The sequence below is a fragment of the Bos mutus genome, chromosome 1 (genome assembly GCF_027580195.1).
Source record: "Bos mutus isolate GX-2022 chromosome 1, NWIPB_WYAK_1.1, whole genome shotgun sequence".
Taxonomy (NCBI): domain Eukaryota; kingdom Metazoa; phylum Chordata; class Mammalia; order Artiodactyla; family Bovidae; genus Bos; species Bos mutus.
In genome coordinates this window covers 53,796,637-54,084,994 of record NC_091617.1, presented here as the reverse complement: position 1 = coordinate 54,084,994, position 288,358 = coordinate 53,796,637, and the positions used below count along the sequence as shown (strand labels likewise).

General features: G+C 37.7%; 1 pseudogene; it reads right to left on the bottom strand.

The window, feature by feature from the left end:
• Window positions 1-126,013: 126,013 nt before the first annotated feature.
• LOC102272246 (eukaryotic initiation factor 4A-II pseudogene) lies at window positions 126,014-127,265 on the bottom strand (annotated as a pseudogene).
• Between the last annotated feature and the right edge of the window lie 161,093 nt (window positions 127,266-288,358).

Below are 288,358 nucleotides of genomic sequence, written 5' to 3'. Positions count from 1 at the left end.
TGCTTCCTCCATCCCAGCATTTCTCATGATGTACTCTGCATATAAGTTAAATAAGCAGGGTGACAATATACAGCCTTGATGTACTCCTTTTCCTATTTGGAACCAGTCTGTTGTTCCATGTCCAGTTCTAACTGTTGCTTCCTGACCTGCATATAGGTTTCTCAAGAGGCAGGTCATGTGGTCTCATATTCCCATCTCTTTCAGAATTTTCCACAGTTTCTTGTGATCCACACAGTCAAAAGCTTTGGCATAGTCAATAAAGCAGAAATAGATGTTTTTCTGGAACTCTCTTGCTTTTTTGATGATCCAGCAGATGTTGCCAATTTGATCTCTGGTTCCTCTGCCTTTTCTAAAACCAGCTTGAACATCTGAAAGTTCATGGTTCATGTATTGCTGAAGCCTGGCTTGGAGCATTTTAAGCATTACTTAGCTACTGTGTGAGATGGGGGCAATTATGCCATAGTTTGAGCAATCCTTGGCATTGCCTTTCTTTGGGATTGGAATGAAAACTGACCTTTTCCAGTCCTGTGGCCATTGCTGAGTTTTCCAAATTTGCTGGCATATTGAGTCCAGCACTTTCACAGCACTTTCACATCATCGTTCAGAATTTGAAATAGCTTAACTGGAATTCCATCATCACCACTAGCTTTGTTCATAGTGATGCTTCCTAAGGCTCACTTGACTTCACACTCCAGGATGTCTGGCTCTTGGTGAGTGATCACACAATCGTGATTATCTGAGTTGCAAAGATCTTTTTTGTACAGTTCTTCTGTGTATTCTTGCAACTCTTCTTAATATGTTCTGCTTTTGTAGGTCTCTACCATTTCTGTCCTTTGAATGTGTGGATCATAATAAACTGTAGAAAATTCTTAAAGAGATGGGAATACCAGACCATCTGACCTGCCTCTTGAGAAACCTGTATGCAGGTCAGGAAGCAACAGTTAGAACTGGACATGGAACAATAGACTGATTCAAAATAGGAAAAGGAGTACATCAAGGCTGTATATTGTCACCCTGCTTATTTAACTTATATGCAGAGTACATCATAAGAAACGTCGGGCTGGAAGAAGCACAAGCTGGAATCCAGATTGCCGGGAGAAATATCAATAACCCCAGATATGCAGATGACACCACCTTTATGGCAGAAAGTGAGAAGGACTAAAGAGCCTCTTGATGAAAGTGAAAGAGAAGAGTGAAAAAGTTGGCTTAAAGCTCAACATTCAGAAAACTAAGATCATGGCATCTGGCCCCATCACTTCATGGTAAATATATGGGGAAACAGTGAGAGATTTTATTTTTGGGGGCGTCCAAAATCACTGCAGATGGTGATTACAGCCATAAAATTAAAAGACGGTTGCTACTTGGAATAAAAGTTAAGAGCAACTAGATAGCATATTAAAAAGCAGAGACATTACTTTGCCAAAAAAGGTCCGTCTAGTCAAGGCTATGGTTTTCCCAGTGGTCATGTATGGGCATGAGAGTAGGACTATAAAGAAAGCTGAGTGCTGAAGAATTGGTGCTTTTGAACTGTGGTGTTAGAGAAGACTCTTTAAAGTCACTTGTTCTGCAAGGAGATCCAACCCTTGGATCCTAAAGGAGATCAGTCCTGAATATTCATTGGAAGGACTGATGCTGAATCTGAAACTCCAATACTTTGGCCTCCTGATGCAAAGAACTGACCCATTAGAAAAACCCTGTTACTGGGAAAGTTTGAAGATGGGAAAAGGGAACGACAGAGGATGAAATGGTTGGATGGCATCACTGACTTGATAGACATGAGCCTGAGTACAGTCTGGGAGTTGGTGATGGACAGGGAAGCCTGGCATGCTGTGATTCATGGGGTCACAAAGTGTCAGACACAACTGAGCCACTGAACTGAACTTAATTTAGTGTCTTTGTTATCTTTTCTCTGCTTTTATCTTTTCCTCTCATGATTATTGTCTTTTTTCTTAGAACTCCAGCCAACTACCCGACAAACCAACCTGTCTATATATTCTTCCAGCTCTAGGATACACTGGACAGGGACTACAAACTTTATGTTTACTGTACATATTCTTCCTAAAAGAAATTTTTATTATCTCAGTCATGAGCAAGGACCATCTCTCCAGGGATAAGTGGACCCTTGGTCAATCATCTATGACTGAGATAAGGGGCTTTGGAGTTGAGGGTAAAAATCCATTTCAAAACCAAGATTGTGAAGAGGAAGGCAGAACAAAACACTGACTACTGCATATTTTCTAGCAAACTAATTGTAACTGGTAAATAATTTAGACAGATAGACTTCCAGAAAAATATCTATTTCTGCTTTATTGACTATGCCAAAGCCTTTGACTATGTGGATCACAAAAAACTGTGGAAAATTCTGAAAGAGATGGGAATACCAGACGACCTGACCTGCCTCTTGAGAAATCTGTATGCAGGTCAGGAAGCAACAGTTAGAACTGGACATGGAACAACAGACTGGTTCCAAATAGGAAAAGGAGTACGTCAAGGCTGTATATTGTCACCCTGCTTATTTAACTTACATGCAGAGTACATCATGAGAAACACTGGACTGGAAGAAGCACAAGCTGGAATCCAGATTGCCGGGAGATATATCAATAACCTCAGATATGCAGATGACACCACCCTTATGGCAGAAAGCGAAGAGGAACTAAAAAGCCTCTTGATGAAAGTGAAATTGGACAGTGAAAACGTTGGCTTAAAGCTCAACATTCAGAAAACGAAGATCATGGCATCCAGCTCCATCACTTCATGGGAAATAGATGGGGAAACAGTGGAAACAGTGTCAGACTTTATTTTTGGGGGCTCCAAAATCACTGCAGATGGTGACTGCAGCCATGAAATTAAGACGCTTACTCCTTGGAAGGAAAGTTATGACCAACCTAGATAGCATATTCAAAAACAGAGACATTACTTTGCCAACAAAGGTCTGTCTAGTCAAGGCTATGGTTTTTCCTATGGTCATGAATGGATGTGAGAGTTGGACTGTGAAGAAAGCTGAGTGCTGAAGAATTGATGCTTTTGAACTGTGGTGTTGGAGAAGACTCTTGAGAGTCCCTTGGACTGCAAGGAGATCCAACCAGTCCATTCTGAAGGAGGTCAGCCCTGGGATTTCTTTGGAAGGAATGATGCTAAAGCTGAAACTCCAGTACTTTGGCCACCTCATGCGAAGAGTTGACTCATTGGAAAAGATTCTGATGCTGGGAAGGATTGGGGGCAGGAGGAGAAGGGGACGACAGAGGATGAGATGGCTGGATTGCATCACTGACTCAATGGACGTGAGTCTAGTGAACTCTGGGAGTTGGTGATGGACAGGGAGGCCTGGTGTGCTGTGATTCATGGGGTCCCAAAGAGTCGGACACGACTGAGCGACTGAACTGAACTGAACTGAAATCAGCTTAAATATATATTTACATTACTGTTTTTGAAAAGAGTTAACCCCATTATGACTGTAATATCCCTGCACAACCAGGACTATTAAAATCATTGACTGCAATGCTCATTTGGATACTGTACCAGTACATTTCCTCAGAGAAGCAGATGTCAGAATGAAATCCATTATCCAAGAGATTTATTGGAAGGAAAACTTGTGAAAAATAAAAGGGGAAGGAGTCAGTGAGTGGGAGGAGCCTTCAGACCTCAATGAAGTTTTGACTTCTGCTAAATAAGAAAGGAAGGTTGGATAAGAAGAGCCTCACTTCGTAGTACAGTTCTGAAAATGACTTGATGGTTTTCTCTGGCTGATGGGGAGTCCCAGAGCAAGTTTTTCCATTAGATAAGATGCTCACTGGGCAATGGAATGGCTGGAGAACCCCCACTATGCACAGTTATCACCTGAAAGGATCTTGAGGACTGAGTAGCTTCAGCATGTACACTGTAGTACAGGCTGCCAGTTAGCTAAGTCTACTCCTTTTAGAAAGTTCTCTCATCAAAGAATATGTGAACAATACATTCTCATGACTGCCTCAGCCACTGTCTCTTTCTGTTCTCTCTCAGTGTCTTCTTCTCAACAAAAGGTAAAGATTGCAAAATCAAGTAACTTATACACCTCTGTTCTTTCCTGCATATGCATACCCTGCAAATCCTAACCTAAAGTAGGGGATATAGTATTATCAAAGGCAAAAGGTTCTGCACTTGCTACAAGGTTAAATTTATAAGATGCCTTGGTGTAGCAGTGGATAATTTCCTCACAATGAAAATAGTTTCTTTACCTTTAGAATGTAGTATGAAGCAGAATTTTCAGGTTCACAGAAATATTTAAGGTCTATTAAATGGCAACCCAGTCCAGTATTCTTGCCTGGAGAATCCCATGGACTGAGGAGCCTACTGGGTTACAGTCCACAGGGTCACAAAGAGTCGGACACAACTGAGTGACTTCACTCTCACTTTAGTTAATATGAGTAATGAAAACATTCAGTACACCATATGTTCCTTTAAAAAACCTGATTCCATAGGTTGATTCTAGCTCACTGTTAAACTCTGACTTTTTATAGTATCTTTCATCATATACTGCTTTGCAAACAAGCCATGATATTGAGATACAATGTTTCATTTAAGATTTGCATACAAAAGTTTGGGCCAGAGAGAGTTGAAGAAAGAAGCTAAGGACCTCTTCAAAATCACAAAATACATGACTGGGAAAACTGAAATTAGGATTCACAGCAGATGAAGTTTTCATTTTCTCTTTACAAATTTACACTGCTGCTGCCTTTATTTAAAAATGAAAGTCTATATTTCTGTATACAAAAATATTTAAAGATCAAAAACACTACTGATGCTCAATGACTATCTGCTGGTCATCTTCAGGGCATGGGGTCCTCTTGGGTGGTGCAAGTTGATATGCAAGGATTCCTTGGAAAATAAAGGAGCCCCAGAAGTATCCTAATAGTAACCATCATTTACTTATTGGTTCCCAAATACACTGCTAAGCAATTAATAAATATTATTGTATTCTTAGATGATCTCATCCATATTTTATAGATGAGGAAACTGGGCTAGAGAAAAATTAATTGTCCAAGAACACAGAGCTAGCATGGGGTAGAAGTGAGATTAGAACCCAAGTTTGTATGATTAAAAATGTGTGCTTATTTACCACAACATCATGCTATATTTTTCCTTGGAAACCAATTTTATTTTTCATTTAACACACTTAGATTTCAAAGGAATTCCTGAAAAGATAAAATAAATTCAGTTTGATTACAGAAACCAGAGATCCAGTAGGACTAAGATGTTGGAGTCATTTCAGCTATTCTGCCATCTCTAAGGGTGGAATGAAAGGAAAAGAAAATCTATACATATTAAGTAATTAACATGAGCCAGGCTTGGCTTTATATACATATATTTGTAAGTCTTCCAACAACCTTGTTACCATAGTTCACTTCTACTTTTTCCTATGCTCATCACTTCTCCCTTACTTGATTAGTAGTCACTACTTAGGGACCTGATCCTTTTCTTCCTTCAGGCATGACACTCCAGTGGCTGCTGTCAATTATTCTATTCCATCTCCCTGGATTTATATGTAGATAATTGGTATAGGCCAATTTAATCGAAGCTCTTCTGTGGGATGTTTCCTATTAGATCCAAGAGACACAGGTCTGTGTTTTTAGTCAAAAATTCATGAAGAGAATGATCGTAAAAATAATAAAAATATATCTAGGACTTTCTCTGGTTTTGTTGTGAGTATTGTGGGGTCAGTTCATTTTCGGCTAGTTCCTTGGTCCGACTTATATTTCTCAAGATCTATAGGCCCCTTCCTATGTAGTCGGTACTAACCACAATGTTTCATCTATTGCCTGTAGCTTCCAAGGAGGTTCCTTCTGTTATAGCTTCTTCTGTTTGCTGGTCTCTTCAGTGTCTGGTTTCCGCCCTGACACAAAGGGGACAGTGGTGGACACTTTTTTTTTTTTAGGCTCACTTGTTCAGTCGCACTGTGGGGAGGGAGGGACGCTGCAAACGAATAACACTGGCATGTGCTCGCAGTGCCTCAGCCACACTGGGTCTGCCACCATTCACGGCGTGTGTAGCCTCCCTGCCCACACTGCTCAGGCTCTAGGTTGCTCCGCCGGGAAACATCCATGGCCAGCCCTGGGCTGCTTGCACCTCCCGGGTCCAAGCCGCTCAGCTTCAGGCACTCAGGTAGTCCTCAGAGGCGCAGACTCGGTTGGGCCTGCGTTTTGTGCCCTTCCCAGGTCCGAGCAATTCAGGTGATGAGGTGTTTGGCGAGTGCGATTGCTGCAACTTATCGCCTCCCCGCCACTCGGTTATTTGGGTGTATAACCGGCGCACCTTCTCAGGCGGATGTTGACTGTCCAGACACCCAAGAAGTTTTAGTTAGCAAAAAAGCCTGCTTACAGTTTTATAGATAATGTCTTTCTGGGGCTGTGATAAAAAATATACAAGCAACTCACAGCTCAATTCCAGAAAAATAAGCGACCCAATCAAAAATTGGGCCAAAGAACTAAATAGACATTTCTCCAAAGAAGACATATAGATGGCTAACAAACACATGAAAAGATGCTCAACATCACTCATTATCAGAGAAATGCAAATCAAAACCACTATGAGGTACCATTTCACGCCAGTCAGAATGGCTGTGATCCAAAAGTCTACAAGTGATAAATGCTGGAGAGAGTGTGGAGAAAAGGGAACCCTCTTACACTGTTGGTGGGAATGCAAACTAGTACAGCCACTATGGAGAACAGTGTGGAGATTCCTTAAAAAACTGGAAATAGAACTGCCTTATGATCCAGCAATCCCACTGCTGGGCACACATACTGAGGAAACCAGAAGGGAAAGAGACACGTGTACCCCAATGTTCATCACAGCACTGTTTACAATAGCCAGGACATGGAAGCGACCTAGATGTCCATCAGCAGATGAATGGATAAGAAAGCTGTGGTACATATACACAATGGAGTATTACTCAGCCATTAAAAAGAATACATTTGAATCAGTTCTAATGAGGTGGATGAAACTGGAGCCTATTATACAGAGTGAAGTAAGCCAGAAGGAAAAACACCAATACAGTATACTAACGCATATATATGGAATTTAGAAAGATGGTAACAATAACCCTGTTTAATGAGACAGCAAAAGAGACACTGATGTATAGAACAGTCTTTTGGACTCTGTGGGAGAGGGAGAGGGTGGGATGATCTGGGAGAATGGCATTGAAATACGTATAATATCATATATGGAATGAGTCGCCAGTCCAGGTTTGATGCACGATACTGGATACTTGGGGCTGGTGCACTGGGACAACCCAGAGGGATGGTATGGGGAGGGAGGAGGGAGGAGGGTTCAGGATGGGGAGCACATGTATACCTGTGATGGATTCATTTTGATATTTGGCAAAACTAATATAATTATGTAAAGTTTAAAAATAAAATAAAATTTAAAAATAAAAAATAAATAAATAATGAAAAAAATTAAAAAAATAAAATAAAATTTAAAAAAAGAAAAAAATTCATGAAGAGAAAGCTGATCCAAGGGGAAGGAAATAAAGGGAAATGAAGCGAGAAATCTTGACACTGTTGGACTCTCTGGCTTTGGGCAGCCCTGAGCTTCATCATTGCCCTTGATTCAATTTGATTATATCAGCCAAAACATTATCTTAATTGCCAAAAACAATTTTTATTGGGTTTTAATTATTTGAAACCAGAAGACTCCTAGCTATTTTGATAAAGCAAACAGGAATTCAGAGGCTCAGTACAATATCTCACTAACCAGGGAGTGACTAAACAGACTGAAATCCAAGCAAATCTACTTCTCAGGTTTAGCTCCTTTTTTTCTTATGAATTCTTACTTTACAATAGAATTATATATGTGTTTGAGTCTCTGATATACAACTAATAGGGATGGTTATATTCTTCTTTTCATTTATCTAAACTGTGAGTAGAAATTAAATGCTAGACACAGTGTTCTTATACAACAAGTCCACACCGCCTTTACTTTGAGGAATAAATACCACCTTAGTGGCTGTAAAGAGTTAATCTAATTCATCCAAACTTCTTTTGGAGAAGTAAAACTTTGATTTCAATGTAATGGAATGAAAGAGGTACAATCAGGTGAAACTCTAAATATAGATGACCTAACTTACATTCCATCTAAAGAGATTCAGCTTTCTCACATTTCCCCCCAAAAGTGTCTTGGCATATCTTCTATTTCTTTTCACACATATCTGAGCAACTATTTTCTTCATGTACTGCCTACTTCAGAACATAGCTGTAAAAAATTTCCCTAGAAAATGCTATAAATGCAACTTCAAGCATAAGATCAGCAAAGCCAGTACAAAAAATAAAAGTAGAAAAACTGGAAGAGGAGGAAAGAAGTACTAATGCACTGGATTTCGGCATAAACTAAACTGTTTTTCTCCTAAATATTAAGGATCCTAAATCAAACCTAAATCATGATACAGACATTTAAAAAATTATTAGCTAATTGAGTTTGACCAGAGTGAATCAATTATAATGGAGAGAAGACAGGTCGATATTAAGAATTATACAGAGACTAATGAGGTTCTGGGAAGGGTTCCCCTCTCTGTTTTATTTCTGATTTTACCGAATTTCAAAATATGAAAAGAAAGCTGGAATAACATTCATCTTTAAATCACCATTATATGGTATTCCTAAATATCATTATTCACACAGTTATATGAATAATGGAAATTGATGTTTTTGACATATGTTTTAAATATTGTAGGGAACTATCTAATCAACATTGAAGTTTTATAGTGTAGATCCTTGAAATCAATTTCTTAAAGTTAAGAAATTACATGGACCTCTCTGCCTCCTGATATTATAGTGATTGTATTTATTATATTTATGGAATAAGAAAGCACCTAAAGTGAAATGCTCCTTTAAGTTCAATAATGTTTACAAATAATTTGAAAGCTATTTCCACAAAATATTTACCTATATATATAATGGTAATATGTATATGGTTAAATATACTATATACACTATATATAGACTGTCTTTTTATTATCCTAGTGGGACAAAAAACTATATGATCACCCTCCTTATCAAAGCACAACTAATATTTATCATAATTGTTTATCTGTCTTTATTTACCTATAAGCATTATAAAAGCTAAGTTCTTCTTTCATTTATTTAAAATAAATAAAATACACTATGCTTATTTTTATCATATTTTTGTATTTATTTAAAATATACATAACAGAATGGCACGTTATATATATTGAGTGAATGTTTGTATAATGGGTAAATATTCTAATGAAAACCTAATTGACCTAATTAACCTAAAATGAAAATGTGTATTCTAATATACACTGAAAACTTAGAAAATATTCAAGGCTTGAATTCACAAAAGTTATGCAATACTTAGAGAATATATAGCATACTTGATCTCAGGGAGATCAATTGCTTTGAATGTTGAAAATACTACTAGGTAATATTCTGGGCCTGGCTCCACCATCCACATTATATATTATATATTATACTATTTAATACTCATAGTAAGTCAGTGAATGGGGAAAGCATTAATATTCCAGCAAGATTAAGAGTTTATTCACAGTTACAAAACTAGTAAATTGCCAAGCCAGATGATAGCCCCTGTTTTTAAATACATTTTCATATTCTACTATCTTTCTATATGAAAAAACTTGGAAAGAGTCACAAGTTACTTATAAGAAGAAATGAAATGTCATTCAATTTTTTGTGGAGGTTGAGGAATGATAAAACAAAGATTTAGGTTTCGTTATATTAGGAACAGAGATAATTCCTACAAAGTCTAGACTAATTAATATATTTGTGAAGAAACCGAGGTGGTTTTTTTTTTTTGAGTTTTTTATTTGCATACCCTAATTTAAACAGTTTTTTAAATAATCCAACTTGTTAGATAATCATAAGGGATTTGATTTATGTCACACCTGAATGGTCTAGTGCTTTTCCCTACTTTTTTAAATTTTAGTCTGAATTTGGCAATAAGGAGTTCATTATCTGAGCCATAGTCAGCTCCTGGTCTTATTTTTGCTGACTGTGTAGAGCTTCTCAATCTTTGGCTGCAAAGAATATAATCAATCTGATTTCAGTATTGACCATCTGTTGATGTCCATGTGTAGAGTGTTCCCTTGTGTTATTGGAAGAGGGTGTTTGCTATGATCAGTGCGTTCTCTTGGCAAAACTCTATTAGCCTTTGCCCTGCTTCATTCTGTACTCCAAGGTCAGATTTGCCTATTACTCCAGGTATTTCTTGACTTCCTGCTTTTGAATTCCAGTCCCCTATAATGAAAAGGATATCTTTGTTGGGTATTATTTCTAGGAGGTCTTGTAGGTCTTCATAGAACCATTCTGTGAAATGGTGAAAAATTCTTAAAGAGATGGGAATACCAGATCAACTGACCTGGCTCTTGAGAAATGTGTATGCAGGCCAAAAGGCAACAGTTAGAACTGGACATGGAACAACAGACTGGTTCCAAATCGGGAAAGGAGTACATCAAGGCTGTATTCTGTCACCCTGCTTATTTAACTTATATGCAAAGTACATCATGAGAAATGTCGGGCTGGATGAAGCACAAGCTGGAATCAAGATTGCTGGGAGAAACATCAATAACTGCAGATATGCAGATGACATGACCCTTATGGCAGAAAGTGAAGAAGAACTAAAGAGCCTCTTCATTGAAGTGAAAGAGGAGAGTGAAAAAGTTGGCTTAAAGCTCAGCATTCATAAGACTAAGATCATGGCACCCAGTCCCATCACTTCGTGGCAAATAGATGGGGAAACAATGGAAACAATGACAGACTTTATTTTGGGGGGCTCCAAAATCACTGCAAATGACTGGAGCCATGAAATTAAAAGACACTTACTCCTTGAAAGGAAAGTTATGACCAACGTAGACAGCATATTAAAAAGCAGAGACATTACTTTGTCAACAAAGGTCCATCTAGTCAGAGTTTTGGTTTTTCCAGGAATCATGTGTGGATGTGAGAGTTGGACTATAAAGAAAGCTGAGCGCTGAAGAATTGATGCTTTTGAACTGTGATGTTGGAGAAGACTCTTGAGAGTCCCTTGGACTGCAAGGAGATCCAACCAGTCCATCCTAAAGGAAATCAGTCCTGAATGTTCATTGGAAGGACTGATGCTGAAGCTGAAACTCCTGTACCTTGGCCACCTGATGCAAAGAACTGATTCATTTGAAAAGACCTTGATTCTGGGAACGATTGAAGACTTTAAGAGAAGGGGACAACAAAGGATGAGATGGTTGGATGGCATCACTGACTTGATGGACATGAGCCTGAGTAAAGTCTTGGAGTTGGTGATGGACAGGGAGGCCTTGCGTGCTGCAGTCCATGGGATCACAGAGTCAGACATGATTGAGCGACTGAACTGAACTGAATTTAACTTTTTGTAACTATTAAAATCAGGGTTCTAACTTAATGATAAACAAAATATTAGAATACTGTATTAGAATTTATGATAGATACATAACCAGGAAAATAATTGTGCTTAATTCTTACTATCTTAGAATCTCAGATTTGGAATGTACAATTACTCAAACATTCTGACTTCTGCTTCAAATTTTTGGAGAAAGTAGAAAGGAAAGAATTTTGCTAGTAGTAAAAGTGATCATAAGATCACTTATTCAAATTTTAAACAGTTAAAATTTTTAGTTTGTCAGTTGAATTATACAGAAATTTACTTTCTTCTCTCGTCCCCCATTGATCTTAGACCTTTTCCTCTGAAGTAACCCAGGATACATGTAAATAAACATAGATACAAATATGCACATCTTTAATATGATAGCTCTTCTGATATCTGAAGATAGCTTTTAGAACATCATTTCACTACATATACTTTCTCACACACACAGTACTAATATTTCCCCAGTTTCCCCTGTAACTTGATCATCCTTCTTATTACCAAGTTTGTGCATAATTTCTCTCTATTGTTCTGTTCCCTCTTACAATCCATTTTGTCAAGTTCATGATATTGGACTAATTCCAGATATATTCAGGACAAAGTAGTTACAAAATTGTTTAAGATTTATTTGTATACATTATAAGATCAAATTATTTAATAATGTTTAAAGAAAATTAAAATAATCTAGAATATCATTCTGTTTAATGTTTACTGTATCAGTTTGATAGACATTTTCATGTACATAGATGTATATATTTAAATAATTTTTATGAAATTAAATCACCATGTATACATTTTTATACCTATAGTAATCAGTCAGGCATCTTTCAAAGCTCTACACACTTCTACAAAAGTTTATTTGCCATTATTATTAGGATAGCACATGTTTGTTCCTTTATATTAATGAACTATCCTTTTGAGAGCAACAGGGGGCCTCATATGACAGGGGCCAATATTAAGAGAAGCTGTTGGGAATAGAATTAAAACTGATAAAAATTTTAAAAGATGAAAACATTCAGGATTATATACTCGGATTGTGATCCCTGTCTTAACTCTTTGAAAATGAGCTTTGGAATTTTACTATTGCCTCATGCTTTTTTTTTTTTTATTTTCTGACTTGGGTGAATTCCAAGAAGGCAGTATCCACATGGACCAGAACTGTGTCTAAAATTGTGGTCTCAAATCCAGAGCCATATCGTTTGACACAGGTAGCACCATTACCAGGCTGGACAAAGACCAAATTTGTTCTCCCAATTTGATCATTCCCCAAATTGCCTAAGATCTTTATTGAGATCATACGCTGAGCAGAGCAGATGCAATGTTAATAAGAAAGTACCCACCACCTAGAACAGAGATTAATTAATGAGTAAAATAATAAAAGTAGAATCCAGTGTCAAAATTAAATTTCCCTCTAACTCAGTGAAGAGTCACAAAGAGAGTAAATTCAATAGATGAGACCTGGTTATTAGTTAAATCTTTCAAAGCCCTGTGCTCCCAAGCATCTCAATCCGATACTGATGCTTGTCAATCCTGGAAAACTCAGAATATAACTAAGTTAAAGTCAATGTGTTAGTCACTCAATCACGTCCGGCTCTCTGCGAACCTACGGATTGTGTAGCCTGCCAGAATCCTTTATCCATGGAATTCTCCAGGCAAGAATACTGGAGTGGGTTGCCATTCCCTTCTCCAGGGGATTTTTCCCAGGGCTTGAAGCAGGGTTCCTAAATTGCAGGTATTCCTTACCATCTGAGCCACCAGGGAAGCCTAGGAATTTTCATAAAGCTATGTTCAGCAATAATACCATCTGCTTAAGTGGGTTTAAAATTTCAGGAGGAAATGAGTAATACCTCTTACAAAGAAACTTAACAGAGGAAGAAATTTGGTTTGTCTCGATGTAGCATTTATATAAAAATGTTCCTAAAACTCTCATATCTTAGAGAAAGGTATATACACATATATATCAAGTATATTTGATATGTATGTAGATAATAAAGCAACATATTTTCTATTTTAAAATTTAACAATGATTTAGTGTTTGTGTCTTTGAATTATCCCAACCTGGGATTCATTGCAGCACATCGTAACTCAAGGCAACTAATTTCCATCCAAAGCTGTTGCTGGAACTTTAGATTTCATAATCAGTAAGAGACACAAATAATTTAAAGCAATGGTTTCAAGACTACACTTTCATTTTTAATACAATTTCAAAACAGTAACTGAGATATTTTGCCAATATGCAATGAACCAACAGATAAAATATAATTTGCCATTATCATTACTATGTTTCAAATAATGTTTTAACTTCAAAAGAAAGAAAACAAATCTCAGAAAAAAAGGCCAGTCCTTTAGAGTGAGTGAATTTCTCATTATGGAAAAAAAAAAAAAAAAACCTCACTACAATGCATTTGCCCTTTTATCTCTCTCTTTTCACCTCCAAATGGTTTTTAAACTCTATTTAGGAACCACTCCTCTGTGAACTTTGAAAATCCTGCTCATTAAATGTTGGTAAGTATCATGGCTCAAAGCCCCAGAAGTATTGTTACTGTTTTTGTTTTCTATTTTGGTCTCATCTGCCTGCACGTTTACAAGCAATTCCCCTTCCTTAAAGCTCCATGGTTCCTAAAGTTATGCTGCCCGAAGTGCCCACATTACTATGCAAATAGCTAGTACTATGTACACACTCTGTATCTACAAGAATGCAATAATAAGTTAGAACATAGTTATTAACAAGAAAAGCCAAACTTCCTTTTTAGATCTGTGCAGCTTTTAATATCCACAAATGACAAACAGATGGTATGCTTTCAATTCAAGATAAGAAAATTCAAGATTTCTGGGTCAATTATCATTATTATTTGAAGCAATAAAAAATTCTCCACAGTCCTTTCCCTTCTTTGAATTGGTGAGTTATCAGGAAAGTCTCTATGACAGAAGAGGAACCCAGAGATATGAATTTTGGAGCTTATATAGAAACTACTACACAGCAGTCCCTCTTTCTCTCCAGAAAGAGAAGACATTACATTTCTAACATAAACAAATCCTCTCTTAGAGAAGACAGGAAGGTCCCTAGATGTTTGCAACCCTTTGGAATGAAATATAAGGCTCCAGGGGAGACAGGGCTATAAAGATCTTTGGAGGTCTCCAATATCCAAGGCATGTTAACCAGACAAACATTTTTAATCCTGGTTGCCAGTAATTTTTTCTTAGAAAGACCAAATTGTGCATACATTTGAAAATATTAGTTATTTCTGAACAATATATATATGCCACTCATATTTTATTTCATGTCTATTTCCCTTATGTCCTCTCTGATCCCCCTTGGGTTCTCTTCCTGTAAAGAAAAAATCTGTTCAGAGGTAGTCTTTCTCTACTGAGACTTTGTGCTTCTCTGAGTTAATAGAGCTTGTTCAGAGTACATCACTGTCTTGACAAAGGTCAGTATAGTCAATGCTGTGGTTTTTCCAGTAGTCATGTACAGATGTGAGAGTTGGACCATAAAGAAGGTTGAACACCAAAGAATTGATGCCTTCAAACTGTGGTGTTAGAGAAGACTCTTGAGAGTCCCTTGGACAGCAAAGAGATCGAACCAGTCAGTCCTAAAGGAAATCAACTCTGAATATTCATTGGAAGAACTGATGCTAAAGCTGAAACTCCAATACTTTGGCCACTTGATGCAAAGAGCTGCCTCATTGAAAAAGCTGACTCATCTTTCCCTGATGCTGGGAAAGACTGAAGGCAAAAGGAGAGGGGAGCAGCAGAGGATGAGATGGTCAGATAACATCACTGATTCAGTGGACATGAATTTGAGCAAACTCCAGGAGGTAGTGAAGGACAGGGAAGCCTGGCTTGCTACAGTCCTTGGGGTTGAGAAGAGTTGGACATGACTTAGCAACTGAACAACAACAACAAAACTCTGAGTAATACTATTGTGCATATTTTCTGACAAAATGTGGTTAAATTCTGAACCACATTAGAAAACCCAGCCCTCTCATCATGGTCCTACTGTGCTCCAGAAAAGTAGAGAGCATGTTCATCTCTAAGTTGTTCAATGTTCTTTAGACATCTCTGCAGATGAGAACTTAATTGGACATGGAGCAATATTTTGTCAATTTACTTATCAACAATATACCTTTTAAATGCACCATCTGCTCCAAGTGTTTAAGCAGGTGGTACATGTGCTCAACGTACCCTCCTCCATCACCACTGCATTTTGTCAATGGTTTTTAAAAGTGGCTTTTACAAAAAAATAAAGGCAGTAAACAGAAAGGAAAAACATTCAAATTTCTTGTAATGGAAACTGAAATTTAAATCTCAGTGAGATCCTAAATTTTACTCATCAAATTATGTAATTTATCTTTTCCTTATTTTTATTAATGGCCATAATCAATATTGGTGGTATTGTTCTAAAAGAGGCACAATCATATGTTGTTGATACAGCATTTAAAATACTATTGGAAAATATTTCACCAGTATTTTATATATAGTTTTGTATAGTATGTAAAATATAAGTGAACCTTTTTTCCTTTTTAAGAAATTATTTGCCTTTTTAATTTGTTCTTGATATTTTACGGACAAAATTTTAAATTTTCTTGTAGTCTAAGTAGTATGTACTTTTATGATTTCCTCAATTCATTACTTTATTTATAAGTTGTTTTATTTTATACAAATAAGTGTTTATCTTACATAAAACTAGACTATTAAAAACAGCTACAATAGCATATATGGCATGTACTTATCATTACAGTACTACAGAATTTTATAGGCTAATCTTCCCTATTTAGAAATACTTTGTCAATCTCTGAAAAATATTTCATAGATAGTTTATAATTTTAATAATACCATATAATTTTAAGAAGTATATATTTAAAAATTAAAGCATTGCATTCTAGAATATGATATAGTAACAACAAAACGGGATTTTTGCATGTCAGGCACTGTGCTAAGTATTAATACTTTGAATGTTTTATGAAACTTAATCTTTAGAATGACACTCTGAGGTAGGACTTATTATCATATTCATTTTCAGGTGAGAAAGGTTGAAATTAGGTGAAATAATCTCAATGTTTCTAGCCAAGAATCAAAGATAACTTTTATTTTAAACTTGGCTCAGAGAAAAACACCAAATTAGACAGAGAAGATAAAAGGCTAAAGGAAAGTTTGTTTATCCTAGGATGTAATATAATTCAATGCCAATCATATTTTAGTTGAAGGAACACAAATTTGTCCAAGCGCAAATGCTCAGCACACAGTTGCACAAGCAGAATTTATACTCAAGAAAAATATTATAGATGTAGATATGAGTCACTAACTCAGACATGATTGCTTAAGTAGAGAATTTCTTCAAGAGTCAGTGACTAAACAGAGTCTAGACAAAGAAAAGTAAAAACCTGAAGTCTTAATCTTAAGGCACTCCTATATTTAAGAAGCCAGAGAAAGAATCAAGATCAAGGAATATCAGCAAGTCGTGGGAAAATGAACCTGAGGCACAGAACAAGTGGAAGAGCTCCAAGAAAGGGTCAAAAATAAGGAGAATTCAATGCTGGAAAAGGTAAATGGTCAGGGAATATAATTTTATTTGCATATTATTGATAACCTTTGGCATAGCATGGTTATATAGAATATGGAAGGTTAAGAGTGTCTAATGAGGAAAAAGATGACAAGCTTTTGCAACTGTTGATGGAAGTTTACTGCAAACAGAAGGAAAAATAAAACAGGAAAATGTAAACTAGGCTGAAATGCTGCATAGGGGTTAAGCAAACTGAAAGATTTAAGGGTAATGACTGGTTCCAAAAAAAAAGAAAAGAGGGCATGAGTGATATTAGAATTATGTCTCTTCATGTATTTGATGTTATTTTACAATTCTATCCTACAGAAATTGATACAAGATTTGCATCTTATATGACACATATTTGCTACTTAAATATCTCTGTCATCTTTTTAGAATAATAGAACACAGTTAATAACATGTAGTCAGAGCTAAATGTTGCCATTTGGGGGATGCATAATCTTTAACACTAGAAAATCCCTAACTGCAATTCACAGGAATAGAATGCATGGGTTCCTTTTGTAATTAATGACCACTTTATATGTATGACCAGTCTACTAGGCTATTGGATTATGATAAATTACTTTCTTCATACTAGATTACCTTTCCTATTCTTAATTTAGAAGCTAATCTCTGGAGACAAGTAGTCTTTCTAGGATTGTATGCAACATGTGGCAAAGACTAAATGTTCTCACCTTAGCAATAAGAAAAGGTTGCAAAGAATGGAGCTACATAACAATGCTAAATACAAATGGTGCTCAGGACTAAATAGCTAAGAGTTTGCCTAGTGGAACTTTTCCAGCTTTCACTTTTACTCAGCAACTGACACTATATAAAACACAGTTGACAGTATTAAGAATTTATATTTGCAAAACTTAGGCTGTTAGTGTGAAAACACTGTAAAAAAATCATATTTATGGCTTCATAGTCTTTCATTTATTTTTAATATTTAAGGCAGAGGTTTATTTGTAGGACTTATGATAAAGGGTATTGGGAAGTATCACATGCTTCTTAAAAAGTCTTTGACATTTTGGCTAGTTAATGTGATGGGAAGCTTTTGAAATGGCAATCAATCATCCCCATCTCCTGATACTGATATTTATGCCCATTTGTAATACTCCTTGTTTCTGTGTGCACTGAACCTAGTGACTTGCTTGTAAAATAACAGTTAAAGAATGCCACTTCTGAAATTATGTCACTAAAAATATAATTCCCATTTTGCTTACAATTGCTATCTCTTGGGCATTTTGAGCTTTTTATCTAATGAAGGAGGATGCCATTTTGTGAGCTTCCTGAGAGAAGGACCCACACGAGAAGACACTAAGGGTTACACTTAGCCAACAGTCTAAGTCTGCAAGGAATGAAACCACTCTTCCAACAGTTCTTGAGAAACTGAATCCTGGAAATAATCACATGACTGTATTTAGCAACCGAGCTTTGGATACACCCCTGATTGAGCCTTCAGCTGAGACTCCTTCCCTCCAACACTGTCACTGCAGCCTTGTGAGAGACCCTGAAGCAGGGAACTCAGCTAAGTCAGGCACAGATTTCTGACCTACAGAAACTGTAAAGTAATAAATAAATGCTGATTTAAACCATTAACATTTTGGCTAATATAAGAAATAGGCTTATTCAGTTCTTGGTTTGTCAGAATGCTATCACTTTTTAAAAATGCATATATATATGGAATTTAGAAAGATGGTAACGATAACCCTGTATACGAGACAGCAAAAGAGACACTGATGTATAGAACAGTCTTATGGACTCCGTGGGAAAGGGAGAGGGTGGGAAGATTTGGGAGAATGGCATTGAAACATGTAAAATATCATGTATGAAACCAGATGCCAGTCCAGGTTCAATGCACGATACTGGATGCTTGGGGCTGGTGCACTGGGACGACCCAGAGGGATGGTATGGTGAGGGAGGAGGGAGGAGGGTTCAGGATGGAAAAAAAATTTTTTAAAAATAAAATAAAATAAAAATAATGATGATGATGACAATAAGAATAAAAAAAAAAAAATGAAGCTCATCTCTAAAGTAACCACTCTAAACCCAAAAACTCTGTATGTTACTTTAATAGATCTTTCCTAAATGATCCAAAATTCATTCTTCTTATTCTTCAAAACTCCAGGAATCTCTCACTTGTCCATGAGTGAGACACAATTTTTCACAAATGACACAAGTTTTCCCTTCTATGAATTCCCATTGCATCTACAGTAACACAAAATACAGCAAATTTGATAAAAAGTTGTTTAAAGTAATGAAGAATTGTCAAATATCTAATTGCTGGATTTTTGTTTTCGTTGTAAGACCTTAACAGAGTCAGTTTTTCCTGTCAATTAAATTAATAAAAATGAAATACAATTTAAAGTTTTACTTTTTCAGTCACCTTAGACAAATTTCAAGTGCTTAACTAACATATGAGTAGGCATTACCGTGGTGGGCAGTGAAATATAGCACGTTTCCATCATTATAGGCAGGTTTATTGGGTAGTACTTCCCTGGAAAAATCTCTTAACTTCCCATAATAAGAAATACTACACAATATTTAACACTAAATTTGCAATGCTAAATAACTAGATTAAATATCTTACAAATAATGATGAGTATTAGTTAAAAGACTGTCTAATCACAACATCTGACTTGGAGCCTATATATTTTTTCTTTCTACAGATAAATTTTCTTTCTAAAGATAAAGATAAATTCTAAAACATTCTGTAACAGTTTAAATGATAAACAGTTATCATTTAAATAGTTTTCAATTTTCAGTAGTTAAATACAATTTGATAATTTAGTAACATTTTAAAAGTTAGATATTTTACATTATAAAATTAATTAGTGCTTTCAAATAAGCAAATATTTCAGAAAAAATCATTTGATAAGAAATTATTTTAATTATGAAGATCAAAATTTATTACAACATTATTAGACTGAGTAAAGTTGTTCCACTGAGTAATTTGATATCATTCACACATAATTTGAATTATAAGTGAATTTAGCTTTGTCGTTTGGATAGAGTTTTCCCATTTTCCATTCTAACTATTAGTGGATTGAAGCACTTTTTTTTCTGTATTTTAACATTATTTTTTGTAAGATGAATTGTCAGTCATTCAAACATTTTCTTCTCATTATCCATTATGTACCAATCCATGAGATTTAAATGATAGCATGAATAGTTCAATTAGCTTAAGCATTTTACTCAATATATGCCAGTAATATATCCATAGACATAAACAGATGTGATGGTGTGGAGTTTAAAAGATCATTTGAATTTTCTGTAAACTAGGAATAGAGGGGAACCTCCTCAACTTGATAATGAATATCCAAAAAATCCACATCATACTTAACAGTGAGAAGCTAGAAGCTTTCCTACCAAGATTAAGAAAAAGTCAAGAAAGACCCCTTTCAACTTTCAACACTGTACAGGAAATAAAAAAAAAAAAAAGAATGTTTATCTAAGAAAACTTCACTTAAAATAAAAATATATTTCACCACAAACTTTCTAATATAAATCTCAATAAATAAAGCAATTCAACTAACCTATGGAAAAAAAAAAGCTAATGCAACATGACAAGCAAAAAACTATAAAAGGTGTATATATTGAGAAGGAAGAATTTAATCTGATCTTATTTGCAGGTGCCATGATGGTGTATGTAGAAAATTCAAAAGAATAGACAAAAAATTTCTGGAACTAAAAGTGATTTAATTAAGGTTATGGAATATAAGGTTAATACACAAAAGTCAATCATATTCCTATATACAATCAATAAACAAGTAGAATTTAAAATTAAAAGAATAATACCATTTATTGCATTAACATCAAAAAAGAAATGCTTATGCATAAACATAACAAAACATATACAAAATCTATATGAGGAAAACTATAGAACTGTGATAAAAAAAAATAAAACAACTAATAAATGCATATATATTCCAACCAAATTCATGGATAGGAAACTAAATATTTTCAGGATGACAGTTTCCTTCCTAAATTGATCTAAAGATTCAATGTATTCCTAATCAAAATCCCAACAAGTTATTTTGTGGATATTAACAAACTGATTCTAAATTTTATACAAGGAAACAAGAGTCAGTAGCCAAGACAATATTGGAGGAAAAGAATACAGTTGAAGGACTGCACTGCCCTACATAGCTTCAAGACTTAGAAGAAAGCTAAAGTAATTAAGACAACATAGTAGTGGAAAATAATAGACAAACAGATTAGTGGGACAGAATAAAAAGCCCAGAAATAACCTACATAAAAATAGTCAACTGATTTTTTACAAAAGAATAAAAAAAACTGTAATGGAACAAAGATATTCTCTTCAACAAATGGCGCTGGAAAAATGGGACATTCACGTGGAAAAAATGAATGTAGACACAGACCTTGTACCCTTCATGAAATTAACTTAAAATGAATCATACCTAGGGTAAAACACAAAATTATAAAATGCAAAATTATAGAATTTAAGTGTTCTCTATGTAAAATAAAAAAAAATAGATATGTGAGGTGATGGCTATGTTAATGAGCTAGACAGGGAATCTGTTCACAATTTACATGTACATCAATTTATCACATTATACACATTATGTATATAACAATTTAATTGTCAGTTATACCTCAGCAAAGCTAAAAAATTAGCTATGGAGCCACAAATAGACACAGAGGAAGTATAAATGCATATTACTAAGTCAAAGAAGCCAATCTGAAAAGGCTAAATACCATATGATTCGAACTATAGGATATTCTGGAAAGGGCAAAACTATGAAGATAGTATAAAGATCTATGATTACCAAGGGGTGGGATGATGGGAAGGGATGAACCAACTGGACACAGTTGATTTTCAGGGCAGTGAAGATACTGTGTGGTAATTAATGATGGATACATGTCATTACCTAAATCCATAGACTGTACAATGTCGAGTGAACCCTAATGTAAACTATAGAGTTTGGGCAGTTATGATAGAGCTTTATTAATTATAACAAAAGTACCATTATAGTAGAGGTTGTTGATAGTGAGGAAGGTTATTCATATAGTGGGGTAGGGGTTACATGGTCTATTTCTGTGACTCCCTCTCCATTTTGCTATGATCCTAAAACTGTTTTTCTTAAGTCTTCAAAAAAAAAAGGAAATACTAATGTTCTGACATTTAGGATAGTCATATTTGCTAATGTTCAGGGTAAAAATAAATAGTTCATTTGAAGACAAAATTAAAGGTATTATGAACACAAAATTCAAACTACAGTTACTTGGGGAGGAAGAGAGAGGGAGAGGAGACAGGGAAATAAAAGCCTCCATATAAATTATTTTCACAGTTGTAGTTCTTTCTTTGGATAAAGAACTTGTAGATAGGCATTCAGATCAGATCAGTCGCTCAGTCGTGTCCGACTCTTTGTGACCCCATGAATCGCAGCACGCCAGGCCTCCCTATCCATCACCAACTCCTGGAGTTCATAAAATTAATTACTAAATAACTAAGTAAACAAGCAGAAATAGTCCATGTGTGTACCAGTGATGAATATATGCTTTGAATCAAAAATTACTAATTATTTATAATTCCATTCCAGATACACGAGGGAAAAAAATAGGTATAAATTTTATCTTGATTATTTAGATTCCATTAAATGACATGCACCTATGCCCCCAAATCAGCCAAAAATGAGGGAAGAGGTGGAGCACATGCTCACCTTGAGCATGTACATCTAAGCATGCTATAAAAAATTAGGTCGTATACTCGATTGATTATTGCTTTACAAAATAAAAAGGCATTGGAGAAAAACATGACTATGAGACAGTTAGACAAGTAAATCATAACAGGATACATTTTCTATAAACTTTCCTACCCCAGCAACCTATGGTGTAGGCTCTACTCTCCCAGCGCAGCTCCCAAACCCAGATTCACTCACTCACCTCCAGTGAGAGCTTGGATATGTCTCTGACATGCCTCACACACAACCTCCTTGGATGTTCTTGTGCACACTTTTCTCCAGCATCAGTTCCACCTTCAGTGTATTAGGTGTCCAACATTCTAAACCGGTTCATTCAGATTATATATTTTATGCACTTAAATAATTTTCATTAAAATGAATCATCTGAGAACAAGGCTATAACGTCTAGCTATCACCCTTGGTGGTGCTAGTGGTAAAGAATCAGCCTGCTAATGCAGGAGACAAGAGATGTGGGTTCAATCCCTGGGTCAGGAAGAACTACTGGAGAAAGAAATGGCAACCCACTCCAGTATTCTTCCTGGGATAATTCCGTGGACAGAGTAGTCTGGCGGGCCACAATTCACAGAGTCACAAAGAGTTGGACATGACTGAAGCAACTATTTGCAGAGGAAATTACAGTCATCCTTATAATTTTCTACCAAAAATACCTACCTAGAAATAAAAGTTGCAGCTAGACTCTCATTATGAAAAACATTATAAAAAATCATATTACTATACAAACCTTGATAAAATAAACATTTCTAAAAAATTACTTAAGATTTAAAGTCTCCAAACCACAATTTTTAATACAGCCACTAAATACACTGTAACTTGTGATACAACTTTAATCAAACTTGATTCCTCAGTTTCTGCTAATTAATTTTCTCCATTAACATATGACACTACTTAGAGTGCATTTTTTACTATGTATAGTTCCATAGAAATTTAAAAAGAGAAATCTGGTTTGGAGCAATGAATATTTTAAAACATTTAAAATATTAATAACCTAAATCTTTTCTCCAAAGCAGTATTTGCTATAATTTTAGGCATTATATTTGCATGCTGAAATAAACATGAATCTTTTTTTCCTTATGTGAGAAACCAAATCAAGACAGTTAAATTACATTGGTACAAATGATCCATAACAGAAATTTTGGGGCAGCTTTTAAAATGAAGTTAATATGGTCTTCTTGGAAGTATTTATGCTTAAACCACCACACACTTTACTTTGTGGGCTATGGAAAATACCTATGTGCATGGATAATGATTAAAGATAATTTATAATTAACTTGTTTCTATTGTAATAGGCAGAGACATATATAACATTATGAATCAAGAAGACTGAGTTTAGTGAGTTAGTATTATGTTGGTTCTGCTAAGTCGCCTTCAGTCGTGTCCAACTCTGTGTGACCCCATAGATGGCAGCCCAACAGGCTCCCTCGTCCCTGGGATTCTCAAGGCAAGAACACTGGAGTGGGTTGCCATTTCCTTCTCCAATGTATGCAAGTGAAAAGTGAAAGTGAAGTCGCTCAGTCGTGTCCGACTCTTAGTGACCCCATGGACTGCAGCCCACCAGGCTCCTCCATCCATTGGAGTTTCCAGGCAAGAGTACTGGAGTGGGGTGCTATTGCCTTCTCCGTATATTGGTTCTATCCCTATGCCAATTGTGAACTTTCTTCATGACCCATTTTACTTTAGCACTTACTGAACAGACACAGTATAAAGCACTTTACATTACTTACTTCTTTTAAGCCTTAGAACTTCTCTGTGAGATTGATATCATTACTCAATTTATCAAAGGAATGAAGACTTATCAAGTTTTAGTATCTTGCCCAAATCCAGGGAGATTTTAAGTCACCACTAAGAATCAAAAGGAAGTTTGTCTCACAGCAGAGCCTGAGTTCTTAACCATTATTGTTGTTGTTCAGTTGCTCGGACATGTCTGACTTTTTCAGACCTCATGAACTGCAGCATGCCAGGCTTCCCTGTCCTTCACTGTCTCTTGGAGTTTGCTCAAACTTATGTTCATTGAGTCAGTGATGCCATCCAAACATCTCATCCTCTATCATCCAATTCTCCTCCTGCCTTCAATCTTTCCCAGAATCAGGGTCTTTACCAATGAGTCTGATCTTCAGATCAGATGGGCAAAGTACTGGAGACTCAGCTTTAGCACCAGTCCTTCCAATGAATATTCAGGGTTGATTTCCTTTAGGACTTACTGGTTTTATCTCCTTTCTGTCCAAGGAACTCTCAAGAGTCTTCTCTAGCAACACAGTTTGAAAACAGCTATTCTTCAGTGCTCAGTCTTCAAGGTCCAACTCTCACATCCATACATGACTACTGGAAAAACCTTAGCTTTGACTATCCAGACTTTTGTTGGCAAAGTGATGTCTGCTTTTTAATATAATGTCTAGGTTTATCATAGCTTTTTTCCAAGGAGCAGACATCTTTTAATTTCATGACTGCAGTCACCATTCACAGTGATTTTACAGTCAAATAAAGTCTGCCACTGCTTGCATTGTTTCCCCATCTATTTGCCATGAAGTGGTGGGACTGGATGCCATGATCTTAATTTTCTGAATGTTGAGCTTTAAGCCAGCTTTTTCACTCTCCTCTTTCACTTTCATCAAGAGGCTCCTTAGTTCCTCTTCACTTTCTGCCATCAGAGCAGTGTCATTTGCATATCTGAGGTTATCGATACTTCTCCCGACAATCTGGATTCCAGCTTGTTATTTGTCCAGCCCAGCATTTCACATGATGCACTCTGCATGTAAGTTAAATAAGCAGGGTGACAATATACATCCTTGACATACTTCTTTCGCAATTTGGAACCAGTTTGTTGTTCCATGTCTGCTTCTAACTATTGCTTCTTGACCTGCATACAAGTTTCTCAGGAGGCAGGTAAGGTGGTCTGGTATTCCCATCTCATTAAGAATTTCCCACAGTTTGTTGTGATCCACACAGTCAAAGGTTTTATCATGGTCAATGAAGCAGGTGTTTTTCTGGAATTACCATACTTTTTTATAATCCAATGGATGTTGGCAATTGATTATCTGGTTCCTTTGCCTTTTCTAAACCCAGCTTGTACATCTGGAAGTTCTTGGTTCATGTACTATTGAAGCTTAGCTTGAAGGATTTTGATCATTAACTTGTTAGCATGTGAAATGAGTGCAAATGTGTGGTAGTTTGAACAGTCTTTGGCACTGCCCTTCTTTTGGATTGGAAAGAACCCTGTGATATATTAACCATCATACCCTATGATTTTTTTTTGAAAGCACCACTTTAACATAGGAGGTTGTGCTGCTGCTGCTGCTGCTGCTGCTAAGTCGCTCCAGTCGTGTCCGACTCTGTGTGACCCCATAGATGGCAGCCCATCAGGCTTCCCCGTCCCTGGGATTCTCCAGGCAAGAACACTGGAGTGGGTTTCCATTTCCTTCTCCAATGCATGAAAGTGAAATGTGAAAGTGAAGTCGCTCAGTCGTGTCTGACTCTTCGTGACCCCATGGGCTGCAGCCCACCAGGCTCCTCCATCCATAGCATTTTCCAGGCAAGAGTACTGGAGTGGGGTGCCATTGCCTTTTCCAAGGAGGTTGTGTTACTAAACTGAAAAGCCTGAAAATATGTATACTCAAAAGATGTGAAGCCCATTTCTCAACATTTTTTAGAGACTAACTTGGTCTAAATTATTTTGTTACTCTTCTTTTGTAGTTGTATATTTTCTCATTGCTTTTCCATTTTATGCCTCACTGATGACCTACTGAAGCAGTACTGTGATATTCTCATCCTGTTAGAGTCTGATGCATTGTAGTGAGATATATGCCAATCTAGGTATGTATGACATCTTTCTGTGTGGCTACTGGATCCATTCCAAGTGGAATGCTATTGAAAAGTATATGATGGCTCAATTTAAGCTTATCATTCCAAATAAATATGTCTTTGGACATGGCAAGTCCTCATTATGAAGAAGTTTGAACCAAGCACTACAGGTTCCCTTTATAAAAATATTCTTTGCTCAAAATGATATGGTATTCAGTTCAGTCAGTTCAGTCACTCAGTCATGTCCGACTCTTTGCGACCCCATGGACTTCTGACTGCTATTAGTATTAGTTTGAATATTTTGTAAGTCTTGAGGAAAACCACTTAAACATTCTATGAATCACCACCAAAATATACAGACCAAAAATAAAAAGAACTCATTGTACATCATTTATGCTTCCAAATTATTATTTTAACTTAAAGTGACATTATTACAACATGTAACATTGGTCTGTTTTACAAATGTATAGTCTTGAAATATTTGTTATTTGGCACCTCTAAAATCAAGTTTAATTTTGTTATATTTCTTTAAATATCCTAATAAAAATATAGACAGTTAACCATAAAGGACAATGAATGCTAGAAACATAACAATGTACCAATTACTGTGTAAACTGGTTTCAGAGTGTCAGTTTTAGACTTATACTTTGTAGAATGTTTTCCATCTTTGCAAGCATTTTAACCAGTTAAGTGTAGTTTTTCAATATAATGATCATGTCTTTAATTTTCACCAGTAATTATAATATTGAAAAAGCCTTTCACTCTAAATCTTAAAACGCACCCATTAAATTTGATATGTGGAATTTGATAAAGTAAATTACATAACGGTTTCATTCACAGTCTCTGACATGTGCTCTATATATGCATATTTCAATACTGGAGGTTTTGCCACTCCCACTATGATTAGTTCTAAAATGCTTCACCCTGTTGTTGGCATGAAATACTTAAGCAAACACTGTCTATACATGAATCCAAAGAAACTGTTCCATGCTGAACATAGTTGTCCAGAATGTACTTTAATAGAAAGTGCCAACGATATATGGGGCTTCCTAGGTGGCTCCATACATAAAGAATCCACCTGCAGTGCAGGAGATGCAGGAGACATGGATTTGATCCCAGGGTTGTGAAGACTGCTTGGAGGAGAGGGCATGGCAACCCAGTTAAGTGTTCTTGCTTGGAGAATCCCATAGACAGAGGAGCCTGACAGGCTACAGTAAGGTCACAAAGAGTCAGACACGACTGAAGTGACTGAGCACACATACACTAAAGATACATAAAGGTAATGACTTTGGAGTTGATGAAAACAAGTCCATTTTTCAGAGTCATCATTCTCAGTGTTTCCTACAGTTTCAACCTGACTTTTATCACCACTGAAAAGAAAACTCTTCCAGCTTTAGGTAATATAATCTAGTGATGTTAGAATGCTTTTAAACTCAAAATCATAAACATTGTCAGGGTTTAAGTACATTAGTAAAACAGAGAACTAATTCATGATTTAATTTGACTCTAAGACTGTCTTCCTCTACCATCTTGTCTCCAAGCCTATTCAGTGATAAACAAGATATGTTGTCTACAATGAACCTTTACCTCATAACTGTGATCTCTTAAAATATCAAAGTTTATTTATCTATGTGACAGCAACTATGGACCTAACAGGCTAACTTTTTCTAAAGGAAATAAGTGGCATGGTAGTTAAGTTTAAACTACAACTCTGGCAGTTTGTTGCTTTATGTTTGTAATTTGGATGTCTTCAGCCAAATTCTGATGGTGCCAAATTCACAAAATCTGGAAAATGACCAATTGATGCTTGGATCATAACAATTTGATACAACTTAATTCATTAACACAAATCAATTTCTTGATATTAGATAATTCCAACATTAAACCATTTCAAGGTTATTTTTGGAAATGGGAATGTAAATAACTTTTAGCCAGTTAGAAAATTCTGTTGAAATTATAATGAGTTTTATGAACATGTATTTGCAGAACCACAGCTTTTGCCAATTTTAATTTCCATAACTACATACTACTTTTGCTATAAAACATATTATTATTACACCATAGCTGATGGGTAATGAACCACTCAGGGTTTTCACAGAAAAGAAGAGATTGGAAAACAGGATCTGCTTTCATTTAGAATTGCGGAAAAGTTTCTTGAGCATGAAGCCATGTAAATATTTGCCAGTTTTAATCCAGAAGTTGCAAACTGAGATTGATGTCATTTACCATCAAATGTGAATCATCCAACACATGTTAATTAACCTTCATGGGGATGACACTATGCCTGATATTAAGGAGAATCCAAAGAAATATTACCTATAAACCTTGTGCTCAAAGAGTAAAAATGGAAAAAGCAAAGCAGTGTGAGCAAAAAAGGTAAAAATAACTTTATTATCAGAGTACAGACAACCCCAATTTATGCTCATTTGATATACAACTTTTTTACTTTACAGTGCTATGAAAGTTGCATGCATTCAGAAGAAACCATATTTGCAGTTTTAATTTTTTTATTTTTTTCCTAGAAATATATGGTACAGTACTTTCTTTCAGTGTTGGGCAGTTCCCAGTCAGCCACTTGACCATGAGGATGAACAACCAATACATTCACAACCACACTGCACCCACACAACCTTTCAGTTTTTTACTTTCACTACAATATCCAATAAATTACATGAAATACTCAACACTGCTACTATAAAAGAGTCTTTGTGTTAGATGATTTTGCCTAACTTAAAATTAATAAGAGGCTTCCCAGGTGGCACTAGTGGTAAAGAACCCGCATGCCAATGCAAGAGACATAAGAGACTCGGATTTGATCCCTGGTTCAGGAAGATCCCCTGGAGGAAGGCATGGTGACCCACTCAATACTCTTGCCTGAAGAATCCCATGGACAGAGAAGGTTGGCAGGCTATGATCCATAGGGTTACAAAGAATTGGACACGACTTAAGCGACTTATCATGCATGCATGCAAGGCTAACAGAAGTGCTAACATGCAAGGCTAACACAGGCAAGGTAGGCCAGGCTAAGCTATGATGTTCAGTAAGATAAGTGTATTAAGTGCATTTTCAAAGAGCAGTATTTTCAACTTATGATGGGTTTACTGGAATGTATCATAAATTGAGGAAAATCTGTATACAGTTTATAATTATGCTATGTGAAGAATAAGGACTATGTGAATTAATAGAAATAAAAGTTCACTGAATAAGTATGATCAGAGGCATCTCCTTGGATCACCTGAGATTTGAATAAGGTTTTACATACTAAGTAGAATAAAGGGAGTTTTAGGTAAAATAAACATGAACAAAGGTGCTGGTAGGAGAAAACACAAAGTAAAGACTCAGAAATGTTATGGACATGGGGAGGGGGAGAAGAGGGTGAGATGTATGGTGAGAGTAATATGGAAACTTACATTGCCATATGTAAAATGGATAGCCAAGGGGAATTTGTTGTATGTCTCAGGAAACTCAAACAGAGGCTCTTGTATCAACCTAGAGGGGTGGTATGGGGAGGGAGATCGGAGGGAGGTTCAAGAGAGAAGGGATATATATATATACCTATGGCTGATTCATATTGAGGTTTGATATAAAACAACAAAATTATGTAAAGCAATTATCCTTCAATTAAAATAATAAATTTGAAAAAAGAAAGACTGAGAAGTGTTCATGGAGCCATGGACTCATATAAAGGAATAATGGAGGCTCTGAGATCAAGTTTGCACATTAGACTATCCAATATCAGCCAGAGTTTGAAGACTGAGTTTCCTGATTGTTAAATGGATAAATGTTCTAACCATACCTACAAGCCCTAAATTCAATTTAAGTAAACCAGTAAAATTTAAGAGTAGAACATTAATGCAAAAAATATCTAAACTTTTCAACAATACACTGGGGTTTAGTTTGAATATCAGTTCTAAAACAGATGCTGATGAAGCCAAAGAAATCTAATAAGGAGAAAGTTCCCCTGTATGAAAATAAGCCAAGCCTCACCTACAAGGAGACAAAATTTAAGAGATACTAAACAGATATCACAATGATCTATTGTGATTTAGAAAAGGCAGAGGAACCAGAGATCACATTGCCAACATTCATTGAATCACAGAAAAAGTAAGAGAATTCCAGATAAATCTACTTTTGCTTCATTGACTACACTAAAGCCTTTGACTGTGTGGATCACAAGAAACTGGAAAATTCATAAAGAGATAGGAATACCAGACCACCTGACCTGCCTTCTGAGAAACCTGTATTTAGGTCAAGAAACAACAGTTAGAACTGGACATGGAACTGGACTGGACTGGTTCCAAATTGGGAAAGGAGAATGTCAAGGCTGGGAAAGGAGAATGTCAAGGCTGTATATTGTCACCCTGCTTATTTAGCTTATATGCAGAGTATATCAAATGAAAGGCCAGGCTGGACGAAGCACAAGCTGGAATTCAGATTGCTGGGAAAAATATCAATAACCGACATGCAGATGACACCACTCTAATGGCAGAAAGCAAAGAGGAACTAAAGAGCTTCTTGATGAAAGTGAAAGAGGAGAGTGAAAAAGCTGGCTTAAAACTGAACTTTCAAAAAATAAAGATCATGGCATCCAGTCCCATCAATTCATGGCAAATAGATGGGGAAACAATGGAAACAGTGACAAGACTTTATTTACTTGGGCTCCAAAATCACTGCTGATGGTGACTGTAGCCATGAAATTAAAAGATGCTTGCTCCTTGGAAGAAAGCTATGACAAACCTAGACAGTGTATAAAAAGCAGAGACATTACTTTGCCAGCAAAGGTCCATCTAGTAAAAGTTATGGTTTTTCCAGGAGTCATGTATGGATCTGAGAGTTGGACCATAGAGAAGGCTGAGTGCTGAAGAATAGATGCTTTTGAACCGTGGTGTTGAAGAAGACTCTTGAGAGTCCTTGGACTGCAAGGAGTCAAATCTGTTAATCTTAGAGAAATCAATCCTGAATGTTCATTGGAAGGACTGATGATGAAGCTGAAGCTCCAATACTCTGGCTACCTGATGCAAAGACCTGACTCATTAGAAAAGACCCTGATGCTGGGAAGGATTGAAGGTAGGAGAAGAAGGGGACGACAGAGGACAAGATGGTTGAATGGCATCAATGACTCAATGAACACAAGTTTGAGTAAGCTCTGGGAGATAGTGAAGGACAGGGAGGCCTAGTGTGTTGCAAAGACTCAGACACAACTGAGCGACTGAACAACAACAATGATCTATTCACAGTGGACAAATAATCCAAAGCATTTGGACTTGGTGAGACTTCTTTTTCTTTTCTTTCCTTTGGGGACTAAAAATATTGTATATAACTGATTTTATTAGAATTCATATAAATTGCTGCCTTTCTCTGAATCTCACATGTGTATACCTGTTTGTGATCTATGACAAAGCAATTCACCAAATGTTGCTTAAAATTAATCTGAATGACCCTTCTCTATAATTTCTCTAGTGATAATTTCAAAAGAATAATGATGAATAAGATGAGATTAAATATGCCTATGAGCAGAAGGCTCTGAATATTTGGAGTAACAGAAAAAGATAAAGTGGTTTTAGGTCAAAACATTAATAATAGGAAAAGAAGGTGAAATTTGAGTTGGGCATTTGGGTCTTGAAAGTTAATTAGGTTTGTTTCAGGGTTTATTATTGACCAGTGTGCACAGATGAGTTTTGATGGAGGGAATACCATTAGTCAAAATCTTAGTAAGATCCATAATGAAGAATAACTAAGGAATCACTAGAATAGACTGGAAAGGATTTAAAAGGTTATTTCAATTGTGAAATTGGGGAGTGTTAAACAAGATTTTCATATTTATCATGAGTATATCCATATTTAGTGATACATTGTGGAGTAATTGAGGGTGTGCATCATGAAAGTATTTGGTCAGTATGGTTGTGTTGTTGTTGTTTAGTCACTAAGTCATGTTCAACTCTTTGTGACCCCAGGGACTGCAGTGCACCTATCCTTCTACTGAAGGATAAAGTACTAAAGGAAACTCCCAGAGTTTCCTCAAACTTATGTCTGTTGAATCCAGAATGCCATCCATCCTTCTCATCCTCTATTGCCCTCTTCTTCTGCTGCCCTCAATCTTTCCCAGCATGAGGGTCTCTTCCAATGAGTCAGCTCTTTTTAGTAATTCATACAGATTATGCCATATGTTGTGATTTTCTCTTTCAAGTGCACTCAGGCATGAAGGAAGGTTGAAATCATCTGGATAACTCTGTAAAGGAAATTTTAACCCATGTGATGCTCTCTCTGCTGCCAAGTGGGAATTTGGTTTCTCTTTTCAAGTCACTCACAAAAATCCTTTGAATGATCAGTATGTGATCTTTTCAAATCTCTTTAATGCATAGTAGTTTACATAATGCCTGGTACACAATAGGTCCTCAATATAGTTTCTTTAATACTGTGTCAAGTACTCTATCCTAGTAGATGATAGCAAAGTTAAATTATTTATACATAATTGCATGAAATTATATCGTGTGTTTATTTACCAAAGGTTTTGAAAATTTTACCTCAAAAATGTAAGGTTAAAGTAAGATAACATATTGAAATTGTTTTGTGAATAATTTTAAGTGCTCTCCAGATATGGAATGTGACGCTAGAAGTTCTAATAGTACTTGCATTCAACATTGTTTCCTCCAACTAAAGGCAATAGAACACTCTAGTATTTAAATTAGCATAGCACAGTTACTCAGTTAATATATATACAAGGGTCTGATTTGGTTTTGCCCAATTGGAACTGAAGGGAATGAAAAAATAAAACATTTCCTACTCACAGATAGGAAGTCTAATTGAGTTGCTTAAACAAGCACCAATTTTTGCTCAGGTTCAGATAAAAAAGAGAATACAATTAAATGTGCATGTATATTATACAAAGATATATAAGATATTCAAAGCTCTTGTGGTAATGATATAGTCATTTCCCAAGGTTGTCCTTTTGAATTGTACACATTATTTACTATATAAGAAATCATAAACTCTAAATGGCTCCAGAAAAAGATCCTTAGCTGACTATATCTTTTTGTGCATATAGTAAAAATTCTAACACTGAATTTTATAATAGACTCACAGCTCTTTGGCAGTACCTAAATACAGCAACTCTTCAAAGTAGCATTAAGATCCTAGCCAATGCAATAAGGCAAGAGAAATAAAAGAGAATAAAAATTGGAAAATTGAATTGTTGTAGAGAAAATGATTATAAAGAAAATATAAAACCAACACACCATTAAAATTATTAATAGCATGTAAATATAACCAAGTCATTGGATTCAAGGTAAATGGATTATGTTCAATAATACAAAATCAATAATTTCATAGGTCAAAAAAATTAATGTTGACTATTTTAAATACTTAATATATCAGTTTATTTCTATATATCATTATTAATGTATAAAAATATAGTTTATTGAAAGATACTATTTATAATTATATCAGAAAACATCAAATGCCCAGGAATAAATCTAATAATAAGCAATAAATCTAATAGACTTATTAGAATTAATCTAATAAATATTTTAAATAAAATTTTTGTAAAAACTCTATGTCTCTGGAATTCTCCAGCCAAGAATACTGGAGTGGGTTGTCATTTCATTTCCTACTCCAGGGGATCTTACTGACCCATGGATCAAACCTGGGTCTACTGGACTGCAGGCAGATTTTTTACCGTCTGAGCTACAAAGGAAGCCCAACATACAGATACATATATTTTATTTATGTTTATCTGTCTGCAGGTCAGGAAGCAATAGTTAGAACTGGACATGGAACAACAGATTGGTTCCAATTGGGAAAGGAATACAATCAAGGCTGTATTTTCTCACCCTGCTATTTAACTTATATGCAGAATACATCATGAGAAATGCTGGGCTGAATGAAGCACAAGCTGGAATCCAGATTGCCAAGAGAAATAACCTCAGATATTCAGATGACGCCACCATTATGGCAGAAAGTGAAGAACTAAAGAGCCTCTTCATGAAAGTGAAAGAGGAGAGTGAAAAAGTTGGCTTAGAACTCAACATTCAGAAAACTAAGATCATGGCATCCAGTCCCATCACATCAGGGCAAATAGATGGGGAAGCAATGGAAATAGTGAGAGACTTTATTTTGGGGGCTCCGAAACCACTGCAGATGGTGACTACAGCCATAAAATTAAAAGACACTTGCTCCTTGGAAGAAAAGTTATGACCCACCTAGACAGCATATTAAAAAAACAGAGGCATTACTTTGCCAACAAAGGTCTGTCTAGTCAAAACTATGGTTTTTTCCAGTAGTCATCTATGGATGTGAGAGTTGGACTATAAAAAAAGCTGAGTGCTGAAGAACTGATGCTTTTGAAGTGTGGTGTTGGAGAAGACTCTTGAGAGTCCCTTGGACTGCAAGGAGATCCAAGCAGGCCATCCTAAAGGAAATCAGTCCTGAATATTCTTAGGAAGGACTGATGCTGAAGCTGAACTCCAATACTTTGGCCACCTGATGAAAAGAACTGACTCATTTGAAAAGACCCTGATTCTGGGCAAGATTGAAGGCAGGAGAAGGGGACGACAGAGGATGAGATTGTTGCATGGCATTAACGACTCAATGGACATGAGTTTGAGTAAACTCTGGGAGTTGGTGATGGACAAGGAGGCCTGGCGTACTACAGTAAATGGGGTCCCAAAGAGTTGGATATGACTGAATGACTGAACTGAACTGATAGAATAAAAAATCATTTTATATGTATTTATATAAATTGCATATGTTTGCATAAAAAAGGAGGAAAGAATTAGAGAAAGATTTTAAATCTTTGAATAAATGAGCAATATGTCATATTACTAAATAAATAGAGGAATATATCATGGTATTGAGTTGTAAAATTTAATATTGCACATACAGTTATTCTTTCCAAATTCATGTTCATTTATAAGTCACTGCAATCATAATCAATATCTCAGAACTTTTCTATGTGTAGGTGTATGTGAATGTATGCACATTGATAAGCCAATGATTCATAAAAAGACAAAAGCCCAAGAATAGGCACAGCAATCTTAAGGACACATGATGCTGAAAGACCTAAAGTACTAAATATCAGTACCATATTGCCTTAGTTAAAATAAAGCTATATTACTTATTACAATGTTGAATTGGCAATACTATAGATAAATCAAGTTAAAATATGCAATATCAGTGCAGCTGTGAAAGGATGGTCATTTTTAAAAATCAATGCTGGGTTGCCTAGGTGTCATAAGGGAAAAAAAGGATTTTGGCCTCTCTTCACATCTAACACAAGAATCAATTCTAGGTAAATTGTAGATATAACTGCAGAATTTAAACTATAAGGATTTAGAAGAAAACGTAGAAAATCATTTCCTTGACATATGTGGAGGCAACGATTTCTTAAGAAGGCATAAAGAAACACCAACAATAAAGCAAATGTGCATGTGTGTATGTGTGTGCACACGCATACACATCTATATTAAGATTTAAAACGTCTCTTCATTAAAGTTCAGTTCATGAAAAGCACCATTAAAATTGTGGATGTAGCTACTCATTGAAAGAAGTTTGCAAAACATTTATGTCCAACAATGAACATTCATCCCAAAAATATTTTTAAAACTTCTACAAATCAGTAGGAAAAAGGCAACTTTTCAGAAAACTGAGAAAAGGACAAAAGTTTTTCATGAAAGAGGATATCCTATTGTTCAATGAATTTATGAAAAAATATTAATCAATTCTGTTATTTAGTGAGGAATTACAGATTAAACCAATAATATACCCCTCTGTATAAATAAGAATTGCAAAAAAAAAAACAACAAAAAACTGCTGGTTAGAATGTGAAGCAATCAGAACTCACTCTCATACACTGCTGATGATAGAATAAATTAATAGAACTGTTTCAGGAAATTGTTTGGCAATATCTTCTAAAGGTGAGCTTAGGTTTATTTTATGATCCTACAATTCAACTCTTTCATATATGTGCTACAAAATATGTATATATGTTATCAGAAGATACCACAATGATGTTCATACCAACACTATTCATACTTTCCCAATACTGGAATCACCCAAATATCCAAAACAGAATGAGTAAATTGATTATAATATATTCCCAAAGAGAATATTATGCATCACCTGTAATACAGAAACTATAAATGTACAAAAGAAAATATTTGAAAATTCATGGATGTAACATTGAATAAAAGAGTTTAGATATTTTTAAAAGTATATAGTATGTCTATTTTTTTTAAATTGTTGTGAAGTTTAAAAAAGAAAAAAATAATCTATGGTGTTAGAAGTCAGGTTATGGCTTGTTTTTAACAGTAGTGACTGAAGAGGGGCATTGGAGGCCTGAGTGGTATTGGGAATGTAATATTTCTTGACCTACATACCAGTAACATGGGTATATTCATTTTGCACAAAATTAATCTATTTATGAAGTATTATTCTACATGTTAACATTCAGAAAAATATTCAAAACTTTGCCCTCAATGTCATTGTTTTGATGGCATGAGCATCACAAATAAAATCAGTATATAATTTTATTTTTTATTAAATAAAACAAAATTTAGGCAAAAGATCCATTCCTGAGTGATCTTTAGCACACTATCTGGAATTTTAGTAACTTTCATTTTGCTGTCATTTAGTCTTATTATTCCAGTGTATAGGATAATTTATCTTCAAACATTGCTAAGTAGGCATAAAGACATGCCCCTATACAAGCCTATAAATCTAAGTGATGTATATGTCTTCATTTATCTTTTTTTCCCCTTTCTCTCAGCCTCATATTGTGTGCTTTTCATTCTGTAAAGGTCATGATGGCTCATAAATCTTCTAACTGACAAGAGATCAAATTCATTTTCAAAAAGCAAGGAATTGTCACTTTACATAGTTTGAAAAGTATTGTTATTATAAGAAACATTCACTGTTTTATTGATAATAAGCATTTGGATAATTTACATAGATAATATATAAACAATTTACCCTCAAGAAGGTGGATCATGATATCCTTAAGCATGGACTGTGCATATTAACTTTCATCCATGTTACATTCAATTGTCATGTCTGCTTCAATTCCTTTCAGTTATGACACTTTTTGAGATTTTATTGTGTTAATGACCTTGACAATTTTGAGAAGTATTGGTCAAATATTTGCAGGATATTCTTCTATGGGAAAGGAGAAAAAAAGAATAACTTTATAGTGGATAGCTCTGAGATTTTCTATATGAACAGAGAATGGTATTTTTAGTTTTTATATTACACTTTATGTTATCTGTACTTCTAGAGTAATGTGGCTCACCTTCAAAAGGTGGCTGAATATTGCATTTTGCAAGGCTTGCATTTTTAATTTTTAAAACTTAAATTTTAGAAAACATTTCAGATATCATGAAGAGACAATAGCAGTTGATGAAAAATGCAATAGCATTTATATTTAAAGTATATTGTTATAATACAGTAACATATATATTTAAAACTCTATATAATAAATCTTAAGTAAATATATAGGCATTCAACTATAATTTAAAAGGTGGGGAAAAACACATCAAATTACTATAAAAGGAGTCGTCTCTATGGAAGAGACTGAGGGACTGGGCCAGGGTCAGTGGTCAGCAGACCACTGTGCTATTGAAAATTTTTGCATTAAGAGTATAAGTATTTATACTCTGCTGGCTCAGAGATAAAGAATCCATCTGCAACATGGGAAGCCTGGGTTCAATCCCTGGGTGGGAAGGTCCCCAAGAGAAGGGAATGGCTACACACGGCTACCCACTTGCTTGGAGAATTCCATGGACAGAGGAACCTGGCAGACTACAATCCATGGGGTCACAAAGAGTCAGACAAAACTGAGCTACTTTCACTTCACTTCATTCATTTTTTATGTTATTAAACATAATACACAGAATAAAGTAACATTTTGGTGCCCCCACTATAGCTTCATTCAGAAGACAAAGAAGATGTAACCTGTAAAAGAAATGGTACGGACCTAAAAGAAGCAGAAGATATTAAGAAGAGGTGGCAAGAATACACAGAAGAACTGTACAAAAAAAGATCTTCATGACCCAGATAATCATGATGGTGTGATCACTCACCTAGAGCCAGACATCCTGGAATGCAAAATCAAGTGGGACTTGGGAAGCATCACTACAAACCAAGCTAGTGGAGGTGATGGAAGTCCAGTTGAGCTATTTCAAATCCTAAAAGATGATGCTCTGAAAGTGCTGCACTCAATATGCCAGCAAATTTGGAAAAGGCAGCAGTGGCCACAGAACTGGAAAAAGGTCAGTTTTCATTCCAATCCCAAAGAAAGGCAATGCCAAAGAAGGTTCAGCTACCACACAATTGCACTAAATGGCACCCCACTCTAGTACTCTTGCCTGGAAAATCCCATGGACGGAGGAGCCTGGTAGGCTGCAGTCCATGGGGTCGCGAAGAGTCGGATAGGACTGAGCGACTTCACTTTCACTTTTCACTTTCATGCATTGGAGAAGGAAATGGCAACCCACTCCAGCGTTCTTGCCTGGAGAATCCCAGGTACGGGGGAGCCTGGTGGGCTGCCGTCTATGGGGTCCCACAGAGTCGGTCACGACTGAAGCAACTTAGCAGCAGCAGCAGCACATGCTAGTAAAGTAATGCTCAAAATTTTCCAAGACAGGCTTCAACAGTATGTGAACCGTGAACGTCCAAATGTTCAAGCTGGTTTTAGAAAAGGCAGAAGAATCAGAAATCAAATTGCCAACATCTGTTGGATCATCGAAAAAGCAAGAGAGTTCAAGAAAAACAACTACTTCTGCTTTATTGACTATGCCAAAGCCTTTGACTGTGTGAATCACAACCAACTGTGGAAAATTTTTCAGGAGATGGGAATACCAGATCAACTGACCTGTCTCCTGATAAATATGTATTCATGTCAAGAAACAACAGTTAGAACTGGACATGGAACAACAGACTGATTCCAAATAGGGAAAGGAGTATGTCAAGACTGTATATTGTCACCCTGCTTATTTAACTTATATGCAGAGTACATTATGAGAAACACTGGGCTGGATGGAGCACAAGCTGCAATCCAGATTGCCAAGAGAAATATCATTAACCTCAGATATACAGATGGCACCACCCTTATGGCAGAAAGTAAAGAAGAACTAAAGAGCCTCTTGATGAAAGTGAAAGAGGAGAGTGAAAAAGTTGGCTTAAAGCTCAACATTCAGAAAACTAAGATCATGGCATCTGGTCCCATCACTTCATAGCAAATAGATGGGGAAGCAATGGAAACAGTGAGAGACTTTTATTCTGGGGGGGCTCCAAAATCACTGCAGATAGTGACTACAGTCATGAAACTAAAAGACACTTGCTCCTTGGAAGAAAAGTTATGACCAACCTACACATCATATTAAAAAGCAGAGACATTATTTTGCAGACAAAATTTCGTCTCATCAAAGCTATGGTTTTTCCAGGAATCATATATGGATGTAAGAGTTGGACTATAAAGAAAGATGAGTGCTAAAGAATTGATGCTTTTGAACTGTGCTGTTGGAGAAGACTCTTGAGAGTCCCTTGGACAGCAGGGATATCCAACCAGTCCATCCTAAAGGAAACCAGTCCTGAATATTCACTGGAAGAACTGATGCTGAAGCTGAAACTCCAGTACTTTGGCCACCTGATACGAAGAACTGACTTGTTGGAAAAGACCCCAGTTCTTGGAATGATTGAAGGCAGGAGAAGAATGGGACAACGGAGGATGAGATGGTTGGATGCATCACTGACTGACTCAATGGACATGAGTTTGAGTAAACTCCAGGAGTTGGTGATGGACAGGGAAGCCTGGCATGCTGCAGTCCATGGGGTCGCAAATGGTCAGACAGGATTGAGTGATCGGACTGACTAACTAACTGAACCTGTGAAGATGCATAAAGCATGATCCATAAAAGATTGACTTTGAGAATTGATATGAACTTTGAAAAATTCTCTCTGCAAAATTGCCAAACTTCTTCCTTTAAAGTGTGGCCCTTGAATGAAGTGCATAAGTATTACCAGGGAACTTTTAGTTATCCCAATTCCTAGACCCCATCCAGACTTCTTGCATCAGAAACTCTGAAGATGAGGTCTAGCAATCTGTGTTTTAACAAATCCTCTAGGTGCTGCCAATATACAATAAATGATGAAAATCACCATTTTAATGAGCTAGTATCAGAAAGGAGCTTTAAAATGAGTCAATTCACTTAATTAATTAAAGTAATAACAATCTTCCTGTACAATTATTGTTAAAACAGGAGTCAGAAATCAGTATTAACCTCAGTAGGGCCACTGCAGTAAACACTACTTCAAATTCATTCTTTACTAAAAAGAATCCCAGGTTTTTTTTCAGTCCATTATAGAGGGTGGTCATACTAACCAGCTCTGGCCAATGTGATACAAACAGATGTAACTATTTTTAAAGTATAAAGATTCAGCTGGCATGCTTTTAGTTTGGTTGGTTTTTCTGTTTTTCACTGTTTTCTCCTTGTTATTTAGTCATTCAGTTGTGTTTGACACTTTGCAACCCTTTGGATTGTAGCCAGCCAGGCTCCCCTCTGTCCATGCGGGTTTCCACGTAAGAATAGTGGAAAGGGTTGCCATTTCCTCCTCCAGGGGATCTTCTTAATTCTTTTTCTCCTCTGGCATGTATAGAGGTGACCTATAGGTACAGAAGTATCTCAGAATCATGAGACTGAACACTTTGTGCTAAGGTTGGGATGGAACAAAAATTGCAGCTAGTTGGGACATTTTTGACATAATCGGGACCATTTCATAGGTCCACCACAGTTTATCCTCAGACCTCACAAGTAAACTCTTATTTGATAAAGTTGCTGTCATTTTAGACATTGAAGGCAAACCAACATAGCAAATAATATAGAGGTTCAGTTTGGGTCAGATAAAAGGAGTAAAACAAAATGAGATGGGGAAAAAAACAGAAATGAGAGATATAAAATATATACAGGGCAATAGAGTAAAAGTTGATGAAGATCAATAAGAATGACACTGCATTCAATCTACACTTTAGATTCTCTAAATTTAGATCTGAATTTTACTCAGTAGTCTGTTATAAATGTGCCTGTCACTGTTAGGCTCCGGCAAAAACCCCAAATAGACATGTGCATCTTGTTTGTAACACAGCCACGCTATAGACACACAGAAAGAAAACTTTAGAAAGAAAAGATAGAGGACTTCATCCTGCTTTACTGTTTGCTCCTTTATTTCTCTAGTTTCTAGTGGCCATAACCAGTAAACTCTTTCCATTCTAGCTTAAAAATTCTAAAAGAAGATGGATATCATTTGTTGTAATAATATATATAAACTAAAATACAAAATAAATTTTTCCCACTATTACACTCTGATTTATTTATTTAATTATTTTTGCTGGGAAGATGACCTTCCCCACAACATCCTGGCTGTGCATTCCAGTAAGCAACAGGAACTCTTTGCCCCAAATACCATTCTCACACACTTTGAGTTCTTGATTTCAGATGTAGCTATAATCCACAGTTAAAAAGCCTTTTTCCACATGAGTTCTTACTTCCTATTACAAAAGTGGGCTCATTGAATATGCTCTCTTTGTATAATACTGTCTATTGATGGCGGTGATTTCACATTCACCCTGGGGCCAGTGTTGTATTCATTTCCAAACAAAGCACTTTGCCACTTGTTTTCCCCTTTCTTATAGTAGCAGCCACAATGCCAACTTTTGGCATGAAACACAAGACAGCATTTCTGACTATTAGATCTGTGCCAACTTTTAGAATCTTGTCTTTTTTGTGTTTCTACCTCGGGGACAGTAGATTAAAGAAGAATTTGCAGTAACATTTATACCCTTGGTCTGAGCATCAGGAAGATACAACTAAATGTGTGGTGGGAATTTTTTGTTGTTCAAGAAGATTTGAAAAGTAGAAGTGAAAAATAGCTCATTAAGGTGATATCTATTAACTCCATTTCCTGACCTCTTCAGTCCTTCAGAATCAAATTGTATCCTTTCAATGCTGAGGGGCACAGATGCTTTCTAAGCCGCAGCACATCTGCTCCAGTGATAACATCCCAAGAGTATTTATTTAACTCTAGCTACTGAAGTTGGATACGCTCTGGATGAGCTGCGTAAATGACTAATTTGTCCCCCTTTCACTCATATAATGATGTGCATATTTTTTTTCGAGAAGCGTCAAAAAATTTTACACTTTACTAATAAGACCCCAGAAGACAACCATTTTCATCACCGTTTTTATTTTCTTGATGGGAAAGCTGAAGCACAAGAAGCCTTTGATTTTTTGAAGAATGCTCCAACAGAGCACATTTCTCCTCAAAGACACTGAGTGGCCCTTTTGATATTTTGAAGAGCTCTATAATTCCAAGAGAATTAAGTTGAAAGGGGGACAGAAATATGGCGTCTTGAGTGCAGATCACTGGTTTTTAAGTGTTCTTTGCTTTTCTTCTGTTATTAACTGTGTATGCTTTGCTCTTCAATGTCAAGAGAAACTGTGCCTGTTCACAGGAGGCTAAAAATGTCTTAGAAAATTTCAGTGAGTACTTATAAGATTAAGATGTTCCCATCCACAAGTATATCTAATCTCAGTGATAATGCACTGATTGGTACCGGTGGCCTCTCAATTAACAATGCACTTCACTGAAGTATGACCTTTCACAAGCAGGAACAGCCTTCCTCAATTTGGCATAAATCAGCAAAGTTTCTTATATGACCAGTTTTTTTTTAGTCTTATAATGTACCTGGAACTCCTGGCACAGTCCTGAATATTTGACATTTTACTTCTGATATGAGGGAGTCCTGCAGGTACAGTGTAAACTAATCTTATTCAATAACATCTGGACTTGCTCCTTCAGAGTAGTTTAAGATTATAAATAACAAAATGTACATATTCATATATATATATATGTCTTCTATAAATATAATTACTTTTAAACCATTTACTAAGACATAATCCATAAAATGTACAATGTAGCCATTAAGGTATACAATATTATTTAGTTTAATCACAAATATGTGCAATCATTACTGTAATCTAGAACATTTTCATCACCTCAAGAATGAAACCCTGTTCCCATTAGCTATCACCTCCTTATCTCTATTTATGTTTTCCCAACCCTAAACAACCACTAATCTATTTTCTATCTTGCTCTCCTTGGACTTTGCACATTAAAACAAAACTAAAAACAAACAAACAAAAAAGCTTTCTCCTTGTCTTTGTATTTCAGCATTTTTACTCTTATACCTTGTCAACTTAAAGAAAAATGTACAACTTGAATGTTGTGTATTTAGGTTTTACTCAGAGTCTTACTGAGGACTATAGCCTGGGAGATAGCTCTGCATAGTCAATCAGTAGCTCTGTGTAAACAGCTCCACAGAGGTAGGGGAGAAGCCTGTGTATGCGTGTGTGTGTGTGTGTGTGTGTGTGTGAATTTTGAGGGCCTAGGAAATACATGCTGTCAAGCAGGTATCTTGGTAAAGATTACTGCTAATCATAGATTCTCAAGGTAATGATTTCAGTGCTTTTCTATGTACAGGAAGATGCCAGAATCCAGGGTCAATGAAACTCTTCCTGAGATATGTACTTAACTATCTAGAGGTGTGTTTATCCAATGCAGAGAGTGCCTCATTCTGTTTTTCATCTTGTATCCTCAAAGAGTATACTGTTGGTAGGCAATTGCAGTGGGTTGCAACTTCAACCTTTGTACAAAAAAAAGCAACACTCTTTGTTCTTTTTTGTTCACAATCTCCCCTGTTTTGGTCATAAATTCAATCAAGATTTAGGAGGTATTTTATGATGAATTTGTTCCACATTCACCTAGGAAGTACATTCCTAGGTCAGATAAGGATTTTCTTGATGGGACATTCATGTGTTAGAAATTCTCTGGATTATCTGTCTTACTGGTCTATTACAAACCAGGAAGTATTTTTCCCTGATTGCTTCATCCAATATCTATAGTTATAGTTATTTTATTAAAATTAATTTTATATAGAACTATATATGTGATCAATTGCCTCAAGACATTTAGCCATCATTAATTTTGTCAGAGATCTGGTTATACATTGGGTAATACAAGGAATAACAGTAATACCAGTACTAACATTAATAAGGTCATATTACAGCAGCAACAGACATAAATTATAAATAGTTTAAAAATAACAAAGAGGGAACTAATTAGGACAATTATTAGTGCAACTAGTTTCAATCTAGATTGCCATAAGACACCAGGTCTGGAGGTGAACCAGATGAAGAAGCCAAATTCTGCAGGAACCAGGTAGAGAACAAAAGATAAAAGTTTCATCTTCATGTACAAAGGCACACTTTACTGCTTATTGTGTTTTATAAGTCACAATTAGCATAAGGGGAAAGGCTTCCTTGTATCTGGAAAACAAAGATTAAAAGCTGTAGGAGATCAGATCAAGATGGCCAGGAAAGAGGACTTGGAGCTCACCTCCCCCCACAAATACATCAAAAATATGCTTATATGTGGAACAATACTCACAGAAAACTAACTGGAAACTAGAAGAATAGCTCCTATACAACCAAAACTTCAAGGAAGATGTCCACAGACCTGAGTAGAATGGAAAAAAAAGAAAAAAGAAAAGGCATCAAATCAGGACCTGAGCCCATAGGAGAGATCTAAAAGGAAGAGAAGGTCCACATGGGTGGACTCTCACCCTGGAGAGTGATGAGATTCAGGCACAGACTGAGTGTCCCACTTCTGGGGTCCTATGCTAAGGAGACAAGTCCCCTTGCCTGATGGAAAAACGGCTGGGACAGATATAAAGGCTGGAAAAGCCTAGACTCTACTCAAGAAGAGTGCACATGTGTTAGGTTGACAACAGTCAGGGTGGAGAAAGCTCTGCGCTAGCAGCTACCATCTTGTTGCATTCCGCAATCTGAGTCGGGTAAACACCCAGGCCCTGCTCACTCAACACCACAGCTTGGCACAGGATCTGAGCCAGCCAGAACCTGAAAAAAGATACTGTCATAACTAAGCAGAGATAGACCCAAGGCCTAGGTGGTCCAGATGGGGTAGCGGTGGTCATTCTCAGTGCTTATTCAAGCAGCAGCTGCTTTCAGTCGTTTCAGTCATGTCCGACTCTGTGCAACCCAGACGGAAGCCCACCAGGCTCCCCCATCCCTGGGATTCTCCAGGCAAGAACACTGGAGTGGGTTGCCATTTCCTTCTCCAATTCAAGCAGCAGTAGAAACCAAATTACCATGGTCCCTGTTCCCAGTTCTTGCTCCCAACTCAGTCTTTGCATTGCTGTTGTTGTTCAGTTGCCATGTCATGTCCCATTCTTTGTGATCCCATGGACTGTAGCACACCAGACTTCCCTGTCCCTCACCATCTCCCAGAGTTTGCCCAAGTCCATGTCCATTGAATCGGTGATGCCATTCAACCATCTCATCCTCTGTCATCCTCTTCTCCTTCTGCCTTCAATATTTCCTGGCATCAGGGTCTTTTCCAATGAGTCAGCTCTTTGCATCAGGTGGCCAAAGTACTGGAGATTCAGCTTCACCATCAGTCCTCCTAAAGAATATTCAGGTTTGATTTCCTTTAATATTGACTTGTTTGAACTCCTTACTGTCCAAGGGACTCTCAAGAATTTTCTCCAGCACCGCGGTTCAAAATCATCAATTCTTTGGTGCTCTGCCTTCTTTATGGCCCAATTCTCACGTCCATACCTGACTACTGGAAAGACCATAGCTGTTTATGATGAGAGCTTTCTAAAAATTATAAATTTAGAACACTTCCCTCTTTAAAGAATCAATCATCTGACCATTGATAAGTAGGATCTTAATAGCTACTCAAACTCAAAGATGCAAGAGACATCTCCATGTGAGAGTACAAAGGATGTAGATTCATAAGATCTAGGAAGTGTACTCCCCCCCCAAAAAAAATAGTCCAGAAAATAAAGCTTATATTGTATAGACAGACACAAAGGCAGTTGAGATGATAAAGGCCCCTAATGGACTTGGATCTGTTATAACAAATTTCTCTGAGGCTAGCTTGGATGGATAAAGAGGTAATAGACTGAACATCAAATACATTAATATGTATACCTTTCAGATGGCAGAGACCACAGAGAATTTTTCTAACTGGTCAATACACCAAACTTTCAAGACATAGGACAAGACACCTCAGATCAGGCAGAACATTTATAGCTAATGCACAAAAAGGTAATGAACGTTTCTCCTGAAAAGCTTTGGTTCCCTTAAGAGCAGAATTAAAAAAAAAAAATTGTTTTTTTCAAAATGGCCAGAATAATCAAGCATATTTTTATTGGTTTTTAGAATTATTGTTGCCTTCTCCAGAAAATCAATTTTGGTGTTATATGAGGAAGTTCAGAGAGAGAGAGACAGCAAGAAGATCACTGTGGTGGGCATTTAGAAAAATGTGCATGTGTGCATGTTAAGTCACTTCAGTCATGAACAGACTCTTTGCAATCCTATGGACTGTAGACTACCAGGGTCCTCTGTCCATGGGATTCTCTAGGTAAGAATACTGGAGTGGATTGCCACGCCCTCCCCCCCGGGAACTTCCTGACCCAGGGATCGAACCCAAGTATCTTATGTCTCCTGCATTGGCAGATGGGTTCTTTACAACTACTGACACCTGGGAAGCCCTTTGAGAAAAACAGGGAGGAGCAAAGGGAAAGCCTGAGCCAGCATCAGTTGCAATTTTAAACTTTGATATGGTTTCAAGCAATTTTAAAAATTGATTTCCTGTAAAGAAGTTACTATTTCCTTTTTCAGAAGCACCCAAATACCAGTCAAAATAAGTTTTCACTCAATCTCTCTGATTTTACTTCCTGCTTTCTCTAGTGGTATATGAAAAACAAAAAAGTGGGAATGTCAAAAGAGCCCCATCTCAGCCATTTTAGAGTGAGATCTCTTTTAGTTAATAACTTTACAAAAAGTTTAAAGCCATTACACAAATTAAAAAAACCCAGACCCAGATTGCATAACTTGTGAATTCTACAAAATATTCAAGGAAGAAACAATACAATTTCTACACTAATATTACCAGAAAAGAGAAAATATCTTTCAACTTATTTTTTAAATTCAAATTACCCTGAAACAAAAAGCAAACAGACATTTATCAAAAGAATAGGGAGAACTACAGGCTAATATCTCTTATGAACTTAGAGACAAAATGTTCTTAAAGCAAACAGCTATTCCACGTGATACTGATGGTCCTAATCCAGGTAATAAGGCAAGAAAAAAGCATGAAAAACCTTTAAAAACTGCTAAGTAGTGGGCTAAAATCTCTTTATTTATAGACAATACAATCATCTACATTAAAAATCCCAAGAAGTCTACAACGGGCCTAGGATATAAGGTTAATATAATAAAATCAATAATGTTTGTATATGTTAAAAAATTGTAAATTAAAGTTTTAAACAAACAAAAATTCCCCAGGTAACTGAAGAAATTCCTTGGAATAAAAAAGGCTCTTCCTATCTCAGGAAGATGTCTCACATGCTCTTCTCTCTTGAGAACCTTGTACATTCTCAAAGTGAGTGAAGGGACATAGAGCTAACTCTTTTGTTTCAAGTAAATTATGATATAGAGTTTGGGTTCACACTCAACTTGCTATCGATGTACCAGACACCCTTGAAATATTCAGAATGGAAGTTAAGGAAGATGCCCATTTTTACATTCCGTTACATAGATTCCCAACAAAATTAATTTCCCAATACTGCCAAGTCACTTCAGTCGTGTCTGACTCTGTGAGATCCCACTGACAGCAGCCTACCAGGCTCCCCTGACCCTGGGATTCTCCAGGCAAGAACACTGGAGTGGGTTGCCATTTCCTTCTCCAATGCATAAAAGTGAAAAGTGAAAGTGAAGACGCTCAGTCATGTCTGACTCTTCGCAACCCCATGGACTGCAGCCCACCAGGCTCCTCCATCCATGGGATTTTCCAGGCAAGAGTACTGGAGTGGGGTGCCATTGCCTTCTCCGATTTCCCAATAAATGGGTGGTAAAAAAATAACCTATGTGGGTTGACTATTTGATTTCCTAATGTTGAACAATAGATCATAGAAAATATAGATTTCTTTGTACTTGACAGGAACTCTTCACTTCCACTCTCAGGGCACTCTGTCTCAATTTCAGCAGGTCTCACATCAAAGTTCACTCTTTCTTTGTTACCATATGTATAAAGAACTCTCTCTTACTTTTCTCAAGTCTCTAAATCAGAACCTCCTATTTCATTTTTATTTTAAAAATACTCATTCCTACCTAATATACACATAATATGTAATATAGACATAAAATCATGATATTTATTATCTGCCTCTCTTGCTAAATAAAAATTTGAGGATAGAGCTGGACATTTTTCCCTCACAGCTATGGTCCTAGTATCTAGCACCATATTTGAAGGTCAGCAAATCTTCACTGAATTAATTAATTGATATTTACCAGTCTCTGAAATTTCCTTGTCCAGTTATTTACTTATATATTATTTGTTTCCTTTCTAGAATGTAAGCTCTTGAAAGTAATAACTATGTACATCTTCTCTATTGCTGAATCCTTGGATCCTACAAGAGTTCATAGCACATAGGAAGCACTTAGCTATTGTTCAAAATTCTAGAAATTATCTATGAATCCATGATTATAATTGGTGATGAATTTTACTTTTTAAAATATTGAAATCTATAAAAAAATAAATGACATTTCAAATATCTCTATGAAGCTATTGTGATATTCTTCATGTAGTCAGTCAATTTCATAAATGGTTCTTCTTTCTGTAGAGATCATAACACATGACTTGCATTGTAAGATTTGTTTATAGCTAGCATTTGTGTCAGAGGATACTGAGTTAATTAACTAAATTGGCTTCATTCAGATTACACCTGTTTCTAATTTCCAATGGATTAAGAAAAAAGACATTTAAAACTAAAATGTCCTGGACCTCATTTTAGATGATAAGTGATTGTTTTGATGTATTAAATTATTTCTCATATTTTTGTCTTCACCATTTCTTTTTTAAATTTTTTAAAATTTAAATTTATTTATTTTAATTGCTTAAGATAAAATAGTATAGAGGAATATAACTAGTGAAATAATGCAAACATTTTCACAGGTTAAGTAATGAATATCTGTGTGTTGCAGAAGTGGCAATAAGCAAATGTTTGGCAAACATATAGGGATCAGTGAAGAATTGTGGATACCTCAGGAGACAAGAGAAATAATAAGCCATTAATTCCTAAGAACTCATGGGCACCTTATGAATAAATCACAAATAAACCACAGGCTGGACAGGTGATGCTGCATATAATTTGTAACACAGAAATTCAAGGAAGTAGAAATTCAAAAACAACAATATTGGAAAGACCAGCCACACAAATATGCTCAAAGTCAAAAGATAAATAATCATAATTATGTACACAAAGAAGTGATTTTTGAGACATCATTCTTAAATAAGAAATGATTGAATAATATTTCTCTACTGAGATCCATAATCCTGGAGACAAATTCATGGATTTGTTTACAATGGTTTATGGTCAAGAGGGAAGAGGTGCCCCCCTAGAACTTCCACCTAGAACTGATCAAAGGTGGTGAAATTCTATAATTGTGATATTATTAGTCCACTATCTTACTAAGTTTCAAAGAATGAAGAACCTAGTTATTAGAAAATATTCTTTGAAAAGTCTGGTAAGACTGCTTTTCAAATCCATTCATGTTGACTTTTATTGAGTGTGCTTCTTCTCTCTTACTATTATTTTAATTTTTCTAGAGCTTCAGGAAGAGTGTTAAACTGCGATGAGACTGGCATATTAAACAATTCTATTTCTTCAAAAGATACCAAAGACAGGTCAGTGTGGCACCTCAAGAAAAAGGATTTTTATGTACTTTCCACTATGATCATGGTGCTGTTGAGTGGCTAAGTTGTGTCTGACTTTTTTGCAGCCCTGTGGACTGTAGCCCCCCAGGTTCCTCTGTCCATGGGATTTTCCAGCAAGAAAACTGGAATGGGTTGCCATTTCCTTCTTCAGGGATCTTCCCAACCCAGGGATCAAAACTAAGTCTCTTGCATTCCAGGCAGATTCTTTATTTTTTTTTAATTTTATTTTTTAACTTTACAATATTGTATTGGTTTTGCTGTATATCAAAATGAATCTGCCACAGGTATACATGTGTTTCCCCATCCTGAACCCTCTTCCCTCCTCCCTCCCCATACCATTCCTCTGGGTCATCCCAGTGCACCAGCCCCAAGCATCCAGTATCATGCATCAAACCTGGACTGGTGACTCGTTCCATATATGATATTATACATGTTTCAATGCCATTCTCCCAAATCATCCCACCCTCTCCCTCTCCCACAGAGTCCATAAGACTGATCTATACATCAGTGTGTCTTTTGCTGTCTCGTATACAGGGCTATTGTTACCATCTTTCTAAATTCCATATATATGCGTTAGTATACTGTATTGGTGTTTTTCTTTCTGGCTTACTTCACTCTGTATAATAGGCTCCAGTTTCATCCACCTCATTAGAACTGATTCAAATGTATTCTTTTTAATGGCTGAATAATACTCCATTGTGTATATGTACCACAGCTTTCTTATCCATTCATCTGCTGATGGACATCTAGGTTGCTTCCATATCCTGGCTATTATAAACAGTGCTGCGATGAACACTGGGGTACATGTGTCTCTTTCAATTCTGGTTTCCTCAGTGTGCATGAGATTCTTTACCACTGAGCCACTAGGGAATCCATTATAGTCCTGAAGCCATACTTATTCTATGCTTCAAGGTTCTTGGTTTTTAAAATTGATAGCTCCCTTAGAGGGTAGATTGGTTACAATATTTTAGTCAATTTCCATTCTTGAAACCCACAAAATACATTTTTTCTATGAAGGTCAGGAACACGACATGAAAATTTGTGAAGCGTTCCATATATTTTAGGGCTTCCCTTTTGGCTCAGCTGGTAAAGAATCCGCCTGTAATGAGGGAGACCTGTGTTCGATCCCTAGGTTGGGAAGGTCCCCTGGAGAAGGGAAAGATTACTCATTCCAGTATTTTTGCCTGGAGAATTCCATGGACAGAAGAGCCTGGTGGACTACAGTCCATGAGTCACAAAGAGTGGACTGGACTGAATGACTAACAGTTCACTTTTTCATTTGCTGATGAACTACTGAAATTGACTATAAGATCAATTTTCTATGACATTTGTGGTTTACTTTAGACATTTTCCTTCTTTCTCTTTCCATTTTTCCCCTATTTAATTTGCTGTGTGTATACTTTGGTGATATATTGTCTTTTCCTTTGTTAAGGTTAATTATTAGAACTATTCCTAATATTTAAATGTCATCCTGTTTTCTTAACCCTTCTATCAGATTCTTTTTTATTAAGGCTTATTAGTGATCTAGTAGGTTAGCCTTTTCTCATGTACATCACTGCTGCTCTTTAGCTCTTCAATGACTTCCGTTCTTCATAACAAGCATAGTAAGATGCCTCTTTTTCCTTTTCTAAGAAGTTAATGTATCATTATCTCTGTAGGTTAAACTGATCAATTTCTCTGCTTGAACCTGTGTTTGGATATTCTCTTTTTCTATTTTAGTTTCACTCCTTCTATTTAAATAAAGTTGCAAGCAAATAACAATTAAACCAGACTAGTTTTTCATTCAGCAATTTTTGGTGGCTAGAGTATTTCTTCTAGATTTTATCTTTTATCTTAGACTCTAACTCCTGACACTTAGGGCCAGAAAGGCACAATGCTTCAAAAGCAAGATATGAAATTGTCAATAAAAATCAGAGAATAGTTGTTTAGAATATTTCCCTCATGCAAAAGCCAATAAATATGTGCCAATGAGAAAAACAATGACAGTTAATATCAGGACAATTGATAAATGACAAGTGGAAACAGACTTAAGTAGGAATCCAACTGCCAGTATGATGCTTATCTGTAATCCTGTGATATCATCAACAAATAATTATTGAGTAGTGTTTGAAGAACTATAGGTTGACCACTTAGACATAGGACAGAGGGCAATAAATTTATTGATTATTTTATATTCATCTATTTCATAATAGTGTATTCTCAATAATGTTTGAATGATGCTAAAGCATCTTTCAGAAAAAGGCAACTGAGGTTTATACAACTAGTAAAAATGCAGACTTTGTGTTTGTAGTCACTTCTCTCTGATGCCCAAAACCATGCCTTTCCAATACACAGCACTGACTGCTAACTAATTGTTCTAAATCATGTGAGCTTAGTAAAGAACAAGTTAATGAACCATTAATCCACATAAATGCAACATTAAATATTTGAACAGCAAGTTACCTATAGTACTAAAGATTTTAAAACATGGTTCTAGGTATTCTGATTCAGAAAAATGCTTTCTAATTGAGTGGTGCTAAATATGAGAACCATTGAGCTGGTATAAAATACATTAAAAATTGCATGTCAATACATAATGTAAATCGAAGCATTTCCACAATCTGAGTGGCAAAAATAACTGCTGTCCCTCTTCGTTAGTGTTAGGAATATTTTATTCAACTATTTCTGAGCCTTCTTAAAGCTTAAACCAACTCCCCAAATCATTTCAGAGTAGAGATTTGGGCACAGGTGTGTAACATTAATTTACAATCACAACTCCTAAGGACAAGAACTGTGCTATTTTAACACTTCCTGCAGTATCAAATATCCCCCAAATTTGCCAATAATAGGACAGTAATTATCAGTGGTCATAAAGACAACTGTCAAAAGGTTGTCTTTTTGTGATAAAGAAACACTCTTTATCAGTGTTTCTTCACTGAGAACATGCAAACAACCATAGACTGGGAGGATTCCAACTGACTTTTTTTTTTTGAAGTTTAAAATTTACAAGAGAATAGAATCTTAAAGTGAATTTATTTAGCATTTTCAAGTCCTACCTGGTTTGCAAAGACTTCTGAATTCTGACGGACTCAGAACTCAGATTTGAACCAGTATCCACTGCTGCCCCTCCCTACTAAGTTCTGCCAAGAAAGGACTTAGGTGACCTCCCATGCTCTTCTATTTCTACTAGGAAGAATGACATCACACTTAAAGCTATAAAAGCATAGAAGTTTGAACTTTTGCAAAAATTCCATGGGTTTGAAACAGACACAGCTTGGCTAGTGGGTGGATTTAGAAAACTTTTTTTTTTGGTGCATCATCAGTTTCCTTCATCTCGGTTCCATTTGGTTATCTATTTCCTCCGTTTTCTTCAGATGTTGTTTCTTTGCACTTGTTTCTTGGTTGGATCATATTTTTAAGTCTCTAATTAGAGAAGCCACCTGTGGATAGTGCCTTCTGTCTGCTAACGCTGACACTGAAAATTCCCTTTGTTCCTCTTCTATTCTGGTTTCATTTACCAACCTCTCTTTTTTCTCCTTTTTTTTTTTTTTAATTTCACACTGACAAAATAGAGACTTCCAAATGAAGTATACTTTGCTACAGTTGGAAATCTCTGTGGGGTTAATAATGTGCAGCTTTCTGTTGCTTGGAAAAAGAAACTTGTAATCTAATTTTGATTGTAGATAGGCATTAACACATCCTTACTGTCATGCAGTCAGGGCCTGTGTTACTTATCCTTAATTTATTGTTGCTTTCACTTTAAAGGACAGTCCAATTCACCTCAGCCAGTGAATTGCTTCTCCCAACAATTTTTCTTCTTTCTCTGCTTTTCTCCCTTTCTGCCTTAGGAGTCGTCATATCTCCAATCATCAGTTTTCCAACTTCCCTCACCAAAGTTGAAGGTCAATGTACAGCAGACTCTTTAGTGGTAGAATTGTGGATGGGGCTCCTTTTTATTCCAGCTGAGGACAGACCTGTTTCCACAGTGTCATTATCATTGTCTTCCACCATCCCTCTTTTGTTCTTTATTTCAGAATCTGAGCTATTTGTTTACTTATTCACATTTTATTTTTTGTACGTACTATATGTTTTAGGAACTGTGCTAGATTCTAGGGATACTGCAGTGAGTAAAAAATAAGAGAAATGATTTGTGCCTTTTAAGCCTACAGCTAGTTGAGTTTGGGAAGATGGACATCAAGAAAAGAATCACATACATAAATATAATATTGTCCTGAGATAAGAACTACAAAGAGTATACCATGTTATGAATCTGTATAAATAGGAAAAATGGACCCAGTCATGGAAGTGACAATCAGCCGAATCTGAAGAAAGACTGGGAGTTAGCTAAGACAGAACGGAGAATGGCGTATATACTGAGTTGAATAACATCCCACCAAAATTCATGTCTGCCTAGAACCTAAGAATGTGACCTAAGTTGAAATAGGGTCTTAAAAATGTAATCAACTTACAATAAGACCATACTGTATTAGGATGAGTCTGGATTTGATGACTGGTGTCCTTATAAGAAGAGAGAAATTCAAAGCCACAGTCATCAAGACAGTATGGTACTGGCACAAAGACAGAAATATAGATCAATGGAATGAAATAGAAAGCCCAGAGATAAATCTACGCACCTATGGACACCTTATCTTTGACAAAGGAGGCAAGACTATACAGTGGAGAAAAGACAATCTCTTTAACAAGTGGTGCTGGGAAAACTGGTCAACCACTTGTAAAAGAATGAAACTAGAACACTTTCTAACACCATACACAAAAATAAACTCAAAATAGATTAAAGATCTAAACATAATACCAGAAACTATAAAACTCCTAGAGGAGAACATAGGCAAAACACTCTCCAACATACATCACAGCAGGATCCTCTATGACTCACCTCCCAGAATATTGGAAATAAAAGCAAAAATAAACAAATGGGACCTAATTAAAATTAAAAGCTTCTGCACAACTAAGGAAACTATAAGCAAGATGAAAAGGCAGTCTTCAGAATGAGAGAAAATAATAGCAAATGAACCAACTGACAAAGAACTAATCTCAAAAACACACAAACAACTCCTGCAGCTCAATTCCAGAAAAATGACCCAATCAAAAAATGGGCCAAAGAACTAAAAAGACATTTGTCCAAATAAGACAGACAGATGGCTAACAAACACATGAAAAGATGCTCAACATCACTCATTATCAGAGAAATGTAAATCAAAACCACAGTGAGGTACCATTTCACACCAGTCAGAATGGCTGCGATCCAAAAGTCTACAAGCAACAAATGCTGGAAAGGGTGTGGAGAAAAGAGAACCCTCTTACACTGTTGGTGGGAAAGCAAACTAGTATAGCCACTATGGAGAACAGTGTAGAGACTCCTTAAAAAACTGGAAATAGAACTGCCTTATGACCCAGCAATCCCACTGCTGGGCATACACACCGAGGAAACCAGAATTGAAAGAGACACGTGTACCCCAATGTTCATCGCAACACTGTTTATAATAGCCAGGACACGGAAGCAACCTAGATGTCCACCAGCAGATGAATGGATAAGAAAGCTGCGGTACATGTACACAATGGAGTATTACTCAGCCATTAAAAAGAATACATTTGAATCAGTTCTAATGAGGTGGATGAAACTGGAGCTGATTATACAGAGTGAAGTAAGCCAGAAAGAAAAACACCAATACAGTATACTAACGCATATATATGGAATTTAGAAATATGGTAACGATAAACCTGTATGCAAGACAGCAAAAGAGACACAGATGTATAGAACAGTCTTTGGCACTCTGTGGGAGAGTGCGAGGGTGGGATGATTTGGGAGAATGGCATTGAAACATGTAAAATATCATATATGAAATGAATCGCCAGTCCAGGTTAGATGCACAATACAGGATGCTTGGGGCTGGTGCAGTGGGATGACCCAGAGGAATGGTAAGGGGAGGGAGGTGGGATGGGGGTTCAGGATAGGGAACACATGTACACCCGTGGTGGATTCATGTTGATGTATGGCAAAACCAATACAATATTGTAAAGTAATTAGCCTCCAATTAAAATAAATAAAGATATATTAAAAAAAAAAGAAGAGAGAAATTCAACACAAAGATACACAGAGAAGGAAGATGACATGAAGATATAGAAGCAGAAGGTCATTGGAAGACAGAGGCAGGGACTGGATCAATGTCTCCACAGACCAAAAATATAGTAAGGACTACTGGCCACCACCAGAAATAAGAAGAAAGGCATGGGATGGTTTCTTCCTCAGAGCCTCCAGAAGGAATGGATCCTGTTGACACCTTGATTTCAGATTTCTAGCATCCAGAACTGTGAGATAACACATGTCTCCTATTAAGGTACTCAGTTTGTGGTACTTTGTCATCACATCCTTAGGAAACTATGAATAGGAAGAGTGCCTCCACTGGCTATCACTCCCAGTGACCCACTGGGAGATTCTGGACATCTCATCCCCACACTTCTGGGATCTGCACGAATGGGTGTCCTGGTTCCCAAAATGTAGCAGTTGACTGAATAGGCAATGGCAAGTTGGATGTCCTAGTCTCCCATGATCTAACTAACATTTGTAGAATGCTGCATTCACAAATCATATAAAAGTCTTTTGAAAAACACATGGTTAATTCATCAAGATTAAACATATAAAATATCACAGAAGATGAAAACATGAAGCTGCAGGGATTAGTCATCCTGCCAAAACAATTAATAACTAGGAAAAAAACTGAGTTAACTGTTTGGGTATCAAGTTGTGGAAGTTTAGGATAAAGAAAGAATCTATGTCTGGAATTCTACAATATAATGGCTATAGAAGAGAGGGACAAGAACCAGCTAAGTTTGCCACCAAGTTTTGAGGCTTCTTGTGTACATGGACCAACAAAGTAGCAAGAGTAGTCTCCATCCTGACAGGAGTAATTAAACACCATCAGTCAGAGAAGGGAGGAATGCCTTTATACTGTTAAGTCATGGAAGAATATGTATAGATCCAGGTCACCCACTTGGGCATCTTCTGGTAGGGTTCTTCCCATTGCTGACTGAGAATGGACATGTGTATCAACTCTGGCCTGAAAGTAGCATGAGTGCTAAGGGGTCAGACTGCTGAAGAATGAAAGTCTATATCACACCACCAGGTAAGTCTTTATATTATGCCCAAGTGATAGTTGAAGATGAGAGGAATGCAGAATGGAGAGCACCACAGAGAGGCTAGGTATCAACTGAATCCCTGAGACCATCTAGGAAACATGGGCTACAGTTCTTCCCACTAACCTCCTTCTTTTACATTGTCCCTCAGAAACAAAAGCTCAGAAGAACTATAAAGAAGCTGTTCTCCAAATCTGCATGAAGAAATAGGACTATTTGGAGCAAGAGGGACACAGTAGCCATAAAAATGAGCATTTTAAGCCTACTCGTTTTCCCTTCTTGATCCTGGCCAAGTTTTAAGCACAATTGGGAGTACTAACACAGGCCCATTCTTGCAAGACATAGAACTCTTCTAATAGGAAACTGGTTCAAGAATTCATTATCAATCTGGCTGAAACCCTGGAATTGCTCTGCAGTTGTTGATTCTTCCTTTCTCTGCCTTTCCTTCACAAATATCAGACCTGCACTACAGTATGAAGGTTCTTTTTCTTGTCTGCCCCCCTGCCCTTTATCCTTGCAAATTAAGTATAACTTATACATTTACTCCTGTCTTGGCAACTGCCTCCTGGAGGACATGAGCCAACATAACACGTGAGAGAACCTGAAACAGCAGTGTAGTGGGAAAACAGAGTGAGGTGAAGCATGGTGTCAGATTAGACCATAGATGCAAGCAGACCTAAACCACTGGACCTTCTCAGGACTTATGTTTTGTATTTTGTATTATCTTTACCCTAAGAAAAATGAGAACTCTCTTTAAAAAGGCAATTCCAAGGAAACCCTATAAGAAAATGTTTTTTGGGTTTTTTTGAAATATGAACACTTCAAGATTGTTTGCATGTAAACACTAGCAAGAAGCACATATTTGTACATTTTTCTTCAGCTATAGTTTCTACAATGAACTATAGGCAAATACAACAAACATACCTAAGCTTGTGCTTTTGCTCAGTTGCTGCGTCATCTCTGACTCTTTGCAATCCCTTGGACTGTAGCCTGCCAGGCTCCTCTGTTCATGGGATTTCCAGGAAAGAATTCTGGAGTGGGTTGCCATTTCCTTCTCCAGAGTATCTTCTCAACCCAGGGATCTAACCTGAGTCTCCTACATTGGCAGGTAGATTCTTTACCATTGAGCCCCCTGGGAAGCCCAAACCTAAGCTACTAAGTCTGTAAATGATAACAATTACCAAACTTCAGTAATCATGTATCTCAATAAAAATCCAATTAAATGAGAGAGGGGACATATGTATACCTATGGCTGATAAATGTTTATATTTGGCAGAAAATTTAAAAATGCTGTAAAGCAACTATTCTTCCATTAAAAAGTTTTAAAAATACATAGAAAAACAAAGACTTCATAATATGGTACAAGCTGATACTCCTAGCAGCAAGGGAAAAAAAAAAAAAAAACACCTTGAATAACTTACAAAAAAGTATATATTTGAAATCATATCAAAAGTTTACAGAATTGATGTAAATTCTGGAGGTTCACTGGTATGGCCATGAACACGTACATTTTAGGACACCCCAATATTCCCATCAGATGATACTTCTTCCAAGCCACTCCCAGCCAATGACTGACCACAGCAAAGTACTACAGATAACCTGGGCTATTTCTGCCTAACGCAGGATTTCACTAATGTGCAACTTTTTCTTAGGGACATCTCAGTGACCTCATCAAAACTCTCAGAAATACCCAATCCTACCCTTCTTATCCCTCTCTGTTCATGGGTGTCAGACCCACACTGCAGTCTGAAGCCTACTCTAGTTTATTGCTGCTTCCTCCGCCTTCTTCATCCTCTTCACACATTTCTACATATGAAATCTTTATCACATCTTAATCCATCTGGTGTGTACTTCTTGTAGGCTACCAAGGGTTTTTTTTTTTAATGGACACAAACCAAGGGAGAGGAACTGAACCACAAAACCACCACCAAGCGCAGTCCAGAGGAAGAGCCAGGTCCAATACCGTCACTGCTTTGCCCCTTATCATCATCAAAAACAGTCACCAGTACTGCTGCCAGACTCCTGCTACTGTTTCTCCTGCACCCAGCCCCATTATAATAAATATTTTCTCACTTGTCCTTGTATTTCACATGACTCCCTCAAAGGTTTGAAGTCCTAGGAAGTAGTGAATGATTAGCTGAGCCTGAATATGTGTCTGGGCTGCCAGTGAAAGAAAAATGAAATGTTGTTCTTTATTTTATAGGATGATGGTGTACTGCATTCCACAAATATTTCACGCAGTAAAAAGCAAAATAAATATACTAAATACTAAAAGCATTTGAAAGCAAACCAAACAAAAGCATTCACGGCAAAGGCAGACCAAAATTTCTTGGTAAATACAGGAAACATGTTTTAATCAGGACTTTAAATTTTTTACTACATTCTATTTTTAAAAGAGCATAATATATATGTCATGTATTTGACAGAAAGTAGCTTGTACATTAATCTTTAGAAATCATGAATTGTTTATTTTTGATGATTCAGCCAAATTTCATATTAGCCCAATGCTGTGATTTTTAAAATTTAACTTTTTTAAAACACAGTAATAAAAATAGTCACATCTGCAAATTATTCAAGGACCTCACCAATTTTCCCAATAGCTTCCTATAATCCTTTGATAATCAAGTCAGTCTCTTTGAAATGCCAATCATTATTACTCTTTTACTTTACTTTTAACTGGTTTAATTTTGCCATTCTAAGAAACAGTAGAGTGCTCTGTGCTCTGATGCAGACTGCTTGCATTTGCACCCAAGCTAGCTCATTGCTTTAGAACTAAGTTGCAGACACAAGCTACTCTGTATGAGTTATTTTCTTCACTCCAAAGTGAAGATAATTAAATAACCTCCTTCATAAGTTTGTTGACAAGACAAAATAAGTAAATATCTTGGAACAGTGCCTAACCCATAGCAATTGTTCAATAGGTGTAAACTGCTATCATAATCTTTATTTGATAATGTTTTGTCTCAGATGTCAGAATATCCCTAATAACATTTTTTTCAATGCCTTGAAACCATGCATCAGTTGCAAGTTTTACAGCTTAAATTTGCAACTGAGTTGCATTTTTAATAAATTTTGATTTTTCAGGATAGATAGATGATAATGATAGATATGTATATATGTGTTAGGGGAAGCACACTGACTGAAACCACCCACGCTGGCCAGGCACCATAGTAACCATTTGCATGAGATGTTTTATGACAAGAGGTCCTGGTAAGGAACAGGGAACTAATAAGCCACCACCAACCAGAAGAGTTCGAGAAAGGTCAAAAGGAGACACCACATGTTCGATCCCCTCCCAGAATTCTTGCTGGCATCCAACTCAGCTGAACAATGAAGGACTTTGAGTCAGAATGATTGGCTAGAGACAACCCAGAAACTAATCCCTTCATCATAAAACACCATAAAGCCACGTGGCAGAGCAGTTCTCCTAGGTTTCCAAATATACTGCTCTCCACCCAGGCACCCTTTCCCAATAAAATCTCTTGCTTTGTCAGCACATGTATCTCTCTCGGACAATTCATTTCTGAGTGTTAGACAAGAGCCCAGTTTTGGGCCTTGGAAGGGGTCCCTCTTCTTGCCACATATGCACATTATCAAGAAATTTATTCAGATGTTGACAAATTGACTAGTGTAATGGGTTAAGACAAATATTATGTTAAACTAAGAGGGATGTCTGAGTGGGGACTAATGAAGTAAGTGGTGGCTTAATTAGTGAATATTTTTAGGACTACATTTGTACGCACTCCTCTAGTGGATTTCTGGAAAAGAAAATCACAGTTACATAAAATAGATAGTTTCTGGACCAAAGCTGTAGTTTTAATTTTTTTCTTTTCAATTTCTATTTTCTTGTAGTTAATGATTTGAAAATGACTATTTTAGAAAATAAAAATGTTTTCTTTTTATTTTGGAGCTTGCAGATAGCTCAGAAAAACAACATTCATTCAGATAAACTTGGTTTTAAGTACAACTATCATGAAATATGTTGAAAGTAATATAGGAAATATTTTGTAAGAAAACAACACAAATTTTTTGAAGGTCAAGGAGAGCTTCACTAATTTTTTCATCTCATTTAATATACAAATTTGGCATAAGGAGAAACTTTAAGAGACGTTTTTTTCAAATTCTCTTAGGATAGAGACTAAACTTAGTGCATCACACAAGGACATTCTTGCCTCCCCATCCTCAGTCTTCTCTTTCCTTCTTGCTCTTCAGGAAATCAGCCTTTTCACATTTCCTCCTGTAAGTCATGCTCTCTCTTGCCATTAGTCCTTTGCACATCTTATGCCTTCCTCCTACGTTACGTTTTTCCCATGTTCACAGTTGCCTATTAACTATAACTCATTCCTAAAATTTCAGCTCAGTTATTATGTTCTCTCATTTTTCAGTACTCCCAGAGTCCTAGGTTCCTTTCCTTCATGACAATTCCTATTAATTAGTCATTACTGGTTATTCACTCTCCACAGGTTCTAAACATCACAAAAGCGTAAAATTTGTCTTTATTCTTCCTGGCTGGAATCCATTACCTATCAGATTTCTGGTCACAGGGTAGGTGCTTAATATATATTTAATAGAGATACTTATGCAAAATAAGTTAATGAATGGGACTCTCTGAATCAATTAACCTATTTAAATTTCATGCAGTTGTGAGTGTATCTTAAGGGAAAAGAATCAATAGTTTTTGTTTCATGTTGAGATTTGACATAAAACAACAAATTTCAGTAAATCAATTATCCTTCAATTAAAAAATAAATAAATTTTTAAAAGAAATAAACACATTACATTTTCTTTCAATTAAAAAAAATAGCTTTTGTTAAACATGCACCAGTGTTTTAAAAATATAAATTGAGGGCAATGAAGAATCAGAGTTTAAGATTCTTCTCAAAGTCACTGAGCCAGAATCAAAAAAAAACTAGGGTTTAAACCTAGTCTTCCTGCTTCCAACTCCAGGGAAAAACTAATATACTACATTACATATTATAACATTTATTCAAAAAACAACTTTAAAAAATGATATATACTCCACACCATCCTAGGTGCTAGGGATATATAGAGAAAAGACACAGACTACTTCAGACACTACTCATAAAATGTTTACAATAAAGGATGCATGCATTGTGTAGAAAATATTGCCAATGTAGAACTGTAGAAATTATGGAATTATATTGCATAGAATAGAATAATATTGTACAATAAAATTGTAAAAAAATGTAGAAATAATAAAATATGTTTATTTATAAATTCAACAGAAATACCACACATGCACACATAAACATTTACTAGTTTTTACAGAGACCCTTGAACTTCCCATGTGGCTCAGTGGTAAAGAATCTGCCTGCCAATGTAGGAGATGTGGGTTCCATCCCTGGGTTGGAAAGATCCCCTGGAGAAGAGAATGGAAACCCACTCCAATAATGTTGCCTGAGAAATCCCATGAAGCCTGGCAGGTTACAGTCCATGGGTGTCTCAAAGAGTTGGACATGACTCAGCAACTAAACAACAGAGCACCTCAGACCATTACATATATGGTCCTTTCTAAAAACTGTGAGTTGTTTGCATAATTTTATTTTCCCATTTTACAAATAAGAAAACTGGCATTAGTTTACCCAAAATTAAATATCTACTTAGGAAACAGAGAAGTTGTGCTGAGGACTAGACTCCTGGTACTGGGTATCCTAGAGGGGGCTCTTCTCAATAAACTCCACTGTATTAAATAATAATAATAGTGCTTTAGGATAATAGATAATTCAATCTCCTTGGTTGGTAAACAAAGGATAAGTGTTAGTTTCTTAGTCATGTCCTACTCTGTAATCCCATAGACTATAGCCCACCAGGCTTCTCTGTCCATGGAATTATCCAGGCAAGAATACTGGAGTGAGTTGCCATGCCCTCCTACAGAGGATCTTCCAGACCCAGGGATTGAACCTGGGCCTCCCACATTGCAGGCAGATTCTTTACCATCTGATCCACCAGGGTAGCCCAAGATTCTCTGTCAGTTCAGTTTAGTTCAGTCATTCAGTCGTGTCCGACTCTGCGACCCCATGAATCATAGCACGCCAGGCCTCCCTGTCCATCACCAGCCCCCGGAGTTCACTCAGACTCACGTCCATCGAGTCATCGATGCCATGCAACCATCTCATCCTCTGTCATCCCCTTCTCCTCCTGACCCCAATCCCTCTCAGCATCAGGGTCTTTTACAATGAACACTCAGGACTGATCTCATTTAGAATGGACTGGTTGTATCTCATTCAGTCCAAGGGACTCTCAAGAGTCTTCTCCAACACCACACTTCAAAAGCATCAATTCTTCGGCACTCACCTTTCTTCACAGTCCAACTCTCATATCCATACATGACCACAGGAAAAACCATAGCCTTGACTAGATGAACCTTTGTTGGCAAAGTAATGTCTCTGCTTTTGAATATGCTATCTAGGTTGGTCATAACTTTTCTTCCAAGGAGTAAGGGTCTTTTAATTTCATGGCTGCAGTCACCATCTGCAGTGATTTTGGAGCCCAGAAAAATAAAGTCTGACACATTCCACTGTTACCCCATCTATTTCCCATTAAGTGATGGGATCAGATGCCATGATCTTCGTTTTGGAATGTTGAGTTTTAAGCCAACTTTTTCACTCTCCTCTTTCACCTTCATCAAGAGGCTTTTTAGTTCCTCTTCACTTTCTGCCATAAGGCTGGTGTCATATGCATATCTGAGGTTATTTATATTACTCCCAGCAATTTTAATTCCACCTTGTGCTTCTTACAGCCCAGCATTTCTCATGATGTACTCTGCATAGAAATTAAATAAGCAGGGTGACAATATACAGCCTTGACAAACTCCTTTTCCTATTTGGAACCAGTCTGTTGTTCCATGTCCAGTTCTAACTGTTGCTGCCTGACCTGCATACAAATTTCTCAAGAGGCAGATCAGGTGGTCTTTCAGACCCATCTCTTTCAGAATTTTCCACAGTTTATTGTGATCCATGCAGTCAAAGGCTTTGGCATAGTCAATAAAGCAGAAAGAGATGTTTTTCTGGAACTCTCTTGCTTTTTCCATGATCCAGCAGATGTTGGCAATTTGGTCTCTGGTTCCTCTGCCTTTCTAAAACCAGCTTGAACAACTGGAAGTTCATAGTTCACGTATTGCTGAAGCCTGGCTTGGAGAATTTTGAGTATTACTTTACTAGCGTGTGAGATGAGTGCAATTGTGTGGTAGTTTGAGCATTCTTTGGCATTGCCTTTCTTTGGGATTGGAATGAAAACTGACCTTTTCCAGTCCTGTAGCCACTGCTGAGTTTTCTAAATTTGCTGGCATATTGAGTGCAGCACTTTCACAGCATCATCTTTCAGGATTTGAAAGAGCTCAACTGGAATTCCATCACCTCCACTAGCTTTGTTCTTAGTGATACTTTCTAAGGCCCACTTGATTTCACATTCCAGAATGTCTGGCTCTAGGTCAGTGATCACACCATCATGATTATCTGGGTCGTGAAGATCTTTTTTGTACAATTCTTCTGTGTATTCTTGCCATATCTTCTTAATATCTTCTGCTTCTGTTAGGTCCATACCATTTCTGTCCTTTATCGAGCCTATCTTTGCATGAAATGTTCCCTTGGTATCTCTAATTTTCTTGAAGAGATCTCTAGTCTTTCCCATTCTATTGTTTTCCTCTATTTCTTTGTGTTCATCACTGAGAAAGGCTTTCTTATCTCTTCTTGCTGTTCTTTGGAACTCTGCATGCAGATGCTTATATCTTTCCTTTTCTCCTTTGCTTTTCACTTCTCTTCTTTTCACAGCTATTTGTAAGGCTTCCCCAGACAGCCATTTTGCTTTTTTGCATTTCTTTTCCATGGGGATGGTCTTGATCCCTGTCTCCTGTACAGTGTCACAAACCTCAGTCCATAGTTCATTCCACTGTATAATCATAAGGGATTTGATTTAGGTCATACCTGAATGGTCTAGTGGTTTTCCCTACTTTCTTCAATTTAAGTCTGAATTTGGCAATAAGGAGTTCATGATCTGAGCCACAGTCAGCTCCTGGTCTTGTTTTTGTTGACTGTATAGAGCTTCTTCATCCTTGGCTGAAAAGAATATAATCAATCTGATTTCAGTGTTGACCATCTGGTGACGTCCATATTTAGAGTCTTTATAGAAACTAATAAATGTTTAAATATATAGTGTAGTGAAGTGAAAGTTGCCCATTTGTGTCTGATTCTTTGCAACCCCACAGACTATACAGTCCTTGGAATTCTCCATGCCAGAATACTGGAGTTGGTAGCCTTTCCCTTCTCCAGGGTTGTCCGGGGAGTTTGTAATTTCCTTGGTTCTGTCTTGTCACAACAAAAATGTGAAGGGATGGGGGTAGGAGCCAAGATGGTGGAGGAGTAGGACGGGGAGAACACTTTCTCCCCCACAAATTCATCAAAAGAGCATTTAAACGTCGAGTAAATTCCACAAAACAACTTCTGAATACTGGCAGAGGACATCAGGCACCCAGAAAAGCAATCCAACTCTTCGAAAGGAGGTAGGAAAAAATATAAAAGACAAAAAAAGAGGCAAAAGAGGGAGGGACGGAGTTCCGTCCCGGGAAGGGAGTCTTAAAAAGAGAAGATTCCAAACACCAGGAAACCTTCTCACTGCCGAATCTGTGCCGAGCTTTGGAAGCACAGAGGGCAACATAACAGGAAGAAAAAATAAATAAACAATTAAAACTCGAAGATTGCGAGTCCTACGGTAACTCCCCCAGCGGAGAAGCAGGGCAGACGCCTGCACGCGCCATTAGCAAGCGGGGGCTGGGCAGGGAGGCACAGCGCGGGCTGCATCACTTAGAGTAAGAATCTGGCCTGAATACCCTGAGCACTATCTGAGCGAAATAATTTGGGCTAGCAAACCAGACTGTGGGATATCTACCACGCGAAAAGCCAGCCCTAACCTAAGACCGCCAGGCCCGCGCACGGAACAAAGAATTGAACAGAGATAGTCGGCTGCAGACCTTCCCCCTCTGGTGACAGGCAGCCAGAGCTGGAAGGGGGCAATCGCAGCCCCAAAGAGACATTATCTATAAAACTGTAAGCAGGCTTCTTTGCTAACTAAAACTTTTGGGGGATCTGGACGGTTAACATCTGCCTGAGAAGGTGCGACGGTTTTACACCCAGATAACCGAGTGGTGGGGAGGCGATAAGTCGCAGCATTGGCGCTCGCCAAACACCTCATCACTTGAGCAGCTCGGACCTGGGAAGAGCACAAAACTCAGGCCCAACTGAGTCTGCGCTTCTGAGGACTACCCGAGTGCCTGAACCTGAGCGGCTTGGACCTGGGAGGCACATGCAACCCAGGGCCAGCCTCGGATTGTTCCCGGCGGAACAACCTAGAGCCCGAGCAGTGTGGGCAGGGAGGCTACACGCGCCGTGTGCGGGGCAGACCCAGTGTGGCTGAGGCACTGCGAGCGCACGCCAGTGTTATTTGTTTGCAGCATCCCTCCCTCCCTCCCCACAGCGCGACTGAACAAAGAGAAGAAAAACAACTCCACCCATCAGAACACCGACACAAGCTTCCCTAACTAGGAAACCTTGACAAGCCACCTGTACAAACCGACACACAGCGAGGAAAAGCCACAATAAAGAGAACTCCACAAACTGCCAGAATACAGAAAGGACACCCCAAACTCAGCAATTTAAACAAGATGAAGAGACAGAGGAATAGCCAGCAGATAAAGGAACAGGATAAATGCCCACCAAATCAAACAAAAGAGGAAGAGATAGGGAATCTACCTGATAAAGAATTCCGAATAATGATAGTGAAATTGATCCAAAATCTTGAAATTAAAATGGAATCACAGATAAATAGCTTGGAGACAAGGATTGAGAAGATGCAAGAAAGGTTTAACAAGGACCTAGAAGAAATAAAAAGAGTCAATATATAATGAATAATGCAATAAATGAAATTAAAAACACTCTGGAGGCAAATAAATAGTAGAATAACAGAGGCAGAAGATAGGATTAGTGAATTAGAAGATAGAATGGTAGAAATAAATGAATCAGAGAGAATAAAAGAAAAACGAATTAAAAGAAATGAGGACAATCTCAGAGACCTCCAGGACAATATTAAACGCTACAACACATTGAATAATAGGGGTTCCAGAAGAAGAAGACAAAAAGAAAGACCATGAGAAAATACTTGAGGAGATAATAGTTGAAAACTTCCCTAAACTGGGGAAGGAAATAATCACCCAAGTCCAAGAAACCCAGAGAATCCCAAACAGGAAAAACCCAAGGCGAAACACCCCAAGACACATATTAATCAAATTAACAAAGATCAAACACAAAGAACAAATATTAAAAGCAGCAAGGGAAAAACAACAAATAACACACAAGGGAATTCCCATAAGGATAACAGCTGATCTTTCAATAGAAACTCTTCACGCCAGGAGGGAATGGCAAGACATACTTAAAATGATGAAAGAAAATAACCCACAGCCCAGATTATTGTACCCAGCAAGGATTTCATTCAAGTATGAAGGACAAATCAAAAGCTTCTCAGACAAGCAAAAGCTGAGAGAATTCTGCACCACCAAACCAGCTCTCCAACAAATACTAAAGGATATTCTCTAGACAGGAAACACAAAAATGGTGTATAAATTGAACCCCAAACAACAAAGTAAATGGCAACGGGATCATACTTATCAGTAATTACCTTAAACGTAAATGGGTTGAATGCCCCAACCAAAAGACAAAGACTGGCTGAATGGATACAAAAACAAGACCCCTACATATGTTGTCTACAGGAGACCTACCTCAAAACAGGGGACACATACAGACTGAAAGTGAAGGGCTGGAAAAAGATTTTCCATGCAAATAGGGACCAAAAGAAAGCAGGAGTAGCAATACTCATATCAGATAAAATAGACTTTAAAACAAAGGCTGTGAAAAGAGACAAAGAAGGTCACTACATAATGATCAAAGGATCAATCCAAGAAGAAGATATAACAATTATAAATATATATGCACCCAACACGGGAGCACCGCAGTATGTAAGACAAATGCTAATAAATATGAAAGGAGAAATTAACAATAACACAATAATAGTGGGAGACTTTAATACCCCACTCACACCTATGGATAGATCAACTAAACAGAAAATTAACAAGGAAACACAAACTTTAAATGATACAATAGACCAGTTAGACCTAATTGATATCTATAGGACATTTCATCCCAAAACAATGAATTTCACCTTTTTCTCAAGCGCACATGGAACTTTCTCCAGGATAGATCACATCCTGGGCCATAAAGCTAGCCTTGGTAAATTCAAAAAAATAGAAATCATTCCAAGCATCTTTTTCTGACCACAATGCAGTAAGATTAGATCTCAATTACAGGAGAAAAACTATTAAAAATTCCAACATATGGAGGATGAACAACACCCTGCTGAATAACCAACAAATCACAGAAGAAATCAAAAAAGAAATCAAAATTTGCATAGAAACGAATGAAAATGAAAACACAACAACCCAAAACCTGTGGGACACAGTAAAAGCAGTCCTAAGGGGAAAGTTCATAGCAATACAGGCACACCTCAAGAAACAAGAAAAAAGTCAAACAAATAACCAACCTCTACACCTAAAGCAACTAGAAAAGGAAGAAATGAAGAACCCCAGGGTTAGTAGAAGGAAAGAAATCTTAAAAATTAGAGCAGAAATAAATGCAAAAGAAACAAAAGAGACCATAGCAAAAATCAACAAAGCCAAAAGCTGATTCTTTGAAAGGATAAATAAAATTGATAAACCATTAGCCAGACTCATCAAGAAACAAAGGGAGAAAAATCAAATCAATAAAATTAGAAACGAAAATGGAGAGATCACAACAGACAACACAGAAATACAAAGGATCATAGAGACTATTATCAGCAATTATATGCCAATAAAATGGACAACGAAGAAGAAATGGACAAATTCTTAGAAAAGTACAACTTTCCAAAACTCGACCAGGAAGAAATAGAAAACCTTAACAGACCCATCACAAGCACGGAAATTGAAACTGTAATCAAAAATCTTCCAGCAAACAAAAGCCCAGGTCCAGACGGCTTCACAGCTGAAATCTACCAAAAATTTAGAGAAGAGCTAACACCTATCCTGCTCAAACTCTTCCAGAAAATTGCAGAGGAAGGTAAACTTCCAAACTCATTCTATGAGGCCACCATCACCCTAATACCAAAACCTGACAAAGATCCCACAAAAAAAAGAAAACTACAGGCCAATATCACTGATGAATATAGATGCAAAAATCCTAAACAAAATTCTAGCAATCAGAATCCAACAACACATTAAAAAGATCATACACCATGACCAAGTGGGCTTTATCCCAGGGATGCAAGGATTCTTCAATATCCACAAATCAATCAATGTAATACACCACATTAACAAATTGAAAAACAAAAACCATATGATTATCTCAATAGATGCAGAGAAAGCCTTTGACAAAATTCAACACCCATTTATGATAAAAACTCTCCAGAAAGCAGGAATAGAAGGAACATACCTCAACATAATAAAAGCTATATATGACAAACCCACAGCAAACATTATCCTCAATGGTGAAAATTGAAAGCATTTCCTCTAAAGTCAGGAACAAGACAAGGGTGCCCACTTTCACCATTACTATTCAACATAGTTTTGGAAGTTTTGGCCACAGCAATCAGAGCAGAAAAAGAAATAAAAGGAATCCAAATTGGAAAAGAAGAAGTAAAACTCTCACTATTTGCAGATGACATGATCCTCTACATAGAAAACCCTAAAGACTCCACCAGAAAATTACTAGAACTAATCAATGATTATAGAAAAGTTGCAGGATATAAAATCAACACACAGAAATCCCTTGCATTCCTATACACTAATAATGAGAAAACAGAAAGAGAAATTAAGGAAACAATTCCATTCACCATTGCAACGAAAAAGAATAAAATACTTAGGAATATATCTACCTAAAGAAACTAAAGACCTATATATAGAAAACTATAAAACACTGGTGAAAGAAATCAAAGAGGACACTAATAGATGGAGAAATATACCATGTTCATGGATTGGAAGAATCAATATAGTGAAAATGAGTATACTACCCAAAGCAATTTATAGATTCAATGCAATTCCTATCAAGCTACCAACAGTATTCTTCACAGAGCTAGAACAAATAATTTCACAATTTGTATGGAAATACAAAAAACCTCGAATAGCCAAAGCGATCTTGAGAAAGAAAAATGGAACTGGAGGAATCAACCTACCTGACTTCAGGCTCTACTACAAAGCCACAGTTATCAAGACAGTATGGTACTGGCACAAAGACAGAAATATAGATCAATGGAACAAAATAGAAAGCCCAGAGATAAATCCACGCACATATGGACACCTTATCTTTGACAAAGGAGGCAAGAATATACAATGGATTAAAGACAATCTCTTTAACAAGTGGTGCTGGGAAATCTGGTCAACCACTTGTAAAAGAATGAAACTAGAACACTTTCTAACACCATATACAAAAATAAACTCAAAATGGATTAAAGATCTCAACGTAAGACCAGAAACTATAAAACTCCTAGAGGAGGACATAGGCAAAACACTCTCTGACATACATCACAGCAGGATCCTCTATGACCCACCTCCCAAATATTGGAAATAAAAGCAAGAATAAACAAATGGGACCTAAGTAAACTTAAAAGCTTTTGCACATCAAAGGAAACTATTAGCAAGGTGAAAAGACAGCCTTCAGAATGGGAGAAAATAATAGCAAATGAAGCAACTGACAAACAACTAATCTCAAAAATATACAAGCAACTCCTACAGCTCAACTCCAGAAAAATAAATGACCCAATCAAAAAATGGGCCAAAGATCTAAATAGACATTTCTCCAAAGAAGACATACAGATGGCTAACAAACACATGAAAAGATGCTCAACATCACTCATTATCAGAGAAATGCAAATCAAAACCACTATGAGATACCATTTCACACCAGTCAGAATGGCTGCGATCCAAAAGTCTACAAATAATAAATGCTGGAGAGGGTGTGGAGAAAAGGGAACCCTCTTACAATGTTGGTGGGAATGCAAACTAGTACAGCCACTATGGAGAACAGTGTGGAGATTCCTTAAAAAACTGGAAATAGAACTGCCTTATGATCCAGCAATCCCACTGCTGTGCATACACACTGAGGAAACCAGAAGGGAAAGAGACACGTGTACCCCAGTGTTCATCGCAGCACTGTTTGTAATAGCCAGGACGTGGAAGCAACCTAGATGTCCATCAGCAGATGAATGGATAAGAAAGCTGTGGTACATATACACAATGGAGTATTACTCAGCCATTAAAAAGAATACATTTGAATCAGTTCTAATGAGGCAGATGAAACTGGAGCCTATTATACAGAGTGAAGTAAGCCAGAAGGAAAAACACCAATACAGTATACTAACGCATATATATGGAATTTAGAAAGATGGTAACGATAACCCTGTGTACGAGACAGCAAAAGAGACACTGACGTATAGAACAGGCTTATGGACTCTGTGGGAGAGGGAGAGGGTGGGAAGATTTGGGAGAATGGCATTGAAACATGTGAAATGTCATGTATGAAACGAGATGCCAGTCCAGGTTCAATGCACGATGCTGGATGCTTGGGGCTGGTGCACTGGGACGACCCAGAGGGATGGTATGGGGAGGGAGGAGGGAGGTGGGTTCAGGATGGGGAACACATGAGAAACAAAATATTAAAAAAAAAAAAAAAGAAAGAAAAAAAAATGTGAAGGGATGGACCAGTGTTACAGCCCTCGGATGAACCAGTGTTACAGCTCAATGTTACAGCACAGTTTTAATTAGAAAGTAAAGGAAAATAGACCCTCGAGGTGTGAGGGCATGCCAACCCAAAAGACACGAAGAGAAGAGAGGCCCCCAGACCAATTTTGGCTTCTTTTTTATATGTTTTTTCTCCTCCCCCTGGGCCTGTCCTATGCAAATTGGTGTTTGTTTTACCTGAGGTCCTCATTCTGGTCCTCGGACCTTCATTTGTTCTATTTTCACGGGCTTTTCCCTTCCTTGTCTTTTAGCCACTGCCATTTTGGACTCATTTCTCCTATTCTAACTGCCTAACATTTCCACCCTAAAGAGATGTGAAGCCCAATTCTTTGGGAATAGGGGTGTCAAGATCTCTCAGTAGTTCAGCTACTTCTTGCTGAACTGGCATGGCAAGGGGCATTGGGCTTCCCCCTCTTGCTAGTCTCAAGCCTCAGAGTCCTTATAGCAGTGTCCATCTAAAGGTGAGTGGTATTTCATGGTAAGCTGTAGTTTTATATATCCTTGTTGAACTGGCACTACATATTGAAGCTTGTTGACCTGGGCAGAGACAAAATGGGTTAGACAGTTGATAATATGTGGAGCAATCACAAGCAGCATCAATATGACAGAGACTAGTAGTGGCATTCAGTTCAGTTCAGTTCAGTCACTTAGTCGTGTCCGACTCTTTGCGACCCCATGAATCACAGCACGCCAGGGCTCCCTGTTCATCACCAACTCTTAGAGTTCACTCAAACTCATGTCCATTGAGTCAGTGATGCCATCCAGCCATGTCAACCTCTGTCAACCCCTTCTCCTCCTGCTCCCAATCCCATTAGCCAACTCCAACTTTCCCATCGCCAGAAGGATCCCCCAAAGAGAGATTGTAGCCACCCAGAGAACTCTCCAGCTTGTTCTTTGAGATCCTGTGGGGTCTGAATATTTTTCTTGAGGACTGTGAGACTTTCTTTAACTTAGCTGGAGGTATTTAACCATAAACAACACATCTCATTCAACATGGCTCAAGTCCCTCTTTGTTCAGGGATCAGAAGATCTATCTCCTATCCGTTTTGGAGTACAACACCTGCCAAGCTGTGTTGGCTCATTGGAGCTGTCCTGAGAAATCTTATCCCAAGAAACTTAATTTTTGGGGTATTCATTAGAATAGCACTCATTTGTAGTTCTGAATATGTATCTGAGATCTCCCAGGGGCTCACAGGTGTATTGAGTGTCCTTTTCTGTTTTCTTTCACAGCTTGACTCGTGGGTAGTGAATCCAGGAAACATGTCCTGGTACTTTGACTGCTGTGGGTAGAAAGTATTACAGGGTAGAGGCTGTTCCATGTGGGCTGGAGTTGAGCCTTTGGGGACCCATCTTTCCAGACGTTAATTAGGACTTAAGTCCCTGGAGCATATAGTGGTGACTCTTTAGGATCTTTTGGGTTCTGGTTGACTCCCCACAAGCATATATCCTGTTAGAATTGCCCAGTGGCCATGGTATAAGACTGGAGGGTCTGAGCCTCTGCATCTAGGAAGAGGTCATTGACTTAAACAAAAGGCCTCCATATAGCATCTCATTAGGACTAAGACTGACCTGTTCCTAAGGGGCAATGCGGGTGTGGAGGAGAGTTATTTGTAAAGCCTCCTTCCATCCCAGGGAGGTCTCCTGGTTTTTTTTTTGTTTTTTTTTTTGTTTTTTTTTTTAATTGCTGATTTTAAGGCTTGGTTGTCTCTTTCTACTTTTCCTGAAGACTGAGCCCTCCAGGCACAATGGAGATAATAAGTAATGCCCAATGGTTTAAGATCCTTTGGGTGACCTTAGAAGTAAATGATGTCCCATTGTCACTTTGTAATGACCTGGGCAGACCAAATCTAGGAATGATTTCATGGAGCAGTGTTTTTACCACCTCCTCAGACTTCTCAGTCTGGGTGGGAAACCCTTCAATCCATCCTGTGAATGTATCTGTCATGACTAATAGGTATTTATACCCTTGAGAAACTGGCTTCTGGGTGAAGTCCATCTGCCAGTCCTCTCTTGGGTAGGTCCCAAGTTGTTGGGCAGGCTGGGCCAGCTGGAGTCTTCAAGCTCTTTGGGGGTTGTTCAATTGGCAAGTGGGGCAAGAGAAGACCACTAGCCTTATGGTTGTTTGGAAGCCTGTTCCTATGAAGGACCTGTCTAATAATCTTTGGAGGGCCTTTTCCCCTAAATGAGTGGTGGGATGTAAGGAGTTAACCAACTTTCACTGGAGGTTCCCAGGCAGAAAAAGGAGTCTCTCCTTTTGGAACCACCCCCATATGATCTTGAAAGCCCTTACTCTTGGCTTTAAGAGTCTCACGTTCAGTATATGAAGGAGTTTCTGGTAAATTAGTCTGTGGAACTAAGGTGGCAACTCTTGTTAGGTCATTGCTCTGTAATGCTGCCCTTTTAGCTGTCTGACCAGCTGCTTGGTTCCCTTGTGCCACGTCCGTGCTCCCTTTTTGGTGTCCTTTACAGTGGGAGACTGAAACCTCAGTGGGCAGATGGATTGCCTCCAAGAGTCTAAGGATTTGATCACCATATTTGATTGGGGACCCTCAGGTGGTCAAGTGGCCCCTTTCTTTCCAAATAGCAGCATGTGCATGTAGCACCAGGAAGGCATACTTGGAGTCAGTGTAAATGGCTACTCTTTTTCCTTTTCCCAACTCTAAAGCTCAAGTCAGGGCTATGAGCTCAACTAATCTGGCTGAAGCACCTGGTGGCAAAGGCTTAGCCTCTATGGTCTCTAAGTTGGAGACTACTGCATATCTGGCTCTTCTTTTTCCATCCAAGACAAGGCTGCTTCCATCAGAGTACCAGATTTCCTCAGGATTGGTCAGAGGATCTTCTGACAATCCCTCTCGGGTTTTGTCCAGTGGTCCAAGGTTTCTAGGCAAGAGTGAAAGTGTAGAGAGCCCTCGGGAATGGCAGGAGGGTGGCTGGGTTAAGAACCTCACAAGGGGATACAATGAGGCCTGGATTTTCCATCAGCACTACCTGGTATCTGAGGATTCCTTGATCAGAAATCCATAAATGGCCTCTCCGATTTAGGCTGGTAAAATAGTTAGTTTGTCCCCAAAAGAGAGTTTTAAAGCATCTTTTATCAGGATTGCAATAGCTGCAAGATTTCAAAGGCAGGGAGGCCAGCCTCAGGCAGCTGGGTTGAGACTCTTGGATAAGTAAGCTACTGGTTGGTGCTCAGGTCCCAACCTTTGAGTTACCACTCCTATCATTTAATGCTCTTACTCTGTTTTTAAAATAGGTTTATAAGAAATTGTTAAGATGTTACCTCTCCTTAAAATTGAAGTAATATGGGAATTTTCCATTAAAATGATGCTAGGTGGAAAATGCCATCCTTAGTATTTTTACATATAAATATTAATTATTTTCCTCTTATGATTTTAATTCTTGCAAAGTGAGTTAAACCTTGATTTGTTCTTATGATTATTTTAATCTAGTTAAATGGAAATTAATAATCAAAAAGATTTATTTTACAGAATGTAAATTTTGACAAATAGCTTTATCTTAATTAATGTATTTCAACGTATTTTATGAAAACAGTATTAAAATTTTATTTTGTTCTTTTACTTTGCTTTTTGTAACAATCATCAGTAAGCATGTAAGCATGAAAGCCAATTCTAAATTGGTTTCACTATTAATTGTCATTACCTTTTGTGTTAATTTCCAGCCCATAATTATAGAATGTCAGAATAACAAAAGAATAAAGTTTTTCCTATTTCAAAGAATCTTTACAATTTTAAGAATTATTGTTGATGCTGGTCATATTGAGGGAGAACACAATACTATAAAAAAATAAAAACTCTATTTGTGTTATTTAATAAGAATTACATAGCATTTATACTTACAAAGGGCATCTCTTTAATCTCCATTTTCTGTGCCAGAATGATGAAAAACAATACACACACACACACACACACACACATTTAAATCATATGAACACAATATATTTGCACTCAGAACAATATATCACAATTCAAAGAATTTTTAACAGCCTACAATTCTCCTTACAACTGTATAGGGATAGAAGGTCCTATTTAAAAATAGATACTCAGCAATTTTCACTTAAACTTTTAACAAATATTTATCTTTGTGTCCCAGATCCAGTTTTTATATAAAAGATCATTGGCTTTAAGAAACTCACAGTAGAAAGGGAACTTAAATTTCATAATATATCATTATAAAAGTGTCATAGGTAAAATTCAATTGTAATGTAGTCATTCAACAAATACTTCATGATCTACTACAGTGTGCATAGGCTTTGACCTTCTGGGGCTTAGAGGGGAGCAGAGGAAACAGCTCAAACACTGTGTGTTCTGCCTAAAAATAGATATTTAATTTTTTTATTTATTATTTTTTAAACTAAAACACAGACATTATTCTTAGTTTTTCGTTGAAGTCCTTTTGTTACCTGATCCAATCTAGAATCCAATAATACATTTAGTTCTTGTGTCTCCTTCTTTAGCCTCCTCCAGTTTTCAAGAATTCTATCTCACTTCGTCTTTCATAACCTTGACACTTTCAAAGAGTACTGAGAAACTATTTTCTAATGCCCCTCACTTTGGATTTCTCTGATGTTCCTGATGAGTATCATAAAAGTCGTGGAAAGTTATGATCAACCTAGATAGCATATTCAAAAGCAGAGATATTACTTTGCCAACAAAGGTTCGTCTAGTCAAGGCTATGGTTTTTCCTCTGGTCATGTATGGGTGTGAGTTGGACTGTGAAGAAGGCTGAGCACCAAAGAATTGATGGTTTTGAACTGTAGTGTTGGAGAAGACTCTTGAGAGTCCCTTGGACTGCAAGGAGATCCAACCAGTCCATTCTGAAGGAGATCAGCCCTGGGAGTTCTTTGGAAGGAATGATGCTAAAGCTGAAACTCCAGTACTTTGGCCACCTCATGCAAAGAGTTGACTCATTGGAAAAGACTCTGATGCTGGGAGGGATTGGGGGCAGGAGGAGAAGGGGACAACAGAGGATGAGATGGCTGGATGGCATCACTGACTCGATGGACATGAGTCTGAGTGAACTCCAGGAGTTGGTGATGGACAGGGAGGCCTGGCGTGCTGCGATTCATGGGGTCGCAAAGAGTCAGACACGACTGAGCGACTGATCTGATCTGATCTGAGAAGTACACGATTACAATATATCTTTTTATTGATGATTCTATTCTTAACTACTTGGTCAAGGTGGTATCACACAGGTTTTCTATTGGAAAATCACTATCCTCCCTTTGTCATTAAAAAGTATCTTGGGAGGCACACTTTGGGACTATAAATGTCCTGTATTTTCTCAAACTTTCACCCACAACTTCTAACATTCACCACGCAACAACTATTGCTGTATTTTACTAATGGTAATTTTTTTCTTTTATCCCTTGCTTCTTCTACATTCATTATTATTTGGTAAGAAAACATTATCTCTTCTCCATGTGTTTATCCATTATTTATTTATATCATGAATATTATTTTATTCTAGAGGTTATAATTGAATACTATTATTATTTTGTTACTCACTTTGCTCTAACTTTGCAATTAAGACATCTTTAAGGTTGGCTCCTTTGCCCTTTTAATGTATCTCTTTCCTTTTTCTGAGTATTTACTTTCTGACATTACAAGACACTCTATAGGCTCATCTTGTATTTTCCCTGCTTCTGCTCTGGAATCAACTACTTCTCCAAAGAGCTATATTCAAACATGGTCTTTAGAAACCAAGATCAGTTGGTTGGTATGTTCATTCTTACTTACACTTACACACACACACACACACACAAATTCTTCCTGTAAAGATATACAATAGTACCTCATAATATATCACATGGAGTAATATAGATATAATATACTATTATCAGATCAGATCAGAACAGTCTCTCAGTCGTGTCCGACTCTTTGCGACCCCATGAACCGCAGCACGCCAGGCTTCCCTGTCCATCACAAACTCCCAGAGTTCACTCAGACTCACGTCCATCGAGACATCAATGCCATACAGCCATCTCATCCTCTGTCGTCCCCTTCTCCTCCTGCCCTCAATCCCTCCCAGCATCAGAGTCTTTTCCAATGAGTCAACTCTTCGCATGAGGTGGCCAAAGTACTGGAGTTTCAGCTTTAGCATCACTCCTTCCAAAGAACTCCCAAGGCTGATCTCCTTCAGAATGGACTGGTTGGATCTCCTTGCAGTCCAAGGGACTCTCAAGAGTCTTCTCCAACACCACACTTCAAAAGGATCAATGCTTCAGCACTCAGCCTTCTTCACAGTCCAACTCTCACACCCATACATGACCAGAGGAAAAACCATAGCCTTGACTAGACGAAGCTTTGTTGGCAAAGTAATGTCTCTGCTTTTGAATATGTTATCTAGGTTGGTCATAACTTTCCTTCCAAGGAATAAGCGTCTTTTAATTTCATGGCTGCAGTCACCATCTGCAGTGATTTTGGAGCCCCCCAAAATAAAGTCTCTCACTGTTTCCACTGTTTCCCCATCTATTTCCCATGAAGTGATGGGACCGGATGCCATGATCTTCGTTTTCTGAATGTTGAGCTTTAAGCCAACTTTTTCACTCTCCACTTTCACTTTCATCAAGAGGCTTTTGAGGTCCTCTTCACTTTCTGCCATAAGGGTGCTGTCATTTGCATATCTGAGGTTATTGATATTTCTCCCGGCAATCTTGATTCCAGCTTGTGTTTCTTCCAGTCCAGCGTTTCTCATGATGTACTCTGCATATAAGTTAAATAAACAGGGTGACAATATACAGCCTTGATGAACTTTTTTTCCTATTTGGAACCAGTCTGTTGTTCCATGTCCAGTTTTAACTGTTGCTTCCTGACCTGCATACAAATTTCTCAAGAGGCAGGTTAGGTGTCCGGGTATTCCAATTTCTTTCAGAATTTTCCACAGTTTATTGTGATCCACACAGTCAAAGGCTCTGGCATAGTCAATAAAGCAGAAATAAATGTTTTTCTGGAACTCTCTTGCTTTTTCTATGATCCAGCGGATGTTGGCAATTTGATCTCTGGTTCCTCTGCCTTTTCTAAAACAGCTTGAACATCAGGAAGTTCACGGTTCACATATTGCTGAAGCCTAGCTTGGAGAATTTTGAGCATTACTTTACTAGCGAGTGAGATGAGTGCAATTGTGCAGTAGTTTGAGCATTCTTTGGCATTGCGTTTCTTTGGGATTGGAATGAAAACTGACCTTTTCCAGTCCTGTGGCCACTGCTGAGTTTTCCAAATTTGCTCACATATTGAGTGCAGCACTTCCACAGCATCATCTTTCAGGATTTGAAAGAGCTCAACTGGAATTCCATCACCTCCACTAGCTTTGTTCTTAGTGATGCTTTCTAAGGCCCACTTGACTTCACATTCCAGGACGTCTGGCTCTAGGTCAGTGATCACACCATCATGATTATCTGGGTCGTGAAGATCTTTTTTGTACAATTCTTCTGTGTATTCTTGCCATCTCTTCTTAATATCTTCTGCTTCTGTTAGGTCCATACCATTTCTGTCCTTTATCGAGCTCATCTTTGCATGAAATGTTCCTTTGGTATCTCTGATTTTCTTGAAGAGATCCCTTGTCTTTCCCATTCTGTTGTTTTCCTCTATTTCTTTGCATTGATTGCTGAAGAAGGCTTTCTTATCTCTTCTTGCTATTCTTTGGAACTCTGCATTCAGATGTTTATATCTTTCCTTTTCTCCTTTGCTTTTCACTTATCTTCTTTTCACAGCTATTTGTAAGGCCTCCCCAGACAGCCATTTTGCTTTTTTGCATTTCTTTTCTATGGGAATGGTCTTGATCCCTGTCTCCTGTACAATGTCACGAACCTCATTCCATAGTTCATCAGGCACTCTCTCTATCAGATATAGGCCCTTAAATCTATTTCTCACTTCCACTGTATAATCATAAGGGATTTGATTTAGGTCATACCTGAATGGTCTAGTGGTTTTCCCTATCTTTGCATCATATACCTGCAATGATATATCATAATATATCACTGAAGGAAGGATTTTTGAGCGTGTTTGTATATGTGTGTATAAGTGTGTTCTCCTAGCACTGTACCCTGAGAGGGCCTAAAATAATGACATTTTAGTAGAAATGTCACCAGCTTCCTTCTAGAGGACTAGAAAAGAGCTTTGAATACTTAATTTATTTGCATGTATAGTTGTGGTAATAAAATATGATTTTAAAAATAGATCTATGGAAAATGACAAAACATATAAACTTAACATTGTATAACTGATTATTTTCTTCTAGAGTCAACTGTTCTCCCATTTTCCTAGATGATTACTCTAATGTCTTCTCAAATATAAAAAACGTCCTCCACCATCTTCACTCTTGATTGATAACCTTGCTTCACATTATCTGAGAAAATAGATGTAATTAAAACATCATTTTACAAGTTTCCAAAATGTCTACCACCTACCTGTCCATATATTCTGGCTTCTCTTCTATTACCAACAGATAGATGGATACATAGATAGACAGACAGACAGAATTTTCTTTGCTTCTAACAGAGGCAAATCACTTACTCAAGGATATTTGACCCAGAAACTGTCTCCTTAGAAGTACAGTAACAATTTTTCTCTCTGTTCAATATTACTGTTACCACAATATACACATGCTAATGCTTCTATATAATATTTTATATCCTTTCAAAACACCTGGTGATATAAGTGCTTTCTGTAACTCCATTTCTCACCTTTGTTCCACTGAAACTGCTCTCGACAAGGTCACAAATCATCTTCATCTACAATGTTAAATCCAACAGATAATTCTAAATTCTCATTTTATTCAACTCTGTAATTTGACACTGCCTTTATCACTCTTTTCTGCCGGAAACAATTCCTACATTGACTCTCAGATTGGTAATTCATCCTATCTTATTCTCTTTCACTTTGTAGCTGTTCCTCATTTTCGTAACCAAAACAAATCTTGCTAACTAAAATGCCCCAGAATTTAGTTCTTAGGTGGACTTTCTTTTCTTCTTAAGTGTATTTCCTTGGTGGCTTTATTTGGGCTTATCCTTTCAGTATATCTGCATGTTTATGGAATGCAAATATAAATACCCAACTTGGAGTTTTCCCTGAATTTCAGAATTATAAATACAATCGACTACTTAACATATCCACTTGGATATATTATCTTAAACCTAAGATGCCAAAATTGATTCCCCCCCCCCCCCAAATCCTTCTACTTTTTTAGGTCTTACCTAGCTCAGCAACTGGTAGTCTAATCTTCAATTGTTAAAAACCTTGGAGATGTCCTTGACTTCTCTTTCTCTCACAGATTCCATCTAGTCCTTAAGCAAATATTGCTGGCTTTAAAGCTACATCAGGATTTGACCATTTCTCATAATTTCCACTGCTATACCCCCAGACCAAGCTACCGTAATTTTTCACCTAAATTATACACTATTTCCTAGTGTGTTTCTATGCTAGAATCTCTTTTCTGGTGCTGTGTAGTCTCAACACAGAAAACCAAGCAAGCCTTATAAGAGGTATTTACAGAGAACTCTTTTCTAGTGTATAGAAGGAAAGAAACCACAGATGGATTAAAATGCAGCTAAGTGTATAGTCAATAATATAGGAGTTGAGACAAGCCCTTGTTTGTGACTTCTAATGTCTCTGTAAATAAGTTAGGAAGTCATTTGCCTGAAGAAAGTCAAGGGGAGATGTGAGGATGTGAAATATAAGATAATTAAATTTTAAACAGTAGCTGTGAAGAAAAGAAAAATAATAGAGCAGGGAAATGTATAAGCAACATAACAATTTAAATCTTGTTTCAGTTTGTGCATCATACTTTTGTATTAGCACTAGTCTGGGTGATTTGTTGATTTTTGTTCAGCTCAATTTAACTATCAGGGAACGGAAAACTAAAAAATGGCCAGTTTAAATCATCCAGGGTGGATTTTTTTTCCCACCTGGAGTTACCATGGAAAAACACCAGAAAATGTGAGTTGAAGATATTGTCAACAGAGTAAAATCTTGGATGGTCTGAAAATACAAGCCAAGAAAACACAGATGTGATGGTAAATTTTATATGTCAACTTGCCTAGGCTAAGTGATGCCCAGATAGCTGGTAAAACACTATTTTGGGGTGTGTCTGACAGGATGTTTTTAGAAGAGATAATTATTTGAATCAGTAAACTGAGTAAAGATCCACCCTCACCAGTGTGGTAGGCATTACCCAAACTCCTGAGGTACCCAATAGAACAGAAAGTAGAGCTAATTCCCTTTCTTTTCTTGAGCTAGGACGTCATTGTACTCCTGTTCTCAGATATCAAAGTTCCACATTTCTAGGTCCTGATATATATATATATAGGATATATATATATATATATATATATAGAGAGAGAGAGAGAGAGAGAGAGACATATATATATAGGCATAGATATAGATACATTTCACCAAAGGAAGGATGGGAGAGGGAGTAAGAGAGAAAGAAAGGAAGCAAGGAGGGAAAGACTAGAATAATCTGAGAAACTAAGAGCCAGGTTATTTTTCAGCAGCAGCAGTGGTATAGGATCAATGACATAATTTTTTTTTATTTTATTTTTTAACTTTACAATATTGTATTGGTTTTGCCATATGTCAACATGAATCTGCCACATTTCACTGTATGAAATTCTATACTTGACTGAATTAGTAATTTTAGAGAGACAAAGATTCAGAAAGTTTGCATTCAATATACTTTATATAAGGAAGTTACTTGAAGAATGTACTTTAGTCAAATAAGTGTGAAGACTAAAAGAAGGAAAAAAATGGGATTACTTCAAAACTTTAATACAAATGAAGTTCAGAATGACATAACAGTTTATGATAGATCTGAGTAGTAACCATCCAAAATAAAATAGGAAATCAAAAGCTTCCAAATTCAAGTAACAGAAGAAAAACCTAAAACATATCAGCCACAAGTTTAAGAAGATATTTGTATATAATTCTAAGAAACCAAAAAAACAATTTAAAATCTCAATAATATAATATCTAAAATATTATATATTATATAATTTAAAATCTCAATAATGTACATAATATATTATATATTAGTAATATTATATTAATAATATATGTTAACAATTTAATAACATTTTATCATATATAAATTATAATATATAATTGTATAAATAATATATATCATATATATTATTGAGATTTTAAATTATATAATATATAATACTACAGATATTACATAGTATATTACTGAGATTTTAAATTGCTTTTGGTTTCTCACTTAGAAATATATATAATAAGTATATATAGTATATATTATTCTGTATAGTATAATAAGTGGAGAGAAAAACTACAACAAAGTTGCAACCCAAATATTAAGTAAACTGACCTGCCAAATCTTAAATCACTGATACACTAGGACCATGTGTTTTCAGGGCTTCCCTGGTGGCTCAGAGAGTAAAGAATATTTCTGCAATGTAGATGACCCAGGTTGAGTCCTTCCATTGTGGAGATCCCCTGAAGAAGGGAAAAGCTACCCACTCCAGTATTCCTGCCTAGAGAATACCATGATCAGAGGAGCCCGGTGGTCTACGGTCCATGGAATCCCAAAGGGTTGGACATGATTGAGTGACCAACACTTTCAACTTTTTTACTTTTATGTGTTTTTGATGCCACAAGGTTATAATGAATCTATGAGAAAGAAACAATAACTTATCACTCTGCTTGCTATTATACTGCATAGTAAGGGCTTCCCACAGGGCTCAGTTGGTAAAGAATCTGCCTGCCATGCAAGAGACTCGGGATTGATTCATGGGTCAGGAAGATTCCCTGGAGAAGGAAATGGCAACCCCCTCCAGTATTCTTGCCTGGAGAATCCCATGGACAGAGGATCCTGGCAGGCTACAGCCCATGGGGTCGCAAGAGTCTGATACGATTTCGCAACTAAAGAGAGAGAGAGAGAATGTTTCATTGTAAAGTAAATCCTCTTATTTGTTTTTTAACATTCAAAGTTGACCTTGAGATCAAACAAGAGTGTTTAAATAGAGTTTAACAAACAAACTCATAGGAAAAAATATCATATTTGTGGTTACCAGGGGCAAGAGGGTGAGGAGAGGAGGAAATGGATGAAGGCAGTCACAGGGTACAAACATCCAGTTACAAAACAAGTTCTAAGAATAAAATGTATAACATGAATATAATTAACACTGTCATCAGTAATATATGACAGTTGTCAAGAGAGTCAAAACTAACAGTTCTCACCACAAGGAAAAAGAAATTTTTCCTATTTCTTAACTCTATAATTCTTTGCTGGGAGAAATATCAATAACCTCAGATATGCAAATGACACCACACTTATGGCAGAAAGTGAAGAGGAACTTAAGAAACAACTGATGAAGGTAAAAGAGGAGAGTGATAAAACTGGTTTAAAACTCAACATTCAAGAAATGAAGATCATGGCATCTGGTCCCATCACTTCATGGCAAACAGATGGTGAAACAGTGGAAGAGAGACAGACTTTATTTTCCTGGGCTCCAAAATCACTACAGATGGTGACTGCACTGATGAAATTAAAAGACGCTTGCTCCTTGGAAGAAAAGCTATGACCAACCTAGACAGCATATTAAAAAGCAGGGACATTACTTTGCCCACAAAGATCTGTATAATCAAAGCTACAGTTTTTCCAGTAGTCATGTATGGATGTGAGACTTGGAGCATAGAGAAGGCTGAGTTCCAAAGAATTGATGCTTTTGAGTTGTGGTGTTGAAGGAGACTCTTGAGAGTCCTTTGGACTGCAAGGAGATCAAACCAGTCAATCTGAAATGAAATCAATCCTGAATATTCATTGGAAGAACTGATGCTGAGGCTGAAGCCCAGTATTTGGCCACCTGATGTGAACAGCTGACTCACTGGCAAAGACCCTGATGCTGGGAAAGATTGAAGGCAGGAGGAGAAGGGGATGACAGAGGATAAGATGGTTGGATGGCATTACAGACTCAATGGACATGAGTTTGAGCAAGTTCCAGGAGATGGTGAAGGACAGGGCAACATGGCATGCTATAGTCCATGGAGTCACAAATAGTTGGACACAACTGGGTGACTGAACAACAACAACAAATTAAAGGACACTCCTTGGAAGAAAAGTTATGACCCACCTAGACAGCATACTAAAAAGCAGAGGCATTACTTTGCCAACAAAGTTCCATCTAGTCAAGGCTATTGTTTTTCCAGTAGTCATATATGGATGAGAGAGTTGGACTATAAAGAAAGCTGAGCACTGAAGAATTGATACTTTTGAACTGTGGTGTTGGAGAAGACTCTTGAGAGTCCCTAGGACTGCAAGGAGATCCAACCAGTCCATCCTAAAGGAGATCAGTCCTGAATATTCATTAGAAGGACTGATGCTGAAGCTGAAACTCCAGTACTTTGGCCACCTGATGCGAAGAACTGACTCATTGGAAAAGCCCCTGATGCTGGGAAAGATTGAAGGCAGGAGAAGGGGATGACAGAAGATGAGATGGTTGGATGGCATCACCGACTCAATGGATATGAGTTTGAGTAAACTCCAGGAGTTGGTGATGGGCAAGGAGGCCTGGCTTGCTGCTGTCCATGGAGTCATAAAGAATTGGACCCGACTGAGCAATTGAACTGATGAGATGATGGATATTCACTAAACTTTATTGTGAGAATAATTTCATGATGTATATAAGGCAAATCATTACGCTTCAAAATCATTTGAAGATGTATTATATACATCTTCAAGGTGCACAGTGCTATGTATCTATTACATTTCAGTAAAAATGAGGCAGGTAAAATGTTAAAATAATAAATAAGGTTTAAAAATAAAATCAATATTACATATTCTTAAAATTTAGTAAAACAGTTGACAAAAGTTGAGGTTTGAAAAAGAAAGAGAGGTGTGGAGGAAAAGTTGTGACTAATAAAACACAACAGACAGAGTTGTAAAGTTTAAGAAGGAAAGAATATATGGTACAAAGTCAAACATTAAAATAACTATTAGTTATTGGAAGTTAATCAAGGATATGAAAGGGTAAATTTAAAATAACTACATTAAGTATAAAGAGTGGAGGGGTGAAAATGGTAGATAAGTATGTGAATGAAAAATCTTTCTTTTCACAGAGTAAATAAATAATTCCTAGATAAAAATAATGTTTTATTCCTATGATTTATTTTTCAAGGAATAATCATCAATAGGAATAAAAAGTAGATATTAAAAATGATTTCTTCCAGGGGAAGGGACTGAGGGCTTAAAGGCTTAAGCTGGAGCTGGAGGTGGCTAGCTTTTTACTGTATTAATAGACTTTGTGTTGCTTTTACTTCTGTATTGCCATGTGCATATATAATTCATGGACAGAGGAGCCTGGCAAGCTATAGGCCATGAGGTCACAAGAAGTTGGACATGACTGAGCATTCACACACATATAACTGTGTTACAACAAATAGGTCAGTCTTTTTCTCAGATAGTTGTATAAAAGCATCTTGCCTTGATATCTTCTCTAGCCATGGTATAAGTCACCCAGGAAAAATCCAGAGCAGGAGGAGACTTAGGAACTACTCAGCTATGGTGATACTTTAACTATAAAGCCAGAGTTGAAGTTAAGAGAAAATAGCTAAAGTAGTAGAGAACTAGTGTGTATGTGCTTAGTCATTCAGTCATGTTCGATTCTTTGCAACCCCATGGACTGTAGCCTGTCAGGCTCCTCTGTCCACGGAATTCTCCAGGCAAGAATACTGGAGTGGTTAGCCATTCCAGACCTATGGATCAAACTGGGTTTCCTGCACTGAAAGTGGATTCTTCACCATCTGAGCCACTGGGGAAATGCAGAGAACTAGTAGGTACTAAAAATTCACTAAAACAAGCAGAGCCTAGAACCAAAAAGTAGATAGTCACAAAATATGGATATGAGAGAAAAGAATACTGATAAGCCAGTCTGAATTTGTTTGAAGCTTCTGTCTATTCATTGGATCCTCAAGTGCTAACTGAGATGGGAAGTATTATAGCCAGTTAGAGACTGGGACAAAAATAATGAAATCACCAGGAAGTTCCCCAAATGATTCTTGCCTAACAATTTTATGGTCACTGCTTTAAGTAATATGAATTAGAAACTACTGAAGTCAGTGTCTACCTTCTTAACTGGTATAATTCATTCTCATTATTCATAGTTATTATGCTCTATAGAGGGCTTCACAGGTGGTTCACTGTTAAAGAAACCACCTTTCAATGCAGGAGACTCAGGAGACATGGGTTTGATTCTGGGTCAGGAAGATTCCATGGAGGAGGATATGGCAACCCACTCCAGTATTCTTGCTTAGAAAACCCCACAGACAGAGAAACCTGCTGGGTTACAGTTCATATGGTTTCAAAGAGTTGGACACAACTGAAGCGACTGAGCATGCATGCTCTATAGAGTCACTATGAACACTGCATTAGAGCATATTGAACCACTGCTCCCAGGAGAAATACAGGGTTAGGTTCCTATGAGTCTTTGGTCACAACATGTTCATCCACAGAATGATATATAGTCTTGTTTTATATGTGTTCTATTTACAGGCACTTCATTAAATAGATATTGCTGAATTATTAACATTGAACTCATGGCCAGCAGCACTGTAACTCATACTTGAATAAAGCTTATCTACCATGTTTACTGATATTTTCTCAGTAAGGAATGTCACAGCTTTTTTTGTATTTACAGACACTAGAATACATTTGCACTATGCTTTTAAACAATGAAGTCACTATCCACAAAACATGAAAATTGAGAAATATTGCACTAAACAGATCATGGAAGGGACATTTGCTCACTGTATGATAGTTGAAACAAGAAAGCAGAGAATCACTTTGTTCCAAGTCATTTGAGAATGTGCTTTGACCTTAGATGGAAAAGTACAAAAACTCGACTAAGACTTTTGATCTCTGAGCATGCCTGCAAATGACTGCAAAAGTGCCATCAATATCAATTTTGGAGTTTACAAATAAATTTTAGCAAGAAGATGAATTCTTATATATGAAATCTATAAATAATTATGATTACTATGGCTTTCCTGGTGGCTCAGATGGTAAAGAATTTCCTTGCAATGCAGGAGACCTGGGTTTGATCCCTGGGTCAGGAAGATCCTCTGAAGAAAGGAATGGCTTCCTACTCCAGTATTTCCTGGAGAATGCCATGGACAGAGGAGCCTGGCAGGCTACAGCCCATGGGGTCTCAGGCTACAACTGATCAACTAACACTTTTGTTCTGGGCTTCCCAGGTGGTGCTAGTAGTAAAGAAACCACCTACCAATGCAGGCAACATAAGAGATGTATGTTGGATCCCTGGGTCAGGAAGATCCCCTGGAGGAGGGCAGACAACTCACTCCAGTGTCTCTTGCCTGGAAAATTCCATGGACAAAGGTGTCTGGTGGGCTACAGTTTGTGGAGTGGCAAAAAGTCAGACATGAGTGAGCATGCACACACACACACACTGTATATATATACATACTTATATTCCCATATATATCTGAAGTTTTACACTAAGGTGTATGTGTGTAACCTAAAAAATTCAAAAGTATCAGCAAATGCATTTCATCTCCCTGATATTTTTTACTCAGATATTAAAGAAAAAGGATTACTACTCTTAATGTGATAAGAGCAACATCTTTGTTTTTCAGCCTGGTGCAATTGACATAAAATTTGAAAAATTTTTTTCAAGGCTGGGCAAGTATCTAGGAAGTGTTATAATAATGATGATGACAGTCATAAAAATATTTTATGCAGTTTATTTCACATGAAAATTAACATGTGCTTTTCATATTGCCATCCCATAATTAATGCCATATGTCTTTTTTATTGAAAAGACAGTTTGGGATGATGTAGCAGCAGAAAATTATTTCTAGCCTGCTTTAAATTATATTACTTACAAAAACATCATTTCCTGAAAACACTAGGAGAATATTACCATTTTCCTTTATAATCAGATGTTATGTCTACATTGACATATTTAGTCATTGTTTACACAGAAAAGTAGCAATTAATACAAACAGTCTATCCTTCCTTTTCCACCTCCTTTTTTATCCATTCTGTAAGTATCTTTTCCTTTAGTGACCTGATCATTCAGTAGTTTTGGGACAACATTTTTTACTGTGTTTTTTCTTAAAATAATCACTCAAGATGTTTACATACTGTTTAGTTCCTTACATTCTGATTACATTCAACATGTATATCTTTTCACATTTTTCACCATCTTTTTAAAAAAATAAACTTTGAGATATGAATACAGAAATAAAGCATGCTGTTTTTAATTATACAATTAATGAACTTGGGTAATGTATACTCCTGTTTAACCCCTATCAAAATTAAAATATAAAGCATTTCTACCAACCCCAAATTTTCTGGAGTGCCTCTTTGCAGCCAGTGCAATGTATCTATGAAATTCAGACTTACTTTCTGCTACTAAAGATTGTTTTGACTTTCTAACATTTCATATAAATAGATTCATACACTATGAACTTGTATTCATCTGGCTTATTTCCTACAGCATACTATTTTTTATATTCATCCATATTATGTTTCTTTCTGTTATTTAGAAGTATTCTATTGTATGAATTTATGAAAATATGTTTGTTAAATTTCTTGTTAATAAATATTTAGGTTGCTTTCAATTCTTGACCCTTATCAATAAAGCTTCTATGAATATTATTGTACAAGTTTTTTTAATGAATGAATGTTTTCACATCTCTTTGATAACAGTGAAAGAAGAGATGGCAAGAATACACAGAAGAACTGTACAAAAAAGATCTTCACGACCCAGATAATCACGATGGTGTGGTCACTGACCTAGAACCAGATATCCTGGAATGTGAAGTTAAGTGGGCCTTAGAAAGAATCACTACAAACAAAGCTAGTGGAGGTGATGGAATTCCAGTTGAACTATTCCAAATCCTGAAAGATGATGCTGTGAAAGTGCTGCACTCAATATGCCAGCAAATTTGGAAAACTCAGCAGTGGCCACAGGACAGGAAAAGATCAGTTTTCATTCCAATCCCAAAGAAAGGCAATGCCAAAGAATGCTAAAACTACTGCACAATTGCACTCATCTCACACGCTAGTAAAGTAATGCTCAAAATTCTCCAAGCCAGGCTTCAGCAATATGTGAACCATGAACTTCCTGATGCTTAAGCTGGTTTTAGAAAAGGCAGAAGAACCAGAGATCAAATTGCCAACATCTGCTGGATCATGGAAAATGCAAGAGAGTTGCAGAAAGGCATCTCTTTCTGCTTTATTGACTATGCCAAAGCCTTTGACCGTGTGGATCACAATAAACTGTGGAAAATTCTGAAAGAGATGGGAATACCAGACCACCTGATCTGCCTCTTGAGAAATTTGTATGCAGGTCAGGAAGCAACAGTTAGAACTGGACATGGAACAACAGACTGGTTCCAAATAGGAAAAGGAGTTCGTCAAGGCTGTATATTGTCACCCTGTTTATTTAACTTATATACAGAATACATCATGAGAAACGCTGGACTGGAAGAAACACAAGCTGGAATCAAGATTGCCGGGAGAAATATCAATAACCTCAGATATGCAAATGGCACCAGCCTTATGGCAGAAAATGAAGAGGAACTCAAAAGCCTCTTGATGAAAGTGAAAGTGGAGAGTGAAAAAGTTGGCTTAAAGCTCAACATTCAGAAAATGAAGATCATGGCATCCGGTCCCATCACTTCATGGGAAATAGATGGGGAAACAGTGGAAACAGTGTCAGACTTTATTTTTCTGGGCTCCTAAATCACTGCAGATGGTGACTGCAGCCACGAAATTAAAAGACCCTTACTCTTTGGAAGGAAAGTTATGGCCAACCTAGATAGCATATTCAAAAGCAGAGACATTACTTTGCCAACAAAGGTTCGTCTAGTCAAGGCTATGGTTTTTCCAGTGGTCATGTATGGATTTGAGAGTTGGACTGTGAAGAAGGCTGAGCACCAAAGAATTGATCATTTTGAACTATGGTGTTGGAGAAGACTCTTGAGGGTCCCTTGGACTGCAAGGAGATCCAACCAGTCCATTCTGAAGGAGATCATCCCTGGGATTTCTTTGGAAGGAATGATGCTAAAGCTGAAACTCCAGTACTTTGGCCACCTCATGTGAAGACTTGACTCATTGGAAAAGACTCTGATGCTGGGAGGGATTGGGGGCAAGAGAAGAAGGGGACGACAGAGGATGAGATGGCTGGATGGCATCACTGACTCGATGGACGTGAGTCTGAGTGAACTCCGGGAGTTGGTGATGGACAGGGAGGCCTGGCGTGCTGCTATTCACGAGGTCGCAAAGAGTCGGATACGACTGCGAGACTGACCTGATCTGATAATAGGTACACATTTAAAGATACTGTCAAATAGTTTTCCAAAGTGGCTCTATCATTTTGCATTCTTACCTGCAATGTATAAGTGTTAAAGTGGCTCTGCATCCTTGCTAACACTTGTTATTTCAATGTCAGCCATTCTAATAGGTGAGGAATTGTATCTAATTGTGTTCTTAACTAAATTTTCCTGATTACTAAAGATGCTAAGCATCTTTTCAATACTTACTTCACATTCATATATCTTACTTTATGAAATGTTTGTTTCAGTGTCTTGATTTTGCCCATTTCCCACTGCACTGATTTATTTTTCATTCTGTGACAACTGTCTATCTATGTATCTGGATATCTCTCTCTACATAATATAGACTATATAGATTACATAAATGTCTGTGTAAAGTTTTGAATCATAGTGCTATTTCTCTAACTTTGTTGTTATTTTGCAAAATTGCTTTAACTATTTTAGGTTGTTTGGATTTTCAATCAATTTGGCAATATCTTACCATATATTTAGGACTCTGGTTTTTCTCGGTATTATTTTGTAGTTTCCAGTGTGTATGACTGGTACCTATTTTGATAAATGTCTCTATTTCATATTTCTTAGTATGTCATTCCTTTATAAATTAGCTTCTACAATCATTTTATATTGTATATTCAGAAATAATCACATCTAGAAAGGGCATTGATAGAGTTAATCTAATTACATAGCTAAGCCAAGTATCTATTAGATCTTTGAATCTACTCTATATCCTCACAACTCAATGACAGTTTAATATCCTTGACTATTTCCAATAATAACACTCTTCTTGTTAAAGCAAACCGTTATAGCATTTTTAAGTGACTCTGAATATTAGAAGGAGATTTTTTTTAAGTTAAGGTGAAATTTATAGTCTTAGTTTTTCATCTACTTCCCACTCCCTGAAAGCCTAAAAAAAAAAATTCTAATTGGTGCATAATATAAAAGTCCCTAAAATACTTGAAGACCACTATTAAGTTTATTTATTTATTTATTTTTGTTTTGTGATTGGCCTTTCTTTCAGGCCAGTACCCCAGTTACTAATTATGTGGTCCGAGGTCCCAACAATCCATGTATTAGACAAGTTCCAGCATACGAATATCTCCTCTCAAGGGTGATGTTCAGAAGTAAACACAGTGCTTACATTTTGGCCTTTATAGTATTAAATATATTGGGAAGATCATCTCCCTAAACTCTGACAATTCTAGATTTTCACAATTTGGTTCCAAGCATATTCAACAATTAGATATCTTAGGCCTTTGGTTAGGTATGCCTGGAACACTTGATCATTGTTAATTTTTGTTTGTTTCTCAGAATTCTCACAGTTTCATTTTGTAGTGAATTAGAATGCTAAAATAATTGCTCTCACAATGAAGAATGGTTTGTTAAAAACCTCTGCTTTGTGTGCTTAGTTTTGCACTACCTGCATAAGACACTCATTTCCACATTTAGTCTAGATATATACCATGTTAGGTGGGCATGAAATATGTCTCTAATTTTAATTGGTTACAGTTAATCAAAAGAAAAGGTCAACAACTCACATAAATGAACATAAACACTTTATCCATGATGAAAGCCAATTATAATAAGAATTTTATGCAATCAAAGATAAACTTAAATCTATATTGTTAATTAACCCTTTATCCCATGGGTAAGTTCCAAGATTTTAGTTGTTTATTTTCAAAGAAGAATATGAGTAGATAGCAAAACAGTGCAGCTTCCTTCATGAAACAACAAATACTTGGAAATGGTGTGTGTGTGCTAAGTCGCTTCAGTTGTATTCAACTTTTTGTGACTTTATGGACTATAGTCCGCCAGACTCTTCTGTCCATGGGGATTCTCCAGGCAAGAATACTGGAGTGGGTTGCCATGCCCTTCTCCAGGGGATCCTTCCTACCCAGGGATCAAACCTGCCTCTTTTATGTCTCCTGCATTGGCAAGCAGGTTCTTTACCACTGAAAAGCCCTTGGAAATGGTACAACTACTCAAAATTCAGGTCTAAGATCATTTTAATAATTGTCTACTCTTCAAAATTCCCATGTATCAGACAATTAAGATTTTACTTATGCTTAAATGACTACTAATTTAACAAAATATTCATGATAGTTTTACTTGTTACACTAAACTCTTGAATATAATTAAACTAATAATTATGAGTGATTCAGTTGATCACAAAGTCATCACTGATTAATATATATTAAATTTAACAGAGTGATGTCAGCATGATAAAAGAATGGGGAGTTCCAGCCTTTCTCACTGAAACACCTGTTTAACAATCATCCATGGATAAAAATGACTTCATGAAATCTCCAGGATCCAGATGAAGCCTCAGTGTCCTGGAACAGTATAGAAATAAGAAAAAATATATTGAAAATGCTAAGAAAAGCAGTATTGCTTTTCCCCTCCCCTAAAACAGCACATCACAGCCCCATGGGGGAAAGAGAGAGTAAAATGAGCATCTGACTTTCCCAGACTTTCAGAGATCACTTCTCTCAAAGCCTCATGCAAGACACTGAGGGAACCAGCATGGCTGGATCACTTGGGGTTAGCTAAGAACAAAAGAAAGGGGCAGAAACTCTCAATGGCTAGAGTAAGGATCTCAACACCTGGCCCATCGCTCCCTGACTTCTGCAGGAAACAGGCTTATCCATTCTGGGAACCTGTTATTGGGCCTGCACACATGTAGATCCTGGCAGCCAGCTCACTCATACACTACGCTTTGGCCAGGTTGACTGATGAGGGGCTTTCCTTGATGAAGCCAGTCTACAAAGAAGAGGTGGATTTGTGTCTTCAAATGCGCAGAGACCAATGCATGGCCACAAGAATTGCAAAGAATTAGGAAATATGACATGACCAACAGGCTTCCCTGGTGGCTCATATGGTAAAGAATCTACTGGCAATGCAGGAGACCCAGGTTCAATCCCTTGGAGAAGGAAATGGGAACAAAATAAGGTTCCTAAACTGAACCTAAAGAAATAGAGACCTACAAACTTCCTGACAAAGAATTCAAGTAGTCATCTTAAAGATGCTCAGTGAACTACAAAAGAACATAAACAACTAAAAAAATCAGGAAAATAATATAAGATATAAATATATTACAAAACTACAGTAGTCAAAACAGTATGGAACTGGCATAAAAACAAACATATAAACCATGGAACAGAATAGAGAGCCCAGAAATAAACCAAACAGATATTATAAACTGATCTTCAACAGGGATGCTAAGAACAGACAATGGGGAAGGATATTCCCTTCAATAAATGGTGTTGGAAAAACTGAATATCCGTGTGCAAAATAATAAAATTGGACTCATTTTATATCCTACACAAAACGACTCAAAATAGATTAAAGACTTAAATGTTAACACCTGAAAACAACACTTCCAAAAGAAAATAGGAAAAACCTTCTTGACATTGGCCTTGGTAATGATTTCTTGGCTATAACACCAAAAGTATAGGCCAAAAAGCAAAAATAGACAAGTATGACTACATCCAACTAAAATGATTCTGCATGATAAAGAAAAAAATCAATCAAAATGAAAAGAAAACTTAAAGAACAGGTGAAAATATGTGCAACCCATATAACTGATAAAGGGCTAATATCTTAAATATATAAGGAACTCCTATAATTCAATGGCAAAAACCAAATAACCCATAATAGACAAAGGACTTAACCATTCCACCAAAGAAGATATACAAATGGCCAACAGATTTATGAAAATGTGCTCAGCATCACTAAACACCAGGGAAATGCAAATTAAAATCACAATGAGCTAATCTTCTTTTAAGAAATAGTTTCTATCCTCCTGTTGGGCCCTAGTAAAAAATGGAATGATTAACTACAGGCCCCTTAGTTACTATGTGACTTGAGCTATGCATCATGAACTAGATATTACATGACCCATCAAGCTATAAAGGTGGATTGCATAGCAGCAAGTCATCATCACATGGAAGTGGGATATAAGGGTTTGGGCCTGAACATGTCATGAAGGCTCATGCAAGTTATATGGAAAAGTGGCCTAAATGTCCATTATCCACATTCCTGCTACACTGCCACACTAGAGTCTCTCTCCCAGCCTGCAAGTATTGCCTCATAGACAGCTGCCTATGATCACTAGACCAAGGAAGAGAAGACTCCAGTCTGGTTACAGATCAGTTCAGTTAAGTTCAGTCACTCATTCATGTCCGACTCTTTGTGAGCGTATGGACTGCAGCATGCCAGGCTCCCCTGTCCATCACCAGTTCCCAGGTTTACTCAAACTCATGTCCTTTGAGCCGATGATGCCATCCAACCATCTCATCCTCTGTCATCCCCTTCTCCTCCCTTCTTCAATCTTTCCCAGCATCAGGGTCTTTTCAAATGAGTCAGTTCTTCACATCAGATGGCTAAAGTATCAGCTTCAGCATCAGTCCTTCCAGTTGTCAGCAAAGTAATGTCTCTGCTTCTTAATAAGTTGTCTAGGTTGGTTATAGCTTTTCTTCCAAGGAGCAAGCATCTTTTAATTTCATAACTGTAATCACCATCTGCAGTGATTTTGGAGCCCCCAAAAATAGTCTGTCACTGTTTTCACTGTTTCCCCATCTATTTGCCATGAAGTGATGAGACCAGATGCCATGACCTTAGTTTTCTGAGTTTTAAGCCAACTTTTTCACTCTCCTCTTTCACTTTCATCAAGAGGCTCAGATGGTTCTACACAATAAGCATGCAGCACCAGAATGTGAATCACTATAGCACCCAGAAGGCAGAATTTGAAGCAGTGCACCTGGTTTTTCAATTTGCTTGGAAGGATAAACGACCAGATGTGTAATTATATACTGAATTCATGGCTTGGCTAGATGATCAAGGAACTAAATAGAACATGATTAGAAAATTGATGAGAAAATTTGGGGAAGAAGTATCATAAGTGGGTAAAAAACATGAAGATATTTGTCATCAATGTAAATACTCACCAAAGGTAATCTTAGCAGAAGATTATTTTAATTATCAAGTGATTTAATTATCAATCTGTTCTGTGAATACCTATCAGCCTTCATCCCAAGCCATCCCTGTCATTACCCAATGAGCTCGTTAATAAAATGACCATAGGGACAGAGATGGAGGCTACACATGAGCTCAGCAATACACTTTCACTCACCACAACCTATCTTGCTATGACTGCTTCCAAGTTTGCAACCAGACATCAATACTGAGTCACCAATATGGTACTATCCCATGGGTTGATTGACCAACTACTTAATTGCAGGTTGAATATACTGAACAACTTCCATCATGGAAGAGGCAGCATGGTATTGTTATTGAAGTAGACATTTACTCTGGCTATGTATTTAATCCCTGCATATAATGCTTCTGCCAAAATATTATCTGTGGACTTAGAGAATGCCTTATCCACCATCATGTCATTACATAGAGCATAGTTTCTGATCAAGGAACTCGCTTCACAACAAAAGAAGTGAGTACAATGGGTATATGCCCATGGTTATTCAATATTCCCCACCATCCTAAAGTAGCTAGTTTGATGGACTGGTAAAACAGCATTTCGAAGATTAAGTGTCAGCTAGGTGACAATGTCTTACAGGATTGGGACAAGCTTCTTATCTGAATCAGTATCCAATATATGATGTTCTTTCTACCAAATCCAGAATTCACATGTCCAGGGATAAAGGTGTACAACTGGAATGGCAGCACTCCCTACTACCCTAAATGACCCTCCAGTAAAAGTTTTGCTGGCTGTTACTGCAATCTTATGCTCTGTTGACTTAAAGGTGTTGGTTCCAAAGGGAGGAATGCTTCTATCTAGAGCCACCACAATGGTTTGACTGAAGTGAAAGTTAAGGCTACCCAGACATGTTGGACTCCTGAGTTTCTGAATCAACAAAGTTTACTACTGTGCTAACTGGAGTGACTGATTGTGACTACAAAGGGGAAATTGAACTGCTACTTCACAAAGGAGGAAAGGAAGAGTATGTCTGCAATATAGGTGATCCCAAATGTCCTGTGGTTAAGGTCAAGGTAAAACTATAATAATCCAATCCAGACAGAATTACTAACTAATACTAATTAAAAGATGCTTAGTCCTTGGAAGAAAAGTTATGACCAAACTAGATAGCATATTGAAAAGCAGAGACATTACTTTGCCAACAAAGGTCCGTCTAGTCAAGGCTATGGTTTTTCCTGTGGTCATGTATGGATGTGAGAGTTGGACTGTGAAGAAAGCTGAGCGCTGAAGAATTGATCCTTTTGAACTGTGGTGTTGGAGAAGACTCTTGAGAGTCCCTTGGACAGCAAGGAGATCCAACCAGTCCATTCTGAAGGAGATCAGTCCTGGGATTTCCTTGGAAGCAATGATGCTAAAGCTGAAACTCCAGTTCTTTGGCCACCTCATGCGAAGAGTTGACTCATTGGAAAAGACTCTGATGCTGGGAGGGATTGGGGGCAGGAGGAGAAGGGGACGACAGAGGATGAGATGGCTGGATGGCATCACTGACTCTATGGTCATGAGTCTGAGTGAACTCCGGGAATTGGTAATGGACAGGGAGGCCTGGCGTGCTGCGGTTCATGGGGTCACAAAAAGTTGGACACCACTGAGTGACTGAACTGAACTGACTAATTAGTTAAGTATTGTTAACATTATATCATAATATTTAAGTTATAAGATATCAAGGAGAAAAGTAAACATCACTATTACAGGGAAGAGATTAGTGTAGTTTGACAGTACATAACATAGCTGTATCATATTGGGTAGCATTTTGGTCTTATTTTCTTTACTTGGAAATTAAGTATAGTTAAAGGAGATGCATATAGGTGCCAAGCTGACATGACAGACTTCTGATGGTTAATTTTAAATGTCAAATTAACTAGGCCATGGGTTCCCCAGATATTTGCTTAAACATTATTCTGAGTATTTCTGTGAAGGTGTTTCTAGATAAGAGTAGCATTTGAATTAGTAGACTACAGAAAGCAGGTTGCCCTCCCCAGTGTGAGTATGCCTCATCCAATTTATGGAAGGCTGAATGGTGCAAATATGCTAAGGGAGAATTCATTCTCTCTGCATGACTGCCTTCAAGCTGGGATATCAGTCTTCTTCTGCCCTCAGACTTGAACTTGGATTGGAATTTACACTGTTGGTTCTCCTGATTCTCAGGCTTTCAGACTCAGACTAGGCTGTATCATCATCTTTCCTGAGCCTCCAAGTTGTCCTCTACAGATCTTGGAACTGCTCAGCCTCCACAACTGCATGAGCCAGTGCCTTATTTTTTACATATATATCTCCTATTGTCTCTGTTTCCCTGGAAAAAAGTATTATAAAAACAGTAGATAGGGAGGATGCCCAAATTTCTCTAACTGTAGTATCAAGGAAACTTTTTCAAGTAGTTTATATACTGTAAACTATAAGTAGTTTTTATTTAATCTGAGGACTTTTTCAAGAGGTGTGAGCTGAGAGAAGTAGCTAAAGAAATCACTGAATAAATTATTTTTTATTGTAGGAAAAAATTAATACTGATGGAAGCCAGAGGATAATCAAATGTATAAGATACAAGAAAAGGATGGCATAATCAACAGACAGGCAAAAAGTAATAATATCCTGTTATTAGGACAGAAGTAAGGGTAGGGGTAGCTTACAGTATGATTAGGGTAACATTTCAATCATGTAAGGAGGCACTATTAATAGTTATCCTGGGATGACCTGCATAAGAGATTGTTCTGGGCAAACTGTGATGTTTCTAATAAATAGAAAGAAAACAAACAAACAAAAACAAAAATACACGGGTGCAAAGACATGTTGTGAATAAGGTGGCAGAAAGTTGAGATAATTTACTTGATGGTTTCTATACACTCTGTGAAATATATAGTCATCTAGTGAGACTGAGAGCAAGTCCCTTGGTGAATATAAAGGTGAGTAGCTAGGTTAGAGTTCAGAGAGTAGAAAGCATTGAATTGCCAGCTGTATGAAATCAGAGAAAGCTAACTAGAACAAGAACTGATTAACTGGTGGTATCATTGATTGTTTAGTTGCTGAATCATGTCCAACTCTTGCAACCGCATGGACTACATAGACTGCAGGGCTCCTCTGTCCATCGAATTTACCAGGCAAAAATAGTGGAGTGGGGTGCCATTGCCTTCTCCATTTGGTGCTATTGAGTACTCAGTTAAAATGGAGAGCATGTCTATAACAAAGAGCAAGATCTGCATTTGTGGTTCTTACTCAGCAAGAGCTCAATGGTCTAGTGATGGCATTCAGAATCAGAACTTTCTAGATAAGTTTTACATAAGGAAAATGGGACTAAAAAGTAGAGCACTGTTTCCAAAGTAGGAGTTGATTTATTGTGGTGTCAAGAAAATTTTAAAAGTTGTACTTCTTTATAAACTTTATCTTGTCCATTTTCCAAATATTTAAAAGTAATTTAGATAATTAATATATTTAATAAATTAAAACTAATATTATGTGCTTTTATATTATTGTATTTTGTATATTTACATGCATAGAGAGATGAAGAGAGTGAGCATTCAAAAAATAGCTTTCCAAAAGCAGCATGAAACAGACAAAATATATTGAACATATATTTATTTAAGCTTATGATATAGTCTTTGAGATGCTAAATCATGAAAACTGACTTCATTAAAGCCTCTAATCCCTGGTGTCCAACCTTTTTCTCACTTCCTTATGACTTATCTTAAAAATATAAAATGAGCATAGCTGAGTTAAATAATTGGAAATGTAGGAACTTTCATCATTGACAAGTGTTCCATCTCAGCTCTGAAAGCTAAATGCTTCCAAATTTGATCAAGAGATGCAAAGAGGAGCTGTGGGAGCACTAATACAAGTGAAGTGAAGGTAATGATCCAGGGGAAAAGAAGGCTGAGACATTGAGAGGATAGGGTTTTACACAAGTGTTTCACACAAATATGAAAATTATCAGGATGATAATAAAAGTAAAGAATAATGACGTGATACCAAGTAGTTTGTAAACATCAGTTACAATGAGGGTTAAAGATTTTTTTTTTAATGATGTAAAACATGGAATCTGGGGGACATAAATTTGGAAAAAAAGTCAAAAGAAGTGGTGAGTGAGTTTTCCACAGAAAAGACACAAGTGGGATGAGGGTAAAGATTGATGGATTAGCCAGGATAGTGAGGTCAAAATAGCCAGAGTGTCAAAATAGCCACTCCGGTATTTTTGCCTGGGAAATTCGATGGATAGAGGAGCCCTGCAGGCTATAGTCCATGAGGTCACAAGAGATTCAGCAACTAAACAATCAATGATACCAAAAAAAAAAAGCCAAAAAAAAACCCCACAAACACACAAAAAAGCCTTTTTTCCCTTGCTGAAAAGAGACAAGACAGTTATAGCCTGGGTGGATTTCACTTTTGAGGAATTCGGGGAATCTGTTGGATCAGGAGACTCTATTCTCCCTGGAAGGAGTCCTTTTCTGTCTAAATAGACTGTGTGGCTCTGGCTTTGAGGTTGCTATTCCACTGACTCTCAGGGAGTGGTGAGAGATCTGATCTGTATATAATAAGATTAACAGGCAAATGAATAGACAAAGGGCCTGGAGTCCAGAGGCCACATTAATCACTGGGGTCTGTTCCATCTCAGAACTCACTCACCTCAAAGTCCAGAGGACAGTCATGGGAGTACAGAGACAGGTGAAGAGGAGACAGTGGTTCTAGGGTAGGACATGAGAAGGAGGTCGTGTGATTGGGATATTAGGGCAATCTGTAACATAGTAGCCAGATATGTCATTGTAGGTGACTAGATGATATAACTGGGGCTCAGACTCATCAGTGCTGCTGCCTGCATATTTATCTAATTCTGGGAGTAAAACTTTCAATCATTTGTAAAACATTTATACACTATGGTTCCTACATCTAAGATGCTAAAGAATTACAAGACAGAATTCCAGGCTGCCCTGAATTACCTCACATTATGAAATTTTCTTCATTTTGAAGAATGATACAAAAATGGATGCAAGTGGTAATGGCCTGAAAATTAGCATCTGGTCCCATTACTTCAAGGCAAATAGATGGGGAAACAGTGGAAACAGTGACAGACTTTATTTTCTTGGGCTCCAAAATCACTGCAGATGGTGACTGCAGCCATGATATTAGAAGATGCTTACTCCTTGGAAGAAAAGTCATGACCAACATAGCATATTAAAAAGCAGAGACATTACTTTGACAACAAAGGTCCATCTAGTCAAAGCTGTGCCTTTTCCAGTAGTCATGTATGGATATAAGAGTTGGACTATAAAGAAAGCTGAGTGCTGAAAAATTGATGCTTTTGAAATCTGGTGTTGGAGAAGACTCTTGAGAGTCCCTTGCACTGCAAGGAGAACAAACAAGTCAATCCTAAAGGAAGTCAGTCCTGAATATTCATTGGAAGGACTGATGTTGAAGCTAAAACTACAATACTTTGGCTACCTGATGCAAAGATCTGATTCATTTGAAAAGACCCTGACGCTGGGAAAGGTTGAAGGCAGGAGGAGAAGGGGACAAAAAGAGACTGAGATAGCTGGATGGCATCACTGACTCAATGGACAAGAGTTTGAGTAAACTCAGGGATCTGGTGATGGACAGGGAGGCCTGGCGTGCTGCAGTCCGTGGGGTTGCAAAGAGTCGGACATGACTGAGTGACTGAACAGAACTGAACTGAACTGGAAAACTGTGTCTTTAAACAATTTAGTTAACTTCCCAGTTTCTCCATCTATAAAATAATGTTATAAACATATATATATATATATATATATATATATATATATATATATACACACACACACACTAGAATGCAAAAGTAGGAAGTCAACAAACACCTGGAGTAACAGGCAAATTTGGCCTTGGAATATGGAATGAAGCAGGGCAAAGACTAATAGAGTTTTGCCAACAAAAGGCAGTCATAGCAAACACCCTCTTCCAACACTACAAGAAAGACTCTACATATGGACATCTCCAGATGGTCAACACGGAAATCAGATTGATTATATTCTTTGCAGCCAAAGATGGAGAAGCTCTATACAGTCAACAAAAACAAGACCAGGAGCTGACTGTGGCTCAGATCATGAACTCCTTATTGCCAAATTCAGACTTAAATTGAATAAAGTAGGGAAAACCACTAGACCATTCAGGTATGACCTAAATCAAATCCCTTATGATTATACAGTAGAAGTGAGAAATAGATTTAAGGGCCTAGATCTGATAGATAGAGTGCCTGATGAACTATGGACTGAGGTTTGTGACATTGTACAGGAGACAGGGATCAAGACCATCCCCATGGAAAAGAAATGCAAAAAAGTAAAATGGCTGTCTGGGGAAGTCTTACAAATAGCTGTGAAAAGAAGAGAAGTGAAAAGCAAAGGAGAAAAGGAAAGATATAAGCATCTGAATGCAGAGTTCCAAAGAATAGCAAGAAGAGATAAGAAAGCCTTCCTCAGCGATCAATGCAAAGAAATAGAGAAAAACAACAGAATGGGAAAGACTAGAGATCTCTTCAAGAAAATCAGAGATACCAAAGGAACATTTCATGCAAAGATGGGCTCGATAAAGGACAGAAATGGTATGGACCTAACAGAAGCAGAAGATATTAAGAAGAGGTGGCAAGAATACACAGAAGAACTGTACAAAAAAATATCTTCACGACCCAGATAATCACGATGGTGTGATCACTGACCTAAAGCCAGACATCCTGGAATGTGAAGTCAAGTGGGCCTTAGAAAGCATCACTATGAACAAAGCTAGTGGAGGTGATGGAATTCCAGTGGAGCTATTTCAAATCCTGAAAGATGATGCTGTGGAAATGATGCACTCAATATGCCAGCAACTTAGAAAACTCAGCAGTGGCCACAGGATTGGAAAAGGTCAGTTTTCATTCCAATCCCAAAGAAAGGCAATGCCAAAGAATGCTCAAACTACCTCACAATTGCACTCATCTCACTCGCTAGTAAACTAGTGCTCAAAATTCTCCAAGCCAGGCTTCAGCAGTACGTGAACCGTGAACTTCCTGATGCTCAAGCTGGTTTTAGAAAAGGCAGACGAACCAGAGATCAAATTGCCAACATCTGCTGGATTAAGGAAAAAGCAAGAGAGTTCCAGAAAAACATCTATTTCTGCTTTATTGACTATGCAAAACCTTTGACTGTGTGGATCACAATAAACTGGAAAATTCTGAAAGAGATGGGAATACCAGAACACCTGACCTGCCTCTTGAAAAATCTGTATGCAGGTCAGGAAGCAACAGTTAGAACTGGACATGGAACAACAGGCTGGTTTCAAATAGGAAAAGGAGTACATCAAGGCTGTATATTGTCACCCTGTTTATTTAACTTATATGCAGAGTACATCATGAGAAACGCTGGACTGGAAGAAACACAAGCTGGAATCAAGATTTCCAGAAGAAATATCAATAACCTCAGATATGCAGATGACACCACGCTTATGGAAGAAAGTGAAGAGGAACTCAAAAGCCTCTTGATGAAAGTGAAAGTGGAGAGTGGAAAAAGTTGGCTTAAAGCTCACAAAGATCATGGCATCCGGTCCCAACACTTCATGGGAAATAGATGGGGAAACAGTGGAAACAGTGTCAGACTTTATTTTGGGGGGCTCCAAAATCACTGCAGATGGTGACTGCAGCCATGAAATTAAAAGACGGTTACTCCTTGGAAGGAAAGTTATGACAAACCTAGATAGCATATTCAAAAGCAGAGACATTACTTTGCCAACAAAGGTCCATCTAGTCAAGGCTATGGTTTTTCCTGTGGTCATGTATGGATGTGAGAGTTGGACTGTGAAGAAAGCTGAGCGCTGAATAATTGATGCTTTTGAACTATGGTGTTGGAGAAGAGTCTTGAGAGTCCCTTGGACTGCAAGGAGATCCAACCAGTCCATTCTGAAGGAGATCAGCCCTGGGATTTCTTTGGAAGGAATTGTGCCGAAGCTGAAACTCCAGTACTTTGACCACCTCATGCGAAAAGTTGACTCATTGGATAAGACTCTGATGCTGGGAGGGATTGGGGGCAGGGGGGGAAGGGGACGACAGAGGATGAGATGGCTGGATGGCATCACTGACTTGATGGACGCGAGTCTGAGTGAACTCCAGGAGTTTGTGATGGACAGGGAGGCCTGGCGTGCTGCAATTCATGGGGTCACAAAGAGTCAGACACGACTGAGTGACTGAAATGAACTGAACTGAACTGAACTGATGCACACATATTTGAAAGTGTTAGTCACTCAGCCATGTCTGACTCTTTGCGACTTCATGGACTATAGTCCACCAGGATTCTCTAACCATGGAATTCTATAGATAAGAATACTAGAGTAGGTAGCCATTCTCTTCCCCAGGGGAATCTTCCCAATCCAGGGATCAAACCCATGTCTCCTGCATTGAAGACAGACTCTTTACAGTCTGAGCCACCAAGGAAGCCCATATATATGTGTGTGTGCATGCATGTAAATTGTTTCAGCTGTGCCCAATTTTCTGTGACCTTATGGGCTGTCGCCTGCCATGGGATTCTCTGTTCCTCTGTCCATGGGATTCTCCAGGCAAGAATACTGGAGTGGGTTGCCATGCTTTCCTCCACGGGATCTTCCCAACCCAGGGATCAAACCTGCATCTCTTATGTCTCCTGCATTGGCAGGTGGGTTCTTTACCACTAGTGCCACCTGGTAAGCCATATATAGACTTCCTATTTGTGCGTGTGTATGTGTGTGTGTGCTGTGTGTGTGTGTGTGTGTATATATATATATATATATATATATACACAACCACATTCCCAGGTGGCACTAGTGGTAAAAGAATCTGCCTGCCAATGCAGGAGATGCAAGATAGATAGTTTTGATCCGAGTTGGGAAGGTCCCATGGAGTAGGAAATGGCAGCCTGTTCCAGTATTCTTGCCTGGGAAATCCCATGGACAGAGGTGCCTGGTGGGCTACAGCCCATAGGGTTACAGAGAATTGGACACCACTGAGCAACTAAGCATACACTCATACATAATATACTAAAGTGAGTAGAATGTATTTTATATCTCTCTTTGAGAGAGATAGGTCACAGGCTAAATGACTTGCCTAATGCCACATCGGAGAAGGCAATGGCACCCTACTCCAGTACTCTTGCCTGGAAAATCCCATGGATGGAGGAGCCTGGAAGGCTGCAGTCCATGGGGTCGCTAGGAGTTGGACACGACTGAGCGACTTCACTTTCCCTTTTCACTTTCATGCATTGGAGAAGGCAATGGCAACCCACTCCAGTGTTCTTGCCTGGAGAATCCCAGGGATGGGGGAGCCTGGTGGTCTGCCGTCTCTGGGGTCCCACAGAGTCGGACACAACTGAAGCGACTTAGCAGCAGCAGCAGAAGCAGCAATGCCACACAGTACTATACTAGGTTCTTGTTTGTAGAGGTGAATTTGGAGTCCAGGTCTCTGGCAGAGAGTTATATGATTCCACAAATTTGATATGTGAATGCTAATTGTATTTACCCCTGTTTTACAAAATAGTAATTTCTGTATCACGATGAATTCAGGATAAAACTTAACCTAAGAGGAAAGCTAGAAACAAAGCAGATTCTAGAGAAGTAATTATAATCAATGCTCATCTAAGTATCCTAATGCTAATCCTGTCTTGATAAGTGACCCTTTCTTATAAATTTACCATGAGACTCATTCTGCATACAAGGGTTATGCATAAATGGAAGAAAATGTCAATTTGATATTAATTAGTCTCATGTTTGAGATGTTGGAAGCAGAGGTATGGAAAAGCTCAGTTAGAAAAAAATGGCCAAGCACAAAGCCCCAAGAGATGTACAAAACTAAACATACAAAACTAAAATTCTGGCATTTTACCAATTTTGGGCTGAACTGCAGGTAGAAGGGGGAAAAGTATTCATGACTCTTCTTCAAACCAGGTGAAAGAAAGACTAGAGAGCAAGATGGATGAGTTCTAAGAGGATTCTGAATCAATTCACCACTGTCTGACATAGAAGAGTGGGTATACACAGAGTGAGTTTTTACACAAAGTGAGTTTGCCCGTTTCCTAAATGATTCTGTTAGTGTTGCACTCAATATGCCAGCAAATCTGGAAGACTCAGCAGTGGTCACAGGACTGGAAAAGGTGAGTTTTCATTCAAATCCCAAAGAAAGGAAATTCCAAAGAATGTTCAAACTGCAGCACCACACTCTAGCAAAGTAATACTCAAAATTCACCAAGCCAGGATTCAACAATAAGTGAACCATGAAATTCCAGATGTTCAAGCTGGATTTAGAAAAGGCAGAGGAACCAGAAATCAAACTGCAAACATCTGTTAAATCATCAAAAACAGCAAGAGAGTTCCAGAAAAACATCTACTTTTGCTTTATTCAGTTCAGTTCAGTCGCTAGGTCTTGTCTGACTCTTTGTGACCCCATGAATCACAGCACGCCAGGCCTCCCTGTCCATCACCAACTCCCGGAGTTCACTCAAATTCATGTCCATCGAGTTGGTGATGCCATCCAGCCATCTCATCCTCTGTCAGCCCCTTCTACTCCTGTCCTCAATCCCTCCCAGCATCAGGGTATTTTCCAATGAGTCAACTCTTCGTATGAGGTAGCCGAAGTATTGGAGTTTCAGCTTTAGAATCAGTCCTTCCAATGAACACCAAGAACTGATTTCCTTTAGGATGGACTGGTTGGATCTCCTTGCAGTCCACGGGACACTCAAGAGTCTTCTCCAACACCACAGTACAAAAGCATCAATTCTTCAGCACTCAGCTACTTCACAGTCCAACTCTCACATCCATACATGACCCCTGGAAAAACCATAACCTTGACTAGATTGATCTTTGTTGGCAAAGTAATATCTCTGCTTTTTAATGTGCTGTCTAGGTTGGTCATAACTTTCCTTCCTAGGAATGAGCATCTTTTAATTTCATGGCTGTAATCACCATCTGCAGTGATTTTGGAGCCCCAGAAAATAAAGTCTAAAACTGCTTCCACTGTTTTCCCATCTATTTCCTATGAAGAGATGGGACAAGATGCCATGATCTTAGTTTTCTGAATGTTGAGCTTTAAGCCAATTTCTTCACTCTCATCTTTTACTTTCATCAAGAGGCTTTTTAGTTCCTCTTCATTTTATGCCATAAGGGTGGTGTCACCTGCATATCTAAGGTTACTGATATTTCTCCTAGCAATCTTGATTACAGCTTGTGCTTCTTCCAGCCCAGCGTTTCTCATGATGTACTCTGCATATAAGTTAAATAAGAAGGGTGACAATATACAGCCTTGACGTACTCCTTCTCCTATTTGGAACCAGTCTGCTGTTCCATGTCCAGTTCTAACTGTTGCTTCCTGACCTGCATACAGATTTCTCAAGAGGCAGGTCAGGTGGTCTGGTATTCCCATCTCTTTCAGAATTTTACACGGTTTATTGTGATCCACACAGTCAAAGGCTTTGGCATAGTCAATAAAGCAGAAAGAGATGTTTTTCTGGAACTCTCTTGCTTTTTCAATGATCCAGCGGATGTTGGCAATTTGATCTCTGGTTCCTCTGCCTTTTCTAAAACCAGCTTGAAAATCTGGAAGTTCACGGTTCATGTATTGCTGAAGCCTGGCTTGGAGAATTTTGAGCATTACTTTACTAGCGTGTGAGATGAATGCAATTGTGCAGTAGTTTGAGCATTCTTTAGCATTGCCTTTCTTTGGGATTGGAATGAAAACTGACCTTTGCCAGTCCTGCTGCCGCTGCTGAGTTTTCCAAATTGCTGGCATATTGAGTGCATCACTTTCACAGCATCATCTTTCAGGATTTGAAATAGCACAACTGGAATTCTATCACCTCCACTAGCTTTGTTTGTAGTGATGCTTTTTAAGGCCCACTTGTCTTCACATTCCAGGATGTCTGGCTCTAGGTGAGTGACTACACCATCTGCTTTATTGACTATGCCAAATCCTTTGACTGTGTGGATCACAACAAACTAGAAAATTCTTCAAGAGATGGGAATACCAGGCCACCTGGCGTGTTCCTGAGAAATGTGTACTCAGATCAGGAAGCAATAGTTAGAACTGGACATAGAACAACAGACTGGTTCCAAATTGGGAAAAGAGTATGTCAAGGCTGCATATTGTCACTCTGCTTATTTAACTTACATGCAGAGTACATCATGAGAAATGCTGGGCTGGATGAAGCACAAGCTGGAATCAAGATTGCCAGGAGAAATATCAATAACCTCAGATATGCAGATGACACTACCCTTATGGCAGAAAGGAAAGAACTAAAGAACCTCTTGATGAAAGTGAAAGAGGAGAGTGAAAAAGCTCACTTAACCTCTACATTCAAAAAGCTAAGATCGTGGCATCCAGTCCCATGACTTTATGGGAAATAGATGGGGAAACAATGGAAACAATGACAGACTTTATTTTGGGGGGCTCCAAAATCACTGCAGATGATGACTGCAGCTACAAAACTAAAAAATGTTTGCTCCTTGCAAGAAAAGTTATGACCAACCTAGACAGCATATTAAAAAAGACATTACTTTGCCAACAAAGTTCTGCTAGTCAAGGCTATGGTTTTTCCAGTAGTCATGTATGGATGTGAGAGTTGGACTATAAAGAAAGCTGATTGCCAAAGAATTTATGCTTTTGAACTGCGGTGTTGGAGAAGACTCTTCAGAGTGCCTTGGACTGCAAGGAGATCCAATCAGTCCATCCTAAAGGAGATCAGTCCTGGGTGCTCATTGGAAAGACTGATGTTGAAGCTGAAACGCCAATACTTCGGCCACCTGATTCAAAGAGCTGACGCATTTGAAAAGGCCCTGATGCTGAGAAAGATTGAATGCAGAAGGAGAGGGGGATGACAGAGGATGAGATAGTTTGATAGCATCACTGACTCCTTGAACATGAGTTTGAGTAAGCTCCAGGAGTTGCTGACGGACAGGGAAGCCTGCGTGCTGCAGTCCGTTGGGTCACAAAGAGTCGGACATGAGTGAGTGACTGAACTGAACTGAACTGAACTGAGCCTGCCTGTTAGAGAAAGTGACCTAATCAATTTTTTGTATGTCTGAAACTGTATCTTATTAATTGCTCCTTCTGTGTGCTTGGGTATAAAAAAAAAAAAAAAAAAACAGGAGAAAGAGGAAGAATAAATCTTTTTCATGTACACACTAATAAAAGGCAATGCCAGTTTGTGGAGGGTGAGGGCAGTGATTAAGCAAAAGCTATACCTACTTCTGAGCTTCAAATATTGAATTTTACATCTCTTTGACTAATGCTGCTGAGATGAGTCTCAGGATTTTATATTTTTCTATTTGTTTAATATGAGGAGCAGTAGTTGATGCATTCTAGCACACTGGGGATAGAAGGAAAGTCCCATGTGCATAATTTGGAGGTGACTAACACCCAAACACGAAACACCAGCAAAGTTTCCTAGAGAAAGGATTACTGGAGCAGAACATGGAAACATAATATAGTGTATGTAGTTAACATATATGTGCTCATAATATGGTACAACTTGTTCTAAGTGCTTTCCATACTTTAACTCATTTAGTCTTTGTATTAACACTAAAAGTGCTATCGTCATCTCCATTTGACAAGTGAAGAAACTGAGGCACATCACCAGTAAGGAGCAAAATGAGTTTAAAGTCGGCTGTCTGCTCTTAGAGTCCATGGTCTTCCCTAATACTATAGTGCCTTTTAAGAAGAGGTGATAGTGGTTTTCACAGAACATGCAATGGCATAAAAGGAGAAGGAGGAATTTGAAAAGCTGAAAAAAATGAGCATTGTCAAGGCACATGTACTTATGTGTGTACATATATACATACATTTATATGCATAAATATTATGTAATTCAAATTATGTAACTAAAAAGTCACTTTGGAGGAGGAGCTAAGATGGCGGAGGAGTAGGATGGGGAGAACACTTTCTCCCCCACAAATTCATCAAAAGAACATTTAAACGCTGAGTAAATTCCACAAAACAACTTCTGAATGCTGGCAGAGGACATCAGGCACCCAGAAAAGCAACCCAAGTCTTCGAAAGGAGGCCCGTGCACGGAACAAAGGACTGAACAGAGATAGCCGGCGGCAGACCATCCCCCTCCAGTGATAGGCAGCCAGAGCTGGAAGGGGACAATCGCAGCCCCAGAGAGACATTATCTATAAAACTGTAAGCAGGCTTCTTTGCTAACTAAAACTTCTTGGGGGTCTGGACGGTCAACATCTGCCTGAGAAAGTGTGCCGGTGCACAACTAGATAACCGAGCGGCGGGGAGATGATAAGTAGCAGCAATCGCGCACGCAAAACACCTCATCACCTGAGCTGCTCGAATCTGGAAAGGGCACAAAACACAGGCCCAACCAAGTCTGCGCCTCTGAGGACTACCCGAGTGCCTGAACCTGAGTGGCTTGGACCTGGGAAGTACAGGCAGCCCAGGGCTGGCCGCGGATGGTTCCCGGCGGAGCAACCTAGAGCCTGAGCAGCGTGGGCAGAGAGGCTACACGCGCCATGAATGGGGGGCAGACCCAGTGTGGCTGAGACACAGCGAGCACACGCCAGTGTTATTTGTTTGCAGCATCCCTCCCTACCTCCCCTCAGCGCGACTGAAAAAGTGAGCCTAAAAAAAAAAAAAAAAGTGTCCTCCACCATCCCCTTTGTGTCAGGGTGGAAACCAGACACTGAAGACACCAGCAAACAGAAGAAACTTTAACAGAGGGAACCGCCTTGGAAGCTACAGGCAATAGATTAAGACCCTGTGGTTACTACCATCTACATAGGAAGGGGCCTATAGATCTTGAGAAATATAAGTCGGACCAAGGAACAAGCCAAAAATGAACTGAACCCACAATACTCACAACAAAACCGGAAAAAGTCCTAGATATATTTTTACTATTTGTTCGATCATTCTTTCTTTCTTTTTTTTTTTAATTATTATTTTTAATTAAAAAAATTTTTTAAGTCCTCTATTATTCCTTTAATTTCCACTTTTATAACGATTACAGACAAAAAAAAAAAAAAAAAAGAAAAAAAAAAAACCCTATTTTTTAAAGCAAACTTCATATATATATTTTTTTAATATAATTTTTGACCTTTTTTTTCCTTCTTTAACATTGTATTTTTGAAATTCCAAACTCTACTATAGATTTTTAATTTTAGCTTTTTAGTATTTGTTATCAATTTTGTACCTACAGTTTTTTTTTGTTTTTCTTTTTATATAATTTCTGTGACCCTTTTTTCTTTTTCTTTTTCTCTGTTTCTTTCTCTTCTTCTTTTTAATAACATTGTATATCTGAAATTCCAAACTCTAGTCTAGATTTTTAATTTATGCTTTTTGGTATTTGTTATCAATTTTGTACCTGTATTATTTTTTATAATTTATGCGACTTTGTTTGTTCTTGTTTGTTTTTTTTTCTCTCTCTCTTTCTTTTTCTTCTTCCTTTTTTAACATTGTGTTTTTGAAATTCCAAACTCTACTCTAGATTTTTAACTTTTGCTTTTTGGTATTAGTTATCAATTTTGTACCTACATTTTCTTTATAATTTTTGCGACCTTGTTTGTTTTTGTTTGTTCATTTTTTCTCTCTTTCTTTTCCTTCTTCTTTTCTTTAACATCGTATTTTTGAAATTTCAAACTCTACTCTAGATTTTTAATTTTTGCTTTTATGTATTTGTTACCAATTTTGTACCTTTAAGAACCCAATCTTCAGTACCCATTTTTCACTAGGTAGCAAAATTACTGGCTTAACTGCTCTCTCTCCCTTTGGACTCTCCTTTTTCTCCACTAGGTCGCCTGTGTCTCCTCCCTAACCTCTCTCTACTCTACACAACTCTGTGAATTTTGGTGTGTTCCAGACAGTGGAGAACACTTAGGGAACTGATTACTGGCTAGATCTGTCTCCCTCCTTTTCATTCCCCCCAATTTATCCTCCTGGCCACCTCTGCCACCTTCCTCCTTCTCTTCTCTGTATAACTCTGTGAACAACTCTGAGCGATCCAGCTGTGGAGTGCACATAAGGAAGAGATTACTGAATAGCCCACTCTCTCCTCTGTTGATTCCACCTCATCTCATTCGGGTCACCTCTAACTCCCTCCTCACTCTTCTCCTCTCCATATAACGCTGTAAACCTCTCTGGGTGAAACAAGTTTCAGGGCAAGACATACCAAGCAAATTCTCCAGTAGCAAGGAACACAGCCCTGAGCTCCAAGATACAGGCAGCCCAAAGTCACCCCAAAACCATAGACATCCCATAACTCATTACTGGACATTTCATTGCACTCCAGAGAGAAGAAATACAGCTCCACCCACCAGAACACTGACACAAGCTTCCCTAACCAAGAAACCTTGACAAGCCACCTGTACAAAGCCACACAGAGCGAGGAAACGCCACAATAAAGGGAACTCCACAAACTGCCAGAATACAGAAAGGACACCCCAAACTCAGCAATTTAAACAAGATGAAGAGACAGAGGAATACCCAGCAGATAAAGGAACAGGATAAACGCCCACCAAACCAAACAAAAGAGGAAGAGATAGGGAATCTACCTGATAAAGAATTCCGAATAATGATAGTGAAATTGATCCAAAATCTTGAAAACAAAATGGAATCACAGATAAATAGCTTGGAGACAAAGATTGAGAAGATGCAAGAAAGGTTTAACAAGGACCTAGAAGAAATAAAAGAGAGTCAATATAAAATGAATAATGTGATAAATGAAATTAAAAACACTCTGGAGGCAACAAATAGTAGAATAACAGAGGCAGAAGATAGGATTGCTGAATTATAAGATAGAATGGTAGAAATAAATGAATCAGAGAGAATAAAAGAAAAATGAATTAAAAGAAATGAGGACAATCTCAGAGACCTCCAGGACAATATTAAACGCTACAACATTAGAATCATAGGAGTCCCAGAAGAAGAAGACAAAAAGAAAGACCATGAGAAAATACCTGAAGAGATAATAGTTGAAAACTTCCCTAAAATGGGGAAGGGAATAATCACTCAAGTCCAACAAACCCAGAGAGTCCCCAACAGGATAAACCCAAGGTAAAACACCCCAAGACACATATTAATCAAATTAACAAAGATCAAACACAAAGAACAAATATTAAAAGCAGCAAGGGAAAAAAAACAAATAACACACAAGGGAATTCCCATTAGGATAACAGCTGATCTTTCAATAGAAACTCTTCAAGCCAGGAGGGAATGGCAAGACATACTTAAAATGATGAAAGAAAATAACCTACAGCCCAGATTATTGTACCCAGCAAGGATCTCATTCAAATATGAAGGAGAAATCAAAAGCTTCTCAGACAAGCAAAAGCTGAGAGAATTCTGCACCACCAAACCAGCTCTCCAACAAATACTAAAGGATATTCTCTAGACAGGAAACACAAAAACGGTGTATAAACTCGAACCCCAAACAATAAAGTAAATGGCCATGGGATTATACTTATCAGTAATTACCTTAAATGTAAATGGGTTGAATGCCCCAAACAAAAGACAAAGACTGTCTGAATGGATACAAAAACAAGACCCCTACATATGTTGTCTACAAGAGACCCACCTCAAAACAGGGGACACATACAGACTGAAAGTGAAGGGCTGGAAAAAGATTTTCCATGCAAATAGGGACCAAAACAAAGCAGGAGTAGCAATACTTATATCAGATAAAATAGACTTTAAAACAAAGGCTGTGAAAAGAGACAAAGATGGTCACTACATAATGATCAAAGGGTCAATCCAAGAAGAAGATATAACAATTATAAATATATATGCACCCAACACGGGAGCGCCGCAATATGAAAGACAAATGCTAACAGGTATGAAAGGAGAAATTAAAAATAACACAATAATAGTGGGAGACTTTAATACCTCACTCACACCTGTGGATAGATCAACTAAACAGAAAATTAACAAGGAAACACAAACTTTAAACGATACAATAGACCAGTTAGACCTAATTGATATCTATAGGACATTTCATCCCAAAACAATGAATTTCACCTTTTTCTCAAGTGCACATGGAACCTTCTCCTGGATAGATCACATCCTGGGCCATAAATCTAGCTTTGGTAAATTCAAAAAAATAGAAATCATTCCAAGCATCTTTTCTGACCACAATGCAGTAAGATTAGATCTCAATTACAGGAGAAAAACTATTAAAAATTCCAACATATGGAGGCTGAACAACACGCTGCTGAATAACCAACAAACCACAGAAGAAATCAAAAAGGAAATCAAAATTTGCATAGAAACTAATGAAAATGAAAACACAACAACTCAAAACCTGTGGGACACAGTAAAAGCAGTCGGGAAAGTTCATAGCAATACAGGCATACCTCAAGAAACAAAAAAAAAAGTCAAATAAATAACCTAACTCTACGCCTAAAGCAACTAGAAAAGGAAGAAATGAAGAATCCCAGGGTTAATAGAAGGAAAGAAATCTTAAAAATTAGAGCAGAAATAAATGCAAAAGAAACAAAAGAAACCATAGCAAAAATCAACAAAGCCAAAAGCTGGTTCTTTGAAAGGATAAATAAAATTGACAAACCATTAGCCAGACTCATCAAGAAACAAAGGGAGAAAAATCAAATCAATAAAATTAGAAATGAAAATGGAGAGATCACAACAGATAACACAGAAATACAAAGGATCCTAAGAGATTACTATCAACAATTATATGCCAATAAAATGGACAACGTGGAAGAAATGGACAAATTCTTAGAAAAGTACAACTTTCCAAAACTGGACCAGGAAGAAATAGAAGATCTTAACAGACCCATCACAAGCACGGAAATTGAAACTGTAATCAAGAATCTTCCAGCAAACAAAAGCCCAGGTCCAGACGGCTTCACAGCTGAATTCTACCAAAAATTTAGAGAAGAGCTAACACCTATCCTACTCAAACTCTTCCAGAAAATTGCAGAGGAAGGTAAACTTCCAAACTCATTCTATGAGGCCACCATCACCCTAGTACCAAAACCTGACAAAGTTCCCACAAAAAAAGAAAGCTACAGGCCAATATCACTGATGAACATAGATGCAAAAATCCTTAACAAAATTCTAGCAATCAGAATCCAACAACATATTAAAAAGATCATACACCATGACCAAGTGGGCTTTATCCCAGGGATGCAAGGATTCTTCAGTATCCTCAGATTAATCAATGTAATACACCACATTAACAAATTGAAAAATAAAAACCATATGATTATCTCAATGGATGCAAAATTCAACACCCATTTATGATAAAAACTCTCCAGAAAGCAGGAATAGAAGGAACATACCTCAACATAATAAAAGCTATATATGACAAACCCACAGCAAACGTTATCCTCAATGGTGAAAAATTGAAAGCATTTCCTCTAAAGTCAGGAACAAGACAAGGGTGCCCACTTTCACCATTACTATTCAACATAGTTTTGGAAGTTTTGGCCACAGCAATCAGAGCAGAAAAAGAAATAAAAGGAATCCAAATTGGAAAAGAAGAAGTAAAACTCTCACTGCTTGCAGATGACATGATCCTCTACATAGAAAACCCTAAAGACTCCACCAGAAAATTACTAGAACTAATCAATGACTATAGTAAAGTTGCAGGATATAAAATCAACACACAGAAATCCCTTGCATTCCTATACACTAATAATGAGAAAACAGGAAGAGAACTTAAGGAAACAATTCCATTCACCATTGCAATGGAAAGAATAAAGTACTTAGGAATATATCTACCTAAAGAAACTAAAGACCTATATATAGAAAACTATAAAACCCTGTGAAAGAAATCAAAGAGGACACTAATAGATGGAAAAATATACCATGTTCATGGATTGGAAGAATCAATATAGTGAAAATGAGTATACTACCCGAAGCAATTTATAGATTCAATGCAATCCCTATCAAGCTACCAACGGTATTCTTCACAGAGCTAGAACAAATAATTTCACAATTTGTATGGAAATATAAAAAAACCTCGAATAGCCAAAGCTATCTTGAGAAATAAGAATGGAACTGGAGGAATCAACCTACCTGACTTCAGGCTCTACTACAAAGCCACAGTTATCAAGACAGTATGGTACTGGCACAAAGACAAAAATATAGATCAATGGAACAAAATAGAAAGCCCAGAGATAAATCCACGCACATATGGACACCTTATCTTTGACAAAGGAGGCAAGAATATACAATGGATTAAAGACAATCTCTTTAACAAGTGGTGCTGGGAAAACTGGTCAACCACTTGTAAAAGAATGAAACTAGAACACTTTCTAATACCATAAACAAAAATAAACTCAAAATAGATTAAAGATCTCAATGAAAGACCAGAAACTATAAAACTCCTAGAGGAGAACATAGGCAAAACACTCTCCGACATACATCACAGCAGGATCCTCTATGACCCATCTCCCAGAATATTGGAAATAAAAGCAAAAATAAACAAATGGGACCTAATTAAACTTAAAAGCTTATGCACAACAAAGGAAACTATTAGCAAGGTGAAAAGATAGCCTTCAGAATGGGAGAAAATAATAGCAAATGAAGCAACGGACAAACAACTAATCTCAAAAATATACAAGCAACTCCTACAGCTCAACTCCAGAAAAGTAAATGACCCAATCAAAAAATGGACCAAAGAACTAAATAGACATTTCTCCAAATAAGACATACAGATGGCTAGCAAACACATGAAAAGATGCTCAACATCACTCATTATCAGAGAAATGCAAATCAAAACCACTATGAGGTACCATTTCACGCCAGTCAGAATGGCTGCGATCCATAAGTCTACAAGCAATAAATGCTGGAGAGGGTGTGGAGAAAAGGGAACCCTCTTACATTGTTGGTGGGAATGCAAACTAGTACAGCCACTATGGAGAACAGTGTGGAGATTCCTTAAAAAACTGGAAATAGAACTGCCTTATTATCCAGCAATCCCACTGCTGTGCATGCACACTGAGGAAACCTGAAGGGAAAGAGACACGTGTACCCCAATGTTCATCGCAGCACTGTTTATAATAGCCAGGACATGGAGGCAACCTAGATGCCCATCAGCAGATGAATTGATAAGAAAGCTATGGTACATATACACAATGGAGTATTACTCAGCCATTAAAAAGAAAACATTTGAATCAGTTCTAATGAGGCAGATGAAACTGGAGCCTATTATACAGAGTGAAGTAAGCCAGAAAGAAAAACACCAATACAGTACACTAACGCATATATATGGAGTTTAGAAAGATGGTAACAATAACCCTGTGTACGAGACAGCAAAAGAGACACTGATGTATAGATCAGTCTTATGGACTCTGTGGGAGAGGGAGAGGGTGGGGAGATTTGGGAGAATAGCAGTGAAACATGTATAATATGTATGAAACGAGATGCCAGTCCAGGTTCGATGCACGATACTGGATGCTTGGGGCTGGTGCACTGGGATGACCCAGAGGGAGGGTATCGGGAGGGAGGAGGGAGGAGGGTTCAGGATGGGGAACACAGGTATACCTGTGGCAGATTCATTTCAATATTTGGCAAAACTAATACAATATTGTAAAGTTTAAAAATAAAATAAAATTTAAAAAAAAAGTCACTTTGTAATACATAAATAGAAACAAGGAATAAAAGCGAGTCCAGAAATAGGTCCACATATTTATGTGTAACCAATTTTCTACAAAAGTTCCAAGGCAACTCAGTGGGGAAATTTTGCCAAATTTTTGCTAGAACAACTTGATAAAGTGTGGGGCGGGGTTGGGAGGGCCGGGTAAGATATCTCAAAAGTTTCCTCATACTACACTCACAAAAATAATTTCAAGTTGGTCATGGACCTAAATATATAAGAAGAATGATAAATCTTCTAGAAGAAAATATGAATTGATAAAGGTTTCTCAGAGAGGACCAAAAAAAACCAAAATAAAAGTAAGATATTAAAGACTTCATTAAAATTAAAACCTTTTTATTTATCAGTAGTCATTGTTTAAAATTTTTTTTAAAAGCAAGAAACAGAGTAGGAGAAAAATGTGTTTGAGGAGCAGGGGCGTGGGTGGGTGTGTCTTAAAAAGCACATGTATGCAGAACATAAAAAGTAGACTCCTACATGTCAATATCAAAATGGCAAACAACACAATAAAAAATGGACAAAAGTATTGAGAAGTCTCTTCACAAAAAAAGACATATGATCCTTAAGATCACAGTCATCAGCAAAATGAAAACAAATCACAATATAATACCATTACACACACACTAGAATCATTGATATCATTTTCAGGCTGACAATATCAAGTACTGGTAATGGTATGGAGTAAACTGAGGTCTCACACATAGGTGAAAATGTAGGATGATGCTATCACTTTGAAAAGCTTTTCATAGCTTCTTTTTAATGTGAGCATATACTTGTTACATAACACACAATTCCACTTTTAAGTATTTGCTCAAGAAATCTTGAGACTTACATCCATAAAAAAAGACTAATACATAAATATTATTCCTAATAACCCCAAACTGGAAAGGACCTGAATGTATATTAACAGAATGCTCAATAAATGAATCATGTTATAAAACACTATTCAACAATTAAACAAAACAAACAAACAAAAAACGCCACAGAAAACAACTGGTTCATATACAGAATGGATGAATGGAAAAAAACAATATTAAAAAAGTCTTGTGCTGAGTTAAGAAATTCAGACAAAGAGTCATGTGATATGGTTTCATTTTTACTTACGAAGATCATGGCATCCGGTCCCATCACTTCATGGGAAATAGACGGGGAAACAGTGGAAACAGTGTCAGACTTTATTTTTCTGGGCTCCAAAATCACTGCAGATGGTGACTGCAGCCATGAAATTAGAAGACGCTTACTCCTTGGAAGGAAAGTTATGACCAATCTAGATAGCATATTCAAAAGCAGAGGCATTACTTTGCCAACAAAGGTCCGTCTAGTCAAGGCTATGGTTTTTCCAGTGGTCATGTATGGATGTGAGAGTTGGACTGTGAAGAAGGCTGAGCACCAAAGAATTGATCATTTTGAACTATGGTGTTGGAGAAGACTCTTGAGAGTCCCTCGGACTGCAAGGAGATCCAACCAGTCCATTCTGAAGGAGATCAGCCCTGGGATTACTTTGGAGGGAATGATGCTGAAGCTGAAACTCTAGTTCTTTGGCCACCTCATGCGAAGAGCTGACTCATTGGAAAAGACTCTGATGCTGGGAGGGATTGGGGGCAGGAGGAAAAGGGGATGACAGAGGATGAGATGGCTGGATGGCACCACTGACTCGATGGACGCGATTCTGAGTGAACTCCGGGAGTTGGTGATGGACAGGGAGGCCTGGCCTGCTGCAATTCATTGGGTCGCAAAGAGTCGGACAGGACTGAGCGACTGATCTGATCTGATCTGATGTAAGTAAGAAGAAAGAAATAAAACCTAATTTTAAAAGTAAATAGAAATAAAACCATAAATATAATGACTTTGATTGTTGGGTGGCAGTGTGGATTGATTAGATGGAGGCATGAGGGATCTTTTTATGGGGTGTTAGAAATGTTTGAGATGTTAATTGAAATAATGGTTACACAGGGAGCATTTTGACAAAATCTTATACAACATACACTTTAGATCTATGCATTCCCTATGAGAAGCAAACATAAACAACAAGAAAGATCAAGGGCTTCACTTCAGCAGCCAGAGCCTCAGCCTCTGGTAAGACTGTTGAAATATAGTACAGTCCTGGTAGTCACTCTCATTAGCAAAGACAATGACTATTTCCTCCCAAACAAGACCATCTGAGATCTGAAATTTATTTTAATAAATTTGTGTGTATGTGTGTGTGTGTGTGGTAACCTACTGTACTGGGTACAAGCTGCTATAATAAACTGAGGATGTTCAATGACTTAATAAATATATATTTCTTGCCTTAAATACAATAATCATTTCCATCCAAAGAGAGGTCAACAAGTAATTTCTTTATAAGTCAAAGATTCTGCCAAAATAAGTTTGTTTCTTTTTCTTCTCTACCCATAACTACAATCTTTCTAAGAACTTAACTAAATGAGAAATCCAGGCAGTGGCTGGTTAGCCAATAATAAGAGGTTACCTGAAAATGGTTACCTTTCCTGATATGTTTCTTTTCACTGTGAGTCACACATACTGGGAAAATTGACACGAATATAAATTGATTGAGAGGGCTATGATTTTTTTATAATACTTAACTAACTGTGGTATAGGAGTGAAATAAATATATGACTAAGATATTAAAACTTCTGGTTATATTTCAATAGGAACATAATCACAGCTAGATAACAAATATAGTTCATTTTATCCATGGCTGAATTCAGTTCTTTCTAATATGCCCTCCAGACAGAGGAAATGTGAAAGGCTTTGACTTTTTCTGTTCTCTCATTTTTTTTTTTTTTTAAGTTTTCAAAAAGCTCTTCTCTGTACTGTTGCTAAGAGGAAAAAGAAACTGTTGCCAAGTAACAAGAAGATACAGTGTCCAGCACATATGTGTGTCTCCTCAGTTGCATATCAAATGCAAAGCCTTCTGCTGCTCTCAAGGACATGCTGTGGGTGAGATATCATTCAGAGCACTGCCACAGGAGGTCCAAGCCCATCTGACCTGATGAACAGAGATATTCAGCTATCTGAATAGCTGAATACAGTCAGCTATTAGTATATGGTCCACTTTGAGGAACAAGTACATTACTAATGCAATTGCACTTTTCATTTTCTTGAAGCTCTTTGCTTAACCGTGAGCAAATAATTTGAAGGAAGATTATCTTGCTTGTTTCATTTCTTCTTCCTGATCAAAAATAGATGTCATATCTGACCTACTTAACAAAACTTCCTCTTTGTTCATGAGCAATAAGTAGGTGTATGTGTGTGCTCAGTCACTCAGTTGTATCTGATTCTTTGTGGCTCCATGGACTGTAGCCCTCTAGGCTCCTCTGTCCATGGACTTTTCCAGGAAAGAATACTGGAGTGGGTTGCCATTTCCTTCTCCAGGGGATCTTCCCTACCCTGGGATCAAACTCACATTTTTTGTGTCTCCTTCATTGGCAAGTAGATTCTTTACCACAAGAGCTATCCAGGGAGCCCCAGTAGGTACATACATAGGTTTATTATGATTCACTTTGACATAATACTCTGTGATTTGAGAAAGTTACAAATACATGTTCAAGACACTGACTCATCCAAAAAGTATCACAATCCACAAAACATTAAGTGAACATTCATTCTAATAATGACTATTTACTTGCTATGTCCCTTCCTGAGAAAATTTACAATCTATCTTTTTTCTTTTTTTGGGCCATATGTTCACATCATATCCAAAACTAACCCGGCCAATAACATACATAATGAGAATCAGTTTACTAGATGAGTTAAGCAAATTAAATATCTTCTCTTGAAAACGCATATTAGAAGACACAGTCAGATGGTGACTTGCACTAGGATCATATAACCTTCAGGCCATGTCAAATTATATTCAGGGACAACAAACTCATGTAGCAAGAAGATAAAGGTAAAGAAGAAAAGAAAATGAGTCTGCATCATACCTCTGATCGAAAGAGGCAAAAGATAAACAACCCATGCGAGAAGGAGAGGTTGACTTTAAAAATATTAGATTTTATTAACATTGGTTGGTTTTATTTTGTAATTATTCCTTTAAAAATGTGCCCTATTAGATCCCTTTCCCTTGCCTTAGAAAGATGCCTTGGTCACAGTCCATCACTAAAATTTAATTCAGTATAGTGTAATATTCCAGTCACACATCTGATTCAAATAATTTACTCCCCACACTGCCCCACTCCCACTCACTCCTCCCAGTTACTTGCTCTTTCAACAGCTTGTGGGTGGAAAAACATGAGAAAAGGTGCCCATATTTAAGTTCAGCAAGGTTATCTTTGGTGATAAATATCCCTGAACCTTTTAGTTTAGTCTGATTCTATCTGATTCCATGCTGGGAGCCAGCACGGGAGCTCCCACCCATGACAAGGTCATGCGGGAGAGCCCTGATGGGCAAGACAAGTCAGGGCTCAAGAGGCCCCCTGGACCTGCCTGAGCATATACCCCAAAACCAGAATCTGTCTGTTTTACTATTTTATGACTTTTACCAACTTCTCTGACATTAACGGGGGGCTATCCCCGACCACCTTTCTCTGAAGAAAATCAATTCAGAGCTCTAGTTAATAAGTCTCCTGGGCATAATAGGAGTGTTTCAATTCAAACCCGTCTGATGACTTTCTAGCTTGCCTGACAGGTTTGTTCAGATTCCTGCAGCTACGCATATGATTGTTCACAGCCTCCCAACCACGAGAGGCATGGGAAGCTTAAGATATTCTAACAATGCAGAGCTTCCCAGAGAGTTAAAATTATTAGAATAGAACTAGTAGAGGATTTCTTTGTTGAGCTAATGCTTGCTGCCAAGTTACCATATCCCTTACCTACTGTGTCCCTGGGAGTGTATTGATTACTATAGTTGGTATATAGAAATGTAAGTAGTAGCTTTAATGTTTGTAACCTTGGACCCTTGAGTTAATTCTTTTCTTGTTATAGCCCACCACACTTTTGCCCTATAGGAAAGCAACTTTAATGCTTTCAGAGGGTGGTGCCTGACCTTAGAATAATCACCTTTAGAGAAAAATAAGTTTTCTGAAGAAAGGGTTATAAAATGTTAACAGGCCTCCTGGCCAGAAGATGATGTAAATCACCTAAAGCTTTTGCATATGATAAGTTTGCAGAAAGAAAGCCTGGCTTCGATAAGGATCAAGGACTGCTGACCTTGCATGACTCTACCCAACCCCCCCCCCCCCATTATCCTCTATGCACAATTTAAGGTATAAAAACTACTTGGGAAAATAAAGTGTGGTCCGTGCTCACCGAAGCTTGGTCTCCCCATGTCTTTCTTTTTCTTTCCTTTTCCTTTTCAGGCTGATTCCCTGGAGCGCAGGGGCCCTCTGTGTTCACTTTCCTGCCTGGGCTTCTAAGACCCACTCGAGAAGGTGCCTAAGGTGGGGCACCTTCAGCTATTCGAGAAGGCGTCTGTGGCCTACATGAACAGAGCAAGTCCTGTGCTGGGGCTTTATTGGCTTTCTGCGTAAACCAAGGAATATCAGCCTCTTTTCTCTCCTCTATTTTCTTAACTGCAAAATTCTTTCTTTATCTCTTTCTCTATTTCTCTCAGTTGCCAACACTGTCCTCCCAAGGGAATCTCTGGATCCAACCGGGGCTGGACCCTGGTAATTTCAGATGTTCCAGAGGAGATAAATGTGATTTTTAAGAATGAGCATCACCTTGATCCTAGACCCCTGTACTGTGTGGATCATCCTCTAGGGCAGAGGCAGCTTTGTCCCTATGTGATCCTGCTTGAAGTCCTGTGACTGGTCCTTTCTTAAAATGTTGGACATCTCACTGTTTTGCTTGGAAGCTGTCTGGTCAGCTCTCTGTCTTCTGCCACTTCATTAATTCTCTTTCTCCTTCACTGAAACATCCAGTAACTGCTGAGATTTTCTTTCTTATGAACTGAGGATAAAAGACAACAAGGATGGAATAGAGCCTGACTCTTCTTCCAAATCTGCTTCATCATGCTTTCCCCAAGTCGTAATAGCATGGGATTCTCCAGATGATCCCCAGCCTGCCAAAAGCTGTGGACAATAAATACACGACACACCAAATTTAAAGGATACAAGTTAAGGTCTTCAAGAGTTTCCTCATTATTCTCTTTTCTCATGATGACAACTGGTCTTCCAGTTGTTCTGCAATTTGACCAACAACACTTCATGGAATGAGATGCCCAATTCTATTCCTTGGATGTATTCTCAATCTCTTCTAGAGATTCTCTTCAACCATCTCTCATACTTGGCTATTTATCAGTAAATAGCTCTTACTTTTTCTATTCTGTATTTGAGAAGAAGAGGGAGATCCAAGAGGGATACTTAGGAGCCTCTTAGCATTTTCAGTGGCACTCTGCCCACATAGGCCCACTCTGGTTTAGAAACCAACATTTAAAAACTAAATTATGGCATCCTGTCCCATCACTTCATGTCAAACAGAAGAGGGAAAAGTGGAAACAGTGACAGATTTTATTTTCTTGGGCTGCAAAATCACCATGGACAATGATCAGTCATGAAATCAAAAGATGTTTTCTCCTTGGAAGGAAAGCTATGACTAACCTAGACAGTGTATTAAAAAGCAGAGACACCATTTTGCTGACAAAGGTCCATACAGTTAAAGCTATGGTTTTTCCAGTAGTCATGTATGGATGTGAGAGTTGGACCAGAAAGAAGGCTGAGCCAAAGAATTGATGCATTCAAATTGTAGTGATGGAGAAGACTCTTGAGAGTCCCTTGGATAGCAAGGAGATCAAACCAGTCAATCCTAAAGGAAATCAACCCTGAATATTCATTGGAAGGACTGCTGTTGAAGTTGAAACTCCAATACTTTGGCCACCTAATGCGAAGAGCCAACTCACTGGAAAAGACCCTTGCTGAAAAAGATTGAGGGCAGGAGGAGAAGTGGGCAAAAAAGGATGAGATGGTTGGATGGCATCACTGCCTCAAAACATGAATTTGAGCAAATGCCAGGAGATAGTGAAGTATAGGAAAGCCTGGCGTGATGCATGAGCCACTGCATGGGGTTGCAAAGTGTCAGACAGGACTTAGTGACTAAACAACAAATGCCTACATGTGTTACCAATACAATAGGACTCTTCTATCTCCCCTCAAGTCTCTCTTTACCCTCCAGGGTGAGAGTGGTGGAATAATCATTGATAAGCTTTTGGGAAAGACATGTGGCCACCATTATGGGTCGGTCATGTAATTCTCTTTAGAATATAAACCACTGTAGTCTGTTTTATTTTTTTTAAGTGAATATACAATTTATTTAACATTCAAACTTCATTAAGACATGTGCAATATGGCAATTTTACTGGGGGTTTAACCCTACCTAGGATGATTGCTTGCTGGGGCTTAGCAACAGGGTCCAGTTCACACTTAGCACTAATTAAATACTTTATTGAATAAATATAATACCAAACAAAATGCATTCAAATGCTAAAAAAAAAAAAATCAATTTTAAAGGCCTTTCTATTCAGGCTAATGACAAACACAATAAAGGCAGATATGCTAGTTTAACATAATTGGCTGATTTTATACAGCACTTATATCTTTTAGTCCACGAGTATATTATTAAATGATAGAGAACATCTAATACAACCATTTCTACAGAACTAGGAAATGAATTTCCAAGAAAGAAAGATTTTACAGACCCTATCTTTTATACCCACCCCAACAGTCTAACTCTAAAGAGGATAAAGCCAATGACTTTCCTCACAAGAGCTCATGACTAATGTCACTTTGCTATCAAAATCTGTATTTCTGATCCATTATGAGCATTGAGACAGAATTCAAGTATTCCCAACGAAAGAAGCACAATGCATGTTGTGATTGCCTATTCAGCAACAGCGAGCACTGCATTCAAAACTGTCTCATCCCAGGATTTAAATAAGGTCGGCCACATTCATTGGCATTTCCTCCACTGTAGTATTATAGAAAGTCTCAATGTCAAGAAGAATCCTCTTGTCTTCTTCAGTAACAAAGTTTATAGCCACACCTTTCCTTCCAAATCGACCCCCTCTGCCAATTGTGTGAATATAATTTTCACTATTGGTAGGTAGATCATAGTTTATAACCAATGACCCTTGTTGCACATCAATTCCACGAGCCAACAAGTCAGTAGTGATCAGAACACAGCTTGACCCTGATCAAAATTCCCTCATGATAACATCTCTTTCTTTCTGGTCCATGTCATCATGCAGGGCAGAAACTGTGAAGTCCCTGGCATGCATTTTCTCTGTGAGCCAGTCCACCTTGCGCCTTGTATTGAGAAAAATAACAGCCTGTGTAATTGTCAGTGTCTCATACAAGTCACAAAGTGTATCCAACTTCCATTCCTCTCTTTCAACATTAATATAAAACTGTTTGATTCCTTCAAGGGTCAATTCTTCCTTTTTCACCAAAATTCGAATTGGATCTCTCATGAATTTTTTGGTCACTTCCAACACATCCATTGGCATTATGGCAGAAAGCAACACCACCTGAATACTAGTATTTAATTTTTGGAAAATCTCATAGATTTGATCCTTAAACCCTCGGCTCAGCATTTCATCTGCTTCATCCAAAACGAACATTTTGATCCATTTTGGAGAGAGATATCTTCTGTTTAACATATCAAACACTCTCCCTGGTGTTCCAACAACAATATGTGGTTCTTCAGCCTGCAGTTTTTGCATTTCATTTCGAACATTTGTTCTACCAATGCAGGCATGACAAGTTGCTCCCATATAATCTCCAAGTGCCAGAATTACCTTTTGGATCTGTTGAGCCAGTTCTCTGGTGGGGGCCAGTACTAGTGCTTGGGTCTCCTTGAACTCAATCTCCAACTGTTGCAGGATGGAAATAGCAAATGTGGCTGTCTTGCCAGTACCTAACTCAGCTTGAGCAATCGCATCATACCCTTTAATACATGGAATAATAGCTCTCTGCTGAATAGCTGATGGCTTCTCAAAACCATAAGCATAGATGCCCCGAAGAAGAGACTCCTTTAAGTTTATATCATCAAAGTTATCAACAATCTCATTCCAGTTGCTCTTGATGACACCATCGGGGTCCATTCCCTCAGGGCCGCCATGTTCTCTGTTATAATCCGCAGAGCCACCAGACATGATCCGATGAACCACTCAGTGCTGTACTGAAAAGCTGTAGTCTGTTTTAAGCTTAATTTACAATTAAATTTAGTTGCAATCTCAAAACATTAGAAAATGTCTCATTCTATATCATTTACACTGACTCTACAGTTTAAGCTGCTTTTGTCATGAGAACTGTCTGTATTTCCTGTTCTTGCTTTCTCTGAGACACAGTATTATACCAGCTACTTTACAAACTTTTCTGAACTTTTGTCCTTATGCTCAAACATTACCCAATGGAGACAGTGAGCTAGTTCCATAAAAGTCTCTGGTGGGGGGTGATGAGAGGATACATTATCAAGAAACTTAGAATCTGCTTGAAAGACAAAACTTACACACATAAAATTACAGTATACCATATTATTTCAGGGAATATCAAAGGAATTGTCAGAGACAATCATCACTCAAGGAAGCTACTGGTTCATAGCTAGCAATCATGCCATTATCTTACAGAATTGGTAACTGGAAAACATAAGCACATTTTCATTTAGAAAAAAAAAAAAAAGAAGACAGTTTCCCTCTTCATTTTGAGAGTTTTGAATGAGGTCTTTAGACAAGTATCTTTATAAGAAAAAGAAATCTACTTTATAAACTTACAAATTATAGTAGGGCCCAGGATAAAATCTTTTAAATGACAGAAGGTACATTTTAAAACTTTTATATATACATATGCATGTGAGTGTATGTAGTGTGTATATACATTGAATGTATATATATATATTTATAAACATACATATATATATTCACAAGAATACATGTGTATATATATATATCAATATGTGTGCATATGTATACATTATATGTACACATATAAATTCTGAACAGAAAGTAAAGTTGGGCTCATAACTATGAAATTCACTTTACTGACCATTACATTTTAAAAAGTGTCAAAAAACTTATTTAAAAAATGCTGGAGAGGGTGTGGAGAAAAGGGAACCCTCTTACACTGTTGGTGGGAATGCAAACTAGTACAGCCACTATGGAGAACGGTGTGGAGATTCCTTAAAAACTGGAAATAGAACTGCCTTATGATCCAGCAATCCCACTGCTGGGCATACACACTGAGGAAACCAGAAGGGAAAGAGACACGTGTACCCCAATGTTCATCGCAGCACTGTTTATAATAGCCGGGACATGGAAGCAACCTAGATGTCCATCAGCAGATGAATGGATAAGAAAGCTGTGGTACATATACACAATGGAGTATTACTCAGCCATTAAAAAGAAAGCATTTGAATCAGTTCTAATGAGGTGGATGAAACTGGAGCCTATTATACAGAGTGAAGTAAGCCAGAAGGAAAAACACCAATACAGTATATTAACGCATATATATGGAATTTAGAAAGATGGTAACAATAACCCTGTGTACGAGACAGCAAAAGAGACTGATGTAGAACACTCTTATGGACTCTATGGGAGAGGGAGAGGGTGGGAAGATTTGGGAGAATGGCATTGAAACATGTAAAATATCATGTATGAAACAAGATGCCAGTCCAGGTTCGATGCACGATACTGGATGCTTGGGGCTAGTGCACTGGGATGACCCAGAGGGATGGTATGGGGAGGGAGGAGGGAGGAGGGTTCAGGATGGGGAACACAGGTATACCTGTGGCGGATTCATTTTGATATTTGGCAAAACTAATACAATTATGTAAAGTTTAAAAATAAAATAAAATTTAAAAAATTTGAAACAAATTTGGTAATTATTTAAAAATAAACTGTAAGGTATACTTTATAGTCAAACTTATTTTCAAACTTAACTATCTTAAGTTTTAGAGGCTAGACTCCCAAACTTATTTGGGAGTTGTCTTAGTCTGCTCAGGTTCCTATAACAAAAATATCACAGACTGCATCATTTAAAGGGCAAACATTTCTCATAATTCTTGAGGCTAAGAAGTCCAAGATCAAGGCACTTGCAAATGCAGAGCCAATTGAGAGTGCCACTTCATAAATGGCTATCTTCTCCCTGTGTCCACATATGGTGGCCAAGACAAGGGTCTGGGTTCTCTTTTATAAATAACAGGCCCTGGTAAGTCCAAAACTTAATGAGGCAAATTCCCTTAGGCCCTACCAGGCCCTCTGTAGTAACAACATTATGCCTGAGGTTCAGCAGAACATCCTCACAGCAACTCTGCTTGGGCTCTGCCCTAGGGTGGTTCTCTGTAAGTGCTGTGCCTGTGGCTCTTTGGGGTAGGGATCCTGCGCCCTCCTTGGCTCCAGGCACCTCCATTCTTTAAGAGCGAGGTGGAGGCAGCCATGCCCCTGAGCCCGTGCACCCTGTCATTGGCAGAGATTGCCCCATACAGATACTGACAAAGTTGCAACCTGGTTAGGGGCTGTGCTCTGTACCAGGGCTCACCAGAGCCAAACCTGGGGCGGCTGAGGAGTGCAGCACTGAAGGGCAGGGAGAGGAATGGGCAACTTAGGGGTATTCAAGCAGTGCAAGCCTAGGTCCCACAGGCACCCAGAGCCCTCCTATGAAATCACTCTGTCCTCTGTGCCCTTGAACTCTAGGCCTGTGACACAAGTGGCAGCTCTGATGACCTCCAAGTCACCTTTAGTGGCATTCTTTCACAGTCTTGGAGAACAGATCCTGGCTTCTGTTGAGGTAGCTGATCCACACCAATCTTATCAAATGGTTACCTGGCCACACTTATTAGCATTCTAATGTTTTATAATATGGATTAACTGAAAGTTTCTAAATCTTCAAGTTCTGTTTCCTTTTTTGCTTAACAATTCTATCTATAAGTTTTATCTGTAAGTTTTTTCTATCTATAAGTTTGAGCATGTTTTACTGTATGCAGCCAGCTAGAGTCAAGGCTGGAGAAGGCAATGGCACCCCACTCCAGCACTCTTGCCTGGAAAATCTCATGGATGGAGGAGCCTGGTAGGCTGCAGTCCATGGGGTCACTGAAGATCGGACACGACTGAGCAACTTCATTTTCACTTTTCACTTTCATGCATTGGAGAAGGAAATGGCAACCCACTCCAGTGTTCTTGCCTGGAGAGTCCCAGGGATGGAGGAGCCTGGTGGGCTGCCGTCTATGGGGACACGACTGAAGTGACTTAGCAGCAGCAGCAGCAGCAGACCTTGCAATTGATGAAATTGGATATTTAGCTAAAGCTATTTCTAAGCAAATTTTTGAAGGTGTGCCTTGACTCTGCTGCTGCTGCTAAGTCGCTTCAGTCGTGTCCACTCTGTGAGACCCCAGAGACTGCAGCCCACCAGGCTCCCCCCTCCCTGGGATTCTCCAGGCAAGAACACTGGAGTGGGTTGCCATTTCCTTCTCCAATGCATGAAAGTGAAAATTGAAAGTGAAGTTGCTCAGTCATGTCCGATCTTCAGTGACCCCATGGACTGCAGCCTTCCAGGCTCCTCCATCCATGGGATTTTCCAGGCAAGAGTACTGGAGCTAAATATCCAATTTAATCAATTGCAAGGTCTACCTTCTAAAAAAACCCTAGGAAAGAACAGAATTCAGTCAAGTTCTTTTCTACTTTGTAACAAGGATAGACTTTCTTTCAGTTTCCAATAACATGGTCCTCATTTTTTAACAAAGATATCACCAAAATGACCTTTGACCATCATATTTCTACCAAATTATGTTTTGGATTACTAAAAGTTCTCTAAGAAAATTGAGGTTTTCTTTCCAACTGTACTCTTTTCTTTCTGAGCTCTCATCAAAATTGCCATTAATGATTGATTCTCAGCAATATTTTTTTTTCCCCTAGTATATACCTCAAAGCTCTTCCAGCCTTTCCTCAATACCCAATTCCAGAGCCTCTTCCATGGTATTTGTTACAATAATATCCCCACTTTTTGTCTTAGTTTCTGTCTTAGATCATTCAGGCTGCTAAAACAAAAAAATAAAATAAAATAAAACAAATATACAAACAAACAAAAACATAGACTGACTAAGGGGTGGAGTAGGAATACCCTGAATTCAACTTCTCCCGCAGGAGCACCAAAATCACAACTACTCACACAGAAAAAAACGATCTCTGAGTAAAACTTAAAGACTAGCAGGAAAGATTTTTTTTTTCATAACTAAAGATAAAAAGAAGGAACCACAAGATGTTTAAGAGGGGCAGAGGCATAGTATAGTAAGGATTCACACCCTTGGGCCAGCAACCCACAAATGGGAGGATAATCCCAATCACAGAGGTTCTCCCAAAAGAAGCAAGGGGTCTGAGTGCAACATCAGGCTCCCCATCCTGGGGGTGTTACACCAGGGAGATGAGTCACTGGAATTCATCTGGCTTGGAAACTAGTAGGGCTGATGTTTGAGAGAGCCAGCCAGACTACAGAAAACAGAGACTCTGCTCCATATGCAAAATCTCACACATTTCAAGTCTCAGTGTAGAAGCAGTTAGTTGGAAAGAATCCTGGGTCAGATCCACTTGTTGATCTTGGAAAGACTCACAGAGAGTTAGGAGGCAACTGGTTATTCTACCTAGGGACAAGGACATTGGCAGCAGCTGTTTTTAAGAGCCTGTTCAACCATGTGGACACTAGTATTAACAAGCATCATTTGGAATCCAAACTCTAGCCTATTATTTCTGGGGGCTTAACCACCCACCAGCAGACTGGCATTATCCTACGGCCTCTGGCCCACAAAGCCAGCCACAAGGACGTGGTCCCACCATTCAAGAGGTGGACTCCAGGCCTGTGGCTCTTTGGCACCCCTCATCTATGCAATCAGGTTCACAAGCACCTAGCCCCATGATCCAGCAGCCCTGCAGCCACCACACAAGCCACAAGCCTCCACTCATCACAGCTAGAGAAAAGCTTGCACAGCAACAAAGATCCAGCACAGCAAAAAATAAGTGAATAGATAAATATATAAAAATTATTTTAAGAAAAGAATATTCTGCCAGTTGGTTGTTGTTCAGTGACTGAGTTGCGTCTGACTCTTTATGACCCCATGGACTGTAGCATGCCAGCCTTCCCTGTCCTTCACCATTTCCTGGAGTTTGCTCAAATTCATGTCCATTGAATTGGTAATGCTATCAGGTAAGGCTATAATTCAGACTTGAAGGATAAATACAAAGCTTTACAGACAAGTTAAAGATAAAAGAGTTCAGCACCACTAAATCAGCTCTACAAGAAATGTTAAAGGGAATCTTCTCAGCAGAAAAGAAAAGGCCACAAATAGAAATATGAAAATTTTGAAGAAAAATTTTCACTGGTAAAGGAAAATATACAGAAAACGTAGATCAACCACTTATTAAGCTAGTAGAAAGGTTAAAAGATACAAAAGTAGTAAAATCATCTATATCCACAGTAAGTAGTAACAAGATATACAAAATAAAAAGATGTAATATACAATGTCAAAAACATTAAACATGGATAGGGAGAGTAAAAATACAGGGTTGTTAGAATATGTTTGAACTCAAGAGATTACCAGCTTTATCTATTGATATACCTATCTCTCTAGTTTCTTATATATAACAGTCTTGGCAACCATAAACCAAAAATCTGTAATAGATACACAAAGAAAGAAAGTGAAAGAAATCCAAATGTAACACGAAAAATAATCAATATGTGACAAAGGAAAAAAGCAAAAGAAGAGAGGAACAAAAAGAACTACAAAAACAATGAGACTCAAAAACACTCAACAGAACAACAATAAGTGCATACCTAGCAATAACTGCTTTAAATGTAAAGGAACTAAATGTTCCATTCAAATATAAAAAATATACTGCTTGCAAGAGAAACACTTAAAATCTAAAGACACATGTAGACTAAAAATGAGGGAACAGGAAAAGATATTTCACAGGAACAAAGTCAAAAAATACCATGAGTAGCAATATTTATATTGGATAAAGTGAACTTTAAAACAAAAACAAGCAACAAAGAAGAACGTTATATAAGGTCAATGGGATCAATCCACCATGAACATATAACAATTGTGCACCCAACACCTAAGAGTATGAAATTCATAAAGTGAATGTTAACAAAATAAAAGAGAAAAACTGACAGTAATAGGATAATAATAGGGGACTTTAACACCACACTTACAACAATGGGCATATTTTCTAGACAGAAAATCAATAAGGAAAACTAGCCTTAAATAATATGTTAATCAAATGCACTCAATACAAATAAAACAGAATTCACATCTTTCTTCAAGTGCACACAGAAAATTCTCCAGGCAAGAACATTAGGTGAGCCACAAAGAAAATATCAGTAAATTTAGGAAGATTGAAACCGCATCAAGCATCTTTTTTGACTACAATGCTATGAGATTATAAATTAACTACAAGAAACAATTACCAAAAACACATGAGATCTAAACAACATACTAAACAATCAATAGGTCACTTAGTTCAGTTCAGTCGCTCAGTTGTGTCCGACTCTTTGCGACCCCATGAATCGCAGCATGCCAGGCCTCCCTGTTCATCACCAACTCCTGGAGTCCACCCAAATCCATGTCCATTGAGTCGGTGATGTCATCCAACAATCTCATCCTCTGTCCTCCCTTCTCCTGCTGCCCTCAATCTTTCCCAGCGTCAGGGTCTTTTCAAATGAGTCAGCTCTTCACATTAGGTGGCCAAAGTATTGGAGTTTCAGCTTCAACATCAGTCTTTCCAATGAACACCTGGGACTGATCTCCTTTAGGATAAACTGGTTGGATCTCCTTGCCAGGCCCAGGGACTCTCAAGAGTCTTCTGCAACACCACAGTTCAAAGGCATCAATTCTTTCACCCTCAGCTTTCTTTATAATCCAACTCTCACATCCATACATGACGACTGGAAAAACCATGGCCTTGACTAGATGGAACTTTGTTGACAAAGTAATGTCTCTGCTTTTTAATATGCTATCTATGTTGGTTATAACTTTCCTTCGAAAGAGTAAGCACACTTTAATTTCATGGCTGCAATCACCATCTGCAGTGATTTTGGAGCCCAGAAAAATGAAGTCAGCCACTGTTTCCACTGTTTCTCCATCTATTTGCCATGAAGTGATGGGACCAGATGCCATGATCTTAGTTTTCTGAATGTTGAGCTTTAAGTCAACTTTTTCACTCTCCTTTTTCACTTTCATCAAGAGATTCTTTAGTTCTTATTCACTTTCTGCCATAAAAAATAAAAAAAGGAAATTATAAAATATCTGGAGACAAATTAAAATGAATAAACAATAATCCAAAATCTATAGGATGCATCAAAGCAGTTATAAGATAAGTTTCGTGCAGCACAAGCCTACCTTATGAACAAGAAAAAAATCTCATGAACAATCTAACTTTATACCTACAGGAACTAGGGGAAAAAGAACAAACAAAATACAAAGTTATAATAATAATAAATTAAACAAAGAACTGGTTCTTTGAAAAAAAAATAAATAAAATTGACAAAACTTTTAATAAGACTTATCAAGAAAAAAGCAGGACTCATATTTTAAAAACTCAGGTATGTAAAAGAAGAAGTTACAATCAACACTATAGAAATGCAGAGGCTTGTAAGAGAGTACTACAATTATATGCTAATAAGAAAAAAAACAATCTAAAGAAATGGATAAATTCCTAGAAACATGCAATCTCCCAAGACTGAGCCAGGAAGAAATAGAAAATATGAACAGAACAATTACCAATGATAAAATTGAATCATCAATAAAACTCTCAGCAAACAAAAGTCCAGGACCAGATTACTTCACAGGTGAATTATATTAAACATTTAAAAAGTAAATGTGTATCCTTTTCAAACTATTACAAAAAGTTTACTACAATGATACAGTAATGAAAACTGCATGATACTGGAACAAAAACAATCACAGAGATTGATGAAACAGAATAAAGAGCACCCAAATATACTTACACAAACTTAACTAGGTGAAAAGGAGGCCAAAACATACAATAGGGAAAGGACAGTCATTTCAGTAAATGATGTTGGGAAAACTGGATAGCTACATGACAAAGAATAAAACTGACAATTTTATCAAACCATATAAAAAATAAACTCAAAATGAATTAAAAACCAAAATGTAAGACCTGAGAGCATAAAATTAGAAGAAGATATAGGCAGTTAAAGCAATACTTTTTTGGATCTGTCTCCTCAGGAGAAACAAAAACAAAAATAAACAAATTGAGCTACATTAAACTAAAAACTTTTTTGTGCAGAAAAGAAAGCTATTAACAAAACATAAAGGCCACCTACAGAATGGGAGGAGATACTTACAAACGATATCTCTGATAAAGGGTTAATATCCAAAAAGTAAAAAGAACTCACACAACTCAACATCAGAAAGCAAACAGCCTGGGACTTCCTTGGTGATCCAGTGGTTAAGAATCCACCTCAAATGCAGGGAACATGGGTTCAATTCCTGGTCAGGAAACTAAGACCTCACATGTCACAGGGCACACACAAGCCACAGCTACTCCGACTGTACACTCTGGAGCCTGTGTGCCACCAGTAGAGAGAAGCTCTTGCACTGCAACAAAGGATCCTGTATACTGCAACTAAGACCCAATACCATCAAAAATAAGTAACAGCCTGATTAAAAATTGGGCTGAGAATCTTAATGTACCTTGCTCCAAAGAAGACATACAGGTGGCCAACAAGGACATGAAAAGATACTCAGGAATTGAAAATCAAAACTACAATGAGACATCACTTCACATATATCAGAATGGCTATGATCAAAAAGACAATAAATAACAAGCATTGGCAAGAATTTGAGAAAGGGAAGCTCTCTTGCACTTGGTGGATTTTAAATTGGTGTAGCCACTATGGAGACAGTATGGAGTTTCCTCTGAAATGTAAAAACAGATCTATCATATAATTACCCAAAGAAAATGGAAAGATTAATTTGAAAAGATATATATTCACTGCAACATTATTTGCAATAGGCAAGATATGGAAGCAACCTAAGAGTCTACAGATAGCTGAATGTATAAGAATGCTGTGAATGCTCACATATGTGAGCTTCTTCGGTAGCTCAGTTGGTAAAGAATCTGCCTGCAATGCAGAAGACCCAGGTTTGATGCCTGGATTGGGGAGATCTCATGGAAAAGAAAATGGCTACCCACTCCAGTTTTCTGGTCTGGAGAATCTCATGGACAAAGGAGCCTGGTGGGCTACAGCCCATGGGGTTGCAAAGAGTTGGACATGACTGAGAAAGTAACCTACACACACCCATACATGAGTATATATACAAATAAAGAAACATAGAAATATATGCATATACACACACACAAGTGTGTGTGTGTGCTCACTCACTAAGTCACTCACTAAGCCTGCTATGAATTTTCCAGGCAAGAGTAGTAGAGTAGGTTGCCATCTTCTGCCCCAGGAGATCTCCCCAACCCCAGGGATTGAACCTGCCCCAGGTTCAATCTTCTGTATCTACTGCATAGACAGGCAGATTCTTTACCATTGCACCACCTGGTATGTATATTGTATATACCATATATATGTGTGTGTGTGTGTGTGTGTGTATAATGTATATATGTACATGTATATTAATGTACAATGACATCTTACTTAACCATTTACAACAACATTGATGGATCTAGAGATCCATGAAATTGATAAATGGTATGCGAGATTAATAAAAGGCTAGACAGATTTCTCCTTCATACTTGAATTAAATCCTTGCTGGGTAAAATAATCTCGGCTGCAGGTTATTTTCTTTCATCATTTTAAGTATGTCTTGCCATTCCCTCCTGGCTTGAAGAGTTTCTATTGAAAGATCAGCTGCTATCCTTATGGGAATTCCATTGTGTGTTATTTGTTGTTTTTCCCTTGGTGCTTTTAATATTTGTTCTTTGTGTTTGATCTTTGTTAATTTGATTAATATGTGTCTTGGGGTGTTTTGCCTTGGGTATAACCTGTTGTGGACTCTCTGGGTTTCTTGGACTTGGGTGATTATTTCCTTCCCCATTTTAGGGAAGTTAAAGCTTTTCAGACAAGCAAAAGCTGAGAGAATTCTGCACCACCAAACCAGCTCTCCAACAAATAATAAAGGATATTCTCTAGACAGGAAACACAAAAACGGTGTATAAACTCAAACCCCAAACAATAAAGTAAATGGCCACGGGATCATACTTATCAGTAATTACCTTAAACGTAAATGGGTTGAATGCCCCAACCAAAAGACAAAGACTGGCTGAATGGATACAAAAACAAGACCCCTACATATGTTGTCTACAAGAGACCCACCTCAAAACAGGGAACACATACAGACTGAAAGTGAAGGGCTGGAAAAAGATTTTTCATGCAAATAGGGACCAAAAGAAAGCAGGAGTAGCAATACTCATATCAGATAAAATAGACTTTAAAACAAAGGCTGTGCAAAGAGACAAAGAAGGTCACTACATAATGATCAAAGGATCAATCCAAGAAGAAGATATAACAATTATAAATATATATGCACCCAACATGGGAGCACCGAAGTATGTAAGACAAATGCTAACAAGTATGAAAGGAGAAATTAACAATAACACAATAATAGTGGGAGACTTTAATACCCCACTCACACCTATGGATAGATCAACTAAACAGAAAATTAACAAGGAAACACAAACTTTAAACGATACAATAGACCAGTTAGACCTAACTGATATCTATAGGACATTTCATCCCAAAACAATGAATTTCACCTTTTTCTCAAGAGCACATGAAACCTTCTCCAGGATAGATCACATCCTGGGCCATAAATCTAGCCTTGGTAAATTCAAAAAAATAGAAATCATTCCAAGCATCTTTTCTGACCACAATGCAGTAAGATTAGATCTCAATTACAGGAGAAAAACTACTAAAAATTCCAACATATGGAGGCTGAACAACACGCTGCTGAATAACCAACAAATCACAGAAGAAATCAAAAAAGAAATCAAAATTTGCATAGAAACTAATGAAAATGAAAACACAACAACCCAAAACCTGTGGGACACGGTAAAAGCAGTCCTAAGGGGAAAGTTCATAGCAATACAGGCACACCTCAAGAAACAAGAAAAAAGTAAAATAAATAACCTAACTCTACACCTAAAGCAACTAGAAAAGGAAGAAATGAAGAACCCCAGCGTTAGTAGAAGGAAAGAAATCTTAAAAATTAGAGCAGAAATAAATGCAAAAGAAACAAAAGAGACCATAGCAAAAATCAACAAAACCAAAAGCTGGTTCTATGAAAGGATAAATAAAATTGACAAACCATTAGCCAGACTCATCAAGAAACAAAGGAAGAAAAATCAAATCAATAAAATTAGAAATGAAAATGGAGAGATCACAACAGACAACACAGAAATACAAAGGATCATAAGAGACTACTATCAACAATTATATGCCAATAAAATGGACAACGTGGAATAAATGGACAAATTCTTAGAAAAGTACAACTTTCCAAAACTGGACCAGGAAGAAATAGAAAATCTTAACAGACCCATCACAAGCACGGAAATTGAAACTGTAATCAAAAATCTTCCAGCAAACAAAAGCCCAGGTCCAGAAGCCTTCACAGCTGAATTCTACCAAAAATTTAGAGAAGAGCTAACACCTATCCTGCTCAAACTCTTCCAGAAAATTGCAGAGGAAGGTAAACTTCCAAACTCATTCTATGAGGCCACCATCACCCTAATACCAAAACCTGACAAAGATCCCACAAAAAAAGAAAGCTACAGGCCAATATCACTGATGAACATAGATGAAAAAATCCTTAACAAAATTCTAGCAATCAGAATCCAACAACATATTAAAAAGATCATACACCATGACCAAGTGGGCTTTATCCCAGTGATGCAAGGATTCTTCAATATCCGCAAATCAATCAATGTAATACACCACATTAACAAATTGAAAAATAAAAACCATATGATTATCTCAATAGATCCAGAGAAAGCCTTTGACAAAATTCAACATCCATTTATGATAAAAACTCTCCAGAAAGCAGGAATAGAAGGAACATACCTCAACATAATAAAAGCTATATGTGACAAACCCGCAGCAAACATTATCCTCAATGGTGAAAAATTGAAAGCATTTCCTCTAAAGTCAGGAACAAGACAAGGGTGCCCACTTTCACCATTACTATTCAACATAGTTTTGGAAGTTTTGGCCACAGCAATCAGAGCGGAAAAAGAAATAAAAGGAATCCAAATTGGAAAAGAAGAAGTAAAACTCTCACTGCTTGCAGATGACATGATCCTCTACATAGAAAACCCTAAAGACTCCACCAGAAAATTACTAGAACTAATCAATGACTATAGTAAAGTTGCAGGATATAAAATCAACACACAGAAATCCCTTGCATTCCTATACACTAATAATGAGAAAACAGGAAGAGAAATTAAGGAAACAATTCCATTCACCATTGCAACGGAAAGAATAAAATACTTAGGAATATATCTACCTAAAGAAACTAAAGACCTATATATAGAAAACTATAAAACACTGGTGAAAGAAATCAAAGAGGACACTAATAGATGGAAAAATATACCATGTTCATGGATTGGAAGAATCAATATAGTGAAAATGAGTATACTACCCAAAGCAATTTATAGATTCAATGCAATCCCTATCAAGCTACCAACAGTATTTTTCACAGAGCTAGAACAAATAATTTCACAATTTGTATGGAAATACAAAAAACCTCGAATAGCTAAAGTGATCCTGAGAAAGAAGAATGGAACTGGAGGAATCAACCTACCTGACATCAGGCTCTACTACAAAGCCACAGTTATCAAGACAGTTTGGTACTGGCACAAAGACAGAAATATAGATCAATGGAACAAAATAGAAAGCCCAGAGATAAATCCACACACATATAGACACCTTATCTTTGACAAAGGAGGCAAGAATACACGATGGATTAAAGACAATCTCTTTAACAAGTGGTGCTGGGAAATCTGGTCAACCACTTGTAAAAGAATGAAACTAGAACACTTTCTAACACCATACACAAAAATAAACTCAAAATGGATTAAAGATCTAAACGTAAGGCCAGCAACTATAAAACTCCTAGAGGAGAACATAGGCAAAACACTCTCTGACATACATCACAGCAGGATCCTCTATGACCCATCTCCCAGAATATTGGAAATAAAAGCAAAAATAAACAAATGGGACCTAATTAACCTTAAAAGCTTCTGCACATCAAAGGAAACTATTAGCAAGGTGAAAAGATAGCCTTCAGAATGGAAGAAAATAATAGCAAATGAAGCAACTGACAAACAACTAATCTCAAAAATATACAAGCAACTCCTACAGCTCAACTCCAGAAAAATAAATGACCCAATCAAAAAATGGGCCAAAGAACTAAATAGACATTTCTGCAAAGAAGACATACAGATGGCTAACAAACACATGAAAAGATGCTCAACATCACTCATTATCAGAGAAATGTAAATCAACACCACTATGAGGTACCATTTCATACCAATCAGAATGGCTGCGATCCAAAAGTCTACAAATAATAAATGCTGGAGAGGGTGTGGAGAAAAGGGAACCCTCTTACACTGTTGGTGGGAATGCAAACTAGTACAGCCACTATGGAGAACAGTGTGGAGATTCCTTAAAAAACTGGAAATAGAACTGCCTTATGATCCAGCAATCCCACTGCTGTGCATACACACTGAGGAAACCAGAAGGGAAAGAGACACGTGTACCCCAATGTTCATCGCAGCACTGTTTATAATAGCCAGGACATGGAAGCAACCTAGATGTCCATCAGCAGATGAATGGATAAGAAAGCTGTGGTACATATACACAATGGAGTATTACTCAGTCATTAAAAATAATACATTTGAATCAGTTCTAATGAGGCAGATGAAACTGGAGCCTATTATACAGAGTGAAGTAAGCCAGAAGGAAAAACACCAATATAGTATACTAACGCATATATATGGAATTTAGAAAGATGGTAACAATAACCCTGTGTACGAGACAGCAAAAGAGACACTTATGTATAGAACAGTCTTATGGACTCTGTGGGAGAGGGAGAGGGTGGGAAGATTTGGGAGAATGGCATTGAAATATGTAAAATAGCATGTATGAAATGAGATGCCAGTCCAGGTTCGATGCACGATACTGGATGCTTGGGGCTAGTGCACTGGGACAACCCAGAGGGATGGTATGGGGAGGGAGGAGGGAGGAGGGTTCGGGATGGGGAACACATGTATACCTGTGGTGGATTCATTTTGATATTTGGCAAAACTAATACAATTATGTAAAGTTTAAAAATAAAATAAAATAAAAAAGTTGATTATGAAAAGCCCTGAGAGATCAAACCTCAAAAAAAAAAAAAAAAAAGCTAGACAGAAAAAGACAAATATATGGAACCATAAAAATGAAACAAGCAAACAAACAAAACAAAATGAAAATAGTCTTACAGATACAGAGAACAAATCAGTGGTTGCCAGAGGGAAGTGGGTACAAAGGTGGATGAAGTGAATTAATAGATACAAGCCTCTAGTTACAAAATGAGTAAGCCATGATGAGGGGGAAGGTGCTTCCCTGGTGGCTCATGTGGTAAAGAATCCACCTGCCAATGCAGAAGATACCGGTTCACCCCTAGATTAGGAAGATCCCCTGGAGAATGAAATGTCAACCCACTCCAGTCTTTGTGCCTGGGAAATCCCATGGACAGAGGAGTTTGGTGGGATACATACAGTCCATGAGGGGGTGGGCATGGGGCAAGAGAGTCAGACACAACTTAGTGACAAAACAAGACCAAAGCCATGAGAATCTAATATATGGCATAAGGAATATGGCCAAGAATAATATGATAACTTTGTGTTGGGACAGATGGTTACTAGACTTTTGAAAGTGATAATTTTATAATATAAGTATGTGTTAGTTGCTGAGTCATGTCTGACACTTTGCGACCCCATGGACTGTAGCCTGCAATGCTCCTTTATCCATGGAATTCTCTGGGCAAGAATACTGGAGTGGGTTGCCATTCCTTTCTCCAGGGGATCTTCCCTACTCAGAGATCGAACCCAGGTCTCCCATATTTCAGGCAGATTCTATCATGCCTGAGCCACCAGGGAAGACTTATTTGCTCAGTCTTATGATATATGTGCATGTCAAATCATTGTATATTATATCTGAAACTAACATAATATTGTACTTCAACTACATTCCTATAATTTTTTAAAATACCTTAAACTGGGTGAATGAAAAGCAACAAAATTTTTTTCTCACACTCTGGAGACTGGGAAGACCAAGATCAAAGTGCTAGAAGATTCAGTGTCTGGTGAGCATCCCTTTATTGATTCACCAATGGCCATCTTCCAACTGTAACCATACATAGTGTAAGGAGTAAGGAAGCTCTCTGGGGTCTCCTCTATAAGGGCACTAATCTCATTCATGAATTCATGAGGTAATAAGTCACCTCTCAAAGACCTCACCTCCAAATACCATCAGAGTGGGGATTAGGTTTCAACATATGAATTTTGAGGGAACATAAATATTTGCTGTAACCTAAAATTTTCCAAGCCAGGCTTCAGCAATACGTGAACCATGAACTTGCAGATGTTCAAGCTAGTTTTAGAAAAAGCAGAGGAACCAGAGATCAAATTGCCAACATCTGCTGGATCATCAAAAAAGCAAGAGAGTTCCAGAGAAACATCTATTTCCGTTTTATTGACTATGCCAAAGCCTTTGACTGTGTGGATCACAATAAACTGGAAAATTCTGAAAGAGATGGGAATACTAGACCACCTGACCTGCCTCTTGAGAAACCTGTATGTAGGTCAGGAAGCAACAGTTAGAACTGGACATGGAACAACAGACTAGTTCCAAATAGGAGAAGGAGTACGTCAAGGCTGTATATTGTCACCCTGCTTATTTAACTTCTATGCAGAATACATCATGAGAAACGTTGGGCTGAAAGAAGCACAAGCTGTAATCAAGATTGCTGGGAGAAATATCAATAACCTCAGATATGCAGATGACACCACCCTTATGGCAGAAAATGAAGAAGGGCTAAAGAGCCTCTTGATGAAAGTGAAAGAGGAGAGTGAAAAAGTTGGTTTAAAGCTCAACATTCAGAAAACTAAGATCGTGGCATCCGGTCCCATCATTTCATGGCAAATAGATGGAGAAACAGTGGAAACAGTGGTTGACTTCATTTTTCTGGTCTCCAAAATCACTGCAGATGGTGACTGCAGCCATGAAATTAAAAGACGCTTACTCCTTGGAAGGAAGGTTATGACCAACCTAGACAGCATACTAAAAAGCAGAGACATTATTTTGTCAACAAAGTTCCATCTAGTCAAGGCTATGGTTTTTCCAGAGGTCATGTATGGATGTGAGAGTTGGATTATAAAGAAATCTGAGGGCCAAAGAATTAATGATTTTGAACTGTGGTGTTGGAGAAGACTCTTGAGAGTCACTGGGCCTGCAAGGAGATCCAACCAGTCCATCCTAATGGAGATCAGTCCTGGGTGTTCATTGGAAGGACTGATGTTGAAGCTGAAAGTCCAGTACTTTGACCACCTGATGCGAAGAGCTGACTCATTTGAAAAGACCCTGATGCTGGGAAAGATTGAGGGCAGGATGAGAAGAGGACGACAAGAGATGAGATGGTTGGATGGCATCACCGACACAATGGACATGGGTGGACTCTGGGAGTTGGTGATGGACCAGGAGGCCTGGCATGCTGTGGTTCATAGGGTCGCAAAGAGTCAGACACAACTGAGTGACTGAACTGAATATTCATTCTATAGCAGTAGGCTTAAGCAAGATAGACTTTCTAATATCACTTAACCTCTTGCTTATTGATAATTTTATACCAACTCATAGAAGAGCTTTAGATATTAAATAATATATTTAGTATGATATATAGTAGTATGTATAACATACTTAATACAAAATAGCACTGTAACATGTGATATAAAATATATTTATTTGCAAGCAGTAAATGACATAAAGTGTCTATTATATGGAAATAACTTAGTGATTCATTATGTAATTAGTTATTTTACTAAATATTTTATTAATGAACAATTTATTAATTCTTTTCTATTATTATTATTAACATTTTATTATTGTGTATTTTATGGCTTTCCCTCTACTCTAGGAAACAGGATTATAAATCCTTAGTCTAGTTTCCTGGTTTTAAAACATGACTACTGAATACGTTTTACTGTATTGACACTGTCTATAATGACAGTACACAAATCAGCCAACTATTTCACCTGTCAATCCTTTTGTTTCTGCTTTACAAAGAAAAACATGTGAACCTCGCGTACCATTTTGGGTTGGCTGAATCTGAAAGGGATACTCCACCCAAGCTGGCCCAATTACATGTCGTTGTTGTTCAGTCACTCAATCATATCCAACTCTTTGCAACCCCATGGACTACAGCATGCCAGGCTTCCCTGTCCTTCACCATCTCCGGAGTTTGTTCAAACTCATGTCCACTGAATCAGTGATGCTATCCAACCATCTCATCTTCTGTCATCCCCTTCTCCTTCTGCTTTCAATCTTTCCCAGCATCAGGGTCTTTTCTAATGAGTCAGCTCTTCACATCAGTCCTTCTAATGAATATTCAGAATTGATTTCCTTTAGGATTGACTGGCTTGATCTCCTTACAGTCCAAGGGACTCTCACAAGTCTCCAACATCACAACTCAAAAGCATCAAATCTTTGGCATACAGACTTCTTTATGGTCCAACTCTCACTGGCGCACTTCCGCGTGGGCGGCTGCGACCGGTGCACTTCGGTGCGGCCGAGAAGAGCTACCCCATGTCTGAGGTCAGGGGCAGAAGCCGGGAGGACCCCATGCCTGAAGGGCAGCGGCCAAAAGGAGTTACCCCACGTCCAAGGTCAGGGGCTGCAACTGAGAGTGCCAGGCCGCGACGGCGCAGGAACGGCTGAGAAGAGCTACCCAATTCCGAGGTCAAGGGTGGCGGCCGAGAGGAGCTATCCAACGCCCAAAGCCAGGGGCGGCGGGCAGGAGGACCTACCGCACACCCCCATGCCCCAGGCCAGGGGTGGCGGCTTGGAGGAGCTACCCCACGCCCCCACACCTGAGATCAGGGGCGGCGGCCAGGAGAACCAACCGCATGTCCAAGGAGTGGTGGCTGTGCAGGTGCAGGAGGGCCTAGAGGAGCTATCCCACATTGAAGGTCAGGAAGGGCAGCGGTGAGGAGATATCCCTCATCCAAGGTAAGGAACAGCAGCTGCACTTTGCTGGAGCAGCTGTGAAGAGATACCCCACGCTCAAGGTGAGAGAAACCCAAGTAAGATGGTAGGTGTTGCAAGAGGGCATCAGAGGGCATACACACTGAAACCATACTCACAGGAAACTAGTCAATCTAATCACACTGGGACCACAGCCTTGTCTAACTCAATGAAACTAAGGCATGCCCATGGGGCAACCCAAGATGGGCGGATCATGGTGGAGACATCTGACAGAATGTGGTCCACTGGAGAAGGGAATGGCAAACCACTTCAGTATTCTTGCCTTGAGAACCCCATGAACAGTATGAAAAGGCAAAATGATAGGATACTGAAAGAGGAACTCTCCAGGTCAGTAGGTGCCCAATACGCTGCTGGAAATCAGTGGATAAATAACTCCAGAAAGAATGAAGGGATGGAGCCAAAGCAAAAAGAATACCCAGCTGTGGATGTGACTGGTGATAGAAGCAAGGTCCGATGCTGTAAAGAGCAATATTGCATAGGAACCTGGAATGTCAGGTCCATGAATCAAGGCAAATTGGAAGTGGTCAAACAAGAGATGACAAGAGTGAATGTTGACATTCTAAGAATCAGCAAACTCAAATGGAATGGAATGGGTGAATTTAACTCAGACGACCATTATATCTACTATTGCGGGCAGGAATCCCTCAGAAGAAATGGAGTAGCCATCATGGTCAACAAAAGAGTCCGTAATGCAGTACTTGGATGCAATCTCAAAAATGATAGAATGATCTCTGTTCATTTCCAAGGCAAACCATTCAATATCACAGTAATCCAAGTCTATGCCCCAACCAGTAACACTGAAGAAGCTGAAGTTGAATGGTTCTATGAAGACCTACAAGATCTTTTAGAACTAACACCCAAAAAAGATGTTCTTTTCATTATAGGGGACTGGAATGCAAAAGTAGGAAGTCAAGAAACACCTGGAGTAACAGGCAAATTTGGCCTTGGAATACGGAATGAAGCAGGGCAAAGACTAATAGAGTTTTGCCAAAAAAAAATGCACTGGTCATAGCAAACACCCTCTTCCAAAAACACAAGAGAAGACTCTGTACATGGACATCACCAGATGGTCAACACTGAAATCAGATTGATTATGTTCTTTGCAGCCAAAGATGGAGAAACTCTATACAGTCAACAAAAACAAGACCAGGAGCTGACTGTGGCTCAGATCATGAACGCCTTATTACCAAATTCAGACTTAAATTGAAGAAAGTAGGGAAAACCACTAGACCATTCAGGTATGACCTAAATCAAATCCCTTATGATTATACAGTGGAAGTGAGAAATAGATTTAAGGGACTAGATCTGATAGATAGAGTGCCTGATGAACTATGGACTGAGGTTCGTGACATTGTACAGGAGGCAGGGATCAAGACCATCCCCATGGAAAAGAAATGCAGAAAAGCAAAATGGCTGTCTGGGGAGGCCTTACAAATAGCTGTGAAAAGAAGAGAAGAAACAAGCAAAAGAGAAGAGGAAAGATATAAGCATTTGAATGCAGAGTTCCAAAGAATAGCAAGAAGAGATAAGAAAGCCTTCCTCAGTGATCAATGCAAAGAAATAGAGGAAAACAACAGAATGGGAAAGACTAGAGGTCTCTTCAAGAAAATTAGAGATACTAAGGGAACATTTCATGCAAAGATGGGCTCAATAAAGGAGAGAAATGGTATGGACCTAACAGAAGCAGAATATATTAAGAAGAGATGGCAAGAATACACAGAAGAACTGTACAAAAAAGATCTTCACGACCCAGATAATCACGATGATGTGATCACTGACCTAGAGCCAGACATCCTGGAATGTGAAGTCAAGTGGGCCTTAGAAAGCATCACTATGAACAAAGCTAGTGGAGGTGATGGAATTCCAGTTGAGTTATTTCAAATCCTGAAAGATGATGCTGTGAAAGTGCTGCACTCAATATGCCAGCAAATTTGGAATACTCAGCAGTGGCCACAGGACTGGAAAAGGTCAGTTTTCATTCCAATCCCAAAGAAAGGAAATGCCAAAGAATGCTCAAACTACCGCACAATTGCACTCATCTCACTCGCTAGTAAACTAATGTTCAAAATTTTCCAAGCCAGGCTTCAGCAATATGCGAACCATAAACTTCCTGATGTTCAAGCTGGTTTTAGAAAAGGCAGAGGAACCAGAGATCAAATTGCCAACATCCACTGGCTCATTGAAAAAGCAAGAGAGTTCCAGAAAAACATCTTTTTCTGCTTTATTGACTATGCCAAAGCCTTTGACTATGTGGATCACAAGAAACTGTGAACAATTCTTCTAGAGATGGGAATACCAGACCACCTGACCTGCCTCTTGAGAAATCTGTATGCAGGTCAGGAAGCAACAGTTAGAACTGGACATGGAACAACAGACTGGTTCTAAATAGGAAAAGGAGCATGTCAAGGCTGCATATTGTCACCCTGCATATTTAACTTAGATGCAGAGTACATCATGAGAAACGATGGGCTGGAAGAATCACAAGCTGGAATCAAGATTGCCGGGAGAAATATCAATAACCTTGGATATGCAGATGATACCACCCTTATGGCAGAAAGTGAAGAAGAACTAAAGAGCCTCTTGATGAAAATGAAAGAAGAGAGTGAAAAAGTTGGCTTAAAGCTCAACATTCAGAAAACGAAGATCATGGCATCTGGTCCCATCACTTCATGGCAAATAGATGGGGAAACAGTGGAAACAGTGTCAGACTTTATTTTGGGGTGCTCCAAAATCACTGCAGATGGTGACTGCAGCCTTGAAATTAAAAGACGCTTATTCCTTGGAAGGAAAGTTGTGACCAACCTAGATAGCATATTCAAAAGCAGAGACATTACTTTGCCAACAAAGGTCTGTCTAGTCAAGGCTATGGTTTTTCCTGTGGTCATGTATGGATATTGAGAGTTGGACTGTGAAGAAGGCTCAGTGCCAAAGAATTGATGCTTTTGAACTGTGGTGTTGGAGAAGACTCTTGAGAGTCCTTTGGACTGCAAGGAGATCTAACCAGTCCATTCTGAAGGAGATCAGCCCTGGGATTTCTTTGGAAGGAATGATGCTAAAGCTGAAACTCCAGTACTTTGGCCACCTCATGCGAAGAGTTGACTCATTGGAAAAGACTCTGATGCTCGGAGGCATTGGGGGCAGGGGGAGAAGGGGACGACAGAGGATGAGATGGCTGGATGGCATCACTGACTCGATGGACGTGAGTTTGAGTGAACTCTGGGAATTGGTGATGGGCAGGGTGGCCTGGCGTGCTACGATTCATGGGGTTGCAAAGAGTCGGACGTGACTGAGCGACTGAACTGAACTGACTCACATCCATACATGACTACTGGAAAAACCATAGCTTTGACTGTACAGGCCTTTGTTGGCAAAATAATGTCTCTGCTTTTTAATATACTGTCTCAGTTCAGTTCAGTTGCTCAGTCATGTCCAACTCTTTGCGACTCCATGGACTGCAGCATGCCAGGCCTCCCTGTCCATCACCAATTGCTGCAGCTTGCTTAAACTCATGTCCACTGAGTCAGTGATGCCATCCAACCGTCTCATCCTCTTTCATCTCCTTCTCCTCCTGACGTCAATCTTTACCACATCAAAGTCTTTTCCAATGAATCCGTTCTTCGCATCAGGTGGACAAAGTTTCGGAGTTTCAGCATCAGTCCTTCCAATGAATATTCAGGATTGATTTCCTTTAGGATGGACTGATTCAATCTCCTTGCAGTTCAAGAGACTTTCAAGAGTCATCTCCAACACCACAATTCGAAAGCATCAATTCTTTGACACTCAGCTTTCTTTATGGTACAACTCTCACATCCTTACATGACTACTGGAGAAAGCATAGCTTTGACTAGACAGACCTTTTTTGGCAAAGTAACGCCTCTGTTTTTTAATATGCTGTCAAGGTCTCATAACTTTTTTTCAAGGAGCAAGCATCTTTTAATTTCATGGCTGCAGTAACCATTGGCAGTGATTTTGGAAACCAAGAAAATAAAGTCTATCACTGTTCCCATTGTTTCTCCATCTATTTGCCATAGAGTAATGGGACCAGATGTCAAATTAGTTTTTTGAATTTTGATTTTTAAGGTAGCTTCTTCACTCTCCTCTTTCACTTTCATCAAGAGGCTTTTCATCAAGAAAGTGAAGTTACTCTTCACTTTCTGCCATAAGGGTGGTGTCATCTGCATATCTGATGTTATTGATATTTCTCCTGGCAATCTTGATTCCAGTTTGTGTTTCATCCAGCCCAGGAAGCCCAATATGCTGTATGGGTTTGTCCAGTTACATTCTTTCTTGCATTTGGAATATATATGACTTAGAGCAACTGAACAAGTCACAGCTGGTTGTTTTACTTGAGAATCCCCAGAGAGGTGGATGTGAGGTGATACACCCACACCAAAATAGAAAGAAATGATCTGAAAAATGAGGGGGAAAGAGAAAAGGGGAAGGAGGAGAAAACAGAAAGAAGGAAATAGAAGAAAAAGCAGCAAAAGAGAGAGGAGCTATGTGGACAAGAAAGTATACTGGGTTGTGTAGGGGTGGATGATGTTTCCCTTCTTCTCTTCTAGGCTCTAATAACTAAACTGCCATAAAACAGGTTAACAGGAGAAAACCAAATTTAATATCTTCTACTACGTCACTTCAGTCGTGTCCAACATTGCAACCGTATGGACAGTAGCCTGCCAGGCTCCTCTGTCCATGGGATTCACCAGGCAACAATACTGGAGTGGGCTGCCATGCCCTCCTTTTTCCACGGGATCTTCCTGACCCAAGGATCTTAAGTCTCCTGCATTGGCAGGTGGGTTTTCTACCATTAGCACCACCTAGGAAGCCCATCTTATGTACAGGAACCGCATTAAAAATACAAGATTCAAAGAAGTGACCAAAGTAGGCAACTTTTACACCTTTTAGACACGGAAACAATCTGTGAAGAAATGACAGGGTAAAGAGGTCTGGGCTTGAGGTATTTAAATTAGTGAAAAAGTAACACGGTTTATTTATACAGTTTATTAGGCTCTAAATTCCCTGTCTCTGGTGATAGGAAAACCTCCTGCCACCTGATACAGAGAGGGTACTTTTCACATGGGAGGTTTATGTCATGCTTTCAGTGTCCATTTTACACTGGCTCTTTCTTAAGTAACTTTAATTTGAAACAATCCATATGCCAGTGGTAAGGAACCCAAAGCCAATGCAGGACACCTAAGAGACATGGATTCAATCTCCAGGTCAGGCATATCCCCTATAGGAGAACATGGCAAACCACTCCAGTATTCTTGCTTGGAGAATCCCATGGACATAGGAGCCTGGTAGGCTAAAGTCCATGGGGGTCACAAAGAGTCAGACACAACTGAAGCGACAGCACATGCCAAGAAGCATATTTGGCAGCTGGAATACTCTACTCTCCTTCTGTTGATTCCTGCCTCTTTAGCCCCTGAAATTCCCTTCACTCTACTCCATCCACTCCATTTTTACAAAAGGCCTACACTAGTACCTGCTTTTGCTAACTGAAAGAAATATGAAGAGGATTTTTGCTTTTTAAAAAAAGCCAATAAGCAAAAATAGCATTAAGCATTTGTTCTGCAGTGAAATCTATATGCATGTCAGGAAGCAACAGTTAGAACTGGACATGGAACAAAAGACTGGTTCTAAATAGGAAAAGGAGTACATCAAGGCTGTATATTGTCACCCTGCTTATTTAACTTCTATGCAGAGTACATCATGAGAAACCCTGGGCTGGAAGAAGCACAAGCTGGAATCCATGCCGGGAGAAATATCAATAACCTCAGATATGCAGATGACAACACCCTTATGGCAGAAAGTGAAGAGGAACTCAAAAGCCTCTTGATGAAAGTGAAAGAGGAGAGTGAAAAAGTTGGCTTAAAGCTCAACATTCAGAAAACAAAGATCATGGCATCTGGTCCCATCACTTCATGGAAAATAGATGGGGAAACAGTGGAAACAGTGAGAGACTTTATTTTGGGGGCTCCAAAATCACTGCAGATAGTGATTGCAGCCATGAAATTAAAAGACTCTTACTCCCTAGAAGAAAAGTTATGACCAACCTAGATAGCATTTTGAAAAGCAGAGACATTACTTTGCCAACAAAGGTCCATCTAGTCAAGGCTATGGTTTTTCCAGTGGTCATGTATGGATGTGAGAGTTGGACTGTGAAGAAAGCTAAGCACTGAAGAATTGATGCTTTGAACTGTGGTGTTGGAGAAGACTTTTCAGAGTCCCCTGGACTCCAAGGAGATCCAACCAGTCCATTCTAAAGGAGATCAGCCCTGGGTGTACTTTGGAAGGAATGATGCTAAAGCTGAAACTCTAGTACTTTGGCCACCTCATGCGAAGAGTTGACTCATTGGAAAAGACTCTGATGCTGGGAGGGATTGGGGGCAGGGGGAGAAGAGGGCAACAGAGGATGAGATGGCTGGATGGCATCACTGACTAGATGGACGTGAGTTTGAGTGAACTCTGGGAGATGGTGATGGACAGGGAGGCCTGGCGTGCTGCGATTCATGGAGTTGCAAAGAGTCGGACACAACTGAGTGACTGAACTGAACTGAACTGAGCAATTACAGAAGCAGTGCACACCCTGAGCAGCAAGAGTGGCACTGCCAAGCTCCTTTCCCATGAACTACGCTCACGTCAAGGCTGCCACAGCTTTGAACTGTGTCTGTGAGCATGTGTGCTTTATCTCACTTTGTTCTGTGCATCATTAACAAGATGTGTTCCTCACATTATGCCATTTTAGTTTATGAACTATTTCATAGGAATACTCTACTTTGGGAAAGCTGGGGGAAATCATTATAGTCTCATATGGGATTCTGCAGATGTTGGATTTGATTATGAATAATGTGAGGCTTGAAGTGAGCTGGGTTTGCTTCTGGCTCACCAGAACACTCCTTCCCCAGTCCTCCTTTACCTTAAGAAAGCACTGAGATGACTGACAGATTATCTCAAAATTATGGTTCCTCTGGAAGCTAAAACCCATTGTCACTGAAATTTTCTAAGAACCTTTTTACAACAATGTCATATGAAATAGAGGAGGAGATGTATTATGTAGGATAGAATGTGCCTTCCTGAATGTATCTTCACCTATGCTATAGGTGTCAACTTGACACCATCAACATATCAGATCAAGATAATTTCAGTAAGATCTCAGGAAAACTGGCGATCCTCATATGAATGTACAGAAGGCTTATTGGGGTGGCGACTGGAGGTTATACAAGCTGCTTCCCTTATTTATCTACAATAAAATAGCAATATCTTGACTTTAAATAATAGGTTCCTTCCAATCAGTTTACTTGCAATTCTTTGGCTTAGGGCTGTTTAACAGGACATTTTCTTGCCTTTAAGATGACTTAAACTCTGTTTATTTTTACTGGAAGTATGCAGCAAACACTGGATTCTCTATGGTGAAGTGGTTTGACATGGCTTTCTAGTTCTTCCTTGCCAAAGATATGCCTCAGTTCTATTTTTTATCATTTTTTTTCCTATATTCCACACTTTCTCAACCCGGGGTCCCTGCCTTAGGATGAGCTATTATTTGAGTTGGGGGCTTTTGTTCAAATTTTCTACCTTCCCATGAGTTCACTTTCAGACTAACTTTATTGTTTGACTTATACGGAGAACTGTTTTCTGCCAAAAAATTATAAAACAGCTATGGTAACTAATAACTTTGGATGATTTTTCCACTGACTTCATTTGCTCTATGTCTAGGTTATGTACATTGTGATACTGAGAGGATAGCAATGTTGGAGATAAAACCTTTTTCAACAAGATGGTCATTTTCTGATAAGGGTTTCAATTGCATATGGATTTCCCTTTGGGAAGAAACATTTCTGAAGCAACATCTGCTTTGCCTGTAGCAGCACAAGGGTCATTAGCATTTAATTACTTCATAACCAATATCATGAGCTTCCATGTGGCTCAGTGGTAAAGAATCTGCCAGCCAGTGCAGGTTCAATCCCACGGTCAGGAAGATTCCCTGGAGAAAGAGATGGCAACCCACTCCAGTATTCTTAACTAGGAAATCCCATGAACAGAGGAGCCTGGAAGGCTGCAGTCCACGGGGTCACAAAAGAATCAAACATGGGTTTGTACCTAAACAACAAAAACCATTATCATGGGGTCTATTTAAGAAACTGGAAGAGAAATAAATTTTTCTTCTTTAAGTTTATGCGTTATGGAATTTTCTTATCTTTACCTTGGGACACTGTTTTAGACATACAGTATGCATTTAAGTTGAATTGTTTAGTTCTAAAACACATTTATCCTATGTACCTTTTCAGTCTCTTTATTCCTGCATGCAAAGAAAAAAAGAATTGACTGAGAATAATATTCCAAGATTTGACAAAGTTTCTGGTGTGTGGCTCCAAGGCTTTAGTAACAAATGGGGTACCAAGAGGTAGTATATTATTTTTGTAGTGTGAACATGTCAACATTAAGATTAAAGTACTGAAAAATGGCAAAAATTTCAAATGCTAAATAATCTTAGTATGTAAGATTATAGTGACAGAAAGTCAAGAAAGGCAATTGTGATGGCTTCTGACGGGTATTTTGTTGAAAAACATGGTTTATTGGCCAATAAAACTCTAAAACTAAGTTATTCAAATCTGAAGATATTACGGTACTGAAATCTATTTTCAGATGCATAATATACATTAATACACAGTGATATCAGGGGCGTCCCAGATGGTGCAGTGGTTAAAATATCTACCTGACAATGCAGGAGACGCAAGAGACGTTGGTTCGATCCCTGGATTGGGAAGATCCCCTGGAGAAGGAAATAGAAACCCACTTCAGTAATTCTTGCCTGGAAAATTCCATGGACAAAGGAGAATGGCAGGATACAGTCCTTGGGGGTCACAAAAAATCAGACATGACAGAGTAATTGAGCATGCATATACAATATGATATTATTTATGAATTTGTAATCAGTAAAGTCAATATAATGGCCTTTAAGAAGATTTTACCTTTCCCCTAAATGGACATTTCCTCCCAGTTCTTTTCATCTATTATTTTTAGTTGACCATAGTGTGTTGCAATTATGCTTAACATGTTTTCTAGGCTTTTGAAATTGTGATCATTTTGAAGGCAACATCCATGACTCATTTTTTATTCTTAACACTTAGCATAATATATTCTCAAGGCATATTTTTAAAGATAAAATGATTTACCCCTATTAGAATAAAAAATTTTTTACAATGTGATTCAAAATATGTATCATCTTGGTATAAATAAGCTCACACAAAATTTTGCCCGCTTAATAACAAAAGTATATTCAGAATATATTGTGGTTTATGAAGGGAATGGCAACCCACTCCAGTATTCTTGCCTGGGAAATCCCATGGACAGAGAAGCCTGGCAGACTACAGTCATTGGGGTCACAAAGAGTATGACATGACTATGCTACTATGCTATGCATATTAAAATTTGGAATGCCTTCATTTAACATTTTTCTCAAAATGGCTTTCACACTTCACAGCTCCTGAGCAACGAAATATCTTTTCTGTGTACCATTAAAGTCTTGTTTCTGAGAATAGCTAAAAAATATTTTTCTTTGTATAGGTTTTGTGTTATCCATAGTGCTTATATGTATGTGAGTATGTTCACAGTGAGACAGCATAGATTTTAAGCAATGATAATCCCAATCTCATAGATTTCATTTTTCTTATCTCTAAATTGCTATTTCTTATAACTTCATTTTCTTATTTTTTCTACTTTCAGGGGAATATTCTACTAGACAGAACAATGATCAAAATACTAGAGATTACTCTGCTGCTGCTACTGCTAAGTCACTTCAGTCATGTCCGACTCTGTGCGACCCCATAGATGGCAGCCCACCAGGCTCCCCTGTCCCTGAGATTCTCCAGGCAAGAACACTGGAGTGGGTTGCCATTTCCTTCTCCAATGCATGAAAGTGAAAAGTGAAAGTGAAGTTGCTCAGTCGTGTCCGACTCTTCATGATCCCATAGACTGCAGCCTACCAGGCTCCTCCATCCATGGGGTTTTCCAGGCAAGAGTACTGGAGTGGGGTGCCATCAAAAGGTACTTAAACCTAGGAGTAAATTTAACCAAGGAGATGAAAGAACTGTACACTGAAAACTATAAGATACTGTTGCAAGAGATTGGAGAAGTTACAAATAAATATAAATATATTCTATGCTCACAGATTGGAAGAATTAATATTGTCAAAGTGCCCATATTATCTAAAGCAATCTACAGATTCAATGCAATCACCATCAAAATTCCAAGTGGGTAGCCTTTCCCTTCTCCAGGGATCTTCCCAACCCAGGAATCAAACCAGGATCTCCTGCATTGCAGGCGGATTCTTTACCCACTGAGCTATATTTTTACAGATATAGAAAAAATTTAAAAATTTATATGGAACTGGAAAAGACTTCAAATAGCTAAAGCAATCCTGAGAAAAAAAATAACAAAGCTTGAGGCATCACACTCCTTGATTTCAAACTATATTACAAAGCTATTGTACTCAAGACAGTATGGTATTAACCAAAAAATATATACAAGGATCAATGAGACAGAATTGTGATCCCAGAAATAAATCCATGCACATGTGGACAATTAATTTATGATGAAGTATCAAACAGCTTACAATGGAGAAAGGACAGTCTCCTCAGTAAATGGTGCTGGGAAAACTGGATAGTCACATGCAAAAAGAATAAAACTAGATTACTATTTTACACCATACACTTAACATGCTATTCTAAAGTTTCATGAATGTCACAAATGGCAAGATTTTACCTTATTTTATGGCTGAGTAGTGTTCCATTTTGTGTGTGTGTGTGTGTGTACCATATCTTCTTTATCCATTCTTTTCTTGATGGGCATTTAGGTTTTTTCCATATTTTGGCTATTGGAGATAAGGCTACAATGAACATGGGGGTGCATATATTCTTATGAATAAAATGGAAAAGTAAATAACAAACTTGTAAATAACAAACTTGGCAAACTGCAAAAAAAAATCCATTACTAAAATAATTATTGATCAGGATAATATACAAACAGAATATACTAGCTATGTATCTTTGATAAATCTCCTCACCTCACCTCTCTTAAGTTTGTTAACACATTAAATGGAGATAATGATGATTATGATAAAAATCACTCAGTCGTGTCCGACTCTTTGCAACCCCATGGACTGTATAGTCCATGGAATTCTCCAGGCCAGAATACTGGAGTGGGTAGCCTTTCCCTTCTCCAGGGGATCTTCCCAACCCAGGAATTGAACCAGGATCTCCTGCATTGCAGGTGGATTCTTTACCCACTGAGCTATGAGGGATGCCCCAAATGGAGATACTGACTGTTCATTTACTGGACTGCTGTTGGGAGCATATTAGGTAACTCATGTAAAACCTTTAAATGATGTCTGGCATATAGCAAGTGCTTCATAGCATGTAAACTATTGCTGCTGTTATTTATTATTAGATGAAAATTCTGGAGAAAAACAAAGAATATAAACATACTATTAGAGAAAATATAAAAATTGGTATAAAATTATAATATCAAGATATCTCTATCATGTTAGTAAAGATAAATGGTACAGTTCAATGTAGGAATGAAACAATTAAAATCACTTCACATATTGCTGGTTATAAGATTATACGTCTTGGGCTTCCTTGGTGGCTCAGTAGTGGAGAGTCTGCCTGCCAGTGCAAAGGACAAGAGTTTTGGTCCCTGGTGTGGGACAATCCCAAACGACACGGAGCAGCTGGGCCCATTCACCCCGGCTATTGAGTCTATGCTCTAGAGCCAGGGAACTGCAACTTCTGAACCCACCTGCTGCAACTACTGAAGCCCTTGCACCCTGGAGCCTGTGCTTTGCAATAGGAGGGGCTGCTGCGGTGAGGGGCACACACACTGCAACTGGAGAGTGGCATCTGCTCACTGCAGCTGGAGAGGAGCCCAAAAAGTGGTGAAGACCCAGTGAAGCCAATAAATAAATAAATAATTTTTATAATTATATCTTTCTAGAAAGGAACTGAAACCATGTATTTAGAATTTTTAAATCATTTGCTTTCTTAATAAAATAACTGTTTTAGGAATGTATCTTGAATAAATAGATATTTGGATATATATAGGTATTTATATGTGTGTGTATACATACACATCTGTGTGTATGTTTATCACAATATTTATTGTTTAAAACGTCATTGAGGTTTTCAATGCTATTTATAATAGCAAATATGTTAGAAACAATTAATGAGTCCAAAATAAGTGAATGGTTTAATAAAGCTAATGGAATATCAGGCATGGAGGGTAAAATTTTAATAGATATTATAATGATACAGAGTTGCTAGAAATAGCTTTTTAAAAATAGAACATATTCCTGTATGTATACATCAAATATAAAGGTTACACATACCACATAAAAATACACAAAGAAATGTAAGAGTAATTGAGTTATTAACAGTAGCAACCTGCATAAAGGGCACATATTTTCACCTTTTACTTTGCCTTCCTTTTGCTTCCAATATCATTCTGTGACTGTAACTGCTAACTTAAAACATTGTGGCTATAATATATTAATACAATAGTTAAGAATGAGGAAGTGACTTTTGCAGGTCTGACTGTGAATCTTGGCACTATCACTCATACTCTGCATGACTTTGGTCGTATTACTCAATCTCTAAAGCCTCTGTTTTTCTCATTTCAAAGATAGTAATATCACAGTTGCCCCTCTATAGATTACAAACTTGCCACGGTGAACGGGCTTGCATAACTCAATGAACTTATGAGCCATGCCTTGCAGGGCCACCCAAGATGGATGGGTCACTGTGGAGAGTTCTGAGAAAATGTTGTCCACTGGAGGAAGGACTGAAGGAAGAAATATCAATAATCTCAGATACGTAGATCAGTTCAGCTCAGTCACTCAGTGGTGTCTGAAACCTTGCCACCCCATGGACTGCAGCATGCCAGGCTTCCCTGTCCATCACCAACTCCCACAGCTTGTTCAAACTCACATACATCGAATCAGTGATGCAATCCAACCATCTAATTCTCTGTTGTCCCCTTCTTCTCCTGCCTTCAATCTTTCCCAGCATCAGAATCTTTTCCAATGAGTAAGTTCTTCGCATCATGTGGCCAAAGTATTGGAGCTTAAGCTTCAGTATCATTCCTTCCAAGGAATATTCAGGATTGATTTCCATTAGGATTAACTGGGTTGATCTCTTTGCACTCCAAGGGAGTCTCAAGAGTCTTCTCCATCACCACAGTTCAAAAGCTTCAATTCTTTGGTGCTTAGTTTTCTTTATGGTCCAACTCTCACATCTATAAATGACTAATGGAAAAACCATAGCTTAGACAAGACAGACCTTTGTCAGTAGAGTAATGTATCTGCTTTTCAATATGTTGTCTAAGTTGGTCATGGCTTTCCTTCCAAGGAGCAAGCCTCTTTTAATTCATGGCTGCAGTAATCATATGCAGTGATTTTGGAGCCCAAGTAAATAAAGTCTATCACACTTTCCGTTGTTTCCCCATCTATATGCCATGAGGTGATGGGACCAGACCCCACGATCTTCATTTTTTGAATGTTGAGTTTTAAGCCGACTTTTCATTCTCCTCTTTCACTTTCATCAAGAGGCTCTTTAGTTCCTCTTCACTTTTAGTCATAGGGTGGTATGATTTGCATACCTGAGGTTATTGATACTTCTCCCAGCAATCTTGATTCCAGCTTGTGCATCATACAGCCAGGCATTTTGCATGATATACTCTGCATATAAGTTAAATAAGCAGGGTGACAACATACAGACTTGATATACTCTTTTTGCAATTTGGAACCAGCCTGTAGTTCCATGTCCAGTTCTAAATGTTGCTTCTTAACTTGCATACAGATTTGTCAGGAGGGAGGTAAGATGGTCTGTTATTCCCATCTCTTGAAGAATTTTTCACAATTTGTTGTGATCTATATAGTCAAATTCTTTCAGTTCAGTTTAGTTCAGTCGCTCAGTTGTGTCCGACTCTTTGCGACCCCATGAAACGCAGCACGCCAGGCCTCCCTGTCCATCACCAACTCCCGGAGTTCACTCAAACTCACATCCATCGAGTCGGTGATGCCATCCAGCCATCTCATCCTCTGTCGTCCCCTTTTCCTCCTGCCCCCAATCCCTCCCAGCATCAGTGTCTTTTCCAATGAGTCAACTCTTCACATGAGGTGGCCAAAGTACTGGAGTTTCAGCTTTAGCATCATTCCCTCCAAAGAACACCCAGGGCTGATCTTCTTCAGAATGGACTGGCTGGATCTCCTAGCAGTCCAAGGGACTCTCAGGAGTCTTCTCCAACACCACAGTTCAAAGGCATCAATTCTTCAGTGCTCAGCCTTCTTCACAGTCCAACTCTTCACATCCATACATGACCACAGGAAAAACCATAGCCTTGACTAGATGGACCTTTGTTGGCAAAGTAATGTCTCTGCTTTTCAATATGCTTTCTAGGTTTGTCATAACTTTCCTTCCAAGGAGTAAGGGTCTTTTAATTTCATGGCTACAGTCACCATCTGCAGTGATTTTGGAACCCCCCAAAATAAAGTCTGACACTGTTTCCACTGTTTCCCCATCTATGTGCCATGAAGTGATGGGACCAGATGCCATGATCTTCGTTTTCTGAATGTTGAGCTTTAAGCCAACTTTTTTACTCTCCTCTTTCACTTTCATCAAGCAGCTTTTCAGTTCCTCTTCACTTTCTGCCATAAGGGTGATGTCATCTGCATATCTGAGGTTATTGATATTTCTCCTGGCAATCTTGATTCCAGCTTTGGTGTAATCAATAAAGTAGAATTAGATGTTTTTCTGGAATTCTCTTGCCTTTTCAATGATCTAAGGGAGGTTGCCAATTTGATCTGTGGTTCCTGTGCCTTTTCTAAATTCAGCTTGAACCTCTGGAAGTTCATAGTTCACATACTGTTGAAGCCATTTTGAGCATTACTTTGCTAGCACGTGAGATGAGTGGAATTATATAGTAGTCTGAACATTCTTTGACATTGCCCTTCTTTGGGATTGGAATGAAAACTGATCTTTTCCAGTCCTGTGGCCACTGCTATGTTTATGATTATATAGAGGAAGTGACAAATAGATTCAATGGATTGGATCTGATAGATAGAGTGCCTGAAGATCTGTAAATGATACCACTCTAATGGCAGAAAGTTAAGAAGTATTAAAGAGTCTCTTGATAAGGGTGAAAGAGGAGAATGAAAAAAATTGGCTTAAAACTCAACATTCAAAGAATTAAAATCAAGGCATTTGGTCCCAACAATTCATGGTAAATATATGGGGAAAATGTGGGGAAAATGACAGATTTTATTTTCTTGAGCTCCAAAATCACTGCAGACTGTGAATGCAGCCAATGAAATTAAAAGACATTTTCTCCTTGGAAGAAAAGCTATGGCAAACCTAGACAGCATATTAAAAAGCAGAGACATCACTTTGCTGACAAAGGTCCATATACTTAAAGTTATGGTTTTTCCAGTATTCACACTGTACAGATGTGAGAGTTGGACAATAAAGAATCCTGAGCACAGAAGAATTGACACTTTCAAACTGGTGCTGGAGAAAAATCTTGAGGATGAACTGGACAGCAAGAAGATCAAACTAGTCAATCTTAAAGGAAGTCAACCCTGAATATTCATCAGAAGGACTGATGGTGAAGTGAAGCTTCAATAATTTGGCCACCTGATGAGAAGAGCTGACTTACTGGAAGAGATTCTTATGCTGGGAAAGATTGAGAACAAGAGGAGAAGGGTGCGACAGAGGATAAGATAGCTGGATGACAACACTGCCTCAATGGACATGAGTTTGAGCAAACTCTGAGAGTTAATGAAGGGCTTGGAGGCCTGATGTGCTCCAGCCAATGGGGTTGGAAACAGTTGGGCATGACTTAGTGACTAAACAACAACAAGGTGTCCTGCTTAAGACCTGTATTTCTAAGATATTAGATAAACAGTGGAATATCCACACAGCAGTATACAATGCAGTTATAATAAGTAAAATCTCTATAACTATGCTATATAAGATCCAAGAGACACTACTAAGTTGAAAAAGAAATATTAAGGAAAGAATGTATGGTATGAAAGTGAAAGTGAAGTTGCTCAGTCGTGTCCAACTCTTTGCGACCCCTAGGACTGTAGCCCACTAGGCTCCTCCGTCCATGGGAGTCTCCAGGTAAGAATACTGGAGTGGGTTGCCATTTCCTTCTCCAGGGGATCTTCCCAACCCAGAGATTGAACCCGGGTCTCCCCCATTGCAGGCAGACCTTTAACCTCTGAGCCACCAGGGAAGCCCAAAATATAAGGAAAGAATGTATGGTATACTGTCACTTATTAGACAAATGGATATTTATTTATCTACTTTTTTAATGATATTAAAAATCAATGGATGGATAAGCTACAAAGTTTTAAAGATTGATATTCAGGAGAGAGGTGATTCAACATAGTAGGCACATACAGGAATAAATTTCTTGGAATATGCAGTACATTAGAGATTCGATCCTTGGAAATTCTAAGTATTTACATAATCACAAAATGAAACTGTGATTTAAAAGATTTAAAAAAGAAATCTCCAAAAGGTGAAATAAAACAAATGAAATATAGTTGGTGACATATCAGTATAGAGGATCTATTCCAAGTGATTTAAGAAAATATGGTAATCTGACAACACATTGTCAGTGGATTACAGCATCAGTCAGTTAAGTCACTCAGTCATGTCTGACTCTTTGTGACCCCATGGACTGTAGCACTTCAGGCTTCCCTGTCCATCACCAACTCCCTCAGCTTGTTCAAACTCATGTCCATCGACTCAGTGATGCCATACAACCTTCTCATCCTCTGTCGTCCCCTTCTCCTCCTGCCTTCAGTCTTTCCCAGCATCAAGGTCTTTTCCAGTGAGTCAGTTCTTCACATCAGGTAGCCAAAGTACTCGATCTTCAACCTCAGCATCAGTCCTTCCAATGAATATTCATGACTGATTTCCTTTAGAATTGACTGGTTGGATCTCCTTTCAGTCCAAGGGACTCCCAAGAGTCTTCTCCAACACCACAGCTCAAAAGCATCAGTTCTTTGGTGTTCAGCTTTCTTTATGGCCCAACTCTCACATCCATAAATGACTATGGGAAAATATCATAGCATTGACTAGGTGGACCTTTGTCAGTAAAGTAATGTCTCTGCTTTTTAATATGCTGTCTAGGTTGGTCAAAGCTACTGGAAAAAAACATAGTTTTGACTAGACAGGCCTTTGTCTGGATTACAGCATAAAGACAGAAAAAACTAAAAAAAGAAAAAAAAAAAACTTTAGTAATCATGTTGTTTCTAGTGACGTAATTAATGGTATCATTATTTAAGGCTTTTGCCTGTAATGGAGAATAAAACGAATGAATAATTATACAATATATTGCACAGGAACTTGAAATGTTAGGTCCATGAATCCAGGCAAATTGGAAGTGGTCAAACAGGATGTGGCAACAGTGAACATCAACATTCTAGGAATCATTGAACTAAGATGGACTGGAATGGGTGAATTTAACTCAGATGACCATTACATCTACTACCGTGGGCAGGGATCCCTTAGAAGAAATGGAGTAGCCATCATCGTCAACAATAGAGTCTGAAACGCAGTACTTGGATGCAATCTCAAAAAAGAAAGAAAGATCTCTGTTTGTTTCCAGGCAAACCATTCAATAACACGGTAATTCAAGTCTACGCCCTGACAAGTAATGCTGAGGAGTCTGAAGCTGAACGGTTCTATGAAGCCCTAGAAGACCTTTTAGAACTAACACCAAAAAAAGATGTCCTTTTCATTATAGGGAACTGGAATGCAAAAGTAAGAAGTCATGAAACACCTGGAGTAACAGGCAAATTTGGCCTTGGTGTATGGAATGAAGTAGGGCAAAGGCTAATAGAGTTTTGCCAAGAGAATGCACTGGTCATAGCAAACACCCTCTTCCAACAACGCAGGAGAAGACTCTACATATGGATATCAACAGATGGTCAACACTGAAATCAGATTGATCATATTCTTTGCAGCCAAAGATGGAGAAGCTCTATAGAGTCAGCAAAAACAAGACTGGGAGCTGACTGTGGGTCAGATCTTCAACTCCTTATTGCCAAATTCAGACTGAAATTGAAAAAAGTTGAGAAAACCACTAGACCATTCAGGTATGACCTAAATCAAATCCCTTATATTAATAGAGTAGAAGTGAGAAAGAGATTTAAGGGACTATATTTGATAAACAGAGTGCCCGATGAACTATGGACAGAGGTTTCCAACATTGTAGAGAAGACAGGGAGCAAGAACATCCCCAAGAAAAAGAAATGCAAAAAAGCAAAATGGCTGTCTGAGGAGGCCTTACAAATAGCTGTGAAAAGAAGATAAGTGAAAAGCAAAGGAGAAAAGGAAATATATACTCATTTGAATGCAGAGTTCCAAAGAATAGCAAGGAGAGATAAGAAAGCCTTCCTCAGTGATCATTGCAAAGAAATAGAGGAAAACAATAGAATGGGAAAGACTAGAGATCTCTTCAAGAAAATTCGAGATACCAATGGAACATTTCATGCAAAGATGGGCTCAATAAAGGCCAGAAATGGTATGGACCTAACAGAAGCAGAAGATATTAAGAAGAGGTGGCAAGAATACACAGAAGAACTATACAAAAGATCTTCATGATCTAGATAATCACCATGGTGTGATCACTGACCTAGAGCCAGACATCCTGGAATGTGAAGTCAAGTGGGCCTTAGAAAGCATCACTACGAACAAAGCTAGTGGAGGTGATGGAATTCCAGTTGAGCTATTCAAATCCTAAAAGATGATGCTGTGAAAGTGCTGCACTCAATATGCTAGCAACTTTGGAAAACTCAGCAGTGGCCACAGGACTGGAAAAGGTCAGTTTTCATTCCAATCCCAAAGAAAGGCAATGCCAAAGAATGCTCAAACTACCACACAATTGCACTCATCTCACTTGCTAGTAATGTTCAAAATTCTCCAAGCCAGGCTTCAGCAATACGTGAACCATGAAATTCCAGTTGATCAAGCTGGCTTTAGAAAAGGCAGAGGAACCACAAATCAAATCATCGACATCTGCTGGAACATCGAAAAAGCAAGAGAGTTCCAGAAAAACATCTATTTCTGCTTTATTGACTATGCCAAAGTCTTTGACTGTGTGGATCACAATAAACTGTGGAAAATTCTGAAAGAGATGGGAATACAAGACCACCTGATCTGCCTCTTGAGAAACCTGTATGCAGGTCAGGAAGCAACAGTTAGAACTGGACAAGGAACAACAGACTGGTTCCAAATAGGAAAAGGAGTATGTCAAGGCTGTATATTATCACCCTGCTTATTTAACTTATATGCAGAGTACATCATGAGAAAGTCTAGGCTGGAAGAAGCACAAACTGGAATCAAGATTGCCAGGAGAAATATCAATAATCTCAGGTATGCAGATGACACCACCCTCATGGCAGAAAGAGAAGAAGAACTAAAGAGCCTCTTGATGAAAATGAAAGAGGAGAGTGAAAAAGTTGGCTTAAAGCTCAGCATTTGTAAGACTAAGATCATGGCACCCAGTCCCATCACTTCATAGCAAATAGAGAGGGAAACAGTGGAAATTGTGACTTTATCTTTGGGGGCTCCAAAATAACTGCAGATGGTGACCGCAGCCATGAAATTAAAAGACGCTTACTCCTTGGAAGGAAAATTATGACCAACCTATACAGCATATTAAAAAGCAGAAACATTACTTTGTCAACAAAGATCCATCTAGTAATGGCTATGGTTTTCTAGTAGTCATGTATGGATATGAGAGTTGGACTGTAAAGAAAGCTGAGTGCTGTAAAATTGATGCTTTTGTGGTGTTGGAGAAGAATTGATGCTCTATGGTGTTGGAGAAGACCCTTGAGATTTCCTTGGACTTCCAGGAGATCCAGCCAGTCCATCCTAAAGGAGATCAGACCTGGGTGTTCATTGGAAGGACTGATGTTGAACCTGGACTCCAATACTTTGGCGTCCTGGTGCAAAGAGCTGACTCATTTGAAAAGACCCTGATGCTGGGAAAGATTGAGGGCAGGAGAAGAAGGAGATGGTAGAGGATGAGGTGGTTGGATGGCATTACTGACTCAATGGACATGAGTTTGGGTAAACTCCGGGAGTTGGTGATGGACAGGGAAACCTGGTGTACTGCGGTTCATTTGGTGGCAATGAGTCAGACATGACTGAGTGACTGAACTGAACTGAATCCTATTTTTTGGTAAACAGGCTCTCAATGGTGTTAGTATTAATAGTAACTACAATAGTTGCAACACATCATATATTATCAAATCCATGAGTTAGTAAAATATTACATTGTATATCTAATTGGTTCCCATTGAAAAATGCTAGGGAAAAAATACATTATTTTGCAAACCGCTAATAGAAAAATTTAATTTCATCCTGCTTTCCTATACATCTTCTGTCACTGGAGAGGAGAAAAGTTGCACTTTATAGAACTATCTCAGCTAGTAAGGTAAGAATTAATGTTAGACTTTGACAATGACCATTTTACAATTCCTATTAAATGAATGAATCTAGTCATTGAGCATGAACAGCTGTTAACATTATAAAAATAGAGACAACCAGACATTATGTGTCTCCAGATGGAAGAACATTACATTACATATAAAATATTCTTGTCAAAAAATTGAACCCAAATCAGATCAAGGCTGTGGATCCAATTTAACAGGAAATAGAGACGTCAGAGCAATAAGTTAAACTAAATTGTATGAAACTACACAGCACAAATGACCCAGTTTCTATTTTCTTTAAAAAGCTACACTTTTATTAAAATATAACAAATATGGAAAATATGTGTTTTATTTCTATGCTTTAATATGTATAATATGTTTTAAATATATGCTTTTATATCTATAAATTATAAAGAACTGAATATTTGATGATATTGAGATATCATTAATAATTAAAGGACAGTTAAATTATTGATGATTTTAAGAAATACAAAAATAATTTTGGGTGAAATAATTTCCAGTGTGGAATTGTTCAAAATATTATACGTGCTGGCATACAAACTAAATAATATTGCTGTGATTGGATGATGAGTGTACAGATATTAATCTATATTTTGCTTATTTTTAAGGTTTCAAACATATGACACTCTGTGTTTTAAAATGTTTAGTTTTGTCATATAGATCCAGCACATTTATTTTAATTTTATTCCTAGATATTTTAGGGCTTCCCAGGTGGCATAGTAGTAAAGAATCCACCTGTCAATGCAGGAGATTCAAGCGATGTGGGTTCGATCCCTGGTTCAAGAAGACCCCCTGGAGAAGGGACTGGTAACCCACTCTGGTATTCTTGCCTGGGAAAATCCCATGGACAGAGGAGCCTGGCAGGCTACAGTCCATGGCATCACAAAGAGTCAGACAAGACTGAGCACACATGCTGATGTCTGCTGCTGCTGCTAAGTTGCTTCAGTCGTGTCCGACTCTGTGTGACCCCATGGACTGCAGCCTACCAGGCTCCCCAATCCCTGGGATTCTCCAGGCAAGAACACTGGAGTGGGTTGCCATTTCCTTCTCCAATGCATGAAAGTGAAAAGTGAAAGTGAAGTTGCTCAGTCGTATCCGACTTAGCGACCCCATACACTGCAGCCTACCAGGCTCCTCCTTCCATGGGGTTTTCCAGGCAAGAGTACTGGAGTGGGGTGCCATTGCCTTCTCCGATGTTGATGTCTAGGTATTTTAATTATATAATGCTATCTTAAAACCTTTTCTTCCATTATATTTTCAAACCATCTCTTGTGTTTGTAAAGATGAAGAATAGTGTTTTAATAATAATCTTATAATACCAACACATTTTAATTTCTCAATATTTATAATTAGGCTCTAATTAACTCCATGGGTTTTTCTAGGTCAACAAACACATCATGGACAAATCATATTTTGTCTTATTTTCAACTGTATGCTTCTTATTTCTTTCTTCTACCTAATCATGTCATTTGGATTCATTTGAGCAATGGTAAATAATAGTGTGACAAAGGTGATTCCCACCTTATTTTTACCTTTGTTGAGAAAACTTATATTTATTCACTCACTTCTGTCCCATCATTTTTTAAATAGTTGATAGTTTTATTTTTGTCTGTGCCATGTGGATGTGGGATCTCAGTTTCCCAATCAGGTGTCGAACCCCACACCCTAGCAGTGATGGCACCTAGTCCTAACCAATGGACCTCTAGGGAATTCACATGCCCCACCATTAGGCATGACACTTGGTGTGTATGTGTGTGTGTGTGAGTTACACACGCATGTGCAAACTGGATTCCTATTATCGTGAGCTTTAATTAAGAATAGATATCAAATTTTAATAAACAGCTTTCCAAAATCTATGGAAATAATAAAACCAATCATTAACTGAATAACCAATATGCTCATACTGCTTGTGCCTTTTCACTGAATAATATTCTTCCATTTCTTTCAACTTCATAAACAGCCTGATCTAGGTCACATATTATAATATGACAAAGTTCTTCTTTTCCTCCTCATCTTCTACTTTTTTCTCTTTCCTCTAACTTTTAAATCCATATTTCAGTTTGCTGTATTGAAAAGTTTAGGTTTTAAACTCTAGCTACAGTTGCCCTAACAATAACTCATAAATCCAGCTTCTCTCTCCAGGTTATTATACCTGAGTTTGGCCCTCATTCTTTCTGTTTGGTATCTTCAATGTTCTACCAGCTGGTTCTCCTACCATTACACTGCTTGCTCCTCCCATCCCCTATCCACACAGCTACCATACCACAAAGTGTGTAAAAAACACTGTGGATTGCTATCGCCATGCTTCAGAACCAATGCTAGTTTCTTAAGAATTGCAGAATAAAATATAAAGTCTCTCACAACTTGTTCACAATCAACCCTCTCAGCGTTCTTGATCATATTCCACTGCTCTCTCTTTTTTTTTAATAAAGTTTCCTTTCTACAAAGCAGACTCAGTTAATTTTTGTTCTAAATTCCTAAAACATAATTTCTAAATCTGTGTAGTTTCAATTGCCATATTGTATTTTACTTTGTTCATATTCATATGTCTCTCACACCAGAGTAGGAATTATATAAAAATTGAATATGATTCTTAGGCTTCTTTTTATCCCCCAAACATTGCAAAGTCAGTCAAATAACAGTCAGTAAAAATATCATGATTAGTTAACTGTCACGTAAGAGACACTCAGTAAATACTTGTTGATTTAATGCACAAATGGCACCTAAAGGTTTATGTACCTTAAATATTTCTTGTAATAGCAAAAGATCCATTAGCTTGATTATCCATTATAAGCCCAGAGTGTAGCACAGTGGTTAGTATGTAAGCATACCTTCAATGAATGAACCAATAAATTATTAATGATAGTCTTCTAACTCTTAGATTTTTGACTATGCTTTAATGTCTCCTTATAATATAATTTAGATCTTTTGTTCTGAGACTTCTGCATACTCCTTGAGTCCCTCATTCTGCCTATTCTCTCCATAGCTTTTACTGCCATCCTTGTTAAGACAATCCAGGTTTTCTGGGTCAAACTCTGATCTTCCTTGTTTAGACTTCATCACTGACAAAGGTTTCTTTCCTTTTGTTGGTTTTCTTTTCTTCTTCCTTCAAAGAAGTTCTGTTTGTCAGTGTAATGAAAACACATCTTTTACCTTATGATTTAAACTTATTTTTATACTCTCCCCAAATTTCCACCATCAATAATATTCTCCTCCCGCATCTAGTCTCTTGCATGGCTGTAACTTATGCTCTGTGCCTGCTCAGTCACTAAGTCGCGTATGACTCTTTGTGGCCCCATAGACTGCGGCCCTCCGGATTATTCTGGTCAAGGGATTTCCCAGGCAAGAATACTGGAGTGGCTTGCCATTTCTTCCTCCAGGGGATCTTTCTGGCCCAATGATCAAACCTTCGTCTCCTGCATTGGCTGGCAGGTTCTTTAGCACCCAGTCACCAGGGAAGCCCACTGACTTATACTACTGTACTCTATAATGGTGTTAGTCACTCAACTGTGCCTGACTCTTTGTGATCCCATAGACTGCAGCTTGCCAGAAGTCCCAGAATTCTCCCAGCAAAAATTCTGGAGTGGGTAGCCATTCCCTTCTCCAGGGGATCTTCCTAACCCAGGAACCAAACTCAGGTCTCCTCTTAAATATTGTAAATTCTTTGCCTCCATAAAAGTCAAATAATTTCTTCCCTCAAGTCAAGGACTTCACATAGAAGAAATGGCCCCTGAGACTTTGGAAAGAGGTATCTGAGTGAATGTGTCTCATATTCTTAAACCTCACATTAGCTACAACCTTGTAGATAAAAAGAAGCATCTTTTTCTCCCTTGCTAAGTTGTTTAACCTTCTGAAAGACAGACTTTACGTCAGGTAGCTGCCTTACAATGTGATGCTCATTTCCCCCAAGATCCTCCCCTGCCTTTCCTCTTTACCTGCAGCCCAGTAACTATGACCACTGTTTAGCATTTCTTCAGAGGGAAAACTTGGTCTCTGCTTTTCCTACCGAAAATACCATACAACCTGACTAAAATATACTAGCAGAACACATGGGAAAGTGTAGTTGACTATGCTGGACCAGGATGGGGTGTGGGCAGGATAGGGGAGAATTTACTGACATGCAAACACTCTCTTACGACTCAGGACTTAGCCCTAGCCCAGACACTTGGAACTTGTCATGATACACTCCTGATATGGACTTGCTAAAACTTGGAAATGATAATGACCCTAATAAATAATGTGACAATTCTGGACTGCTTTGCAAAGTATTTTAAAGGGGTCAAAAGACTCAGGGATTAAGCATGGTCAAATAAAATTACACAGTATGGAGAAATACTACTTAATTCTGTTTCTTGAGAGGATCAGAGAAAACTCCTTTCATTAAGGCCTTGAGGAATTCCTTGGTGAAGTAGGTCACTGGCATCCCTGAAAATTTCATAAAAATAATCTAAAGGTCAAGTTTGACTGTAAAAAATGCCACCATGGAACTGAATATGCTAGTGTCTGTAAGGATGACAAGATTATAGAATAGCAGAACCAAAGAGGATGTCATTACCATACCAGGCACTTGGTAACCAGGATGTATTTGCCATAGAGGTCAGTACACAAGGGCAAATAGGCCATGATGCTATTAGGGCAAGAAAAATGGACAGCAACTTGTGTATACTTTAGCTTACATAACTAGAAAAAAAAAGTCAAGGTGTGGAAAGCAAAACACTGTTTTCAGCTGCTTGTGAAAAGCAGTTGCTTTCTGAAACTTCACTAAAAAAAAAAAAGATATTGATTCTTCTTTAGTTATAGCCCTATCTATGAACACATTATTATTATAGGCAGTTAAAACCCATTCCAATGAATCAGTGACAGCTTTGCCTCAGTACTTATGCCTCTGAATTCAGTCAATCAGTAGCAGCCTACAGTTCTTAAAGCCAGACAATCAACAAAGGCTGTTCCAGGAGCTGTGCTTCCTTGACTGAAAAATGACCACTCCCTGAATGTTTCCTTGATGGAATGTCAGCTGACTCCTGAACTCTATGCTTCTCAAAATCCTACACAGAATCATTGTTTGGAGACAATGCTTTACAAAACCAGCCATCCCTTGGTGAGTAAATGATAAATTCAGCTTTTATGCTTGTTTCAAATTCTTTGGGGCCAGGGGTTGAGGAAGGAACTTGCTTTCACACACTGCAATGGGAAAGTTGTATCTCTCACCGTGTTTCCTGATCTGAGCTGGTGGTCACACACAGAACTCACCAGTTCAGGAGATGCCAGGTCTTCTTTAGATAGGATAGGACCTTGTAATGCCATGGTTTCTTTACATGATGAATACTCTCCCAATACTTCCCCCAATGAAACCTGAAGCTATTTATGAGTAGGTATAGACTACAATAAGGAAGATGTGAGAGACCACAAAGGCCCCCAGTAAGAGCAGGGTTTATGAAAACCATTATAAATGAAATCTTGGTCCAGGTTTCTTTCATAGGAGGCCAAATAAGTTCAGGGATTCAGTATATATCCATTTCCTCAAAAAAAGTCCTCTCTGACTTTTGTAATAAGAATCATTAATGTAGGAAGGGCTGTGTAGAACATTGTCCCTATCTAAACAGTAAATTTGGAGACAGCAACGGCAACTCACTCCAGTGTTCTTGCCTGAAGAATCCCAGGGATGGGGGAGCCTGGTGGGCTGCCGTTTATGGGGTCGCACAGAGTCAGACACGACTGAAGCGACTTAGCAGTAGCAGCAGCAGCAAACAGTAAATTACAGTCAATATTTCATCATAGGTAAATTCCACAGGTTAGCACCTCCTCAAATAATTGAAGTATGCAAGGGTTAAGCCTCCTAGTATCTGCCATGTTTCTCTGTGTGAAAAATTAAAAAACTAAAACAGATAGATCATAGAAGATAATGGCAGAAAAAAATCAATAAATGGTAGCCCCAATAACCCTGAATATTCATTGGAAGGACAGTTGCTGGAGCTGAAACTCCGATACATTGGCCACCTGATGCAAAGAGTCAACTCATTGGAAAAACCCTGATACTGGGAAAGATTGAAGGCAGAAGGAGAAGGGGGCATCAGAAGATGAGATGGTAGGATGGCATCACTGACTCAGTGGACATGATTTTGAGCAAACTCCAGGAGATGATGAAGGACAGGGAAGCCTGGCATGCTTTAGTCCATGGGGTCCCAAAGAGTCAGACATGACCTAGTGACTGAACAACAACAACAAGCCTCAATAACAGTTGCTATGAAGATGTGAGATCTTTACTGGAACAGATCAACATAGCTCAGGAACCCTATGTGTAGCTACTATGGCAAGTGCATTCTTTCCTATCTTTATTTGTAAAAAGGAGTAAAGGAGTTTGTTTTTACAAGGAGGTTACAGTTCATTGTCATGTTCCAGGGACATAATAACTTTATTGTTCTCTGTGACATATAATCTTCAAGGACTTCAATGTCCTAAAAGTCTGTAGAAAGTCACATTTGTCCACTCTACCAATGATATATTGTTCATTAGACCTGGGGAGCAATGAGCAGCAAGTATTCTGGATACCCTAGAAAGACACACTGCATGTCAGATAATGAGAGACAGACCTTACAAATATTCAGAGCCTCCCATATCAGTGACATTTCAAGTGCTCTAGGGATATCATCTCCATGGAAAGGATATGTTATTTATTATACCTTGTATCTCCTACCGTGAATACAATAGGGTGATACCCCCTGGGTTTTTAGAGATAGCATGTACCACACTTGGGACTAGTCCTCTAACACCTTTATGATGTGACTTAGAAGTGGGTAACACAGTAAAAGGGTGAGACTCAGCAAGACAGGGCTAGCATTAGGCTGCAGTGCATACTGTTCTACCACTCAGGCCACATAACCCAGTAGATCCAGCTGACCTAGAGGTTCTAACTGTAGAAAAAGATGCTTCTCTGGCAAATACCAACAGATTTGGAACATACACTCTTAAAAAGTTTTGGTATAATTTTGTTTCCTTTATTGGAGCTTGGAAAGCAATTCTTGGTATGCTCCTGGGGCCGAGTAGATCCTAAGCACAGGACTGAGACACCAAATGACCATAAATGAAAGCTGTCCACAGTATGCTGGTACTGTTAGATCTTCCAACTCACATTTTTGAGCAAGGGCAGCACCGATCTGCTGTATGCTAAAAATAATACATTTGACATAGAGTCTATGCCGTCCAGAAGCCAAGAAAAAACTATATAGTTGGCCCAAACAAATCAATTGTCCACTGGTATTGCATATAACATCTCTTTCAGCATATACCTATGGCTTCATGGAATTTGGTGAAAGTGGTAGGGAGGTATCCTCAAACAATGGATGGAGAATAAAACTCTTGTCTGGTTCACAAGTGAGTCATCTCTATATGATGGTGTGAATAAAACTATACTGCTGCTTCATTCAGCTTCACTTGTAGGTAGAGGGATACATACTCAAAGGACAACAGCTGAGAACAGTCCTCTCATAAAGTAGAAAAACATACTTGTTCATTATTTTTATGTAAGTGGAGAAGCAAAAATAAAACTGTCTTCAATATATACTGAAGATATACATGTATCTCCATATATGTAATGATAAATATATATTTTATAATATATATTAATAATATTAATTAATATTAATATATGAAGGTTTCTGTTACAAAATTGAGGAATAGAAGAATATCTCTGGAAATCAGTAGATTCAGTAATGTAATTGTCCTATTTTTAGTGATAAAAGTAAATGGGTAATTGTGTCAGCACACATTCCTACTATCCACCTAATTTCAGCACAATACACAGCCAGCACTGCACCTCAAATGGGTAACATAATCTTTCTTTTTTTAAATTTCAGCCTCACATCATTCTCTAGCTATTCAAGTGGATAAAATCCTTATCTAGAAGTCCAGGGCAGTTAACACTCATGAGACAATCCTCAACAGTGCTATTATTTATGTATTTTCCAAATAGGATTTTCTGTGACTTATAGCCTTAAGAAAGTGAACTATTATTATCAAAATTTCCTACTTTCTCTTCTTAAACTTTTCCTGTATTTTATAGAGCAACATAGTTATAATTGACTTCTAAGCCACTCAAATAGTAAAATGCCATTGTTTTCCTCTATAAGAAATAATATATAAAAATCTAAGGCCTTATATATGTAATTATTGTAGAATAAGTATGAATGGAATATATAATTAGGAAATATAATATGGAAAAAATTGTGATATAACCAAAACTTACTTTATACAGCAATATTATCAAGGGACTTTTAATTTCAGAATACAGTTGACTTTCACAATGTGATTCTTTTCTTTTTAGACAACCTAGTATGTTTTCTTGGGTATGGTTCTTACATATGGAATTATGCAAGGTTTTCCATTAAAATGGAAAACAAAGATTTAGAAGATTTAGAAGCCAAAGACTATTACCCAGAGTAAGGCTTCTTTTTTGTGTCATTGAGCCTTTTCATGGTCACATTCAGTGCCCTTTGGGTTAAAGCATCTAGAGTAATGGCAGTGTTGCAAGCGGTAGAATCATCTAGATGTGTCACTGAAAGCTAGTCTCTAAGTGTCACCAAGTTTTACCTCTTATAAAATGTGAGTTTTAATACTTTGCAGTGTTGAACCTAGTTTCCTAAACCTTATATTTAGTCTTTACAAAGAAGCAATAACCAGATTGTCATATTGTGATAAGTATGTGAAAAACACCACAGTATCATAATGTGTTGTCTGTAATATAACATAAATATGTTTTAAATATTATATAATTTCTCTCACTATATCTGACATAGGCTATAGATGAACCACTGTGCATGGCTAGGTGGGTTGCTCAACTGAATTAAGACTAATTATTAACTAACAAGCACTTCAGATATATTTGTAATGATATGCAAGGGAGATCCAGAACTAACAAATTTATCTGCTACTCTAAGGGCTTCCTAGGTGACACAGTGGTAAAGAATCTGCTTGCCAATGCAGGAGACACAAGAGACTTCACTAGGTGGGGAAGGTCCTCTGAAGGAGGGCATGGCAACCCACTTCAGTATCCTTGTTTGGAAAATTCCACAGACAGAGGAGCCTGGTGGGCTATTGTCCACAGGGTCTCAAAGAATCAGACATGACTGACACATGAACAAAGGAAGGTGTTGGAATAAATATCCCCAAAGAAATAAGAAATAAACCATTTTAATTTGTTATTTTACATATGGTGTCCAATTTTTAATTTGTGAATAATGTCTGCTAGAAGTAAGTACTGAAGAATTTTAAAAAATTATTCTCATAATGTTAAAATACACATTTGAAAATTATTTTCTGCCAAATAATATTATAAGTGAAACACTCACTAATTTCTATGAAAGTGACCATGTACCAGGTAAGCAATTACAATAACTGTAAGATAATTTTTGTAATTAAAAAATTCTTATAATCTTTATAAGATTCCAAATCAGTATAATTCAGTATAATTAAACGCTGATATTATAATGCAGTCTGTAAATAATCATTGTTTTTTACAAACATTTATTGGTATGAAATTATATTTCAGAAATTTCATGTAGCCAAAATGTAGAAATGATTATATGTCAAGGCTTAAAATCTTTACCTTAAGTGGCAGCATAAGAGGACTAAACCAGTGCCACTCAGCAACTGATCCACAGACCACACTTTGAATAGAAAAGGTTTTAAAAGGTAGTTGAAAGTACCTCAGTTCAGTTCAGTTGCTCAGTCGTATCCGACTCTTTGTGACCCCATGAATCGCAGCACGCCAGGCCTCCCTGTCCATCACCAACTCCTGGAGTTCACTCAGACTCATGTCCATTGAGTCCGTGGTGCCATCCAGCCATCTCATCCTCTGTTGTCCCCTTTTCCTCCTGCCCTCAATCCCTGCCAGCATCAGAGTCTTTTCCAATGAGTCAACTCTTCGCATGAGGTGGCCAAAGTACTGGAGTTTCAGCTTTAGCATCATTCCTTCCAAAGCACACCCAGGGCTTATCTCGTTTAGAATGGACTGGTTGGATCTCCTTGCAGTCCAAAGGACTCTCAAGAGTCTTCTCCAACACCACAGTTCAAAAGCATCAGTTCTTTGGCGCTCAGCTTTCTTCACAGTCCAACTCTCACATCCATACATGACCACAGGAAAAACCATAGCCTTGACTAGATGGACCTTTGTTGGCAAAGTAATGTCTCTGCTTTTGAATATTCTACCTAGGTTGGTCATAACTTTCCTTCCAAGGAGTAAGCGTCTTTTAATTTCATGGCTGCAGTCACCATCTGCAGTGATTTACCTAGATAAAGTTAAAACTTAAGTTTGTTTGTGATAGACTTGGGCATGTTTTTATTTAATAATTACAAAGTGTAAAAGACCTAAAGAAAACAGTGACAAGTCTACAGCCACCATTGAGAATAGTGTGGAGATTCCTTTAAAAATTGGAAACAGAACTGCCATATGACCTAGCAATCCCACTGCTAAGCATACACACCAAGGAAACTAGAATTGAAAGAGACACATGTACCCCAATGTTCATTGCAGCACTGTTTACAATACCTAGGACATGGAAGCAACCTAGATGTTCATCGGCAGATGGATAAATAAGGACATTGCGGTACACATACACAATGGAATATCACTCAGCTATAAAAAGAACACATTTGAGCCAGTTCTAATGAGGTAGATGAAACTGGAGCCCATTATACAGAGTGAAGTAAGTCAGAAAGAGAAACACCAATATATTAACGCATATATATGGAATTTAGAAAGATGGTAACGACAACCCTATATGCAAGACAGCAAAAGAGACACAGATGTAAAGAACAGATTTTTGGACCATATGGGAGAAGGAAAGGGCGGGATGATTTGAGAGAATACCACTGAAACATGTATATTACCATATATGAAATAGATGACCAGTGCAAGTTCAATGCATGAATCGGAGCATTGAAAGCCAGTGTGGGACAACCCAGAGGGATGGGGTGGGGAGAGAGGTGGGAAGGTGTTCAGAATGTGGGGACTCATGTACACCCGTGGCTGACTCATGTCGATATATGACAAAAACCACCACAATATTGTAAAGTAATTAGCCTTCAATTAAAATAAATTAATTAATTAAAAAAATAAACACTACTGATAATAGCAGTGACAAGTCAGTGAATCTTTCATAAAGCAAAACTGAATTATATATATAGATATATATAGACATATATTGGAGAAGGCAATGGCACCCCACTCCAGTACTCTTGCCTGGAAAATCCCATGGACAAAGGAGCCTGGTGGGCTGCAGTTCATGGGGTCGCTAAGAGTTGGATACGACTGAGTGACTTCACTTTCACTTTTCACTTTCATGTATTGGAGAAGGAAATGGCAACCCACTCCAGTATTCTTGCCTGGAGAATCCCAGGGACGGGGAAGCCTGATGGGCTGCTGTCTATGGGGTCGCACAGAGTCGGACATGACTGAAGCAACTTAGCAGCAGTAGCAGCAGCATAGACATATATACACATTTATATAATTATGATGCATAATATTACCAATAACATAGTCCAGAGAAAGGAAAGGAGAGAAATCCTGAAGGACCATCTTCCAGACAAAGAAGCTTAAACATTGGAAGATCTCAAAGGATACCTTCTTGTTGTGATGGTTAACTTTATGTCAATTTGGCTGCACCACATTGTCCAGATATTTGGTCAAACATTATTTTGTTTCTGTGAGAATGTTTTTGGATGAGATAACATTAAAATCAGTTGACCTTGACTAAAGTAGATTGCTGTCCATAATGTGGGTTTAAGTAAGTAAGTAAAGTCGCTCAGTCGTGTCCGACTCTGCGACCCCGTGGACTGTAGTCCACCAGGCTCCTCCATCCATGGGATTCTCCAGGCAAGAATGCTGGAGTGGGTTGCCATTTCCTTCTCCAGGGGATCTTCCCGACCCTGGGATCGAACCCAGGTCTTCCGCATTGCAGGCAGATGGTTTAACCTCTGAGCCACCAGGGATGCATTGTGTTATATATGTATTTATTCTAATATTAGTTTCCTTGCATTAAATGTCTGTTTCTTTCAGTAGGTTGAGAGTTCTTAGAGGCCAGAAATTGTATCTTACTGTTTTCTGTAATCTCAACTATAATTAATACTATAGCACCTGATTTATATTACAGATTCAGTTCAGTTCAGTTCAGTCACTCAGTTGTGTCTGACTCTTTGTGACCCCATGGACTGCAGCACATCAGGCTTCCCTGTGCAACACCAACTCCCAGAGTTACAGACTCAGTAGACACTTCTTAATGGAATTAAGTGAATGAATAACTGAGATAAAAATTAAATAGATTTTGTGGAATGTGTGGTAGGAATAGGACTAGAACATGGTTCTAGTAAACTATTGATCAAACAGGATAATTTTCCTAATGCTTCCCTAATGCTTATGGGAAGTCTGCCAGAGAGTAGAAAAGGAAGTCTGTGGGCTTGGAAGTGACTGGTGGAAACTTGAATGTGGGTTTGTCCTATTTCTGGAATATCTTTGTGGAGTGCTTACAAAATTAAGTAACTTTCAAATAAAGTGTCAACAAATAAAATTGTTGACACTTTATTTATTATGCACTTCTGTGCTTCATTCTGACTTCCCATATCTTTTCCTGACACATCAGCACAATCTCCATTTTCTATATATGGTGTATTTTGCTTCCTCTTCTGGTCCCCAATTAAACCTGTTCTATTCATCCATGTGTATAGTTCATTATGCATAGAATCCCACTTGCCAGAGGCTGGTTATTTCTCCAAGGTTGGCAAGCAGTTATATTCTATGGACCCTCGGGCAGATGAAGAATATAAAATAACTCAAATGTTCTGATGGGTTAGAGGAAAGAAGGAGGACAAATCATAGAGAAAGAACAGAAAAACAGATACATGATAAATAGCTATAGAAGAGGAAATAATACATGAGGAGAATCAAAAAGGAAAACTGAGGGGTAAAAAGAAGTTAGCAATGTTGTCTGATCCGAGAATAGACTACTTTCTCGCCTGGTTGTCACTGCTTCCTTAACAGACCCATTTTTACATTTATTCATACTGCTTTTTCCCCACTGACAGTGGAAAGTATTTAGGAAAAGAAGAAATGATCATCCAGACATGTTCATCCAGAGAAACTCATTCTGTTTTATCCCAAATGGTCATTTTCCCCTTTCATAGAATCCTGAAGCTAGAGATGCTTAAATCATCTCCACACTACTCACCACCTCCCATTCCCAAAGTGATGACCATGTATTTTCTAAAATATCTCAAGTGAGAGCAAACTCACTACTTGTAGCTATTTGAAGTTTTTCTTTCCATCAAGCAAAAAGCTGATTTTCTATAGCTTCCTCTTATTGATCTTTGGATTAATTACTGACATCCTTCCAATATCTATAGACAGTTGTAATATTCTCTTTAATTTTATCTTATCCAGGCTAAATATCTCCTTTTCCCTCAACCTTTCCTCATAAGATACGCCTTTTAGTCCACTTGCCATGTTGGTCACTTTCCTTTGAAATGTTTCCTTTTTTTCATTCTATTAATGACCAGTACCCAGCACTGAACACAACTCTTCAGATATGATCTGATAGTGAAGTACTTCATTCTTGGCAAATGGCTACCTGTCATTTAATGCCTGCTCTACTTTTTTTTTTTAAACATAGAAATGATAGGACTCTTACATGTTTTTCTTCAAACTGGTCTCCACCAAAAGCTGCCACACAGGGTTTGATACTTCCTGTCCCCAAAGCTATTAGACTCAGGCCAACCATTAACAGGACTCTGAAATGGAAATGTGAGAGTACTAATCATACTGATACTAAACACAACTGTAGAAATGGAATATAGAGCTATAAGAGACAACATATGTGTACAAGGGCATGACCTCCTTCACATTTCTATACGAGAGACTCAGGAGCATTTACAATCTTCATAATCCTGAGTTTCTGCCAGAAAGTATCATTGCATGGGAAGATTTTGTCCCTGATACTTTCATTTACCTCATGTGTGCAACATATAGAAGCAGATACTCAAAAACTCCAGAGTTAAGGCACTGGTTCTCAGTTTCCAATTAGCTGAAGGTCCGAATACAATCAAACACAAACCTAGCAAGAAGAAATGCTCCAGTATATGGTCTTTGGACTTGGAATTGCATCATCATCATTTGCTTGAGTGTCCAGACTACCATCCCACTCTGCATACTTTGCATCTCCATAATTACATGGGACAATTTATTAAATCAATCTCTCTCTCTCTCTCTCTCTCGCTGCTGCTGCTGCTGCTGCTAAGTCGCTTCAGTCATGTCTGATTCTGTGCTACCCCATGGACTGTAGCCTACCAGGCTTCTCCGTCCATGGGATTCTCCAGGCAAGAACACTGGAGTGGGTTGCCATTTCCTTCTCCAATGCATGAAAGTGGAAAGTGAAAGTGAAGTCGCTCAGTCATGTCCGACTCTTAGCGACCCCAAGGACTGCAGCCTACAGGCTCCTCCATCCATGGGATTTTTCCAGGCAACAGTACTTGAGTGGGGTGCCATTGCCTTCTCTCTCTCTCTCTCTCTCTATATATATATATATATATATAGTCATCCTGCTTATTTAACTTATATGCAGAGTACATCAGGTAAAATGCTAAGATGGACAGATCACAAACTGGAATCAAGACTGCTGGGAGAAATATCAACAACCTCACTATGTAGATGATACCACTTTAATGGCACAAATTGAAGGGGAACTGAAGAGCATATTGGTGAGGAAGAAAGAGTAGAGTGAAAAAGCTGGCTTAAAACACAACAGTCAAAAAACTAAGATCATGGCATCCAGTCCCACCACTTCAAGGCAAATAGATGGGTACAAAGTAGAAATAGTGACAGATGTTGGGTTTTTTTGGGCTCCAAAATCACTGCTGTTAGTGACTAAAGCCATGAAATTAAAAGATGCCTGCTCCTTGGAAGAAATGCTATGATGAACCTAGGCAGTGTACTAAAATGCAGAGACATCACTTTGCCAACAAAGGTCCGTCTGGTCAAGACTACGGTTTTTCCAGTAGTCATGTATGGATGTGAGAGTTGAACCATAAAAAAAATGAAAAATTTATGCTTTCTAACTGTGGTGTTGGAGAAGCCTCTTGAGAGTCCCTTGGACTGCAAGGAGATCCAACCAGTCCATCCTAAAGGAGATCAGTCCTGGGTGTTCATTGGAAGAACTGATGTTGAAGCTGAAACTCCAATACTTTGGCCACCTGATGCGAAGAACTGACTCATTTGAAATGACCCTGATGCTGGGAAAGATTGAGAGCAGGAGGAGAAGGGGACGACAGAGGATGAGATGGTCGGATGGCATCATCGATTCAATGGACATGAGTTTGGGTGAACTTCAGGAGTTGGTGATGGATAAGGAGGCCTGGCATGCTGCGGTTCAATGGTCGCAAAGAGTCGGATACGAATGAGTGACTGAGGTGAACTGAAATGAACTAAACTGTGGAAAAGACTCTTGAGAGTCCCTTGGACTGCAAATATATATCTATATATAGATAGATATACATATACACATAGCTTCCATTCTCTGGAGAACCTTGACTAATATACCTATAGTTAAAATTTTCTTCTCTATTTATAATATATAGCTCAATTAAATATAATCTAAAAAGTCCTTAAAGTGCCCTTGTTTTACATACTCAGAAGACATATGGCAAAAATGAGCCTTATAGGTAGGGAAATCAGTATTCATGAGAGGAAAGGAATAATTGTAAGACTAAAATAAAACAGCACCCATACTCCATGTTGTGCTATACACTATTTCCTTAGGATATTGATAGTGAGTGGTTTTTATTCAAGAAGATGATCGAATTGGTGGTGGATCATGAGGCAGAGTAATTTATCATCCCTTTGGACATCACAGCTTCCTTTTACAGAATTTCTAATCTATCATATTACTGATAAATTATAAAGAATGATGAAGATTGTCAGTGAAAAATGTCACAGAGGAAGAAAGATCAACGTGAAACCATTTAATGACCAGATCAGATTCATAGAAACTTGGTGGCTTAGTCCTTAAAATATTCTAATGATAGAATCTTTAAGAAACGTTAAAGATATTTTGTTCTGTTAATTTTATTTGGTACTTGAGTTCTATCTGTAACATCTCTTCTAAGACTCTGCTTGTCATGCTTAAGATAACCACCCTAGGAGAAATCTGGTTAATACAGTAAAATTCATCTCCTTTTCACCACTGATTCTACTGTATCTCTTTTGAGATACATACATATATTATCTTCAAATGTTCAAATATTTGAAGACAATCTGAAGAAGGTTCAAAAGAGATAATGCAGGCAAATGTTTCTAGTTTTCCATTTTCAAAAAATGTTCTCAATGTGGTCTTATGGATTGTGGATTTCTGTCACACATTTAGCTTTTATAAGACAGCAGTCCTATGAATGCTTTTCTGATACTTAGGGATGTGGGATCTTAGGGATGTGAACAAAATTTCTTTTTAATAGTGAATGAGATTATGTATACAAAAATTGGGGCACTAGATGCCCCAGTTAACTAGAGGCATTCTAGTTAATATTACCTGACAGAAAATAATGGCAGATACAGGACAAAGTGTGGGAGAAAGGTAGATCCTATAGAGAAATACAAATTACTTCAGTTGAAACTCAAAAGGGCATCTTTGACAGTTTTTAATTCTTTAGAAGAAATTTTCTCTAGTCTCAAAGGGGTTATTAAATAACAATGTATGTGTTTTGCACAAGAAAGATAACACCTCTAATGGGATTTAATTGTAAATAAATGTTCCCAATGTTCTAAAGATTAAATCAGAATAAAATCATGCCTCCCACTGAATGAGCACTGTCCTTTTCTAATACAGCTAAGAGGGTCTTCTACATTTCTCTTATTGGTAGATTTCAACCCACAACTTCAAGTTAGCTGTACAACAGAAGAGTAGCACAATTATAAGTTTAACTAGACTATATCTGATGTTACTTTTTTTGAACAGGACTGAATCTTATTTCCTTTTTATTTAATATTTGTGTGTTCATATTTCATGATACAAATGTAACCAGACAAATCACAGCTTCAGCAGCCAAACATCAGTCTAACATTTATAAAAGAATATTGTGATTGAGTTATATGTACATTTGCAAAGAGATAACCAACCAGATTACAGACTGAGGAATCACAGCAACAGCCTGGAAAGCCCCTGGGAACAACTGAACATTCAGCAGAACATCTTCTCTCCTGTCACTGCTAGACAGTCACTCAATTTAGTGCATGTGCATGTGCGAAATTTATGGAAAAAGCTGCACTCAGCCTAAATGCGACAGATTGTAACAAAAAGGAAATTACCTAAAGAAAATAAAATATGATCTTAAAATGTTAGTGAATTTTTTAAAAAGTGAGACATTTATTTTCTTTCCAAAGCTAATCTCTCTTAATATAACTACTGCATTACAGGACTCTAATGAAAAACTAACAGCTATATACATTTAAGGCATGGGGAGAAAAATGTTTAATATGATCATTTTTGATACCAAAGCCCTCTCAGATTGTAAAAGCAAAGACTACAGGGGACAAAGAAAGATTTTATCACAGTTAAGGTATTTCTTCTTTCATTCAATGGGACATTTTGATTCCACAAATGCTATTTTCATCTTATTTTCCTTCCAGGCTTAACTGCCTATTTTATGGATTAAAAAACTCGTAAAACAGTAAATCACATGAAGGAAAGCAATACAGAAAAAGCATAATCACAAAGGTTATGAAAGTTTTAACTATGTAAGGAGAGAATACTGTGATTGAATATAGGAATAATTAAAAAATACCTTTCACCTTTCCCCTCATCAGGTAACAAGTCTGCTTATTAGTATTATTCCTATCCTCATATTTGTTTTTTAAAAAATTAAAGAATAAATACATCAGATTTCCTCATCCATTTCTAGTGTAATGTTGTGATAAAGTGAAAAAAAAAAAAAAGAGGTATTTGTAAAGAAAAGTAAGGCCAGTACAATGAAGGTTATGCATCTGGAAGGAACAGAGTAAGTATATGACAGAAGTTTCATTCAGATCTCCAGGATCTGTTGTTTCCAATCTGTGCTGGACTCTACTGATGGGGCTTGATAACAGATGAGACCAGGGAGGAAGAACCATATCCCAGAAAGACCCAGAGTCTAAATATAATTACAACAGACACTCAACTCTTGGTACAGACATGCTATCTCTCCTGTAGAAGCATAATTGTGAGTCACATTATACCTTCATCAGAGCCTTTATTATATTTTTAAATCTGAAGAGGCACAGATATAGTAAGGTTAAGATTCTTGTGGAGAAATGTTTCATATAGAAGTTAAATATTTTTGTGTATGGTGTTAGAAAGTGGTCTAGTTTCATTCTTTTACAAGTTGTTGACCAGATTTCCCAGCACCACTTGTTAAAGAGATTGTCTTTAATCCATTGTATATTCTTGCCTCCTTTGTCAAAGATAAGGTGTCCATATGTGCGTGGATTTATCTCTGGGCTTTCTATTTTATTCCATTGATCAATACTTCTGTCTTTGTGCCAGTACCATACTGTCTTGATAACTGTGGCTTTGTAGTAGAGCCTGAAGTCAGGTAGGCACGATACTGAATGCTTGGGGCTAGTGCACTGGGACGACCCAGAGGGATGGTATGGGGAGGGAGGAGGGAGGAGGGTTCAGGATGGGGAACACATGTATACCTGTGGCGGATTCATTTTGATATTTGAAAAAACTAATACAATTATGTAAAGTTTAAAAATAAAATAAAATTAAAAAAAAAAAAGAAGTTAAATATGAGCTGAAGTTTAAAGTAGGGAATGGAGATGAGTGTGAAGGGCATTCTGGAAAGAAGGAACAGGAAAATTGAAGGCATAGAGACTGCTGGTCAAAATGCTTATTTGGAAAGGTAGGGCAAGTGAAAGATAAATGAAATTAATATTTACTGAGTGCCTACAATGTGCTAAAAATTGCAATAACTGCTCCCATGGGTCATATAATTTAATACTCACAAAAACTTTCAAGTATCATTATCCCCTGTAATAGTAAAGACAGTTGTACACCAGTCAGTTGCTTAATATTTGCATTTTGTAGATAAGAATACTGACTATTTAGAAAATAGTCTTGTGTGACATGCATGCTTACTAAGTTGCTTTAGTCATGTCCAACTCTTTGCAACCCCATGGACTGTAGCCTGCCAGGCTCCTCTGTCCAAGGGATTTTCCAGGCAAGAATGCTGGAGTGGGTTCCCATGCCCTCCTTCAGAGGGTCTTCCAGACCCAGGGATCAAACCTGCATCTCTTAGTCCTCTGCATTGGCAAGTAGGCTCTTTACCACTAGTGCCACTTTGTGCGACAGGTATCAGAAATACACACATGAACATAAAAAGCAGCTAAAAATGTAACTAAATTATAGAAGTCTTTGCTTTTTGTATTAGTTTTCCATGGATGTGTAATAAATCACTATGACACTAGTGCTTAAAACAGTACACATTCATTATCACAAAATTTCTGTGGTTCAGGAATCTGGGCACTGTTTAACTGGGTTCTCTGTTTATGGTCTCACAGGCTGCAATCAAGGTATTGGTCAGCTGTGTTCTCATCTGGAGGCTCAACTGGAGAAGAGACCACTTTGCTACTCAAAGAATTGGTGTAATTTAGTCTCTTGCAGCTGTAAAACTGTGTATAAGTTGCTTTTCTCAGTTGTTGGTTAGAAGCAACTCTCACCTCCTTGCTGCTGTGCAAAGTTTCTAGAGGCCCGCAACAGTTTCCTGCCATGTAATCCTATTGATTAGCAGCAAGTTGCAGATTCTTCCCATGTTCAAGTACAGAAGATAATACAAGGCATAAATAAAGCCACTCTAGAGCCTATCTGTGATACCCAGGTAATTCAGTGGTAAAGAATCTGCTTGCCAATGCAGGAGACATGGGTTTAATCCCTGAGTTAGAAAGATCCCTTGGAGGAGGAAATGGTAACCCACTCCAGTATTCTTGCCTGGAAAATCCCATGGATGGAGGAATCTGGCGGGCTACAGTCTGTGGAGTGGCAAAAGAGTCAGACTGAGCACACAGACATTCATACGCCATGATAGCTATGTTGCAGAAAATTTAAATTCCATCTGCTATGACTAGGATTTCATTAAAGACTTTAAGTAGGGGAGGGAAATAATCAAAGGTGTGTTGAAAGAAGGAGAAAACTCAGCTTTACCTCCAAAATATGGGAACATTAAGGAAATAGAACTTGCAGGCGTTTCCTCGATTGACTTTCTGTTAGGCCACAGTTCATGAAGTGCTCCAGAAACCACTCTCCTCTCGTCATTTACAAGTTGAGAGGCCCATGAGTTGCCTATGAGAAGCCCACTCCATGTGAAGAATGAATACTATCTCCTCCCTGTGTGCATCCTCATGACCATGAATAATAAGATTAAGAAAAGCAGTAGAGAAAACCAGCTCCCTTGAGACTCCTAGTTGCTAAAATGCATGATGCCTTGGGAAACTGAGCATTGATTGAATCTTGTACAGCGGTACTGTTTGCAGATTCGTCTCCAGGGTCAAACAGGATCTAGGGAAAACAGAAATTTGCAGCAAAGATGACCTATGAGATCTAACCAGGAAACAACCAAAAATAAATTCAATGTCCAGGTCCTCCAAAAAAGAGAGTAAAGTGTTCAAGTGTTCCAGAAGAATATACAGAGTGAAACCAGTTAAGGAACTGATTAACCTAATCATAAACCGAGCATGTGGAAACTGCACTGATAATTGCACTCTAGTGACTCACTTATAATGCCATTACAGTGCACATTAGTCACCCTGCTGCCCTACTTGCCCAAAATATACTGCAGACTGCCAGGGTAACAGCTGTTTTCTGCTTTGTAGAGGTTATAAATGTTGTGGCAACAAAGGAGAACAAAGTACATACCTTCTTGCATTCTGCTGGCTTTACTGCTAAGTACAGCTCACTATTTTCTATCTAATAAATAAATATACATTCCATGGAAAGACCATTAATTTTTACAGATGTTCAGGATGTAAAAAAAAAAAAAAAATGTTTCCCAAGCACTAATTAGAATATTTAGTTTCAGTTTTCCAGGGTAACCTTTCAGTGACAGGAATTATAGTGAGACTAATGAAAAATCACTATGTAATGGGGGTGATGATGGGCATTTAAAACACCCTGTCTTGGGAGAGATTTCTTAATGAAACTGCTGATGTGAAAATAAGACAAGGATCTAGAATCCTCAGAAATATGATATAAGAGCCTAGATGATTCTGCAAGAGGTGTGAAATAACTGTAAGATGGAACCTCTATCTGAGAAACAACTGAGTTTTGCAAATAAAAGTCCTTTCATTCAATATTATTTCTTGTGGGATAAACTTTTATACACTATATTATACCTGGGAGTTTCAAAAGAATGAAACAGTATCTTTGCCCTCAGGGATTCATAATTTAGTGGCAAGGATAAACATAAATAAATAATGAAAATAAACTGTTTTTCATGAAGTATGTACCCTAATACACCAAAATAAAATGTTTCTGCTACAGATAGGAAGATTTCAGAAAAGAGGTGATATTGGACCTGGATTTGAAGGAGAAGATAGGTTTGATAGATACAAGAGGAAGGAGGAAGGAAGGTAAAAGTTTATCATGCACTCATTTAATGGGACTCCAACCAGGATACTTACTACATGTGCCGTGCTAAGTCACTCAGTTGTGTCCACTGCTTTGCTATCCTATAGGCTGTAACCTGCTTCTCTGTTTATGGGATTCTCCAGGCAAGAATACTGGAGTGGATGGCCATGCCCTCCCCCTGGGGATTTTCCCAACCCAGGGACCTAATCCACATTTCATATTTCTTGCACTGGCAGGCAAATTCTTTACCACCAGCCCCACCTGGCAAGTTCATATTTATATAATCTCACTTAATTCTTATATCAGACTGTCAGGATCTACTTTTAGTCCTTTCTTGGCTAAATTCCAACTGTCAATTTTTGCACTGCTATGTCTGAGACCTTTATGCCACAACTGGGAAGGAAAGTTCTTTCTCCTCATTGGAAGGAAATGAAAACTAAGAGGAGCAGACCTCAATTGAAAGGAGGTCTTTCAATTGAGGAAAACGTGGGAAAAAGCTCAGTTCACTGTACTTTTAGATGGTATAACCATGAGGTATATATATTTTTTAACAAAATTGAAAGGAGGTCTTTCAATTGAGGAAAACGTGGGAAAAAGCTCAGTTCACTGTACTTTTAGATGGTATAACCATGAGGTATATATATTTTTTAACAAAATGTGTACCAATTCCTCAACCTGCTGTAACAAATTGAATCAAAGGTATTGGAGCATCAAGAAACACAGGCTTATTATCTTAGACCTCTGGAGTTCAAAAATCCACAATTTAGTTCAGTTCAATTCAGTTGCTCAGTCATGTCCTTCTCTTTACGATCCCATGGACTGCAGCATGTCAGGCCTCCCTGTCCAACTCCTGGAGTTTATCCAAACTCATGTTCATTGATTCGGTTATGCCATCCAACCATCTCATCCTCTGTTGTCCCCTTCTCCTCCCACCTTCACTATTTCCCAGCATCAGGGTCTTTTCCAGTGAGTCAGTTCTTTGCATCAGGTGGCCAAACTATTGGAGTTTCAGCTTCAGCATCAGTCCTTCCAACGAATATTCAGGATTGATTCCCTTTATGATGGACTGGTTGGATCCCCTTGCTGTCTAAGGGGCTCTCAAGAGTCTTCTGCAACACCACAGTTCAAAAGCATCAGTTCTTTGGCACTCAGCTTTCTTGATAGTCCAACTCTCACATCCATACATGACTGGAAAAACCATCGCTTTGACTACACAGACCTTTGTTGGCAAAGTAATGTCTCTGCTTTCTAATATGCTGTCTAGATGAGTCATAGCTTTTCTTTTAAGGAGCAAGTGTCTTTTAATTTCATGGCTGCAGTCATCACCTGCAGTGATTTTGGAGCCCAGGAAAACAAAGTCAGCCATTGTTTCCATTGTTTCCCCAATTATTTGCCATGACGTGATGGGACCGGATGCCATTATCTTAGGTTTCTTAATGTTGAGTTTTAAGCCAACTTTTTCACTCTCGTCTTTCACTTTCATCAAGAGGCTCTTAAGTTCTTCTTAACTTTCTGAAATATGGGTGGTGGCATCTGTGTATCTGAGGTTATTGATATTTCTCCTGGCAATTTTGATTCCAGCTTGTGTTTCACCCAGGTGAAATATATACAGCTTATATATAAGGGTGACAATATACAGCTTAGATGTACTCTTTTCCCAATTTGGAATTAGTCCATTGTTCCATGTACAGTTCTAACTGTTGCTTCTTGACACTCATACAGATTTCTCAGGAGGCAGGTAAGGTGGTCTGGTATTCCCATATCTTGAAGAATTTTCCACAGTTTGTTGTGATCCACACAGTCAAAGGCTTTGACATACTCAACAAAGCAGAAGTAAATGTTTTTCTGGAACTCTCTTGCTTTTTTGATGATCCAGCGATGTTGGCAATTTGATCTCTGGTTCCTCTGCCTTTTCTAATTTCAGCTTGAACATCTGAAATTTCTCAGTTTACGTACTGTTGAAGCCTCACTTAGAGAGCTTTTTCATTACTTTGCTGGCGTGTGAGATGAGTGCAGTTGTGTGGTAGTTTGAGCATTCTTTGGCATTACCTTTCTTTGGGATTGGAATGAAAACTGACCTTTTCCAGTCCTGTGGCCACTGCTGAGTTTTCCAAAGTTACTGGCATATTGAGTGCAGCACTTTCATGGCATCATCTTTTAGGATTTGAAATAGCTCAACTGGAATTCCATCACCTCCACTAGCTTTGTTCATAGTGATGCTTCTTAAGGCCCACTTGACTTCACACTCCAGGATATCTGTCTCTAGGTGAGTGATCACACCATCATGGTTATTTGGGTCATGAAGATCTTTTTTGTATAGTTCTTCTATGTATTCTTGCCACCTCTTAATATCTTCTGCTTCTGTTAGGTCCATATTGTTTTTGTCCTTTATTGTACCCATCTTTACATGAAATGTTCCCCTGGTATCTGTAATTTTCTTGAAGAGATCTCTTGTCTTTCCCATTCTATTGCTTTCATCTATTACTTTGCATTGATCACTGAGGAAGGCTTTCTTATCTCTTCTTGCTCTTCTCTGGAACTTTGCATTCAAATGGGTATGTCTTTCCTTTTCTCCTTTGCCTTTAGCGTCTCTTCTTTTCTCAGTTACTTTTAAGGCCTCCTCATGCAACCATTTTGACTTTTTGCATTTCCTTTTCTTTTGGAAAATTCACAGTAGGTCTCGCTGAACTATACTTGAGGTGTCAAACTGGGATACACACCTCTGGAAGCTCCTGAGGAAAACTCCTGCCATGTCTTTTCCTTCTAGAGGTGGTCTGCTTTTTTTTTTTTTTTTTTTTGGTTTGTGGTTACACCACTTCTGCTTCCATCACCACATTGACAAGCAATCCCCTGCAGGATTAAGTTCTGGTTGCCCACTGTGATAGCTGACTTAATACTGTAATCCTTATTCACAGCTTTCCATTCTAGTGTTCCTTACATTTTTCTCCCATTTTAACTCCTTGTACTGGTCAATTCTTACTTCTGGATAAACCCAAACAAAGACCAAAATCTATATTTGCAGAACATTACAAATGTCTTTATAGTGATCTAGGGGGAAAATGTAGAACGATTAAATAGTTTCTTTAATTCTTGATAGCTGGAAGCTGTGAAGCTTACTTCAAGCATTTACTCTATTATCATATCATTCTGGTTATTATTAATACAATTGTAATTACAGCAGTGACTTCAGTAGTAATAATAACAATGATATTATTTGTAATTACAACTGCTATTAATATAATATTAATTAATATAAAATAATAACAAACACAATAATTACAATAATTTTTTTAATCTAGCACCTTAAAATGAAATAGGTCTTCAGCATCTACAAGATCCTTTCATATATACCATCTTATTTGGGATTTTGCAAGAAGTGTAATGATACCACCAGATGCCTCTTTAAGGGAAGGAAATAGCACATATTGTGATGGTTTAAATTATGTGGCTTCAAAGACACAGAGGCATGAAAGAGGACTTTGTCTTTTTCTGTTTTGTATTATCTTAAGAAACCTAGCCAAAATGCAGAATATGCAGTGGCTTGTGGCAAATAATTAGGCTGAAAACACACAAAACCAATAGAGCAGTGTAATGGAAGGCCCTGGTCATGCAATTAGTCCACACTGCAGAGTACTTGGGACACAGAAAACTTCCCCAAACCTCTTCCTCAGAACCTCTTGAATATTTGATATCTCTCCATGAGCCAACTAATTTTGGGGATTAAAATTAATAAGGAAAATCAAGTTCTACTCTAATCACATTGGTCTAGTTTATTCTAAATGTAAGAAATTTCATTTTTAAAAAAGTAGAATATGTGTCTTCCAGTTTGTTAGAACAGTTTGTCTTGGAGCTTCCATGGACCTCAGTTTAAATCTAGAATTAGAGCACATGACTCCTGAGATACTTCTCTTATTCTAACATTGTAGAGACATGTTTGGTATATTCGATTTGGCTCTTTATTTCTAGCCCCAGGAATGACTAATGTGATCAGAAATCACATCTTCCAGGGGCCCTGAGATGCTATTTCTTAAACTTTATTGTATGTACACTGGGATCAGTTGGACATCTGTTAAGATGCAGATTCTTACCAGTAAGACTCTGACGGGCACTCAATTCTGCCCTGGTCATAATGATTGTTGCAGATCAAGGATGATGCTTTGCATAGCAAGATTCTGGAATGCTGGCAAACATATGTTCATCCAGAGCCCTCATGTGGCCTTCTTAATTTTGCTCCTAGTCTGTGTTCTAAATTCAGAAAAAGGTTTCAGCTTATCCTAAGCAGGGAACTAAGGGGCGGGGAGGGGAGGGGGCGGGGAATGTAGTAGTTGGAGGATAGAAAGAGTGCCTTCAGAGCAATGACCCTGGGCAGAATGGAACCTTTTTATATTTGCTTATAATGAGTCATGACCAAGACAGAAAACACCTGAGAGATGTCTGGAAATCCCTGGCATCAGAAACCACCAAACACAGCACAGGGTGACCCAGAGCAATCACAGAATCCCTCCAACAATGTGACTGTTGGACCTATGTCCTGCTCCTCCAGCACCTAGGCATGCTGTCAGCCTAAGAACTGCATCCACTGTGGTATACCTATTCACTGCTTGTTGACGTACATGTTTATCAAGCACACTTACTAGTAGCTGTGCCGTGTTTGCTTTGATGCAGTTCACAGTTCAATCCTCAATGTCTGAGGGGGTGTGTATGCAAATTCACTGTCCTCCTGTACAAAGGCTGACATGCCACTAAGTGTGAAACTAAAAGTTAATTCACTATGTAAAAAACTAACTGCTTCTTCATAACCACCTTTCATGTATGCCCAAGTAGTGACATTTTAGCAATCAACAAGTAATAATATGCTATCACTGATATTATTCAGTAAATAAGAATATGTGAGTGACCTCTACAAAACTATTATCATTTCAAATGGGAAAAACTGTGCCCAGTGTATATCATTTTTCCCCAAAGTTATCCTCTCTGTAAAAAAGATTCTTCGCCACTGTACTATCAAATCTTGGTTTCCATGGTGCCATAAAGATACTTAGTAGGAAAGCTATATTTTTTATGACCATGCAGATGCTTTAATCATAGGCAATTTTTTTCTCAGGTGGCTATCAGTGGTATATACTCCAAAGCAGAAATAAATGAACATTTGATCCAGGAAAGTCTGGTTACAATATTAAATAAAAGAGCCTAAAAACAGCTCCATGTCTTCTTGTGTCTAATCAGAACTTGCTCTCTGGAATACAAAGATTGGCTCCTTTATGAATATTACTCTTGGTCTTCAGATCTCTGAGCTTCTCTGGATCCCAAAAACTTGATTCCCTTCAATTTCAAATATCTAAATATCTTCTCTATCCTTTAGTTGTGCTCTCTATACACTGATTCCTCACTTAGTCAACAAATAAGATTTACATTCAGTCAATGGTAAGAAAAACAATCGTTTTAAAACTGAACAATAAAGTTCTGGAGATGGTGTGGAGAAAAGGGAACCCTCTTGCACTGCTGGTGGGAATGTAAATTGATACAACCACTATGGAAGACAGTATGGAGATTCCTTAAAAAACTGGGAATAAAAACCACCATATGACCCAGCAATACCACTTCTAGACATATACCCTAAGGAAAACAAAACTGAAAAAGACACATGTACTTCAGTGTTCACTGCAGAACTATTTACAATAACTAGGACAAGGAAACAACCTAGATATTTACCGACAGATGAAGGGATAAATAATCTGTGGTACATATATACAATGGAATACCACTCAGCCCTAAAAAGGAACACATTTGAGTCAGTTCTAATGAGGTGGATGAACCTACAGCTGACTTACAGTGAAGTAAGTCAGAAAGTAAAAAAATATATATATCATACATTAATGCATATATATGGAACCTAGAAAGATGATACCAATGAACCTATCACAGGGCATCAGTGGAGACATAGACATAGAGAACAGACTTATGGACAAGGGCTGGAGAGAGGAAGGAGACAGTGAGATGAGTGGATAGAGGAGCATGGAAGCATATACACTAATATATGTAAAATAGATATCAATGGAAATTTGCTGTATGACTCAGGGAACTCAAACTGGGGCTCTGTAAAAACCTAGAGGGGTAAGAAAGGGTGGCAGGTGGAAGGGAGGTTCAGGAGGAAGGGGACATGTATACACCTGTGGCTAATTCATGTTGATGTATGGCAGAAATCAAACCAATACTGCAAAGCAATCATTAATTAAAAATAAATATAGTTATTAAAAAAGCAGAACAATAAGCATGGTAAGGATACATTTATTCATCCATTCATCCTAATGTTCATTCAAATTGTACTACATTTAAAACATTGATAAGTTCTGTGTAGAATAAAAATATGCAGAAGGGTTGTTCCATGTCATCTATACATATTGCCTATCAGACAGTCAAAAGGAAATACTGTTGAAGTGCAGTGGTGCAATATTTGGGAGCTTCCTTGTTTTGAATATTTAATTTTACCTGTTGTGATGCAAAAAATAAATTATTAACATGAAAAGAAAATGATAAAGACTTAGCAATTGCAACTTTCCCAGATAATAGTAATAGCTATATCAGTAACACTAGTCAAGTCTTATGGTAGTCATTTCTCATTGCAATGACTTTTCATACCTCAGTCTTTATTCATTATGTGTTTATTTTATAACATGACCTTTGGAGAACAAGTCTTTTTCTAAAGTCTATCTTTTACTTGACAAACTCTTCCTGAGACATTGTAAGAGTAGGTGATATTTATTGAGTTCTTTCAGGTGCCAGTTATTGTTCTATGAATTCATTCATTAATGTATTACAGGTATCATCTCAAATATCCCTTACATGTAAATGATGACCAACTCAGACCTCAGTTCTACAACCACACTTAACCTTTTCTATCCTTATTGGACGTCTCTACAAGATATTCCACAGGCCTTTCAATTATATGGCACTTAAAAGAGATTTATCATCTCTGAAAAATTTTCCCTCTTCCTTTAGTACTATCTTGGGGAAGGATTTTGTCATTATTTACCTGACCTATGACTCACTTAGGCTTCTTTCTCCCCTTATAAATTTGCATCCAATCATCAATCAGCAATTTTTATAGATTATAGTTATTAAAAGTCCCCTGAATTTGCCAACAAAGGTCTGTCTAGTCAAAGCTATGGTTTTTCCAGTAGTCACGTATGGATGTGAGAGTTGGACCATAAAGAAAGATGAGCACCAAAGAATTGATGCTTTTGAACTGTGGTGTTGGAGAAGACTCTTGGGAGTCCCTTGGACTGCAAGGAGATCCAACCAGTCCATCCTAAATTAAATCAGTCCTAAATATTCATTGGAAGGACTGATGCTGAAGCTGAAGCTCCAATACTTTGGCCACCTGATACAAAGAACTGACTCACTGGAAAGATTGAAGGAAGAAGGAGAAGGGGAAGACAGAGGATGAGATGGTTGGATGGCATTATTGACTTGATGGACATGAGTTTGAGAAAGCTCCAGGAGTTAGTGATGGACAAAGAGGCCTGGTGTGCTGCTGTCCATGGGGTCACAAAGAGTCGGACATGACTAAGTGACTGAACTGAACTGAAAGAAGCTAAGACAGTAAAAAGAGACATTATAAAATTTATTTCATATCTCTTTCTAAATTGAAAAGTACATTCACGAAGAAATATAAAAAGATAACTTTGAATTGAGATATTTTTAAAATGAGGAATTATTTTCTGAATAGTGAATGATAGTGACTTATTTAGGATAACCCATAGGGTTTTTTTTTATGTTATTATAGTTTTATATAAGATCTTCCTATAATGCACAAGAAGAAATTGCATCCCCTTAAGATATAATGCAACCTGTGAATCTCTTGAATTTCTATCCCTTTTTCTTTAATAACATAGGCTGCTAAACTGTGTTGCATCCGGATGTGTGCCCCGTTCCTTAACTCACAATTCTTAATTCCAATCAAGTTCTCTCTACTTTATTTTAAAAGTATTTCAATGAAAGTTCCATTGGTAGAAGCTTGCTTCATAATTTCTCTAATGCTCATAAAAACTCATATCTTCCTCTGACTTTGAGAATAGATTGTTCATGTTCCCCTTATCCAAAGTTCTCCCACTGCCAATGTTTGACTGCCCAGCGCCAAACACAGCAAGTTGAACACAAAATTGTTGTCACTGTTGTCATTTAAATACTCAGTTGTGTCTGACTCTTTTGCGACCCCATGGACTGTATCCCACTAGGCTCCTCTGTCCATGGAATTTCCCAAATGAGAATATTGGGAGTGGATTGCCTTTTCCTTTCTCCAGGTGATCTTCCCGACTTAGGGATCAAACCCATATCTCCTGCATTGCAGATGGATTCTTTAATGCTGAGCCACCAGGGAAGCCCCCAAAATAACTTTAAGATTAGGCTCAAAGAACAGAAAAATTAGGACTGGAAGTCAAAGCAAATACTGTTATTATAGCTGGTGTTGGGTGGGGGGGACTGTGTGTATATGTATCTATCTAATCTCTCTCAGCTGTCTATTTATGCATCTATCTAATCTTCCCTAGTAGCTCAGCTGGTAAGGAACCCGCCTGCAATGAAGGAGATCCCAGTTCAGTTCCTGGAATGGTAAGATCAACTGGAGAAGTGATAGGCTACCCACTCCAGTATTCTTGGGCTTCCCTGGTGGTTCTGACAGTAAAGAATCCACCCGCAATGTGAGAGACCTGGGTCTAATCCCAGGTCCAATCCCTGGTTGGAAAAATCCCCTGGAGGAGGGCACAGCAACCCACTACAGTATTCTTATCTGGAGAATCCCCGAAGACTGAGGAGACTGGTGGGCTACCATGGTGTCCATGGTGTCCCAAAGAGTCAAACATGACTGAGTGACTAAGTACACATACATTTATTGAGAGGGATAATGGAAGAGAAAGAAAGAGAAGACATACAGAGAGGAAGACAGACAGATTAAGATATTTAAAATTAAGATGCACACACACACACATATATATCTACTATTAAGAAATTACAGGCAAAATAATCCCATATAATATTCAAAGATTCATCTATGATGTGTAGAGAGTGAATTATGGGGTGGAGGGAGGAAAAACAATAAAGCCCTTTTGGAACACGTCTATCTATGGAAAGGTATATCCTATTTGATAACTGAAGAATCTTCCCATGTTGAAATGAGGCCAAAGTACTCTTCTACATTGGTTTCTCTCTCTCTCTCTTTCTCTCTCTCTCCCTCTCTTTGTATTCAAATGCTTAGTACTGTCTGATACTTTGCAACCCCATGGACTATAGCTGCCAGGCTACCCTGTATATGGGATTTCTCAGGAAAGAATACTGGAGTGGGTTGTCATTTCCTTTTCCAAGGGTTCTTCCCAACCCAGGGATCAAACCAAGATCTCTTTTGTCTCCTGAATTGCCAGGTGGATTCCTTACCACTAGTACCACCTGGGAAGCCTACAGTGGTTACTATATAGATTTGTTTGTTTCAGTTCAGTCGCTCAGTAGTGTCCAACACTTTGTGACCCCATGGACTGAAGCACGCCAGGCCTACTTGTTTCATATCAATGCCTGGAGTTTATTCAAACTCATATCCATCTCATCCTCCGTTATCCCCTTCTGCTCTAGCCTTCAATCTTTCCCAGCAACAGGGTCGTTTCCAATGAGTCAGTTCTTCGCATCAGGTTGCCAAAGTATTAGAACTTCAGCTTCAGCATCAGTCCTTCCAATGAATATTCAGGACTGATTTCCTTTAGGATGGGCTGGTTGGATCTCCTTGCTGGCCAAGAGACTCTCAAGAGTCTTCTCCAACACCACAATTCAAAAGCATCAGTTCTTTGGTGCTCAGCTTTCTTTATAGTCCAACTCTCACATCCATACATGACTACTGGAAAAACCATACCTTTGACTAGATGGACCTTGTTGGCAAAGTAATGTCTCTGCTTTTTAATATGCTATCTAGGTTGGTCATAGCTTTTCTTCCAAGGAGCAAGCATCTTTTGATTTCATGGCTGCAGTCACCATCTGCAAAGATTTTGGAGCCCCCAGAATAAAATCAGTCACTGTTTCCATTGTTTCCCCAATTATTTGCCATAAAGTGATGGGACCAGATGCCATGATCTTAAGGTTTCTTAATGTTGAGTTGTTTTTTTTTTTTTTTTCATTTTTTCTAGGGTTTTATTTGGGTCTTTTGTTTGGAACATACTCTTCTGTCTCCTATTTTGACTTTCAGTTTCTGTTTCTTCTTTTTTTTTTTTTAATTTTATTTTATTTTAAAACTTTACATAATTGTATTATTTTTGCCAAATATCAAAATGAATCCGCCACAGGTATACATGTGTTCCCCATCCTGAACCCTCCTCCCTCCTCCCTCCCCATACCATCCCTCTTAATGTTGAGTTTTAAGCCAACTTTTTCACTCTCCTCTTTCACTTTCATCAAGAGGCTTTTTAGTTTTTCTTCACTTTCTGCCATAAAGGTGGTGTCATCTGCATATCTGAGGTTATTTATATTTCTCGTGGCAATCTTGATTCCAGCTTGTGCTTCTTCCAGTCCAGCGTTTCTCATGATGTAATCTGCATTATAAGTTAAATAATCAGGGTGACAATATGCAGCCTTGATGTACTCTTTTCCCTATTTGGAACCAGTCTGTTGTCCCATGTCCAGTTTTAACTATTGCTTCCTGACTTGCATAGAGATTTCTCAGGAGGCAGGTCAGGTGGTCTGGTATTCCCATCTCTTGAAGAATTTAAATGGCAACCCACTCCAGTATTCCTGCCTGGAAAATCCCATGGACAGAGAAGCCTGATGGTCTATAGTCCATCATGATTAGTCAGACATGATTGAAGCAACTCAGCATACAGTCAAAGGCTTTGGCGTAGTCAATAAAGCAGAAGTAGATATTTTTTCTGGAGCTCTCTTGCTTTTTCAAAGATCCAAGAGATGTTGGGAATTTGATCTCTTGTTCCTCTACCTTTTTCAAATTCAGCTTAAACATCTGAAAGTTCACAGTTCACATACTTTTGAAGCCTGGCTTGGGGAATTTTGAACATTACTTTGCTAGCCTGTGAAATAAGTGCAATTTTGTGGTAGTTTGAGCATGCTTTGGCATTACCTTTATTAGGGACTGGAAGGAAAACTGAACTTTTCCAGTCCTGTGGCCACTGTTGAGTTTTCCAAAGTTGCTGACATATTGAGTGCAGCACTTTCATGGCATCATCTTTTAGGATTTGGAATAGCTCAACTGGAATTCCATCACCTCCACCAGCTTTGTTCATAGTGATGCTTCCTAAGGCCCACTTGACTTCACATTCCAGGATGTCTGGCTCTAGGTGAGTGTTCATACCATCATAATTATCTGGGTCATGAAGGTATTTTTTTGTATAGTTCTTCTGTGTATTCTTGCCACAGCTTCTTAATATCTTCTGCTTCTGCTAGGTCCATATTATTTCTGTCCTTTACTGTGCCCATCCTTTCATGAAATGTTCCCTTGGTATCTCTAATTTTCTTAAAGAGATCTTTATTCTTTCCCATTCTATTGGCTTCCTGTGTAGATCTCTAGTCTTCCCCATTCCTTTGTTTCCTATGTAGATCTCCAGTCTTTACCATTCTATTGTTTTCCTATGTATGTATAAACTGTGTAGGTTTTTAAGGTTTGTATTCCCCAAGAATTATGGTCACTTTCTTCTGTAAAAGCCACTGGGATACTGGGTGTGGATGACCCAGGGGAGCAGCATGGAACTTATGGTTGTAATTCCATATGTTGGATGTTGGGTGAAGAAGGAACAAGAAAAAGAACTCGACTCAATCTGGTTTGCCCATTTAAAATTAAAAAAATTATAATTTCATTGTGAAAAAATTTCCTATGTGTGGGAAAATGGTTTAACAAAGTAAGCATAATTTTATTCATTGTTCCTAGGGGATTTTTATATTATCTTTAGTGTTCCTTAACTACTGTATGTCTTTTAATTTTTACCTTTCTTGGTTATGTCTGTAAAAATGATTTCTGTGTGTTTTTAAATGCAAGGTTTAATTTTAATGAAGTAAATCTACACTGAAAACCTTTGTGCCATGTTTTCACCTGATTTGAATTGAATGCGATTTCAGTTGATTTGTGACTTTCATTACTTCTGCTACCACAATCACTTGAGAAATAATGGTTTTAAATGTTGTGATTCTATTCAGATATGTATTAATAGTGTTTCATAGTGTACGTGGGCCTTCCAGATAGTGCAGTGATATCGAATCCACCTGCCAATGCAAAAGAGATGCAGAAGATGTGGGTTTGATCCCTGGGTTGGAAAGATCCCATGGAGGAGGGTATAGCAACTCACTCCAGTATTCTTGCCTGGAGAATCCCATGGACAGAGGAGCCTGGTGGACTACAGTTTGCATGGTGGCAGAGTGTCAGACTTGACTGAATGAGAACACACAGAACACATAATTTCAAAGCTGTTTTTATAAATTACTTCATCCTCACTTGAGTTCATTGAGGTGGATAAGATTTATTATTTCCCTTTTATAGAAAATATACCAAAGATATATAAAGATTAAGTAGCTTGGATAATGTAAAAGGCAATGGCACTTCACTCCAGTACTCTTGCCTGGAAAATCCCATGGACAAAGGAGCCTGGTGGGCTGCAGTCCATGAGGTCGCAAAGAGTCAGACACAACTAGGCGACTTCACTTTCACTTTCACGCATTGGAGAGGGAAATGGCAACCCACTCCAGTGTTCTTGCCTGGAGAATCCCAGGGACGGGGGAGCCTGGTGGGCTGCCATCTCTGGGGTCGCACAGAGTTGGACATGACTAAAACGACTTAGCAGCAGCAGCAACTTGGATACATTTTTCAGGGTCAGAGTAAAGCTTTGATGTTGGGAAAGATTGAAGGCAGAAGGAGAAGGGTATGACAGCGGACAAAATGGTTGGATGGCATCATCAACTCAATGCATTTGAATTTGAGCAAGTTCCAGGAGATGGTGATGGACAGGGAAGCCTGGCGTGCTACAGTCCATGGGGTAGCAAAGAGTCGGACATGACTGAGTGACTGAACAACAACAACAAAAGAGTGAAGCTTTAATAATAGGATTAGTGATCACTAGACAATGGCAATGTGATTTTTGTGGAAAGAGTCTGAGAAACTTAGATTCAGAGTCATATTTTGAAAGTTACTGTGTGATCTTGGTCAGGTAACTAAACCCAGTGAACCCAAGTTTTACTAACTATCAAATAGAGATAATAATAATTACCTCACTGAAATATCATGAAATACATGCTATATGTAGAAATAACATACTTAAAGCAAATAGTAAGAAAATGGTGCTTATTATATGGTCAGTGAACTGCAGTTCATATTACTGTTACATCTCTTCCTATTGAACATATACTAATGTGTCTTTCTTCACATTCAAAAAGCATACATGTCAGGTTTCTCATTTGTGAATGTCTATCCCTCCCAGTGCATGCTCAGTCACTTCAGTCATGTCCACCTCTTTGGAACCCTATGGACTGTAGCCTGCCAGTCTCCTCTATCCACAGGATTTTCCAGGCAAAAATACTAGGGTGGGTTACCATGCTCTCCTACATGGGATCTTCCCGGCCCAGGGATCAAATCCATGTCTCCTGCATCTCCTTCATTGCAGACAGATTCTTTATTGCTGAGCCACTGGGGAAGCCCCTCTCAGTACTGGGGTTTAATCAAATAAACCTAGAGGAAAATCTTGGGTTTGACAATTTCATAGCAAAAGAACAACTTTTCTGAAAACCTTCAGCTGAAAAATCTATAACTAAATGGACAGGGGTAAATTCTCATTTTTTTTTATACCAAAAAAGAGAAATAGGCCAATCTTACTCTTAGATGTGTTAAAAGCCTCAGACATCCTGAACTTGTTTGGTTCCAAAGCTGCTCATAGATGCATCTTGTGGAGGAACAGGGTTCCCAGACCCTGCTAGACAATGGCAAACCAGTGGTGAAGTCCCATAAACTTAATGGAGAGAGGATCACAGGCCTGTGAGTTTCAGAGCAAAACCTCTGCCCAAAGCTGTAGTGTTGCTGGGGGGAAATGGAAGGTACTGTCTTTTCTTTTAATAAACAGTCCTTAGTAGGCATTGTACACAACATGTTTGAAAAGAGAACTGTTGTCTTCCTCCCTGGCTATGTAGAAGAAGGAATTCTGCATGCTTCTGAAACATAGAAAAGCTGATAAGAATACTTCATGACAAAACCATTTATTATTTTTAATTAATCAATTAATGTTGAAAAGCCAACCAGCAGGAGAGAGCTGAAATAAAGAAGTTGAATATCTAGTGAAAGAGAAATCCTCCTTTAGCTACAGTGAATCGCACCATATAAACACAGTAAAAAATTCAAACATTAACAGCCTCAGATACTCAACAAAAACAACAGAAGAAAAATCTAAAAATGCATTGTTTTGATATTCTGAAGAGTTTTCCCAGGTAGAGCTGGCAACTTTGGACTGAAAAGACCTTCATTTAACTGTCTCAGATCTTAGCTTATATTCATTAATCTTAGAAAAATAATTGAAAAAAAGTAAACTTTTACTCTTCTGTAACATCTTATTTCTTTATATACTCCCTGCTCTAGATTCTGCTTTAGATACTGTCATCCTACAAATCATTTGTACGCTGTCTCCTTAATATCTTCACTAGTATATTACATCATGCCATTATTTAATTAAAGAATAATAATAAGACACAGACATAATAAATCACTCAGATGAATGAGCAATTCACTTTCAAGTGAAAAGCATTTGAACTCAGCTGTGCAATGGAAAGTAATCTCTTTCAATAACACCACAGACTTGGGAATGATAGTTATCTAAAGAAACATTATAAACACATTTGACTTTGAAAGGTTAGAAACACCCAGAATATCTTTCTCATTTGCAGGGTAAAAGAAATACCTAATTATAAACATAATTTATATGTGCCGTGTTGACTTTAATATGAATGTTCAAGATCTTTTATATGCTTTAAAATGATGAAGCAGGGAATATAGAAACAGAAAATAAAATTACAGAGCAAAAAGTGATCTGTTGCAAGAAGGTTAGCAGACACCACGTATACACTGGCAATTAGGGATTTAGAGTTTTATACACACACACACTAAACAAAGCCTTGCTGTATATGTGAGTTGAAAATTTTTGTGTCAGAAGCAGAGATTCCAACATAGTGGAGAGAATACTTGACAAAGTACTGGAGGAAATCATACATGTTCATCAGATTTTAAGCACTAGAGTGTTAAGAGATCTATATTGTGCCTTTGGAACTGAAGGCAGGATTAGAGTTTGAAGAATACAACTGGCAAGAATATTTCAGGATTCAAAAATTAACCACATTCTGGAAGAAATGGACAAATTCTTAGAAAAGTACAACTTTACAAAACTCGACCAGGAAGAAATAGAAAATCTTAACAGACCCATCACAAGCACAGAAATTGAAACTGTAATCAAAAATCTTCCAGCAAACAAAAGCCCCGGTCCAGACGGCTTCACAGCTGAATTCTACCAAAAATTTAGAGAAGAGCTAACACCTATCCTGCTCAAACTCTTCCAAAATTGCAGAGGAAGGTAAACTTCCAAACTCATTCTATGAAGGCCACCATCACCCTAATACCAAAACCTGACAAAGATGTCACAAAAAAGAAAACTACAGGCCAATATCACTGATGAACATAGATGCAAAAATCCTTAACAAAATTCTAGCAATCAGAATCCAACAACATATTAAAAGATCATACACCATGATCAAGTGGGCTTTATCTCAGGGATGCAAGGATTCTTCAATATCCGCAAATCAATCAATGTAATACACCACATTAACAAATTGAAAAAAAATAAAACCATATGATTATCTCAATAGATGCAGAGAAAGCCTTTGACAAAATTCAACATCCATTTATGATAAAACTCTCCAGAAAGCAGGAATAGAAGGAACATACCTCAACATAATAAAAGCTATATATGACAAACCCACAGCAAACATTATCCTCAATGGTGAAAAATTGAAAGCATTTCCTCTAAAGTCAGGAACAAGACAAGGTGCCCACTTTCACCATTACTATTCAACATAGTTTGGAAGTTTTGGCCACAGCAATCAGAGCAGAAAAAGAAATAAAAGGAATCCAAATTGAAAAAAGAAGAAGTAAAACTCTCGCTATTTGCAGATGACATGATCCTCTACATAGAAAACCCTAAAGATTCCTCCAGAAAATTACTAGAAATAATCAATGACTATAGTAAAGTTGCAGGATATAAAATCAACACACAGAAACCCCTTGCATTCCTATACACTAATAATGAGAAAACAGAAAGAGAACTTAAGGAAACAATTCCATTCACCATTGCAACGGAAAGAATAAAATACTTAGGAATATATCTACCTAAAAGAAACTAAAGACCTATATATAGAAAACTATAAAACACTGGTGAAAGAAATCAAAGAGGACACTAATAGATGGAGAAATATACCATGTTCATGGATTGGAAGTATCAATATAGTGAAAAATGAGTATACTACCCAAAGCAATTTATAGATTCAACGCAATCCCTATCAAGCTACCGACAGTATTCTTCACAGAGCTAGAACAAATAATTTCACAATTTGTATGGAAATACAAAAAACCTCGAATAGCCAAAGCGATCTTGAGAAAGAAGAATGGAACTGGAGGAATCAACCTGCCTGACTTCAGGCTCTACTACAAAGCCACAGTCATCAAGACAGTATGGTACTGGCACAAAGACAGAAATATAGATCAATGGAATAAAATAGAAAGCCCAGAGATAAATCCACGCACATACGGACACCTTATCTTTGACAAAGGAGGCAAGAATATACAATGGATTCAAGACAATCTCTTTAACAAGTGGTGCCGGGAAAACTGGTCAACCACTTGTAAAAGAATGAAACTAGAACACTTTCTAACACCATACACAAAAATAAACTCAAAATGGATTAAAGATCTAAACATAAGACCAGAAACTATAAAACTCCTAGAGGAGAACATAGACAAAACACTCTCTGACATACATCACAGCAGGATCCTCTATGACCCACCTCCCAGAATATTGGAAATAAAAGCAAAAATAAACAAATGGGACCTAATTAACCTTAAAAGCTTCTGCACATCAAAGGAAACTATTAGCAAGGTGAAAAGACAGCCTTCAGAATGGGAGAAAATAATAGCAAATGAAGCAACTGACAAACAACTAATCTCAAAAATATACAAGCAACTCCTACAGCTCAACTCCAGAAAAATAAACAACCCAATCAAAAAATGGGCCAAAGAACTAAATAGACATTTCTCCAAAGAAGACATACAGATGGCTAACAAACACATGAAAATATGCTCAACATCACTCATTATCAGAGAAATGCAAATCAAAACCACTATGAGGTACCATTTCACACCAGTCAGAATGGCTGCGATCCAAAAGTCTACAAATAATAAATGCTGGAGAGGGTGGAGAAAAGGGAACCCTCTTACACTGTTGGTGGGAATGCAAACTAGTACAGCCACTATGGAGAACAGTGTGGAGATTCCGTAAAAAACTGGAAATAGAACTGCCTTATGATCCAGCAATCCCACTGCTGGGCATACACACTGAGGAAACCAGAAGGGAAAGAGACACGTGTACCCCAATGTTCATCACAGCACTGTTTATAATAGCCAGGCCATGGAAGCAACCTAGATGTCCATCAGCAGATGAATGGATAAGAAAGCTGTGGTACATATACACAATGGAGTATTACTCAGCCATTAAAAAGAATACATTTGAATCAGTTCTAATGAGGTGGATGAAACTGGAGCCTATTATACAGAGTGAAGTAAGCCAGAAGGAAAAACATGAATACAGTATACTAACGCATATATGGAATTTAGAAAGATGGTAACAATACCTGGTGTGCGAGACAGCAAAAGAGACACAGATGTATAGAACAGTCTTATGGACTCTGTAGGAGAGGGAGAGGTGGGAAGATTTGGTAAATGACATTGAAACATATAAAATATCATGTAAGAAATGAGTTGCCAGAACAGTACTGGATGGACTCAGAGGGATGGTATGGGGAGGAGGAGGGAGGAGGGTCAGGATGGGGAACACATGATTTGCAGATTCATTTTGATATTTGCAAAACTAATACATGTAAAGTTTAAAAATAAAATATAAAATTAAAAAAAAAAAACACAAATAGAATGCCTTATGATCCAGCAATCCCAGCTGGGCATACACACTGAGGAAACCAGAACAAAGAGACACGTTACCCCAATGTTCAGAGCACTGTTTATAAAAGCCAGGACATGGAAGCAATCTAGATTCTAATGAGGTGATGAAACTGGAGCCATTAAAAAGAATACATTTGAATTAGTTCTAATGAGGTGGATGAAACTGGAGAGAAGTAAGCCAAAAGAAAAACACTAATACAGTATACTAATGCATATATATGGAATTTAGAAAGATGGTAACAATAACCCTGTGTATGAGACAGCAAAAGAGACACTGATGTATAGAACAGTCTTATGGACTCTGTGGAGAGGGAGAAGGGAGAATGGCATTGAAACATGTAAAATATCATGTATGAAATGAGATGCCAGTCTAGGTTTGATGCACAATACTGGATGCTTGGGGCTAGTGCACTGGGACGACCCAGAGGGATGGTATGGGGAGGGAGGTGGGAGGAGGGTTCAGGATGGGGAACACATGTATACCTGTGGTGGATTCATTTTGATATTTGGCAAAACTAATACAATTATGTAAAGTTTAAAAATAAAATAAAATTTAAAAAAAATTAACCACATTCTTTGATGTTAGTTCAGGGTTGGGTCCTAATTAATCAAATTGATATCAAAGATGGCTATTTAATAGTTTCTAAGTAGTTTCACTTTTAAAATAAAATGCATGTTCTATTTCAGTAAGCTCATGAATGTGGTCACAATTCCATTCCTTATGATGTAATAGTGAATTTCTGTTTTGAGATAAGAATAAAATAATCTCCATTTTCCTCACCATCAAAGAGTGAATGAACCCAGAGAATAACATCATAGTCTATAAACAAGATTCGACTAAAGTAATGATGCTATATTTATCTAACTGTTAAAGTATAAGGTATAATACAAACTTTTGTCATTTCTAAATAGCCTTCTCTAATTTTTACTGTTTGTCATACTGCTTTGGAATCAACATTAAAAATCAAGTGTGCTGTGCTGCCAAGTCACCTCAGTCATGTCCAACTCTGTGTGACCCCATAGACTGCAGCCCATCAGGCTCCCCTGTCCCTGGGATTCTCCATGCAAGAACAATGGAGTGGGTTGCCATTTCCTTCTCCAATGCATGAAAGTGAAAAGTGAAAGTGAAGTTGCTCAGTCATGTCTGACTCTTCATGACCCCATGGACTGCAGCTTACCAGGCTCCTCCATCCATGGGATTTTCCAGGCAAGAGTACTCGAGTGGGTTGCCATGGCCTTCTCCAAAAATCAAGTGTAAATATCTTTAAAACCAATTCCAACTTGATGGAGGTCAGACAGGTCTTAAGTCATAAATCAAACAGCAGAAGAGTCACAGAGAGAAATAACTACATAATCTTTGTCCGCTTAGGAACAAATTCCTTCTGTGTCTAAATTTCAGCTTACTATTAGTGTACCTAATGTTACTGAATGACTGACAGTTTAGAATAGTGCGCTCTACATTGTACTCTGACAGCCTAACATAAGTCCTGGACCCTTTTTCATGGCCAGTGTTCCTCCCACCTCCAGACTCCCTCTCTTCTATCTACCAAACAATTTTAGCAAGTAGGACTCAGGACAACAGTGAGCCAGGAGAAGGGCAAGAAATACATGGTGCAAAGACAAAGATAATAATATATAAAATTTATACCTTAATTAAGCTTATGTTCTATGATAAAGGCAAAAGAGAAAAGGAAAGATATAGCCATTTAAATGCAGAGTTCCAAAGAAAAGCAAAGAAAGATAAGAAAGCCTTCCTCAGTGATCAATGCAAAGAAATAGAGGAAAACAATAAAATGGAAAAGACTAGAGCTCTCTTCAAAAAAAGTAGAGATACCAAGAGAATATTTCATGAAAACATAGGCACAATAAAGGACAGAAACGGTATGGACCTAACAGAAGCAGAAGATATTAAGAAGTAGCAAGAATACGCAGAAGAACTATATAAAAAAGATCTTCATGACCCAATAAACACAATGGTGTGATTACTCACCTAGAGCCAGACATCCTGGAATGTGAAGTCAAGTGGGCCTTAAGGAAGCATCACTATGAACAAAGCTAGTGGAGGTGATGGAATTCCAGTTGAGCTATTTCAAATCCTAAAAGATGATGCTACTGAAGTGCTGCACTCAATATGCCAGCAAATTTGGAAAACTCGGCAGTGGCCACAGGACTGGAAAAGGTCAGTTTTCATTCCAATCCCAAAGCAAGGTAATGCCAAAGAAGGTTCAGACTACCACACAACTGTAGTCATCTCATACACTAGCAGAGTAATGAACAAGACTCTCCAAGAGAGGCTTCAACAGTACATGAACTGAGAACTTCCAGATGTTCAAACTGGATTTAGAAAAGACAGAGGAATCAGAGATCAAATTGCCAGTATCTGTTGGATCATCAAAAAAGCAAGAGAGTTTCAGAGAAATATCTATTTCTGCTTTATTGAGTACACCAAAGCCTTGACTGTGGGGATCACAACAAACTGTGGAAAATTCTTCAAGAGATGGGAATACTAGACCACCTGATCTTCCTCTTGAGAACTCTGTATGCAGGTCAGGAAGCAACAGTTAGAACTGGACATGGAACAATGGACTGGTTCCATATAGGAAAAGGAGTACATCAAGGCTGTATATTGTCACCTTGCTTATTTAACTTATATGCAGAGTAAATCATGTGAAATGCTGGACTGGATGAAGCACAAGCTGGAATGAAGATTGCCAGGAGAAATATCAGTAACCTCAGATACACACAGATGGCACCACCCTTATGGCAGAAAGCAAAGAGGAACTAAATAACCTCTTAATGAAAGTGAATGAGGAGAGTGAAAAAGCTGACTTAAAACTCAACATTCAAAAAACAAAGATCATGGTATCTAGTCCCATCACTTCATGCCAACTAGATGGGGAAATAATGGAAACAATGACAGAGTTTTATTTACTTGGGCTCCCAAATCACTGCAGATGGTGACTGCAGCCATAAAATTAAAAGACACTTGCTCCTTGGAAGAAAAGCTATGACCAAACTAGACAGCATATTAAAAAGCAGAGACATTACTTTGCTGACAAAGGTCCATCTAGTCAAGGCTATGGTTTTTCCAGTAGTCATGTATGGATGTGCGAGTTGGACTATCACGAAAGCTGAGTGTCAAAGAATTGATGTTTTTGAACTGTGGTGTTGGAAAAAACTCTTGAGAGTCCCTTGGACTGCAAGGAGAGCCAACCAGTCTATCCTATAAGGAAATCATCCCTGAATATTCATTGGAAGGACTGATGTTGAAGCTGAAGCTCCAATACTTTGGCCACCTGATGCTAAGAGCTGATTCATTGGAAAAGACCCTGATGTTGGGAAAGAGTGAAGGCAGAAGGAGAAGGGGATGGCAGAGGTTGAGATGGTTGGATGGCATCACTGACTCAATGTACGTGAGTTTGAGCAAGATATGGGAGTTGGTGATGGACAGAGAAGCCTGACATGCTGCAGTCCATGGGGTTGCAGAGTCAGACCCAAGTGAGCGACTGAACTGAACTGAAGTACTGGGTACAAACTTTTATCATATTATTATTTGGTAACTTAAATATTATAATGTAAATGGTTTATTATTTAATATCCTCATTTAACAGAAGAAAATATTGAACATAGACGCACTGAATGATCTAAGATCCCACATCTAGGAAGTTCATGAGCTCAGATCAAGCCCTGAAATATGACTCTAAAACTCCAACTCACCACTCTGCTAACTTGAAAATATCACAGCCAATTTTTAAAACAGCCTGAAAAAAGAGAGCATTTGGTTAATGAAGTGATTTACCAAAGCCGGCATGGCAATCCTCTCTGGCATTCTTGCCTGGAGAATCCCATGGACACAGGAGCCTGGTAGGGTACAGTCCCCATGAGATACATAGGTGTATCCCCAATGGGATACAAAAAGTTGGACATGACTGAAGTGACTTACACACACCCACACATACACAAAGGTTTTGATCCTTTCAGTTATATGGTATAGTTAAGAAGAGATCTAAAGAAACCTAAAATGTTTCTTTCTTAAAATTGAAAAAAGAATAGTTGAGTAGCTTCCACTCAGTACAATAAAAATATATTTATTTATTCAACAAATATACTTTTTACGTCGATCCCATGCGAAACGCCATTCTAGGTACTTGAGATAGAGTAGTGGATAAACAGACAAAAGCCCCTGCCTTTGTACAGTGACATTATACTGGAGAAAGACAGATATTATGATATGTTAGAAAATATTAAATTTTATAGAGAAAAGAAAAATATTAGGAAAGAGTGATGAACAATTGTATTCTAAGTAGTACAGTCTGTAATATCTTTACAAAATGTGGCATTTAAGCAAAAAGTTGGAAATGATAGAGTCAGCTTTAGAAGTACTGGGAGGAAGGGTATATAAAGCAGAGGAGGCATTAAAAAGCACTGATGGGGAAGGATGGCTGGCATGTACAAGGTGCTGGGAGACTAGCATGGTAGGAGCAGGAATGGCCAGGGGAATGACGGGAAAAATAGAGCCAGAAAGGTATGAGGAGACAGATATTACAAAGTGTATAGAGCATGAAAAATGCTTTAATTTTTATTGTAAATGAGATGAAGAGACATCAGAGGGTTTTGAACAAGAAAGAGACATAATCACATTTACTTTTAACATTATCACTCTGGCTTCTCTGTTGAGCATAGGCTACAAGACAGAAATTGAGGAGAAAGTAGGAAATCAATGGCAATGATTTTGTTGAGAAATAAAGAAGGTAATCCATGAATATGACAGTGAGGGTAGTTACAAGTGGTACAATTTAAGATATACTTTAGAAGTAGAGCTGAAAGAATTTTTCAGTGGGTTCAGTGTGAGCCATGAGAGCTTCTTTTTGGACAGGTTGAGTTAGAGATGTCTATTACATATCCAATAGAGATGAAAAGAAGGCTGAACACACAGATTTGGTGTTCAGGAGAAGGTGAAGCTGGAGGGGAAATTTTAGGGATCATCAGCACATGAACATTATTTAAAGTCATAGCACTGGATAAGTAAGTGTAGGCTGAGAAATGAAAAGGTCAAAGGACTGAATCTTGGGCTATTCTAAAGAAGTTTAGAGATCAGGAAAAAAGAAACACTAAAGAAAATGTAAAGGAGGGACTAGTTGGTCGTGGAAAGATGGGAATATGCACCATGAAAAAAAGGATCACTTACTAAAAGTGTAAGTATGATACTGAGCATGAACAACTGACTTCAGTAACATGGTCATCTTCAATTATGTACATTAGTTTCAGTGGAGTGATGGGAATGGAATGTTTATTGTAGTGAATTTAAGGGAGTTTGGAAATAAAAGAATTGCTGGTAGTGAGTAGTATTACTTTCTGGGCATTTTTCTATAAGAATAAATCATTAAATGGGATATTAAGTACAATGGGCTTGGGATCAAAACAAATTTTTTAAGATATAAATATTGATGGTCAATGGTTGATAGTCTCAATCCAGGAAGAGATAATTTTGCTAATAAAGGAGGGATAAGTTTGCTCATGCAAGATCCTTGAGTAAGAGAGAGGAATGGGATCTCATAGTGGAGAATTTAGCCTTAAAGAGTAACAGAGAGAATTGATAATAACAAGAGGGAAAGGAGAGTATGTAGGCTTGGATGTTGGTAGGAGACTAGATGTGGTCATGGGCACTCAGTGCCTTGAGTTTTCCAGCAAGGTAGAAAGCAAGGACACCCTGAAAGGAAAATAATTATTTGACCTCAACACATAAGGCAACATTTTTTATTTTCTTTTTATCTATTTATTTTCTTTTTATAGAGTTTACTGACTGTATTGCTATATCTGTTGGTTTTTTTCCTCATCCACTTCAGTTGGAAATCCTGTTAACATCTTTCTAAAGGATTGGAATGCTTTAGGTCTTTTGGCAGTAATTCATCATTGGGAACTGGAGCAACAGAGAAATCTACAGTAATACTGGAATTCAGCCATAAGCACCTGGAAACCCTCTTAAATATCTGACTCTACATTCTTTTCAACAGTAGCAACTTCCAACAGAGGATGAACACAGGGTGCCTGGCAATAGCTGCTTAACTGGATCATAACAAAGAAGTCAGAAAAGTAAAGTTAGGAGAGGAACTGCTGCTCAACAGGAAGTGCCTCTCCAAAAATTTCCCTTTTTTGCATCTGTGTTGGTCAAGTTGGCAGAAATACCAAAATAGCATTATAACCTAAGATAGATGCTGTGCTATTTTATTTATTCACGTGATTAACAGTGTAGGGTTAACTCTTCTGACCTTAGAAGTAACTTCAACTGCCAATGGAAATTATCAAGTTTTCAATTCAGTTCAGTCGCTTAGTTGTGTCTGACTCTTTGAGACTCCATGAACTGCAGCACACCAGGCCTCCCTGTACATCACTAACTCCCGGAGTCCACACAAACCCATGTCCATTGAGTCGGTGATGCCATTAACCATCATATCCTCTGTCGTCCCCTTCTCCTCCTGCCCTCGATCTTTCCCAGCATCAGGGGCTTCTCAAATGAGTCAGCTCTTCGCATCAGGTGGCCAAAGTACTGGAGTTTCAGCTTTAACATCAGTCCTTCCAGTGAACACCCAGGACTGATCTTTAGGATGGACTGGTTGGATAGCATTGCTCAAAAAGTGAAGATAAAGACAAAATTCATTATTTTATATATTTGAAATAAATTTCAGAGGTATATATAGTGACTATTTCCTATGAAATAATCTACAGAAAATAAATCTTCCCCGTTTCTGTAAAGCTTCTAAGTGACAGGATAGTTTGAAATTATGGTGGACATTTTTGCTCTCAATTTAAGAAAAATAAATATCCTTTCTGTATGTACAAAATAGCCATTTTTCTAAGCATAAAGCTGAAAGATGATCTTCTATACAATTTTTTTTAAGTTTTCTTTAGGCTTTTTTTTTGGTATTATTATCTTTGGCCTGAGACAAGCCTTACTACAACCCACAATTATGCTCCATGTTAGAATAATTTGCTGTAAGGAGAGAAATGATATGCATCCTTACCCTTGACAACTATAAAGAAATGAAATGTATCTGTTAAATTCCCTTCTATTACTCCCTTACATTTGCATATTCTTAAATAACTGGCCTAATAGCAAGAGCATGGAAAATACTCTAATTCCATCTTTATTCATTTTTGGCCAATTTTTTAGCTTAACCACTGCATAGATATGGATGACCTCATATGACATATAATTAAGTATTCAATCTATAGTTCTTAATGTCAGAAAAGGTACAACTTGACTTACACTGGCCCATTACTTACCTTTAGTTTTATATTACTGGTATTTTTTAAAAGTTCAAATAAGTAATATTAAAAAAAAAACACTGAAGTTCAAAAAAAGATTTAAAGAAATTTTACACCATAGTTGAGTTGAGTCAAAAGGAGAAAAAACAGTTTTACATTTACATAAAACACCTATGAATTATTAGTGACCTTTCAAAAATTGTGTTTCAAATATTTACTCTGAGACTCTTGGCTAAGCCATGATCAAAGAGCAGTAAACTATCTGAATGTACCAAACTATAAATTGAAGAATTTTAATAATTCCATTTAGATGCTAATCTGTCATCTAGATAAATTCATCACTACTTTGATGTGCCACATCAATATATGACTCTGGGAAACATCAGGATTAATTTATTATGTATGGTGTGATATTTCTTCTATATCAGTGCTAAAATATACATTAGACTTCTTCTCTATAAATTATGTTTGTAACACATATCCTACAATTTTCAATATCTGTTTATATACCTGTTTTTAAAATACTGAAAGAACTGCAATCACCAGTTGGATATATGGTATTTCACAAGTGTCCATTTATTCTTTTATTTTTTCGCACAACCCTCTAGATTGCTTTTGTTTTGTTTATCACAGATGCTCTGATGCAGTCTCTTACTTTGGTAGATGTGTTATACTTGTTGGTCTCCAGGTTTCCGGGAGGACTTATTTGAAACAGAGAAGAAAAATGATATTTCCCAATGACTTTATACAACTTTTGACAGAATCCTATGCAGTGTTTCTAAATGTTCTTAGCAAACTAAGAGGCAAATGTTTTTCAATATACTGTAACTTCTCGTAACAGTTCCTTTATTTTTTTTCCACATTTAGCCTTTTTCCTGTCTCAATTATTTTTCTTTACCATTTATCAATTATTTCCTTTGCTAATTCTTATGTCTTTAAACATAATTTATATAAGGCATAATATGTTTTCAATAAACTCATTCTTAACTTCAGATCATCTATCTCTTCCCATTTTTTACACAGAGCTAATGTTCTCTTATTCCTTTTTTCTTTTAAACTCTATAACTATCATTTGCCATATGTTTCTTCTCTTTACATCTCATCTGATAAAGAGAAAAAAGGGAGAAGAGAAAGAAAACCAACAGTCTGAACTCATTCAACCAGTAGGGCACGATGTTAGGTTCTTTATATCTATTGAGCAATTTAGTTTTCATAGCAAACAGATGTAGTATACATATATAATATGTAAACAAAGAATAAAAACTCATTTTCTGACCAACAAACACATGAGATGCTCAATACCACTACTTATTAGAGAAATACAATTCAAAGCTACAATGAGGTATCACCTCATATCATTAGAATGGCCATCATCAAAAAGTCTATGAACAATAAATGCTGGAAATTATGTGGAGAAAAGGGAACCCTCCTACACTATTAGTGGAAATGTAATTTGGTACAGCTACTATGAAGAACAATATGGAGGTTTGCCAAAAAAACTAAAAATAGAACTACCAAATGAACCAGCAATTCCACTCCTGAGCATATTCATGGAGAAAACCATAACTGAGAAAGATATAGTAATCCCTATGTTCACTGCAGCCAGAACATGAAAGGAACCTAAATGTTCATCAACAGAGGAATGGATAAGAAGATGTGGTACCTATATACAATGGAATATTACTCAGACATAAAAGTAACGCAATTGTGCCATTTGCACAGATGTGGATAGACGTAGAGATTTTCATACAGTGAAGTAAGTCAGAAAGAGAAAAACAAATAGCAATAATATCACTTATATGTAGAATCTAGAAAAATGGTATAGATGAACTAATCTGTAAAGCAGAAATAGACTCAAATGTAGAGAACAAAGTTAGAACAAGCAGGGGATGAACTGGGAGGTTGGGATTGACATATATATGCTACTCTACATAAAACAGATAACTAATGAGAACATACTGTATAGCACAGGGAACTCTACTCGATGTTCTATAGTGACCTAAATGAGGAGGAACTAAAAAAGAGAGGGTATATGTATACATATAATGGATACACTTTGCTGTACAGCAGACACTAACACAACACTGTAAAACAACTATACTCTAATAAAAACTTAAAAAAAAAAGTCTCAAAAATATAACTTAGCCAAGCTATATATTTATTAAGTGGATAAAAGAGAATTCAAACTCAGGTCATGTACTGTCAGTTTGTTCATCTCACTTTGCCATTCCCTACCACTATTACTGGGAAGGATTTAATCATAAACCACTTGTCATGAGTATTTCTGTTCCCAACATTGTCTGCCTGCCTGTTGAGTACCACAAGCATCTCTTTTTCCAGACATTGCTCCTGCTGGGCAGGACATCCAAAGAGTATTGCTATGCCCTAATATTGTTAGTATAATATTATACTTTTCTTTTAGTATATAAGACTAAAACAAAAGCCCATATAGATTTGGGCCTGGCAACAAATCTGAATTACCATGCTTCCATGTTGGAAGCTAAGATTTTGCTGGAGTCATATTTGTTCACTTCTCTCTTATGGTGTATTTTCTTCTAAAAGACACATAAAAATTATTTATACTAAAAACTATTAATAACACATATAAAATTAAGTGACAGCTACAGTTATAAATCATAAAGTAGGGAGATATAGTTCCTAGATATGAAAAATCTCTTGTATATCCAGAAAAGACTACAGAACTTAAATATATCTAAGATCCACAGATCAAAACCAATATAGGCCCATTCTGTGTGAGAAATATATGAATAATCTCTCTTCTCTCAGAGCTGGAAATCAGTAAGTACCTTATTATTCTGTTATTTTCAAGGTGAATAAAACCCACTTTATGAAATCAGAAGGATAAAACAATCAACCAAATTTTAAAAGAAACTGAGTAATGCCACATGTATAACACATAAGTATTTGGTAGCATTTTTTTTTTAAATTAAGTCATTGATTCCAAGCCCTGACAACTCCACAGCTGATTTTCCTGTGTAACAATCAAAGAACAATTAAGCCATCCTTGTAAGAAATGATATATCATATGGTTGTCCACATGGCTCAAGAATTATCAGCATAATTGACAAAAAAAATTCTAAATATCAGATACACAAAATTGATGGAACAATGACTAGGGCTAAGAAATCACAGGGGTCAAAGACAGTCAAATACAACTGTACTTGGAGAAAGGCACCATGATCAAAGAATTACATTGGTGTCTTCTAAAGCCACAATTCACATACCTTCATATGACTTTTTCACACTTTTCCTACAATTTTCTGCAAGAAAGCACTACGCCTTTGCATTGTATGTGCAAACTATTGGATATGAGCACAAAGATTCTTCTTTCATCTGAAGCTAATGTATGTCAGTGCATATGGAACACACACATAAGTGATGGTGGAGATGCAAACCCTGCAGCTCCATATGTGCTAAAGGAATCAAAATGTGTTGCCACATTATTAAATTTGTGAGACATTTTCCACATTTTAAAACCACTTTTCAGGTATTTTCTGGTGAGATAAGTATCTTAACGGATGTTTCATCAAACTTATGGTTGGAACTGTCAGAAATAGCTGTACCTACTGGAATGAGTGCAAGGTTATGGGAAATAATAAATGAAGACAGAAGATGAGATCTTTGCAACCTCTCAGAGAATGCCCCAGATTACAAGGGATGAGGAAGGAGAGGCTGTAGATATCGATGGAGGAAAGAGTCAAGGTGTGTTAGCTCCATCCTTGCAGAATTCATGAAGAATAATATTAAATGGGACATGGTGATGATACCAGGCTATCACTTAAATAGCTTCATATCCAAATACAAGGAAACCTTCATAAGTTCATTAGTTCAGTTCAGTTCAGTCACACATTTGTGTCTGACTTTTTGCGACCCCATAAAATGCAAGACGCCAGGCCTCCTTGTCCACTACCAACTTCCGGAGTCTACCCAAAACCATGTTCACTGAATCAGTGATAACATCAAACCATCTCATCCTCTGTCATCCCTAACTCCTCCTGCCCTCAAGCTTTCCCAGCATCAGGGTCATTTCAAATGAGTCAGTGCTTCGCATCAGGTGGCCAAGGTACTGGAGCTTCAGCTTCAACATCAGTCTTACCAATGAACACCCAGGACTGATTGCCTTTAGAATGGACTGGTTGGATCTCCTTGCAGTTCAAGGGACTCTCAAGAGTCTTCTCCAACACCACAGTCCAGAAGCATCAATTCTTTGGCGCTCAGCTTTCTTCAGAGTCCAACTCTCACATCCATACATGACCACTGGGAAAACCATGGCCTTGACTAGATGGACCTTTGTTGACAAAGTAATGTCTCAGCTTTTTCATATGCTGTCTAGATTGGTCATAACTTTCCTTCCAAGGAGTAAGCGTCTTTTAATTTCATGGCTGCAATCACCATCTGCAGTGATTTTGGAACTCAGAAAAATAAAGTCAGCAACTGATTCCACTGTTTTCCCATTTATTTGCCATGAAGTGATGGACCGGATGCCATGATCTTAGTTTTCTGAATGTTGAGCTTTAAGCCAACTTCTTCACTCTCCTCTTTCATTTTCATCAAGAGGCTCTTTAGTTCCTCTTCACTTTCTGGCATAAGGGTGGTGTCATCTGCATACCTGAGATTATTGATATTTCTCCTGGCAATCTTGATTCCAGCTTGTGCTTCCTCCAGCCCAGCATTGCTCATGATGTACTCTGCATAGAAGTTAAATAAACAGGGTGACAATATACAGCCTTGACATACTCCTTTTCCTATTTGGAACCAGTCTGTTTTTCCATGTCCAGTTCTAACCATTGCTTCCTGACCTGCATACAGGTTTCTCAAGAGGCAGGTCAGGTGGTCTGGTATTCCCATCTCTTTCAGAATTTTCCACAGTTTATTGTGATCCACACAGTCAAAGGCCTTGGCATAGTCAATAAAGCAGAAATAGATGCTTTCTGGACTCTCTTGCTCTTTTGATGATCTAGTGAATGTGGGCAATTTAATCTCTGGTTCCTCTGCCTTTTCTAAAACCAGCTTGAGTATCTGAAAGTTTACAGTTCACCTATTGCTGAAGCTTGGCTTGGAGAATTCTGGGCATTACATTACTAGCATGTGAGATGACTGCAATTGTGCAGTAGTTTGAGCATTCTTTGTCATTGCCTTTCTTTGGGATTGGAATGAAAACTGACTTTTTCCAGTCCCATGGCCACTGCTGAGTTTTCCAAATTTGCTAGCATATTGAGTGCAGTGCTTTCACAGCATCATCTTTTAGGATTTGAAATAGCTCAACTGGAATTCCAACACCATCACAAGCTTTGTTCATAGTGATGCTTCCTAAGGCCCACTTGACTTCACATTCCAGGATGTCTGGCTCTAGGTCAGTGATCACACCATTGTGATTATCTGGGTCATGAAGATCTTTTTTTGTACAGTTCTTCTGTGTATTCTTGCCACCTCTTCTTCATATCTTCTGTTTCTGTTAAATCCCTCCCATTTCCATCCTTTATTGAGCCCATCTTTGCATAAAATGTTCCCTTGGTATCTCCAATTTTCTTGAAGAGATCTCTAGTCTTTCCCATTCTATTGTTTTCTTCTGTTTCTTTGAATTGATCACTGAGGAAGGCTTTCTTATCTCTCCTTGCTATTCTTTGGAACTCTGCATTCAAATGGATATATCTTTCCTTTTCTCCTTTGCTTTTCACTTCCCTTCTTTTCACAGCTATTTGTAAGGCCTCCTCAGACAGCCATTTTGCCTTTTTGCATTTCTTTTTCTTGGGGATGGTCTTGATTCCTGTCTCCTGTACAGTGTCACAAACCTCCATCCATAGTTCATCAGGCACTCTGTCTGTCAGATCTAGTCCCTTAAATCTATTTCTCACTTCCACTGTATAGTCATAAGGGATTTGATTTAGGCCATACATGAATGGTCTAGTGGTTTTCCCTACTTTCTTCAATTTCAGTCTGAATTTGGCAATAAGGAGGTCATGGTCTGAACCACAGTCAGCTCCTGGTCTTGCTTTTGCTGACTGTTTAGAGCTTCTCCATCTTTGACTGCAAAGAATATAATCAATCTGATTTCGGTGTTGACCATCTGGTGATGTCCATGTGAAGAGTCTTCTCTTGTGTTGTTGGAAGAGGGTGTTTGCCATGACCAGTGCATTCTCTTGGCAGAACTCTATTAGCCTTTGCCCTGCTTCATTCTGTACTCCAAGGCTAAATTTTCCTGTTACCCCAGGTGTTTCTTGACTTCCTACTTTTTCATTCCAGTCCCGTATAATGAAAAGGACATCTTTTTTGGGTGTTAGTTCTAAAAGGTTTTGTAGGTCTTCATAGAACTGTTCAGATTCAGCATCTTCAGTGTTACTGGTCAGGACATAGACTTGGATCACCATGATATTGAATGGTTTGCCTTGGAAACGAACAGAGATCGTTCTGTCGTTTTTGAGATTGCATCCAACTACTGTATTTCAGACTCTTTTGTTGACTATGATGGCTCCTCCATTTCTTCTAAAGGATTCCTGCCCACAGTAGTAGATATAATGGTCATCTGAGTTAAATTCACCCATTTCAGCTCATCTTAGTTCAATGATTCATAGACTGTCGATGTTCACTGTTGCCATCTCCTGTTTGACCACTTCCAATTTGCCTTGATTCATGGGCCTAACATTCCAGGTTCCTTCATTAATAATACCATTCATTTATATATTCACTCACTCACTTTTCTCATGAACTCACTGTCTCAGTAGATCACAAAGCAAACCACATCTTTTCCCAATCTAAAAACTAGGTGCCATTCTAGATTCTTTTCTCTCCCTTACTTTCCCCTGCATTCAATTTTCTAGTTTCTACCTCTACTCACCTAAAATATTCCACCTCCTCAAGGGAATGTCAGTCATTACCCTGACCTAGAATAGCCTCCCACTATTTTTATTTCTATAACATATATTTGTTTATGTATTTCCTTCTAATTTTTATCACCATCTGTCATATCATATTTATTCCTATTCACATCCTTATTCCCCAAAGTGACCTAACTACAAACTTACATATTATGGCTAATGTATACATATTTATTGATTAAATATTTTTTTTTCTAAATGTTTTAAATTCTCAAGTTCTTTAAGAAAGGGCTGAGATGTTCTTTTGGGAGACTAGAAAACATGAGTAAATCTCTTGAGGGAAAAGCCCTCTACCTCCTCAGTGACACAATACTTGGATCAACATACAGAGAGATGATACCACATTAGATCCCAGTAGCTATGTTGTGTTTATTTTTGAATGATAGTAGCAAAGTCAGTGGCAACTGCATATTGAAATGCAGCCTTATGAATTTAATGTGTTATATATGACAGAAGAAGTGAAAGATGATGGCAATCATGGGACAATTATGAAAATCATGGACAGTCAAGACCCTCCTGGGGAAGAAAAGTCCACAAATTCATAAAAATTTAACTAGAGGGGGACTTAGAGGAAAAGACATTTCATCACTTTGTGATCTACACAAGAGTTACACTTGAGAATATTTACTCAACAAATTTTTAAATAATTTGTATACTATTTATTTTATGTCTAGTATTTAGGTGATATCATGAGGCATAGTTCCTGTCTGGAAGGAATGTATAACTTTGTTTACCATCTGCATTTTTTGCTCAGTTTTCAACTAAATATCAGTTCAATTCAGTTCAGTTGCTCAGTCGTGTCTGACTCTTTGCAACCCCATGAATCACAGCACGCCAGGCCTCCCTGTCCATCACCAACTCCCGGAGTTCACTCAGACTCACGTCCATCGAGTCAGTGATGCTATCCAGCCATCTCATCCTCTGTCGTCCCCTTCTCCTCCTGCCCCCAATCCCTCCCAGCATCAGAGTCTTTTCCAATGAGTCAGCTCTTCACATGAGGTGGCCAAAGTACTGGAGTTTCAGCTTTAGCATCATTCCTTCCAAAGAAATCCCAGGGCTGATCTCCTTCAGAATGGACTGGTTGGATCTCCTTGCAGTCCAAGGGACTCTCAAGAGTCTTCTCCAACACCACTGTTCAAAAGCATCAATTCTTTGGTGCTCAGCCTTCTTCACAGTCCAACTCTCACATCCATACATGACCACAGGAAAAACCATAGCCTTGACTAGATGGACCTTTGTTGGCAAAGTAATGTCTCTGCTTTTGAATATGCTATCTAAGTTGGACATAACTTTCCTTCTAAGGAGTAAGCGTCTTTTAATTTCATGGCTGCAGTCACCATCCTCAGTGATTTTGGAGCCCCCAAAAAATAAAGTCTGTCACTGTTTCCCCATCTATTTCCCATGAAGTGATGGGACCGGATGCCATGATCTTCGTTTTCTGAATGTTGAGCTTTAAGCCAACTTTTTCACTCTCCACTTTCACTTTCATCGAGAGGCTTTTGAGTTCCTCTTCACTTTCTGCCATAAGGGTGGTGTCATCTGCATATCTGAGGTTATTGATATTTCTCCCGGCAGTCTTGATTCCAGCTTGTGCTTCTTCCAGTCCAGCGTTTCTCATGATGTACTCTGCATATAAGTTAAATAAGCAGGGTGACAATATACAGCCTTGACGTACTCCTTTTCCTTGGCTGGCAAAAGGAAACGATGTTGCAAAAAGGAAAGGAAAGGCAAAAGGAAACAGACTATATAATCCATGAATAGCAAAGCTTGTTCCTGACAAAAGTAAACCCCTGATAAATTTTTACATAATTTTATAGTACAGATGATTTATAGTAAAATTTGTATACATCTAATTGGACCCTTAATTTTTACATAGGTCTCTTTGGTAGATTCCAAATTTATAAAATCTTAGGAATACATATATGCAATAACTCAGCTTCTGATTTGTCAGACTTAAAGGACAATTATAATTATCAATTCAGAAGTGAAAAGCAGAAAGTTTCTAGTCTAATGGAATGAGCTAGTGCTTCTCAATGTTTAATATACAATATATCACCTCAGCATCTTATTAAAATGCATATTCAGTGGGGCCAGAGACTCTAAATTTATTACAGCCTCAAAGGTTATGTCCATGCTGCTGTGACAGGACCACAAAGTGGCTTGGAATTCAGGTACTGACTATTGATTTAGAAACTAAGAAGTTCAGAGGTGGAAACTTTTTTGCTCATCTGGATAAAGAAATTGTTAAAAACTGTTGAAAATATGTTAAGAAAGAACATAATACAAGCAAACAACAATAAAAAAGTACCTGGATCCACTCTTACAGGACAGGCCTCCTTTTCATCACAAGAAAAGTGGTCGTAGATTAGTTTATATCCAGAAACTAAATGTTTTAGACAATTCACTAGTGCCTTATCTGAGTAATTTTCCTATGGATCTACTTGAATTTCAACTCTGATGAAATTTAGGCTAGCATGAGTGATGCAGAAAGCCCACAAATGTATAAAGCAACCTAAACTGATCATAGTTCTCACTGAATACCTGCTTCTCCTGAAGAACAGTGACCTGCCTGCAGTCACTTCTCTTCCCAAGTTTGTGTATGCTGTCACTCAGCTTTCCCACCAGAGGGGTTCTGTTAAAAGATCCCTGTTTAATGACAAATCTCTGTGACAATATAGGGAGGGATGCATTACTAAAATAGAAAAAAAAAATAATATACTGCCAGAACACTGGGCTAGCATTTTAACATAAAAGAACTAGGGTGTTCTGTTTTCATAATGTGGTATGGGGTTAAATTCTCTGTCCAAAACTAATATATAAACATGTATATTGCTTGGATTAGGGAATCCATTCATTCTTCTTCAGAAGCCATAGGTATACTTATGCTGTAACTTGAGCACTGGCCTCACAGTGGAAAGTTAATGGGGTTTAAAATATGATTTGACAAGAGATTTCTGTTCTGTTTTTGCCTCACTCTGAGATGATTCAGATTCCTCCTTAGAGAGAAAAACATGGCATCCCAAGAGATCCTGAGTGAAACAACTTCTTTGTAAAAAATCCTCTTGCATTAAGGGCCATGCTTTCTATGTCCTTGGGGGCCATTCCTGAGCCATTACAATTTTTTGCTCACTGTTTTAATAACATTACTGTGGTACAAAAGCACACAGAGGTATTGCCTATGGACTCACAAGGACTATTGTGGTTTACAAGTATTCAGAGTACTTACCAAAATATTCAACTACCCATTTTACTTTAAAAGGATTTCAGACTAAAGGCAAGAATTCTGAGTAGAGAACAAATACACTAGCTTCTCATTTATTATATCATTTTATTATTTGATAAGAGGAAAAAACCCTTCCAATTTGCTCTTCTGTAGAGTATTTTTAGATTTTTCTCTTAACTGATAAAGACTTTATTTATCAAAGCTCAATGATAATCCTTATATCATAGTTCTTCACTTTTTCCAGCAAACCAAATGGTATCTTCATATTTAAAACAGTAAGCAAATATCTGTGCCTTTGTACCAAGACAGTAAAATGTTTCCACATATTAATATTATCAAAAACTCCTATAATGAAAACATAATAATAATAATAAATAAATTTTAAAAGAGATTATCCCACTTCCCTTGTGGCTCAGATGGTAAAGCATCTGCCTACAATGTGGGAGACCCCGGTTTGATCCCTGGGTCAGGAAGATCCTCTGGAGAAGGAAATAGCAACCCACTCCAGTACTCTTGCCTGGAAAATCCCATGGATGGAGGAGAGTGGTAGGCTACAGTCCACGGGGTTGCAAAGAGTCGGACATGACTGAGCAACTTCACTCACTCACTATCCCACTTTTAGGCATTAGAAAAGTGAAAGTGAAATTCACTCTGTTGTGTCAGACTCTTTGTGACCCCATGGACTGTATAGTCCATGGAATTCTCCAGGCCAGAATGGAGTGGGTGGCTGTTCCCTTCACCAGAGGATCTTCCCAGTCCAGGGATATAACCCAGGTCTCCCACATTGCAGGCAGATTCTTTACCAGCTGAGCCACCAGGGAAGACTAAGTGTGCAGAAGTAGGTAGTCTATCCCTTCTCCAGCAGATCTTCCTGACCCAAGAATCAAACTGGGATCTCTTGCATTGCAGGCTGACTTTACCAGCTGAACCACCAGAGAAGACTAAGGTAATTAACTGGCCAAAGTTGTAGAGGTGAATCAGTATCAACTTGAAGCAAAACACAATGCTTGACTCATAATCAGTTTCAAAAATATTTATTTTCTAGATTTTGGGGAACTGACTGGAGCCCAAATTCATGCCTTGATAGTCTTTTGATTGTTGTTGTTAATTCATATCACCCTTACTTAGGAAAGATTTTATTTCCTGGGTGCCATTAGATTCTAATGAGGCTTAGTTTTCTAAGCTTCAGGCTATGTCTCATTTAGACTTTTCTTTCAGAAAGGCTCTCTTTCCATGGGTACTTTCATCTTAACCCATGAATTTATATACAGCTTTAATGGAATTTCGCATTTTCCCACAACTTCTCTCTTCTGGTTGTTGCAAGTTATGGTTGCCAAATCATAATAGAATAACTGTTACATTTTTATGTTATTTAAATATCAAAACACTGTCTTGTCTTGATAGAGTACTGTCAAAAGTCCATGCTTATTAGAAATATTTAATGCAAATTTGTATGAGCTCTGTTGCTGATGTGAACTTTCTAAAGAACAGTTCAAGTGATTGACAATTTAATTCACTGCCATTTTGGGGGATCTTTTCTGCTTAAGGCCCATTAATATTACTAAATATTAAGATTAGAATATTTACTTCGATTCAGTTCAGTTCAGTCACTCAGTCGTGTCCGACTCTTTGCGATCCCATGAATCGAAGCAGGCCAGGCTTCCCTGTCCATCACCAACTCTCAGAGTTCATTCAAACTTATATCCATCGAGTCGGTGATGCCATCCAGCCATCTCATCCTCTGTCGTCCCCTTTTCCTCCTGCCCTCAATCCCTCTCAGCATCAGTCTTTTCCAATGAGTCAACTCTTCACATGAGGTGGCCAAAGTACTGGAGTTTCAGCTTTAGCATCATTCCTTCCAAAGAACTCCCAGGGCTGATCTCCTTTAGAATGGACTGGTTGGATCTACTTGCAGTCCAAGGGACTCTCAAGAGTCTTTACTTAGACAAGTGCAAATCTTTAGCAATAATATAAAATAAAAATACTGGAACCTAACTTGTTTTGTTAACTAGACAACATCTACTTTGATAGGAATATACTGTGCTTTGGAAAGAAAAAAGAAGGGACCTTAGTTCCAATAAAAATTTTTCTATTAATCAACTTATGGAACTAGGAAAAGTTAACAAGCCTTTTTTTCTCATGTTAAATTTAGAGAGAAAACTTGCAAAAACAATACAGAAACTTAAAAAAATAGTGCTGCATAACTCTCATTCTGCTTTGTCTAACATTTTGTGTGTGTGTGCTCAGTCATGTCCAACTCTTTAGCACCACATAAAACCATAACACAATTTTAAAAACCAGAAAACATTGATATGATATTATAACCCCACACAGATCATAATTTTTAGAGGTGCAAAAACACCATAGAAATGATATTCTCATTTATTCCATTGTGCAAACAAGATGAATTTTTTAAAATTTTTTATTAATCTTCTACTAATTTATTCTGCTTTGCTATTATTTGCTTATACTGTTAAATAATTCTCCATTGGAAGAGAAAATGACACAAGGAAAACATATTTTATGTTATTATTTCCTTCTGTTGAAGACACACTACTTAATTATTTAACTCCACCTGTGCTTAACACACTACAGGAGATTTTTTTAAACAAAAATGACGTTTTTCAAGAAACTCAACTTTAATGAACTCAAAATTTTTATGGGGTATTATTGATTTACAATGTTGTGTTAGTTTCAAGTGTACAGGAAAGTGATTGAATCAGTTACACACAAGCACATATCCACTCTGTTTTTAGATTCTTCACCCATATAGGCCATTATAGTGTATTAAGTAGAGTTCTAAGTTCTATACAATAGATCTTCATTAGTTGTCTGTATTATATATAGTAATGTACATGTCAATCCCAATCTTCAAATTTATTCTACCCCTTCCTTATCCTTGCTAATCATAAATTTGTTTTCTACATCTGTAATTCTATTTCTGTTTTGTAGGTAAGTTCATTTGTATCCTTTATTTTTTAGATTCCACATATAAGTGATATCATATGATATTTGTCTTTCTCTGACTTACTTCATACAGTTGACAATCTCTAGGTTCATCCATGTTGCTGGAAATGGCTAACATTCCATTATATATATGTACCACTTCTTCTTTATCCATTTCTCTGCTGACTCTTAGAAAACATATCCAAATATTTTAGGAGCTATATCATAAAAGAAAGATAGCTTGGTTCACCTAAATTAAGCTTTATAGGCTTCTTCTAAATAATCACTGTGTATACCATTTCTATTTTTAAATGGACCTTTGGCCAGTGTCAGTTTGGTCTTATATCACTTAATTTAGTATATTTGAAATGAATATTATTTACAATTATATCTCAACGAATATCTTTTGGAGAGAGATACAGGTATGGCTGCAGTCTATGGGGTCGCGAAGAGTCGGACACGACTTAGCGACTTCACTTTCACTTTTCACTTTCATGCATTGGAGAAGGAAATGGCAACCCACTCCAGTGTTCTTGCCTGGAGAATCCTAGGGATGGCGGAGCCTGGTGGGCTGCCATCTATGGGGTCACACAGAGTTGGACACGACTGAAGCGACTTAGCAGCAGCAGCAGCAGCAGGCAAGAATTGTTAATCCTAACAGGAATTGAGTAGTAAGAAATTTTCAAAGGATATGAATAAGCCTATAAATAATTATATAATTATAGGCATTACAGATTCTTGCCTAATATGAATGATACCTAAATAACAATTTTGTAAATCTAAACAGAAATCCAAAGTGCCCCATGCATCTGTGTCTAATCTTAGTGAGGTAACACCTCACACCAGTCAGAATGGTTATCATCAAAAAGTCTACAAATAATAAATTCTAGAGGGTTTGTGGAAAAAAAGGGGACCAACCTCCACACTGTTGGCTGGAATGTAAATTGGTGCTGCCACTATGGAAAGCAGTATGGAAGGACCTAAAAAAAAACCAGCAACACCATTCCTGGGCATATATCTGAAAAAGATAAAAATTTGTATTCAAAAGGATACATGCGCTCCAGTGTTCATATAAGCACTATTTAAAATAACCAAAACATGGAAAGAACCCAAATGCCCACCAACAGATGGTTGGTTTAAGAAGATGTGATACACATGTGCTCAGCTGTGTCCAACTCTTTGTGACCCCATGGACTGTAGCCCATCAGGCTTCCCTGTCCATGGGATTTCCTAGGCAGGAATATTGGAGTGGATTGTCATATCCTCCACATATATATACACAAAATGATGCAATGGGATATTACTTAGCCATAAAAAAGAATGAAATAATGTCATTTGCAGTAACATAGTCTTCGAGATTGTCATACTGAATGAAGTAAGTCAGACACAGAAATACAAGTAACATATGATATTTATATATGGAATCTTGTCAAGGCTGTATATTATCACCCTGCTTATTTAACTTATATGCAGAGTACATCATGAGAAACACTGGACTGGAAGAAACACAAGCTGGAATCAAGATTGCCGGGAGAAATATCAATAACCTCAGATATGCAGATAACACCACCCTTATGGCAGAAAGTGAAGAGGAACTCAAAAGCCTCTCGATGAAAGTGAAAGTGGAGAGTGAAAAAGTTGGCTTAAAGCTCAACATTCAGAAAACGAAGATCATGGCATCCGGTCCCATCACTTCATGGGAAATAGATGGGGAAACAGTGGAAACAGTGTCAGACTATTTTGGGGGGCTCCAAAATCACTGCAGATGGTGACTGCAGCCTTAAAATTAAAAGACGCTTACTCCTTGGAAGGAAAGTTATGACCATCCTAGATAGCATATTCATAAGCAGAGACATTACTTTGCCAACAAAGGTCCATCTAGTCAAGGCTATGGTTTTTCCTGTGATCATGTATGGATGTGAGAGTTGGACTGTGAAGAAGGCTCAGTGCTGAAGAATTGAAGCTTTTGAACTGTAGTGTTTGAGAAGACTCTTGAGGGTCCCTTGGACTGCAAGGAGATCCAACCAGTCCATTCTGAAGGAGATCAGCCCTGGGATTTCTTTGGAAGGAATGACGCTAAAGCTGAAACTCCAGTACTTTGGCCACCTCATGCGAAGAGTTGACTCATTGGAAAAGACTCTGATGCTGGGAGGGATTGGGGACAGGAGAAGAAGGGGATGACAGAGGATGAGATGGCTGGATGGCATCACTGACTCGATGGAGGTGAGTCTGAGTGAACTCTGGGAGTTTGTGATGGACAGGGAGGCCTGGCATGCTGCGATTCATGGGGTCGCAAAGAGTCGGACACGACTGAGCAACTGAAATGAACTGTTTCAAACCAACACAGACCCACAGACATAAAAAAAAAAAAAAAAACATGGTTACCAAATGAGAAAGGGATGGGGGAGAGACATAAATTAGAAGTATTGGATTAATAGATACAAATTACTATGTGTAAAATAGCTAAGCAACAAGGATTTACTGTACAGCACAGAAACTATAATCAGTATCTTATAATAACCTATAATGGGAGATAATCTAGAAATCATACATTTCCACATAACTGAATCACTTTACTATATACCTGAACTTAACAAAATCCTGTAAATTAACTATACTTGAATTAAAGAAGAAAAATATTTATAAAAAATAAAGAGGATAAATAAATTTGCATTAGAGAATTCAAAAGTCAAAATCTCACTTTAGTATGATTGATTTACTTTCCATTTTTAAGTTCTCAATATGCAGCCTGTTCAGGATTTGTCTATGCAATTTTAGGAGGAGCTCAGAGAACATTATTAACTCTCAAAATGATAATTAGCAGAAGATCACTCAATTTTCATGCATGCATATATTTTTCATGTGAAAGCATGTAATCATTCCATACTTCATCATCAAATACTTAAGTATTACAGTGAAATTCTCCCTTTGCCCAGAATGCAAAGATAAAAAGTAAAGCCATACTTCCTCATCACCAGCTTGTGAATGTCATGCAGTTCACACAAGGCATAGCGTTCTTAGGGTCAATAGTGGTGCATGGGCGTAGTTGCTCCATAGCAGGTGGGATCTTCCTGGACCAAGGGTTGAACCTGTATCTCCTGTATTGGCAGGCGGATTCTTTACCACTGAGCCACCAGGAAAGCCTATGTGCTGGTTTTTGAGCTTCCCAGGTGGCACTAGTAGTAAAGAACCCACCTGCCACTTCAGGAGATTTAAGAAATGTAGGTTCAATCCCTGAGTGGGGAAGAGCCCTAGAAGGAGGGCACCACAACTCACTCCAGTATTCTTTCCTAGAGAATCACATGGGCAGAAGAGTCTGGCGGGCTATGGTCCACAGAGGCACGGAGTCAGACATGACTGAAGCGACAGCATGCACACAAAAACGGTTCCTTTTTCCTTCTCATTGGGAGAAGACCGCCTTCCCATTATTTGCATACATGATTTGTATTAGTGAGAAAGAAATGGCTTGAACTTCTCTAAAGTAGATGAACAGCTACTTTGAAAAGATAATTCAGGATTCATGACACATTTAAACCCCAGGCTTTTTATTTGCCCCTGCAAGTTGAAAGACCTTTATATTTGCAAGAACCATTTTTTTTCTAGGAATCCATTCAAATCATCCAATATCCTATGCCCTTAGATCAAACACATATGGAACAATATTAAAAATTCCTTGAAAAAAAAAAAAAAACCTTTAGGAGAAATAAATTGATTTAAAACGTCAATAAATAAAAATGTTACAACCAGAAATAGACGACATACTCATTTATTGGGTTTCATGTCAAATCTAAACTTTGCTGTAATTTCTTATCTTATGGCTTCATTCAGACTATAGGTTACCTTCATATCTATGTTTAAGTTATTACACATTTACAGATTACCTACTCCATGACTTTGCTATACATGGATTAAAAAGATAAGTAAAATTATTTTATTTACCAGCACAAAGCTTACTATGGAATGAGGTTCGTGACATTGCACAGGAGACAGGGATCAAGACCATTCCCATAGAAAAGAAATGCAAAAAAGCAAAATGGCTGTCTGGGGAGGCCTTACAAATAGCTGTGAAAAGAAGAGAAGCGAAAAGCAAAGGAGAAAAGGAAAGATATAAGCATCTGAATGCAGAGTTCCAAAGAATAGCAAGAAGAGATAAGAAAGCCTTCTTCAGTGATCAATCCAAAGAAATAGAGGAAAACAACAGAATGGAAAAGACTAGGGATCTCTTCAAGAAAATCAGAGATGCCAAAGGAACATTTCATGCAAAGATGAGCTCGATAAAGGACAGAAATGGTATGGACTTAACAGAAGCAGAAGATATTAAGAAGAGATGGCAAGAATACACAGAAGAACTGTACAAAAAAGATCTTCACGACCCAGATAATCACAATGGTGTGATCACTGACCTAGAGCCAGACATCCTGGAATGTGAAGTCAAGTGGGCCTTAGGAAGCATCACTGTGAACAAAGCTAGTGGAGGTGATGGAATTCCAGTTGAACTATTTCAAATCCTGAAAGATGATGCTGTGAAAGTGCTGCACTCAATATGCCAGCAAATTTGGAAAACTCAGCAGTGACCACAGGACTGGAAAAGGTCAGTTTTCATTCCAATCCCAAAGAAAGGTAATGCCAAAGAATGCTCAAACTACTGCATAATTGTACTCATCTCACACGCTAGTAAAGTAATGCTCAATATTCTCCAAGCCAGGCTTCAGCAATAGGTGAACCGTGAACTTCCTGATGTTCAAGCTGGTTTTAGAAAAGGCAGAGGAACCAGAGATCAAATTGCCAACATCCGCTGGACCATGGAAAAAGCAAGAGAGTTCCAGAAAAACATCTATTTCTGCTTTATTGACTATGCCAAAGCCTTTGACTGTGTGGATCACAATAAACTGTGGAAAATTCTGAAAGAGATGGGAATACCAGAACATCTGATCTGCCTCTTGAGAAATCTGTATGCAGGTCAGGAAGCAACAGTTAGAACTGGACATGGAACAAAAGACTCGTTCCAAATAGGAAAAGGAGTTCATCAAGGCTGTATATTGTCACCCTGTTTATTTAACTTCTATGCAGAGTACATCATGAGAAACGCTGGACTGGAAGAAACACAAGCTGGAATCCAGATTGCCGGGAGAAATATCAATAACCTCAGATATGTAGATGACACACCCTTATGGCAGAAAGTGAATAGGAACTAAAAAGCTTCTTGATGAAAGTGAAAGTGGAGAATGAAAAAGTTGGCTTAAAGCTCAACATTCAGAAAACGAAGATCATGGCATCCGGTCCCACCACTTAATGGGAAATAGATGGGGAAACAGTGGAAATAGTGTCAAACTTTATTTTTCTGGGCTCCAAAATCACTACAGATGGTGACTGCAGCCATGAAATTAAAAGACACTTACTCCTTGGAAGGAAAGTTATGACCAACCTAGATAGCATATTCAAAAGTAGAGACATTACTTTGCCAACAAAGTTTCGTCTAGTCAAGGCTATGGTTTTTCCTGTGGTCATGTATGGATGTGAGAGTTGGACTGTGAAGAAGGCTGAGCGCTGAAGAATTGATGCTTTTGAACTGTGGTGTTGGAGAAGACTCTTGAGGGTCCCTTGGACTGCAAGGAGATCCAACCAGTCCATTCTGAAGGAGATCAGCCCTGGGATTTCTTTGGAAGGAATGATGCTAAAGCTGAAACTCCAGTACTTTGGCCACCTCATGCGAAGAGTTGACTCATTGGAAAAGACTCTGATGCTGGGAGGGATTGGGAGCAGGAGGAGAAGGGGACGACAGAGGATGAGATGGCTGGATGGCATCACTGACTCGATGAATGTGAGTCTGAGTGAACTCTGGGAGTTGGTGATGGACAGGGAGGCCTGGCGTGCTGCGATTCATGGGGTCGCAAAGAGTCAGAGATGACTGAGCGACTGATCTGATCTGATCTGAGAAATAACAAGACAGATACACAAAATGCAAAGATGGTAAATGCCTTAAGAGAAATCCAAATAAAGAATAATCTAAATATATAGAGATAGAAGCAAAGAGAAAAACAGAAGCTTGTTGTAACTGTAAGAAACTTCCTGAATAAGGAGGTGTTTAAGATAAAATTTAATGTATTTCGACAAGAAAGAAGGGAAGAGATTTTAGAGAACAGAAAAGGAAGACAGAAAAGTAAAAAAGTACAGACTATAGTATGTTCACATCTTTTGAAGAATAGGTGATAAAGTTAAAAAGGGATTAGTAATAATTTATAGGACTTGGTAGCTGATAATGTAGAAAGAAAAATTAAAAGTGAATTTGTGATTTAAAACTCACATGTGTAATGGTGGTTTATTAGACAAAGAAACAAGACAGAATAATGCACAGCTTTTAGGGGCAGGAAAGTGATATATACTTTTATGAAAATGCTGATAAAAGTAATGGCTTGAACATTTGGGCTTCTGAATTATGATTTAGACCTTTAAAAAGATTATGAAGTATATAAGAGTTGGAGTTATAGGACTTGGTATCAAATTCTGGATCTTCTCATTTGTATGACCTTGATTTTTTGTGCGTTCAGTCACATCTGAGTCCTTGTGGCCCCATGGACTATAGCCCACTAGGCTCCCCTGTCCATGGAATTTTCCCGGCAAGAATGCTGGAGTGGGTTGCCATTTCCTACCTCGGGGGATAGTCCCAACGCAGGAATTGAACCTGCGTCTCTTACATTTCCTGCATCGGCAGGCAAATTCTTTACCACTAGCACCACCTAAGTGTCACAAACTCTTTGAGCATCCTGTTATTCACTGTTAAAAATAGAGATTAAAAGTGTTTTTCAACCTACAAACTCAAACACGTCTGAGATATTCCTAATATCTGCATAAAAGTAATCATTGAAACTATTACTATTAAAGAAAGGACAGCATATAGGAGGTCTGAAGAGGCGTTAGTACAACTTGCCCTGTTTGATAAATGAAAAAAAAAAAAGGAATGCTAAACATCACATAAAATTTTTTTGGTTGATAGTTGATTTTATAGTTTATGACACATATGCATATCTGCACATTATATTGCTTGACTTTATCGGTTTTTGAACTTTTTATTTTTTTTGAACTTTTTAAAATGCGTGCCATAACTTATGTAGTCCTCTAAGATTTATTTTATCCAATTCAGATTGTGATGCTAAGATTCTCATAATTTTTAATTATAGATAATTTTTATTGTCACATGGTATGATGGTAATTCATTTTATAAAAATTCCATAGTTATCCATTCCACTATTTATAGATATTTTTTGTTGTTTTCAGCATTTTTTTGCTACTATCAACAGTGACACAGTGAACATTTTTGCTATGTCTTTCAGCAAGAGCCATATGGCTGGGAATGTTCAACTCTAGAAAACAATGTTAAATTGACTCCTAAGATAGTTTTGTCATGTTACACTCCTGGCAGCAATGTGTAAAAGATCTATATCCTCTCCAAACCACAGATCCATCAAATTTCTTCAGTTCTATTGATGAGTGATGAACAATGGCAACTCACTGTGTTTATCAACATTCCACTAATTACCAGTAAAATTTAGTGACTAGTTATATTTTATTAGCTATATACATCTTTGGTGACATGTCTTTTAATATTTTGACCATTTTATTGTTACTGTTTTTATATTTTAATTTATAGGATCTTTTTATGTATACTTGATTTTACTCTTTGCTGGTTATTAGAACTTGAAATAACTTTTTAACTCTATTCACTGTCTAAAGTGCCTTGTGAGAAACAAATATTTAATTCACACATCATCTGTTTGTTCATTTTTAAAACTATTTTTGTGCTTATGAGTCATATAGAATATTCTGTCAACCGAGGTCAGAAAGATGTGTGTCTATATTTTCTTCTGAAAGTTTTAAAGTTCAGCTTTCACTCTTTAAATTTTTTAATCCACATAAAGCTGATTTTTATATACTGTGTGAGGTAGAAAACCAGCCATTGTTTTCCAATATTTTCATCATTATTAATGATCCATCTCTAGCTCTATTTATTGAATAGCTCTTCTCTTTTTCAGTGACCCATCTCTTGCTCTATTTATTGAATAGTTTTTCTCTTTCTCTGTCATCCATCAGTGTTCAGTCTAATCCAGAGTCTTTCATGGATCCCTCTTTTGTTCCTGTTGCTGATTTTATCTTCTCCTCACAGCACCACCATTCTGCCATAATTGAAGTGTGACATATAAGGCAATTCCTCCCTACTTAATCTTTTCTTTTTTTTTTTTCATTAACATAAGTGTATCTATTTTGTATTGCTATTCTTTGAAGCCCTTTGCAATATTAACTCATTTAATGCTTAAAATAAACTTAAAGGTAGGTACTTTGCCCCAATTCTACAGAAGAGGAAAGTGAGGCATAAAGGAGTTAAGTAACATTTCTAAGGTCATACAGTGAGTAACTGCACAGTAGGAATCATAAACCAGCAGTTTGGCTTCAGAGTCAAGTATTATCATTAATCATTGTATATTAATGATATCATTAGATTATCATTAGTATCATTTTCAAATGATATAATAACCTGAAGACACTTACTGTTAGCTCAGCATTCTATGGAAGTAAGTAACCACATACTTTGCAAAGGTCTTTTCTTTGATCCATTTCAATTACACCTCATATGTGTTTGAGGGGAATCGATGGAAAAAACAGTTTTGTTTGGATAATGCATTTATCTAAGAATGATTCTGAATCTGAATAGTTTAAGAATATTTGACAACTCCTTTTAACAGCTGAGTCATAAAATGCAATGTTTACTGTGGAATAGGACTCCAAAAACATACTTGTGGAAATTCACCATAAATACAAGAGAAAACTGAGAAAATAAAGTAAAGGTTTTTTGAAATATATACCTTTGCTGACAGACTAGAATCTTCTGGAAACATACAGCATTCACTTCCCGTCTGTTGTCTCTCAACATTGTTTAACCATCAAGTGTTAGAATAAACAGCATGAACTTGTCTCATTTCATACTTTCATTTGCTATGATTTCAAAAGCCTGTGAACAGACCCACAAAAAGGGAATTTCTAGTCCCATGATGACATTCTTACCCACACGTGGCTTCAGGTGATTCAGCTCTGCCAGGGATGCTGTGAGAGCCATTCACAGTGCCTCTGCTCTCATTCACAGGGAGCATCATCAGTCCTGGAACTGACATAGCTCACTGCAAAGTGGAGAAAATTTCATGCTTCTTTCACAGTACTTTTCCCTTTGTCTGATTTTTATTAGATCCCAGAGCCATTTTAAAAATTGGCAAAAGCCAATGAGAAAATGATTCAGATAATAGGTATTCTTCTTTTACCTTTTCTTCTCAGGATTTGTCTATTTCACAAAGTACCTATATCACCTGCTGAAAGGACTTCCTTCATTCATCTCACTAAAGTTTAGTCTATGTTCTATGTCTTTTCCAAAATCTCAAAGCTACTCTCTGAGTAAGTTAAAATACTGATATTCAGATAGGATAGATATATTCAGGATACTTAGTCTGTAATATATGGATATGAGTTTACATCATTCATAAGATTTACCCATTAAATTTCAGGTACGTTTTAACAACTACATGACATGTTATATTCTAAACATTTTCAAATTTATTATCACCTTTAATAATCAAACTAACTCTGGATGTATGTATGCTTGAGTACACATGGAAAATACATATAGATAAGTAAACAGGTTCTTTCATCATTTACCTAAAGTTACTCTGTTGGTAAGAGGCATATTAACAATTTAATTCCAGATTTTCTCACTCCAGTGGAAAATGCAGTCCAAAATGCCATATGTTAATGCAATCTCAAAAATGAGAGAATGATCTGTTTCAAGGCAACTATACAATATCAGAGTAATCCATGTCTATGCCCCGATCTGTAATGCTGAAGAAGCTGAAGTTGAATAGTTCTAGGAAGATTTACAAGACCTTCTAGAACTAACACCCAAAAAAGATGTCCTTTTCATTGTAGGGTACTGGAATGCAAAAGTAGGAAGTCAAGAGATACCTGGAGTAACAGGCAAATTTGGCCTTGGAGAAGAGAATGAAGTAGGGCAAAGGCTAATAGAGTTTTGCCAAGAGAATGCACTGGTCATAGAAAACACCCTCTTCCAACAACACAAGAGAAGACTCTACACATGGACATCACCAGATGGTCAATACTGAAATCAGATTGATTATATTCTTTGCAGCCAAAGGTGGAAAAGCTCTATACAGTCAGCAAAAACAAGACCAGGAGCTGACTGTGGCTCAGATCATGAACTCCTCATTGTCAAATTCAGACTGAATTGAAGAAAGAAGGGAAAACCACTAGACCATTCAGGTATGACCTAAATCAAATCCCTTGTGAATATACAGTGGAAGTGACAAATAGATTCAAGGGATTATATCTGATAGACAGAGTGCCTGAAGAACTATGAGTGGAGGTTAGAAAGTTGTACAGGAGGAAGTAATCAATACCATCCCCAAGAAAAAGAAATGCAAAAAGGCAAAAATGGTTGTCTGTGGAGGCCTTACAAATAGCTGATAAAATAAGAGAAGCTAAAGGCAAAGGAGAAAAGTTGCCAACAAAGGTTTGTCGAGTCAAGGCTATGGTTTTTCCTGTGGTCATGTATGGATGTGAGAGTTGGACTGTGAAGAAGACTGAGCGCCGAAGAATTGATGCTTTTGAACTGTGGTGTTGGAGAAGACTCTTGAGAGTCCCTTGGACTGCAAGGAGATCCAACCAGTTCATTCTGAAGGAGATCAGCCCTGGGATTTCTTTGGAAGGAATGATGCTAAAGCTGAAACTCCAGTACTTTGGCCACCTCATGCGAAGAGTTGACTCATTGGAAAAGACTCTGATACTGGGAGGGATTGGGGGCAGAAGGAGAAGGGGACGACAGAGGATGAGATGGCTGGATGGCATCACTGACTCGATGGACGTGAGTCTGAGTGAACTCCGAGAGTTGGTGATGGACAGGGAGGCCTGGCATGCTGTGATTCATGGGGTCGCAAAGAGTCGGACACGACTGAGAGACTGATCTGATCTGATCTGATCTGAAAGATATAACCATTTGAATGTAGAGTTCCAAAGAATAATAAGGAGAGATAAGAAAGATTTCCTCCATGATCAATCGAAAGAAATAGAGGGAAACAATAGAATGGGAAAGACTCGAGATCTCTTCAATAAAGCTAGAGATACCAAGGGAACATTTCATGCAAAGATGGGCACAAAAAGGACAGAAATAGTATGGCCCTAACAGAAGCAGAAGATATTAAGAAGAGGTGGCAAGAGTATGCAGAAGAATTGTACAAAAAAAGATCTTCATGACCCAGATAATCATGATGGTGTGATCACTCACCTAGAGCCAGACATCCTGGAATGCGAAGTCAAGTGGGCCTTAGGAAGCATCACTACAGACAAAGCTAGTGGAGGTGATGGAATTCCAGTTGAGCTATTTCCCACCCTAAAAGATGATGCTGTGAAAGTGCTGCACTCAATATGCTAGCAAATTTGGAAAACTCAGCAGTGGCCACAGGACTGGAAAAGGTCAGTTTTCATTCCAATCCCAAAGAAAGGCAATGCCAAAGAATGCTCAAACTACCACACAATTGCACTCATCCCACATGCTAGCAAAATGATGCTCAAAATTCTCATAACCAGGCTTCAACAATACATGAACAGTGAACTACCAGATGTTCAAACTGGACTTGGAAAAGGCACAGGAACCAGAGATCAAATTGCCAACATCCTCTAGATCATTGAAAAAGCAAGAGAGTTCCAGGAAAACATCCATTTCTTCTTTACTACCTATGCCAGAGCCTTTGACTGTGTGGATCACAACAAACTGTGGAAAATTCTTAAAGAGATGACCACTGACCTGCATCCTGAAAAATCTGTATGCAGATCAAGAAGGAACAGTTAGAACTGGACAAGGAACAACAGACTGGTTCCAAATCGGGAAAGGAATATGTCAGGGCTGTATATTGTCACCTTGATTATTTAATTTATATGCAGAGTACATCATGAGAAATGCTGGACTGGATGAAGCAAAAGCTGGAATCAAGATTGCCAGGAGAAATATCAGTTCCACCTAGTTCAGCTCATTCAGTCTCTCAGTAGTGTCGGACTCTTTGTGACCCCATGAACCACAGCACGCCAGGCCTCCCTGTCCATCATCAACTCCTGGAGTCCACCCAAACCCATGTCCATTGAGTCGGTGATGCCATCCAATCATCTTATCCTCTGTCGTCTGCTTCTACTCCTGCCCTCAAGCTTTCCTCAGGTGCCCAAATTATTGGAGTTTCACCTTCAACATCAGTCTTACCAATGAACACCCAGGACTGATCTCCTTTAGGATGGACTGGTTGGATCTCCTTGTAGTCCAAGGGACTCTCAAGAGTATTCTCCAACACCACAGTTCAAAAGCATCAATTCTTTGATGCTCAGCTTTCTTTATAGTCCAATTCTCACATCCATATATGATCACTGGAAAAACCATAGCCTTGATTAGACGGACCTTTGTCAACAAAGTAATGTCTCTGCTTTGTAATATGCTATCTAGGTTGGTCATAACTTTCCTTCCAAGGAGTAAGCATCTTTTAATTTCATGGCTGCAATCACCATCTGCAGTGATTTTGGAGACCAGAAAAACAAAGTCAGCTACTGTTTCCACTGTTTCCCCATCTATTTGCCATGAAGTGATGGGACCGGATGCCATGATCTTAGTTTTCTGAATGTTGAGCTTTAAGCCAAATTTTTCACTCTCCTCTTTCACTTTCATCAAGAGGCTCTTTAGTTCGTCCTCACCTTCTGTCATAAGGGTGGTGTCATCTGCATATCTGAGTGAGTGAGTGAAGTCATTCAGTCGTGTCCAACTCTCTGCGAACCCATGGACTGTAGCCCACCGGGCTCCTCCGTCCATGGGATTCTCCAGACAAGAATATCGTAATGGGTTGCCACTTCTTTCTCCAGGGGATCTTTCCAACTCAGGGATGAAACCCAGGTCTCCTGCATTGCAGGCAGACGCACCCTGAGCCACCAGGGAAGCCCACATATCTGGCGTTATTGATATTTCTCCCGGCAATCTTGATTATAGCTTGTGCTTCCTCCAGCCCAGTGTCTTTCATGATGTACTCTGCATATAAGTTAAATAAGCAGGGTGACAATATACAATCTTGACGTACTCCTTTTCCTATTTGTTAAATTTGTTAAATTTTTCCATCCAGTTAAAGCTTTGGTTTTTCCAGTAGTCATGTATGGATGTTGGACTATAAAGAAAGCTGATTGCCAAATTATTGATGCTTTTGCACTGTGGTGTTGGGGAAAACTCTTGAGAGTCCCTTGGACTGCAAGGAGATCCAACCAGTCCATCCTAAAGGAAATCAGTCCTGAATATTCATTGGAAGGATTGATCCTGAAGATGAAACTCCAATACTTTGGTCACCTGATGCAAAGAACTGACTTATTTGAAAAAAATCCTGATGCTGGGAAAGATTGAAGGTGAGAAGAGAAGGGGATTACAGAGGATGAGATGGTTGGATAGCATCACCAACTCAGTGCACATGAGTTTGAGCAACCTCTGGGAGTTGATGATGGACAGTGAGGTCTGGCGTGCTGCAGTCCCTGGGGTCACAAAGAGTTATACATGACAGAGCAACTGAACTGAACTGAACTTTCTCACTCCAAGTCTATGACTTCCTTCTCTTCTTTCTAACTTCCTTCATATTGCAATGTTGATAATAAAGAATAGCAGATGAATTTATCTTTACCATTCTAAAATGCAGGGCCTTGCCCATTGGTGTTGTCTAAATTAAAGAAATACATTTCCATAGCTATGTGCTGTGTCCATTTTTATTTGAATTCAGGTATTAACATTTAGATCATTGCTAATTCCTTTCCCAGACTTTGCTTCATGGCAAAGGCCCAAATTTGAGTTAATGACTTGAAAGTGTGATGTCATGGATTTATAGAAGAATTGATAAAAAGAAGCTGGATTGAACAAGATAAGGTTAGCCATTGTTTTAAAAAAGTCATCTTTTAAAAGCAGGAATCCTGGCCCCCTAATATAAAAACTAAGTGAGAATTTAGATTTTAATTATAGACTTCTTCAAAGTTCACTCTTTGTGTAACCCAATAAGAGGCAGCTTTTTATAGATACCAGTTTTTTCACTTTCTTTAACACACCAAACTGAACAATCAGTTTCATGATTTTTTTCTACTATTAAAAGAAGTTTCCTTTTGAGCCTCTGCTCTAAGTAAGGTAATGCTTCAAATGAATTGAAAGTTATAGAACAAGCTAAACCCCTTGGGCTCTGGCCTCAAGGTGTTTAACTTACTGTGAATAGTGAGGGTCAGAGTGACACAGAGGAATACACAAAAGAAAAGGTAACCATGGAGCCCAGAACACCAGCAATTCCATTTGTCTTGATCTAGAAATTGGTACATAATGGTCTGGAAGTTATCTGGAGAGGTTCCACTCCCAGCTGTCCTGTGAGTCACTGTGTAACCTTTTCAAAGACATGCTTTCCTCTGGGCCTTGGTTTCCCTCATCTGTAAAGTGACAATTGATCTATAAGGACTCTAAGATTCCTTACAGTGCTAAAAGTCTAAGATCCCAAATGCTTATGAAGAAATTAATTTAAAAAGAACTCAGTAATAAACAAATGGGACTGATCAAACTTAACAACCTTATGCACAGCAAAGGAAACCATAAACAAAATGAGGAAACAACTTATAGAATGGGAGAAAATATTTGCAAAATATGTGACTGAGAAGGGCTTAATTTTCAAAATATACTAACAGCTCATACAACTCAACAAGAATAAAAACAAACAATCCAATAAAAAAAAATGGGCAAAAGACCTAAATAGTCATTTTTCCAAAGCAAAAATGCAGGTGGCCACTTCATATTGGTCAGAATGGCCATCATTAAAAAGTCTACAAATAACAAGTGTTGAAGAGGGTGTAGAGAAAAGGCAAACTTCCTGCCCCTTTGGTGGGAATATAGGTTGGTGCAGCCATTATAGAAAACAGTATGGAAGTTCCTCAGAAAACTAAAAATAGAATTAGTGTTGATCCAGCAATCCCACTTCTGGGCATATATCCAGACAAAACTATAATTCAAAAAGATACATGTACCCCTATGTTAACAGCACCCCTATTCACAGCAGCCAAGATATACAAACAATCTGAAAGTCTATCGACAGATGAATTGATAAAGGAGATGTGTACATACATGAAATAGAATATTATGCAGCCACAAGAAAGAACAAGATATCGCCATTTGCAGCAACATAGGTGCAACTAAAGATTGCAAGTGAAGTCAAAAAGAGAAAGACAAATTCCATATGATATCACTTATATGTGGAATCTAAAATATGATGTAAGTGAACCTATCTATGAAGCAGAAACAGAATCACAGACATAAAGAACAGATTGGTGGTTGCCAAGGGGGAGAGCTGCCAAGCAGATGTAAACTTTTATATAAAGATTGAATAAACAACAAGGTCTTACTGTGTAACACAAGTGACTATTTTCAATATCCTGTGATAAACCATAACATTTAAAAAGAGAATGTAAATATATGGATAACTAAATCACTTTTCTCCACAGCAGAAATTAATACAACATAGTAAATCAACTATACTTCAATTTTAGAATTATATTGATTGATTGAAAAATAAAAAGATCTCAGTAGTGATTAAACAATGCAGAAAAAAACAGTATCATGTATTGGTATAAATTAGGTCTAACTGGTTATTGTATCATTTAGAGTTTGTGTTTCTCTGTTGGGGAGGGAGGTGGAAGCGGGGGTTCAGGATGGGAGCACGTGTACACCCATGGCAGATGCATGTTGATGTATGGCAAAGCCAATACAATATTGTAAAGTAAAAAAACAATGATAATAATAAAAAAATAAATAAAATCTATCACTTTTTCCTTAAAAAAAAACAAACAAACAGTATCATGGAAGCTGGGAGTATACAATCTCAGATGTGAAGTCCTTTAAAAATGTATTTTTCCCTATGAGTAGGGCTGGTGTTGCAAAGGAAGTATTTGTCAGACTCCAGGCATAATTTCAATTTGATTAAATGTTTGTAATCGTTCTTGAAATCACGCTACTTATCTAGTCTGATTTGATTGTCTGGTTGCTTAACACTTAGGAAAGTGTATCATGGTGCTATTTCATGGGCTGGATTTTTAAAAGACACAGAAATTCTATACATGCATTACTCTGCAAGAACATTGTATTTTTGAGAGCTCAGTATCTAGTATATTGTGATGAATCCATTAAAAATATTTGGCAAAGTAGATGATGTAATACATGATTTCCTGCATAGATGGGATCTATATTCTACAGGTGTCTTTTTTAATTACTACAGTTTGGTGATTATTCATGTTGGACTTACTATGATAACTTGATAACCATTGCTACATATTATTATCAACCTGAAGTCAACAATGCTAAGAGCTCCTTTTAGGCTTTCAACTATTTATAATCTAAGCATAAAAATGAAAAGATTACTGAATGGAGGCTACAGATAAAAGAGAATATCTTCTATGTTGTTTCCAATAGAAAAGTAACATCATTTTTATTAGTCACCTTTCTTTTTTAGTTTATGTTTTTGGGATGAGTAGTGGAAAGAACACGGTTCTAGAAATCACAATATCATAGCTTTAATCCATCCAGAGTTTCTACCAAATTGAATGTGTGAAAAATGTCATTTAGAGATTCTGAAATTCAGTTTCCTCATGGTATACTGCATGATTAATTCTACAACTTTTTCATTTCATTTATTATTTTATAATTAGCTTGAATCCCTTTCCCAAATTCTTGAATGTAGGTTCTTAGAAATCTAAACAAAAAAATTCATTTTGAAATTGATACTTAGTGTGTAATAGTTAACTCTGACATGGTTCCTCAATCTCTCTAAAAATCACTTTATTGACAAGTAACATTTAAAAAGTCATTCTGAAAAGGTACAAAGACATATAGTCACCATCAGTAAGACTTGCCTTTGGAAAAGAGAGGGTTGAACGCATGTTATTATATATTCACGTGGTGCGAGAAGAACTGTCATTGTGCCATTGATATTCTTCATGCTTAAGAACTGAAACAAAAGAAATGGCAGATTTACCATAAAACTGTCACACAGATTTCCTGCTTGTGATATATAGGGAATTCTATGCTTCATACTGCTTATTTATATAAATGTTAGGGTATATTACAGTATATATTTATAAACATAAATGTCCCATAAATATACTGATATTACTATGATGATTTAACAATGGTATGTGTGTGTATACATGTATGTATGTTGTGTGTGCATGCTCACACACAGATTTATGTCTATCAGGAAAGAGAAAACAATGGAAAAAGAAATAAAGGAATTGAAGTAATCTAAATTGAAATATAATTATATTGAATGTATTAAAGGCAGTGATCTTTTAAAATAGTAAGCTGTATACTGGATGAAAAGGCTATAATTAATCTGAATTGGAATTTATTTCCATTTAGCAGTGGAGATAGTACAGCATGATCTCATTGTGAAAGAAAACCACATAGTGTGAAAATCTTACACTGAATAGTAAAGGGAAAAAAGAAGTTATTAGTGTGCTGGACAGTTGAACTGAATTACTGTCTTACAGTCTAAAGTAATTTACATATCAGAATGTAAGCTTGTATTCAGAGCAAATTCATAAATTAGACCTGATCTGACAAGGAAAACAAATAAACATAAAATGTATTCACAGATAAAAGCCTGGGTTGTTTCAGAATAAAGAAACTCTTCAGTTGTGGAAGGAAATAATATAAAAAATGTATCTGCATCTTTGCAACAAATATCATTGTTATAGTACAGGAACTAAAATACTTAAATATAATAGAAAAACAACACTATTTATAGTTCATTTTCAAGAGTAGGCAGCTAGCCAAGTCTATATTTACCACTTGTGAAATATTCTGCCTGAAGAAAGCAGTTCTTTTCTGGTAATGAGGTTTCCTGAGTCAGTGTTTCTTCAAGAAGCATCTGTACCACCTGGCAACTTCTTAGAAATGCAAATTCTGACCCCACCCAAAATCAGTGGAATCAGAAAATAAGGGGGAAGACTACCTTCCATGTGATTCTCATGTACATGAGAATTTGAGAAGCAACAGCTTAGTGATAAAGTAGAGAAATTGGATAGTAACTATTTTCTGTCATCATGAAATCACTATGAACTAGATTTCATACTTATGTTTCTTAACAACCTTCAAAAGGTTCTACTGAAGTCACTAGACAAATATATCTTTAGATTTTAATAATTTTTTACCATATAAATATCTAAGAGGCTTATTATTGCCAAACAATAGTCAATAGTTCAGTGAAATAAAATATGTGCAAATGACATCTTATATGCCAGACTTTAAGCCTTGTTTGCAACCAAATATCCTATCCCCTCACTTCATAGTATAAACACCATTAAACTGGCCAAGGAAAGGAAAGGAATGGAGATAAAGTAGGTAGTGAACTTGAGTTCATCTAAATTTATTTCTTCTGCTATAAAAAGTGAAAGTCAAGTAACCTTAAGCTTCCTTCACACATTTTCTTGTGCTGCTGCTGCTGCCAAGTCACTTCAGTCATGTCCGACTCTGTGCGACCCCATAGAGGGCAGCCCACCAAGCTTCCCCGTCCCTGGGATTCTCCAGGCAAGAGTACTGGAGTGGGTTGCCATTGCCTTCTCCAATGCATGAAAGTGAAAAGTGAAGTCGCCAGTCGTGTCCGACTCTTAGCGACCCCATGGACTGCAGCCTACCAGGCTCCTCCTCCCATGGGATTTTCCAGGCAAGAGTACTGGAATGCCGTGCCATTGCCTTCTTCATTTTCTTGTGCATCTATTCATAATATATACAACTAGAGAGTAACAATGAGACCAAGAATCTTATGAGAGAATCTAGTAACAGAATCTAGAATCTAGTAACAATAATAGAAAATGGTGACATCAATTTGTATGACAGTTGAATTCCTCACTCAGAACTCTTACCCATCTACATTATGTTTTGCAATAATGACTATGCAGCATATAAAAAAACCTTTATAGTCACATCTGGAGTTCAGCAACATATGGTGCTTCTAGTAGAAAAAGAGAAAGTAAAAAATATACAAGGAATTGTTTTTATGGTTCAAAGGGAATTTAACTTGTAGTCCTTAAAAAACTGTTTTTATTGAGAGGGATTATGGCCAGTGAGAGTATGTAGAGAAATGAGATAAGTATGAGTCAAAAAGTTTCCATTAAAAACAAATGTTTATCTTTTAAAGACTAACTTATTCTTTGCATCTTATTATACACTTCAGTATATCTTCAAATTTTTATTTTTAGAACAGACTTTGCTAAGGATTATGGGTGAAGGCATTACATCATTTGCTAGGTCTTTCTAAGGATGAGTATGTACTTTTATTTGTCTTCAAGGATTCTCCACATTTTATATATATGAATGTATACATGTACATGTGTATTTAGCATCATGATGTTTGAAGGTATATAGAAGTGTTCATTTCAGTTACTCTTACTCTGAACACCTTCTACTGAAAAATTTCACTTTGACTTGAGAAAAAAAATAGACACAGAGCTCCAACTAGGACTGGGCACTATTTGGTAGGATTTTTGAGAGTACCTTTAAAGACTTAGCAGATCAGGGATTTAATTTTTTAATGAAGTCACTAAGAAAGAATGATGGTATAGCCTACATTTTATTTTTTAGATATCTATTTCAAATTTGAATTTGTTAGTCTATTGGAGAGTGTCCACCTGAACTCTGATGGACTAACTGGCACTGGATTTGCCCTCTTACTGGGCAAGTTTATGACATTTACAAACTGGATAAAATATATAGTTGCTGTTTGGATACATTGGGTAACAAGCAGCAAATGGCTGTGACAACTAAGAGAAGGGAAATCAGTTAGATGAGCCCAAAACTCAACCAGATTTTCCATGTGGAGACACTTTCTGAACTGAAGACAATTTCTGGACAGAGATCTAAGCAGAAAACATGAAATTTTCACAGTGAATACACAAGAGTGTTCCAAAGTGGTAGAGGCAATACTATTAGTATCTTATTCTCAAGTGATTTAAGAATTAAAAAAAAAAATCTTGAAGATGCAGATATTGGATTTCAGGAAGAAGTGGCTGGAATTTATAAGACAGAGCACTTCACAGGAGAGAACACCAAAGAAAACACTAACAAATTTTGCAGGGGAATCCCATTGACTTTCTTGCTGAATATACAAAGATTTTTTGGTAAAGGCACAAAAAAAAAAAACAACAAATATGCACAATATAAAATTGAATTAGACTTCATCAAAGTCAGAAAGTTCAGTTCTCCCAAAGACACCTAAAGGAAAACTAAAAGACCATAAAATGGGAGAAAATACTTGCATATACACGATTAAGGAATTGTACTTCAAATATGAAATGAATTCTTATAGATCAATAAGAAGAAAATGAACAACACAATAAAAAATGAACAAACTATTTGAAAGGATATAACACAAAGGGATATATATGCATAGCTAATAAATACATTAAAAATGCTTCAATCACCAAAGAAATGCAAGTTAAAAACATGATATACCATTACACATCCACTAAACTGGCAAAAATTAAAAAGTCTAATAATATCAAGTATTGATGAGGATACAATACATCTATATGCTCACATATTCCTGCAAGAAAAATTAAATTGTATGGTCATACTGAAAAACATTTGGGCGGTTTAGAATAGAGTTCAGTTCAGTTCAGTCTCTCAATCATGTCCGACTATTTGCGACCCCAAAAACCACAGCATGCCAGGTCTCCCTGTCCATCACTAACTCCCAGAGTTCACCCAAACTCATGTGCATTGAGTCGGTGATGCCATCCAACCATCTCATCCTCTGTTGTCCCCTTCTCCTCCTGCCCTCAATCTTTCCCAATCAGGGTCTTCTTGAATGAGTCAGCTCTTTGAATCAGGTGGTCAAATTATGGGAGTTGCAGCTTCTACATCAGTCCTACCAATGAACACCCAGGACCAATCTCCTTCAGAATGGACTGGTTGGATCTCCTTGTAGTCCAAGGGACTGTCAAGAGTCTTCTCCAGCACCACAGTTCAAAACATCAATTCTTCAGCACTCAGCTTTCTTCACAGTTCACCTCTCACATCCATACATGACCACTGGAAAAAACATAGCCTTGACTAGACAGACCTTTGCTGACCAAGTAACATCTCTGCTTTTTAATATGCTGTCTAGGTTGGTCATAACTTTCCTTCCAAGGAGTAAGCGACTTTTAATTTCATGGCTGCAATCACCATCTACAGTGATTTTGTAGCCCAAAAAAATAAAGTCTGACACTGTGTTCACTCTTTCCCCATCTATTTCCCATGAAGTGATGGAACCAGATGCCATGATCTTCGTTTTCTGAATGTTGAGCTTTAAGCCAATGTTTTCACTCTCCACTTTCACTTTCATCAAGAGGCTTTTTAGTTCCTCTTCACTTTCTGCCATAAGGGTGGTATCATCTGCATAGCTGAGGTTATTGATATTTCTCCTGGCAATCTTCATTCCAGCTTGTGTTTCTTCCAGTCCAGCGTTTTTCATGATGTACTCTGCATATAAGCTAAATAAGCAGGGTGACAATATACAGCCTTGATATACTCCTTTTCCTATTTGGAACCAGTCTGTTGTTCCATGTCCAGTTCTAACTGTTGCTTCCTGACCTGCATACAAATTTCTCAAGAGGCAGATCAGGTGGTCTGGTATTCCCACCTCTTTCAGAATTTTCCACAGTTTCTTGTGATTCACACAGTCAAAGGCTTTGGCATAGTCAATAAAGCAGAAATAGATGTTTTTCTGGAACTCTCTTGCATTTTCCATGATCCAGCAGATGTTGGCAATTTGGTCTCTGGTTCCTCTGCCTTTTCTAAAACCAGCTTGAACATCAGGAAGTTCACGGTTCACATATTGCTGAAGCCTGGCTTGGAGAATTTTGAGCATTACTTTACTAGCATGTGAGATGACTGCAATTGTGAGGTAGTTTGAGCATTCTTTGGCATTGCCTTTCTTTGGGATTGGAATGAAAACTGATCTTTTCCAGTCCTGTGGCCACTGCTGAGTTTCCCAAATTTGCTGGCATATTGAGTGCAGCACTTTCACAGCATCATCTTTCAGGATTTGGAATAGCTCAACTGGAATTCTATCACCTCCACTAGCTTTGTTCGTAGTGATGCTTTCTAAGACCCACTTGACTTCACATTCCAGGATGTCTGGCTCTAGGTCAGTGATCACACCATCATGATTATCTGGGTCATGAAGATCTTTTTTGTACAATTCCTCTGTGTATTCTTGCCATCTCTTCTTAATATCTTCTGCTTTTTTTTAGGTCCATACCATTTCTGTCCTTTATCGAGCCCATCTTTGCATGAAATGTTCCTTTGGTATCTCTGATTTTCTTGAAGAGATCTCTAGTCTTTCCCATCGTGTTGTTTTCCTCTATTTCTTTGCATTGATCACTGAAAAAGGCTTTCTTATGTCTTCTTACTATTCTTTGGAACTCTGTATTCAGATGTTTATATCTTCCCTTTTCTCCTTTCCTTTTCATTTCTCTTCATTTCACAGCTATTTGTAAGGCCTCCCCAGACAGCCATTTTGCTTTTTTACATTTCTTCTCCCTGGGGATGGTCTTGATCCCTGTCTCCTGTACAGTGTCACGAACCTCATTCCATAGTTCATCAGGCACTCTATCAGATCTAGGCCCTTAAATCTATTTCTCACTTCCACTGTATAATCATAGGGATTTGATTTAGGTCATACCTGAATGTTCTGGTGGTTTTCCCTACTTTCTTCAATTTAAGTCTGAATTTGGCAATAAGGCGTTCATGGTCTGAGCCACAGTCAGCTCCTGGTCTTGTTTTTGCTGACTGTATAGAGCTTCTCCATCTTTGGCTGCAAAAAATATAATCAATCTGATTTCGGTGTTGACCATCTGGTGATGAAATGATACTCACAGAAAACTAGTCAATCTAATCACACTGGGACCATAGCCTTGTCTAACTCAATGAAACTAAGCCATGCCCATGGGGCTACCCAAGATGGGCAGGTCATGGTGGAGAGATCTGACAGAACTGTACTTTAGAGATTAAAAAATAATAACAGTAAGTGTGCTGTGACCATGTGATGTGGGTGGAGAGACTGACTTCAAAGGAACATGAGGAGACATCTTAAGGTTAAATAAGCGTTTTATATCTTGATTGGTTTGCTAGTTACACATGCATATACATTTGTCAAAACTCAGAGCAATATACTTAAAATGATTTCCTTTTATTGTAACTAAATTATATTTAAAAAAGTTGATTTTAAAGCAAAATAGACAAATAACAATAGTTACTAATTTTAGCTCATTAAATAATGTAGGAATCCAAGAGACTCCACTGACATTAAATAATTAGTTAATTAATTAAAAGTGGAGAAACTCACAGTAGAATGTCAATGTCTAAAGACAGAAGGAATCTGGAAAATCACCACTTAGAAACCTTATTCAAAATAATTAACTCAGCCAAGAAGTATCAATAAATGTTAAATGAGTAAGTAAATGTTTGCTGGGAAATGTGATATTTACATATTTTCAAATACCTCCAAATAAAATACATATTGAATACATACAAAAGAAAGTGATTTATAGTCAAGAAACATGACAAACCCTACTTTAAGTGATGAAAGTCCACAAACTGCATACTACCTGATAAGATACCTTCATTTCAGGATATTCCTGGCAAAAGTACACACCCTAAATCTAATTCCAAAGAAACATAAATGTAAGTTAAAGAATATTTACAAAATCATTGGAGGAATCTAAAGAAACATGATAAATAAATGAAGCACATGATCAATGATTGGATTATTTGATATAAAGGACATTATTGGTACAACTGGCAACACTTGAGTGGAATCTGATTATCAGATAATAGCATGTATCAGAGTTAATTTTCCAATTCTGATGGTTGTAATCTGGTTATATAAGCGAATATCCTGATTCAAGAAAATATATTCTAGTATTCTGAAATACTGGCATACCTTTTAAGTAAAGTAAGTGAAGTGAAGTCACTCAGTCCTGTCTGGCTCTTTGCGACCCCATGGACTGTAGCTTATCAGGCTCCTCCATCCATGGGATTTTCCAGGCAAGACTACTGGAGTGGGTTGCCATTTCCTTCTCCAGGAGATCTTCCCCACCCCGGGACTGAACCCGGGTCTCCCACATTGTAAACAGACGCTTTACCATCTGAGCCACCAGGGAAGTCTAATTTACTCTCAAATTATTCAAGAATAAAGGGAGTAAGAAAATCTCTCAGTACTATTTATGCTTAAATTTTACTAACTTCTTAGAGGGTTCATTAGAGCCATAAAATGAAGAAACTAATATTTCCCCAGCCTGATAAAAACCACATATCCATTTTTACTAGACACAGAATAGCATTATCTTTACAAAATGCATATGGAAGTCCTGCGTGTCAGTATAAAGCTAATAGCACTTACCAAACATGATTGGAAAAATAATATTGTATATATATATATATATATACATATATATATTACACAAAAATCATTATTTAAACAATATTCACCAGGATGTTCAAAACCCTCATATTTTAAAGCAATTATTGTTGATTATCATTTTCAGAGATTTTGGTTAGCCAGTTTTTTAATTTAGTCTCCACCACAAAAAAATTAGGGCTTCCCTGGTGGCTCAAACAGTAAAGAATCCACCTGCAATGCAAGTGACCTGGGTTCAATCTCTGGGTCAGGAAGATCCCTTGGAGAAGGAAATGGCTACCCACTCCAGCATTCTTGCCTGAAGATCACTTTCCACCCCTTTTCCTGGCCCATTTAATATAGCTTAAATAGTTGAGTATGCAAACCACTGAACTATTATTATCTTTCAAGGTGACATGCTTACTTTACACTCTTAATTTTTCTGATTTTTATTCTGAGATTCTACACTTCAGCTCCAAATACTGTATTAATACCTCCAACTTTCCAAAGCCTTGATCTAATTCAAATTCAGACATTACATTTTAAGACATTTTCATATTTTCAGAGTAATGTATTAAACTATAAAGTCACTGATCATGAACTTTTCAAAACAAACAAACAAAGTATAGCCAGGGTCATCAGTACACATAAGTACATCAAGCCAGCTGTTAAAATATTGAGATATTTCCATTCTCCTTGATATTTGGGCTTCCCTGGTGGCTCAAGTGATAAGGAATCTGCCTGCAATGTGGGAGACCTGAGTTCAGTCCCTGGGTTGGGAAGACCCCTTGGATGAGGGTGTGGAAACCCACTCCAGTATTCTCGCCCAGAGAATCCCCTTGGACAGAGGAGTGTGGCAGGCTATAGTCAATGGGGTTGCAAAGAGTTGGACACAACTAAGTGACAAAGCACAGCACTTGATACTTAGCTGCGTTTCTGAACCAGAAATATTCACTGTGGTCTTTTCACTGTGATCTTTGCCAAACCTGATGCCATGTCAGGATCCCTCCTCTGAACTCATTATCCTGAAACTAAAGACATCAGGATAGGAATACCAGAGGGCCTCCAGAATTCATTTTCAGAACCATGGCCAGTGTCTTCAAGGACTTGCTCATGAGTCACAGGTCACAGTACTGTGTTGTGTATTTGAAAGCTTTTAAAGGAACGGATCTTAAAAGTTCTCATAACAAGCAAAAAATAAATAAAAATAGTAACTGTATGAGGTGATGAATATTAACTAAACTTACCGTGGAAGTCATTCTGCAATATACATTTATACCAAATCATTTTGTTATACACCTTAAACTTATATAATGTAATCTATCAATTATGTCTCAATAAAAGTGGAAGAAAAAGTATTTTTAACATCACCTGGGGAATGTCCACTTATCCACACAAATCATTTTCTTACATTTGTCTGTACTGATCATTTCCTCTAAATTTTATTTATGTTACTATTGTCTCAAACAAAATCTCTAAAGTGAAATTATTTACCTTATTCATAAATACCTTAAAAGGTAAACATACACTAGTATTGAACACTTTGAATTCTTATACTAATTTTATTCATTTTACAAAAGTCACTACATTATTAGTTTTATTTTAGGGAGATGACCCAATATAAATCTACTTTTCCCTATTAAGTTCCCAGGTGATGATAATACTGCAGAACTAAGGATCACACATTGAGAACCATTGGTATAGATAGGAACAGTCATTCTAAACTCTTGCTATGACAATACAGTTATTCAAAATAACTTTATTCTTCCGTGGATTTTTATTTACTTTAATTGTGATAAAATACAGATACAAAATTTATTACCTTAGCCATTTTTAACTGTGCAGTTCAGTAGTATTATATATATTCACAGGTGGATTCTTTACTGACTGAGCTACCAGGAACCATTCCATATATATTCACACTATTGTGCAACCAATCTCCAGAAGAGCTCTTTTCAATTTGTTGAACTCTGTATCCTTTAAACAATATCGAATTCTCTACTCATTAGCAATCTAATTTCTGTTTCTATGAATCTGACTACACTATATACTTCATATAAGTGGAATCACATAGGATTTGTCTTTTTGCAATTGGCAGGTCAAAAAGCAACAGTTAGAACTGGACATGGAACAACAGACTGGTTCCATTTGCAAAAGGAGTACATCAAAGCTGTATATTGTCACTTTGCATATTTAACTTATATGCAGAGTACATCATGTGAAATGCTGGGCTGGATAAGTACAAGCTGGAATTAAGATTGAAGGGAGAAATATCAATAACCTCAAATATGCAGGTGACACCACCCTTAAGGCAGAAAGTGAGGAGGAACTAAAGAGCCTCTTGATGAAAGTGAGAGAGGAGAGTGAAAAAGCCGGCTTAAAACTTAATCAAAAAAACAAATATCATAGCATCCAGTCCCATCACTTCTTGGCAAATAGATGGGAAAACAATGGAAATAATGACAGACTTTATTTTGGGGGGCTCCAAAATCACTTCAGATGGTGACAGCAGCCATAAAATTAAAAGACACTTGTCCCTTGGAAGAAAAACTATGACCAACCTAGACAGCATATTAAAAAGCAGAGACATTACTTTTCTGACAAAGGTCCATCTAGTCAAGGCTGTGGTTTTTCCAGTAGTTGTGTATGGATGTGAGAGTTGGACTGTGAAGAAAGCTGAGTGCCGAAGAACTGATGCTTTTGAGCCTTGAACTGAAAGGAGATCCAACTAGTCCATCCTAAAGGAAATCAATTCTGAATATTCATTGAAAGGACTGATGCTGAAGTTGAAGCTTCAGTACTTTAGCCACCTGACGAGAAGAACTGATTCACTGGAAAAGACCCTGATGTTGGGAAAGATGGAAGATGGGAGGAGAAGGGGATGACAGAGGATGAGATGGTTGGATGGCATCACTGATGCGATGGACATGAGTTTGAGCAGGCTCCAGGAATTGGTGATGGATAGGGAAGCCTGGTGTGCTGCAGTCCATGGGGTTGCAAAGAGTCGGACAAGACTGAATAACTGAACTGACTAACTGAATGTTGTCAAGTTTCATTCATGATGCAGCAGGTATCAGGATTTTCTTCCTTTTTAAAGTTGAATACTAGGCTATTGTACAGAGTATGTGCTCAGTCGCTGAGTCACATCTGACTGTGACTCCATGGACTGTAGCCTGCCAGGCTCCCCTCTCCATGGCATTTCTCCAGCACTGGAGCAGGTTGCCATCTCCCTTCTCCAGGGCTTCCCAACCCAGAAATTGAACTCATGTCTCCTGCACTGGTAGGAGGATTCTCTACCACTGGGTCACCAGGAAAGCCCATGCTATTGTACATATACACCACATTTTATTTATCCATGTATCCATTGAGGGACACATGGGTTTCTTCCACCTTTTGACTATTGTGATTAATGCTTGCTATGAACACATGTATACAAATATCTTTGTGATCTCGCTTTCAACTCTTTTAAAGTTGAAAAATTGGATCACATTGTAATTTTATTTTTAATTTTTTGAGAAACTGCCACGTGGTTTTCCATAGTGACAGCACCATTTTGCATTGTCACCAATAGTACACAGGGGTTACAATTTCTCCACATCAACAACACCTTTTCTTTTATATTATATATATAGTTTTCCATATTGACTGAACCATTTTCATTTCTACCAATAGTACACTGTGGTTATAATTTCTCCACATTCTCAACCAACACTTTTTCTTTTTTTATACATATATAAAGTAGCCATCCTAATGGGTATAAATGACATACTATTTAAAAAAATATAAAACCAAAGCATATTAAAGTTACGTAACTTATGAAAAATGTTTCTCAAGGATTTTCTCTGGTGTCTTTGATCTTTTTCTTTTTTCCTGAGTTAAATATTCAAGGTTAGAATCTTATTTTAGCTATATAGTTATTTTGAGATATTATACATAATTTCTTAACTATAATCTTTATTTTAACATGAAAAAGTCACTATTGACTAAAATAATACTTTTACAATGTTACTAAAATGGTGATGGTTATTAACGTCACTAATGATTCACCCTGGATAACAAAAACCATAGGCACATAGAGGTTAGACTTTTTTCTGGTCTCATTTTTACAAATTCTGAATGTTGTATTAAATAGCATTTCCCCAGTAAATCTCATGGACCTAGTTCCAATACTAATTAGCTGTTCTGGCTTTTAACCCATCTCCAGGGAACTTTCCACTTCCTTTTTTTAGCATTAGTATAGAACTTTTTTTGCCCTTTCTGTTTTTGCATGTAGTTTATTCTTTCTATTTCTATATTTTTATCTATAAACAAACCCGTTTTATCTTTTTATAATGAGATATATTGGCATATAATATTAGTACTAGTTTTATCTAACTCCCATTTTGATGATCTGTGACTTAAATTATCCTGGGATATTTTACCTGCAGGAGTCTTAAGACAAAAAAATCCCAATCCACAGAGGACAACAAATTACTATCGGAATCCCACAGTCCTCTGGGCCAGCAAACAAATTTCAAAAAGAGTTTCTATGTACACAGGTAAACCTACTCCTTTAGGATACTCTTCCCATTATGAACTACTTCTTACATCAATACAGTTTCTTCTTAAGTAGTCATTGGGTGGAGAATGGATATCCTTAGCAAAAAAGAATTAAATATAAAGGATTTACCATGCAGAAGTTCAAATTTTGATATGGGCTCTGAAAAAATGCATGTGAATAAACTAGTAAGCACTATTTCCCATCTAATTTGTAACCTAAAGTTGTGTCTCTTTTCTTTAGACATTTAAGATCCAATTTTTAAAGTGCTTTAAAATAATATAAAGTACACACACATATTGGTAAACAATTCACTTTGGAGATGGTTATTGCAAAATTAATTTTTAAAATAAAAGTCCATGGCTGGGTTGTCTGTTTGAGTATATGTTTGAAAGACAAAACTGTATGTAGAAAAGTTTAGAGGAGATTACTTATTAAAAAGTAAGAATTATATGAAAATATTTATTAAATTATATTAAAATATTACATCAAAGTTTAGTGAGTATATTTCATCCACCTAGAGACAAGATTGGCCTCTGCATCAAATGATTACTAATTACAAGAGGCAGTGGACTGGATTTATTAAGCATTCAGACCAGATACCCTGTGTTCAAATTCTGATTCTCCCACTTGCCTGCTCTGTGCTGTGCTTAGTTGCTCAGTTGTGTCCTACTCTTTGTGACCCCATGGGCTTAAGTTCACAACGCTCCTCTGTCCATGGGGATTCTCCAGGCAAGAATACTGGAGTGGGTTTCCAGGCCCCCCTCCAGGGCCTGCTTTCTAATCCTTAGCAAATTATTATATGTATTTGTTCCTTCTTGGTGTTTTCTCATCTGTAAAACAGGAGTAAAAAATCTACACTACAGTTATTCCAAAGAATCAGTTTTTCTAAATTTTCTATAATATTAATACATAATAGATATATACATAATTTTCTGGAGCTCAAATGCTTATGTTTAAAAGTGAGATCTCCAAAATTTCCTGGGACTCCAAAGATCCCATTAGAAAGTTGCAGATCTACAGCCTCAATCCCTTAAAATCAGTATTTACCTTTTGGCGTCTATAGAAATTTGCTTAGAAAATCATACTTTTAATAAACAAAACATAATGTTTCAATTATTTCAAGTGATTATTTTAGTGTTGCCTGTAGGATAAATGTCAATTAGCATATTTCAACAAACTATTTATATTTGACTAGATGACACACAGCTTTCACCATTAGTCAGATTCCATATCTCATCAGCTTCATATCTTAGTCATTCTCTTTACTAGGTTAAAAAATATATCGTATTTCAGATTTTTCATTAAGGTGGCAGCAACTATTGGCAGCCTCCAAGTCTGTGCATTTCAATATAAAGTAGATGTAGAAATTGTGAAGAGTTTTCTCATAGAAGACTATACACAGCCCTCTTTTGTATGTTTGAGACAGAAATTAGAGACAGCTACTATAAACCATGAAAATAATTTATTCCTTTAAGCAATGACCCACTTGCTAACCCAATATGTCCTCACTAAATGGACATAAGGTAAAGAATGTGTAGACCTAGTGGAGAGGAAATCTAAGCAAATTTTTGAACTATTTAAAACCTGAAATATTTTTTAAAGTTTCAATTTGGGGTTGTAGTGAATGGATACCCATTCCATTTTTTGTTTTATTCATCCTTAAGAACTATTTTTCTGCTTGTTATTTCTCTTAGTGATTTGGATGAAGTTTTTGACAGCTGACAATTCATATATAAATAACAAAGATAAAATTAATTAAAATTAACATTCAGCCCTTAAGACATGGCAGATATTCTGAGTTCTTTTACAACATTTAATTTAAAGATATATAACTTACTTATATTATCTCTTTTGTCCATCACAACGACCTTTGAGATAAGTACTATTCTTGTCCTCATTAATTACAGATTATATAACTGATGCACAAAGAAGTTAAGAAAATTGTATGGGGCCACACAAAGAACAAATGATGGGGCTAGGATTTAAACTTACTTATCCTGACTCCTTATTGTCAAATTCAGACTTAAATTGAAGAAAGTAGGAAAACCACTAGACCATTCAGGTATGACCTAAATCAAATTTGTAACAATTATAGAGTGGAAGTGACAAATAGATTTAAGAGACTAGATCGTATAGACAGAGTGCCTGATTGAACTATGTACAGAGGTTCATGACATTGTACAGGAGACAAGGAGCAAGAACATCCTCAAGAAAAAGAAACACAAAAAAGCAAAATGGCTGTCTGAAGGCTTACAAATAGCTGTGTAAAAAAGAGAAGCAAAAAGCAAAGGAGAAAAGGAAAGATATACCCATTTGAATGCAGAGTTCCAAAGAATAGCATGGAGATATAAGAAAGCCTTCCTCAACAATCAATGCAAAGAAATAGAAGAAAACCACAGAATGGGAAAGACTAGAGATCTCTTCAAGAAAATTAGAGATACCAAGGAAACATTTCACGCAAAGATGGGCTCGATAAAGGACAGAAATGGTATGGACCTAACAGAAGCAGAGGATATTAAGAAGAGGTGGCAAGAATACACAGAAAAACTGTACAAAAAAGATCTTCATGACCCAGATAATCATGATGGTGTGATCACTGACCTAGAGCCAGACATCCTGGAATGTGAAGTCAAGTGGGCCTTAGAAAGCATCACTATGAACAAAGCTAGTGGAGGTGACAGAATTCCAGTTGAGCTATTTCAAATCCTGAAAGATAATGCTGTGAAAGTGCTGCACTCAATATGCTGGCAAATTTGGAAAGCTCAGCAGTGGCCACAGAACTGGAAAAGGTCAGTTTTCAATTCCAATCCCAAAGAAAGGCAATGCCAAGGAATGCTCAAACTACTGCACAATTGCACTCATCTCACACACTTGTTAAGTAATGCTCAAATTTCTCCAACCCAGGCTTCAACAATACATGAACCATGAACTTCCAGATGTTCAAGCTGGTTTTAGAAAAGGCAGAGGAATCAGAGATCCAATTGCCAACATCCTCTGGATCATCGAAAAAGCAAGAGAGTTCCAGAAAAACAGCTATTTCTGCTTTATGGACTATGCCAAAGCATTTGACTGTGTGGATCACAATAAACTGGAAAATTCTGAAAAAGATAGGAATACCAGACCACCTGACCTGCGTCTTGAGAAATCCGTATGCAGGTCAGGAAGCACCAATTAGAACTGACATGGAACAACAGACTGGTTCCAAATAGGAAAAGGAGTATATCAAGGCTGTATATTGTCACCCTGCTTATTTAACTTATATGCAGAGTACATCATGAGAAATGCTGGGCTGGAGGAAGCGCAAGCTGGAATCAAGATTGCTAGGAGAAATATCAATAACCTCAGATATGCAGATGACACCACCTTTATGGCAGAAAGTGAAGAAGAACTAAAGAGCCTCTTGAAAGTGAAAGAGGAGAGTGAAAAAATTGGCTTAAAGCTCAACATTCAGAAAATGAAGATCATGGCATCTGGTCTCATCACTCATTGCAAATAGATGGAGAAACAGTGGAAACAGTGGCAGACTTTATTTTGGGGGGCTCCAAAATCACCAAAGATGGTGATAGCAGTCATGAAATTAAAAGACGCTTACTCCTTGGAAGAAAAATTATGACCAACCTAGATAGCATATTAGAAAGCAGAGACATTACTTTGCTGACAAAGGTCCATCTAGTCAAGGCTGTGATTTTTCCAGTAGTCATGTATGGATGTGAGAGTTGGACTGTGAAGAAAGCTGAGCGCCAAAGAATTGATGCTTCTGAACTGTCGTGTTGGAGAAGACTCTTGAGAGTCCCTTGCTCTGCAAAGAGATCCAACCAGTCCATCTTAATAGAAATCAATTCTGAATATTCATTGGAAGGACTGATGTTGAAGCTGAAACACCAATAATTTGGCCACCTGGTGCAAAGAGCTGACTCACTTGAAAAGACCCTGATACTGGGAAAGTTTGAAGGTGGGAGAAGGGGACAACGGAGAATGAGACGGTTGGATGGCATCACCGACTCAAAGGGCATGAGTTTGATTAAATTCCAGGAGTTGGTGATAGACAGGGAGACCTGGTGTGCTGCAGTCCATGGTGTCGCAAAGAGTTGGACAAGACTGAGAAACTGAAGTGAACTGAACTGATCCTGACTCCAGAATCTAGCCTCTAAGTTGCAACAATAATCTTTCTATTAGGATTCTTTCATTTTTAAATGACAAAATGTCACATTCAAAATAGCTTAAGACAAAAAAAATGCTAAAAATTTGACTTCTTTCACTGTTAAATACATTCCAAGAAATATCTTTGGCACTTCTCCCTATATCAGGCCTGTCTCATTCTTTTTTTGGCTTCATTCTCAAGCAAAACTCCTTTACAGCTGACAGTGGTTGAAATTTTATCCTATCAAAATTCCCATTAGAGGAGAGATATAAAGGTGTGGGTGGGGGCAGGAGAAGGGGGACTTATTTTCCCCAACAGTATTAGGAAAATATTTGACTATATACTTAATTATATATTAAACAAATGATATTGCCTTGTAATCAATGAGTTTGAGTCACTGAGTCTTGATCACCTTCTTATACAGAGTTGAGTCAAAAGGCATACCTGAAAATGCATACACTGATACAGCTGTAATGGAAAATTATTCACATTTTTCATTATGTCTTTCCACTCTGAATCAAGATCTGTTGATGAGTGCCAGGTTTCTGAATAAATAAAGGAATTATGATGTGAATTATCATTTAGTTAATTAATTACCTAATTAGGTATCAATTATCATTTGAATAATATTTCAAAAATATGCCCATTACTCACCATCCTTGCTATATAGATAGCTGATTCTCTATTAGTTTGATGCCATTTCATTTGTTCTAGTCCACAAAATATCATTAAGGGGATCAATTAACAGTAAAACTCTTTTTTGTGTTATAGACGTTCTGTGATAAACAGATAAAAAGTGGTCAAGAAATTTTCTCCTGTAAACACAGATAACGTGAGATAATTCTTTATCAGTAAGTCAAATGATTTATTCAAATTTAAGTTAAATATATGACAGCAATTATCCTTTTATATTTCATATCATATATTAATATTATGTTACTTCCAATATTGTAACCTGATAAAGTATTGTTTTATTTTTTACCATAATACTAAAGGTGCATTTCACTTTTCAATATTCTTAGCAGTTATTTGACTTGTGACAATTTTTTCATCTCAAAAGTATATCTTGAATTATGTTTTTGTGTTTTTTGGTCTATTCTCTGCCTTTCATGTCCAATAATTGATTTTCTGTGTTCTTGAAAAACTTGAAGTTTTCCCAAAAGTTTCATCTGTTATAGTTAAAAAGGACATGCCACTAATTAAGGGCATTTCATATTATAAGATACACTGATTAGTAAAAGCAAAAAATTATAAGCCTCTTAAATTTCAGTTTTCAGTTATTCATGAGGTTTTCCTATCATCACTCTCCTATCACTTAATGCCTATAGATTTATTTATTCCAGTACATAAAAATTAATGTTCTGTATTTACACTGGAACAACAAACATTATTATCTTTTAAAATAAAATATTATTTATTTCAAGCTGTAATATTTACATAACCATTTTCATCTGACACACGCTTGGTCATTAAACCAATACAATTAAGCTTCTGCAAAAGTGACTGTCCCAATGTAAATGGACAGCATAAACTTGATCAAATTATTCAACAGGACATTAACACACTGACCACTAGGAATACAAGGCCTAAATTACCACTGGGAAAATGTGTACACTTAGAAAGTACTGAATGCATGGTTCCCTGATTCTCTTGCAATCTCTGTGGAAATGTCTCCTTGAGTCAAGCTTAACTTCATGAACTGGAGGAAATATCTGGGGAGGTGTGGCCAAGATAGTGCTGTAAGAGAACCCTGGGATCACCCTCTCCCCCAGGTACACCAAATTATAACTATTTAAAGAGCAACTATCTATAAGAATCACATGAAGACTGGAAAAATAGATTTTCCACAACTAAATATATTAAAAATAAAAAGCACACAAGATGGGAGGAGGGGTAAAAAGACAAGGTAGAACCAAGATCCACCACAAAGAATATGCAACCCACCAATGGGAGAATAATCACAATTTCAGAGGCTCTTGCCAAGAAAGAATGACTCAAATTCCACATCAGGTGTACCAGCCCAGGAGTCATGCCTCAGAAAGACACACCTCTAGAACATCTGGCTCTGAAGACCAGTGGCTGGCTCTTGCATATGGCTGAGATTAGGGGGCTTCAGAAAATAGATACTCTGCTCTTAAATGGCTCACACAAAATCTCACATACTCAGAGATTACATGCAGAGGCAGTATGTTAAAAAAAGAGCCTGAGTCAGATACACTTGCTAATCTTAAACTTTCAAGAAAGTAAGAGGCAACTGGGACTCCACCCGGGAACATAAATGCTGGCAGAGGCCATTTTGAAAAAGTTCACTCTATCACAAGAAAACTAGTGCTGGAAAGAGCCATTTTGAAGTCTTCCTTCTAATTTATTAGTGCTGGGGGCTTACCTACCCACCAGCAGGCTAGCACCAGACCCAGGAATCCACAAGGTATGAAGCCAGCAGCATAATGTCCCAGCCCCTCATAGCAGGAGTTGAAGCCTCTGAAAGAGGCAAGACCTGGCAGCTAACCAGGCTGACAGTCAGCCCCACCTAGCACCACACTCACAGCAGTCAGTCACACTCACAGCAGTCAGTCCCACCACAATAGAAGATACCACACAGCCTACACAGAGAGCACTCTGAGAGCATTTAGATTCAGTGACCACACAGGAATATGCTGCTGGGTCCCATAGGACATCTCCTGGGCTGTAAAATCAGAAAACATAACCAACTGACCTAACACATAAAGGTAAACACAAAGATTTCTGCAATATGAGAAGACAGAGGAGTATGTTTCAAATGAAGGAACATGACAAAACCTCAAAAATGAACTAATTAATGTGAGGATATGTAATATATCCATTAAGAAATCAAAGCAATTAATAATCATAAAGATGCCCAACCAATCAGGATAAGAATGAACACAGTGAGAAGTTCAGCAGAGAGTTAGAAAATATAAAAAGCCAAGTAGAAATTAACAATGGAATAGCTTAAATAAAAATTACACTAGAAGGAATCAGCAGTAGAGTAGATGATATAGAGGGACAGATCAGTGAACTGGAAGGCAGTAGTAGAGATCACCCAATTTGAACAACAACAACAACAAAAAATTAATAAGGACCATGGAAGAGAACTCTGAGACAACATCAAGCATAGTACCTTTTGCATTAGAGAAGTCCCAAAAGAAGAAGAGACAGATAAAGAGGCAGAGAACGTATTTGAAGACATAATAGCTGTAAACTTTCCTAACCTGGGAAAGGAAACAGACATCCAGGAAGAGGAGCCACATAGAATCCCATACAAGATAAACCCAAATAGATTCATAACATGACACTATAACTAAAATGACAAATACTAAAGATAAAGAGAATCTTAAGAGCATCAAGAAAAATTCAGTGAGTTATGTACAAGAAAACTACCATCAGACAATAATCTGACTTTCCAGCAGAAGTTTGCAGGCCAGAAGGGAGTGGAATGATATATTCAAAGTGATAAAAGAGAAAAATCTAAACCAAGTGTACTCACCCTAGCAAAGCTACCATTCAGATTTTAAGGAGGGATAGTTTTACAGACAAGCAAAAGCTAACAGAGTTCAGAACCTCTAAACTGACTTTACAGAAAATGTTAAAATGACTTCACTAGTAGAAAACAAAAGACTACAGCTAGAAATACAAAAATTATGAAAGGAAAAGTCTTATTGATAAAGGCAAGCATACATTAAAGGTATTAGGTCAAACATTTGTACAACTAGCAGAAAGATTAAAAGATAAAAGTAGTGAAATCATCTATAATCATAATAAGTATCAATAGTAAAGGATACACAAAGGATGTAAAATATGATGTCAAAAATATTATACTTGGGAAGTGGGTAAAAATGCAGAGTTGTTAAAATGTGTTTGAATTTGAGAGTATCAATTTAAGATAATCACTATTATAGATAATATATTTAATAAATAAGCATACTTACATATACATACATCTATTTATGATATATGGGTATATATGAATCTCATGGAAACCACAAACCAAAAACCTATAATAGACATATGCACAAAGTAGAGAAAGAAATCCAAATATAACATTAAAGAGTAGTCATAAAGTCACAAGGGAAGACAGCAAAAGAATAAGAAACAGAACTACAAAGACAACCAGAAAACATTAACAAAATGGCAATTGGTACACAGTCATCAATAACTGTTTTAAAGGTAATGGAACTATTATAGGCCAATAACTGTGATAAGGATGCAAAAATCCTCACAAAATATTAGCAAAGTGAATTCAATAGTATACAGGAAGGAACATACAGTATGTCCAGGTGGGAGACAGAACAGAAACCACAACAGAAAACTAAAAAATTGATCACATGGATCACAGTCTTGTCTCACTGAATGAAACTATGAGCCATGCTGTGTAGGGCCACCCCAGACAGACGGGTCACGGTAGAGAGTTCTGACAAAACATGGTCCACTGGCGAAGGGAATGGCAAACCACTTCAATATTCTTGCTTTGAGAACCCCATGAACAGTTTGAAAAGGCAAAAAGATATGACACTGAAAGGTCGGTAGGTGCCCAGTAAAGAACAATATTGTATAGGAACCTTGAATGTTAAGGCCATGAATCAAGGTAAATTGAAAGTGTTCAAAAAGAAGGTGGAAGAGTGGACATCGACATTTTAGGAATCAGTGAACTAAAATAGACCAGAATGAACGAATTTAATTCAGATGACCATTATATCTACTACTGTGGGCAAGAATCCTTTAGAAGAAATGGAGTAGCCCTAACGATCAACAAACGAGTCCGAAATGCAGTACTTGGGAACAGTCTCAAAAATGACAGGATGATTTCTATTTCTTTCCAAGGCAAAGTATTCAATACCACAGGAATCCAAGTCTACGCCCCAACCACTAACGCTGAAGAAGCTGAAGTTGAATGGTTCTAGGAAGACCTACAAGACCTTCTAGAACTAACACCCAAAAAAGATGTCCTTTTCATCATAGGGGACTGGAATGCAAAAGAAGGAAGTCAAGAAATACCTGGAGTAATAGGCAAATTTGGCCTTGGAGTACAAAATGAAACAGGGCAAAGACTAACAGAGTTTTGCCAAGAAAATTCACTGGTCATAGCAAATACCCTCTTCCAACAACACAAGACATGACTCTACACATGGACATGACCAGATAGCCTTTGACTGTGTGGGATCACAATAAGCCTTTATTGTGGGATCACAATAAACTGCGGAAAATTCTTCCGCAGTTGGAAGATGGGAATTGGAATTGGAGATAGGAATACCAGACCACCTTACTTGCCTCCTGAGAAATCTGTATGCAGGTCAAGAATCAATAGTTAGAACCGGACATGGAACAATCTATTGGTTCCAAATAGGAAAAGGAGTACATCAATGCTGTATATTGTCACCTTGCTTATTTAACTTCTATGCAGAGTACATCCTGCAAAATGCCTGGCTGGAATCAAGATTGCTGGGAGAAATATCAATAACTTCAGATATGCAGATGACATCACCCTTATGGCAGAAAATGAAGAAGAACTAAAGAGCTTCTTGATGAAAGTGAAAGAGGAGAGTGAAAACGTTGGCTTAATGCTCAACATTCAGAAAACGAAGATCATGGCATCTGGTCCCATCACTTAATGGCAAATAGATGGGGAAACAGTGGAAACAGTGTCAGACTTTATTTTCTTGGGTTCCAATATCACTGCAAATGGTGACTGCAGCCATGAAACTAAAAGATGCTTGGTCCTTGGAAGAAAAGCTATTACCAACCTAGACAGTACATTAAAAAGCAGAGACATTACTTTGCTGACAGAGGTCCATCTGGTCAAAGTTATGGTTTTTCCATTAGTCATGTATGGATGCAAGAGTTGGACTATAATGAAAGCTGAGCGCTGAAGAATTGATGCTTTTGAACTGTGGTGTTGGACAAGACTCTTAAGGGTCCCTTGGACTGCAAGGAGATCAAATCAGCCAATCTTAAAGGAAATCAGTCCTGAATATTCATTGGAAGGACTGATGTTGAAGCTGAAGCTCCAATACTTTGGCCACCTGATGCGAAGAACTGACTCCTTGGCAAAGACCCTGATGCTGGGAAAGACTGAGAGCAGGAGAAGAAGGGGATGACAGAGGATGAGATGGTTGGATGGCACCACCAATTTGATGGACACAAGTTTGAGCAAGCTCCGGGGGCTGGTTATGGACAGGAAAGCCTGGCGTGCTTCAATCCATGGGGACACAAACAGTTGGACACAACTGAACAACTGAACTGAACTGAACCAATCCCATGTATCTCTTAAACCACCTACTTGCTTGTATTTTTTAATATTATTAGTAAATTTTACTCTTAATACGATTTCAGATTTGTCTGAGTTTTATTTGAAACATTTGTTCCTTTATTTTTCCCAAAGCTCTTTTAACACACAAATGCACACTATATACACACACACAAATATCTTAGTCACATATAGAGATGAAATATAACTACAAAATTTAAACAGGTAATAAAGAACAGAGGATTCAGGATGATGGTTACCATCAGTAAGGGTGAAACAGGATGGGTTAATAAAAGGACAAAATCAGATGGCTAATTGATTATAGTCAATATCTTAGTTTTCATTTGAATTAGTGATTCCATGGGTGCTTACGGCATTATTAAAAATAACTATTGTTACAATCACAGTGAGATATTACAGCATGGCTGTTAGATTGGCTATCATCAAGAAGGTAAGAGGTAAGTATTGGTGAGGATGTGGAGAAAAAGGAATCATTATGCACTTTAGTGAAAATGTAAATTGGTGCAGTCAGAATGAAAAACAGGACAGAAGTTCTTTAAAAACTTAAAAAAGGAACTACCATCTGACCCTGCAATCCCACTTCTAGATATATATCTTAAGAAAATGAAAACAGGAACTTGAAGAAATATATGTACTTCAGTGTTCATTGTAGAGTTATTCATGAATAACCAAGATATGGAAATGACTCATGTCCATCAACAGATGAATGGATAAAAAAGATATGATAAACATTGCTGGGGACCAGCCCCAGCTGATCCAGGGTATTCGAAAGGGAGATGGCATCGGCGACTATTTACATATTCATCAAAGATATAAAGAGTAATAGAATGAGGATAGCTCAGTCGGAAAACTCAGTGGAGAAAAGAGGCTGAGTAGCTTGGTTTACGCGGAAAATCAATATAACCTGTGACACCAGGTTAGCTCTGACCACGGAGGCCGCAGGCGCCCTCTCGAACAGTGGAAGGTGCCCCACCTTAGACACCTTCTCGAGTGGGTCTTAGAAGCCCAGGCAAATAAATGGTCGCAGAGGACCTCCGCGCTCCAGATGGAGACTCAGCTGGAAATTGAGGAGAAGAATGACATGGGGAGACCAAGCTTTGGTGAGCAAGGCCCGTAGCTTTATTTTCAACAGGGGCTTTTATACCCTAAGTTACACATAGAGGATAATAGGGGATGCAAAGTCAGCAGTCTTTGATTCTTATCAAAAACCAGGGTTTCTTTCCTGCAAATTTATCATATACAAATGGTTTAGGTGATTTACATCATCTTCTGGCCAGAAGGCCTATTAACATTTTATGACTCTTGACAAAGGTTTATCAACTGTAAGACTTATTTTCTCTAAGAGTAATTATTCTAAGGTTTGGCGCCATCTTCCGAAGGTGTTAGATAAAATTGCATTCCTATAGGGCAGAGGCGTAATGGGTTTACAACAAAGGAAATAATTTGTTACCTTAAGGGTCTAAAGTTGCTAACACCAAGGCCACTACTTATTTTTTCTACATACCAACTATATTAATTAATATACATTCAAGGATACAATACAGGGGATGTGGAAACTTGGCAGCAAGCATTGGCTCATCAATGAAATCTTTTACTAGTTTATTCTGACAATTTCGAACTCTCTGAGAGGCTCTAAGCTATTTGAATATCTTAAGCTTCCTGTGCCTTTCAAGGCTGGGAGACTGTAAACAATCGTATGCATAGCTGTAGGAGTCCGGGTAAACTTGTCAGGCAAGTTAGAGAGCTATCTGAGGGGTTTGGATTTAAACACTCCTAATTGACCAGGAACTTTATTAATTGGAGCTGTAAGTTAACTCTGACAGAAAGAGCAAGATATGGTGAGGGACAGCCCACAGTAAAGTCAGAGGTGAGAGCACAAAGCAATAAAGTAGGCAGATTCTGGTTTTTTGGGGGTAGATGCTCGAGAATATCCAGGGGGACTCCTGAGGCTCAATCCCGCCTTTGCGTATGCCGAGCCTCCTTCCTCATGACCTTTGTCACAAGTGGAATGCCTCACCGGCTCCCGGCACATACACACACATAAATATAAATATATACATATTTTTGTATATAGTGGAGCATTATTCAGCCATGAGAAAGAAGAAAATCCTGACATTTTCAACAACATGGAGGACATTGTGGACATCATGCTAAGTGAAATACTAAACCAGACATGAAAGTCAAATGTTGCATAATGTAATATGTGTAATTTAGAAGTTTAAAAGTCAAATTCATAGAATAGAAAAGTGTTTTTTTCAGGGGCTGGAGGGTGGGTGAAAGAGGGAAAGGCTGGCATAAGGGTACAAACTTTCAGTAATAAGGAATAAGATCTGAAGATATAATGTAAAACATAGTAATTATAGTTCATAATACTGTACTGTGTAACTGAAAATTTTCTAAGAGAGTCAAATTTAAATGTTCTCATACAAATAAATGATGAACATGTTAATTAGCTAGATGAGGGAGATCCTTTCACAATGTATGTGTGTGTGCTTAGTCACATCTGACTCTGCAACCCCACAGACTGTAGAGCACAAGGCTCTGCTATCCATGGAACTTTCCAGACAAGAATACTGGAGTGGGTTGCTATTTCCTACTGCAGGCACCTTCCCGACCCACAGTTCGAACCTGTGTCTCTTGTGTCTCCTGGATTGGCAGGTGGATTCTTTACCACTGCACGACCTGGGAAGCCCATACATCAAATCACTATGATGTACACTTTAAATATCTTATAATTTTATGAACAAATTAATCAATAAAACTGAAATTAAAAATAAAATAAAAATAGGAAGCATGCAGAAATAGTGCAATTTAAAAATATACATACATAAACACTTAGGTACATTAAAAAATGTCAAAAGTAGGTTCACCCCAATACTGTTATGCTGTCATATTTCAATAAATCAATGAAATGACTAAATAGAAATATGTTTCCAGAATAAACTACAAATAAATACAAAGGGATATAGAATAGAATATTAATTAAATTTTACTTCCTAATACTTATTATAGTAGCTGCTATTTGATATAAACTTCTTACATATATAATTGAATTTAAGGAACATTAAGTAGCAACTATCAAATTGTAGAAATATTCAGGGGATGGAAGGAACACATGCAATCTTCCTCCATCCTCAAATTCATTCAATAAAGCAACAAGTAATAGCACAAAGAAGTTAAAATGAAGCAGTCAACTTTTAGTTAAGTATGACAAATTGACTGGGAAAAACACATTCCCTTCTGTTCCCTTTGGAGGCTATCCTTGAAATATAATAGCAGTCTGGCATGCTTTATACACTTTAAGATAGTGTTGGCAATTCAGAAAAAAATGATATCTGTATCTGGCATTTAGGATTACCCTCATGAACATCTTGTTAGGTAATGTAAGTAGAGATTTGAATATAATATTGCTCCAGTCTAGGGGAGAGAAAGACACATAAATATCTCTTTAAATCATATATTCTATAATAAAAGTGTGATTCTGGTGATGTAGAAGATTTACAAGATAAATTAATCAACAAACTTAAGATTGCTACATAGACACTGAAATTGGCCAGTCTCAAATAAATGATTCATTTTATAATGAGCACATAAAATTTCGTAATTAAACAGATAACTTGGAAAAAAATTCACACATGAAAATATTAGTTAGGCAATGTGCATAATATGAAAAATAAAGAAAAACTTTAAAGAAAAACTTTCTACAATTAAATTTGCATAAAAAGAAACAAATAAAAAAATCACAATATTCAACATTTGCAAGAATGTGAAAAATAAACATTTATGCATTGCTGGTGGCAATACACATTCAAGTTTTTTTTTTTGGATGGCAATTTAGCAGTATTTTTTAAAATCGTAAAATCATTCAGATCTCTTATTCTAGAATCACAATCTGGGGAACATAGTCTATAAATATAGATTAACTATTTTTAATGCTAAGTTAAATAAGCATGTGGAAATTTCTAAAGTAACCATTCAAAGAATAACAATCAAATACTTAACTTCCAAAGCACTAAAGAAACAATAAAGGAAATTGAAATATAATTCAAAAGTCAACTCAAAAGAAGGTAAATGAATTACAGGGAAAAATGAATATAGAAAAATCTAAATGAAGAAAGAACAAAATAGAATGTCAGAAAAAATACAATTATATCTGTAATTACAGTGAATAAATTAAAATTTATGAATTAATGTCAGAAAAGCCTTATTAAAACAAAATCCACTTACACACCACACCCAAGAAGTATAGTGGTAAAAAGGCAAAAAGAGATAAGAAAAAAGATACAGACACAATGGAAAATGCCAAGAGAAAGCTCTAGTTGGTGTGTGTGTGTGTGTGTGTGAGTGTGCGCACACACACACGCGCTAAGTTGCTTCAGTTGTGTCCGACTCTGTGTTACCCTATGGACTGTAGCCCACCAGGCTCCTCTGTCCATGGGATTCTCCAGGCAAGAATTCTGGAGTGGGTTGCCATGACCTCCTTCAGAGGATCTTCCCGAACCAAGGATCAAACCCACATCTCTTTAACTCTCTTGCACTGGCAGGCAGGCTCTTTACCAGTAGTGCTACCTGGGAAGTCCGAGCTGGTATAGCTACACAGAAACTTTACAGATGGGCTTCAAGACAAAAATTCACAACTAGAAATAGTGTCACTAAGTAAAGAAATGACCTTTCTAAATCTGTTAAATACCTAATACATCCATGTAAATACAATTGTAAAGAAATCTGAGGGAAAGGTAACCAGAAACATCAGCATAGTAACTAGTTCTAGCATGAAAGGCGGGCAGCAGCAGTGTTTACACTGGCATTTGAAGATAAACAGTGGTGCCCCTGGTTTTATTATCCTTTATAAACTGAATATATATGTTAGCTAAATATATTCATTCTACATATATTTCATAAAATTAGCATAATATAATGCACAGTTAAACAAACAAATTTAAAGGTATGCGTAATAGTTACTAAGTTGTGTTAGAAAGGTAGAATTTTTGTCATATTCTTGAAAATATTTTCAACCACCTTCTTACTCAAACAAATTATGAAATATATGTTTAACACTAAATATGAGAATATAGATGAGTGACATATCTATTATTAAATAGTTAATGAACAGAGAGCTTTTAGAGCATAAGCATACCTTCTGCCATTGACTTGTTTGGAAATTGAAATTTATGTCACCCAATACAGAAACCAGAAGTTAAAGGAGATTAAGACCTTATAAAGCATAAAATAAAAGCCCAAAGTTAAATGATTCCCAAAAGCTTGTGTTGTAAATTTTCTAGTTTAAAAAATATCCACATAGCCTTTTCAGATCAGATCAGTCGCTCAGTCGTGTTCAACTCTTTGCGACCCTATGAATCGCAGCACGCCAGGCCTCCCTGTCCATCACAAACTCCCAGAGTTCACTCAGACTCACGTCCATTGAGTCAGTGACGCCATCCAGCCATCTCATCCTCTGTCGTCCCCTTCTCCTCCTGCCCCCAATCCCTCCCAGCATCAGAGTCTTTTCCAATGAGTCAACTCTTTGCATGAGGTGGCCAAAGTACTGGAGTTTCAGCTTTAGCATCATTCCTTCCAAAGAAATCCCAGGGCTGATCTCCTTCAGAATGGACTGGTTGGATCTCCTTGCAGTCCGAGGGACTCTCAAGAGTCTTCTCCAACACCACAGTTCAAAAGCATCAATTCTTTGGTGCTCAGCCTTCTTCACAGTCCAACTCTCACATTCATACATGACCACAGGAAAAACCATAGCCTTGACTAGACGAACCTTTGTTGGCAAAGTAGTGTCTCTGCTTTTGAATATGCTATCTAGGTTGGTCATAACTTTCCTTCCAAGGAGTAAGCGTCTTTTAATTTCATGGCTGCAGTCACCATCTGCAGTGATTTTGGAGCCCAGAAAAATAAAGTCAGCCACTGTTTCCACTGTTTCCCCATCTATTTCCTATGAAGTGATGGGACCGGATGCCATGATCTTCGTTTTCTGAATGTTGAGCTTTAAGCCAACTTTTTCACTCTCCACTTTCACTTTCATCAAGAGGCTTTTGAGTTCCTCTTCACTTTCTGCCGTAAGGGTGGTGTCATCTGCATATCTGAGGTTATTGATATTTCTCCTGGCAATCTTGATTCCAGCTTGTGTTTCTTCTAGTCCAGCGTTTCTCATGATGCACTCTGCTTATAAGTTAAATAAACATAGCCTTTTACCCATAGTTAATGTTTAAATTCCTACTAAAAATAGTACAAACCAAACCATTCCAATTCAGATATATAAGATGGTGAATGTAGAAATGATTCTTCATAAAAGAAATCAAATACTTAAGTACAAATATTTAATTTTTATTAATTAGTATTTTTAATTTTTCCTGAAAGCATTTACTTAGAAATATAAAATAAAGACATAATCAATTCTTTATAATGGCATTTTTCTCTTTTTGGTGCAAGGCAAAAGGCTCTTTAAAGTGCAACTTTGCTTGAGATATATAATTAATTATATTTCATTGAATTAATTATATTTAATATTATTTAGCAACAAATACTTAGACTGAATAGGTATATTTATTCACTTTACTTCCACTGAAAACACTAAGAAATATAAAGAACCAGAGAGTCTATGAATTTTAACTACATATAAACACTGTTTTATGGGGGAAGGTAGCTTCGCACAGTACATTACTGAATACTTTATTAAATGTTGAATGGGTTTGGTGATGAATTAGCACAACTTAAGCGAGGGTTAAAGGTAGTAGTGCATTAACTGCAGAATGTCGTTATAAGCACTTTCTATTTTGGATTATTACTTTTTTACTTATTTGTCAGATGTGTGGACTTTGACCTCTGTTCTGAGTTCAGCGTAGTAAAATCTTCTAAAGGACAAAAAAATAGTAGAAAACTCTAACAGAGTAGTATAAAATATATTATGGCCTATCAGTAATTATAATTCTGTTGGAGAAAGCAATTCTATTACAGTTCTTATTGTTAGACACTTCTTTTAACTGTCTGGAAAAAAGAAAACTATTTCTGTTAGCTAGGATTTTTGTTTTTGGCATGTGCTCAAAAATAACTAATATTTCCTGACCATTTTTAAAGAAGAGAGAATACATTATACACACTCATACACACATCTGTATCTACACACACACACACATATGTGACAGACACACATATATCTTTATGTTATGACAATTTTTCTTTAAAACATCAGTCTTGTCATTTTCATTCATAGAAACACAAGAACTTACCAGTTTACTAAATCTGAAAAGGAATCTCAAGAGTTCAAATGGAGCTCCTAGACAAAAGTGTGAGGGTTAGTAGGATTCTCATTTTATTTTTGGATAAAGATTCATGACATATGAATTCATTCATGATATATTCATATAATACAAATCAACCTCATTTTGGATTTTAAAAAATTGCTTCAAATTTACTCACTGAGTAATTTAGCACAGAATCAGTTCACATACCTTCTCATTTGCAATAAATTTTTCAAGAATCCTGAGGGGCCAAAACATACGATAAATAATGAGAATCTTCTCTTGTACTATGACAATTATATTTGACTTTCATACTGCTTTTGGTCAAAAATACTAAATGGTACTTGGGTGCCCCTAACTAGAACATTATACCAAGGATTTCCTTACTTAATCTGCCAAAATGTTCCCCTCCTAGGCAATGTGTTGATTACCTTTTAAAGCACAAATAAAATTTCCATTGTACCTCTGAGGAAAAGTATGTTCATTTAGAACACAGAGATGGCTTTGTGGATCTATTTCAGTGTGGTAAGTCTATGGAACATCTATAATTCTCTAAGATTATATTTGCAAAGATCCTATCAATGTTATCCTTTATGGGAACCCACTAACAAGGTATCTTGTTCATTGGCTAACTTATGCCAAAGTTATTTATAAGTAACAATAATTAATGAATTTTGGCATTATTTTACATAACAGAAGTGCCATTTCCTAACAACTGGGTTAATGAATGTTACTGCAGTAGTTGATTACATTCTTTTCCTAAACTCTGCCTAACTACTCAGCAATAGTGGCCACCATAATTCAGCTACTTGGTAAAATACATCAAAAGATTGAAACTATTAAAGAAAATCAATATATTTTTTTTAAAAATCTTCATCTTTTACAAAATTAACACATGGCAGCAGTGAGTCAAATTTATTAAACTTGGCAAAGAATCTTGTCAAATATCTAAGAACTATAGGCATCTATGAAATGCTACAATTTGCCTATTCCTATAAGGCATCTATAAAATAATTTTAAAAGCAGGGAATTTTGGCATCAGACCTGGAGAGAATCTGACTGATTTACTTAAAACAAGTTATACAATTTTCCTGAGTTCTGCTTTTACTCACTTATAAAATTAGATAATAATACATAGGACTAAATGAGAAAAATAAATGAGATAATACATACAAATTACAGGTCAAATACTAGGTGTTTGTCAGTAACTTAACTGACAATAAAGATGAAGAATTTAGTTTCTTAAAAATGAATGAAATAGAATAAGAAAGTATTAGAAAATCTTAAACTTGGAAGCTCATCCATGATGATTAATGAATAAAAATACTCTCTCCAAAAAAAAAAGTTGAAAAGGAAAAATATCTTATGGGAAGAGATTATAAGTATATATTAGATGAAAATGAAAATAAAAATGACACAAATCTCTAAAGTAGGGGATGAGGCAAATAAAACTTAGAAATAAGAGGAAATAAAATTTGGAGCAAGTTATTGTCCCCAAACAACTGGAAGATAACATCAATTGAAATTAATTTCCTAAACATAAACAGATTTTTACATATTTTCCAAAAATTTACCTCATATATCGATTCCTTGTGTTAAGGTAATTAAACTAGTTCTATAGACACGTGTAAAATTATATCTCATTTCTTCTCACCTGTGTTTTATATTTTAAGGTAGTCATTTAATACTCAGAAGCAAAAAATTGGAAGGAGTAATGTATATGGACATCACCAGATGGTCAACACCGAAATCAGATATATTATATTCTTTGCAGCCAAAGATGGAGAAGCTTTATACAGTCAGCAAAAACAAGACTGGGAGCTGACTCTGGCTCAGATCATGAACTCCTTATTGCCAAATTCAGACTGAAACTGAAGACAGTAGGGAAAACCACTAGACCATTCAGGTATGACCTAAATCAAATCCCTTATGATTATACAGTGGAAGTGAGAAATAGATTTAAGGGCCTAGATCTGATAGATAGAGTGCCTGATGAACTATGGACAGAGGATCATGACATGGTACAGGAGAAAGGGATCAAGACCATCCCCGTGGAAAAGAAATGCAAGAAAGTAAGATGGCTGTCTGGGGAGGCCTTACAAATAGCTGTGAAAAGAAGAGAAGTGAAAAGCAAAGGAGAAAAGGAAAGATATAAGCATCTGAATGCAGAGTTCCAAAGAATAGCAAGAAGAGATAAGAAAGCCTTCCTCAGTGATCAATGCAAAGAAATAGGGGAAAACAACAGAATGGGAAAGACTAGAGATCTCTTCAAGAAAATTAGAGATACCAAGGGAACATTTCATGCAAAGAGGGGCTCGATAAAGGACAGAAATGGTATGGACCTAACAGAAGCAGAAGATATCAAGAAGAGGTGGCAAGAATACACAGAAGAACTGTACAAAAAAAGATCTTCATGATCAAGATAATCACAATGGTGTGATCACTGACCTAGAGCCAGACATCCTGGAATGTGAAGTCAAGTGGGCCTTAGAAAGCATCACTAGGAACAAAGCTAGTGGAAGGATGGAATTCCAGTTGAGCTATTTCAAATCCTGAAAGATGATGCTGTGAAAGTGCTGCACTCAATATGCCAGCAAATTCAGAAAACTTAGCAGTGGCCACAGGACTGAAAAAGGTCAGTTTTCATTCCAATCCCAAAGAAAGGCAATGCCAAAGAATGCTCAAACTACCGCACAATTGCACTCATCTCACATGCTAGTAAAGTAATGCTCAAAATTCTCCAAGCCGGGCTTCAGCAGTACATGAACCGTGAACTTCCAGATGTTCAAGCTGGTTTTAGAAAAGGCAGAGGACCAGAGATCAAATTGCCAACATCCGCTGGACCATGGAAAAAGCAAGAGAGTTCCAGAAAAACATCTATTTCTGCTTTATTGACTATGCCAAAGCTTTTGACTGTGTGGATCACAATAAACTGTGGAAAATTCTGAAAGAGATGGGAATACCAGACCACCTGACCTGCCTCTTGAGAAACCTATATGCAGGTCAGGAAGCAACAGTTAGAACTGGACATGGAACAACAGACTAGTTCCAAATAGGAAAAAGAGTACGTCAAGGCTATATAATGCCACCCGGCTTATTTAACTTATATGCAGAGTACATTATGAGAAACGCTGGGCTGGAAGAAGCACAAGCTGGAATGAAGATTTCCAGGAGAAATATCAATAACCTCAGATATGCAGATGACATAACCATTATGGCATAAAGTGAAGAGGAACTAAAAAGCCTCTTGATGAAAATGAAAGAGGAGAGTGGAAAAGTTGGCTTAAAACTCAACATTCAGAAAATGAAGATCATGGCATTTGGTCTTACCACTTCATGGGAAATAGATGGGGAAACAGTGTCAGACTTTATTTTTCTGGGCTCCAAAATTACTGCAGGTGGTGATAGCAGCCATGAAATTAATAGACCCTTACTCCTTGGAAGGAAGGTTATGATTGCATATAACTAGATTGCATATTCAAAAGCAGAGACGTTACTTTGGCAACAAAGGTCCATCTAGTCAAGGCTATGGTTTTTCCTGTGGTCATGTATGGATGTGAGAGTTGGACTGTGAAGAAAGCTGAGCACCGAAGAATTGATGCTTTTGAACTGTGGTGTTTGAGAAGACTCTTGAGAGTCCCTTGGACTGCAAGGAGATCCAACCAGTCCATTCTGAAGGAGATCAGCCCTGGGATTTCTTTGGAAGGACTGATGCTAAAGCTGAAACTCCAGTTCTTTGGCCACCTCATGCGAAGAGTTTACTCATTGGAAAAGACTCTGATGCTGGGAGGGATTGGGGGCAAGAGGAGAAGGGGACGACAGAGGATGAGATGGCTGGATGGCATCACCGACTCGATGGACAAGGGTTTGGGTGAACTCCGGGAGTTGCTGATGGACAGGGAGGCCTGGCATGCTGCAATTCATGGGGTCGCAAAGAGTCGGATATGAATGAGCGACTGAACTGAACTGAAATGTATATATAAGAGTTCAACTGACTGATATATATAAAGTACTTGGGATACATGCAAAGTGAAATCTGCAGATAGAATTATCACAAGTAAACAGCCATCTTGATTAAGATGTAATTTGCTATTCAGTTGATAGTACAACCAGTGGCTTGTGATTAAGCCTGGTGTAATTCTCACCATTGGGATTAATACTGAGGAACACCATCACAGGACAGAAGATAATTCCTCCACAAAAAGTGACTACTGTAGCTTTAAAAGCCAACATGAAGCCTACCATTTACAGGTTTTATATTTGAACCTAATGGCCAGTGCTAAGCAGAGAGCATCAAGGATGCTAAAACTGCTCATGGGTGTTTTTCTGTAAGCTAATGACAGTGAAAGTACATCTTAACAAGTATGAGAAAGGTTCATTCAGTCTCAAGTGAATATAATTTCTCTTTGTGATTGAATTTAACTCCAGAAACTCATCTAAAAGTGGGAAAATTATCTTGCTGTTAATTTGTTGAATAACATACTGAATTTAGTCACCAGATCACATAGCATTGATGAGATTTATTATTTAATTAATTATACTTTGAGACTAGCCCAACTCAAAAATACAAAGAAAAGTGGCATTGTTATCTTCTATGTGAGAGAAGCAGCAAAAAAATGCCCTGCTTTGAAGATAGGGTATCACTAGATTTGAGTAACTTTGGTGCATTAGGTCATAAACAGTGTCACTGAAGAGTTCAGCATCCAGTTTTGGATAACAGGTATATAGCAGTGTTATTATGATATGCTGTCTAATATATAAGAATAGACAGAATAGCATAAGTAACTGAACAAGTTGTGTAGATAATTGCTAAACAGATCTGAATGAACAGAGAATCCATGAAGAGGTAAATATAGTAATTTAGTCTTAAAAGCTGAAGTGTTGAACTTTTAATCCTAGGAAGGTATTTAAATAAGAATCAAAAACTGAATATGACAGATGGAATCACTCTAACATAAATCTCCAAGGTTTAAAATAATGACTCAGTTCAGTTCAGTTCAGTTCAGTCACTCAGTCGTGTCCGACTCTTTTCGACCCCATGAATCGCAGCACACCAGGCCTCCCTGTCCATCACTAGCTCTTGGAGTTCACTCAGACTCACATCCATCGAGTTAGTGATGCCATCCAGCCATCTCATCCTCTGTTGTCCCCTTCTCCTCTTGCCCCCAATCCCTCCCAGCATCAGAGTCTTTTCCAACGAGTCAACTCTTCGCATGAGGTGGCCAAAGTATTGGAGTTTCAGCTTTAGCATCATTCCTTCCAAAGAAATCCCAGGGCTGATCTCCTTCAGAATGGACTAGTGGGGGATCTCCTTGTAGTCCAAGGGACTCTCAAGAGTCTTCTCCAGCACCACATCAAAAGCATCAGTGACTAGTGCCGTTTAAAAACAAGAGAAGAAAAGATAAATTAAAAATTTTAAAAGCCAGAAACATTTTTGTATGTTATAGGAAATAGACACTAGAAATGAATAGGCCTTTGCAATAAGATAGGTTTGGATTTATATCTGAAGAATTTGAGATGCCCTACAAGCAATTAGGAATATGGGTTAACTTAAGACTCAAAACAAATAAGTGGGCAGGTCATGAGAGATTTAAAAGGTAGACCTTTTGAGAATAAGACTATGCTAAAACTTTGGGATGTCCACAGTCAGAAGCCAAGAGAAGAAAGATCCAGCAAGTTTTACAGTGATGTCAAAGAAAAGGAGGGCTAAAGTTTAGTTTTTCAAGGGACTGTGGAATAATAACCAAAAAGGAAGCAGGAATATAGCAGTGTAGAATTGTGCTTGCGTGCTCAGTAGCTCAAATGTGTCTGACTCTGCGATGTCATAGACTGTAGCCCTCCAGGCTCCTCCATCTATGGCAAGAATACTGCCATTTCCTTCTCCAAGGGATCTTCTCAATTCATGGATCAAACATACATCTCCTGCATTGGCAGGCAGATTCTTTACCACTGAGCTACCAGGGAAGTACCCAAGGACTTGTCAGCAATAGAATTAAAGGACACAGAAAACTCTAAGCTAGTTATAAGTTAGCTTCTGCTGGAGACAAAAAGGTGCACATAATCACAGTAATTTAGTGCAGTTCATATCAGCTTATAGAAATGTTTAATTAAAACAAAATGACATACAGTGTGTATGTGTGCATGTGTATATCCTTATGTACATGCACACATTATCTTACCAGAAATCTTAGGGGAAAGAAGAGACAGAAAATGAGGGAAATAACAAAAATGTGTACTTTGTTAGCTAGAATCTTTTAGAACCTAGTATGTCAGTCATCCATCCTTCTAGCCCCAATACAAATATTTGTTGGAGAAGCCTAATCAGAGAAACAGCTCACCGTAACTCAGCTGGAACGCTACTTAGAGAAGAGTAAGAAGAAATGGCTGCTGCAAGGGGCAGAGAAGGGGTGCTCTCCCAGCACAGCCCCCACTTTGGCCTTGAAGACACTGCTCAGGACCTTCTTTCCTACAGCAAGGATGAAATCCTGCCCTGTCACTACTTTTGTGACTACCAACGACAAAGCGAAGCCAGAGGCTGTCCTACAGCTTCTACAGAAATACAAAGGCGATGACCTCTTGTGGAGCACTTTTCACACTTGCTGTGTACTAAACCTGGATTGTCCCCTTTCATCCTTAATAATACACTGTATGGTGACTGGGATTAGAGGAGGAAATTGAGTTTAAAGAGGTTTATGTAATGTCCAAGAGAAATAGTCAAAGGCAGAGCTGAAATTCAAAACCAAGTTTTTCTGTCTTATTAAATGTCCTTTTAAAAGACTTATTTCAATGACATGAATTCCAGAGCCCCTTCCAGGCACAAGATGAAAGCAGCAGCAATAACAGGGTAACCATTTGTAAACTGCAGTGCTTAACTATCTCTTTTCCAAGTCTTTAGGTCCAGCACTTGATTAATTATGTAAGTTAACAAGTGTCATAGACTGTCACTATTTCCTAACATTTCTAAAATTCTAAAGTCCTTACAAATTACTCTTGCTTTCAGTGGGTTAAAATACCTTTTCTAAGGACAAGCCAGAATAGCTGCATAAATGTTAGAATGTATGCATCCTTTTGCGATAACACCTCCTCCACTGGGAAGTTTATATGTCATGCTGCTGCTGCTGCTAAGTCGCTTCAGTCGTGTCCAACTCTGTGCGACCCCATAGATGGCAGCCTACTAGGCTCTCCCGTCCCTGGGATTCTCCAGGCAAGAACACTGGAGTGGGTTGCCATTTCCTTCTCCTATGCATGAAAGTGAAAAGTGAAAGGGAAGTTGCTCAGTCTTGTCTGACTCTTAGCGACCCCATGGACTGCAGCCTACCAGGCTCCTCCATCCATGGGATTTTCCAGGCAAGAGTACTGGAGTGGGGTGCCATTTCCTTCCGTGGAATATGTCATGCTATTAGCCTGTAACTGCATATAAATATATCAGAAAGAAAACACTTAGAGGTAACAACACTTAGATAACACCTTGGCCATCCTAGGATAAAGAAAAAACAAATGTACAAATTGCACTTTATAATTTAGAATTCTTCCCCAAATGAATTTAAAATCTCAGATTTTACAACTCTGTCTTCATAAAGCTAAGAGTAATTAGATTTCAAACATCACTATAAACAGAGACAGATTTTGTTACTGAGATACCTGAAATTTGATACTTGATAACAACAGACAAGCAATCCAGTAGCTAGCCAGACACCACTGATCAATAAGCCGAGTGTATTATAAAGCAGAAGAGTAACAGTATTAAGAGATCCAGATTAGCAATCATGAGATGCTCTATCCATCCCACTTGGGAAACCCAGTGCTCACTCAACAACCTGACACAGGGCAGGGGTTCATGCTAAAGCAACAGGAGTATCTTTAAATAGACTATAATTAATTCAACATCCCTGAAGCTCTAACATTTTGGATGAGGGTAGTATGTTAGATGGTACTGTGTGTCTTTTTTATGTACATATTTATGTATGTATTGGTTTGTTTTAAATGCTGATACATATTTGAGTAACTAATTATTTACATAAATGTAAAGGTAAAGCAAGTTTGTCTGTGTTCAGCTGATACAGATTTAATTTATACTAATTTACAGAGTTGACGTTAAAACTTCTGGGGCTAGATACTACTCAGTCCTGAATCGGTAGGCTGAGGCTGCCATAACAGAATACCACAGACTATGTGGTTTAAACAGAAGAAATTTATTTTCTCCCAACTCTAGAGACTTATAGGCTAGGATCGAGGTTCCAGCAAAGTCGGTTTCTGTGATACTTCTTGACTTGTAGAAGGTTGCCTTTTTACTATGTCATCACATGACCTTTCCTCTTTATAGGTGTACTTGTGGTATCTCTTCTACTCTTTATAAGGACACTGGTCCTATTTGATTAAGGCCTCACCTTTATGATCTCAGTTAACTCTTTAAAGGCTCTATCTCCAATACGGTTACATTGGGTATTAGAGCTTAAACATATGGATTTTGAAGGAACACAATTCAGTCCCTAGGAGACATCTTCCTGTCTTTCGGTTTAAATCTCCTTTATGACTGCTTGATGCTTTAACTTTTCAGTCCAAATACAGATGGAAAAGTACTTACAGCAGCAGACACAGTGGTACAGATAAAAAATGAGAAAAAATATTTTGTTTTCTTTTTTCTCTGCAGGTTTCCCTTTTTACAACTGCATAAATTATTATAATTACTCTCCTTTTATTAGATAACCAACAAATGATTATTTACTAATTTATAATATCTATATAAAAACAACCCCTATAATTTTGAAACCTGTCCTTAGACACAGCTAGCCCTCTTTGAAAGGGAGTATGACCCTTTCCACAGAATGAAAGACTGTAAATAACATTAAACAAAGCATATGAAGATTATTAAGCTATGATGGGGTACTCTGCAATTACAAACAATTTCTCTTAATTATATGCTGCTCTGACACTCAATAGAAAATGCAGATGAACCATTTAATGCTTGTGTAAGTAAGACCAAATTTGAATATTCCCACTAAAGACACCACTGGTATCTGTTATTACCTCCTTGTTTGGGTCTTGTTGTCTTCCTCACCTTTGGCATAACCTTATTATTAGAACAGAAATACTGGCTTCAGACTTTCAACACTGCAAAGCAGTCAAGAGGGAAAACTAGAACATCATTCAGATAATCATTTTTGAATTGTAAGCCTAACCTGACTGACATTATTAGAGTCAGGCCAATAGAGTTTTGCTCCAAGATGACTTTCTTGAATACAAAGTCCACATATGGTAACTTGTACATTCTTAATTATGAAATTAAAACATGGGAGGCATTGGCCTGATTAAGACAACTGTATAATCATGGAAAGAGACAAATCCAAATTAAGGCTAATTTTTTTTTTCTTTAATGTCTGCCGGGGTCCAGCCCCGGCTGATCCAGGGTATTCGAAGGATAGACGGCATAGGAGACCTATTTATTTAAATATTTATCAAAGATATAAAGAGTAATAGAATAAGGATAGCTCAGTGAGGAAATTCAGTGGAGAAAAGAGGCTGAAATAAGGATAGCTCAGTGAGGAAATTCAGTGGAGAAAAGAGGCTGAATAATTCAGCCAGAAGGTAAGAGAAAGAACGACATGGTGAGACCAAGTTTCGGTGAACAAGGCCCGCACTTTATTTTCCAAAGTAGTTTTTATACCCTAAAGTGGTGCATAGAGAATAATGGGGGAAGGGGTGGAGTCATGCAAGGACAGCAGTTCCTGGTCCTAATCGAAGCCAGGCTTTCAAACTTATCATATGCAAAAGTTCAGGTGATTTACATCATCTTCTGACCAGGAGGCCTGTTAACATTTTAAGAAACTTATATTTCTCTAAAGGTGATTATTCCAAAGTCAGGCACCAGCCTCCAAAAAAGCATTGGACAAAGCTGCATTCCTATAGGGCAAAGGTGAGGTGGGCTCAATCAAGAAAAGAAATAACTCAAGGGTCCAAGGTTACAAACATTGAGGCTACTACTTACATTTCTATACACCCATTATATCAATCAATACACTGCCAAGGACACAGTAGGTAAGGAGTATGGAGACGTAGCAGCAAACATTGGCCCAATAAGTGAAAAACCCTTCACCAATACAATTTCTAATCAATCTTTTAACTACTCAAAGGAATCTGTGTTTAGACAGTTTAGAACATCTCCTGCCTCTCACAGTTGGGAGGCTCTGAACAATCACATGTGGCCAGAAAAACCTATTCAGGCAGGCTAGAGGATTTCCAAAGGAGTTTGTAGGTTGAAACACTGTCACACCCAGGAATTATTAACTGGAGCTGTAAGCTAACTCTTTTTTCAGAGAGGTAATGGGGGACAGCCCCCCGTAAAGTCAGAGGTGTAGGTGAAAGCAAAAAGCAGAAAGTAGGCAGACTCTGGTTTTGGGTGTAAATGCTCGAGAATTTCCAGGGGGACTCCTGAGGCTTGATCCCACCTTGGCGTATGCCGAGCCTCCTTCCTCATGACCTTTGTCATGGGTGGAGCTCCTCACGCTGGCTCCCAGCAGTGATAGAATTCCAGTTGAGCTATTCCAGGTCCTGAAAGATGATGCTGTGGAAAGTGCTGCACTCAATATGCAATATGCAATATGCACTCAATATGCAATATGCCGGCTCCCGGCAAATGTCTCCTTTTAAGAGTTGCCTATAGAAAGAGTCACACCAGCATATTTTACTGGTTCTCTGCTGCCTGAAAGTCAGGACAATTTGAAAGGAAAAACAGTCTTAGGATGATTTTGTTCAAGTGCAAACACACACATACACACACATGCACACACATGAAAACACATACACACTCACACTTCCCTGGAGAAGAATTATTAAAATATTTGATTTTTCACTTTAATTTTACTTTATACATACATATTTAGTTTAATTCCAATATGTTGTTTTCCTTGGAGTGTTTTTTGTTTTCTTTTTTTCTCTTAGCTGGCCATACTCCTATTTTTGAAAAGTCACTAAGGGTATAGTTTTAGAAATCCACATTGGAAAATAAATACTAGTTTTATTTACAAAATCTTTTCATCAAAGTTAAACAGTAGAACTGAATCATGTTGGTATTCCAAACATATTTTTGAAGAAAGATTATATCATACATATATTCTTAGAAATATTATATAATAGAAAACAAACATGAAGGTCTCAGTTCAGTTCAGTCACTCAGTAGTGCCTGACTCTTTGCAACCTCATGGAATGCAGCAGACCAGGCTTCCCAACTTCCCATCACCAACTCCTACAGTTTGCTCAAACTCATATCCATCCAGTCAGTGATGTCATCCAACCATCCCATACTTTGTTGTCCCTTTCTCCTTTTGCCTTAAATCTTTCCCAGTATCAGGGTCTTTTCCAATTACTCAGTTCTTCACAACAGGTGGCCAAAGAATTGGAGATTCAGCTTTAGCATCAGTCTTTCCAATGAATATTCAGGACTGATTTCCTTTAGGATTGACTGGATTGATCCTTTGCAGTCCAAAGGACTCCCAAGAGTCTTCTCCAACACCACAGTTCAAAAGCATCAATTCTTTGATGCTTAGCTTTCTTTATGGTCCAACTCTCACATCCATGCATGACTACTGGAAAAACCATAGCTTTGACTAGACGGACCTTTGCCAGCAAAGTAATGTCTCTCCTTTTTAATATATTGTCTAGGTTTGCCATAGCTTTTCTTCCAAGGAGCAAAAGTCTTTTAATTTCATGACTGCAGTCACCATCTGCAGTGATTTTGGAGCTCCCTTAAATAAAGTCTCTCAGTGTTTCCATTGTGTCCCCATCTCCATGAAGTGATGGGACCAGATTCCATGACCTTAGTTTCTTGAATGTTGAGTTTTAAGACAACTTTTTCACTCCCCTCTTTCACTTTCATTAAGAAACTCTTTAGCTTCTCTTCGCTTTCTGCTATAAGGCTTGTGTCATCTGCATATCAGAAGTTATTGATATTTCTCCTGGCAATCACGAAGTTCTAGTCTTAGTTTTTCATGCGATGACATCTTTACAGATTAGGCTGACAAATTCACCTAGTGAATTTTTCCTTCTACTGCTTACTGTCAGCATAAGATTGAATGACAAATTGGTATTCATCAAATTTGAAAGATTCTGCTAATCAAAAACAAAGAAAACAAAACAAAACACCATCAAGAAATAAACAGGTATAGAGGAAGAAAAGATAGCTCTTTGCTCCACACTTTTAAATTCTCAAATGAGATCCCTGTAACAAAAGGCAGATAAGCAAGAAAAAGCAAACACTTTTGTTTAAGTTTTACATAACAAGAAACTTCATAATGAAATGAAGACTCAAAGAAACTGTTAAACATTTTCTATGCGGTCTGGGCTTCCTCACAACGTGGTGGCTGGTTCCAAGGTCAAGTGTCCAAGGAAGATCTGAGCAGAAATCTTATGCATATAATGATTTAGCTGAAGAAGTCAGTTGCATCACTTCACCATATTCTACCAATCAAGACATCTACAACAGCCCATCAGTTTCAAAGGTAGGTAATAAAGACCCTCCACCACTCGATGATGGCCAGGAAAGCCTGGTGTGCTGCAGTTCTTGAAGTCACAAAGAATCAGACATGACTGAGCAACTGAACTGACCTGAACTGAACCACCTGATGAAGGTATGTCAGTCTCGAATTTGGAGAAAAGTATGTGTATGTGCTAAATCACTTCAGTTGTGCCTGACTCTTTGAGACCCCATGAACTGTAGCCCTCCAGGCTCCTCTGTCCATGGGATTCTCCAGGCAAGAACACTGGAGTGGGTTGCCATGCCCTTCTTTAGGGTGTCTTCCTGACCCAGGGATCAAATCCATGTCTCTTAGGTATCCTGCATTGGTAGGCAGGTTCTTTACCACTATCACCACATAGGAAGCCTTGAGAAAAGTATATTGGATGAGATACATACACACACACTTATTTGAAAAAACAGTCTTCCATGGACATCACATAAATCACAAATTCTCTAGTACAAATTTTACGAAGCAATCTCTACATTAAACACATATAAGGAAAACAACTGAAAGGAAGTACAGAGCATCTAAAGAAGAACAGGTAAATCAAAGACCAACTTCACTCACTTTTGGCCAGCCCTCCAAAAGCATGTAGTTGAGAATACACCATTAAATGTTAACATCTCAAAATAAAGTGCAATTTCAATCCTAGAAAAATTACATATGTTTATTAAACACTTTCATTTAAATACAGTTACTTTCTTTCAATCATAATAACTGTCATTTATTGATTATTGAGCTTTCAAAGTGATAAGAATTTTGCATGAATGCACTCATTATATTTTGTCCTTAAGACTCTATGACATAGGCTTATTTTAATCCCCATCTTATGGGTGAGAAAAGCAAGCCTAAAAAGGTTGAGTGATTTCTCCAAGCTCATATAGCTTGTTAATTAAAGGCTGGGATCTTGACCTTTAAGTATACTGTAACTATTCCACTTTCCATGTTTTCTTTTTAACTCTAATTTTTCTTATGCACATGGTTAAGTTGAAAAGGCCCAATAGAAGAACGTATATTTGTATCCTAATAGCACATATGTCATAAACTCCAGTATCTATAAATTTGGCCATAAGTAAACCTGAGCTCAGCTTTTGTCTCTATCCACCTTCCACTTAAAGTTTCCGAGGAAAAAGGGATGAAACAAACATGAGACAGAAAACGAAAACCTAAAAACTCCTCAGGCAAAGTATTAAATCTAGGAAGAAAGGAAAACCTCTGGCTGTCCAATGGTTAAGACTCCATGCTTAGAAGGCAATCCCTGGCTGGGGAACTAAGATTCCACATGTTACATGGCCAATAAATGAATACATAATGAAACTACTATTGCAGAAATATAAGCTCAATATAAAAAAATCATTCCCAAAGCAACAAAGATAAATTTTCATTTTAATAAATTACATATATATATATATAAAATAATATAAAGTCACTGGAAAAATATGGAAAAAATTTATAAGACCCTTTGGAGGAGATTTTAAAACATTATTGAGTAACATTAAGAATTAAATAAACAAAAAGTAGATGGGTAAGAATATTCAATATCATAACCATGTCATTCACCTAACATTGGCCCACAGAGATAATTCAATTCCCACCAAGATACCAATAGAGTTTGAAACATATCTGTAAAATTTTATTTTAAAACTTGTGTGGGAAAACAAAGACTAGAAATATTTAAGATACTAAAATTCTTCAAAAAAATTAAAGATGCATCAAACTTCCCTATTAATTTTTGTTTTGGTTATTAACTGCCTTGTAGAAAACTGTCCCAAATTTCAGTGGCTTAAACAACATTTATCTATTAATATTAATCTCTTGATTCCATGAATTATGAATTTGGACAGGGCCTAGCTTGTGTATCAGTAAAAGTTCAATCAAAGAAGCAAAACCAGTAGGGTTTATTCCAAAGACTTATTTATTTCAAGGAACTGGCCTACATAATTGTGGGGGCTATCTAAGTAAGTCTGAATGGCAGAACATCAGGAACAGAAGATTATATTGAGGGCTAAATTCCACAGAAATAGGCAGAACTGCTGTCCAAAGGTGGAATTTCTTCTCTTCCTTACACAACATTCAAGCCTGCTTTTAAGGCCATCCAAAAGGTTTCCCTGGTGGCTCATATAGTAAGGAATCTGTTTGCAATGTGGGAGACCTGGGTTCAGTCCTTGGTTGGGAAGATCCCCAGAGGACAGGAATGGCAACCCACTGCAGTATTCTTGCCTGGAGAATTCCATACAGAGGAGCCAGCCGAGCTCTAGTCCATGGCATTGCAAAGAGTCAGACATGACTAAGTGACTAACATACACAACCAATTTAATTAGGTCCAGCGAAATAACTGGAAATACCTATCCTCATTTAAAGTCAACTGAATAGGGGCCTTTGTTGTATCTGCCAAACCCTTCCATAGCAACCCCTAGAATAGTACTTGACCTAACAAAAACATAAAGTCGACATATCAGGATGGCATCACAGCTAGGTTTTCTTTCTTGATTCCATGTGGAGTCTGTTGGGTTCATTCATTGGTACTCAGCTCAATGCTCATTGGTCTGGAGTGCCCAAGACAACTTCACTGGAATACCTGTGACCTTGGAAGGAATAGCCAGTAGACTGAATTAAGCTGGCCCCTCTCCCTCTCCATGCAGTCATAAAGGTCTCCCCATGTGGCATCTCCAGCAGGCAAGTAGGCATCTTACTTGGTGGCACAGAGATTCCTAGAGCCTGACTGGAAACTACTAGATATCTAAAAAGTCGAGATCTGGAGTCATACTCCACTGGTCAAAGCAATCACAGGGCAGCACAACTTCTAGTGGAGGGGAACAGATTCTACTGTCTGATGGGAAATGTGTCAAAACTTTTCTGCCATTTTTAATCATCCACAAACATCCAGACATTTTAAAACAATAGTAGTAAAGAGAATGTGGTAAGGGCATAGGGACAGAAAATGAGTAAAGGAAAAGAAAAAGGCCAGAAACAGACTTGCATG